At 56.3% G+C, this 279,679-nt stretch overlaps 6 protein-coding genes and 1 long non-coding RNA gene across 45 annotated transcripts in view; 4 read left to right on the forward strand and 3 right to left on the reverse strand.

Moving 5' to 3' along the window:
- The first annotated feature begins 312 nt into the window (after positions 1 to 312).
- LOC129471831 (Fanconi anemia core complex-associated protein 20) lies at positions 313 to 11,305 on the forward strand. 7 transcript variants are annotated; one of them, XM_063632082.1, is made up of 6 exons: positions 435 to 686; positions 1,253 to 1,388; positions 1,476 to 1,747; positions 7,065 to 7,133; positions 7,307 to 7,353; positions 9,165 to 9,283. In XM_063632082.1, the coding sequence occupies exons 1-5, from the start codon at positions 577 to 579 to the stop codon at positions 7,323 to 7,325; spliced, it is 606 nt and encodes a 201-aa protein (XP_063488152.1). In that variant the 5' UTR covers positions 435 to 576; the 3' UTR covers positions 7,326 to 7,353; positions 9,165 to 9,283. The 7 variants fall into 7 exon arrangements, 5 of the variants coding, with proteins under 5 accessions (XP_055116760.1, XP_055116762.1, XP_055116758.1 ...); XM_055260784.2 differs by lacking the exon at positions 9,165 to 9,283 and adding an exon at positions 9,568 to 9,703 and having other exon boundaries at positions 436 to 686; XM_055260785.2 differs by lacking the exons at positions 7,307 to 7,353; positions 9,165 to 9,283 and having other exon boundaries at positions 313 to 686; positions 7,065 to 7,272.
- A 99-nt stretch (positions 11,306 to 11,404) lies between these two features.
- Positions 11,405 to 144,925, reverse strand: PRKCZ (protein kinase C zeta). Of its 16 annotated transcripts, none has more exons than XM_055260765.2 (18): positions 144,630 to 144,925; positions 139,511 to 139,632; positions 138,507 to 138,596; positions 135,445 to 135,495; positions 61,213 to 61,298; positions 52,648 to 52,779; positions 50,879 to 50,960; positions 48,887 to 48,939; positions 46,845 to 47,033; positions 41,351 to 41,448; positions 28,085 to 28,195; positions 25,381 to 25,516; positions 25,183 to 25,270; positions 23,687 to 23,806; positions 22,880 to 22,959; positions 22,401 to 22,490; positions 12,100 to 12,215; positions 11,405 to 11,876 (listed from the first exon to the last, which is right to left on the reverse strand). In XM_055260765.2, the coding sequence occupies exons 1-18, from the start codon at positions 144,698 to 144,700 to the stop codon at positions 11,789 to 11,791; spliced, it is 1,803 nt and encodes a 600-aa protein (XP_055116740.1). In that variant the 5' UTR covers positions 144,701 to 144,925; the 3' UTR covers positions 11,405 to 11,788. The 16 variants fall into 16 exon arrangements, with proteins under 16 accessions (XP_055116740.1, XP_055116741.1, XP_055116747.1 ...); XM_055260766.1 differs by having other exon boundaries at positions 28,085 to 28,171; positions 144,630 to 144,920; XM_063632071.1 differs by lacking the exons at positions 11,405 to 11,876; positions 12,100 to 12,215 and adding an exon at positions 13,514 to 19,721 and having other exon boundaries at positions 144,630 to 144,897.
- Positions 144,926 to 165,205: 20,280 nt separating this feature from the next.
- On the reverse strand, positions 165,206 to 176,542 carry GABRD (gamma-aminobutyric acid type A receptor subunit delta). 2 transcript variants are annotated; one of them, XM_055261767.2, is made up of 9 exons: positions 176,369 to 176,542; positions 170,851 to 170,963; positions 170,504 to 170,571; positions 170,167 to 170,387; positions 168,255 to 168,337; positions 167,596 to 167,733; positions 166,690 to 166,845; positions 166,194 to 166,405; positions 165,206 to 165,974 (listed from the first exon to the last, which is right to left on the reverse strand). In XM_055261767.2, exons 1-9 carry the CDS (start codon positions 176,434 to 176,436, stop codon positions 165,675 to 165,677), a joined length of 1,359 nt encoding a protein of 452 aa, XP_055117742.1. In that variant the 5' UTR covers positions 176,437 to 176,542; the 3' UTR covers positions 165,206 to 165,674. The 2 variants fall into 2 exon arrangements, with proteins under 2 accessions (XP_055117742.1, XP_063487258.1); XM_063631188.1 differs by lacking the exon at positions 176,369 to 176,542 and adding an exon at positions 171,700 to 176,313.
- A 192-nt stretch (positions 176,543 to 176,734) lies between these two features.
- LOC129472283 (uncharacterized) lies at positions 176,735 to 182,892 on the forward strand. 5 transcript variants are annotated; one of them, XR_008653869.2, is made up of 4 exons: positions 176,735 to 176,993; positions 178,663 to 178,788; positions 179,530 to 180,836; positions 181,014 to 182,892. It is a non-coding gene; the product is annotated as an uncharacterized lncRNA (long non-coding RNA). The 5 variants fall into 5 exon arrangements; XR_008653868.2 differs by lacking the exon at positions 176,735 to 176,993 and having other exon boundaries at positions 176,994 to 178,788; XR_010118805.1 differs by lacking the exon at positions 176,735 to 176,993 and having other exon boundaries at positions 176,994 to 178,788; positions 179,530 to 180,652.
- Positions 182,893 to 193,480: 10,588 nt separating this feature from the next.
- On the forward strand, positions 193,481 to 274,412 carry CFAP74 (cilia and flagella associated protein 74). Of its 9 annotated transcripts, XM_055261678.2 has the most exons (39): positions 193,483 to 193,708; positions 207,077 to 207,144; positions 209,023 to 209,107; positions 209,308 to 209,451; positions 210,910 to 211,008; positions 212,448 to 212,552; positions 221,759 to 221,932; positions 222,919 to 223,029; positions 224,018 to 224,120; positions 224,901 to 225,058; positions 227,248 to 227,449; positions 229,918 to 230,073; positions 231,617 to 231,790; positions 232,748 to 232,866; positions 236,600 to 236,666; positions 237,422 to 237,511; positions 239,973 to 240,137; positions 240,904 to 241,063; positions 246,877 to 246,941; positions 247,796 to 247,918; positions 250,367 to 250,488; positions 252,890 to 253,018; positions 254,653 to 254,740; positions 255,289 to 255,462; positions 256,064 to 256,197; positions 263,393 to 263,669; positions 266,313 to 266,411; positions 267,225 to 267,364; positions 267,935 to 268,069; positions 268,202 to 268,311; positions 268,451 to 268,506; positions 268,616 to 268,735; positions 269,029 to 269,184; positions 270,211 to 270,340; positions 270,762 to 270,916; positions 271,192 to 271,324; positions 271,546 to 271,706; positions 271,972 to 272,106; positions 272,303 to 274,412. In XM_055261678.2, exons 2-39 carry the CDS (start codon positions 207,078 to 207,080, stop codon positions 272,402 to 272,404), a joined length of 4,923 nt encoding a protein of 1,640 aa, XP_055117653.1. In that variant the 5' UTR covers positions 193,483 to 193,708; position 207,077; the 3' UTR covers positions 272,405 to 274,412. The 9 variants fall into 9 exon arrangements, 8 of the variants coding, with proteins under 8 accessions (XP_063488113.1, XP_063488112.1, XP_055117655.1 ...); XM_055261677.2 differs by having other exon boundaries at positions 193,482 to 193,708; positions 267,935 to 268,311; XM_063632041.1 differs by having other exon boundaries at positions 193,482 to 193,708; positions 267,935 to 268,311; positions 272,307 to 274,412.
- Positions 274,413 to 274,975: 563 nt separating this feature from the next.
- TMEM52 (transmembrane protein 52) lies at positions 274,976 to 277,113 on the forward strand. Of its 4 annotated transcripts, XM_055261683.2 has the most exons (6): positions 274,976 to 275,027; positions 275,462 to 275,530; positions 275,624 to 275,667; positions 275,769 to 275,810; positions 276,272 to 276,450; positions 276,541 to 277,113. In XM_055261683.2, exons 2-6 carry the CDS (start codon positions 275,465 to 275,467, stop codon positions 276,819 to 276,821), a joined length of 612 nt encoding a protein of 203 aa, XP_055117658.1. In that variant the 5' UTR covers positions 274,976 to 275,027; positions 275,462 to 275,464; the 3' UTR covers positions 276,822 to 277,113. The 4 variants fall into 4 exon arrangements, with proteins under 4 accessions (XP_055117658.1, XP_055117657.1, XP_055117659.1 ...); XM_055261682.1 differs by lacking the exon at positions 274,976 to 275,027 and having other exon boundaries at positions 275,410 to 275,530; XM_055261684.2 differs by lacking the exon at positions 274,976 to 275,027 and having other exon boundaries at positions 275,413 to 275,523; positions 275,605 to 275,667.
- A 294-nt stretch (positions 277,114 to 277,407) lies between these two features.
- CALML6 (calmodulin like 6) overlaps positions 277,408 to 279,679 on the reverse strand; it is a 3,386-nt gene continuing 1,114 nt past the window's right edge. Inside the window, exons 2-6 of one of the 2 annotated variants that reach the window (XM_055261746.2) lie at positions 279,273 to 279,323; positions 278,090 to 278,264; positions 277,808 to 277,952; positions 277,630 to 277,730; positions 277,408 to 277,557 (exon numbers count right to left, since the gene is read on the reverse strand). In XM_055261746.2, coding sequence (XP_055117721.1) covers positions 277,511 to 277,557; positions 277,630 to 277,730; positions 277,808 to 277,952; positions 278,090 to 278,264; positions 279,273 to 279,323 — 519 coding nt within the window. In that variant the 3' untranslated portion in view covers positions 277,408 to 277,510. The remainder of the gene's footprint in view (positions 277,558 to 277,629; positions 277,731 to 277,807; positions 277,953 to 278,089; positions 278,265 to 279,272; positions 279,324 to 279,679) is intronic. The other variant, XM_055261747.2, reaches the window with a different exon arrangement.

A 279,679-nucleotide genomic window follows, 5' to 3' on the forward strand; every position in this document is an offset into this window, starting at 1 on the left:
GGGCGGCTGCTGCCACCACGTGGCCGACTTTGAGGTCGCAGAGCCCGGGGTCCAGGCAGGAAAGCCCCTCAGCTGACCCCAGGGCCCTGGCCCAGGCTCCTGAGGCCCAAGTGAGCCACCTGGACTTTGTCACTTCGCCTCTGGTTTCTTGGTTAAGGAGCTTGAGTTCCCCGCCTTTTGTAAAGAAACGGTGGTGGCGATGGCGGATTTCAAGCTTTATTTACTCCTGGAGTGGTCCTGGGAGGAGAGGCGGCTCCGCAGAGCCGGAAACGGGGGCGGGAGCTGTTGGGTGTAGCCGGGAGGAGGCAGGGCTGGGGCGGGCCGGGCAGCCATCGGGGTAACGGAGGGGGCTCCGGCCCAGGGGCTGCCTGGACGGGAAAGGGGACACGGGCGGGGCTCCCCCACCTGGGCCCCCACCCTCACGCCAGGCCCCCCTGTGCGGTGCAGGACGAAGGAACCCTGGCCTCAGCTTCCCTACAGGCTGGGATCAGGGACCCTGGTGTTCCGACTGTTTCGGAAGGGGGCGGCCTCACTGCAGAGGTCTGGAGGCGGGGCCGGGGCGGAGGCGGGCCCTGGATGGGCGAGGGCGGAGCTTGCGCTCACTTCCGCCTGGCGCGGGCTTGGATGGAGGCGGCGCGGAGGCCGCGGCTGGGGCTGAGCCGTCGGAGGCCGCCTCCGGCGGGCGGGTGAGGCCGGGGGCTAGGCAGGGGCGCGGCCGGTTTTCCCGCTCCCACGTGCTTCCCGGCGCCCCCGCGGGCCTCCCGCTCTCTTCTACCCCTGGGGAGGGCTCCCCGCCCCCAGGCCCGGCCCCCACGCCCGTCGCCCCACCCCGCGCCGCCATTCAGCGCCCGCCTTGAGCCCCCACCCCACCCCGAGCTTCCCCCGAGCTTCCCCCGCGCCGCCCCAGGCCCTCCCGCGCCTCTCCCATCATCGCGTCTCCCCTGAGCACCCCCCATCTAACCCTCTATCTTCCCCAGGCCCTCCGCAATCTCCCCAACCATCGCCTCTTCCCGCTGAGGACGCCACATTTCCACCCACCCCCACCGCCCCTCTGCCCCTAGTACCCCTCATCTCCCCACTGTCTGCCCCAGCAGCCCTTCCCCCAACCCTGCCCGCCACCTCCCCCACCATCGAATTTCCCTCTAGTACCCCCCATCTCCCCGATCTCTCTGCCCCAGGCCCTCCCGGGTCTCCCCCACCATAGCGTTTCCCCCGCTGAGTACCCCCTGTTTCCCTTCTCTGTCTGCCCCAGGCCTTCTGGCAGCCGCCCCTGGTTTCTCCTGGGGGGTGATGAGCGGGAACGGCTCTGGGCCGAGCTGCTGCGCACGGTGAGCCCAGAGCTGATCCTGGACCACGAGGTGCCTCCACTGCCCGCCTTCCCTGGACAGGTGTGCACACCGGGCCCATCGTAGCGGTGGAGGGGTTTCCAGGGCGGGAGCCACCGCTGGGCAAGGCCCAACAACTCTGTGTTGCAGGAGCCCAGGTGCGGCCCGGAGCCCACTGAAGTCTTCACTGTCGGACCCAAGACCTTTTCCTGGACACCCTTTCCGCCGGACCTGTGGGGTCCGGGCCGCTCCTACCGGCTGCTTCGCGGGACAGGAGGGCACCTGGAATCCCCCGCCAGGTCCCTGCCACAGCGCCCGGCACCTGATCCCTGCAGGGCCCCCAAGGTGGAGCAGCAGCCGTCTGTGGAGGGTGCCGCGGCCCTGCGCAGCTGCCCCATGTGCCAGAAGGAGTTCGCCCCCAGGTGAGTGGGTCACCCCTGCGCCCCGCCCGATTATCCATCCGTGTTTGGAAACCACAGCTGTTTAGAAGGTCAAGAGGTGGCGGAGCTCAGCGCTGGCTTTTAAAGCCCTGTTTCACACGTGGAAAGGTGGCCCAGTGCTGTGGCCTGGCATGTCCAGGTGGCTGTCTGTCACGGGTCTGGGGTCCACCTGCTTTCCGTGCTCTGGGGGCAGGGCAGGCTGGGGGCCCACAGGCAACACAGAAGGAAGGCTGGGATCACTGGCCCCGGGTCCACCTGGCCGTCCTGGAAGCTGGTGGCACCAGCGTCCCCAGGCCCAGAGCACGGGAACACCTTCCTGAGAGTGGGTCATGGGTTTTAAAAATGAAGATCATCCTTTTTGTTAGGAGATGCTTTTTCTTTTTCTTTTTTTTTTTTTTTGAGACGGAGTCTCGCTCTGTCGCCCAGGCTGGAGTGCAGTGGCGCGATCTCGGCTCACTGCAAGCTCCGCCTCCCCGGTTCACGCCATTCTCCTGCCTCAGCCTCTCCGAGTAGCTGGGACTACAGGCGCCCGCCACCACGCCCGGCTAATTTTTTGTATTTTTTAGTAGAGACGGGGTTTCACCGTGGTCTCGATCTCCTGACCTCGTGATCCGCCCGCCTGGGCCTCCCAAAGTGCTGAGATTACAAGCGTGAGCCACCGCGCCCAGCAGGAGATGCTTTTTCTTATTTTTGAAGCCCAATGTATATTTTTATATATTTTTTAAGTAAAGGGGAATGGAACCCAGTTTTGCTAAGAAGATAACCCAAACTGTCCAGTGCCTGGCCTCGTGTCTGGCGACCTCTGGGCCCTCGGCGTCCGGAGCAGGTACTGGGGCTGGGGTGGTGTGAATGATGCTGGTTCGTAACTTTTGGTTGAGTTAATGGGTGGCAGGTTTCAGGTCTTATATGGCCTGGAGACCAGGTCCTTCAGTCATGCTTGATGCCCCTGGTCTTCTAGAAGCAAAAACAGCTCGGGAATGCGAAGGGACTGGAGTCCAAAGTTAGCAGCCAACAATGACAACAACAACAAAAGAAAAGGCCGGGCGCGGTGGCTCACGCCTGTAATCCCAGCACTTTGGGAGGCCGAGGCGGGCGGATCACGAGGTCAAGAGTTTGAGACCAGGAGTTTGAGGTCAATATAGTGAAACCCCATCTCTACCAAAAATGTAAAAAATTAGCCAGGCGTGTTGGTGGGCGCCTGTAGTCCCAGCTACTCGGGAGGCTGAGGCAGGAGAATCGCTTGAACCCGGGAGGCGGAGGTTGCAGTGAGCTGAGATCGAGCCACTGTACTTCAGCCTGGGCAACAGAGTGAGACTCCGTCTCAAAAAAAAAAAAAGAAAAACACAAAATGACTGAATTAGTTATCACAATCTGCAGCAGAAAACCTGTACAGGCAGTTCTTCCGGCGAGCCAGCACTCATCCAGAGAGGAGAAATGCCCTGGAAACAGGCTTCTCCAAAATGGGGCGCTTTATGGAAGCAAGCCCTTCAGGGCCTGGGGTTGGGGTGAGCCCCACGGCACCCCCAGCACCCCACCTGCACGTCACACATGAACAGCACAGGGAGGGGCCTGGTGACGCATGAGTGGGGCTTGGTGGGTGAGCAGTGCAAGGGGCCAGGGCCCAGGACAAAGCGCCCCAGGCCTCCCGTCAGTGCCCAGAGCCTGCAGCAGGACCAGAGCCTTTTTCAGAAACATTTCCAGGTCCAGCCGTTGCTGCATATGCCTCTTCCTGGGACTGGCGTTTTGTGATGGTCGTAAACTACAGTGCTGTCCCATATGCTAATTCAGCTGAGGCAGGGGATTTTTTTTTAAATAGTGAAGACTTCTTGATTCCTACCCATCAAAAGAAATCCAGGGGGCTGGGCACGGTTGCTCACACCTGTAATCCCGGCACTTTGGGAGGCTGAGGCAGGTGGGTTGCTGGAGCCCAGGAGATTGAGACCAGCCTGGGCAACATAGCAAGATCCCATCTTTACACGCCTGGGCGTGGTGGCGTGTGCCTGTGGTCCTAGCTACTCTGGAGGCTGAAGTGGGAGGATTCCCTTGAGCCAGGAATTGGAGGCTGTAGTGAATTATGATTGCACCACTGCACTCCAGACTGGGTGACAGGGTAAGACCCTGAATCTAAAAAAAAATAAAAAAAGTCCACGGACAGAAGGTACTGTTGGGAGCCCTGGGGAGAAATCCATGCTCTTGGCTGAAGCTCTGAGATCCTTGTTGCTGTCAGGGCGCTGCCCCCGCCCCCCGGGGAGGGGCTTTTGTCTTTGCATCGCCTGCTTTTCCAGATAGTCTAAAAAAAGACTCCTGAAGACAAGGACGTTCACGAGGAAAAAGTTGCCGTTTTGAGCTTTTTAAACAGTTGCTGAAAGCTTGGCAGACTGCCTCGATTTTTCCTAAGTAGGTGTCAATGAAGTCAGGTCCAGGCCTTGGTGTGTCTGGAATGCTTCAAGCACATTCAAACACTTGATTGTAAGGGAGAGCTGGTACTTTGGAACCGGAACTCACCCGAGGCTGTGGCCACGGCATGGGCAGGCTAGCTGCGGGACAAGCCCCATCTCTTTGGGAACAAGGGTTTGCACAGCCACCCTGGGATGCCCTGGGACCCCTGACCGCACAGGACTCCAGCAGGGAGGCTGCCTGGATTGGAGGGTCTGGTCTAACAGCCGGACTTGGTCTTGAACTGTCGCCCTGTCCCGCAAGGCGCCTGCTGAGCCCGGAGCCCTGGCAGAGGCGGGTCTGAGGAGTGGAGCTGCCGGGAGCCCTCCCATTTCTCATGGCCTTGGTGTTCTCTGGGTCACCCAGAAGACCGTCAAATGCTGGATTTGACAAACTATGTAGAATGTTCTTTGTGTCTTTAAGATCCTCTTGGCCGGGCGCGGTGGCTCACGCTTGTAATCCCAGCACTTTGGGAGGCCGAGGCGGGCGGATCACGAGGTCAGGAGATCGAGACCACGGTGAAAGCCTGTCTCTACTAAAAAAAAAAATACAAAGAATTAGCCGGGCGTGGTGGCGGGCGCCTGTAGTCCCAGCTACTCAGAGAGGCTGAGGCGGGAGAATGGCGTGAACCCGGGAGGCGGAGCTTGCAGTGAGCCGAGATCACGCCCCTGTGCTCCAGCCTGGGTGACAGAGCGAGACTCCGTCTCAAAAAAAAAAAATCCTCTTGTGGTCCTATTTGGACATTTTGTGCATTTTCAGACACCTGTGGGCCACGTGGGTGGATGGGAAGCCGGGCACCTGGTGAGGGGTGAGGCTGTTGAGAGGCGGAGCTGCGTTTTGTCTCTGTTGATGCGGCAAGGCTCTGGGTTGGTCATTGGGATTTTTTTTTTTTTTTTTGAGACGGAGTCTCGCTCTGTCGCCCAGGCTGGAGTGCAGTGGCATGATCTCGGCTCACTGCAACATCTGCCTCCCGGGTCCAAGCGATTCTCCTGCCTCAGCCTCCTGAGTAGCTGGGATTACAGGCACCACCATGCCTGGCTAATTTTTGTATTTTTAGTAGAGACGGGGTTTTACCATGTTGGTCAGGCTGGTCTTGAACTGACCTCACGTGATCCGCCCACCTCGGCCTCCCAAAGTGCTGGGATTACAGGTGTGAGCCACCGCGCCTGGCTGGTCGTTGGGATTTTAACAGCCCTGAGGCCCCTCACGCTGCCAGGTGCCAGCCCACCCTGCAGCCCTGCTCCCCTGCCCACACGCAGAAGCCCCCAGAGCCTTCTGGACTGAGGTCCCACTGTCCTGCAGCTGGGCTGGCCCGTCCACACTGCAGGGCCTGGTTGTGTCTGCTCAGTAGCCGAAGCCTCACGGACAGGGCAGATCAGGCCGGGACAAAGCTCTTCCACTGCAGGCAGGGGACACTGCCTGGAAACCCCGGGACAAGATGACCTCGGTTCAGATCTTAGGACCTTCTGGCAGCCTCAGAGAAAGCTTGTGGAGGGAGGGGCTGGTTCCCAGGATGGGCAGAAGCTGGAAAGTCTCAGACTGAGTGACCCTCGGGGGCTTCAGAAGGCACTGGGTGGGCTCTGCCAGAATGAGAAGGCAGCTGATGGCCGCTGCAGCCGGCCCCGGGAGTGGGGGTCCAGCTATGGTCTGGAGAGGGGGACTTGAGGGTTGCAGTGGCCACACAGATGGGGCACAGGAGCCACAGGAAGGGACACAGCAGAGCCCAGGGGCAAAACGGCGCTCCGTGGACTGGTCTGAGGGCAGAGGCTGTAGGGGACCGAGGGGCGGTGTGGCTGACAGGTGGACAGAGGGACACGTGTCCTGTGGACTTGGCCGCTCAGTGGGGGTGTGCCCCCAGCAGTGGTGTGTGAGGGATGGTCACTCTGATGGGACACTGACCACTTGGCCTCCAGCAAGATCTAGGCCCAAGTCTAGGCTGAAGCTGCCCACTCAGCCCCGGGACATCGTCCCCAGCAGCTCTGCTGAGCCCGCCAGCTCCGGCACTCTCGGGGAGTCATGGCCGGAACTCGACTGTCCTGGCTTCCAGGGGCCACGCCTTGGCCAGGCCTGGTGATGGTCATTTCCAGCCGCTCCAGTTGAGCTGATGGGGCCACATGAGGCCGGGGATAGAAGGTGGCTGCGCTCAGACACCCCTCCCGGCCCCACTGGATGCCCAGGACGCTGACCTGCAGGCCTCGGATAGGTTTTCTCCTGCCACCCCTGCCTGGCCGGCCACCATCCCAGCGCCAGCGCCCTCCTGAGAGGTGCAGGGGCCGCGTGGGGCCTCCCAGAGTGGCAGGTTGAGAGCCTGCACGCCGGTGACTGTGTCCTTCTCCGTGGTGAGGCTTGGTCCCTCCTCGTCAAAAACACAAATTCTCTGACGTGAGCTGCACATCCACTGCCCAGCCATGTTTACTTTTCTGCCTCCTGTAGACGCAGCGGCGGCGGCTCTCCCTGGCAGGCCACCCGCCGTCCTGCCTTTTCTCCGGGTCAGGCCGCCTGTCCACCGGCTCCCTTGGTCTGCTGGGCTCCACGATGAGCGCGTTCTCAAGCTGAGCAGGCGCCAAAATCCCATAGAGGGGCTTGTTCAGACACAGCTTCCCCACCCCCAGCTCGGACGCAGGGGCCTGGCTGAGAACCTCTGGCCTGGCGTGGCCTCCTCATGGGCAGAGTGTGGAGACACCACTGGCGGTTAATGTGGTCTGCCGGGCGCATTAGCCCCTGGGGTGGCCCCAGCCCTTGTTTCTGACCAGCCGGATCCTCTCCAGCGGCAGGAGCAGAGAGGGCCCGGAGGTCCAGACGGTGCTCTCTGCGGCCAGCATGCCGCGGAGGTGGCCGAGTGATTGTGACTCCTCCCTTGCAGGCTGACCCAGCTGGATGTTGACAGCCACCTGGCACAGTGCTTGGCTGAAAGCACAGAAGATGTGATATGGTGAGCGCCATCCTGAGAGCCCTGCGCAGTGTGTGATGCCCGGACACGCTCTCCCCCGCCAGAAGCCCCGCCTCTCGGCTCCCCCGCATGCGCATTAAAGCAGGGCGGGCGCCTGTCTGTCTCTCCTGTTGTGTTGAAACATCTGCTTCTCTTCTTTCTGACGTTTGGTTTAGGGCAGATTCACTGCAGTGAAATCAGAACCAGACACAGCCCCAGGCGGGTAAGCTGACCCCTTTCACCTGGCGCCCCCACTGTGGACAGCGGATGGGCTGAGGGTAGCTCGTTTTCCTAATTTTGTGGACAGGCGTGGTTAGCTCATGTGCAGTCACGGTTTTTGTTTTTTTTTTGAGACAGGGTCTTGCTCTGTCGCCCAGGCTGGAGTGCAGTGGTGCAGTCACGGCTCATTGCAGCCTCAGACTCCTGGGCTTGATGCGCCTCCCACCTCAGCCTCCTGAATAGCTGGGACTACAGGTGCGCGTCACCACACCCAGCTACTTTTAGCATTTTTTGTACAGATGGAGGGGTCTTGCTGTGTTGCCCAGGCTGGTCTCAAACTCCTGGGCCCAAGCGATCCTCCTGCCTTGGCTTCCTGAAGTGCTGGGATTACAGGCGGGAGCCACCGCACCCGGTCGGTCGCGTTTTGTTTTGTTTTGTTTTGTTTTTTTGAGATGGAGTCTCTGTCGCCTAGGCTGGAGTGCAGTGGCGGAATCTCGGCTCACTGCAAACTCTTGTCTCCCGGGGTCACGCCATTCTGCCTCAGCCGCCTGAGTAGCTAGGAGTACAGGCACCCGCCACCACGCCCGGCTAATTTTTTGTATTTTTAGTAGAGACGGGGTTTCACCATGTTAGCCAGGATGGTCTCGATCTCCTGACCTCGTGATCCGTCCGCCTCGGCCTCCCAAAGTGCTGGGATTACAAGCGTGAGCCACCGTGCTCCACCATGGGTCGTGTTTTAATTCCCCAAAATGAACTTGCAGCTGCAGCTAGTTATGAAAAGGAAAGGCTCCTGCCACCGTGTGCTTCGGGCTGTGGGCCTGTAACTCCCCAATCCCTAGGTTGAAATCTTCACAAGGCGAGGCCTCTGCCGGGACAGGAGGTCAGGGCGGCGCCTCTCGCTGGGATTAGTGCCCCATAATGGTGACCCCGGGGAGTCCCTTGCTCCTTCTACCATGTGGGACACAGGCCAGAAGAGGGCCGTCCTCTGGAGCGGGAGAGTCTGGTTGAAGCCCCAGGTCTGTGGTCATCTGTTCGGGCTGCGGGAGCTGAGACTCCCCGGGGGGCTCCAGGGCCTCACCATTCGCCAGGGGTTTTGAGGTAGCTTCTCCTGAAATCGGGAGTTTCTGGGGAAGGACAGCAGCAGTGGGCATCTGGTTCACCCAGACCCGTCAGCCACCGTCTGCCTGGGCTCACGGTGTGAGTGGAGCATGGAGAGCAGCATCTTCAGGGAGCTTCCTGTCCACTGCTGTTCAGCCCCCAGGTTCTGGAGAGCCGGGCTCTGCAGGCTCAGCCCTGACCCCCGTTTGTGGTGGCCGAGGGAACAGATCTGGGGGCAGACGTGGTGTGAACACCCAAGATGAACACCCAGACGTCTGTATTTTCCTTTCAATCATGGCCTTAGATAGGCCGCAAAAAACATGGAGCCATAAATGCAGATCACTAAGGGAAAGAAAATGCTACACACTGATTCCAACCCTAGGGTGTTCCGGAAAAGGCAACACCGTGAGGACCAAAAACATCAGAGGGTGCAGGGGCAAGGAAGGCACAGGCGGAGCACAGGTGGTCTCCAGGGCGTGGGCTCCTCTGCATGGCCCCACGGTGGTGAATCCACACTGTCACGCGCCTGTCCACACCCACGGGACCGATGGTGCCCTGGGCGAGCTCGGCGGGAACTCTGGGCTTGGGGCGATGACAAGGGCAGGCCCAGCAGCTGTGAGCAGTGTGCCCTGTGGTGGGGGAGGCTGGGCAGGGGCATGGGGACTCTGCTGCACCTTCTGCTCATTTTGCTGGGAGCCTAAAATTGCTCTGATACAGGCCTACTTAAGAAAATGGCTTCAGGCCGGGCGCGGTGGCTCACGCCTGTAATCCCAGAACTTTGGGAAGCCGAGACAGGTGGATCACCTGAGGTCAGGAGTTCAAGACCAGCCTGGCAAACATGGTGAAACCCCGTCTCTACTAAAAATACAAAAATTAGCCGGGTGTGGGGTAGGTGCCTGTAATCCCAGCTACTGGGGAGGCTGAGGCAGGAGAATTGCTTAAACCCAGAAGGTGGAGGTTGCAGTGAGCCAAGATCTCGCCACTGCACTCCAGCCTAGGCGACAGAGCGAGACTCTGTATCAAAAAAAAAAAAAAAAAAAAAAAAATGGCTTCAAAAACCTTTGCTTCTTGGAAACACCTACTTTTAATGAAAATAATAATGTGAACATTTTCATTAAAGTCTTTAATGGATGTGCAAGACTTTGACCCTGGCCGTCGAGGGTGAGTGTCACCCACGGGAGAGCCGGCCAGCCACGGGCTCCATGGGCAGTTGCCCCGCCCCGCGCCCACACAGGCCCACCGTGCAGCCCCCAAGTCACCGGAGTTTTCAGGAACCACTTTCAAAAGACACACCGTCGTGACCGGAGCCATTGGCAAATATCAGGATTTTTCAAACCACACTTCAGTACATCCTTCACTTTAATTTATAAAACAAATTACTGAATATAAAAGTCTCTCCTCTGATGAGCACAACATTACTCACACATTGTGTACAAGAACAGCCAAACGGGTAACCGGCAAGCTATTGGCAACACGGCAGTATTTAGGTAAGTGCCTTAAATATTTAACAAATCAAGGAGGCTCATGAAAAGCAGTTCGCTTGTTAACCACTTCCGGGATACACTGGGGGTCTCCCACTCAAGGTGGGGGTCCCGGCAGCCCCGCTCCCCCGGCAGGTGTGACTTCAGTGGCCGCACCTGGCCACCTGGGCATCCCCACGCTGGTCTGGGACACCTGTGTGAGACCCAGGTCGGCTCCTGGACTCTGCCCTGGGGTTTCTAACTTGCCGTCTTTGGAGTTGAGTCTCAACAGCTAAGGTTGGGAGTGTGGCTGAAACCCGTCTCCACATTCCACCTAGAAGCCTAAGCTGGGGGACGGGCAGGTGTCCAGGGTCTCGGGCCGGGGGGACGGGCTGGCAGTATGCCCAGCACTGGCATTCTTGTCCTAGCACCTGGGGCTTGGGTGTGAATCCACCATGTCGTGCTGAGCGCCAGGCACGGAGCGGCACCCTGAGAAACCTGAGTGTGTAGGGTGGGCTACGCTCACCTGCTGGGTATGACCTTGAGGCAAGGCAAGGCGCGACACAGACCTCCTAACTTGCGGTTTTCCCTATCTTCCCCAAGCCACCAGCTGCACAGTGGGGTGGAGCGGCCTGAGTCATGGAGGCCTGGGGTCTCTGCGCCTGGCCAAGAGGGCTGCGTGGCAATTTCCACACCTGTGCACCAGGCCCCACTCAGAGGCATGAGGTGGTGTGACCCCCTCTCCCAGGGAGCTCAAAAGACGCTCTGCCCCACCTGACACCTGGCAGCTGGCAGACCTGCCTCTAGGAAGCCTCAGCTCTGGACAGCTGTGCCTTCACCTGAGGGGTGGGAGGACGGAGAGCGCGGGTGCGTTCCTGGGGGCAGGAGGTCCGCGCCGCTGGGAAGAGTGCCTGTGTTTCTGGGTGTCTGTGTTTCTGGGTGCCTGTGTTTCTAGATGTCTGTAGGGTCATCGTTTTGAACTTTAAGGCTGGGTCTGTCACACATACGTCTTTCATTTTCCCTAACTCAGTGCTGTGTGACAGATAAGAATATTTTCCAAAAATCAAATGTGTCGCACGAGGCATCGTGCAGGCACTGCTTAGTGTGGTCAGAAATGGATTTGTGCAGATTTAGTGTTCAGTTTTTTCTTTTTTGGTCTATTGTGCTTTGGTGAGCCACGTTTTAGAATCTCTCTGATCCAATTTCCCCCATCGGTCCAGTGAGCTGGCTGGCCCAGCTGCCATCTGCTTGAGGTGTCACTTCACCCTAGACCACAGCGGCTGGGCACACGCTCTGCAGGAAGAACAACAGGAACTTACCGGGGTTTTTAGGAAACGGTGCGAGTTTGTACAATTCTTGATTGCGGTGTGTCCCCACAGGCACTTAAACTCCCGCCCCCACCTGTGTCCTGCTGGCTCCTAAACTGCCCCCCTACGTGTGGGTTGCATCTGAGACGTGGGGCAGGCGCCACTCACGGAAAAAAGGCATCAGAGGAGCTTCCACATCATCGGAACATTTTATTCCTCAGGACGCTACACGCTCACTTTCCTGGCGGAGCAGGTCAGTGCATCGAGTTCTGTTTCCGTGGAAAATGTGCACCTTGGAAACTGCATGACAGCCCCCTCGGCAGAGTCCCCGCGGGTCCGCCGCAATGCAGGCACAGCAGCAAGTTCCTCCAGCACGAAGCTGGCCTGCCCGGGCCCAGGTGTGAGGGACTGTTCTGCTCCCAGCAGCGCCTGCCGACGCTTCCCTCCGCAGTCTTGGCGCAAGCGTGTCCCTGGCCGCCCTCGGAGCCGTGCCCAGCCTGGCATGCATATGCGGTGGTTAAGGATACAGTTAAAGGGTCAATCACGCGTGTCCACGACAGAGATGCACGCGGCCTCACACCGACTCCTCGGTGGACAGCAATAATGGGTTGATATACTCAAAGCCTTCGAACTCCGACTGGTCGATTCTCTTTATGGCATCCCTGTGGGCAAAGGTGGCAGGGGGTGGGGGGGTGACCGTGTGTTCATTCCCTTGGGGGAAGTGGAGTCACGTTCGCATAAGAATCCTCCCCTAAGGCCCACTGGAGAGATGATGCCAGGCGGGCGGGACTCAAGGGCAGGCCGGGTCACCAGCTGCCATGGTGCCAGCCTGCCATGGGGCTGCCCAAGGGGTGCTCCAGGGTCCCCGCACCCAGTGGGACTTACTCATCGTCTGGGGTCAGCTGCACGGGCTCGCTGGTGAACTGTGTGTCAAAGTTGTCCAGACCGTAGTCGTCCGTGATCTGTGGCTGGAATGGAGGGAGCGCCTGCTTCTTCTCCAGCTTGGAAAAACAATACGAGAAGGGTCAGCTCCGCACAGGCGTCATCCCTGCCAGATTGAGTGTTTTGCATGCACTTGAATCACAAAATGAAACAGTAAGAAACTCAGCATTTCAATCTGCCTAGTATTTGAATGCGAAGTGTTTTTTCTTACAACACAAAATCTAGAAAATATCCAAAGTCAGAAAAATTGTCCAGCTGAGAAATGCCAGAAGTGTCAGCCATGCTGGCCACACGTGGGACAGAGCAGGATCCCCAGTCACCTATGTGAGGCCACCCCCTTCCTGGGGGTCCTTGTTCAGAGGGGCACCAACACTAACTGGCTGAACAGGCCGCCTCATGACGTTTTGGAACCCTGACCATAAAGGTGCAGGACGTGGCCACAGCACCCTGCCTTTGCTGGCACTGCACGGACCCGTCTGTCAGGAGCCTCCTGCCGGCCCATTGCTGCCTATCCAGGCATCGACTTCAGAATCTCAGGTGCTGCTTGGCAGGAAAATGCCCAGCAGGTGGGCCTGGGCCTTGGCTCAAGGCTCACTTCTGGCCGCTGCTTACTGGGCCTTGGTGATGTGCCTGTGCCGGGGAGGGCAGAACGCTGGTGCCTGGCACAGGTGCCACAACACATACGGGTGAGGACATTGAAAGCCCCTCAGTTCCCCTGACTCATGGCCACTTGTCCCAGTGACACAGCCATGCTCTCCCACTCACCCACAATAGGGTCTGAATGTGCCCCACAGATTCACGGTGAGAAACTCATTCCCCAGAGCAACAGTGTAGGGAGGTGGGACCCGATGAGAGCTCCGCCCTCACAGATGGATTCCTGTAGCTGTCAAGACAGCTTGAGCATGGATTCCTCTCTGCCTTCTGCCATGTGGACACGTGGCCTTCCTCCCCTCTCCCCTCTCTCCTCTGGGGAATGCGATGTTGGGGCGCCATCTTGGAAGCAGAGATCCGGCCTCACCAGACACCAAGCCTGCGGGCACCATGACCCTGGACTCCCAGCCTGCACAGTTGGGAAAGACCTCTGCTCCCTGGAAATTACCCAGGCTCAGGTATTCTGTTACAGCAGCACCAAGAGACATTCGCTCGCTCACTCCCTCACTCTCTATCCCACTCCCATTCGTCCTCTCACTCCCTCTCTATCCCACTCCCATTCGCCCTCTCACTCCCTCTCTATCCCACTCCCATTCCCCCTCACTCCCTCACTCTCTATCCCACTCCCATTCGCCCTCTCACTCCCTCACTCTCTATCCCACTCCCATTCACCCTCTCACTCCCTCACTCTCTATCCCACTCCATTTACCCTCTCACTCCCTCTCTATCCCACTCCCATTCACCCTCTCACTCCCTCACTCTCTATCCCACTCCATTTACCCTCTCACTCCCTCTCTATCCCACTCCCATTCGCCCTCTCGCTCCCTCACTCTCTATCCCACTCCATTTACCCTCTCACTCCCTCTCTATCCCACTCCCATTCACCCTCACTCCCTCACTCTCTATCCCACTCCCATTCACCCTCTCACTCCCTCACTCTCTATCCCACTCCCATTCACCCTCTCACTCCCTCACTCTCTTTTTTTTGTTTTTTGAGATGGAGTCTCACTCTGTCGCCCAGGCTGGAGTGCAGTGGCGCAATCTCGGCTCACTGCAAGCTCTGCCTCCCGGGTTCACGCCATTCTCCTGCCTCAGCCTCTCTTTGAGTAGCTGGGACTACAGGTGCCCACCACCACGCCCGGCTAATTTTTTTGTATTTTTAGTAGAGACGGGGTTTCACCGTGGTCTCGATCTCCTGACCTCATGATCCGCCCACCTCGGCCTCCCAAAGTGCTGGGATTACAAGCGTGAGCCACCGCGCCCGGCCCTCACTCCCTCACTCTCTATCCCACTCCCATTCACCCTCTCACTCCCTCTCTATCCTGCTCCCATTCGCCCTCTCACTCCCTCACTCTCTGTCCCACTCCCATTCACCCTCTCACTCCCTCACTCTAACCCACTCCCATTCACCCTCTCACTCCCTCTCTATCCAACTCCCATTCACCCCCTCACTCCCTCTCTATCCAACTCCCATTCACCCTCTCACTCCCTCGCTAACCCACTCCCATTCACTCACTCACTCTCTAGCCCACTTTTTTTTTGAGACGGAGTCTCGCTCTGTTGCCCAGGCTGGAGTACAGTGGCGCGATCTCAGCTCACTGCAACCTCTGACTCCCTGGTTCAAGCTATTCTCCTGCCTCAGTCTCCTGAGTAGCTGGGACTACAGGCACGCACCACCATGCCCAGCTAATTTTGTTTGTTGTTTTTGTTTTTGTTTTGAGACAGAGACTGGCTCCGTCTCCCAGGCTGAAGTGCAGTGGCGCGATCTCAGCTCACTGCAAGCTCCACCTCCCAGGTTCACACCATTCTCCCACCTCAGCCTTCCGAGTAGCTGGGACTACAGGCATCCACCACCACGCCTGGCTCATTGTTTTTTTATTTTTAGTAGAGACGGGGTTTCACCGTGTTAGCCAGGATGGTCTCGATCTCCTGACCTCGTGATCCACCCGCCTTGGCCTCCCAAAGTGCTGGGATTACAGGCATGAGCCACCGCGCCCGGCCCTCTGTAGCCCACTCATTCACTCACTCCCTCGCTCTCTAACCCACTCCCGCTCACTCATTCACTGGCTCACTCTCTAACCCACTTTCCCTTTCTCATTCCCTTGCTCGTTCTCTAGCCCACCCTCGCACACTCGTTCACTGGCCCACCTCTTAGGTGTGTGCTCCTGTGCCAAGACTGAGATCCAGCTGTCACAACAGGCACCCACTGACCCCAGCCTCGTGGAGCCACCATTCACCAGGCTTCAGGGGAGGACGTCACACGTTGCCCTGCTCCCTTCAGTACCAGCCAGGATAGGGCCGGGTGGGTGCAGCTGGTGAAAAGAAATGCAGCCCCCCAGCCACCCTCCGAGGCCCCCAGCCCCTGCAGACCAAGCTGAACAGCGCAGCTCACAGGCGGATCACAGGGCACCCAGCAGCCGCCTTCCCTCCAGAAGAGCCAAGAAGGCTCCCAAGACCAGAAACGCCCCCAGTGTGGCCGTGCCTGTCCCCAGTGCCCCGCCGGCTGGGGGGCAGCATGCCCAAACAGATGCACCCTGCCCATGATGGCACCACAGGGACTCCCATCCTCAGGACCCTCCAGTCGTGCAAGCTGGAATTGACGGGTTTCTGCCTGTATAGGCATCAGCTTCGGAATCTCAGGTGCTGCTTGGCAGGAAAATGCATGGCAGGAGGGGCTGGGCCTCTGCTCGAGGCTCCTGGGCTCACCCCCCATTCTCCATTGCGGGGCCCAGGGTGGTCAAGAACAGCCACAACAACAACAAAAGCCAAACCGGGAACGGAATCATGGAAAAAACCCTCACAGGCTTTTGGGAACTTACAAAGAAATGCCCACATCCATTCTACTAACATGGCATCTACTAGGACGCCACAAAACAGACAAATCCTTCCACGTAAGGCTGGACACATGTCAGGGCTGTGGCCGTCTCAAAGCTGGGCCACAGGCAGCATCCACGGCCAGTCCACTGGGTGGAGGAGACAGTGCTGGGGAGGAGCCTGAGGAGGGGCCAGGGCTGTCCCCTTAGGCAGAACGGCTCACCTGTGGTATGCGCACAGCAGGGTTGTGGGGACACAAGATGCCCCCTTCATTCATCAGTTACTTGTATTCTTCCTATGAAACACTTCCCGATAAAATGTGAAAAGGGGCATTTTCTCAAGTACTTTCCCTACCTTAGTCCTGTGCTGCTTTACAAGGGTTTAATAAGCAGCAGGGGTGGGAACAGAGCAGGACCCAGCTGGAGCTGGCCCAGGGTCCCCCAGCCCCTGGCCCAGCCTGTTCTCTGCTCCGAGGGCTCGAGATTGCCTCAGTTTCCCTGACAGCATCCCCAGGGGCCAGCGTTACCTCCTCCTGTTGCTCAGAAGCCTTCAGTGCCCATCTCTGCAGCTGGCATGTGGGCTTCAGGTCGGGGCCCATGGTGCCTGACACCTTTTCCCACTGCCGCCCCCCACGCCCAGCCCATGGACGCCCTGGCCTCTCAGAGCAGTGCGTTTGAGTACACGCTGGCCCCAGGTCGGACGCTGTGGCAGTAACACATGCCGCCCCTGTGGCTGCAACCACAGCAGTGACCTGAGATACAACGGGGGCCTGTTCTGTGTCAATGGGCTGGGGGCCCAAGGGCTCTAGTTCTGAAGGGACATCTGAGAAATAGCCTGAGGGAGGTGAGGGCTGGAGCCTGGGGAGGGCACAGCCGTGCAAAGTCCCCATAGTGGGTGCGTGCCTTGTGTGCTGGGGGCCACAGAGGGGCCCCATGAGGCCCGAGTGAAGGGGCTGAGGGGGAGGAGGCTTTTGGACACAGGAGGACACTGCTGTCCGTAGGGCCAGGCAGGATGCTGGTGGCTTGGTGCAGGTGGTGGGGGTGGGGCGGGGAGAAGCAGCAGGATTGGGGGGGCTGGGCTAGGCCCCACACGGCAGAGCATGGTCAGGCACAAGATAGACGAGCCCCACATGTGCTGGGCGGGGCCTGGAGGCGTCCAAGGGGACAGCACGCTGGGGTCCACTTTGGCCATACTAGCCGGCCACATGGAAACATCCTGGAGCCAGTTCTTGGCAATGATGGGGGGAGGTCCCCAAGACCACCCTGCACTGTTGGGGTGATGACTGGTGAGCACCTGGGCTGCCACCGGATGCAGGGCTGGGCCCAGGAGGTAGTGCCCCGGGGGCAGCATGGGACTCCCAAGCTCCTGGTGCCCAAACCACAGGAAACGCCCAGAGAGCCCTGGGGTGGCAGCACAGCAGCGGTCATCTGAGCATCCGAGTCATCTGTGCGTTCGAGTCATCTGTGGATCTGAGTCATCTGTGTGTCCACGTCGTCTGGGTGTCCATGCATCCGAGTTGTCTGTGGATCTGAGTCGTCCGTGCATCCACGTCGTCCGTGCATCCACATCATCCGTGTGTCCACGTCATCTGTGCATCCACGTTGTCTGTGCGTCCACATTGTCTGAGTGTCCACGTCATCCAGGTGTCCGTGCATCCAAGTTGTCTGTGCGTCTGCAGCCAGTCCCCATGCATTTTCATAAACACACTCAGGTCAGCCTTAAAGCCCCACCGAGGATCCACCACTCAAGGCTCCAGCTGGACGCCCCACACCTGCCCTGTGCCACGCAGCTGGGGTGGACAGAGGGGCTCGCGGGTGGCCAGGCCAGGGCACTGCTGCCTTCTATACACTCCAGGCTTGAGAGTTTTACGGCCACACAGGTTGGCCCTGGGTAGTGGGGCTGGCACCAGCCCAGCTGTGGGGCCTGTCCCTCTCCATGAGGTCAGAGCTGTGATCCCCACTTCTGACGGCCTCCACTGCTCCACGTCTCCCATAACCGCCTCCCTCCTGCTCCTACCCCCTGCCCAGACCCAGGCATCTCTCTGTGGGCCTCCTGTCACCTGCCCTCCTCTGCATCTTTCCGTTTTCCCCTCCCTGCCGCCGGCTCCTTGCACAGCACACAACGTGGCTGGGTTCCTCCCACCGAGCTCCCAGGAATGTGCTTGTCACACGTGGGAAAGTCCTGAGGCTCCCACAACACGAAGCATTAGAGTCCTTGCTCCTCCCTGGAGCCTCCCACCAGCAGCCCTGGGCCCGGGGTGGGAGGAGCAAACCATTCCTGGCCCTGAGGCAGAATCTCCCCAGCAACATGGGCAGCAAATGACTCTCAAGAGAAACGGCTGTCACCACGCAAACGTTTCCATCGGGGGAGATGAGTTAGCACAGCACCGCCTGGCCGTGTGGGACACATGGGGTTGGGCAGCAGGTGGTGGCTCAGCTGTTAACCCGCCACCACCTTTCACATCAGTGGGGAGCTGGGACCACACTGGGAAATCCATCACTTCAAATCCCAGACTCTGATATTCACAAGTACACATCACATGAGCCACAAATACTCAGGCTTCGCGGTGCAGCAAGTACCAGGGGTCCTGCAGGAATGGGGACCCTCTTAGAGTGGCAGCCCCAGCCACCAGGCCAGGACGTGCTGTCTGGACCCAGTTCCTTCAGAATGAGCCTGTCCATCACTCAAAGCTCACCCGGGACGGGCCCAGCAACTTCCCCACGGCCTTTGCTCCCACAGCCAAACCGGAGGACTCAGGATATAGGAGCCTTAGGATGTGCCTGGACCGGCGGAGGGTGGGGTCTAGACACGGCCCATGGGAACCCCGACAAGATGAGCGCCACCTCCCAGTGCAGGGGCAAGAAAGACGGATCTGCCCCGCTGACGGGGCCCTCTGCACACACTGCCTCTCTTCTCCAGGGCAGTGTGCAGAGGCCGGGCTCCAGGAGGAAAGCAGGGTTGGGTACCCGGTGCTGGGCCCCAGAGCCACACCCCAGCGGTGGCGACTGCCTAAGCGGTGCTGGTTCAGCTGGGGATAGGCAAGGAGGGGCTGGGGCGGCTTTGCGGTGACTGTGACCCCGTCCCAGCTCTACCCTTGGACACTCGGGGGGTGGGCACCGTGTCCTTTCACCATCCACCCCTGCTGCTCCCACCACCTTCCTCGCAGTCCGTGAAAGAGACCCTGAGTCCACAGGTGGGGACCGAGGCCTCACGCGTGCCCCACTCCCACATGGAAGTGACACCCACCGAGGGACCATTCTCAAGCTGTGCCCACTACAGCCATGGAACTAAGTCCAGCACAGACTGAGGGGGCCCCCAAAGGGACCAGAAAGCAGCCGCTGCAGGAACAGGTGGCCCCCCTGAAAGGCTAGACCGAGACCACCGGACCTGCAACGGCGCCCTGAGCATGCACCCAAGAGAAATGAACACGTGTCCACACAGAAGCGGGGTTCACAGGTGTTCATGGCAGCACAATTCATAATGGCCAGAAAGTGGAGGCCACCCGATGTCCACTGAGGATGGATGCAGAGGTACGGTCTCCACGCAGTGGACGCAGTGGGTGGGGTTCGGTGCAGGAAGGAGGCAGCGCCACGTGCTACTGTGTGGGTGCGCCTTGTGGAGACAATGCTGAGAGGAGAGGGCAGGCATGAAAGGCCACGGTGTGCCCAGGTCCATTTCCATGACATGTCCAGAACAGGCAGAGCCACAGAGCCTGGTGGAGCAGCCACTGCAGGGTGTGGGGAGAGGCAGGAGTGGGTTCAGGTCTTCTCTGGGTACAGGGTGATGAAAATGATCGCGATGATGTCATATAACTCTGGGATTGCTCAAAACCACTGAGTTGTGGACGTTGGGTGAATGGGAGGAGGACCTTCCTTCTGCCAAGGTCACATGGAGGTGGTGGTGACCCCACACCAACCCTGCTGAGGCCAGCTAAAGCAATCTGGCCAAAACAGCCACACTTCTTCCTAAAAGCCTAAGAGCTGATGGGTGGCAAGGAAACAGCAGAGGCAGGGCCGGCGGTCGGTGGCAGAGGCAGGGCCGGCGGTCAATGGCAAGCCCTTCGCAGGCCTCTCAGGCCGGGATGGAAGTCACAACACAGCCTGCAGCAGCCAGGAAGAAGCAAGGTGATGGGAAGCCGCCCCCGTGGCAGCCACGGGGGTGATTCTGCAGTGGTGGGACCCAGGTGGGAAGCCAGGGCCGCTGACTACCTTCCGAGAGAGAGCCCGCGGCAAGTGTGTGCCGGAGGTCACCTGGCGTGCTTGCTGCAGGGACGCAGACCTCTCCCAGCTGGAGGCCAAGGGTGGCTTCATGGTCCCCTTGAGTTCCGGCTTGGGCAGGGTTGGACTCACACTCAGATTAGACAGTGCTCTGAAGAGAAGGGGCCCATCACTCCGCAGGCAGCCATCTGTCCTCATCTGTCCACTCCCGATAAAACAAGAGTGGTTGAGAGACAAGATCAGGGGCCCGGCTGACATCGAGGCTGCACCCAGGATCCGGCTCTCCTTGGATCCCATGGTGCTGGTGGGCCCCATACAGTGGTGGGCTTGGAAGAGAGAGGGTGGGAAAGGCACGGGGGAGACTGAGCTGAGACGGGCGAGGGGAGGTGGCTGGGAGTGGGGATGTTGGCTCCTCATGTAATTCTACTAAGCACCTGCCACAGGCTCAGCCGGGTGGTACCTGGACCTGAGCGTGTGTGTGGACCGGAGGGGTTCTGCGGGCCAGAGACAGGAGGATGCCACCACTAACACCAGCTAGGCCAGGTGTGGCCTGAGATAGACAGGGGAACGCCACCACTAACCCCGCTAGGCCAGGGGTGCCTGAGCCAGAGACAAGGGGACGCCACCTCTAAGCCTGGCTTGGCAGGCACCTGGGCCAGAGACAAGAAAACACCACCTCTAACCTCAGCTTGGCAGATGCCTGGGCCAGAGACAAGGGGACGCCACCTCTAACCTCAGCTTGGCAGGTGCCTGGGCCAGAGACAAGGGGACGCCACCTCTAACCCCGGCCTGGGCATGAGGATGATTGATGGTTAGAACCAAAGGCAGATCTCTTCTCCCTTATGCTACCAGAGGCATAAATTTAAATGAAGAATTTGCGAAGGTGATTCTGTAGCAGGTGCCTATGCTCAGAACATTTCTAAGTGTGTGCATCTGACAACCGCACGACAGAGAATGGCCCCATCCTAGTTTGGCGGCAGTCCAGCTGGGCTCTGGAAGGGCTGTGGGCACGTTCTGACCACCTCACTCCCCACCTTCCCCACAGTCCCACACATGCACAGGCAAAGCAAGGCCTTCAACTAGAAAGTGACTTGTTGGGCCGTGTGGACAAGGGCCCCCACTGACCACAGGGGCCGGGGAGTGACCCCCCCACGCTGGCCGAGGCTGCCTGGAAAAGTTGGGTGAGGTGGGGACAGAGCTAGAGCTGGGCTTTCTCCTGATTCAGTTCACCCTCCTCCAAAATGCACTTAATGAGCTATCCAATCTGCTTTTTTCCTCGAGAGTATATTTTAAAGGTTTTATTTCAGTAGCTCTGCAACCATTTACACAGCTGGAAACAAATTTCACAGATGCTCCTCAGCTTCAGACGAGGTCACCTCCCAATAAACCCTCCATGTGCTGGAAACATTCTGGGTGGAGACTGCGCTTCCCACACAGAACCCATAACCAAGTGGCGCTGGAAACATCCTGGGTGGAGACGGCGCTTTCCACACAGAACCCACGACTGAGTGGCGCAGCCTCACCTGCCTTAACCTGCTAGACACATGCCAGCCTACAGTCCGGCAAAACCCCCTGCACGCAGAGCCCCCGGCCCCCGGCCCCCTCCTGATCATGTGGGCCCTCCGGGGCTGCGGTCACCGCCCCTCGTCACAGGAGAGTACTGACCTCATAACGGCCAGCCGGGGAACAGTCAAAACTCAAAGTAGTCTCTACCGAATACACCCTGCTCACACACCACCGAAATCAGATTCCTAAATCGAGCCAGTGTACGTCGCGCCCTGTCCACAGACTCACTCTCCATCAATACCCGACGCTAAAGCTCAAGCCGTGAACGCTGCCACTGCTGGTCCTGTCCAGTAACTGCTGATAAAACCGGCCATGAAACCAAACCTTCTCTAGGATGGCCCCCACTATCAGATCCCTGTGGAACCAACAACCAATGTGCTCACAGGCCAGGACGCATGTGCCACTGGCTCCCGGCGGCACCAAGCCAGCACAGTCGGGGGTTGCTAGGAAGCGCCATGGGCTGAGCTCGTCCAGCCCCTCACTCTCCTGGCTCCGGAGGACAAAATGTGTCTCCTCATCCCTCCTCGGGGCCCTGGAGGGTGGCCCCCCATTCCCAGCTGACCCTTCTGGGAGACAGGAGCTTTGGCTCCACGCAGGTGGGGCCATGTCAAGGACCAGCCCGGTGGTGCGCGAGCTCACACAGCCCACCCGGCCCGCGCAGCCCCGGCTGTGTCCACCAGGGGGAAGGGGTTGGAGGGGGTGGAGGGGTTGGGGGTGTGGGGGTTGGAGTGGGGTTGGGTGGATATTGGGGTGGGGGTTGAGTTGGGGGTTGGGGTGGGAGTTGGGCTGGGGGTTGGGTTGGTGGTGGGGTGAGGGTTGGATGGATTTGGGGTTGGGATGGATATTGGGGTTGAGGGGGGGGTTGGGTGGATATTGGGGTTGGGGTTCGGGTGGGGTGGGGGTTGGGTAGATTTGGGGTTGGGGTTGGGATGGGGGTTGGGTAGATTTGGGGTTGGGATGGGGATGGGGGTGCAAATGGGCTTTGTGATGCTTTACCAAGTCCCAGTCTATGCTGCGGAAGAACGCGTGGGACTTGATGTCAGAAAATCCAGTCTGTGGCCGGCAGCCGAGCCTCTCTTTGGGGTCCTGGAGGTTAGAGTTCAAACAAGGACAAGTCAGCCCCATCCTGGAAGCCCCATGATCTCCTCTCCTTGGTGGCCACTCCCAGGGCTGACAAGCCCTCCCCCGATGCTCTGACCCAGATGGTGGAAATCAGACATTTCCTTTACTGAAAGTTCCTTCCCCCACGTTAAGCTCTGTTCCGTTTTCCTTGGGCACACGTTCTCATTTTGTTAGGTGTGAGTAAAAACGGACGATTCACAGAACACAGAGCTCAAATACTGAAGCGGAAAATCAACCCACACACCCGATACACAGCAGCTGAGATGAAAAAGTGGCCAACAGCCGTGCCCGGCCCTCTGCCCACTAGCACCGAGGCCACAAACGAGATTTTGTCAGCATGGCCAGAAACGTACCTTATTTAAAAATCCTTTTAAAACATGGGAGGCTTTGACGGACAGGAACCGGGGGATCCGGATGGGCTTCTCCAGGATCACTGCAAGGGCGGAGCCTGGTGAGGACTTGCCTGTGTCGTGTGTGATTTGCCCAGTGCCGCCCTGACTCTGACTCTGAGCAAGAGCTTCGGGAGTTCAGGCTTGGGGCCCCGGAGCCCCTCCCTTCCTATAGCCCAGCAATATCTATAATCCGGAGTCCTGCCGGGTCCTCCCTGGGCCTCCCGGTTACATGCGCTGGCATGTGTCGTAGGATCGGGAGTGAACCAGCAGCTCCCCTTCCTCAGCCCCAAGATTGCAGGTACATGGGTGCCTCTGCAGGCTGGCCACCAGAGGGCAACGCGGAGACAGCCGCGTTCCCAGATCCCACATCCCCGTGGCACTGATTTCTAGACCAGGAGCAGGTCCCAGGGCCTCCAGGTGGGAAGGAGCCCATGACGGTGGCTGTGAGTTTTGGGGGTGGGGGCTGTGCTTTCAGCTCGGTACAGCCAATAGCGGGGGCCCCAGCATGTGCTGCTGGCCAGGGCAGGAGGGAGTTGGAGCTGAATGGGGACAGGTTCTCTTTCCTGCTGAGCCACAGGTGTGGTAACCCCACCCCATGGCCCGGGGGGTGGCATGTGAGACAGGGTCCGGCCAGGAGGAATGGTTCCCAGTTCGCTCTGCGTGGCACTGCTGCTCCCGGCCCCTGCGGGACCCCTCCACCTGCACCTTTGAAAAGGAAGGAAGACAGTCGTGCAGGTGAGGGGGACGAATGCACAGCGGGGCACGCACCTTGGAAAAGGTAGTCCTCTGTGTTCATGTCTGGGTTGTCAGTGATGATGTCGAACGGGGAGCGCCCGGCCATCATCTCAAACATGAGGACTCCCAGCGCCCACCAGTCCACGCTGAACCCTGGGGGAGAGCACACAGCCATCACCCAGTGGGGCCACGTGGGCCGGCAGCAGGGTGAACCCGGCTGGCGTTGGTTTTCATGCCCAGTTGACACAAGTGTGAGCCAGGCTCGAGCGGGCGGCACACAGGCCTCTGCGACTTCCACTTCCCAAACAGAACCAGCACCTCTGCCTGGCAGCTCGGCCTCCCTGCCACCATCCCTGACACTATGGAGGTCTCCCAGGCTGCCTCTGGGCTGTCGGTCCTGCCAGGGCACCTGCGACCACACAGGCACAAGGCACTGGTGGAACCTGCGGACAACCCTCCTCTCTCGTTTCTGCTTTTACAGAACTAAACTTGAAGAAACCCTTTTGCTGCAATAACGGAAATACTCTTCTGTGTTTTCTTCTACAGTTATTTTGTTTTTTAAAAAGGTTCAAGTAGTCAACCTGTTGGGAATGTGTTCCAGCCAATGAGGGGTGGGAGACCCTGACCAGTTTCGCCCAAGGACGGCAGCTGTCCCTAGGTCCCCGGAAGTCCCCCTGCTCCCTGCTGAGGTGAGATGCTGCCACTGTCCCACATGGAATCCCATCCCAAGCTGGGTTCTAGACTATATTCCAGTCCAGATCTGCTGTCTGTCCTTTGCTGGCTACTGAGACTTCCCTTGTGGCCGCTGGGAAGCCCAGTTATCCCAGGGGCCGAGTGACCTGCCCACCCTGCCTGCCCTACCCCCATTCTGATGGCAAAAAAAATGTGTAAAAATGTCTGAAGGCACACCATGCATGCCTCATGGAAAACACCAGGATGCAGAAGTGGAGTGTGTACAAACACAGTATGTGCATGCACACAACACACATGGATGCCCAACACATAAACACTTAGCACAACACAATGGCACACACACACACAAGGCTGCACACACGTGCCCACCATGTCCCCATTTCACGCCCAGAGACGGGAGAGGAGCAGAAACACTCCAGTGTGCATGGCGCCCTCAGCTGCACGGGCTGCGGGGTCCTGTCCACAGGCTCCTGCACCCCCCGGGGCTCCCCGGACAACTGCTTCTCCCCTAGCCACGCGTGCAGCACGGGGACTCAGGCACTGCACCCTGTCCCACCCCCGCTTTCTGTGTCTTTCCCCTTCCTGTGTCTTTGGGGCTCCCTGGCAGGAGGAATCCTGTGCGGTGCCCTCCCCAAGGGGCTGCTCAAGTGGACATGGGAGGTTTTCCAGAATTCAAATAAGGGGCTGAGGCCAGATGATCACATCCGGCTGGGAAAAAGAGTGTGTGGCTTTTGGGTGTAAGATGGTCAACGACACCTCTCCCTGGCTGCTGGGCCAGGCCCGAAGCCATCTCTGGCCCTGTGTGCTCCGAGAGGGGCCAGGGCAACAGCACTCACCGTACTCCTCTCCCCGCAGGATTTCCGGGGCGATGTAATTCGGGGTTCCGCAGAAAGTGCTCGTTGTGTCGCCAGGGCCCAGGCCTTCCTGTGGGGGCAGAGTTACTGGGAGAGGGTTCTTGCAGACATTACCCCGCAGGACAGGCGCCCCAAGAAGCACACACGGGATGGTTGGAAGACGCGGCCCGAGACACGCACCTTGCACATGCCGTAGTCTGTGAGCTTGATGTGCCCGTCCGCGTCCAGGAGGACGTTGTCCAGCTTCAGGTCCCGGTAGATGATCCCCCTCTCGTGCAGGAAGTTAAGGGCGATGCAGATCTCGGCCGCGTAGAACCTGGGGGCGGGGACACTGTCACGGGGGCAGTGCCTGTGCCAGAGGCTGCGCCAACAGTTCCAGCCTGGGGGCCACACACTCCTGTTTGCCCCACCACGGGCCCGGCATCCTCTCAATGACCAGGCCCAGGATTTGAAAGTGCAGTGCACAGGGGCAGGGAGGGAAATGCCAATGAAAGCTCCAGGACACCACCCCATGCGCCTCAGGATGGCCTGCTGTCAAAGACACAGAGAACGATGTGGCAGCCTCCACAAGGGTAGGAGTGGGCAAATAACACGACGACTTCGACGCGGGAAAGACCAGAGGCATGGCACGTTGTGGTAGGAGGGCAGAACAGCACTGGTGCTGTGCAAGACAGTCCGGCAGGTCCTCGAAAATTAAACACGGTGCCAGGCTTGGTGGCTCATGCCTGTAATCCCAGCACTTTGGGAGGTTGAGGCAGGCAGATCACCTGAGGTCAGGAATTCAAGACCAGCCTGGGCAACATGGCGAAACTCCTTCTCTACTAAAAATACAAAAAAATTAGCCGGGTGTGGTGGCACACACCTGTAGTCCCAGCTACTTTGGGGGCTGGGGCAGGAGAATCACTTGAACCCGGGAGGCGGAGGCTGCAGTGAGCTGAGACCGCACCACTGCATTCCAGCCTGGGTGACAGAGCGAGACTCCATCAAAAAAAAAAAAAAATTAAATATGACTTTATTTATTTTTGTTTTTTGAGACAGAGTTTCACTCTGTCACCCAGGCTGGAGTGCAGTGGCGCGATCTCGGCTCACTGCAAGCTCCGCCCACGGGTTCACGCCATTCTCCTGCCTCAGCCTCCCAAGTAGCTGGGACTAGAGGCGCCCGCCACCACACCCGGCTAATTTTTTGTATTTTTAGTAGAGACAGGGTTTCACCGTGTTATTTCACCATGTTAGCCAGGATGGTCTCGATCTCCTGACCTCGTGATCTGCCCACCTTAGCCTCCCAAAGTGCTGGGATTACAGGCGTGAGCCACCGCGCCCAGCCTAAATATGGAATTCTTATGTGGTTAGCAATTCAGTTTCTGGGTGCATACCCCAAAGAACCGGAAGCAGGGTGTTCAAGAGATTACTTCACACCCGTTTTCACAGCAGCCCTGTTCACCATGGCCAACATGTGGATGCCACTCAAGTGCTCCCTGCGGGATGGACGGATAAGCAAAGTGTGGCCCCTCCATCCAACAGGGCATTATCCAGCCTGAAAAAGGAAGGCAATTCTGGGACAGGCCACAGCACAGATGAACCTTGAGGACGCCATGCTCAGGAAAATAAGCCACCAAAGGACCAACACTGTGATTCTACTCCGACGAGGTCCCTAGAGTCCTCGAATCAGAAGGACAGAAAGTGGGACGTGCCCGTCTGGGGTGAGGATGTGGGGCTAGAGTGGGGGACAGGGAGGGAGTGTCCGACGGGCCGAGCTTCAGCAGGGAAGAGGGGCGTGCTCTGGAGATGAGATGGGGGCCGGCAGTGGCTGCAAAGCATGGGGTGCATTCAACGCCACTGAACTCCATGCCCCAAAATGCTACCTTTTATGTTGTGTGTATCTTGCCACAGTTTTTAAAAACAGCGTTGTGGGAAGTGTACTGTTCTCGATTTATTGCCTACTGTCCTATTGCCAGAAAGAATCTAAGGTGACTCACAAAACTGCATAGAACGTTCTTAAGTAAGGAAATGAGGAAAAACAGAAACTACAGAAGACAAGAAAGGTCCAGGGAGCTGAAATAAGCCCCCAAACGGTCCTGGAGGCCCCTTGGCTGCCAGGGGAGGCCCTGAACCATGCCGGAGGCCCCGCGACTGCCGGGGGAGGCCCGAAGATATCAGAGATGAAAAGGAGGGGCAGAAAGGAGTCTCTCAGGTCACTCTAGAAACAGACCACTCAAATGCTGAGTAAACGCTGGCCATGCTGTGCCACTAACAGGGTGAAGAGCAGAACCAGGGCAGAGCCACCATGAAGACAGCACAATCCCAGGAGACTCTCACTTCTCTCGGACGAGGCCTGGTGCTGCTTCAGAGGTGGGGCCCAGGGAACTGGTCTGAGGCACTGTAACTCAGGAGACCTCCCAAATGTTGTGACTCCGGAGCAAACACGGAATGTGTCACAATGCAGGGGACGTCACACTGTGGGGACATGGTGCCCTCTGCCATCCTACCTGGACCTCCCTCCCTTGAGCTCCCTGCTGACCCCTGGAGAAGGTGTCCGGCCCCTTCCTTGCGCACCCACCCCCCCCACCCCGGTCATACCCACTCTGGGCACACCCACCCGGCCGCCCCACCACGTACCCACCTGGCCACCCCCCCCCGCGCACACCCACCTGTCCCCCGCTTCGCGCGCGCACCCACCCATCCCCCCTTCCGCGCACACCCACCCGGCCCCCCCACTGTGCGCGCACCCATCCGTCACCCCTCCACGCGCACCCACCCGGCCCCTCCCACCATGCACACCCACCCGTCCCCCACTCCGGGTGCACCCACTCATCCCCCACTCCGGGCGCACCCACCTGTCCCCCACTCCGCGTGCATCCACCCAGCCCCCTCCACGCGCACCCACCTGGCGTGCTCCTCAGGGAGCTTCCTCTGCCTCTGCATGTGGAACATCAGGTCCCCGCCGTTGACGTACTCAATGACCAGAAACAGCCTGCAGGGAGAGAGGCGCCGGAGGCTGCAGTCACCTCGGCAGATGGCGGCCTCCTTAGACAGAAGCCCCACAGAAGCAGCCTTCGTGGGCCCGAACCCTCCCGCAGGTTGTCTTGCAAAGAACAAAGAGCAGCAGGACCACCCTGGCAGCAGAGAGGGGCTGGTGGGGACGGGCTGCGGGGCCGCTCGTGAAGGGGGCAGGTGAGGGAGTCATGCAGGGGCCTCACCGGCCTTCGCTCTTGGCCACTGTGTGCAGACTTGGGAAGTGTGGGTGGGCCCCGGAATGAAAGATGTGACCTGTCACCAGGTGGGAGTGGAGGTGGCTTGGACCAGGGCTGGGGGCTGGGACAGGATCTGCCGGGGGCTGGAGCGAGGCGGTTTCTTGCATGGGGATAGCACCGCAGGTCCCCGGGTGGGGTGGCCTCAAGGCCTGATTTCATTGCTTCGAGGCTGAGGAGTCCGCCAGCCCTCCAAGGGGACAAGCTGGGGTCAGGGAGAGGCCAGCTGGGAAGTAGCATCCCGGTTTCGCAGACGTGATCGTATGATTTTAAAAGATCCGCGGATGTCATCAGGACCACGCAGGCCCTTCCCGTCTCAGGGACTGGGCCATGCGGTTTCTCTTCCTAATAAGATCTTTTTTTTTTTTTTTGAGACGGAGTCTCGCTCTGTCACCCAGGCTGGAGTGCAGTGGCGCAATCTCGGCTCACTGCAAGCTCCGCCTCCCGGGTTCACGCCATTCTCCTGCCTCAGCCTCCCGAGTAGCTGGGACTACAGGCGCCCGCCACCTCGCCTGGCCAATTTTTTTTTTTTGTATTTTTAGTAGAGACGGGGTTTCAGCGTGGTCTCGATCTCCTGACCTTGTGATCCGCCCACCTCGGCCTCCCAAAGTGCTGGGATTACAGGCGTGAGCCACCGCGCCCGGCCCCTAATAAGATCTTTCCTACATTTCATGAGACTCAATTTTCAAAATTAAATTATCATACAATCTCCCAGAAATACCCTGTGGCGGGTTTTTAGGTCAGCGGCTCCTCTGGCACCTGAATTGTTTATTTGCTTCGGACTGGTGGCTGCTCCTGGATGCCCCCCGTGGAGCGGGGAGTGAAGGAGGGAAGTGTGTGCGAATCTGCCCATTTCCCTCGATCCCACGCAAGCTCCCACACCACCACCACTGTTACGCCTCAAGGCACCTGTCCCCACTCCTGCCCTCCACGAGCTTCCAGAATTAAGCCAGAGAGGATAGAGGCCAGTTTACACAGGGCAGGTGAACTGGCTGCAAATCATCTGTGTAGTTTCTGATTAGAAACAAACTCCTAAAAATCGAAAGAGCCCTGGGCCCCAGTGAAGAGCTGAAGAGACGTCCACGTGGCCAATCGGGCATCCTGAAGAACAAGCCGCGCCTTTAGGGAGGGGCTAGGGAAGGGAGCGGCTGGGGAAGGCTCGTTCCTTGGCTTTTGTTGTCTCCCCTGCCTCCAATGGATGTGCTTGGAAATTCTCTGGTAACCTGGCCCTTGTCCCTGGGGACTTGCTGATCCACTGCTGCCTGTTTTGTAAATAAAGTTTTATTGGAATGAGGCTACGCTCACTGGTGCGTCTATTACCTACGTCTGCTTTCCAGCCACTGTGGCAGAGGGAGTTGCTAACAGAGACCTTGTGGCCGCCAAGCCAAAAATGTCTACTCTCGGGCCCTTCAAGAAAAAGTTTGCCAATACCTGGTATAAACAAAATAGCAATGACAGAAAGAGCAGCTTTGAGGGTGCCCTTGATGTGCAGGAATGTCCTCAGTGCACCCGTGGAGGAACTCGTTCAGTAATGTCAACCCCACGGGAACGAAGCTCCATGAAGGCCTCCAACCCCTGGAGGACACCCACGACCTAAGAGTTGGTCAGAAAACTTTAAAAGAGAATTTATTCAAAACCCTTAGAGTGCCCGGGCGCGGTGGCTCACGCCTGTAATCTCAGCATTCTGGGAGGCCGAGGCAAGCAGATCACCTGAGGTCAGGAGTTCGAGACCATCCTGGCCAACATGGTGAAACCCCCGTCTCTACTAAAGATACAAAAATTACCCAGGGCTGCTGGTGCGCACCTGTAATCTCAGCTACTTGGGGGGCTGAGGGCAAGAGAATCGCCTGAACCCAGGAGGCAGAGGCTGCAGTGAGCTGAGATTGCACCACTGCACTCCAGCCTGGGCGACAGAGCAAGACTCCGCCTCAAAGGATAAAATAAAAATACAAAAACCCACAAAAACCCTTAGGGTGACTTCACCATATGTTTTTTGCCACCAAGAGTTACACGCCCCGACGGGTGCTGGTCCCTTCCACCCGTCCCCCCGAGAGGAGCCATGTTCACCCCAACAGTGCTGCTGCGGTGCCCGGGAAGGGCCTCCACGGCCTCTGTGGGTACATCCTCACTTTAAGCTATCACGGCCCATAGGACAGGGACAAAGCCAACGCCATTTCCAGAGAAAATAAAGAAATACATGAATTCTAGAGAAAAGCATCAATACAATGCCTCAGGAGGCTGAGAGAATTTGGGGGACATTTAAACACTTAGAGAGGTAGAGGTGGAGGCCGCTTCCTCCTCCTCTCCAGAGAAAAGCCAATCACGGGAACTGCGCTGAAAGCCATTTCTCTCTGCCCGAGGCCTAGGACCCAGGCAGCTTGCTGAGGAAGGAATTTAATTTGCAACTGCTCAAGCTGCAATGACGGTGGGGTTTTTTTGTCTACAGAAAAACCTTAATGCTACTTTTGACATTTCTTCAGAGCAAAAACCCACCAGGACAATCTGGTGTCAATTCACTCTAAGGCTACTCTGCGTGATACAAGCTGAGCCGACTGCTGGCAAGACGCCTGAGACCACGGCTGAGCATGCTCTGAGCCCACTCCTCTCCTCACGCTGGTGGTGTGCACCTGTAATCCACATGGGCTCGGCCCACTTGGGTGCCCCGCAGGTGCCGTCCTGCGTAGAGGCTCTCAGGCAGGGGCGCAAGGCCAGGCCAGGGGGCGTGTGTGGCTTCACCCGTAGCCCCTCAGTGACACGCACAGTCCTGACCCCAAGAGACGCTGGGAAGCACAGCCGGGGGTGGGGGGGGGGGTGGGGCGGGCTGAAGCTGCCCCTCTGTGTCCTGGTAGCCACACTCGCCATGTCGTGGCCTGGAGGTACTGGGGATGCCCCTCCCTGCTCCCTGTGCTGGCATTAATGCTCCTCCCATGTTTGCAAGGGGAGAGGAGCAAGGAGAGCCCAGGAGGGAGGAGGGAGGCGGGAGGCGGGACTCATGAGACACGTGCCCTCAGGGCTGTTTTTCTGAGACAAGATCTCACTCAGGCTGGAGTGCAGTGGTGTGATCATGGCTCACTACAGCCTCGACCTCCCAGGCTCAGGTAGTCCTCCCACTTCAGCCTCCTGAGGAGCTGGGACCACAGGCTCGCACCACCACCGCCAGCTAATTTTTAAATTTTTTGTAGAGACAAGGTCTCGAGACATTTCCCAGGCTGGTCTTGAACCCCTGGCCTCAAGTGATCCTCCGGCATCAGACTCCCAAAGGGCTGAGATTACAGGTGTGAGCCACTGCACCTGCCTGTCCACGATACTTAATCAAATACACAAACGTGAAGAACGCCAACAAAAATGGATTCATCAACAACCAAAGACAAAGTGCAGCTCTCAGGAACCAGGCAAGACGCTGACTGCAGCCGGATCCAGTCCCCGACCCTGCCCTGGAACCGGCACCATCCAACAGACGTGGGAAGTGGAGGGACGGTGGCCGCAGGGGGATGCTGGAAGCTCACAAAACCTCCTAGGGGGCGGCCGGGAGCTGGGGAAAGCTCCCCAGGAGACAGGAGACGGCCGGGTGCTGGGGGAAGCTCACAAAACCTCCTAGGAGGTGGGCCCTGTCCTTGGTGCCGCCCCCTCCTCGCCACTCCCCCCACCTCCTCCAGGAATGTAAAGGGCCTGGCTCAGAGGGAGGAACCGGAGCCCTCTCCTGGAGGCACAGGAGACGCTGCCCTGAGAGTCAAGAAGTAACCAGATGGGTCCGGGCGGGCCGCCACCATGTGTGTACAGAAAGTTCTGGTGGAACACGGCCACACGCGTCCCTTCACACAGTGTCTAAGGCTGCTTCTGTTTTAGAACGCATAGTTGCCACAGAGGCCGCACGGCCCACAAAGCTGGAAATATTTACTGCCTGACCCTTTAAGACAACCTTTGCTGACCGCTGGTGCGGCCCTCAGTAAGCGTCAGTCTCCAAGTCCCTCTGTGTTAATGCACTTGACCCCATCACCAGGAAGTAAGTTCAGCCCTCGCCGTTTTACAGATGGGGAAGCCGAGGCACAGACAGGTTAGGGGATGTTCTCCAGCTCACACAGCTCCTGGCTTGTCAGACCCAACATCAGATGACTCGGGCGGGCCCAGAACCCTCACTTGGAAACCCCACTTTCAGGTCCTGTCCCCACCTCACAGCGGACATCACAGTGGTGACAGCACCATCATTACAGGGCATGCTGGAAAATCAGATTCCTGACTCGGAGTGCAGGATGGACATTAAAGCTCTGAGGAAGATGCCAGCAGATGAGGAAAGGCTGTAAAGCTCAATCAACAGAAGGATTTTACTTAGTCCAAAGAAATCTACTGGTGGGGATGCTGGCAGGCCTTGGATTTCTCCATGGAGGATAAAATGCCAGAAAGTACCCGGGAAATGCACTCGCGCACTGGAGGGCAGTGTGTCCCAGCAACAATGGGGCTCACACACAAAGGCAAACACGGGTGTCCTCAACATGAAAGGACGCATGGGAGGCAGCCCCTCACCTTCCCGGAGCCAGGAGACATGGCCTGGGATGAAGCTGAGCAGAGGAAAAGGCAAGGCAGGGTGCAGCCGTGGGACTGGGTGAGAACACCCCGCCTCGGCAGGGTAAGGGTCACAAATCACGAAAGCCGGGGCAGAGCGAGACAGCTGCCCTCCACGACACCCAAGGCCCAGCAATCGCACAAGGATCCCGCCAAGAGGTAATAACGTGATTTAGAGTGTTCCTGGGAATTGAAAAATTAGGAAAATTTAAAAATCCAATGAAGCTTGCACAAGAAAGGGAAGCTAGAGATCAGACGCCAGAGTGTGCAGGGAACGCTCACCGTTTTAGGCTGCCTCGGCATCCATTCTGGATCTAAGCTGGACTTTCTCCTACCAGAAGCAGGGCTGTTGCCGTGACAGTTTCCAGTTCCACATCCCCCCATTCCTCGAGCTGGTCCACCCAGACACCCACCCTATGCGACTGCTCCCTGGTGACCTCCCTGCAGCCCCGCTGATACCATGCCCCACATGGACTGTGCAGCCACACTGCAGAGTCCCTCCACAGTCACAGCGTGGCCCCACGGAGCTCAGGCCTGCTTAAGTCCACCAGTTAAAACTTCCCATGGGAAACCTGTGTGCAGAACACCCTGGACCCAATAAGGGGTTGGCCCAGGGGTCCCTGTCTCTCTTTACGCTCCCTGGCCTCCCAGCAGGTTGTGCACCCCCAAGGCCTGTGGGTGACAAAAGTTGTGTTTCCATCCTGTGTCTCTCTTGATCACTGGAGCAGTAGCTCTGTGTCCTAAAGATTCTAAACTAATATGAATATCAACAAAAAAAAATCCTAAATAAAATATCAGCAAATTGAATTCAGAAGCACATTAACAGAGTAGCACACTAAGACAGGGCATGGTTTTCCCCAGGAATCTAATGATGGTTCAATACCAGCAGCTACATTATGATGACACCATTCATTCCAGGAGGGCCTAAGGAGTAAAAATCAGAAAAATGATCTCCACAAATGGCAAGGAGGCCTCTGAACAACTTGCAGTGTTCTTTCCTTCTCTTTTTTTTTTCTTTTTTTTTGAGACGGAGTCTCGCTCTGTTGCCCAGGCTGGAGTGCAGTGGTGCAATCTCCGTTCACCGCAAGCTCCGCCTCCTGGGTTCACGCCATTCTCCTGCCTCAGCCTCTCAAGTAGCTGGGACTACAGGTGCCCGCCACTGTGCCCGCCACCATGCCCGGCTATTTTTTTTTTTGTATTTTTAGTAGAGACGGAGTTTCACTGTGTTAGCCAGGATGGTCTTGATCTCCTGACCTCGTGATCTACCCGCCTCGGCCTCCCAAAGTGTTGGGCGTGAGCCACCGCGCCCGGCCTCAGTGTTTTTTCTTGATAGCAAAATAGAAATGAATGGAAAGTCCCTTAATAGGACAAGTCACACCTCTGCATGCAGTTATCGGTCATCTTCTTTCAGCTGCTCAGCCTTTCTAGAACCTTCTCCCAGTGCCTGGGGGCTGAGAGGCTGTATGTATCATTGCCAGGGACTTTAACAGCAGAAGGTGTCCTCAGAGACCAGATGATGGGCCCAGGAACTGGGAGGGTCTGTTCCCGTCTCCAACAGCTCAGGCAGGGGCAGCTCCTCTGTGGGCTCCAGAACCCAGTTCAATGGCTGCAGGCAGAGCCCCTGTCTCTCCTCTCCCCTGTGGCCCTCCCAACACCCTTTGCACATGCCAGGGCAAATGCTGTCTGCCCAAGATGGGTAAATGTTTCCGTTCTGCCTTGAGGATAGCACCGTGCTTCTGGTGCAAAGTGTTCCAGCTGGGGTCAGGAATAGGACAGGGCCGTCCGGTGTCGACGTCACCCCAGTGAGGCAGGTGCTGGCCACTGTCATCAGAGAGGAAGATGAACAGAGACGGCACGACCTGGGTGCAGCGGCTGAGGTGGGTGATGCTGCTCGACCTGCAGATGTTTTTTTTTTTTTTTTTTTTTTGAGACGGAGTCTCGCTCTGTCGCCCAGGCTGGAGTGCAGTGGCGCAATCTCGGCTCACTGCAAGCTCCGCCTCCCAGGTTCACGCCATTCTCCTGCCTCAGCCTCTCCGAGTAGCTGGGACTACACGTGCCCGCCACCACGCCCAGCTAATTTTTTGTATTTTTAGTAGAGACGGGGTTTCACCGTGGTCTCGATCTCCTGACCTCGTGATCCGCCCGCCTCGGCCTCCCAAAGTGCTGGGATTACAAGCGTGAGCCACCGCACCCGGCCACCACCTGCAGATGTTAACCCTTGCATCCAAAGCCCCAGAAAACCACCTGAAAGTTACTACAAGGAAGAGAACTCAGAAGCCATGGGGCTCACAGTTACCACGCACAGACCAAGCTGCCTGCTGCTGGATGCTCTGAGAGAAGAAAAAACACATCGTTTATAACAGAAACGAGATGAGACACTCAAGACAAAATTAAACAAGGAAGTGGCCAGGCACCGTGGCTCACGCCTGAAATGCCAGCACTCTGGGAAGCTGAGGTGGGAGAATCGCTTGAGCCCAGGAGTTGAGACCCAACTGAGCAACAGAGCAAGACCCCCATCTGTAAAAATAATAATAATAATTAGACAAGGAAGTGAAAAAAACCACATGAAGACTTCAAGAGTCTCCTGAAAGAGGATGTGAGTGAATGAAAAGGTAAACCGGGTTCCTGAATGGGAAGATCCAACACTCGAAGGATGTCAATTTCGCCTCAGGTAATGTGTAAACTTAACAAATCCCAATGAAAATGCCAGTTTCAGGCTGGGCCCAGTGGCTCACACCTGTAATCCCAGCACTTTGGGAGGCCCAGGCAGGTGGATCACTTGAGGTCGGGAGTTTGAGACCAGCCTGGCCAACATGGTGAAACCCTGTCTCTACTAAAAATACGAAGATTAGCTGGGTGTGGTGGCAGGGGCCTGTAATCCCAGCTACTCGGGGGGTTGAGGCATGAGAATTGCTTGAACCCAGGGAGCGGAGGTTGCAGTGAGCCAAGATTGCGCCACTGCACTCCAGCCTGGGTGAAAGAGCAAGACCCCTTCTCAAAAAAAAAAAAAAAAAAAAAAGAAAAGAAAAGCCCAGTTTCTTTTTCTTTCTGGAAGCAGACGGGTTGATTATAAAGTCCACATGGAAAAATAAACAAGAGAAAAGGAAAAACAAGAGGCAAAACTGTCTGGATGGTGACGCTGGTTAGTCCAGGGTCTTTGGAGTGTGGACAAAAGTTCTTTCCTGCACGTTAAAATGGGATACAAGTTTAGAAAGAGGCTCTTCTTTTATGTGGTCTCTGTCGTGATCTAGTAGTTAAGCAGCAAAGGCACAATTTCAGGACTGGTCCTGAAAGTTCCTTCAACTAAGGAGACCCCAGGTGGCTTCAGGGCTGCCACCCCATCCCTGCCCATCCCGAGAACCATGCAGGGCGCAGTGGCATGGGACGTTCGGGTCTGGATGGAGAAGGGGAGACGCCATGACCTCATCTCTGCTCACTACTGGCAAAATCATCTCCAAGCCTGCAGTGGAGGCCCCCTGGTCCTAATGTGACCCTGAATGGCAATGACACCTGCCCCCTGACCTGTTCTAAGAGCGGCTGGGTGCCTCCCGATTATAACTACAGACAACGCATCCCTTTCTCCCGTGTTCTGCACAGCCCCTTGTGGCCTGCGACACCAAATCAGGAAACAGCAGGGCCCCCTGTACGCTGCAGGTGTGTCTCAGAGCCCATGTCCTGGGGGTCCCCGAGGGCCCCTCACTGCCCAGAGCTCTGGGATGATGCATGCGCAGCTGTCCACAGTGTTCCCGAAGAGTGCAGGACGCCCTCACAATGCAAAAGGCAAACCAAGCCCCTGGCTCCTGCCAGGCCCCTGATGCTGGGAAGAGCCCCTTCTCCTGTGCACAGCCCCGTGGGGACCACGGGCCCAAGCGTCCTGCTCCAGAAGTGCTAGGGTTTAGCGTGGCACTTTTACCATTTTAGGAAACCCCGATGAAAAGTGAGCAAATCAGGGGCCTGCTGAGCCGTCACCGTGTGTCGGCAGAACAAAGGCTGAGGCGGCTGCGCCCACGCTGGGCCCTACGGGTGTCAGTCAGCATCTCTCCTTCTGTTCTGAGCTCCCATGACTCCAGCACACGGATGGGTTTTGAAAGGGAGATGACTCATGTTCCCAAAGAAGAGGCACCTGCCCTTCCCAAGGCTGTCCTTGCTGTGGCACTCACTGAGCCCTTCCCTCTACTGCCTCCACCCCCATGGCGGCGCCTCCTTCTGCAGCCCTGAGGAGGCAGCACCCCAGGGTCGGACCCCGTCACACCCTCACCTCTTTCTCACACACCCACAACCACAACCACCCCCGGGGGGTGTCTCCATCCCAGGCCACAGCACCCCCGAGTCCTCCACGTCCAGGCTGGCCCTACCCTGTGCCTGTCTGGCCAGCACTGCCCTGACTTCTAGGAACCGGGGTGATTCCCCCACATGGAGACAGGCCCCTCCTCCCCACCCCCAAGGCCTCCCTCCAGGCCATGACAGGCCCAGCAGGTCCCTCTGGCTTCTGCGGCCCAGATTCTACTCCCCACACGAGTGCCTGCCCAACACCAGTAATGCACTGAGAATCCCTGGCGCCTCCGCGTCCCAGGGCCTCTTGGCCAAATCCAGCTTCGAAAGCCCCTGGCACCTTCAGGCCTGGTTCTCTTCCGTCCCTGACACACACCGTTGCCCTCGTCCTTCCCAAAGGCCTGTCCCCCATGAGCCCCTCCTACGTGACCCAACCCTTGCCTGCCCCCCTCTCTCCACGCAGTCCCACTCTGCTCCCTGCGGGCCCTCCCCAGGTGCCACGCCACGCCTCCTGACGCTGGTGACCAGTACCAGGGACGTCACTCTCTGCTGTTAGTAAAGCTGTCTCCCTCTCCAGAGCTTCAGGCAGGTTTCAAAGCATAATTGAGACACACACACACACACACACACAGTGCTGGGCGAAGTGCTTTTCACGTCTAGAAGTCACTTTGACCAAGAAGAACTTACTTAAGTGTCTCAGTCAGGGCACGGCCTGAGAAGCGCTTCCACAGATAAGCAAGGGTGGTTTTTTTTTTTTTTTTTTTTTTTTGAGACGGAGTCTTGCTCTGTTGCCCAGGCTGGAGTGCAGTAGCGGGATCTCGGCTCACTGCAAGCTCCGCCTCCCGGGTTCACGCCATTCTCCTGCCTCAGCCTCCCAAGTAGCTGGGATTACAGGCGCCTGCAACCACGCCCGGCTAATTTTTGTATTTTTAGTGGAGACGGGGTTTCATCGTGTTAGCCAGGGTGGTCTCGATCTCCTGACCTCGTGATCCGCCTGTCTTGGCCTCCCAAAGTGCTGGGATTACAGGCGTGAGCCACCGCGCCTGGCCTGTTTGTTCTTTTTAAAGAAACACATTCTGAGTGTGAATGAATGTAAAATAATCAACCGTGGCAAACGGTAAAAGGTTTTATTTTAGAACAGCGAGTGAATGGGCGTATTTGAAGGGTAGTTTGCTCACCTACCATCTGAGAGCAGCGTGCCTTAGTGAGAAAGTGTCCTCGGACTCCAGCTGAATGGGGCGGGGGACGCTGAAAGTAGTCATTTCAGCTAAATCTCCAGTTACCCGGTTTTCCTGAAATAGCTTAAACTGAAGCGAGTTCTCGTTCTGGAGACTTTATGGCTCATTTTAATTTTGGCTGCTGTTTGGAAAAGGTGGGCTGTCTGTGTAGATATGGGGTATGGTTTGTCCATAAAGCAGGTGTTTATTGTGTCTTAAAAATGCGAATGAATTGTTTCTCTCCATCTGTACACACGAGGTGAGACTAATGTTGAACTGTAACATTCAGGGATTCCCTGTAGCCGCCCAGTGGACACGAACATGGCCAGCCAGAAGAGGCAAGACCAGATTTGGGATGGAAAGAAAGCAATTCTGATTCTTCCCCACTCACAGACCCTTTATGGGAACCAAACTTGCGTGGAAACCTCTGCAGTTTCATTGGCCAGGTGTCCCCTGGATGTGGCCCGGGAGCTGTGAGGCCGCCCAGAGCGAAGGGGTGTCCTGTTCTGCGTGTCATTCACCTGGCCCTCAGCAAGGGGCCCACGCGAAACCTCAGCTGGATGTTCCAGCAGAACCAATGCACAAAGAGAAAGTCCCCATAAAACCTGCAGTCACCTCCAGTGACCAGGGAGCAGAGGCGGCGAAGCCAAGCACACCCACCTGGGCCAGGCCAGACTCTTCCGCCACCTGGACGCGTGGCCGCCTTGCTGACGTTGGCTTTGCTTCATGTGGGTGTCTGGTGCTGTGCAGTCGGTAAGGATTTGTGGGCAATTTTCACAGCCCCCCAGCTACTGGACTAAGGCAGCTGCCAGTCCTCCCCCCAACCCGGAGCTCACCCCGTTTCTACTAAAAATACAAAAAATTAGCCGGGTGTGGTGCCGGGCGCCTGTAGTCCCAGCTACTCAGGAGGCTGAGGCAGGAAAATGGCATGAACCTGGGAGGTGGAAGTTGCAGTGAGCTGAGATCGCGCCACTGCACTCCAGCCTGGGCGACAGAGAAAGACTCCGTCTCAAAAAAAAAAAAAGGCAAAAAAATCAGACATGCATAGGAATTATTCCCAACTGTGAATGCCGAATGCTCCCACAGGACAGTGATTGGTGTCGCTGCGGGGATCCCACAGACACCCCACAGATGACAATTCTTTAAGTTCGGGTTTACACATCTGGGAACCTGTGACTTGAGAGAAGAGTCCAAAGACACAAGTGCAGAAGGGGCTGAGCTTTGGGCCACTCGGGGAAGTGAGGGTGGGATATCGGACCCCTTTTACATCTACATCCCTACAAGTTCACATATGAAAACGAACCAAAGCAAAACAAAACCCTTCTTGGAACCTCACCATTCAGGAAGTGTGGGGGGACCAGGCTGCCTTGCCCTGGGCGTATTCTGAAATCGCAAGGGATGGCAGTCACGGCAGAAAGGGGCCTGGAAAAGCACGATGGGAACGCACAAAGGGAGGCACAGGGAGGCACTGACTCGCTCTGGGAAGCTGGGGAGTGGGAGGAAAGGGGACAGAACCATCAGGCGCAGGCAGCGCGGGCGGGAGCGCCATGCTGAAGCACACGATGGGGCACTGGGGCCTGGTCACCACAAGCCTCGTCCACATGCACAGGAAGCTTGGAATTTACCCCAGAAGCAACTAGGGAGGAATCAGAGGAGCTTTGAGGCAGGAGAAAGACACTTCAGATCTGTTTCTCAAATATGGCTCAGGCCCAACATGGGGAAGCCAACACTGGGGAGCCCTGGGGTCAGGTGGGGAGGGTGGGGGACCCTGAAACACACTGAGGAGGTGGAAGCAGCCAGAAAACACGAACCCTCGACCAGGGCGGCACCGCAGGTAGAGCAGGTCAGGGAATGGCCAGGTCACACCGGCTCTTCCGACAGACAGACAGGTGGCTGCCGAGCACAGGCAAGAACAGGACCCTGCAGTCAGGAGAGCCGAGTGTGCAGCGGAGGAACGCAAGTCGCCAGACGTACAGCTAAGAACCGAGCAGCAGAGGGTCGCACCCAGGGCCTGGGACCGCTGTGCTTAGGAAGCCCGGCCCGCAAAGCTGGCCCGGAGCTGGGGCTGGGAACGTGAACTGCAAACAGTTCCCTACACGGATATAACATGCTTCTGCATGACCGCCAGGCAGAGTGGTGGACACCTGTAATCCCAGCACTTTAGGAGGCTGAGGTGGGAGAGGGCTCTTGGGAGCTCGTGACTGGTTTCTTCTGGAATTTTCCCCATGTGCCTTTTTCCTTGGCCAAGTCTCCTTTATCTCCCCAGTGCAGTACGCCAGCTGTGGCCCCCAGTGCGGCTGTATGACTGATCCCAGGAGTCCTCCTAGCCAATCATCGAACCTGGGGAAGGTCTTGAGGACTCAATGCAGAACATACTCAATAACTCTTCAAATAAACAAATCAGATAGGTCAAAGTCAACCGGCCCCCAAAATTTTAAATAGAGCATACGTTTAATATCCTAGATCACCAGCTTTCAAACGTATTCAAAGCCATAGAATTCCAATATATATAAAGCTTGAAGGTGAAGCTGTACATATTTTAATAAGCACAGAAATCCACCTCTTTTGCTTACTTTTGTAGCCCCAGCACCTGACCCAATGCCTGCACTCAGTGGGATACCTCCAGTAAGTATTTCGTAAACGGAATTAAATAACTTAAGTTCAGATCATGAAATGTACTTAATATGACACCAACCAAGGAGAACAACAAAGAGAGTCTGCTGGCCTGAAAACACCCATACAGCAACTGGGAGAACCTTACAGGTGACAGTTGACACATCACACCAGACTTAGCTTCTGTGCAGTTCAAATCTGAAATCTGCAGAATATCAGAAACACCCTTCTTTTTCTTACCGACTTGTCGTCTGGAAGCAGGAGTGTAATCCGACCAGGAACGGGTTGCTGGATGCCTGCTCAAACACGTGCTTCTCTGTCTGTACCCAGTCAATATCCTGAAATAGAAACCAGGGAGTGGTAATGAGGCTCCTGAATGCTCCTCACAGGCATCCTGGGCAAGGGGGAGGCAAGAAAGGAGTCTCTTTCCTCTGCTTTCAGGAAGACAATGCAGAGAGGAAAAGAAAAAGCCCATTAGACTGCATCACCACCATTGTCACCATCCACCCCACCTCTACCACCACCACCACCACTATCATCGTCACTGTCACCATCACCGTCATCATCACTGTCACCATCCATCCCACCTCCACCCCACCATCATCATTGTTGCTGTCACCATCACCATCACCATCATCATCACTGTCACCATCCATCCCACCTCCACCCTACCATCATCATCATTGTTGCTGTCACCATCACCTTCACCACCACTGTCATCATCACCGTCACTGTCATCATCACCACCACCGTCATGACCATCTGCATCATCACTGTCATCACCATCATCACCACCACCATCACCATTGTCACAATTACCCCCACCACTATCACTGTCGCTATCACCATCACCGTCATCACCACCGTCATCATCACCATCACCACCACCGTCATCACCATCACAACTGTCATTGTCATCACCACTGCCATCATCACCGTCATCACCATCTCCATCATCACCACTTTCATCACCATCATCACCACCGTCATCACCACTACCGTTGTCATCACCACTACCATCATCATCACCACCACCGTCATCCTCAATGTCAACACCACCACCACCATCACAGTCATTACCATCACCATCATCACCACCGTCATCAACATCTTCATCACCACCACCATCACGTCATCACCACTACTATATCACCATCATCACCATCACCACCATCACCATCGTTACCATCATCACCACCATCACCGTCATCACCATCACCACCATAATCATCACCACCATCTTCACCACGATCACCAAAGCTACCAGCTCTGGTTGTATGCTGGCCTCTGGTGGTATACTGGCCTCTGGCCTCCAGGCTTTGCCCTAACAGTTCCGGGAGGCAGGTATTATTATCTCCAGTTAGGACACAAGGAAACGGAGGTGGAGGGCTAAGCAGATTCCCCAAGGTCCCAGTGCTACCGAGTGATAAACCCACACCCATCGCCAGAGCACTAGCTCTAGCCCCACACCCATCGCCAGAGCACTAGCTCTAGCCACAGGGCTGTCACCCTCCCAATTCATGCTGCAGTTCAGCAAAATGCTGCAAGGTCAAAGTCAACTTTAGAGTCACAAAGATCCAACAGCTTGGTCTCATCTTGACCCCAGAAAGTAGAGCTGGACAAAGCTCTCAAGCCTTCCTAGGTCAACCCCTTGTCTTCGGGGTTAGAAAAATGACAGTGAAAGAAATGCATCAAAATAGGCTGGAGTGCAGGGGTGTGATTACTGCTCACTGCAGCCTCGACCTCTGGAGCTCCAGCGATCCTCCCACCTCAGTCTCCAGAGGAGCTGGGACCACAGATACATGCCACACTCAGCAATTTTATTTTTTGTAGAGGCAGGGTCTTACTGTGTTGTCTGCCCTCACCCCTGGAAGTTTTGTGGAAACAAATCAACAAACCATTAGTATCTATTTAGCCTCTGAGACTGTGTCATTCCTCCTCAGCGCCCTCCTCCTCCAGGCTTGGTCCTCGGCCACCCTCCCTACTCTTCGGAGGCGGATCCGATGGAGTGGCTTCGAGTCCCATCTTTCCACGCTGAGAGCTCCCAGCCCGGCCTCTCCCTGTGCTGCAGACCTGCCCCCCGATGGCTGCTCAACATGTGCGCCCGGGTATCTCACGCCAGCCCAGGCCACAAGCCAAGCTCCTTGCCAGCCCGCATCTCCTCCCACCTGCAGTGGCTGAAAACCTAGTGGGTCAGCGGTGACTCCTCCACCCCTCACCTGCCACCACCCGTCCCCCAGTGGCCCTCACCAGCAGCACCCACCCACTGTGGCCCCACAGGGACGTCAGCGTTGGCATCATGACCCACTGCGGCCCCACAGGGACGTTGGCATTGGCATCATGACCCACCGAGGCCCCGCAGGGATGTTGGCATTGGCATCATGACCCACTGTGGCCCCGCAGGGACGTCGGCGTTGGCATCATGACCCACCACGGCACCGCAGGGACGTCGGCATTGGCATCATGACTCACTGTGGCACCGCAGGGACATCGGCGTTGGCATCATGACCCACATATCACTCAGCATGCAAACCAAGTGGAACCTCCTGGAGACAGCAGTGCTGAGTTCAAGGCCCTGCGTGGGGCCGGTGGTGCAGAATCGGTGGGAAGGGGCTTGCCAGTGACTCCCGGGGGAACGAGAGGCAAGCCTGGCCCCAGAGAGTGCAGTCTCTTTGTGGGGAGAAAGAAATTTCTAGAAAACATCCAAGCATTCAACAACTCCTGGAATCAGGCTCTTCTTGAAAGACAACCCCAGAGTCCACACCTCGGCATCCTGGCTCACAGAGGATGATTTCAAGACAGAACAAAACCGCAGCAGTGACTCTTCCAAATGTCTTTTCTTGGGGTCCCGCAAACTTGCTCTCATATGTGTCATTAACTTTCCAGCTGGCCGGGGCGTGCTGCAAAGGGGGTTGGACTCCTCTTGTGCTGCCGCTGGCCAGCAGTGGGGCCATTAGCAGGGCACCACACCTCTCAGGGCCTCTGTTCCTTGGCGCAGGGCATGGACGCTGCCACCCACTTGTGAGTTCTGCACCCAGGGATGAGGGGCCAGCTGGACAGCCTGTGCACTGCACAGATCACGCCCTGCTGGGAGGCAGTAGAGGCTCAGCCCCAGCCCCAGCTCTGCCCTCCTAGCCTCGGAGCATGGCTGGCGAGGAGGGACCCCCTCTGTGGCCCATCGGGGCTCGATGAGCAGCCAGTGGCCTTCTGTGCTAGCAGCACTTGGTGACAACAGCATTACTGCCACCCACATGTCGGCCTTTTATCTACTCCTGAGAGACGCAACCTGCATTCAGGAATGAAAGCAAAAGGCCAAAAATACCAGAAGCCAACAAGTGCATGAAAGATGCTAAACACTGTCAGTCATCAGAGAAATGGAAGTCAAAGCCATAGCTGCACACTTGCTAGGATGGTGATCATCAAAATAACACGCGTTGCTGAGGACCTGCAGAAACGGCCCCGTGTGTTGCTGGCAGAAAGGTGAAATGGCACGGCTGCGTGGGAAGCAGCCTGGCAGGTCTCCATCAGTTGAACAGAGAACTACCACGTGACCTAGCAACTCTACTGCTAGGTTTGCACTCAAAAGAATTGGCAATAGACTCAAACAGATTCTTGTACGCAAATCTTCACAGTGGCACCACTCACAACAGCCGAGGTGGGAACACTATAATGCCCCTTGGCAGGTGCACGCACAAACATGGGGCCTCCACTGGACAACGGAACATTACTCGGCCAGGCAGAGAGAGGAAGGCCTGAGCGAGCGGCCACATAAACGGATCCTGGAGAAGCCAGACACCAAAAGCTCACACACAACTCCGTTCTGTCAAGCGTGCAGAAGATGGAAGTCCACAGAGGAAGAAGGCAGATTGGAGGCCACTGGGGCCGAGGCAGAGCGGAAGCAGGGAGTGGGTATGGGGTCTCCTTTTGGGGTGAGGAAAATGTTCTGGAATCAGAGAGGTGATAGCTACCCAACTCTGCATCTACACTTGATCTCAGCCAAAAGGCCGAGAAGCGATCCAACTCTGCATCTCAATATGCTAAAAGCCGCCTAACTGTACACTTTATTTGTATATTTTATTATTTTTTTAAGACAGAGTCTCATTTGGTCGTGCAGGTTGGAGTGCAGTAGTGTGATCTCGGCTCACCGCAATCTCCGCCTCCCCGGTTCAAGCGATTCTCCTGTCTCAGCCTCCGAGTAGCTGGGATTAGAGGTGTGCGCTACCACACTTGGCTAATTTTTGTATTTTTAGTAGAGTTGGGGTTTCACCATATTGGTCAGGCTGGTCTTGAACTCCTGACCTCAGGTAATCCACCTGTCTCAGCCTCCCAAAGTGCTGGGATTATAGGTGTGAGCCACCGCGCCCGGCCCTAACTGTACACTTTAAAATGGCAAATTCCATGTCATGTGTATTTTACTATAATTAAAAGAAAAAGGTCTATGAAGTCAGAATTAAGATTTCAACAAACAGGCCAGGCGTAGTGACTCACGCCTGTAATCCCAGCACTCTAGCAGGCTGAGGGGGGCAGAGTGCATGAGCGCAGGAATTCAAGACCAGCCTGGGCAACATAGTGGAACCCCGTCTCTACAAAAAAACACAAAAAATAGCCGGGCATGGTGGTGCATGCCTGTAGTCCTGGTTCCTCTGGAGGCTAAGGTAGGAGGATCACCTCAGCCCAGCAGGAGGTGGAGGCTGCAGGAGGAGGTGGAGGCTGCAGGAGGTGAGCCGTGATCGTGCTCTGCCCTCCAGCCTGGGTAACAGAGTGAGATGCTGCCTCTACAAAAAATACAAAAATTATACAGCTGGGGGTGGTGGCTCATGCCTGTAGTCCCAACATTCCAGAGGCTGAAGTGGGAGGATCACCTGAGCTGGGGAGTTTGAGGCTACAGTGGGCTGTGATCAAGCCACTCCAGTCTAGGTGACAGAGTAAGACTGTTTCCAAAAAAAAAAAAAAATTTTTCAACAAATAAACCATTGATCCTATAATCAATAAACTTCTCCCCCAGAAACAGCTGGTGTGGGAAGATCTGCTACACAGAGCCACGGCAGCTCAGCACGTCCTGCAAACCTGGGGCCTTGCACAGGACGGAGCAGGGCAGTGCCTATGGGCAGCTTCCTGTCCCACCCCATCACCCGTCCAGTTCAGCTCAACCCCAGAGATTTCCTAACAAGGGTGATGACGTCCTCAAACTCAACCGCAGTCTGCTGGAAGTCAACGTATCAGTGGTTGGCCATACATGCGAACGTTGCGGAGACCACGACACCCATCTTTACCTTTTCTAAGCTTAGATATATAAGTGCTCTCGTGGTGGTCCCCTCACTGCCTGCAGTGTGCAGTGCACTGACAGCCATACGGGTTTGCAACCTGGGAGCAGGAGCTGCACTGTGCATCTTGGCCGTGGAGTTGGCTGCGCTGTTTGGGTTTGTGGAGTGCACACTGTGACGTTCACACAACAGTGCCATCATCTAACCAGGCACTTTCCAGAACACATCCTGGTCGTTACGCGATGCATGACTACTGATTTTGCACAAACTCCGTCAATATGAGGCTAGGTCTCTCGTGCATGGATTAATTCTGCTAAAGCCCAGAGGTGGTCCCAGGGCAGCGCGTTCCCGGGGCCCCAGGCCCCACGAGAAGTGGCACCTATATGGCCTTCTAATGCCCTCTTCCCAAGGAGGTGGCCCCAGGGCAGTGCGTTCCTGGGACCCCGGGACCCATGAGAAGTGGCACCTACCTCGTCATCGTGCACCAGCTCTTTCTTCACCACTTTCATGGCGTAAATTTGGTCATTCTTCTTCAACCGCACCAGGAGAACCTTGGCGTAGCTCCCGCGCCCAATGACTCTGATTAGGTCAAAGTCCTGCAGCCCAAGCCCCTGAGAGATTTTGATTCCATCCATCCCATCGATAACTGGCTTAAGGTCCTAGGGAGGGAGAACAAGACCCCAGAAAGTGAGGGGGGTTCCCGGGAGACTCAGAGGACCACGCATCACTCATGTGGTCCCAACAGAGATCTGCTCCTCAGAGCCCAGAGCCTCACGATTCGAGTCTCAGTTCTGTGTCCCACAGATCCCACCCCCAAACTCCCATCTGAACTGGGACACGAAAGGTGAGAACTTAAGGCTGCGTGCTTCCGAGGAAGGTGCTAGAAAGCCAGAAGCTGTTCGCTCCACAGACCATGGCTCTGGTCACAGCTGCAGGTGGGAGGGACCCCAGGCTCTCAGCCCTATCAGTGGGGCTGAAAAGGTGGCCACAGGGACATGCGGCCCAGGGCCTGGGCCCATCCTTCCTGATCAGGGCCCTCCCTCGGGGAGGGAAGGTAAAGCAAATGTAGCTAATGCCTGCCAAGAGCTCCCAAACCGGCAAGCACACATTATTAGAAATAATTATTAGAAATACACAGGAGAAAGGCACTCCGAGGAAGAACAGAAGCCTCTGCCTCCCGCAAGCTACACCTGGCAAGGATGTCGGGGAGGAGGAGGTAGTTCACTGGGAGGTGCTGTTCCATGCAGCAAAATGGATTCTGCTTTTTTTTTTTTTTGAGACGGAGTCTGGCTCTGTCGCCCAGGCTGGAGTGCAGTGGCGCGATCTCGGCTCACTACAAGCTCTACCTCCCCGGTTCACACCATTCTCCTGCCTCAGCCTCCTGAGTAGCTGGGACTACAGGCACCCACCACCACGCTCGGCTTTTTAAAATTTTTTTGTATTTTTAGTAGAGATGGGGTTTCACCGTATTAGCCAGGACGGTCTCGATCTCCTGACCTCGTGATCTGCCCGCCTCAGCCTCCCAAGTGCTGGGATTACAGGCGTGAGCCACCGCACCCAGCCGGATTCTGCTTTTTTTGAGACAGACTCTTCCTCTGTCGCCTAGGCTGGAGTGCAGTGGTGTGATCTCGGCTCACTGCAGCCTCCGCCTCCCAGGCTCAGGCAATCCTCCCACCTCAGCCTCCCAAGCAGCTGGGACCACAGGCCCATGCCACCACGCCCAGCTAATTATTTTGTATTTATTTTTGTAGGAACAGGGTTTCGCTATGCTGCCCAGGCTGTTCTCGAGCTCCTGGACTCAAGCGATGTGCCCAGCCTCCCAAAATGCTGGGACTGGAGGTGTGAGCCACCATGCCCAGCCTTGGATTCTGCTTTCTAAGTGCCCCGGCCTCCCTCCAGACACAGGATGGCCAGGAAGGAGCACGAGTTGTGAGGGTGACATTTGTTGGTGCTCTGGAAAGGTGTGGGCTTCGCCAGTGCAGCCCCTCCTTGGGTTTTACGAGCAGAGGCTAAGAACGCAGCAAGCTCTTCTGTTCCCTTCTCAGGGTTTATGGTGCAGAGCTGGCCACAGACGTGAGGCTCAGTGGAGCCTCTTGGCTCAAGTTGGGGAAGGACATGAAAGGGCTTCTGAGGGTTTGCCAGGATGGCCAAATGAGGCAACGAAAGGAAGGTATGGTGCAGACACAACTTGATAAAAATTGCAGCTCAAAAGCCAGCCCCTGGGCCACTGTACCACCTGGGTGGAGAGGATGTGGGGCACGGCTTCCCCTGCAGGGTGTGGTCCCCAGACCACCTGTGGGGACAGGTGCCTCTAGGGATTCATCAAGGACGTGCCTGAAGTAAGACCCAAGAATAAGGACTTCCTTCTAGACATCCACACCCGTGAAGATTAGTTAGCAACATCCTGGACCGTGTCTATTTCACATCTAGATTTCCATGACTGTCCCAGAGACAAGCTCACAGACTTTCAAGAGGACGTCGGTAACAGTAGCGAGCTGCTCCACACACTCACCTCGGAGTCGTCTTTAATGCTGTCATGTTTCCGGGATGAGGAAATGTAAGCAACTGGCGAGAGAAGGAGGAAGGAAGGGGCGTTATGGTGTCGTCAGGAACGCACTGGGAACACAGCGACCCTGTGGACCTTGCTCCTCTGCAGGGTGACAGTGAAGGGCGAATCTACACAGCAGCCATGTCTGATTCTAATTTAGAGTCTTTTGAAAATGCAGTTTCCTGGGCCCCACTCAGACCTGCCGACTCTGACCATGGGACCTGGGGATGTACATTTGTGACGTATGTCCCCAGGGGTCCATCTGCAAATAATTCATCACCAGATTTTGGTGTCTAGTGAATGGGTGGGTGGGGGCAGGAGTGGATGTCTGGTTGATGGATGGAGGATGACTAGATGGGGGATGAATGGAGGCCTGGATGGAAGATGGATAGATGGAGAGGTCAGTGGACAACAGATGGATAGATGGCGAGGTCAGTGGACAACAGATAGATGAATGGAGAGGTCAGTGGACAATAGATAGATGGATAGAGAGGTCAGTGGACAATAGACAGAAAGATGGAGAGGTCAGTGGACAACAGACAGATGGGTGGAGAGGTCAGTGGACAACAGATAGATGGATAGATGGAGATGTCAGTGGACAATAGATGGATGGATAGATGGAGAGGTCAGTGGACAATAGATGGATGGATAGTTGGAGACGTCAGTGGACAACAGATGGATGGATAGATGGAGAGGTCAGTGGACAAAAGATGGATGTATAGTTGGAGAGGTCAGTGGACAATGGATGGATGGATAGATGGAGACATCAGTGGACAATAGATGGATGGATAGATGGAGACGTCAGTGGACAACAGATGGATGGATGGAGAGGTTAGTGGACAATAGACGGATAGACGGAGAGGTCGGTGGAAAACAGATACATCGATAGATGGAGAGGTCAGTGGACAATAGATGAATGAATGGAAGATAGCTGGAGGATGGGTGGGTGGAAGATGGCTGGCTGGCTGGATGATGAGATGGATGGATAGAAGATGGATAGGTAGATGGGTGGAAGAGAGATAGCTGGAGGATGGGTGGATGGAGGATGGCTGGCTGGCTGGCTGGGTGACAAGATGGATGGATGGAGCGTGGATAGATGGATAGGTGGTGGATGGATGGAGAATGGGTGGGTGGAGGATGGCTGGTTGGCTGGATGAGGGCTGGTTGGTTGGCTAGGTGGGTGAATGGATGAGGTACGGATGAATATCTGTACAGAGGATAGGTGGGTGGAGGAGCAGGTGGGCAGGCAGTTGTTTGTGAGGCATCTCTTTTGCGTGAGGCACTGTGTGAACCAAGTGCTTATGTTCTGTGGTCTCATATCGTCCTTCCAGGGCTCCCAATGAGACAGAACTCACATGCATCAAGTGAAAGTGAGGCTCTCACACCCCCATGCAGAGGTGCAGGTGGGGAGGTTCAGAGCTGGGCTGTAAGTCCAACTGGTGTTTGCGATCTCTCTCTGAATGCTTCTTAGCAATAAAATAAGTCCTTCCCCACAAACAAAACCTCACAAAAATCCAAGAACCATGCCACTGCCACGCTGTGTGTGCAGCAGCCACCTCGCCAGGCTTTCCCCAGATAGGGCTCAGCTCTGTGCAGCAGCCAGATTGTGGGAGGTGTCCGACCATGGTGGCCGCTGCACTAAGTGCCTTTGAGAACTCTGGGAGCTGGTTAGAGGAAGAGGTTCTGCACCCCTGGGCTCCCACAGCAGTGCTTCATGGAGGCATCCCTGCCCAGCAGCCTCCAGGGAGGGCCAGCTCGCCCTGCTCATCTCTGCCGGGGATTGAAAGGAGGCCCTGGAGAGCCTCGTCCCCAGCCCCAAGGAAGGGTGGCCAGGCTTGAAGACAATGACCCCTACAGAGCAGATGGGACTGAGAAAGGACTTGTGGCCAGAAGGCAGAGGTGAGCAGGGTGAGGTGATGCCCAGGCTCCACCCGGCTGGAAGAAAGCAGCGCCTACTTCCATCTGTCTCCTCGGAAGGAAGGTCGGCGTCCTCGTTCTTGTCGTCTACTGGAGGCTCTTGGGAAGGCATGACAGAATCCTGCCGGAGAGACAGAGAGATGGCAGCATGACCAAGTGCTAGAGCAGGTGTTACAATGTAGCTTCTGTAAACACTTTGTGACTTTTTAGAATTAAGAACATTTTTTTTACAGACAGGGTCACAGTTTGTCACCATCCAGGCTGGAGGGCAGTGGCGCGATCATGGCTCACTGCAGCTTCAACCTCCTGAGCTCGAGCAATCCTCCCGCCTCAGCTTCCAGAGTAGCTGGCACTACAGGTGCACACCACCGTGCCCGGCTAATTTTTGTGTTTTTTTTTTGAGAGATGGGGTCTCACCATATTGCTCAGGCTGGTCTTGAACTCCTGGCCTCAAGTGATCCTCCCACCTTGGCCTCCCAAAGCGTTGGGATTACAGGTGTGAGCCTCTGCACCTGGCCATTTCAAGACTATTTATGACTTACATATTTACACATTACAATGGGTATACTGTAATATAGTATATAAAAATCCAATTGTTATGCTATTTTACTGAATTAGATAAAGAACATAAACATTACCTATGATTCTGCAGACAGAGGTGGCCACTCAGTACTGTAGGCCATGACCTTTCCACCAAGTGCTTTATACAATGGGATATTTTACACAATGCTTGGTCATCTCCCCTGTCCCAAAGCTGCATCCTGTCAGCAACCAAGCATCAGGGGGCCATTCTAAGGGCCTCTGGGTTCCACCTGCAGATGCATCATAATGGAGCCACCAGTACTGGCGGTCAGTTGAGTGGCAGGCTCTGGCCTCCCTCGCCTCCAGCTGACTACATTTCTGGGGCCAGTCTCATTTGCTTACACTAAAGTGGACCTATGGGGTCAAAGGGCATTACAGGCTTTTTGGCAGATGCAGCTGAAGGACCTCTGGAAGGACTGTGCCAATGCATGCACCAGCCTGCGTGGCCCCCCATCCCTGTGGCTGGTGATCCTGGGGTGACACCCTGATCCAGACTCTGTCTTTATCCCATAATAGAGGAGAGGGCACGTCACTGCCACAGGCGCCTTTCCTCCCACACCACAGCAAGATGCAGACGAGCCACCCTCCCCAGACACACCCACTGCACGCTGTAGCGGGGCCCAGGGAGTTGAATGTTCAGTCCAGGCCTCGCCCCTGTGGTTCAGTGAGACGCAGGGGGCCACACGGAAATGCCAGAGGCAGCCTTCAATAAGGAAAAGTCAGTAAGGCCCCAAAAGGCCTGGATGCTTCAAGTCCAAGCACTCGGGGATGGTGGAGGGAAGGTGCCACCCTCATCACAGGCTGGGCATGGCTTCCCAGGGGGGATGCCAGGGAGAGGCTCCAGATGTCTGGAGCCTCAGTGTGCCCAATGCTACTAGGTCAGACCTGGCTTTCACCTCCACAGTCCTTAAGAGTTGGTTCAAGACTGGGGTATGAATGAACCTTACCTCCGACCCACTGAGCAGAGCATGCCAGGTCCTACTTGAGCCTGCTGCCTGAACCTCATGCCCCAATGAGCAGAGCATGTCGGGGGCTTGTGGGGGCTCAGGAAGACAGGTCCTACCCGAGACTGCCGCCTGAGTCTCACGCTGCAGCTCAGAGGTAGGACAGCACCACGGCCCCTCTTGAAGAACCCAGAGTCACCAAGGTCTGCTTAGACAATGGGCTGGCTGTCACGCCCCAACCCCGCCCGTGCCCCCCAGGGCCTCCCCAGCCCTGCCACTCACCATATGCTTCCTGCAGGTCAGTGGGACGAGGCCGTGGCAGCGCTTATGGACCAGCAGTTTGCAGTTGATGCACCTGTAGCCTTGCCTCGCGAGGCCCCATATCCTCTCGCTGCACTGACCGCAGTATGCTCTCTGCAGGCGGGAACAGAGCGTCAGGCCCAGGCCACACTGAGGGGCCAGCGGAGAGGACAGGCAGGGCCTTCCACACCTGTACCTTCTCAAAAGAGGACACTGAGCCCCGGTGCCTGGCGCCCCTGGCACCTTGTCCCTTCCGGGCGCCAGGCTTGCCCAAGCTCGACAGCCTCCTCTTGGGTCTATCCCAAGGCTGGGGGAACCAACGGCCCAAAAGCCTGGAACCCTGCTCTGCATGAGGGGACACAGGGGAGGTGCCATCGGGCAGGGGTGACGAGGTGCTGCTTCAGGCAAGGCCCCCTAGCTTGCAGGGGCTGGGGGGCTGCAGCTCCTGCTGGGCTCTGTGTAGAGCAGCCTGGGGTCCCGTCTAGGGCTAAGCAGAGTGTGTGGGGGCACTCCCTGCCTGACCTTCATTCAAATAGAACCTCCTCCCGACAGCCTCAGAGAAGGGGAACTCGGACCCATGAACATCTTGAACTGCTACACGGCAGCCTGCAATTATCTTAGTATTCTTTGTTCAGTATTTTTCGAGATTTTAAATGATGCTTCTTTATTCTTCATGGTTCTGAACAATTCGAAAATGATGGTAATTATCAGCTTGTTTGGCGATGTTTTCATGAACATTTAAATGTTACGAAAGGCACGAGAATGAATGTTGTCGGGATCTGCTTGGACATTTTCTGCCTTGCCTAAGTGCCCGAAGTGTTCCTGGGAGTAAAGGGGCGCATCTGCACTGTCACTGCGTGCCCAGAGCCTCCAATTCCGATTCTTTCCAGACATAACCCTTTCATATGCTTTTCCCTTTTACCATTTTTCACGAATTTCCTTCCTATTACAGAGGCTCACCTCACACCCAAGTTAAGAAGAGGAAATACAGGCCGGGCGCGGTGGCTCACGCCTGTAATCCCAGCACTTCAGGAGGCCGAGGCAGGCGGATCACGAGGTCAGGAGATCGAGACCATCCTGGCTAACACAGTGAAACCCTGTCTCTACTAAAAATACAAAAAAATTAGCCAGGCGTGGTGGCGGGCGCCTGTAGTCCCAGCTACTCCAGAGGCTGAGGCAGAATGGTGTGAACCCAGGAGGCAGAGCTTGCAGTGAACCGAGATTGCGTCACTGCACTCTAGCCTGGGCGACAGAGCGAGACTCTGTCTCAAAAAAAAAAAAAAAAAAGAAGAGGAAATACAGTGTACTGTGAATGGCCTGCACTGAATTCACGTGAAGAAACGGGACTGAAGAGGAAATACAGCACTGAGTTCACGGAGGACACAGGGCACCCTCAGCACGTGTGGGCATCAGGTGCGGCTGAGCAAAGGGGGTCCACACACTGTACGGGACTCTCCTGCTCATCAGAAGAGCCTACTTGGGACACCAGGGCCCAGGGACCCTCCCCCTGCCCACACAGCCTGCTTGTCTGGGTGGGGCCGGATGACCAGCACCTAGGACAGTGCCCAGCACACAGTGGGCATCAGGTAAGAAAACACACATGCATCATCGCTTTCAACTTTGTAACAGGAAAAAGGAGCTGACTCCACATCCTCTGCACATGCTACCTACATCAGCCCGGCCATGACAGAGCCACACCAGGACTGTCGGCTCTATTCGAAGGAGGGATGGGTGAGAGGGGGCATCCCGCCCAAGACGTCTTCTCTGACTCAGGGCCAATCTAGCTTAACGTCGGCATTGGGAGTTTTGCCCCAGTCGGCACCTGCCGGATGTGTGGACCCTGGATTGAAAGGAGGCGCTTCAGCCGCTGAATGCCTGGACTCTGGATTGAAAGGAGGCGCTTTGGCTGCTGGATATGTGGACCCTAGATTGAAAGGAGGCGCCTTGGCTGCTGGATGTGTGGACCCCAGATTGAAAGGAGGCGCTTCAGCTGCCAGATGTGTGGACCCTGGAGTGAAAGGAGGCACTTTGGCTGTGCAGACCTGCTCCATTCTCCTTTGCGTCCACAGCGCAGAAGAACACCACCTTCCATTTCTAAAACCATTATTTAAAAGTCAAGTTTTTTTGGTATAATGTGCCTAATGTGTTTGGCTTTCTCTAGGTCACCATTTAACATCTCACTCTGCAATGCTAGGGTCCTATTTAAGACCAAATTCACAGCCACTGGGTGTCTTTACAAATTAACCAAGGTTGGCCAGGCGCAGTGGCTCACGCCTGTAATCCCAGCACTTTGGGAGGCCAAGGCGGGCGGATCACTTGAGGTCAGGAGTTCGAGACCAGCCTGCCCAACATGGAGAAACCCCATCTCTACTAAAAGTACAAAAATTAGCTGGGCGTGGTGGCGCACATCTGTAATCCCAGCTACTCGGGAGGCTGAAGCAGGAGAATCGCTTGAACCCAGGAGGCAGAGGTTGCAGTGAGCGAAGATCACGCCACTGCACTCCAGCCTCCAGCTTGGGCAATAGAGTGAGGCTGTGTCTCAAAACAAAACAAAACAAACAAACAAAAAACACCAAACAAACAAAAAACAAACTGACCAAGGTTCCTTTCCGTGGGGAGCCACCCCTACCTGGGGTCAGGCCAGGACATCTGCTGACAAGGGCAGTGTGAATCTGACAAGGGTTGGCACCCACCGCAGAGACCTCACGTGTGTGCTTTGTAGGTGAGGCTGCCCAAGCTCTGTCAAAAGCTCTTGTTTCAAATCTACATTTGAATTAGTAACATTTCAGGAAATGTGACATTAAAAAAATAAAACCTAAACCCCAAGTTTCCATTCTCAGAAACTCACAGGAATTCATAGATTAATGGGTAAAAACGTTTTAAGTATGTCTTACATGCTGCCAACTTGTTCCTTGCTCATATTCCCTACCTCCCTCCCTCCTTCTGACAGCCTCGCGCCTCGCTCTGTTCCCCAGGCTGGAGTGCAGTGGTACGATCTTGGCTCACTGCAGCCTCCGCCTCCTGGGTTCAAGCGATTCTCCTGTCTCAGCCTCCTGAGTAGCTGGGATTATAGGCACCTGCCACCATGTCCAGCTGATTTTTTATTTTTAGTAGAGACAAAGTTTCGCCATGTTGGCCAGGCTGGTCTCGAACCTCTGACCTCAGGTGAGCTGTCTGCTCTGGCCTCCCAAAGTGCTGGGATTACAGGCGTGAGCTACTGCACCTGGCCTCCCTGCTCACATTTTCTTTCTTTTTTTGAGACGGAGTCTCACTCTGTCACCCAAGCTGGAGTACAGTGGCATGATCTCAGCTCACTGAAACCTCCAGTTTCCTGGTTCAAGCCATTCCCCTGCCTCAGCCTACCGAGTAGCTAGGATTACAGGCACCCACCACCACGCCCAGCTAAATTTTGTTGTATTTTTAGTAGAGACAGGGTTTCACTATGTTGACCAGGCTGGTCTCGAACTCCTGACCTCAGGCAATCTGCCTGCCTCGGCCTCCCAAAGTGCTGGGATTACATGTGTGAGCCACCGCGCCCGGCCTCCTGCTCATATTTTCAATCACCCATTTTCATGTTTTAGACCTGCCACACCCTTAACCTATTCTGATGGTAGGAGCCCGTCTGGGCTTTTACCAGCTTGGACTCAGGATATCCTACTTCCCACTGTGTTTTGTGGTTTTCGATTGCGAGCTCAGATGCCTGATTTATCGGCAGGAATTCTTTGAGGCTGGCTTGAAGAGGAATTGCGTTGGCCTCTGCCAGCCACCTGAGGGCACTGCTTGGACCAAACCTGACAGGCACTGCTGCTCCTGGGTGGCATCTTCTGATCTCCCTTCCCCACTCTCACTCTCTATAGCCTCTTCTCCAGGGACCCAAGTGGTCACTCCTCTGTCCACTCATGATAAAGGCCAAAGTCTTGGGCCATCCACCCAGCTGTCCCTGTGGCACTTGTGCCCTATGTGCCACCAACAGAGGGCTCTCCAGCAGCCACAGCTCAGAGACGTGGCCCTGCCATGGTTTATACCCCACGTGGTGGAGTGGGTTGTTCACAGCAAAGGGAGTAGCTAACTCCAAACAAGATTCCCACTCTTGCTTGTAAAAATAATGCTGAGCTGATCTTCCCCATACACAAACCTCCGAATGACGGGTGACTTCTTTTGAAGAGAGACAGGAACATTGCTGCACATTTCCTGCATGATTTCCAGAGAGTAGGGTCCATGTCTGTCCCACATCTCCAGGGTTGGCAGACCCCATGACAGCAACCCTGGGCTTTAATTACTTTTTTGTTGTTTTGTTTTTGTTTTTTGTTGTTTTGAGACAGAGTCCTGCTCTGTTGCCCAGGCTGGAGTGCAGTGGTGCCATCTCGGCTCACTACAACCTCTGCCTCCTGGGTTCAAGCAATTCTCTGCCTCAGCCTGCCGAGCAGCTGGGATTAAAGGAACCCACCACCATGCCTGGCTAATTTTTTTGTATTTTTAGTAGAAACGGGGTTTCACCAACTTGGCCGGGCTGGTCTTGAACTGCTGACCTCGTGATCCACCCACCTTGGCCTCCCAAAGTGCTGGAATTACAGGCATGAACCACCGCGCCCGGCCAGCTTTAATTACTTTTAACATCTTCGATGTTGACAGAGAAAATGTCTTGTGTTTCCCTGATCACCTGTGGAGGTCATGCTGTTCTCATCTCTAAACAATTACAGTCTTACTTCATCAACCATTCACACCGGTTCTTAGCTTCTCGGTCCCAGCTTCTCGGTCTCAGCATTTACCAAAAGCCTTTGTATAGGAGCTCTTTAATTCTAAGTGTGAGATGTCTGGATCTCTTCTGGGTTTTATGTGCTACAAACCCCTTTCCTGTATGTTTTTTGCATTTAATTTGGAAACTGAAAAAATCTGAAAAGTCTGTGTGGCTGGGTCTAAAGACCCTCTGGTCCTCACTGCCTGGTTTTTCTCCAGAGATGTGCACAGCTTCTAGGTTTCTTTTTTTTATTTATTTGAGACGGAGTCTCACTCTGTCGCCCAGTGGCACAATCTCGGCTCACTGCAACCCCCCCCTCCTGGGTTCAGGTGATTCTCCTGCCTCAGACTCCTCAGTAGCTGGGATTACAGGCATGTGCCACCACACCTGGCTAATTTTTGTATTTTTAGTACAGATAGGGTTTCACCATGTTGGCCAGATGGATCTCGAACTCCTGGCCTCAAGTGATCCACCCATCTCAGCCTCCCAAAGTGCTGGGATTACAGGTGTGAGACACTGCGCCGGGCCCTGTGATTTTTTTTTAACCTCAATCCACCTGCAGTTTACTATGACGGGAGCCAGTAGCCTGGATTCCTACCCACATCACCCCCGGTTCCTGGACTGATAATTAACCAATTACCTCCTCAGGATTTACTGGAGGATCCCTTCCCTCCTCTACACGAAGTGCTCAGCCCTGGGGGGCCCAGGGCCAGCTCTGACCCAGCACTTCTGTTCCACTGAGTGGGCTTCCCTGCCCGCCCCCAGCACCATTCTTCACAGAGGAGGCAGCCCCTCACCTCCTTCTTCAGAACCTCGCTGGCTCTCTCCCTTTGGCTCCCCCACTGAACGATTCCTTCTCAAAGTCCAAGGGCAGTGCTTTCAAGTGCACATAAAGACCCAGGCAGGGAGCCCAGTCCCCAGCGACTGATGCTCACTCTTTCATCCTTGGTTCACCAACAAAGAGGACGGAAAAGTCTCTCTTCTCCTGGGTGCTTGATCCCCTTTAAGTCTTACTGATTCACACAAAACCAAGTGCTTTCCTCCTGAAATGGCCCTGAGTGGTCCTGCAATTAACATGAAGTGAGCACTACATGGAGTGGCTCTGAGGTCTGGGCAGAGAATGTTATGAGCAGGTGGTGAGATCAGAGCCCGGGCACAATTAGGTGGGAATCGGACAGCGTGAATCGCAGGGCAGCCGCCCTCCCTGAGCAATCAGGTTGCAGGCTTTTGGGCCACTCTCGCCTTGGCCTCTGTGTTTGTGAAACTGGCTCGTTCATGCGCCCGGGAGGGCTGCACCTCCACAGCAGAGCGGGGCTGTGGTGGGTCCACCTGCCACCCGTTCCTTCAGTGTCTGCAGGAAGGAAAGGAAAAGCTTTTGCTCACTGGTGGTGGGGAGGGGGAGGACCACTTATGGTCTGCACCTGCCATCGGCAGAATGGACTTTTCTCCTAAAAGCTGCACAGTGAGAGGCCACACCCTGTGCTGGCTGGAGCCCTGGCCCATGTCACTGGGTGGGTGGGGTTCACTCTGGGCTAATCTGTCATGCAGAATGACAGAAGAGACAGATACAGAGAAGGCCATGTGGAGACGGAGGCAGAGGTGAGTGGTTCCTCTGTGAGCCCAGGAACAAGGCTGCCCACGGCTACCAGTGGCTGCGGGGGAAGGAGGGCACAGCCCTGCGGCACTGTAATGGGTAATACTAGGCGACAACTTGACTGGATTGAAGGATGCCTAGAGAACTGGTGAAGTATTGCTTCTGGGTGTGTCTATGAGGGTGCTGCCCAGAGACTGGCATTTGAGTCAGTGGACTGGGAGGGCAAGACCCACCCTCAATGTAGGTGGGCAGCGTCCAATCGGCTGCCAGTGCGGCTGGGGTGAAGCAGGCGGAAGCAGGTGGGAGAAGCAGTTTTCCTGGGTCTTCTGGCTTTCTTCTTTCTCCCATGCTGGACGCTTCCTGCCATTCGTCCTGCCCTTGGACATCAGATTCCAGGTTCTTCGGCCTTTAGACTCTGGGACTTATTAGTGGTTTGCTAGGGGCTCTGGAGCCTCTGGCCACAGGCTGAAGGCTGCACTGTCGGCTTCCCTGCTTTTGAGGCTTTTGGACTCGGACTGAGCCACTACTGGCTTCTTTCTTCCCCAGCCTGCAGCCGACCTATCGTAAGACTTCGCCTTGTGAGCCCAAGGGCCAATTCTCCCTAATCAACTCCCTTTCATGTACATGCATCCTATTGGTTCCATCCCTCTGGAGAACCCTGACTCATAAAGACACTTTGGTTTTGGACTTCCAGCCCCAGACTGCGGGAGAGTGAGTTTCTGTTGTTTAAGCTGCCGGTTAGTGGTGCTGTGTTCTGCAGCCCCAGAAGGCTCACACTGTGTGTCCTCAGAGAAGGCGGCCAGGGTGGGCTGGGGTGCTGACAGGATCTCTGTGCTGCAACGCTCCCTGGTACCACTCCACAGATGCCCCAATGTGGCCACCTCCAGCCACATTCTCCTGAGTCCCGGCCCGGACCAAACTGCCTGTTCACCCACACCCACCTGCCCTAAGCACACAGCCGCCAAGGCTCCCCATGTCCTGGTGTCCCCAACCTTGTCCTCAGGGCCTCCCAGACACTGGCTGGACTCTCCCGTGACTGCCACATCCTTGGTGCTCCTGGCATCTCCTCTGCACTGACCTCCCAGGCAGTATGATCAGATGCCTCCTCCTCCAGGAAGTCCTCTGGGCTCTCCAGGCAATGTCCGGGTCTTCCTAGTGCTGACCTGCTCATCTCCTGCACCCCAGTTCCCTCCACACCCCTCTTCAGTCACTGAGGAGCTTGTCCTGCATCCCCACCTGTGTTAGCCCCAAGAGGAATGGGAGTCCAGACCCACTCTTGCCACATGACAGGGACCGAGCACACGCAGGGGCGGTAGGAGTGGCTCACATGAACAGAACTTCCTGACGGTCTAGAGGGCAGACCATGGGAGTAGAAGGAGGGGCAGGTGACTTGAGGCCGCTCCAGGAGACAGAGGGGCCATACACCCAGAGGAGGTTGACACGTGAGGCCACGTGGCAGGTGAGTGTGGAACGCAAAGGTAGCCCCAGGGCAACTGCTCCTGTGAGGGGCTGTCAGGGGCTCTGTGTGGAGTCCCGCATTGGGGACAGGCCCTGTATGCTTCCACGCACCCCCAAGACACTCCCTGTGTGGGACCAACTCCAGGGCCACCAAGGCACCCCCAGACACCTCCCCTTCCACTGTGAAACAGAACAATTACAAAAGCATCTGAATCACCCATTTCATAGGAACTAGAAAAGCATCATAAAGAGAAATAAGGGAAATAAGCTAACCGTCCTCTGGAAAGGGCCCCCGTGGGTGGCCGTTGGAAAGACAGAGGCCCAAGCAGGGATGGGGCTGAAGGAGCTTCTGGGGTTCACGGAGACTCTTAGCTACTAGGAAACACTGTGTGCAGCTAAAAACACACATCCTGGCGCTAATGTGGATGGAATGCGGCCGCCCCACTCTGGATGCAGGCAGGCTGGGGCCTCAGGCCAGTGAGCCCTGAGCCCTGATAAGAGTCACAGAGCTAGGCAGACACAGACAGCATTCACTGGGCAGCCACCACGCAGGGAAAGGCCCAGAGGGCACTTGCCACCTCAGACAGCCCTAGTCAAAGCCTCATCCTGCACCAGAGAAAGCATTTCTGTAACCTTGCCCTCGGGCGCCAAAAAGAGCCCAGCCTGGGCTCAGCAGGATGTGCCTCCCCTCCTCTCTCTTTGCTTTTAAAAGTAATAAAAGGCTCCTTGAGGGACTAGTCCCGAGGGGGCCACTCACCCTGTTAAAGCGCTTGGCTTGGAAGAGGTGGCCGTTGGCACGGTACAGCTTCCTCCATCTTCTGGCTCCCCGGCGGTAGATAGATTCTGGAAAGGATATGAGAAAGGCGTAAAGAAACAGCGTGGCGGCCACGAGCCCATGCAGGGTGCAGCTGCGACAGACCACTCCCGTCCAGGTGGTGGCGGCCGCAGCGTCCTCCCAGGCAGGGAAGGCAGGGCTGGAATGACGGCCTCCCGGCGGCCTCTCTGTGCCCCCTCCTCACATGATCCTCATGGTGTCACGGCCTCGGCGGCTAGAGACAGAGACCCAGGTGAGGATGGAGCCAGGTGTCCTCGCAGGGCAGACAGGATCCACCACGGGACGGCCGCTTGCTGACAGTAGAGCCATGAAGTCACCCCAGGCCAACGCGGGCCGGGTCTGTTTGCCCCCCTGCCTGTTTTCCTTTCCACCCCCCTCCTCCCCAGGCAGCCCTGTGAAAAACAGGCTTTTTTTTCCACACAGGGATAGTTCAAATAGGTCTCGATTATTTACACATGACTGTCAGAGGAGGAAGAGTGGATGCCACACTGGAGCCTGGGCCAGGCTAAGATGCAGAGCGTCACTGACTTCACTTCAACAACTCGCCAGATGCAAGCGGCGCGAGGCCCCGGGCTCTCCAGTCGAGTTTCCTTTAACCTAATAAATCTCAGGGCAGGAAAGCCAAACTGACCGTGCACCCGTTTCCATTCGCATGTTACCAAAAACATCATCTTTATAACATGCATTTGACAGTCCAGCCCATGCGGACTGTGCCTCTTATGAAAAATGCCGGCACCGAGCCTGTAACCAGACGGCTGGTCTTGTCCTTCCTCAACACTGTGTCTCACTTTGCTTCTCCAAAACTCTTTGAAACGGAGGTGTGTGTAAACAGAATCTTCAGAAACGTACAATGGGAAGCTTTGTGCTTTTATAAAATTCCATCATAAAAGCGACTTTCATGAACCAAATGAAAGTGCCACAAATATATTGAAGTGGAAATTGTAACGGAATGTTTTTAAAACAAGCAAATGACTAGCTCTGGCTGGAAACTGTTGAAATCAGGCCACGCGGATGGTAAAACCTGCTCCTCTTCTTTTAAATGGAAGATTCAGTGCGAAACCAAGAAGTCAGGGGTCCTCCAGGAGCGCAGGTCAAACAGGCCTCACGGCAGTGGGCGGCTCAGCCCAACCAGCCCTCCCAGGATGCGGCTTGGGGTTTGACAGAGGCCTGGTGACACCAAAGGCCCCTCCGGCCACAGACGCGACTCCCAGCAAGCCCGAGGCCAGGCTGGGGTCGTGCAGCCTGTGCCCTCTCTGCACTCCACCCACCTGGGCGCCAGGCCTGGGCTCCACAAGAGGCGCAGACCCCCAGGGGCAGCCACACTTTCGGCCCCTGTGCCCCTCAGCCCTGAGGAGGTCGGGTGAGCCCCCATGTGGCTCTGCCCACGACGACAGGGCGCATCCTGCCCTAACCAGCCTACGGCAGGTCCTGGCTCCAGGAGTCCGTAGGCCTGACTTGTCCCCTCGGGGGACGCTCTGCCTGCCCAACAACCCTCTCTGAAGGGAGAGAGAAAGAGAAGGGTGTGAAGCGGTGGAAACGGAGGCACTGTGGGCCACAGAAACTGGCACACACCTGAGGGGCCGAGTCGGATAGTCGCACAGCCGGGGGCGGAGCTGAGGGACGGACGCACAGCTGGGGGCGGAGTCAAAATGGACGCACAGTGGGGGACGGAGCCAAGGGACGGATGCACAGCTGCGGGGCGGAACCAAGGGGCGGGCGCACAGCTGGAGGGCGGAGCTGAAGGACTGACGCACAGCTTGGGGTAGAGCTGAGGGAAGGACGCACAGCTTGGGGACTGAGCTGAGGGACGGGCGTGCAGCTGGGGGTGGAGCTGAGGGCCAGACGCAAAGCCGAGGGGGCGGAGCCGAGGAAACGGACGAGCAACTGGGGGCGCAGCCGAGGGACGGACGTGAAGCTGTGGGCGGAGACGAAGGCAGGTCGCACAGCTGGGGTGCGGAGCCGAGGGACGGCCGCGCAGCTAGGGGACCGAGCAGAGGGACTGACGCACAGCTGGGGGTCGAAGCTGGCTGGAGCGGGGACACACGGGACCCACCCCCAGTGCGCCTGGGAAACCCTGAAAATGCGCCAACTGGACACCCTTCGAGTTCAATCAGTAAAGAGAGTGACGTCCTAGCAGACGCCAGGGCTCATCAGGGAGCCTCCAGCAGGGTGAACAAACTCTCCCACAAGACACAGCACACAGCCCGGCGTCCCCAGTCCCCGCCGGGACGAACTTAAGTGTCCCCTAAATTCATGTGGGGAGCCCCAACCCCCAATGTGGCTGTATTTGGAGATGGGGTCCCCACGCCTCCAGAACTTGAGAAAATAAGTTTCTGTCGTAAGTCACCTTGTCTGTGGGGTTCTGTCACAGCGGTCCAGGCGGGGACTGACCCCGCTTCCCACCACAAACACACTCGGCCCCTCGGAGACTAAGGATGGAAACACATTTTAGAAGGAATTACAGAAGATCTCAGTCACCCTGAGTCACCTGCACACATGAGAGACAAAGGGCCCGTGGCTAGGGATGCTGGACTGAAAAATCCATCAGGAAAACGCAGTCAAAATAGGAACAGAAGTCCAGAGCAGGTGTCTCGCCCGAGAGAGACACAAGCATCTCAGCCCCGAGAACCATCGAAGCAACCCGCAAAGCCGCCCAGGCGTCTCCTACACTGTGGGGTCGGCACGAATCAATCCCCCGCAGCCCCAAACACCTTCGAGGCCCAGGAGTGCCCCGGGGAAATGGCGTATTCTCTGGGAGAGCCTAGCAGCTCAGAAACGAGGACCATTTGCTCCCCCTAGGACCCGGCAGCCCCACTGCTGCTCGTCAAAGCTCAGAAACGCTCGTTCCTGGGCTCGGGAGCATTCAAGAATGTCCGATGACCTCAAGGTCTGTGGACAAGAGAATGCATAAACAAACAGATGTGTGGGCGTCCACTAGAAGACACAGCCAGTGAGAAGCCCACCTCAGCCATGTGCAGTGGCCCAGAGGTGTCTTGGAAACACCAAAAATCAAACCCTAGGGTGACAAAAACATGGTGCCATTGCTATAGAACCAAACAAGTCAAAAAAAAAAAAAAAAAACCCGATGGGCCAGGCGTGGTGGCTCACGCCTGTAATCACAGCACTCTGGGAGGCCGAGGCGGGCGGATCAGGAGGTCAGAAGATCGAGACCATCCTGGCTAACATGGTGAAACCCCGTCTCTACTAAAAATACAAAAAATTAGCTAGGTGTGGTGGCAGGCGCCTGTAGTCCCAGCTACTTGGGAGGCTGAGGCAGGCGAATGGCGTGAACCCAGGAGGCAGAGCTTGCAGTGAGCCGAGATCAAGCCACTGCACTCCAGCCTGGGCGACAAAGCGAGACTCTCTCAAAAACAAAAACAACACCTTGTTTTAGAATACACAGTCATGTGACAAAAATGTTCCAGTAAGCAAATAACCAATCCAATTTCAGGCCAGCAGCAGTAACCAATCCAATATCAGGCTGGCAGCCGCAGGGGGACAGCCTGCAGCTGGGTGGGGCTTAAGTCCTGCCCCTGGCTGGCTGCCGGGGGGGGGGGGGGGGGGGGGGGGGGGGGGGGAGGGCAGTGTCCATCCATTACCACGCTTTATATTGCTCCTGTGCTCCTAGCGTGTGTCAAATGGTATGCTGAATAACAATGGAACTAAATGACCTGGGGGCACAGGGACAGAGAGGATAATTTCAAGCATTTCCCTCAGACCTGCCTCCTTCAAATATCCCATCTCACTTTTTAAACTTTAAGGGTTGGTTTTGAACTTTTATTAGGGAAGGGAGTTGCCCCAGCCTGTGTTGCCCAGGCTGGTCTCCAACGCCTGACCTCAGGCGATATGCCCACCTCGGCCTCGCAAAGTGCTGACATTACAGGCATAAGCCACTGTGCCTGGCCTTCAAATCAGATTTTTAAAAAGGAACAAAGAGCTCTGAGCCTGCAAAACCTCCCAGGTGAGAAGCCACTGGCATCCCTGCCTGCTCACGGGTGCCACCTGGAGCTCGGCTTGAGGCAGGACACAGGTGGCAGCCGGCAGTCAGCTCCAGGCGCCACGGGGACAAATTTGCAAATACCAAAGGAAAATGAGTGAGAGGCGGGGATTCAAGTGACCCAAAGACCACAGAGGCGAGGCCACGCCCCACCCCACTGCAGTCCAGCTGGAAGGTCTGAGCCCATGATGGCGGCCCTCCTCTGGGAAGGCCAAGTGTGCTGGCACTGCCTGAGGGAGGGTCGAACTGTGTCAGGCGGGAGTACTGCTGTGTGGAGACCGAGTGTGTCAGGCGGGAGTACTGCTGTGTGGAGACCGAGTGTGTCAGGCGGGAGTACTGCTGTGTGGAGACCGAGTGTGTCAGGCGGGAGTACTGCTGTGTGGAGACCGAGTGTGGCTTAAGGGGATATGCGTGGATGCCAAGTGCCAAGGCAGGGCCTGTGATGGTTCACTGTATGTGTCCACGCGGCTGGGCCATGGTGCCCAGACGGCTGGTCAAATGTTATCCTGGATGTTACCGTGAGGGTGAGTATGGATGAGATAAACATTTAAATCAGCTGACTTTGAGGGAAGCGGACTGCTCACCACAATGCAGGTGGGCCTCACCCAAGCAGAAAAAGGCCTCCACAGAACAAAGGCTGAGCTCCCCGAGCAGCAGTGCCGCGGCCGTGGCTCCTCCTAGGTCTCCAGCCTACTGGGCCCCCTGCAGATTTTGGGCTTCATGAGTCTCTGTGAACAAGCCAGTTCCTTACAATAGATCTTTCTATACACACACCTTATTGGTTTGGTCTCTCTGGAAAACCCTGGCACAGGGTATCTGAGGTGGGAGTTCTGGGCAGGCATCGTGTTTCCCATTTTTCTCGCCCTCACAGCCCCCCATGCGGTGTCCCACGGGAAGGCATGCCAGTAGCCCCTGGCCCTGGGGACCCTGGTTGGGCAGGACACCCAATACTCCCAGCACCTGGGTCTTGCCTCAGTGAAATGGGGGAAGCCCCATGGGGTCCATGCCAGTCCCCAGCTGGAAAGCAGGGACCAGGTGAGTTATAAGGGATAACAGGGACAGCAGCGCAGCCTGTACTTAACAAATACACCTTTTGGCCAGGCGTGGCGGCTCATGCTTGTAATCCCAGTACCTCGGGAGGTCGAGGCAGGTGGATCACTTGAGCCCAGGAATTTGAGTCCAGCCTGGGCAACATGGTGAGACCCCGTCTCTATAAAAAAAATACAAAAAATGAGCCGAATGTGGTGGCGTGCACCTGTAGTCCCAGCTACTCGGGAGGCTGAGGTGGGAGGATCACCTGAACCTGGCAGGTGGTGGCTGCACTGAGCTGAGATCACACCACTGTATTCCAGCCTGGGCAACAGAGCCAGACCCTGTCTCAAAAACAAAACAAACAAACAAAAGACACCCTTTTTATTTGGGGGTAATTTCAGATTCACAGGGAAACTGCAAAGGCTGTGGAGAACCTGGTAACCAGAAGCCTCCCTGCGGCCAAGGCCCTGCCTGGCCCCTACTACTCGCCTATGGAGGCTGAGAGGAAGCTTGGTGCTACCCAGAACCTCAACTCCAGCTGTAGGCAGGGCTGCCCTCAACTGTCTTTTTTAATAGACTATTTTTAAGAACAGCTTTAAATTGGAGAGTTCCCAGAGACCCCACCTGCCTGGCTCCCCACAGCTCCCATCTTCCACCTGCCTACTATGCTGTTACAATTAATGAGCCAGGATCCATGGCTACCTTAAGCGATATTCAGACCTTTCCTTGGTTTTCACCCACTGTCTGCGTCCGCCCCAGGGTCCTGTCCTGGAGCCCATGTGTCACTGTCCTGCCTCGTCCAGGAGCCCACGTGTCGCCGTCTTGCCTCGCGGGCCCTGCTGCACAGTGACTTTCTCAGACTTTCTGACCGTGCTTTCTGACCGTGACAGTTCTGAGTGCAGGCTGGGTGTCTGCAGGATGCCCCTCTGTTGGGACTGGTCTGATATTTTTATCAAGGTGAGACTGCACTTAGGGCCTCCTTAGCTTCTGAATCAAAGGAGCACCTTCCTTGAAAAATCCACATTCCCACCTTTTTGGGGGATTCTGCAACTGCCAAAACAAACGAAAGCAACCATGAAAACCCCCCAAACCTTCGAACTTCAGGCAATTGACTAGAAGTTTCCCTCAGTGCAAGGGGCCTGGACACGCGGGCCGGCAGCCACTCTGCCTTTCTGGGCCCGCAGGCACGGATGTTCGGGGGACCTGGCAGTCCCCACCCCTCAAAAGTCACAGTTGAATTTTCAGTGTTTGGGTTTCTGCTTGGAAAGTGACGGGCCTATTTCTGACCTAAGCGACAGTCAAGGGAGCCCTTCTGGGGATTGTGCTCTGGAAATAGGCCCCGGCCCCCAGATACTACCGGCGAGGAGGCTGTGGGCCTGGCATCGCAAGTCCCCCGGCCACCTCTGTAGAAAAGGGTCCCATGTTAGCAGGAGGTCCTTCCGGGGGTGCATCTGGACACAGCCTGGGGTCTCCCGCAGTGGACAGCACACAGTGGATGGCGCAGCCACGTGGGTCAGGCTTTGGAGTCAGAGCTGGCTCGATGTCACGTGCCCATCAGGGACCCATCCTGCCACCTCCTTGGGTGCCAGGCTCTGCTGAAGCAAGCAGGGAACAAAACTGTGGGGATCACAGGGGCCGCTCCTCCTCTTTCAGCCTTAACTCCGACAACCTCAAGGAGCTCTGTGCGTGTCTTTTGAGATTCTATAATTAGGACGGCCACAGGAATTCTAAGGAGCTCAGTTTCCATGGCAATCTCCCGCCTTGAGCACTCTGACAAGACGTAGAAAACACGTTTTAAAACACTAAGCTCGGAGCAGCAGGCTGGGACAGGCGACAGCCCTCGGGTGTGGGGGCGGTGAGGGAGGGGCTGAGTCCCCGGCAGCAGGTCACGGGGCACTCGAGGCCTCCGCTGTTCACTGGACACGGCCCCGCTACACGGGGTGATCAGCACAGCCCAAAGCAGTTCCACAGGACGGCCCTGCGGGGCCCGGATGGGTGCAAGGCAGTGGTCAAGCCACACACAGATAGCCAGGTGCTTTCTATGGTGGCCCAGGTCAGTGACCAGGAGGACAAGGAGACAGTGAGGTGCCCTTGGGCCCAGAGGTCCCCAGAAGCCGGGGTACAGCTGTCACTGAGGGTGCAGGTAAAATGGGCACTGCCACCTCTAGACTCCGGAGCTTCTTCCCTGGGCAGTGATTTCCACTGGATTCTGAGCTCCAGGAGCCTGGGGCCACCTGGCTTCCTCTCCAGGCTTCCCCAGTACACAGTCAGCTGCCAGCATGTCCTAGGCAAACAGAGACACAAGAACAGCAAGGACCGCAAATTCGCATCCAGAGCTAAGGTGTCCCAGGGCTGCCCGTGGCCCAGACACTGGAGTTTGGGGTTTGGGGTGGGACTCTCCACCTCACCCGACTCAGCCTGGTTGGCCATTGGTCCACAAACTGACCTGCACCCTCTATAGTGGGCACTGGGCTACCTCGGCCAGGGGCTGCCAGGGACAATGGAGAACACGAATGCAGAGTCCTAAAAAGCCACCAAGAGCTGCAGGTGACGCCGTTCACCTGTTTGCCTGGTGTGGAGCCCCTGAGCCTCGGCTACACCTGCACCAGAGCTCCCACTGCATTTCAGGCCAGAACGCTCCCAGCAGAGCTGTCTGAACGGAAGTCCTTCGTTCCTTCTGCATGCAGGCACCGTTCCAGAGGCTGAGGGCAGTGGGAGGCGGGACGTGGGGCGGGACAGGCCCAGCCAGGACCAGAGGGTGAGAAGGCACAGGGAGGGGCGTCTGAGGATCTGGGGTGGCCACGGGGCAGGGGCAGCAGTTGGGGGCAGTGGAGGTGCAGCCCCTCCATCTGAGGGACCTGCCCGGATCACAAGCCTGCAACTCAAACTTCCCGTTTCTAACCACAGATCTATTTCCCAGCTGAAAATGTGATTGAAAACATGCTATGCTTTTAAAGGTGACTGAAGAATAACACTAAAGTCACAGAAGACGACTTGGAAAAGGTTTTGGGCACCACTGTGGCGGGAAGCGGATGGCTGCCCGGGGCACAGGGTCTGTTTTGGGGACTTGCAGCCACAGCCCAGGCTCCCACCGAAGCAATCACCTCCCCCTTCCCCACAGCTGCTCAGTGCAACCACACAGCACAGAAGAGCTCGAGAGTCAGAAGAGGCACAGCCGAGGCGCAAGTCGGGCGCAACGGGGAGTCAAGCTCTGCCGACTTCCGTCCTCTCACGTCCAGGCACATGGGACAGACGGACCCCTGGGAACAGGCAGAGCCCGGCCCTGTGGGCACTGGGGCCACACGGCACAGCACAATGGGTATCATGGTGTTGGTGATACAAAGGGACAGGCAGGTGGATAAGGGACCCAGGAGGGATGGGCGGGTGTGTCCCTGCTATGACGCAGTGGCATGGGGGCTGCTCAGGTGTCCGCGGATCTCGGGAAGGCGGCCCTGGGTGAGGGGCAAGTGGCGAGCCTGGGCCAGTCTCGCAGTCCAAAGCCTCAGGTCCCCTCGTGGTGGAGATGGGCAATGCCATTCCCCAACCACAGGCTGTGGCCACTGCATCCAGCTGCCCTCATGGGTGGCTCTGATGCCCCAAGACCTTGGGCTTGTTCATCTGGGGTCTAAGCCAATCAGATGAGGGCATTTCCCAGTGACATCACAGGCCCAGGGCGGTCACGTGACTGAGACACGCAATCAGGCTGGAGGGGGGTGGGCATGGCAGGGTTGGCGGGGCAGGGTCCCCAGCCCAGGGTGGCTGGGGGGAGACAGGGAATGAGTTGGATTACCCACCAGCAGCACCCACCTCTGGACATGTGATGGGGGACCTGCCCATCACCTGCAGCCAAACAACCTGTGGGCGGCACCTGCCCTGGCCACAACCCTGGCCAGGTAGCCCCTGCAGCCCAGGGCAGCAGACCAGCCCTCTGAGGCCACCAATGCTGGCAGACTTTGGTTTTTGAGCTGAAAATTTAAAAAGTCTATAAAACAGAGCCTTGTTCACTGAAGAAAAGTTTCCCATTGAGGAAGCTGATAGGCCTTGGCATCCGGGTCTCTGGTGCCTGGTGCAGGCGGGGGCAGGAGATGCGACAGGAACACACTAGGTGGGGGTGCTGGATGCTGTGCTGAGAAGCCCCCGTAGGACCTCCAGGTGACGCTGCCCCAGGGCAGCCTTGGATAGAGCGATCGGGCGACAGCCTTCAGGACACGGGCAACATCCTCGGGCCCTGGCATTCCCACCTGCGGGAATTCAGCTGCCCGACTCCCTCCCACAGTGGCCAATATGGACCCCTGGGAAAGGAACCGCACTCCATGGAAAGGAAGGGAAGTGCTGCATGTTGGCGAGAGGCAGCTGGGCGGCTCCTTCCAGGGCGCAAATCCCCGCATGGATGGGAGGAGGCTGTGGCTCGGATGCGTGGGCCCCCAAGGGGCAGCCTCAGCGGCATGGACTGCTGGAGGGACCCTGAGCAAATCTGATTGGGACACCTGGTGCTGCCCTCCGCCTACACTCCAGCTTCCTTCGAATAATCAGACTCACCTGCCATGGAATGCAGACGGAAGGCAGGAGGCACCACAGGGGCCTCAGTGTTTTCTTGGGTTCCCTGGGAGCATGTCAGGGGCCACGGGGACCCACAGTCACGCCACGTCCTGCAGCCAGCCCAGGGCCCCACGCCTCCCTCCTCAGGGGAGTAGGGGTGGGACAAGGGCCAAAGCCTCCAGCTCCCAAGAAGCCAGGCTCCCCAGGGTGTCCTCTGCCCCACCGTCCTCAAATGCTGCTGTCAGCAGCCGTTCAGGAAAGTGCCCCTGAGAGATGTTTGGGAAGGAATTACATCCCAACAGTTTGGCCTTACAATCAGTTCTACTGAAAATATCCTAATTTGTTGTAATACAAAATCAAGATTTTATGAAATGACTGAGAGGCTGACCAGTATTTTCATAGTTTCCGTGGAAAGATGTACGCCAACTTCCAAGCAGTCCATTGCAAATAAATTCATACCAAATACCGCTCCTTTCTATGTAAGAAATTTTTTTTTTCTGGATTCACTAAAACAAACAAAACACATCAACACCAACAACAAGAAGCTGCTGCGAGTTCCTCACTGCTGAGCTCCGTGTCTCCCACCCTCAATCAGACCCAAAGGCCCAGGCTGGAGGCAGAGATTGCCCAGCACCTGGCACAGAGCCAGGCTGGCAAGGCTCTTGGGAGGACGTGCGGCTGAGTCAGAATAACTCAGAACCAGGAACTGAGCTGCAAGGGGACGCGGCACTGAGGATGTGGCCAGGGACGCCACGCGAGGAGTCTAACCCTCCTCCCACGAACAATCGATGAAAGCTGAAAAATAGGCAAAAACCGCATTGGAGGCATCCGAGACCAGACAAGTGCGTCAGAAGAGAAGGTGTTGCCAGAGAGATGCGCCACCCAAGCCCTACACATGCACGGCGTCTGCTGACCCTTCGGAGGCCACACAGAAAGCTGGGCCGGGCATCTCACTGGAGACAAAAACTGGGGTACAGGGCCACCAGGACAATCAAGACCTACGGAACTGTCTCCGTCGGCTCCGCCACCACAGCAAAATACCACAGACTGGGTGGCTTAAGTGACAGGCATTGACTTTCTCATGTTTCCGAGGCTGGAGTCAGGATGATGGCACCTGCAGGGTGGGGTCTCTCCTTGCTTGCTGGCGGCCGCATGCTCACCATGTTCTCACATGGTGCAGAGAGCACGGGCGCAGCGCAACCTCTCGTGTCTCATCCTCTCATCCTATAAAGGGCAAAAATCCCACCACAAGGGTTCTACCCCGTGACTCTAACTACCACCATGACCCTAACTACCACCATGACCCTAACCAAAACAGTGACCCTAACTACCACCATGACCCTAACTAACTACCGCCATGACCCTAACTACCGCCATGACCCTAACTACCACCATGAGCCTAACTACCACCGTGACCCTAACTACCACCATGACCCTAACTACCACTGTGACCCTAACTACCACCGTGACCCTAACTAACTACCACCGTGACCCTAACTAACTACCATCGTGACCCTAACTACCACCATGACCCTAACTACTGCCATGGCCCTAACTACCACCATGACCCTAATTACAGCCGTGACCCTAACTACCACCATGACCCTAATTAACTACAGCTGTGACCCTACCACCATGACCCTAAGTAACTACCACCATGACCCTAACTACCACCATGACCCTAGGTAACTACAGCTGTGACCCTAACTACCACCATGACCCTATCACTGTGACCCTAACTACCACCATGACCCTAACTACCACCATGACCCTAACTACAGCTGTGACCCTAACTACCACCATGACCCTAAGTAACTACTACCATGACCCTAACTACCACCATGACCCTAAGTAACTACAGCTGTGACCCTAACTACCACCATGACCCTATCGCCGTGACCCTACCACCATAACCCTATCACTGTGACCCTAACTACCACCATGACCCTAACTACCGCCATGACCCTAACTACAACCATCACCCTAACTACCACCATGACCCTAACTACAGCTGTGACCCTACCATGACCCTAACTACCACCATGACCCTAATTACTGCCGTGACCCTACCACCATGACCCTAACTACTGCCGTGACCCTAACTACCACCATGACCCTAACTAATTACCACCGTGACCTTAACTACCACCATGACCCTAACTAATTACCACCGTGACCTTAACTACATGACCCTAACTACAGCCATGGCCCTAACTACTGCTATAACCCTAACTACTGCCGTGACCCTAACTACCGTGACCCTAACTACCACCATGACCTTAACTACCACCATGATCCTAACTACCACCATAATCCTAACTACCACCATGACCCTAACTAACTACCGCCATGACTCTAACTACCTGTCAAAGGCTTCGTCTCCAAACACCATCACACTGGGGGGTTAGGGCTTCAACATATGGATTCTGGGGAGACACACACTCAGTCCATAGCATTCCAGAAGTGCACGCCTTGTTCGGTTATGCTGGCCCACAGCCAGGGAAGAACCTGGCCTCAGGAGGAATGGGCCTCCAGGCTCCCCCATGCCTTGTTCAAATGAGACTGCCCTCACCACACTGGGAGGAGTTAAGGGTTCTGGGGCCCTTGGGATGTAATGACAGTATTTTGCAAGTGAGAAGGACACAGAATAGACATTCCCACCCCAGAAGAGAGAACTAGGATGCCAGGCGCAGTGGCTCACGCCTGTAATCCCAACACTTTGGAAGGCTGAGGCAAGCGGATCACCCAAGGTCAGAAGTTCGAGACCAGCCTGGCCAACGTGGCAAAACTCCGTCTCTAATAAAAACATAAAAATTAGCGAGGCGTGGTAGTGTAAGTCTGTAATCCCAGCTACTTGGGAGGCTGAGGCAGGAATATTGCTTGAACCTGGGAGGCGGAGGTTGCAGTGAACAGAGAGCATGCCATTGCCATCCTGGGCAAAAAAAAAAAAAAAAAGAATCAAATGGAAATTCTAAAAGTAAAAAATGAAGTGATTGAAATTAATAATTTAAAGGGGAGATTTAAGAGTAGACTGGGTGAAATAAGAGGTAACAGCAGAAAAAAATCCATATTGAAGCACAAAGCGGGAAAAAACCAAGGCAGAAGAAATCCAGAAAAAAGAGCACATTAGACATACAGGTGTGAAGTGTGGGGGTCCCAGGGGAGAGAGAACAGGATGATATTTGAAAAGCCAAGGGCTGGCTGGGCACGGTGGCTCACACCTGTAATCCCCGCACTTTGGGAGGCCAAGGTGGATGTATGATCAGGAGTTCCAGACCAGCCTGGTCAACATGGCGAAACCCTGTCTCTACTATAAATGCAAAAAAAATTAGCGGGTCACGGTGGCAAGTGCCTGTAATCCCAGCTACTCGGGAGGCTGAGGCAGGAGAATCACTTGAACCGGGGAGGTGGAGATTGCAGTGAGCCGAGATCGTGCCATTGCACTCCAGCCTGGGCAACAAGAGTGAGACTCCGTCTCAAAAAAAAAAAAAAAAAAAGAAAACAAGAAAAAAAAAAGTCAAGGGCTGGTATTTTCCAAAAGAGACAAAAGGTATCATGTCCCTGATTCAAAAAGCTCTGCCAACCTCAATTAAGAGAAATTCTCAATTCCTCTCTCCTTCACAAGGCTGCTGTTGTGATGAAGACATTTTTAACAGGAGTCAGAGAAAACAGAGACGTTGCCTTTCAGGGGTGGCAGTGAGACTGGAAGGTGCCCTCACCACAGAAATGACAAACACCCCAAGCCAACACAAAAACCTGTTGGGGGAAACCCCCTACCTGCCTAGAACTCCACATAGAGTGGAGAACACCCTCCAGAAAGAATGCCAAAGACATTTCCCACACAAACAAAAAACAACCGGGCGTGGTGGTGCACACCTGCAATCCCAGCTACTCAGGAGGCTGAGCCAGGAGAATCACTTGAACCCAGGAGGTGGAGGTTGCAGTGAGCCAAAATGCCATTGCACTCTAGCCTGGGCAACAAGAGTGAAAATCCATCTCAAAAAAAAATAAAATAAAATAAAAAGAATTAATTACAAGTCTGTGCTGAAAGGAATACTAAAGGGACTACTTCAGGCAGAAGGAAGACGGTCTCCATGTAAGCACTGTCCTGCAGGAAGACTAGAATACCTAGAAGGGTAACCTGGGGGTAAATCTGAAGGACCACTGTCTAAGACAACACTTGGTTTGTGGGTCTGAAATACACGTAGAATTTACAGGCATGATAATAACAGCACAAAGACTGATAAAATAATAGCACAAACTAACAATAAGTAAAGAAGAATAATTAGGCCAGGCACACTGGCTCATGCCTGTAATCCCAGCACTTTGGGAGGCCAAGGCAGACAGATCACTTGAGGCCAGGAGTTCGGTACCAACCTGGCCAATATGGTGAAACCCTGCCTCTACTAAAAATACAAAAAATAGTTGGGCATGGTGGTGGGCACCTGTAATCCCAGCTACTCAGGAAGCTGAGGCAGGAGAATCACTTGAACCCGGGAGGTGGAGGTTGCAGTGAGCCAAAATAGTGCTCTTGCACTCTAGCCTGGGCAATAAGAGTGAAACTCCATCTCAAAAAAAAAAAAAATAAATAAAAAGAAAGAAAGGAAAAGAATTAAACTGTTATAAGGTTTTGAAGAAAATGGTAAAAGTAGTTTAAGCTACGTTCCAAGGACGTGACTCATAATTTCTAAGGTAGCCATTAAAATAACATTTAGTATTACTTAACAAAGCTATAATAATAAAAGGGAGGAAAGTAGAATAAAAACACCTGATTAAACCAAAAGAAGACAAGAAAGAGGGACAAAAGAAAGAACAAACAGGACAAACAAGGACCAACAGCAAGATGACAGAGCTACGATGTAACGCATCAGCGTGACATTAAATGCAAACGGACTAAATCCTTCATTTAAAACACAGTCATTTTCAGACTAGATTAAAAATAACTAATTTCTGCTTATAAGAGTCATTTCCAAAATATACAGAAAAGAAAGTGAAAGGATGAAAAAATAGAGCATATAAACACTAAATCCCCTTCCCTCCCTCCCCTCATCTCTCTCTCTCACACACACACACACACACACACGCACACACACATACACACACAACACACACATACACACACAGAGCTGGTGTGGTCACACTAACATCATACAGATCAGATGTTAATCACAATAATACTTTTCATCTAAAGAGCAACATTTGGCTGGGTACGGTGGCTCACGCCTGTAATCTCAGCACTTTGGGAGGCCGAAGCAGGCGGATCACGAGGTCAGGAGATCGAGACCATCCTGGCTAACACGGTGAAACCCCATCTCCACTAAAAATACAAAAATTAGCTGGGCGTGGTGGCAGTCGCCTGTAGTCCCAGCTACTTGGGAGGCTGAGGCAGGAGAATGGCGTGAACCCGGGAGGCAGAGCTTGCAGTGAGCAGAGATGGCGCCACTGCACTCCAGCCTGGGGGACAGAGCGAGACTCTGTCTCAAAAAAAAAAAAAAAAAAAAAAAAATTTCATGATGATAAAAGCATCAATCAAAAGGAAGATATGGCCAGGCATGGTGGCTCACACCTGTAATCCCAGCACTTTGGGAGGCCAAGGCGGGCGGGCGACCTAAGGTCAGGGGTTCAAGACCAGCCTGGTCAACATGGTGAAACCCTGTCTCTACTAAAAATACAAAAATTAACCGGGCATGGTGGCACACACCTGTAATCCCAACTACTCAGGAGGCTCAGGCAGGAGAATCGCTTGAACCAGGGAGGAGGAGGTTGCAGTGAGCCCAGATCCTGCCACTGCACTCCACTCCAGCCTGGGTGACAGAGTGAGACTCCAAAAAAAAAAAAAGAAGGAAATAATAGGCTAATCTCTCTCATAAATACAGTTGCAAAACAACAAACAAACAAAATAATAGCAAACTGGATCAAGCAAAATATAAAAAGGCTAACGCATCACGACCAAACGAGGTGCACTACAGGAATGCCATCGGTCTACCATTAAAAGCCAATCCGTAGAATTCATCATATGAACAGAATAAAGGAGAAAAGTTCTGTCACGTCAATAGATGAAGGAAAAAAGCAGCTGAAAAAATGCAACACCATTCATATTAACAACTTTCAACTAGGAATAAAATAGAACCTCTTTAATTTGTTGGTGGGGATTTACAAAGGAAAAACAGTATTTCCACAAACAGCACCCTTAATGGTGGAATTCTTAAAGCTTTTCCCTGAAATCAGGCACGAGAGGATGTGGCTGTCACCACTTCTGTCCCACACTGTTTTGGAAGGATCAACAGTGCCAAGGTAACAAGGGAACAGCTGAAGGAAAGGTAGAAACAAACAGCTGGTCACTGACAAAATGGCGGCGCACAGAGAGATTCCGGAGCAACCACAGACAAACTACGGGGAACAGGAGAGGCCAAGACAAACGAGTTAATCACACTTCTTTACACATTGCTATAATCAAGAACATAAAAAACCAAACTGTAAAAGTAATACGGCTTAAAATAGCATAAGCATTGAATATCAGGGAATCATTTGAACAAAAAATATGGATGACCGCTACACACAAGACTACAAAATATTATTGAAAGAATTTAAAGCCGGGCGTGGTGGCTCGCACCTGTAATCCCAGCACTTTGGCAGGCTGAGGCAGAAGGATCACTTGAGCCCAGGAGTTCAAGACCAGCCTGGGCAACATAGGGAGACCCTGTCTCTACAAAAAAATGCCAAAATAGCTGGGCATGGTGGAGCACACCTGTAGTCCCAGCTACTTGGGAGGCTGAGGTGGGAAGACTGCTTGAGCGCAGGAGGTCAAGGCTGCAGTGAGCCATGATCGTGCCACTGCACTCCAGCCTGGGCAAGAGTGAGCTCCTGTCCGCAACCCCCCACTACCCCGCCAAAAAAAACCCCAAAGGCCTGAAGATATGTTCACAGATTGGAAACCTCAGTATTGTAAAGACGCTAATCTCCCATACTGATGATAAATCCAAATGCAATCCAAATGTCTTATTGAGCTTTTGAAAATAAATAAGCCAACTGTAAATGGCTTATTAATTAACAAGCCCATGTGTATGGAAATGTAAAAAGCCAACAACCAAGATAACCCTGAAAACTAAAAACCCCAAATTGGAGACTCGTAACACAAGTTACCAATGGTGATTACAAAGCAGAAGAAATCAGACAGTACAACATGGGGGCAAAAAACGAAGGAGACAGATCAGTCCAGAAAGAGGCCCCACACACAGCCAGGACGCAAAAGCCCTAATTATAAAGTAAGCTTTTACTTTCTGTTCATCAGAAGACACCATCCATGGAATGGAAGGCGAGCCGCGGAGTGACAGAAGCTGTTTACAACACAAAAAATCAAAGCACTTGTCTCTAAAACACATACAGCCCCCACGAACCAACAAAAAAGATGGACCCCCCAATGACATTACTCTTCGACAGCCCAATTTTGAAATGGGGCAAAAGACTGGAACAGGCACCTTTAAAAGGAGGGTCCCCAATAACCCAGGAGCCTCGGAGAAGCAGCTCACCTCAGCTGTCACGAGGCCACAGCCTAGTGCCTTTCAGATCTGCTCTGGTGGCGACAACCCAGGGCTCTGACAGTCCATGTGCTGGAAGGAGGTGGATCGGTAATTCCCACATGACCCAGAGCGACTGTGCCATCAACACAGATTCAGCCTTTGTCTCAGTTTCCCGGTGCGCAGCCCCTCTGACCCTAGGAATCCTGGAGTGTGGTAAGAGCGTCTTTTTGCATGCTAATGAGATGACGGGGAGCCGGGAGCCCCCAGACAGCTCCAGGATGCGGCTGGTCTTCAGCAGGACCAAGGAATGCCTAGCGGGTTGGAACTTTCGGTCCCACAGCCCACAGTCCAGAGAGGAGACAGGAGAGACTGAGTTAATCAGCAGTGGCCAGCTGTTTAATCAACTGTGCCTGTCATGAAGCCTCCACAAAAAGCCCTCAATGATGTGGTTTGGAGAGTGTCTGAGGTGGTGAATACACCAAGGTGCTGGAGGGTGGTGTGCCAGGAGAGGGCACGGAAGCTCTGCACCCCCTCCATACCTCAGCCGCCCGGGCAGCTCCTCCATGTGGCTGTCCTTTCTAATAAATGGGTACACTAAGCAAAGTGTTTTCCTGAGTTCTGGGAGCTATTCTAGCCCACCCGAGCCTCAGGAAGGGGTAATGGACACCCCCGATTCACAGCCAGTTGGTCAGAATCCAGGCTGTCACCTGGCACTTGCAGCTGGCTCTCAAGTACGGGCAGGCTTGTGGGAATGAGCCCTTCATCTGCGGGGTCTGTGCTGACATCAGGTAGTTGATGTCAGAGCTGAATGGAAACACAGGACACCCAGCTGGCGCCAGAGTGGCTGTGGGTGCAGAAAACCCCATGTAACTGGAGGCAGAAACACAGTGCAGAGTGCGACGTGGTGCAGCCACGCGAGGGAAACGTCTGTTTCCCGGAAACTCCACAAGAAGGACGCGCCACGGGCAACAGAAGGCGCTCGGATGTCTGTGGCCAAAAGCCGGGATCCCGGTGCCTCGCAGGATGAGGGTGGATACATAAGACGTGGAGAATTCAGCCAGCAGAGCAAATGGCGGTGGGGACGGACACGGCAGAACCGCACCCCACACCATGGGAAAGCCCCACATGGGCCCAACTGAGCGGCCACACCCAGGGTGGATGGCCCCGGATCCCAAGACAAAAGCTCAAAACAAGCAAAACTATCTGCAGGCACCAAGGCCGGGGACGGGCAGGTTACGCCTGGCGTCACCTTGGGGTATAGGGGTGGCCGTGCGCCCAGGGGACAAGCTACACACGGATCAGCTATGTGACGCCAGTTGAACGCTCCAGATTTCATGTTTTAGGGAGTTTTGTTTCAATTTTAAAAAGAAAGAAAAAGAAATCAGAGAATGGAGGCACCCAGACCGTAACATTCTTTCCATAAAGAAAAGCTGAAACCCCAACAGCAGGTGGCTCCACCTGCTGCATCTTAGCTTTTACTTTTTCTTTTTTTTTTGAGACGGAGTCTCACTCTGTCACCCAGGCTGGAGTGCAGTGGCGCAATCTCGGCTCACTGCAACCTCCACCTCCCAGGTTCAAGCAATTCTCCTGCCTCAGCCTCCCGAGCAGCTGGGACTACAGGTGTCCACCACCACACCTGGCTAGTTTTTGTATTTTTAGTAGAGACTGGATTTCACCGTGTTAGCCAGGATGGTCTCAAAACTCCTGACCTTGTGATCTACCCGCCTCAGCCTCCCAAAGTGCTGGGATTACAGGTGTGAGCCACCGCACCCAGTCATCTTATCTTTTTCTTTGGCTTATTTTATTTGCTATATAAGCTTAACTTTCGTGAGCTGAACTCCAAAGTCAACGTGCTGTTTGATTATTTTTGTGAATTGTTTCAAATAAAACCTCTTCTAAGAAAGAATTAATGTCCACCATACTCCAACAAAATAAGTGATCTCTTCTGTTTCAAATGTTCCTTCCCTAACTGGACACTGTGCTTGGGCTACCTGTATTAACACAGATCCCTGGAGAGCACCTCCTCAACACACAAGACGAACCTGCCCTGCACCCGGGGCCCCTCCTTCCACGTCCTCCCAGGCCATGACGGAGCGTCCTCCTCGAGAAAGGCTGGGGTGGGGCACACAGCCCTCTGCTGTTTTTATCTCCTGAGCATTCCGAACACTTCCATAAACTTAACGCACCCGGCCATACCCTCACCCATGTGCCACACGCACCACACACACAACATGGCGCCCGCTCTCCCTCCCCCAGAGCCAGCCCCGTGGAGCCCTTGACCGGTGGCACCCAGTCCCCAGGGCATGGATGCTGTGGGCTGGGCCCCCACCGTCTCTACACTGCCACACCATCATCTCCCCTCCCTCAAACGCATGGGCACTGGGGTCCCTTCTCCCTGCCCCAACACCAATGCCTTGACCTCCCTCCTCCTTGGCCACACCACCCACCTGCCATCCCTGGAGTCACCCCCACAAGGACTGGATCACAGCCTCTGCCCCATGAGTCCTCTGTGCCCCAACTCTCGCCCACCCCCCAGCATTCTCCCCTGCAGCTAGCTGCCATCGGCTCTCAGAAATACCACTACTTTGTGCATCACGAAAAAAGACAAAAAATGTTGCCAACTCAACTGGGACACAGACCGGCAGGTTGCACCCCCTTCCAGGATGTCAGGATGAGAGAAGTCCATCCCAGCTCCCTCGAGGCCCTGGTTGCCTCTGATGAAGGGGCCATCGGATGCTGCCTCCGTGCCACTTCCGAGCTCCTGGCTGACACCCTGGTCCTCACCTGCTGGCTTCCACCTGCCCTGGGTCAGGAGCAAACTCGGGCAGAGAACATGAATGCCCCAGATGAGCCCCCCTCAAAGCCCAAGATGGGGAGATATCAGGTAGAAGCAGCAGGAGCACATACTTGGTGATCCACAGGCAGCCCACTGAAGAGAACGTCACAGTCACCACAAATCACTGCTGAATGCGGGACCGGGGGGAGGAAACGGGGTGGCTGCCTTTTTAAACCTTACGTTAAAACCTTACATTAAAAAACATACTCATGAATCGAGGTACTCGCTAGTCAGAACTGAGACCCTGGAGGGATCCGCCGGGCCCTGGCTGGGGCTGCAGCCCCTCAGGCAGCGCCTGGCTCCAGAGCAGGAGGGGCAGGCATCCGGGTGACCCGGCCAGCCTTGGCCAGCAGTGGGCGGGCCCTAGCCAAGCCACTGTCTTTCCTTCGCTGATGACTCTAAGTCACAAATGTAAAGAAAACAGGGCCAGGCGCGGTGGCTCATGCCTGTAATCCTAGCACTTTGGGAGGCCGAGGCAGGCGGATCGCCTGAGGTCAGGAGTTCGAGACCAGCCTGGCCAGCATGGTGAAACCCGGTCTCTACCAAATATACAAAAAAAAAAAAAAATAGCCAGGCATGGTAGCGAGCTCCTGTAGTCCCAGCAATTTGGGAGGCTGAGGCAGGAGAATCCCTTGAACCCGGCAGATGGAGGTTGCAGTGAGCCGAGATCACGCCACTGCACTCCAGCCTGGGCGACAAGAGCGAGACTCTGTCTCAAAAAAAAGAAAACCAACTAACTAACCAACCAAACAAAAAAAAAGGAACTGCAACTCCAGCAACTTTCAAGGACCTTTTTCTTCCTTTTTTGAGTACTGTGATGATTACAGGCATCCAGTGAGGGAGGAGGAAATGTGTTTGGTCCCATTCACCTCCGATCCAAGTGGCGGCTGCACCCCATAGTCCCCTATGCCGGGACCTCAGCAGGGGGCTCTGGGTTGGACTGAGGGAGGGCCTCAGCATGCAGCTGGCTGGTGTTCACGGAGCAGGGAGTCCAGGCTGACCCTGCACCCAAGGCTCGTTCATCCTCATTGCAATGGACCACGTCAGAGGTTCACGGGCCGCCTCGCCAGCTGCTTCAAGCAGAAGGTGCGCTGTGCCGTTTGAGGCTTCTGTGTCACTGGGGCAGGGGCCTTAGCTTAACCCATGTAAGGATCATGCCTACACATAAACCCCAAACACTGTGTTTTATGAGCAATTTAGGGGATTCGAAGGAAAGTCTGTTTTTTGCCCCCTAGGCGGATTCCTGGAACCCGTACCCTGTAACCCAGGCAGCGGCGAAGGAAGGAAAAGGGAAAAGCTCTGATGGAAACCACATTCTGCAGCGATTTTCACTCAGTTTGGGAAACACTTGGACTTTGGGAGATGTTTTACAGCAGATTCATGAAAATGACTTGTCCCGAGGAAACACTGCCTCAAAGACGACTAAGGTGAAAGGAAGGCGCCAACTAGGAGGCTGGCACACGGCACTGCCCTTCTGGGTCTTCTGAAAGGAAGCTGTGGTCCCTTCCCCAACACCCGTCTCTCCCACATGGGTGAACATCCAGAAGCCTGGTGGTGGGTGCATGGACGGTCGGTCAGGAGGCCAGACCCACAGGTGCCTACCTACCTCCTGCACGTCCTGAGGCTGTAGGTCAAAGGGCAAGAAACAAGGGTGGGGCCAGGATGTGGGTGCTGTCCGCACCAGGACAGAGGGTCTAGCTGGCGGGGAGTTGAGGGTGTGGGCTGGAAGGTGAGGGTCCTGAGTCCAGGCCAGCAGCAGCCCTGCCAGTTCCTCATCCAGACCAGCCCAGACCGGAGAACTCCAACAATGGCAGGCGTGGCGCAGCAGGCAGGGGACAGTTCCCAATGCCAGGGGACCCGGCAACCAGTGTCCCCCCGGTCAGGAAAGAGGCCCAGGCTCCCTTCCTATCCCCGCCACACACTCTTCCCTAACCCCAGCCCTTCCCTGTCCGCCCCTGAGTCCTGACAACCAGCTTCTCCGGCGACACCCAGACCACCAAGGTGTACCCCTCATTGCGTGATCCCCTCTGGCCCCCTCGTCCTGCCCATCACTTCTCGGAGGCTCAGCCCCAGGCCTCCGTGTTGCACCCCCTACCTGTCCCTGTCAACCTGGGACCCCCCCGGCTGTGCCCCAGACCTTCACGGTTGCCGTGGGGTTCCCTCCCCGTCCCCTAAGTGGTCCAAAGACACCTTCTCTGCCTCTTCTTTTCCCACAGCACCCTCCTGAGGGCTCAGTAACCTCAGCTAAGCCCGAGTTAGGCCCAACACGCACAGCCAGCCGCACAGCTCCCAGCACCCACCTCGGCTCCTCCTCGCCTTCCCTGACACCAACACCCACAGGTGCAGCAGGCCTGACTTTCCTCCTGCCTTCCACTCTGAGCCCTTGCTGTGCCATGCTGTGTGAACTGGCCTGGACGGGCACGGGGTAGGGTGGGGAGCTCAGGATGGCAGGCCTTGTACCCGAGGGGAAGGCCGCGGGGGCCGTGTGTGAGCTTCCAGTCCCTTACCTTCCGGCCCGGTCCCTCAAGGACCACACCGTCCACCAGGCCCACCCTGGCCCCACAGAGAGTCCACTGTCACCAGCCACTACAGGGACTCTACTGTCCACCAGCCCTGCCCCCCACAGGGACTCCACTGTCACCAGCCCCACCCCAGCCCCGTTCACTCCACTGCTCAGCTCCCTCAGGACCCAGCCCGCCCCACCCACACTCATAGGGTTTCAGCCAGAGGCCCACAGTCACCGAGGCCGATCCAAACCCCCCATTCCCTGGGCCAGCGATGGTGTGAGGGTGGACAAGTGACCCAAGGGTGTCAAAGGCCCAATGGACTCAGGGTACTCCGGGGACTCGGGGGACCTTGGTACCAGAGGAGTCTCTGTGTCCCCCATGAAGCTGTGACCCAGGAGCCACGGGGCTGCCACGGGACCAGGAGCCCCCTGACCGAGGATGAAGCCTGAGCGGAGGAAGCCAGTGCCAGAGCTGCAGAGAGGGAAGAAAGGTCCTGCCTGCTCTCATCATGCCCGGGGCCCCAGCTGGAGCCAGATTCAGCCCTGGTCATTCTGTTTCTCGCCTCTGGCATCCTCTTTGTTGGGACCCATTGGTTTTAGGTCCTTGGCTGCCCCCAGGGAGGGCCCCGATAAAATGGCCCGTGCTGGCTGGCTCCTCCGCTTGCCCAGCCTGGGAGACCCTGGACGTCCCGGGAAACGTCTCCCTCAACACCCCAGCCAACGGCCAAGTCTGGCAATTCTGCTACTGGACATTTCTGGAGTCCACCCCACTGCCCTGGCCCTCTCTCGCCTGGCCCCAGGATGACGGCTTTCCCCGGCAGCTCCCACCACCGACACCACAAAATCTGAGTGACGTGGCACGGCCCACAGGCCCATGGCCTGGACCTCACCTGCCTCCACAGGCTGGGCCGTAAAATGTGGAGAATGAGAGCCTGACCCCGTAAATGGGGTGGACCCAGCACCGCCTTCCAGACACTGCAGTGGGCGTGAGCTGCCACAACCCCGTGTCCTCACCATGGCCAGGGCTCTCCGTGTCCTGTGGACTCTCGCTGTAGCCACTCAGACCCGTGTGACCCCCTCAGCCCACAGCCGGACCCACACCTGGCTGCATCTGCTCAACCGTCCAATGGAGCTCTGTCTAGGGTTGTAATCCGCATGTTTACTATTCACGACCACACCTATCTCAGGACAATTCAGTGAGGAGGACGGAGCAGGTATCGTGTGCACTACTTTAAGATGAGAAAACTGAGGCCACCAAGATCAAGGATCACCCCCTAGAGATAGCGGAAGGTGGCTCCCAGGCGCCCCCCGACCATCGCCCCTGTGCGTCCGGCAGTGCCTCCATCTGGGTGCCCTCTGCTGCCCTCACTCCAGGAATCCTTCCAGCAGAGGACAGAAACCTCCAATGCCAAGCATCCGGAAGCACCCATGGTCAGCTGTGCAAAACCCAGACAGCCCCACGTCCAAGTCCCAGGACCCAAGACTGTGTCACCTTCCATGGCATACGGGACTTTGCAGACGATGAAGTGAAGGACGTGGGGATGGAGAGATGTTCCTTGATGATCTGGGTGGGACCACGTCATTGTGGGGTCCTCACAAGAGGGACGGGGGGCAGCTGTGTCAGAGGTGGTGACCTGAGACGGAGGCAGAGGTTGGGGTGACTCAGAGCTGTGCCAAGGGGCAGGCGGCTTCAGACGCTGGAGAAGGCGGGAAACGGAGTCTCCCTGGAGCCTCTAGAAAGAACCCGCTCTGCTGGCGCCTTGACTAAATTTAGCCCAGTGAGATCCATCTGGACTTGCACCCTCCAGACCGCTGAGTTAACAAATGCGTGTTGCTTTAAGCCCCCCAGTGGCGGCCACTGTTACAGCGGCCGCAGAAAGTTCATCCACCTCCATCTGCCCAGGCAAGACGGGCAGGCAGGGGGTGGTGACCAGGGGGCACATCAGACAGCCTCCCTCACAGCCCTGGGGACTCGGGGCCTGCTTCTCCCGCGGCCACCAGGCCAACTACTCAAGAGTCCTGGGGACATGGCTGGAGAGAGAGGGGCTGCCGTCGGCTGTGCAAGCAGGAGGCTGGCGATGTCTCCACTGTCATGCACACGGCCGCGCGAGGCCAACCTCCTCCTCACAGCCAGCCCAGGACAGACCTGGACGGCACCCACTCATGAGAGGACACAGCGGTGGCGCCTCGGAGCCACCACGGCCCCACGCACCCAGGCTGTGCATCTCCCTCACCCAGAGGGGATCAGTACGTGGCCTGGCCTCCAGGAGCCACGGAGGTCAATGCATGGCTGCAGGGACAAGGAGCCACGCCCATCAGCCTGGAGAGGGCTAAGTAGGCTTCCTGGAGGAGGTGAAGAGGAGAGAATAGGTGAGCGAGCAGGGGCGAAGAGGCATGGGTTCTGCAGGCGAGGACGGCCTCACCACGCACTTGGACCAGCGCCCAGGAGGATCATGGCCCCACCCAGGGATCACACAGGGACTCGAGTGCAGCATTTACCTCGATGCCTTTTCTCTGAAGGTCTATTGAGAGTGTGGGCCCTGGGCTACCTGACTTCTCTATCCCCAGAACAGGCGTCCAACCACCCCGACTGGCCCAGGCCTAAGGCTGGCAGCACCCTACGGAGGCAGGCTCCCCTGACACTGCTGGGGTTGGGGGGCTCCTGACACTGCCCTGGGGGGAATCCCTGGACACTGCTGGGGTGTTGGGGGCTCCCTTGACACTGCTGAGGGGCCGGACGAGAGGCACAGCCCGGGTGGAGGGGATTTCAGCAGTCCCGAGAACTGAAGGTCAGTGTTAAAAGAAGGCCTGCACCTCGCAGGGCTCGCCCTCCCTGTGTTTCCTCCAGGGGTTCGGTGTCTGAGGGTGATCAGCCTTTCACCCAGTCCCCTACTTCTAGGAACTGACCCCAAAAAGGCCCCAGCACAAAAGTAAAGTGGGAGGTATCTGCACACGGCTTCCCACCGCAGCTCTGTCTATAGTTGAAAAAGATGGAACAGAGCCCCTACACGCACTACACGGGAGTGTGTGCGGCCATGGAAGGAGAGAGACGCATCCACAGAGGGGTCTCAGGACACCTGACGTTCGGGAAAAACGCAGGTCTGGAACAGGACCTGCCTCAGGAGAGGGAGGACGCAATCCCGTCTCAGTGTTGCTTGGCCAGGGAAAGGGGTGGCCTCCGCACAGGAGCCCACACAGCCACGGAAGGCAGCCAGCTGTTGGTGTAGGCAGCACTCACTGTTAACACAAATCACGAGACAGAGACCTGCGCACCACAGTGCTCTGTGCCCCGGTCACAGACTCAGACCCCGAGGAAACATGGGGGAGGCAGAGCAGCCCCTGCGAGGCACAGGCTTTCTTTTAACTTTGATCTCAAAAGCATGAACTTTCTTAAACAATTGAGACAGCTGAGCCAGAGACACTGCAATCCTGGCTGCGTTTGGTGAAGTCAAGTGACTCTTGTGCTAACGTTTTCTTCTGTTTTGGCCTGGAGATACACGCAGAGGTCCTCGCCCACCGGAGGGGCTTGCTGAAGAGTCACCTAGACTGGTGACACGCGCAGAGGTCCTCGCCCACCGGAGGGGCTTGCTGAAGAGTCACCTAGACTGGTGACACGCGTGGAGGTCCTCGCCCACTGGAGGAGCTTGCTGAAGAGTCACCTGGCCTGGTGACACGCGTGGAGGTCCTCGCCCACTGGAGGGGCTTGCTGAGAGTCACAGGTATCGGCTGGGGTGCAGGTTGCCAGGAGCCAGGTAGGGTGTGCACGAGGCTTCACTATGTAATTCTCTCTACTTCTGTCGGTTTGGCATTTTTCCTAATAAAAACTTTTCAAATACCAAGCAGCTCAGTTCTGCCTTTTGATGTTTGGATGCCTTGGCTGGAGCTCCACCTCCCTTCCCTGGCTCTGGGTCTGGCCCTGTCCTTCCCTGGCTCTGGGTCCGGCCCTGTCCTTCCCTGGCTCTGGGTCCGGCCCTGTCCTTCCCTGGTTCTGGGTCCGGCCCTGTCCTTCCCTGGCTCTAGGGGGCTTTGTGTCCACGAGATGTCAGGCTGCTCCATCAGCCACAAGGGGCTGGGGGGACACCTCATCGAAGTCCTGGGCGAGGCCCTCATCTCCCAACAATCCTGAGGACCTGTCTAGCATGGCCAGGAGACGTGGAAGGGCCACATGCAAATGAGGTGGCGCCTCCCACACAGAGCACAAACGCCGGAGCCCCCTTATCCTCAGGGGGTGCCTCTCGTGGGCCCAGCATGTGTGTGTGGGGTATGGGGCCTCATCCAGGCCTGGTGGGCAGCCCCTCCCACCCAAGACCTGAGAATAATTCTCATCGGACGATGACAACTATGTGTCTGAAAGTGACCTTCCTGGCATCACCTGGTCATCATCCACAGCAGTTCCCAGGGACACAGCCACTCTGCGCCTCCTGACAGCTCTGTGACTACTTCACCCCAAATTCATTTTGCTTAGACATTTATTTGAAAAAAGACCTGGCCAGGAGTGGCAGCTCACGCCTGTAATCCCAGCACTCTGGGAGGCCGAGGCGGGCAGATTACCAGGTCAGGAGATCGAGACCATCCTGGCTAACACGGTGAAACCCCATCTCTACTAAAAATACAAAAATTAGCCGCGCGTGGTGAAAGGCGCCTGTAATCCCAGCTACTTGGGAGGCTGAGGCAAGAGAATCGCTTGAACCCGGGAGGCGAAGGGTTGCAGTGAGCTGAGATCACACCGCTGCACTCCAGCCTGGGCAAAAGAGTGAGACTGTCTCAAAAAATAAATAAATAAATAAATAAGGCCTAACGTGACCCTTAGCCAAATGCCTAGTGCGCTTACTTCTACTCCGGATGGGCCCCGGGCACCCTCATGACCAAGCCCCATCCTCAGGGCCTTTCAAGAGTTGCGTCTACAAACACCCTGCAGGCCCTCACCCCTGGGGCAGGGACAAACCAGCTGCTGGGGTCACCTGCTGGGCTGCAGTGCTGGTACAGAGCGCAAGAGCTGTCTCCTGACGAGCAGGTTTGGAAGGAACAGCATGGCCATGACGCAGTGACTTATGCCTTCAAAGCCACAGGGATAGGAAATTGCTTCGTGGCACGACAAACGTGTGCTGTGATAAGGGGTTACTCTTCTCAACAACGTTCGCTATGCAAGCGTCCTTGAGAAGTCTGAACTCACAGGGGAGCTGTCACAGATCAAGGTCAATGAGCCAGGGTGGCTGCCGGGGTGAGGCCGGACGCGCCCTCCTGAATAAAAGGCCTGGGTGCTGTGTAATGACGTGTGAAGAATAAAGGCTACTCACCCCGAAAACTGCTCTTCTCTCTCTGAAGACAGCACACATTCACCAGTCCCCGCTCACGCCGCAACACCCCGCGAGGAAGCGCCCTCTAGCTCTCCCTTTTGTGCTCGGCCCCGGGGGCAGCAGTGAGCCCCAAGGCCAGCCTGCTGCGTCCTGCCTGTTCGGCGCCCAGCGATGTTCTGACCACCCCTCGCCAGGGCAGGCCCAGCCTCCCTCTCTCCTCCCAGTCCCCACCCACACTGGCTTCCCCTGGATGCTCCCTGCCTGGGCTCCACCCCAGGGCCTCATCACGGCCATCCCCTGCCACCTGGGATTATCCCCTCCCAGCCTCCCCTCTTAGGGCTCTTCCCACCATTCGTGCCACTGGATGCCTCTGGAGATCCCATCTGTCCCTCACTCTAGAACACATACCCCTCGCAGACTGATGCTGCCGTCCTGGCCCCTGAACTGGACACAGAGGCCCTGAGGTTCAGGCCGCCTTCTTCCCCTGCAGCTCTGGGGCAAGCACTGGCATCTATCCAACCACCGGCTGTAACCTCCCCTCAGCCCATGGGGCTGGGAGTCCAGGCTTCAGCCAAAGAAATCGCAACCAAGAGCTGGACCCCATTTTTGATGTTCGACTGCTGGTGGTGTTTGACACGATCCGCTCCCCTCCCGCCCACATCCCAATGAGGTGATGAGGGCCTGGGCTCTTTCCTTTGGCCCTAGGTAAAGTTCAAATCCTGCAAGCCCCAGCCCCTGCTCACCCCGCCTTGCCCCAGAGCCACCGTGGAAACCGAGGCAGTCTCCTTACTGGCGCGCTCAAGACCTTTCTGGACCAGCCCGGAAGACCCCCCTCCCCTGCTCTCCCCAGAAAGCCCCATTATGTGGTGAGAAGCTCCCTCCCGTCTGTGTGCGGTGCTGTCGTCTGCGTGGATACCTGAGCCAAATTTTGGGCAGGAGTCCATCCCATCTCTTCAGGGTGACCAGCGATTACAAGTGAACAGCTGGTGTCTAGGCCAGGAGGTGTTTAAATGGGGGCGTGCTGCCCTTCACCCCTTTCCTCCCACTGCTACCTCAGGTGCAGCCCCCAGAGACCACAGAAGCATGTGGAGAGGGGAGCGGCCGGCACTCACCCCGCCGCCCCAGAGGCCCTTCCTTCCATCTACTTTGCTATCCCTGTTTTCCCTTCTAGACAGTTCTCTCTCTCTCTCTTTCTCTCTCTGTTGCCCAGGCTGGAGTGCAGTGTTGCAATCACAGCCCTGCGGCCTCGACCTCCTGGGCTCAAGCGATCCTCCCTCATAGCTGGGCCCACAGACACGCGCCACCGTGACCAGCCTCACGCTTCTCTTCAAGGAAGCAGCGTTTGTGCTGATGAGGAAAAGTGCATGACCGTGTGACTGATGGAGCCTGGGGGGCTTCTTTGGGCTGGGGTGGGGGCAGCTTTCCCTGCAGAGCACCTGCATCCCCCTCCCAGGCCTTCCCGAGGCACATGCGCCACCGGACGTGCTGGCTGCTGATGAACCATCCGGCTGCTTAGCACCGGTCAGCACACCCCACACTCTGTGTAACTGTGTCTTGAACTAATAAATAAATCAGTCATGATAAATAAACCCTTACTACTGCAGCAGCTGTGTCAGCCGCTCTCCCCGGGAAGCCTTTCCCAGTCACTGGGGCTACGACTTGCTTTCTGGAGGCCTCTTAGAACAAGGCCGGGTGAGAACATCAGCTGCTGTTTGTCCACTAACCATCAGTAAGACCCTCTGGTGGAAACAGAGATATGAGTACAATTCTTGCCCCCTAAAAACCCCACAGTCTAGCCAGGCGTGGTAGCTCACGCTTGTAATCCCAGCACTTTGGGAGGCCGAGACGGGCAGATTATGAGGTCAGGAGATCGAGACCATCCTGGCTAACACGGTGAAATGCCATCTCTACTAAAAATACAAAAAATTAGCGGAACGTGGTGGCGGTTGCCTGTACTCCCAGCTACTCAGGAGGCTGAGGCAGGAGAATGGTGTGAACCTGGGAGACAGAGCTTGCAGTGAGCCGAGATTGCACCACTGCACTCCAGCCTGGGCGGCAGAGCAAGACTTCGTCTCAAAAACAAACAAAAAAAAAACCAAAAAAAAACGCAATAAAAAACGTGTACTAGGCCACAAAGCCCACACGAGACCCTGGAAATGAATGAATGAATAAATTAAATTACCCACCCATCCATCCTGGGCAGGACACAGGGCCGAACTGGTGTGGAGGTCAGGGCAGGGCCAGGCAGGCACCAGGGGCTGCCCACCCGCTCTGGCATGTGGCTGCTCCTGATCCTGGCCCCCAATATGGAAGTCACCTTCTCCACCTGCCACTGGGTGGGAGTGGTGACCAGGGAAAGGAGACAGGGGATGGAAACTGGACAATTTTTCCAAAGCCCCACCTGCAATCCTTCCTCGTGAAAAGGGCCCCAGGACCCCCAGAAGACAGTCCTCTGTGACATTCCTGACTTGTCATTAGCACCCCTGGTTTCTATCACATATCTGCTATGTATCTGTTGTAAATCTACGACACCTGCTGTATCCACTATATACCCACCATGTATCTCTGCCATGAATCCTTGCGTGTCTACTATGCATCTCGATTATGCATCCACTATGCCTCTATCACACATCTTTGTTGTGAAGCACTGTGTGTCCACTCACTACCTGCTACTAAGTACCTGCTAAGTATCAGATGCGGTCCAGACCCAGGATGTACTGGCTCATTTCATCCTCACAAGCCCCCCAGGGGAGGCGCTCTCCCACTCTCATTCTCCAGGAAGGGGAACTGAAGTCCGGGGAACTGAAGTCCAGGGCACTTGAGGACCTTTGCCCCGGGCCCTGCAGCCAGTGGCAGACAGGCCAAACACAGACTGGCTGATGGTCTCCACAGCTGAGTGTGAATGAATGAATGAAAGAAATGGAACAAACACGGAAACAAATGAGAGACCAAGTAAATCAGCAACAGGATGTCTCGTACCAGGGGTCGTCCCTGGAGTCTGATGACAAAGTCAAGGGAAAGAAAGGAAGGAGGGCTGGGGGCCGGGGGACATCAGTGAGACCACCAGAGAAGGGGCGAGGTGGGGAGATGCCCGCTGGCGTCCCCCTACTGAGAGGACGTGGCCAGTGCATTTTGTTAGATTTCTTAAATCACATTTGAGATGCAAGACAGCTTTAGTAACCAAATACACAAAAGGAATTGTATCTCCTTGAAATTAAACCTTTTAAAAAGTTTTAAAAAGGTATGGGAATAAAGTCTCCAGTTGTCAGAACTAAAATCAAGAGTTGGGAACTCACAGGTCGTTCAGAGGGAAAACAAGATGGGGGACAGGGCCAGTCCCAGATGAGACGCTCCCTCGGGATCCCTCTACAAAGTAGAATCATCTTAACGCCTTTTTTTTTTTTTTTTTTTTTTTTTTTACAAAATAAATTGTCTTAGTCATTTTATAAATGATAGAGAAAGTCAGACACAGGACGAAAGATGAACTGGCCAGGAGCCCCAGCCTGAAGGAGCGGGGACTGCATCATACAGGGACAGCCTCCCTCACACCTCAGGGGGTGTGTTGAAAAGATTACGCCTCAATGATAGAATTAAAATGTCACCTTTCATCTCATGCAATTTCTAGCAAGACCAAAACTCCCTCTGAATAAGTCTCCTCCAACCCACGAGGCCTCTGCAGACCCCACCTGCTCAGGGCTGGGCCGGCCTCGACAGTCCCATGGGAGCCACCACCTGGTGTGACCACTGCTGTTCACTGCACACCACCAGCCGTGCCTGTTCCTCCTGTGTCCTGTCCTGCACCTGCTCCCCGAGGCCCCGCTCGCGCACCCCAGGAGGAACAGATGGCCTCCACTTTCTGTGCAAACTTGCAAATTACCCATAAGTTCCTGTATCAGAGACATCATCGCCCAGGGGGAGATGGCCCCTGAGAGCCAGTGCCTGGAGGAGATCGTCCGGGGAGAGGACACAGCATTTAGATACAAAGGCAGGACCTTGGGAAAAAACCTGGACTCCAGAGATCAGGGAGGTGCCGGGAGGAAGGGGCCGCTGGGGCCTCCGGGCAGGGACAGACAGAGGTCTGGCTGGCAGCTTGTGCCATCCACTTAGCCGGGAGGTGAAGACGCTGCCTCCAAGGAATTTTCGGTTGCCACAGATGGTCACCCTGACGTGGGCGTTTTTCCACGAGGCAGATTTTGAAATAATTTTAGCAAAACAACCTCTACCACTGCAAAATAAAATTAAACCCAGGAAAGGCCAGCAGTATGCATTTGGGGGTGGTGGGGGGGTCAGAAGCAGGGCTGAGACTGAGCTGTCTCCCCACTGGCCCTCATAGGAATCCTAATGACAGTGTCAGCAAGACATGGGGAATGGCTGACATCTGACAGGGGCTGCAGGCTCTTACAGAAGATGAGAAATGACTTCTGGTTTCAATAAGCTGGTTCAAAGCAGGGACCTCAGGTCACCCCTAACAGACGCAGCTCATTGCTCTGAGGGTGCAGACCCTGGAATCTGGTCTTTTCCCACAGAGGCGTCGGTATCTCACTTTCATTAATTTAAAAATGTATTTCAAGGGTTTTCCATTCCTTGCGAGTGATCTGGTTTAACACGACATGGACTAATGACATGTTTAATTGGAATGGGAAATAGGTCACACCCAGGCCTAACTCCTTAAAGAGTCATGAAATGTGCAACTAACATGACCAGGGGCTCCCGAGGGGCCTCCCCCGACCCTCACCCCACGCTGCCCCGTCCAGCGAGCTCCCCTCTGTTAATGCCTGGGCACCACCCTCGCCTACAGCCACAGCCTGTGCTGTGCCCCCAGCTGCCCACAGGTTCCTTGCTGCCCCCTCCTTCCGGGTACAGTCCTGTGAGCCTCATCTGGAAGTCACTCCTCCCCACGGCCTTCCCTGCCCTGCCCGCCCACTGCTTCTGAAGGGGCTCCTTCCTGGCAGCCGCCTGTGTCCATCACACCTCATCAGTCTGCACAGTGAGCCTGCTTTGCTTTCACTGGTCCGCCCATTAGCAAGGGGCGGTTCCAGATTGTGCCTCTGGCAGCCACCCAGCCTGGCATGGGATGAATGAATGAATGAATGACAGGGCTCCAGCCGGGAAAAGGTCTCAGATGTCACACTGAGGAGGATCCTAGCGCCAGCTGCATCGCACTGAAAATTCCCATTTATTTCCTAATTTCATATCCCAGCGACTTGTGAGAGGGGGTGTCTGTGGCCCTAGATGATGGTGATGAAGGAGTGCCGGGTCCCACACAGCTGTGTGGCTCCTTCTCCAACGAATCTCCTACAGAAGTCACAACATAGACAACAATGATGAAAAGTCACAGCACAGACAACGGTGCATGCAATTAGGCCCAGAGCGGTAAAAACATCACTACTGGTCCCGGCGCGGGGGCTCACGCCTGTCATCCCAGCACTTTGGGAGGCCGAGGCGGGCGGCTCACGAGGTCAGGAGATCGAGACCATCCTGGCTAACACAGTGAAACCCCGTCTCTACTAAAAATACAAAAAATTAGCCAAGTGTGGTGGTGTGCGGCTGTAGTCCCAGCTACTCGGGAGGCTGAGGCAGGAGAATGGCGTGAACCCGAGAGGTGGAGCTCGCAGTGAGCCGAGATCGCGCCACTGCACTCCAGCCTGGGTGACAGAGCGAGACTCCGTCTAAAAAAAAACAACGAAAAAAAAACAACAAAAAACAAGCAAACAAAAAAAACCATCACTATTTGGTTCCTGAGTGAGAACCAGGGGCCACGGGAATGAGTTTTCCACAAGGCCGGGGGTGACGGCAGGGCACCCTCTCACCAGCCTCACAGCACGGTCCAGGTCCCTGAGTGAGAACCAGGGGCCACTGGAATGAGTTTTCCACAAGGCCGGGGTGACGGCAGGGCACCCTCTCACCAGCCTCACAGCACGGTTCAGGTTCCTGAGTGAGAACCAGGGGCCACTGGAATGAGTTTTCTACAAGGCCGGGGGTGATGGCAGGGCACCCTCTCACCAGCCTCACATCATGGTCCAGGTTTCACTTTCACGGTGCAGATTCCAGAATTAACTCAGCAGTCTCCAGGCCAGTTCAGGACAGGCCTTAGAGAAGCCAGCAACTCGAAGAGCTGGAGCTGGGGCCACGGCTGAAGCACAGCTGCCGAACACCTCCTGGCCACAGCCACTACTTGTCCCTGCAGAAGGCACAGGCCAGCGGTACCACTCCTGTAGAATATAATAAATTCCTCTTCAAAGGTTTTAGCCTGTAAATTGTTAAGTATAATGAGTTCTGAGCTCCTCTCCAAAGAAGCAATGTATCCGTATGTTTATATCCCCATTCTTTGTTCTTCATTCTAAAGTTTAACTTCCTTGTCCTTTACGTCTCCTTGCCCCTAGTTTCAGTAAACAACCTCCTCCTAGCCTCTATCACCTGCTCTGTCCTTAGTCACCCCTGGTCACCTGCTCTGACCTTAGTCACTCCTGGTCACCTGCTCTGACCTTAGTCATCCTTGTCACCTGCTCTGTTTTTAGTCATCCTGAGTCACCTGTTCTGTAACTATCCTTCCCGTCGAACTATTCACCCTGCCACTCCGGCTCGTACTCCTACTCTCTTTAAAACAGCCAATTGGAATTAGCTTAGACTGTGTGGTCCAACCCTAGCCAATGGGGAACCACATAGCAGTAGGGACTGGCTGCATTAGAATGAGACCTCCACCTCCCTCATTCAGGTGTGCTCTCGCCATTGCTCCATCTGCAAGACGCACCCTTCTATAGAGGTAAAATTGCCTTGCTGAGAAAATTAAATTTATATTCAAGTGCTATTTCTTTTGCGGCACCCAAAATTTATTTCTAACATCCCAAGTCCTGGGCCACTGTCCCCAGGAGCCTGGGCCCACCTGGCACGGGCCCCGCCAGGAGCAGGGTGCGAGGTATGCCTTCCGGGGTGCATGGGCTGGGGGTGCACACAACACAGGGCTCCACAGCTGGGTGTGAGGCATGCCTTCCGGGTTACACGGGCTGAGGGACGCACACACACGGGGCTCCACGGCTGCGCTGTCCCAGGCAGTATTGGACCCAGGGCTCACCTCATGATCACATTTTCCCAGATTTTTTTTTAAGTTAAAAAATATGTCTCTAAGTGAAGCATCTCCTGCATTTGGAGAAGCGGTTTGAAAGGTTTGAAAGCCTACGCCGGTCACTGGCTCACCGGGTCCAAGGGCAGGTAAGGAATGCCTTCAGGCTGATCGCCCGGCCACCCAGCCCTCTCGCCAGTGACCCCTGCTTTTGAGAGCACAGAGGGGAACTGGCCACACCTCCTGAATTCTCCACCAGCCCAGCTCATTCTGGACTTTCCCAAAGACCCTGAGAGGGGCCCAGAAAGGTACCTGGGCCCCTGAACTCTTGGTCACACTCGGAATATGACGACAACCCAGGCCTTTCCAGGTGGCCATGTGGCCTGCACCGGACGACAGCAAGAGGGCAGAACCCAGAATCTCTGAGCACCGACACTGGGGTGGTCGGCCCTGGTCCTAACGAACCGCTTTGCTGCTCCCTGGCCATGCCAAGGGCCAGCTGTGGCCCCAAGACAACCTGGTATCTCCAGGCCTCTCTTCCTATGGAGGCGATGAAGCCTCTGAAGAATGGAGTCAGAGTCTGTGGCCTGAGTGTCAGCTCCGTCCAGAACAAAGGGCTGCGTGGACCTTGCTCCACAGGGACTGGTGCCCATGGGTGAGATGCCACAGGGCCGTGTCCAGGACCACATCAGTGACAAGCCCTATTAGGACCCACCTCGAGTTTCCTAGATCTCAGGTTCAGCCTCAAGGGGCCTCGTCCTGAGTCCTCCCCAGGGTGCCTCATGGCAACCCAGGCTGGAGATTCATTGCAGAGCAAGGTCTGGATGAGCTGGCTGACCCTTCCCTTGGCTGCCCCTGACCTCGGCTAGAGGAAAACTCAGGAATCTAGGGAAGTTCGTGAGTTGAACGAGCAACCCAGATCCTGATTCGGAGCTGCTCAGCTCCACATTCACAACCTTGATGCACAGCCCAGGGCCACTCCAGACCATAGCAGTGATGACCACAAGAGCTGCCACTGTCCATGCCACGCCATGGGGAGACCCCTGGGCCACCCTGTCAGAACTAGGCCAATAACATCTGCGCCGCTCACAACCGCCTCTGAGTGCCCCAAGGACACACTTGGCGCTGAGTGTTTTTACACACTGCTGTGTTAGATCCTCACGAAGTCCGTACAACTGTGTTCCCGGCGTCTACACTACCATCTGGGGAAACTTTGCCCAGAGAAGGGAGGCACCTCACCCGTGCTCCCAGTGGGATGCCGACACCTGTGCTCCCAGCTGCCTGGCGGCTGGGCCTCTCTCGGTAGCAGCTACTCCAGATGCCGAACCAGCCTCTGATGCTGCCGTGACACTCAGGGACCGATCATACTGCCGTGCGCCTCCCAGGCACACACTGCACAAAACCACCTGCCCGGTTGGAGGGATGAAGTCACAAGGAAGCCACCACCACCCACCCAGAGGCCAGATGCAGGGAGGACCAGCCCCGGGACAGTCTTGGGGCAGCCGGGGTCCCCATCTGCTTGACTGCCTTCCTAGGCAGCTGCCTCCTCCCTGGGACTATGCCTGCTCCTGCAGGAGACCCTGCCTGGCTGCCCTGACCCCAGACAGGCCTGGCCCCCACACCCATTTACTCAGCAGAGCAAGGGGCCAGCCCTGCCCTGGCCCCCAGCACAGCAGAGACAAACAGGTGACGGGAAGGGAAAGGAGGGGAGGGGAAAGGAGGAGAAGGGAAGGGAAGGGATGGGAAAGGAGGAGAAGGGAGGGGAGGGGAGGGGAGAGGAAGGGAGGGGAGGGGAGGGGAGGGGAAGCGAGGGGAGGCGAGGTGAGGGGAGGGGAGGGGAAAGTGGAGGAGGGGAGGAGACAGGAGGGGAAGGGAGGAGAAGGGAGGAGAGGGGAGGGGAGGGGAAAGGAGGGGAGGGGAGGAGAGGGGAGGGGAGGAGAGGGGAGGGGAGGAGAGGGGAGGGGAGGGGAAAGGAGGAGAATGGAGGAGAAGGGAGGGGAAAGGAGGAGAAGGGAGGGGAGGGGAAGGGATGGGAGGGGAGGGGAGGGGAGAGTAGGGGAGGGGAGGGGAAAGGAGGGGAAGGGAGGAGAGGGGAGGGGAAAGGAGGGGAGGGGAAAGGAGGGGAGGGGAGGGGAAAGGAGGGGAGGGGAGGGGAGGGGAAAGGAGGGGAGGGGAGGGGAGGGGAAAGGAGGGGAGGGGAGGGGAGGGGAAAGGAGGGGAGGGGAGGGGAAAGGAGGGGAGGGGAGGGGAAAGGAGGGGAGGGGAAAGGAGGGGAGGGGAGGGGAAAAGAGGGGAGGGGAAGAGAGGGGAGAGGAGGGGAGCGGAAAGGAGGGGAGGGAAAAGGAGGGGAGGGGAGCTGTGGCGAGGGGAGGCTGGACAAGCACACGGACGTGAGCCCATGCCAGGCTGCAGGAGACAGGGGCAGGGCACGACTTTGGGCACAGCCGGCCGGCACCACCCATGCAGGACACAAGCATCTGACGGAAAGTGCGAATCCTCCCCCTCTTGTCTGAACAACTGACAGGGACTTGAAAAGGCATCCATGGGAGGAGAGTCTGGCTCCCACCTACCTCTTCAAGGGGTCCCTCACTCCCTGGGCCCTCAGAGGGCACCAGCGACTCAACCACTGGGCACCGGTCGTGGCCTCCTCCACCAATGCTCAGCTCTCACGTGTGCTGTGCCCACCTCAAAGGCAGAGGACAGCATGGCGATCTGCCCACCACTGCCCAGCCACCTCCAAAACCACGGTGAGCTCAGGATGCACACAAGGGCCCCTGCCAGGAGGGCAGGCCCTCCCCTACAGAGGGAACCTCAGGGAAACCAGCCAGGCCACCGCAGACCCAGAAGGGTCTGGAAAGGAGATAATCAGACTCCACCCCGGGTGCCAGAAGCACAGGTGCCCCAGGGAGACGGCACAGCCAGGGTCAGGCAGAGGTGACCTGGGACCCAGTGGTGATGTTGCTTGGATTCCCGTGGGACCAGCAAACCCGGCTGCCCAAACCACCACCCTGCCACGGGGCCTGGGGTGTGGCGGAGCAGCACATGGGGGGCTGGGGTGACAGTCGGTGTCTGCATCACCCACAGGCGTCACTCGGGCGCCAGTGTCCATGTCGCGCCAGCGGGGGCAGGGGGAGAACTGGCATGGAGCAGGGAATCCAGGGCAGGGCTTTTTATAGGCAAGAGAGAGAGAGGCCAAAACCAGGCTCTAAGAGAAGTGACTCTGCAGCTCCAGAAACAAATCCAAGGCCAAAAGAGCCAGCAGAGAAGCTGGACAGCAAGGGACACGGTGGACACCTCAGAACAGGCAGTGCCCAAGGTTCAACGAGCTGGGGCCACTGCCTCCACCACTGCCCGCGGGCACCACACGGCATCCCAGGCATCATCATGGTGGAGACGAGTTGAGGCCGGGAGGCCGAGGGTATCCTCGGGTCACCAGGCTTGGCACAGCAGGACTGGAACCACGTCCCTTCCAGCTCCCGTCCAAGACAGGTGCGGGGGCAGGGGCTGCTCCCGGGATGGGGGAGGGATGGTGACAGAGGGCTCTGAGGTTGTGCATCAGGCAGAAGGTTCCAGAGACAAGTAGGTTCCCAAGGGATGTGGCTGCGCTAGGGCAGGACAAACAGGAGGGTCACCCAAAGTGGAGTGGCAGGTGCTGTGGACGTGTCATAGGGAGCAAACACACGTGTCAGGCAGCACTTCCTCCACCCCGGGCCTAGAGCTGCTGGTCTGGCTCCAGTCTCCCTCTGCTCTGGCCCCACACTCAGCCCTTAGTGCCCGGCCGAGGGCTGCAGTGATGATGGCCGCGGACCTCCATGTCGATGCATGGATTCTCTGCTCGTCCCCTGCCCGCCAAGGCAGGCTGTGTCTGATGCAGCTGCAAGCACAGGCGGGGCAGGCCACAGGGAGGAGGCACCACATGCAGCAGGTCCTCTGTGAGGCCCTGGGGTTCCTCTGGGCTCTTCCAAGGGCCTCCCTCATCTCAGCCCACCACGTTTGGGGGCAGAGGCGGGACTGAAGTCCCAGCTTAGAGGGGGTACAGCTCCCAGCGGCCCTGCACCAACAGCCCCCCAGACATCCTCACCTTTGAGGAGGGCAACGGCCACTGCAGCGAGCAGTGACTGTCACCAGAGCCTTTTCCAGGGAGACTGGCCGAGCAGCTTCCAGCCCCACATCAAAGAGACCCCACCCTGCCTTTCACCTTCCAGAGAAGTGGACACTGGGGGCTGGGCCAGGCCAGAGCCAAGTCACAGCGTCCCAGAGTTCCCGCACGAAGCAGCGTCAGGCAGAAAAAGGCAAGCGTCCCACTCCACACCCAGGCGGTCTGACGTGCCCCGGGGCGGCCAGAGGACACTAGCCGCCCCCCAAGAGCAAGGCTGGGGCCAGGAGGGGAGGGGTGGCAAATGGGATGCAGGAAGCAGCGAGGCCAGCGGGCCCATGCTCCACACCTGACCACACCACGCATCTGGCGTCCACCAGGAGGAGGCGCTTTTCAGGGCAGCAGCTCTGCCAGTGGGGCCCTCGCCACCTGCCTCCTCACCTGCCAGGGCTCTTGGGGCGAAAGCTGCAGCTCTGTCCTCACAGGCATGAACTTTTCTCTTGAGTTCCTGTTGAAAATCACCCATCACGTGGCATCTCTGTGCTACTGGGCACCGCGGCCTCGTGTGGGTGTAACTGGGGGGTGAGGTGGCACCCGGTCCCCACACCTGGAAGCTGACATCGTGGAGGCAACTGAGGCAGGGCCCGAGGCCTGGGGCCCTCTATGCTAAAGACAGATAAGAGATGTGTCCGCTGGGACTGGAATTCAGGGTCACCCCCTAGCTGGGCCCACTGTGCGGTGATCAGACGCCCTCAGTGTCCTCCAGCCCTGCAGGGGTCCACCCAGCCCCTCCTCCCGAGCCCTGTCCCGAGGGCCCTCCCTCGGGAGCGTCTCCAGCGGCCTCAGATACACCATCCTCTAATGCTTAAAAATAATTAAATTTAAAAGCTCCCTTTGTACAAAAACAGGCCAGCTAAAATCCATGAATAAATTATGTGTGTTCTGTTCACATCCAAGTACGTCTTCAAGCTCAATGAATTTATATCTTAAACAAACCCACAAAGCTTCAAGTCCACCTGGCCCCACTGCTCCTTTTAAAATCTAAAAGCTAAGAAAACGAGGGGGATTTTCCTTCGCCTGGGGCCTATCTTTGCCAGGGCCCACAGGTTGCTCTGAAAAAGCGGAGGGCGCGGCTGAGCCCTGGACATTTCAGAGCAGGGGCAGAGCTGCGCACTTTGTCCCAGCCGGGGTGTCCCCACCCTCTCTGGGCACCCTGAGGCGGGACAGCCGGGCTCCGTCCTGCTGAGCCAGGGTGTCCCTGCCCTCTCTGGGCACCAGGGCACCCTGAGGCGGGACGGCCGGGCTCCGTCCTGCTGAGCCGGGGCTTCTCTTGGGTAGGGTTTCCCTACAAAGCAGCAGGGGCTGCCCTCGTCTTCACACGGAGGGGGCAGGGCAGGGTTCCTGGCCTCCTCCTCTCATCAAGGATTTGCCTCATGCAGGAAAACAGGGGAAGGGCAGCGGGGGTGAGAGGATGAAGCCCTGGGAAGGGGCTGGATGGATGGGGCTGGAGCCAAAGGGGTGGCTGGCATGGCCGGAGTATCTCGGCGAGAAGCATGATGCCTGCCGGTCCCTCCTGTCTCACGCTGCGGCCGCACGGGTGGCAGCAAGGACAGATTGGTCCACCGGCTCCTGGGGACACGGCCATTCTTGCAAGTACAAAGCACTGTCTGGCACGATGCTTTCTGTTCTACATGAGTCTTCTCCTTAAATAATTTTTATAAAGATTTGGAAGATACCAAAGAAAGTAAAAGAAAAAGAAACAATTGCCCACAACTCCGTGGCCCCAACACTGGCCATGTGGCCCCTACACAGGATGTGCATCTGTCCTCCCGCCTGGGGTCAGGGCCCTCGGACGCCCCCTGCTGCTCCCACCTGGTAATCGGTGGGTCCACATGAAAGAGGTGGGATCAATTCACAGGGTGTGTGCAGGTCAACCACCCCACAGGACAATGCAACCACAGAAACAAGGAACTCAATTACAAAACGGGCAAAGGACCTGTGCAGACATTTCTCCAAAGCCGACACACAAGTGGCCACAGGTGCAAGAGGCTCAACACCACCAACCACCGGGAGAGGCAAACTAGACCTACACTGGGCACCGCCTCACCCCAAGAGGACGGCCAGGAACAGAAAGTACGGAGTGTCAGCAAGGACGCAGAGACATTGTAACTCCTGTGTGCTGCAGGTGGGAGCGCAGAGGTTCTGTTGTGCAAGATGAAATTCTGGAGATTGGCTGTGCAGCATGAATATACTTTACTGAACTACACACTTAGAAATGGTTAAAATGGTGAATTTTATGTTATGAGTATTTTAACACAATTAAAAAACAGGCCGGGCGCGGTGGCTCAAGCCTGTAATCCCAGCACTTTGGGAGGCCGAGGCGGGAGGATCACGAGGTCAGGAGATCAAGACCATCCTGGTTAACATAGTGAAACCCTGTCTCTACTAAAAATAAAAAAAATTAGCTGGGTGTGGTGGTGGGTGCCTGTAGTCCCAGGTACTCGGGACGGTGAGGCAGGAGAATGGCGTGAACCCAGGAGGCGGAGCTTGCAGTGAGCCAGTCTGGGTGACAGAGCAAGACTCCATCTCAAAAAAAAAAAAAAAAAACCGGCCAGGCGCAGTGACTCACTTCTATAACCCCAGCACTTTGGGAGGCCAAGGCGGGCAGATCACCTGAGGTCAGGAGTTCGAGACCAGCCTGGCCAACCTGGTAAAACCCCAACCCGTCTCTACTAAAAATACAAAAATTAGCCGGGCATGGTGGCAAGCGCCTGTAATCCCAGCTACTCGGGAAGCTGAGGCAGGAGCACTCCTTGAACCCAGGAGGTGGAGGTCACAGTGAACCGAGATTGCACCACTGCACTCCAGCCTGGGCAACAAGAGCGAGACTCCAGCTCAAAAAAACAAACAAGAACTACAGTGGGCCACAGCTCTCTGACCTCTTTATTAAAGCACATCTATATGATGACTTGGCAGTTTTAAAACATGATATTTAAAACGTGTGTTCAATAATCTGCTTAGATCATAATGTCAAGAAAACTGAGGTCCTACAAATTCCACAGGGAGAGTTAAATTAATACGGATAAATTATTTGTTTGGAAAAAAGTCTGAAAATAAGTAAACCAAATGTTAAAATCAAAAACCCGCAACCAGGATCCATGGCCTCCCAGATCGTGGGGTCCCCCCTGGGCTGGCTCTCTCCCAGACGCCCTGGCTGCCGCTCCCAGGGTGCCCACGCCAGGTGCCATGAGCAAAACCACACATGCGGCGCAGGAGGGGCACGCAGCTGTGGGAGGACGAGGGCTTCATTCCTACCTGTGCACGGGGTGTCCTTGGAGAAGCACTGGTGTTTCTTCAAAACCAGCCCAGGGTGGGCTCTGACCCCAGCAACTGGGGCAGACTTTACGGGCCTTAAGCTCCTGGAAGGAGCAGCTGAGGGTGAGGGGGCTGGGTGGCATCCCCTCAGTGGTGAGATGGCCAGCAGCATCCTACAGGGACACAGGGCACGGGCCCTGACAGTGCTGAGCCCATGCCCCTTGGACAGCAGGGCCCTCTGAACAGGTGCCCCCTGACCACTATAAAACCATGGGTGCATGGGCCCCTTCTGCGGGAGGGCTGGGTGCAGCTGACCACAAGGACTGCAGACCAGCCAGGCCATGGGAACCCCTTGCCAAGGTGCAGCCCCCAGGGCCTCCGCGTGAGTGCAATCGAATCCCCTGGGAATCCAAGCTGCCGTCCTAACCCCCAGGAGCTCAGAACACATCCTTATTTACATATAGCACACTGCAGATGTCATCAGTTAAGTGAGTGAGGTCATTACAGCAGGCTTAGATCCAAAACAACTGCTGTCCTCATAACAGAGGGTAACGTGGACATGGCCGCACGGGGAAGAAGGGCCTGGGTGAAGAAGAGACGGCTCCACCAGCCAAGGGGACAGGCCTGGCCCGGGCTCCTCACGGCCTCCGGGAACCAGCCCTGCTGAAACCCAGCTCTCGGACGCTGGTCTCCAGACAGAGAATAAAGCTTTTTGTTTGGATTTTTTTTAATGGGATCTCGCAGTGTTGCCCAGGCTACATTCAAACTCCTGCACTCAAGTGGTCCTCCCACCGCAGCCTCCGGAGTAGCTGGGATCACCACACAAGCTGAGAGAGAATCAGTTCCGCTGCGTGAGCTGCCATCTGTGGTATGTTGCTACAGCAGCCCCAGCGCTGTGACCTGAGTGTTTACATCCCACCAAATTCACATGCTGAAATCCTCACCCACAGGCGATGGTGTCAGGAGGCCTTTGAGAGGTGGTAAGGTTGTGGCCTTCCGGAATGGGATTAATAGTGCTTTTCAAAGGGACCCCAGAGTGTTTGTTCATCCCCTTCATCATGTGAAGACTCTGAGAAGGCTCCAGCTGTGAACCAGTCCTTACCAGGCGCCAAATCTGCTGGTACCTTGCTTGGACTCCCCGCCTTCAGCATCTTGAGCAATCAGGGTCCTTGTTTACAGGCCGCCCCTCGTGGTGCCTCGTCACAGAGGCTGAAGCAAATGAACGCAGACCCCGACGGACCAGAGACGCCCCTGCCTCCTGGAAGTCTCTGTCCCCAACCCCGACCCTCAAGTCTTCCCAGCTCTGAGCATCCTCATGCCCACACCGTTACCGCCACATTTCTACCCATGCAGCCCCCAGAAACAGAGACCTCTGGGTCCTTCCTCATCAGCATCTGCCATCGCCCGGCGGAACTCTGCCCAGGGACCTCGCGAACAGGGAAATGAGTTCTAAAACCAGAGCTGACCCTGGCTAAGGAAAAAACTCTACTGCAGTAAGCTCCACCATTCTAAAAAGAAACAACGAGGCCGGGTGCGGTGGCTCATGCCTGTAATCCCAGCACTTTGGGAGGCCGAGGTGGGCAGATCATGAGGTCAGGAGATTGAGACCATCCTGGCTAACACAGTGAAACCCGGTCTCTACTAAAAATACAAAAAATTAGCCGGGCACGGTGGTGGGCACCTGTAGTCCCAGCTACTCAGGAGGCTGAGGTAGGAGAATGGCGTGAACCCGGGGGGTGGAGCTTGCAGTGAGCCGAGATCGCGCCACTGGACTCCAGCCTGGATGACAGAGCGAGACTCCGTCTCAAAAAAAAAAAAAAAAAGAAAAGAAAATAAACGATGAGCCTGGAACAGAATTGGCACCATTGTTACTGTTATTATTAGCTGATGACAGAGAGGGATTCTAACCTCGTGTCACTAGTATTTTCTAAAAAAAACTAATAGTATAGAAGACCAGAATGAAATTAAAAACGATATGCTCTCAGAAAACAAAACAAAACAAAAGTGACAGGCTCTCCAGGGAGTACAAGCGAGAGCAATTTAGCTTTTCTGACATTCTGCCCTATGGGTCAAATTTTCTGTAGTCAACATGTGTTGCTTTTACAACCAGAAACACTGATTTGTGTGTTTTTGAGATGGGGTCTTGCTATGTTGCGTTGAGCCCCAGCTGGAGTGAGTAAAGAGACACCGCCGCCTGGGAGGGGCCTCCAGGCAGCTGAGCTGTGCACACGTGACCTGGGCTTGGTCGGGCTCCGAGGCTCCCACAGCCTGACCTAGAAAGGAGAGGTGACATTCCACACAGGGCGACGGTGTCTACGGGAAGACTCTGCTGGGCTCCTCCTGGAGCCCGGGCTCTGGGACCTCCGAAAGCCACTCTGGGCATGGGATGGAGCGGCTGAGTCACGTGGCAATCACTTGCCACGGCCGTCTTCACTCAAGGACTTGAGGACGTTCAGCAAATGTCCAGGGAGCCCTGCTGGGTCCCAGGCACCATTTTCAGCCCTAAGGATGCAACCAGGGCCAAAGCTGAGGGATCTGGTTCCCAGGAAGCCCACGATAGAACGGGGCCGCCTCCGAGCTGAGACTGCAGGGGAGGAACAGGGAGGCAGAGGGAGGGGCGTGCAGACCCCACGGGGCGTGCTGTCCCGGCAGAGGGGAGGGAGGGGTGAGGAAGACAAGGGCCAGACGGGTAGAGCTGTGCCTCTTCTCAGGTGTGCTGGGTGTTATCCAGATGAGGGAGGCGGAGTCTGGGCCAGGTAGGTGAGGACACAGCTGACTGGCCTCCCTAAAGTTACACGAGTGGGAAACTGTAAAACCAAAACCCCAACTCGGACAGCGTCCGAGCCCGAGGCCCCCACCCCACACAGCAGAGAAAGCCGCTATTCAAGATGGGCTCTGCCGCCATCAAAACAAAGGCCGCCTTCACTGAGTGTCCAGGCGGCCAGCACGTGCCAGGCACCAGCAGCCTGTCCCTCACGCCCGTCCCAGCGTTCCCAGCCTCGAAGCCAGGCCTCCCTGGGTGCAGGCAGTGACCCACCTGGTTCCCGATGGCCTTGATGCTGCCCCGGTGCCCGGACAGGCCAGATGCTGGTCCTCCTCAGGGGCCTCCGGGGACTCCTTTCCAGAGTTGGGCATTTTCTGTTGGTGGGTACCCGGTTAGGGGAGCAGGAAGGTTTTAAATCCCCCACACCAAAAGGCCATTTCAGAGCAAAACCACCTGTTATTCATTTACTCTCTTCACGTCTTTCTGCTGGCATCGCACACATATTACTCGGGTATCCTGCTATACTCCGCTCGGTAATCACATCCAGGTGATGGGATACGACCCAATTAATGCAAAAATAAGGGCATCATTAAAAACCCTTGGGAGCGAAGGTTTTAGGAGAGGCACACAAGCCCCAGGGTTCGCCTGGCACCTCAGGACGCCATCCACAGGTGCTGGTACAGCTCTCTGCGTGGTGGGGCTGCACTCCCAGCTGTTGCCACAGTGAGCCGTGGCACCTCACAACCCAAAGGTAAGTAAAATAAACAAGAATGGGGAATGGGCGCAACGGCTCACACCTATAATCCCAGCACTTTCGGAGGCCAAGGTGGGTGGATCCCTCGAGGTCAGGAGTTCGAGACCAGCCTGGCCAACATGGTGACACCCAGTCTCTACTAAAAACACAAACATTAGCCGGGTGTGGTGGTGGGTGCCTGTAATCCCAACTACTCAGGAGGCTGAGGTGGGAGAATCAATTGAACCTGGGAGGCAGTGGTTACAGTGAGCTGAGATCATGCCACTGCACTCCAGCCTGGGTGACAGAGCAAGATTCTGTCTCAAATAAATAAATAAATAAATAAATAAATAAATAAAAGAATGGGGAAATACACTAAAATCAAATGCAAACAGAAACAAATAAACCCAACTGACCATCATACTGACAGCATAACCCCACGAAAGACAAGAAATGAATAAATGAATCCAAGTTAACTTCTGGAAACTGCTTTCCAAGGGCATGGGCATGGCAGGAGGCATTCTGAGGACAAAAGAGCGCTGAGAAGCCCTGGCCCGGCTGGGTCTGCTGCCCTGGTGACGATGCCGCGGCTCTGAAGCTGTGTCATCCGCATTCGAAGGCAGAGCACACGAGTGAACAGGCCCACGCTGTGCAGATGGAGACCCCACTCAGAAGTGGAGGAGAGAAGGAGCCTGCAGCACTGGGAGCTGCCGCAGGAACTGCACATTGAATCCCCATGCAGCCCCTGGCCCGCTGCCCACCGGGCACAGCCTCACGGTCCCCAGGAGCAGCAGGCAGGTTAGTTTCTGAAGTCCACCCTCCTCTGAAGGAAGCCGAGTTCCGTGGAGAAACGGCCAGGTCTAGGCTGGAGCAGAAAGGGCCGAGGGGACGCCAGAGCCTGCTGCCCGGATGCGAGCAACACACAAAACCTGATGGAAAAGCAGGTAGCGTGGGGGGAGCCGCTCACCAAGGCCTCCGCCAGCCAAACGTGGGAGGACCAGAGCCTCAAGATGAGTAATGACAGAAATGGATGATTCCAGGCCAGGTGCGGAGGCTCACACCTGTAATCCCAGCACTCAGGGAGGCTGAGGCAGGAGGATCACTTGAGGCTAGGAGTTCAAGATCAGCCTGGGCAAAATGGAGAAACCCTGTCTTTATCAAAATACAAAAGTTAGCCAGGCGTGGTGGCGGGAGCCTGTAGTCCCAGCTACTTGGGAGGCTGAGGTGGGAGAATCACTTAAACCTGGGAGGCGGAGGTTGCAGTGGGCCAAGATTGCGCCACTGCACTCCAGCCTGGGTGACGGAGCAAGACTCCGTCTCAATTTGAAAAAAAAAAAAAGGATGATAATAAACCCAGTTTTCAGAAAATCCTTGAGTTCACATTAGGATCAAGATTCCTTTCAACAGGGAGGGGAGAAGACACAGCTCTCACTACTGGGATGATACCAACCCAGACAGGAGAAGGGAACGAGAGAAAGAGAGAAGTGCCTCTTTGCACCAACACAGTAAGACTGGGGCCTCCCAAACCCACCCATGAGTGCAGACCTGCCTGTGAGAGGGGAGCCGGGCCAGGGCCCCCCATGTCCTCAGCCCCTCCAGCACAGGCACCGCACGGGCTCTGAGAACAGGGCCCCCCATGTCCTCAGTGCCCCCAACGTGGCGCCGCACGGGCTCTGAGAACAGGGCCCCCCACATCCTCAGTCCCCCCAGCGTGGAGCCGCACGGGCTCTGAGCAGGCATCTTCAGAGGACGAGAGTTGTGAAAAACACAACCAACAAATGTGAGGTTTGGCAAAAGGCACCGTGCGCAGCAACCAGTCTGGGTTCTGGCCCCAGCCCCGCCGGGAGTAAAGTCAAGCCCAGTATCTGGTGGGCCGTGGACCCAGGTGAGGAGTAACACGGTCAACAGGCCGGAGGCGCATTCTGAAGATCCGATAACACAGGGCACAAAGCTGCTGGCTCAGGGCCAGCTCCTGCTCTGGGACCTTCTGTGTGCTACCAGCTTCACGCCCACGCCAGGTAGGGCGGATGGTACAACGTGTCTCGGAAAAGTTGCTGAAGTTTCAGAGAGCCGTACAGTCTACATCCTTGTCTTCCCTTTAAATAAATACCCACTCAGCTGCATCTCTACTCCTCACCCAGCTGACAGAGGAATCGCCCCCTACCCACAGAGCCATAGGGAGGGCAGGGACACGGCACCCTGTCGGTCATGTTGGGGTGCAAGCAGCCTGCCTGGCTTCTGTGCCTGACCTGCATCATTTTTTTTTTTTTAAGAGGGTCTCACTCTGTCACCCAGGCTGGAGTGAAGTGGCACAATCTCAGCTCACTGCAGCCTTGAACTCCTAGGCTCAGGCGATCCTCCCATCTCAGCCTCCCCAAGGAGCTGGAACGACAGGTGTGCACCACCACACCAGGCTAATTTTTACATTTTTTTGTAGAGATGGGGTTTTGCCATGTTGCCCAGGCTGGTCTCAAAAACTCCTGAGCTCAGGTGATCCACCCGGCTAAGCCTCCCAAAGTGCTGGGATGACAGGCATGAGCCACTGCACCCGGCTGACCCCACATCTGACCTCCACTTGCTGACAAGGTGCTGCCACACAGACCCGATGCTGGGCAGGCTGGGTGGCTGGCGATGAGAGCTGGTGGGCGTGGAACGCCCCGCTCACCCCCATCCACAGTCCAGGTGGAGACTAGGGCAGGGTGAGCGCACAGGACCACAGGCGGGTGGGCCGGACGCAGGGACGCCCATCTGTGAGCCGGCCGGCCGCGCATGTGTTCTGCCATATGGTGAAGCGGCAGGAACTGGCTGAGGCCAGGGAGGTCTGGGGATGCCTGGGGGTCCCAGAGACCAGGCAGAGGAGCCGCGAGTGCAAGCTATGCCCATAATCTGAAGGGGACGGCACCTGCCTTCTTCACACTCGCCCTCATGAGCGTGGGGGGAGTTTTCCACTGCACTTTAGAGGACCTGTAGAACCGAGTGAAGCGACATTTCCTAACAGCCAATATGTGATTTTTGTTGTTGTTGTTGTTTGAGACTGAGTTTCAATCTCTTGCCCAGGCTGGAGTGCAGTGGTGCAATCTTGGCTCACCGCAACTTCCGCCTCCCAGGTCCAAGTGATTCTCCTGCCTCAGCCTCCCGAGTAGCTGGGATTACAGGCACCCGCCATCACGCCCAGCTAATTTTTGTATTTTTAGTAGAGACAGGGTTTCATCATGTTGGCCAGGCTAGTCTCAAACTCCTGATCTCAAGTGATCTGCCCGCCTCGGTCTCCCAAAGTGCTGGGATTACCGGCGTGAGCCACGGCGCCCGGCCAACATACGATTTTTAAAACGCACGCATGCGTAACAAACCTATTTGAGTGCAAAAGAGACCAGTGGATTTTTAATGGAACTGCGGGAAAGTGACACCAATACAGTTTCAGATTCCACGTTTCAACTGACATGTAAGAAATGACCACGTGCCGAGTTTTAGAAAAATATCAAAGAAGAATACCCATGTTTACCAGAGGAAAAGCTTTTAAAACGCCCCAAGCCACCTCACACACTGGAACTCACCCCAAGCCTCCTGACACACTGGAATTCACCCCAAGCCTCCTGACACACTGGAATTCACCCCAAGCCTCCTGACACACTGGAATTCACCCCAAGCCTCCTCACACACTGGAATTCACCCCAAGCCTCCTCACACACTGGATTTCTTCGCATTCTTAACCCAACACCACAGCAGCCTGAACGCAGAGGCAGGTGTGATGGCTCAACTGTCTTCTGCTCAACCAGATGCAAAAATGTTGCCACTCTCTTGCTGAATATTTTGTTTGGGAAAATAGTTACTTTTCATTAAAATGCCATGATATATGTTAACAGCCAATGAGTTATTTTAGAATTAATCTAATTAATCATACATTAATTAGAGTTAATGAGGAATAAATATTCCTCGTTCTAAATTTTCAGTACAGTTCACACTGGCAGCTACAGCCCAGGTACCCAAAAGCTCTCTGAGGACCACAATAATTTTCATGAACCTGGGGGGGTCCTGAGACCATTGGCTGAGCCCGGAGCTGGAATCAGAGACTGGCGAGGAGGGAACAGAGGCTGCAGGGAGGGACAGGCAGTGAGTAATTCCGTCCGGACACAGACGCAGCCACCTCCCCTCGAACCAACCCCCCCTCCCATAAAATCCCTGTACCTTCAGGGCCTCAGAGCATGCTCCACCCAGTGAACCAAACACTCTGGGGCCAGCAACAGGGGAAATGCTAAAGATACATGTTTGAAAATTTGGACCAAGGTATTTAAAACTCACTGTACGGCCGCCCTAAATGTAACTTCCTGTTCAGACCTATTAGGACATGAGGAGAGGGAGGACGGGGGCACCCGAGGTGTGGACACCTGTCCTTCACCTGCTGCCCAAGGTGGCTTGCTCCCTCAGGCCGCCCCTCCACCCTCTCCCTCGCACCCTCACTGCCACCCTCTCCACCCCCTCCACCCTCTTGCACCCTCACTGCCACTCTCTCCACCCTCTCCCTCACACCCTCACACTGCCCCTCCACTCTCTCCCTTGCACCCTCACACCACCCCTCCACCCTCTCCCTCATGCCCTTGGCCACCCCTCCACCCTCTCCCTGCTACCACATCCTGAATGCCCCTGTGAAGGAGGACAGGTGTCCTCAAAGCCACCCCCGGACGCTCAGGCAAAAAAACAAATGGAACCAGGTCTCCCTGACATCTCATCTCCAGGGTAGAGTTGGGCGGGGGGACCAACTCTCGGAAGCCGACCGTGTACGCCCTTGCCCAACTCCACCTTCAGTGAACCCCCCCACTTTGGCAGCCTGAAATCAGCCATGGTGGGAGCATTTACACCAGGGAAATTGACTGAGTGACAAATCCCACCGTCGTTCCTTCCTCACAGAGCATTTACAGCACAGCACTGCCCATGTCACAAAACCCGTCGCTAGGAATGCGGACGTGATCTTACACTCACAGAATGAAATTACAGTCTCCATGCAAACTCAATTCTCTCTGCTGGCCAAGATAAATAAATAAATAAAAACTACCAGACTTCACTCCATCTACGGCAGCCGGGCAGCTGGCAACTTGAAAGAGGTGATTTACCAAGTCCATCTTGAACAGCCGCTCCAGCAGCCTCCAGCTCCTGCACATATGATCGTGCCACGGAGCCTCCCTCTTGCCAAATACACAGCCCTGGAGCATGGAAAAGGCGCACACAACAGGCGGGACAAAGCGGGCGATGCTGCCAAGGGCTGCAAAGAACCCGTCTGACGCGTCCAGCACCCCCGACCACGTCCGCCCTCGGATGGTCGTGTGGAAAGACACTTAGGCGCCTTCTTGGCACGACTATGTGGTGTCCTGTTTGGAGTCGATCGGAACCACGGCAGCCCGGATCAAGCCTGCTTTAATATGAACAAATTATGCAATGCAAGAGAACTGAACACATTTCCAAAAAAAGAGGACTGCCCACCCAGCAGGGGACAAATGGGCAAGAGGGGCCAGCGATGGTGCCGCTCTCTGCCCATTTCTGCCCTTGTCACCTCTCATCAAACCAAGTGAAGAAGTGAGTACAGCACGGAGGGCAGCGGGGAGGGGATGTTGGGGGGCGGGGCGGCAGTGGTGGGGTGTGAGGGGCGTACCTGAGCTTGGTGCCAGGCGATGCAGGGACCTGCCGAGTCCCACACGAGCCCCATGCAGAGCCTGGGCTGCCGACCCCGCAGCACTGCCGACTCAGCTGGGAGAAGAGTATGGGGGGGCAGCCCCCCCACAGCCCCGACATCACCACGCCACCAAGTCCGGGCACAGTGTGGTGCCTTCTCCCCTCCCTGCCTTGACCCAGCACCACCTTGGCACGACCCTGGAGATCTGACTGCAGCACCAATCATCTCCCAGGGCCCACACTCCACACCGGGGTCTGCAGCCGCGGGACGTCCTGGCCACACAGGCCCCTTCTGGGGGTCCATGCCCACAGCCCAGACTCACCCGAGACCCACCGCTGGGCCTGGGATCTGCTCCTCCCGGCCTCTCCTGAGGATCCACACCCACAGCCCAGACTCACCCGAGACCCACCTCAGGACCTGGGACCTGCTTCCCCCTGCTCCCTGCAGCCTGCCCTCTCCTGCCAGAGACACGTCAGCACCTACCCCCCACCCGCCCAGAGTCTGGCCTCATCGCTGCCCCAACAGCCAGCCTGCAGGGGCCCCAGTGCCCAAAGTTGGAACAATCTGAGCAATAAAATAAGCAACACGGTATCCAATTCTAACCCAAGTATGAAATTGACCCCTGCGAGTCCACATGGACAGAAAGGAATAATTGAATAACCAATGGGAGAACAGACGTACAAGTCCTGTGCAAAACTTGACAGCATGTATGTAGCTCCTCACCTCTTGGCGAGGGGCACGTATGCCTTACTCCGCAGAGACAGGACGGCACGGGGGAAGAGGCACGGGCAGGCCTGAGCCGACAAACACACCGTGGCCAGGTGACACGTGAGGCCAACACAGACAGGCTGCGTGGAGGGTGCAGACCCAGACCTAGTGATATAAGGAGGCTTCACCTCCTTCCAAAACCCAAGGCCCCAGTCCTCATGAGAAAAACATGAGGCAAACCCCAACGAAGGGCTGTCCCACAAAACACCTCCTTAAAACTACCAAGGTCGTTGAAAACAAGGCAAGTCTGAGAGACCCGCCACAGTGAGAGGGACCTAAGGAGACGTGACGGCCAAGTGCCACGTGGGGCCCTGGACGGGATCCCGGGACCGAAAGGGGGCAGGAGGGGCGACTGAGGCAAGCGGAATGAAGCCTTAGCTGGAAAGGTGCCGAGACTGGCTGGTGAAGTATAACTCATGCATCACGCTGACCAGGAGGGAGCAGGGAATGCCTGTGCTCTACTCCTGTCCTGATTTTTCTATAAATCCAAAACTGTTCCAAAAACGGGTCTTCCCACCACCCCACTGAATGAGGGGCTGACAGAACCAAACTACCTGGGTCAAGCATTTGAAAATTGCCCCCAGGTCGCACGGGGGGCAGCATCAAGGAAAAACAAACAGAAGGGTCTTTGCCCTCCTTAAAACCCTGCACCGCACCCCTCCGGCCCCTCAGGATGCAGAGCGGTGGGACATGCTGGTCCACACCTGCTACGTCCACGTGCACAGCCACATCCACACGTACTGCCCCTACCTAAAGACCTTCTCCAGCTCTGGTTTTCCTGCATACTTTAGCCTTCAGAAAACATCATCGCGATGGTTTCCAGGTGGACACAGCAGCGCGAACCCATCACTGACTGACCCTCCCTCTCAAGACCAAAGGAAGAAAAACTCCAACAAACCCGTAACAGCAAAGAGAAGGACGGGCCGGGTAGTGATGCCCTGGGACCTGGAAGGCAGAGGGCCCCGTGGCCACCAGGAGACGGCACTGGGCCGAACCCCAAAGAAGGGCCCCGAGTCAGAGGCTCCAGGTAGCAGGAAAGTGGGGCACCCACGGTGAAGGGTCCCAGTGACTGAGGAGTTGACCCCCAGACCCCCTTCCTCACCAAAGGCAGCCAGAGAATGAGAGGGCTTGCGGGGGCAGCAGACTCCTTACTAGGGGTGAGACTCCTGGCCCTCCCAGGCAGGACACTCCCCAGGGACTTCCGCCACCACCGGCTCTGTGGTACCCCACGAGTCAACGTGGGCAGACAAATGAGGGTCACCAGCAGCCCAGGACAAACACAAAAAGGGACGCTCGGTGAAAACAGCTGAGTACGAGGCCAAAGAAAACACCGAAAGGAGACGTTATCACCAGCCACTGCCAGCACACATCCTCCCACTGTGTGCCGCCATCAGCAGCAGCCGTGGGGCCAGAGTTGTGGCTTAGTTACTGACTAATCCCATGACAGCCTTGGGAGCCAAGCCTTTTACCATCATGCCCACTTACGAGGGTCTGGGCCACGGTGGACAGTCTTGTGGCCAAGGTCATGTGGCTGGTGGGTAGCAGAACTGGGGCCTGATCACACAGCTTCAGGCCCCGGGTCACACGGCAAATAGCATGGGCTTAAGCCCCGCCCTTGGGGTTTGAGTCCCAGCTCAAACTGTGTGATTTTGGGAAATTTCTTGACCTGTCTGTGCCTCAGTGCTGTTCTTTCCCCAGAACAAAGAAAACAATGGTGCCCACAGGGAACTGAGAAGATTAAATGAGTTCACACATGGGAAGCCTTGCAGCCACGAATGTGCTGGATGCTGCTCAAACACCATATGATACCACGGTGCCTCTCAGCCAGGATGAATAACCCCAGAGAAAGAGTACGATATGTCTTTGACACAAGGGCAGGGCACTCTGCCTTAAAAAGGCACCCTCAGGCCAGGAGCAGTGGCTCACACCTGTAATCCCAGCACTTTGGGAGCCCGGGGCAGGCGGATCACAAGGTCAGGAGATTGAGACCATCCTGGCTAACACGGTGAAACCCCGTCTCTACTAAAACTACAAAAAATTAGCCGGGCGTGGTGGCGGGTGCCTGTAGTCCCACCTACTCAGGAGGCTGAGGCAGGAGAATGGCCTGAACCCGGGAGGCGGAGCTTGCAGTGAGCCGAGATCGCGCCACTACACTCCAGCCTGGGCGACAGAGCAAGACTCCGTCTCAAAAAAAAAAAAAAGGCACCTTCAGAGAAAAAAGAATGAAAGACAAGAATGGGAACAAGGCAACAAACTTAACAGATGGTTTGGACAGAAAAACCTGAAGATGTCTCCTAGCATATAAAATAAACAAGGAAATGGAAAATAGAGAAGAAAATTAAAGGACCAGCCTGGGAGGACCAACAAATAATCAGTGTTAACTCTAAAAAATAGTCAGAGACGGGGAGGCGGCCATGTGATAAATAACTGGGTGTAAAGCTCCTCACATCCAAATGTCTCAAGGTTCTACAGCACGCGTTCCCAGCACAAAAGACAAGTTCCCACAACAAGGAACATTATCATGAAACCTGAGAACCCTGAAGACAAAAGATTCTACAAGACTTTCAGGAGAAAAACACACAAAATCAAAATGGCACCTGACTTCTCGGTCACACAAGAAGTCAGAAGACAGCGGAGCAATCCCTTAGAAATGCAAAGGGAAAATTCTTTCCAATACAGAATTTCATACCTAGCTAAACTATCCTTAGGTGTGTGGCTGGAGGAAAAGCATTTTTCCAACTAGATCCCCCAAACTGGCCTGCCATGCCGTCTTTCTCAGACAGCCGCTGGAGGGGTCTTAACCAGACATTAAGCCAAGAAAGAGGAAGACAGGGAGCCAGAGATCAAGACTGTGGGCAGAGGAGAGAGGAGGGGGCTGTTCCCAGCTCGGGGCACAGGGAAGCCCCACAGCATGTTGTGTGGGGGGCGGGTGCACCAGGAGGGAGGTGACGCAGGCATTGGTGGGAGCTGCCCCTCCTCTGGGGAAGAGGAAACTAGAGTAAATTTGAGACAAGACATCTAGGAAACTGATTTAAACAATCATGATGTATTAACTCCAAGGAAACCCAAAAGTTGTGCCAACATGTGCAATCATGGTAGCTCAGGTATATTCACGTCACCTGCAATTAGGTAAACACTCAATGATTAAAAACAATAAACAGTGACATAACTCCATCAGGAGGATGGAACAAGGAAGGAAGAGATGAGCTGATGTGTCCCAGAGAAAGTAGGGAAGTAACATCCTAAATGGAAAAATCTAGAAATAGCAGCAGAAATGTGTCATTTGGAAATCTGGAAATAAATGTCAAGAAGAAACTGCTGTGATCCCCTCCAGGGAGTGGAGCTGGGGCAGCAGGGAGGACCAGGGACACCTGTTCTCTCTTTGTGAGTCCCACAGAACTATCAACACCTTACAATAGAAAACATGGAAAACTTGGCCGGGCGCGGTGGCTCATGCCTGTAATCCCAGCACTTTGGGAGGCCGAGGCAGGAGGATCACGAGGTCAGGCGATCAAGACCATTCTGGCTAACACGGTGAAACCCCGTCTCTACTAAAAATACAAAAAATTAGCCAGGCGTGGTGGCGGGTGCCTGTAGTTCCAGCTACTTGGGAGGCTGAGGCAGGAGAATGGCGTGAACCCAGGAGGTGGAGGTTGCAGTGAGCCGAGATTGCACCACTGCACTCCAGCCTGGGTGACAGAGCGAGACTCCGTCTCAAAAAAAAAAAAAAAAATAGAAAATATGAAAAACTCAAAATAAAATTTTAAATATAATGTACAATGCAAACTTTACACACAACCATTTAGCAAGGGCAACAACACAATTTCCTGACCAGGACAAGACACCAGGCCTGGCCTGTCTACACCTGATACAGCCTCACAGGATTCTTTCAACAATCGAGGTTCACTGAGGAACAAACAGAGGAAGCCATCTGGGCCTACGATGGGGTTGAGCCACCAGTGCACCCTCAGTCCCCACGGCCCCTCCAGATGCAGGGCGGCTCCGTCTTGCAGTCAGTCGAATCTTTTCAAACTTCCCACAGAAGAGACATTAAAAAAGAAAACTTCAGAAAGACCAGACACACTCAAACCCCCATTTAAAGACAACATCAAGTCAGGGCCCCTTCCACCCACCAGAGCGCGTGTAAACTCTCCTGTGCGCCCCATACGTGGGCGTGGACGAAACGAAGCCCCCAGGCCCTCGCACCCATCAGACGTCCTCACGGCACCGCCGGAACAAGCGGCAGCAGGGATCTGTTCGTGTCAACTTGGTGTCTCGCCTCTCCTGACTCTGATCCTCTCTCAGGGGGAACAACAGGCCTGCGGGCCCACCAAGGCTGCCCCGCGACGGCGGAATCGCTGGTTCTGCCTGGAGGCTTCACAGAGAAGCAGCCAGTCCCGAGTGTGGTGAGTGCCCTCCTTCACGTGTTCAGGAGAATCCTAGAAATGAGCCACCAGGCCCCGATGCATAGAGGGCACTCTGCCACAGCGTCTCCTGTATGAGTGACAACTGCCATCACTTTATGACCAAAAACAAGCTGAACACTGGACGACTGACTGGTTCAGGTGGCTTCTTTTGAATAAAGCTTTTCTTTTTTTTTTTTTTTTTTGAGATGGAGTCTCGCTCTGTTGCCCAGGCTGGAGTACAGTGGCACAATCTCGACTCACTGCGATCTCTGCCTCCTGGATTCAAGCGATTCTCCTGCCTCAGCCTCCCGAATGGCTGGGATTACAGGCGCATGCCACCACACCCAGCTAATTTTTGTATTTTTAGTAGAGACGGGGTTTCTCCACGTTGGCCAGGCTGGTCTTGAACTCCTGACCTCAGGTGATCCCCCATCTCGGCTTCCCAAAGTGCTCAGATTACAGGCATGAGCCACTGCGCCTGGCCTGAACAAAGCTTTTTCTGCCCTTTGCATAAAATGACAAACATTTCTGAAGGCCCAGCATCGTGCCAACCCCAGGGGCTGGGAGATGGGGACGCCTCAGGGTGCCTGTCCAGCCTGTGTTGTGAAGGTTGGTGGGAGCAGTGGCCGCATGTTCCACTCCCCCTGCCATGTGAGGGAGGCGGGGAGATGGCCAGGGAGTGAGTGGGCGCCAGGAGACCAGACCTGCCAAGCCCACACTCGAGCACCACGACCAGCACAGCAGGTTTTTCAGATGTCATCACGCTTTCCCACAGGCTTCCCCTTGATGGCACTGGGCACCCCCTCAGCCCCGGCCCCAAACAGCCCATTCAGGGGCCTGGCCCTGCAACAGCTCCCTGCCCGCCTCCTGGGAAAAGCTCCACGCCAGCACAGGAAAGGATGGCTACCCCACATTTTGGGATCCTCAGCAGAGGTTGGTGCCTGACCCCATGGATGGTCCCCCCACCCCCCAACGGTTCAACCTCCACATGCCCGGCTGAGTCCTCGGTGATCAGAAACGTCTGGCTGATGAGACGCAGCCCCCGATGCTACACACACAAGAGCAGGTCACAAGCACGGGAACTTCTGAGGATGCTCAGTGGGCCTCTCCACTGGGGCCATTGACAGCCCTGGCAGGTCCCCACCAGACCCCGCGGAAGGTCTGGGGTACCCAGTGTAGATGGGCTGGACTCTCAGGCACCCTGTGGACACTCTGAGCTGACGGATCTGATTAACTGGGAGCCTCGGAAACATCGCAGCAGAGCCTGGAGACCAGAGGTGAGTCTGGCAGGTGGGACCAAGCTCGGAGTTGGGCAGAGGAACACACAACTCCTTACATAACCACCAGTGGCTCTGAAGTCTAGGAAGACGGTCGGAGAAGGGCCCCCACTGATGGCTGATGCAGCTGGGACAGGAACGTGGAAGATGTGTGCCGATCTGGCCGAGACATAGACACAGGTACCACAGCCAGCCCCGGCAGCATCAATACGAAAACAGCTTACGGGGGGCAGCCCGTGGCCCCTCCAATCTGTCCCCATCCCAGCTCTGACTCACCCACCGAGGGCCATCAGACCAAAAGCCAGTAACCGCTCGAATCCTGACCCTGGCCACAGCGCTCCCACCCCAGCAGCGTATTCACACCGTGAGGGATCGTGCCAGCTGTGCATGGCCAGCGTGGGCTCACACGAAAGCAGAGGCCAAGCCGTCCCAGGCACCGAGGAAACTATGACACAGCACGTTTCTCCTCGCAGACAGGCGCACGTGTGAAAACCACCCCAGCTCCGTCTCTCTCCCACTCACCCCATCAACACAGAATCTTCATCACTCAAGGACCCCTGCGGCCCAAGCTGGCTGTGCGGAGCGGCCCCGCGTCTGCTGAGGTCCCTTCGCGCCTGGGGGAGGGGCACGCTGCCAGCCTCCCCAGCAGCCAGCACCCCCCGAGGGGGAAAGCCGCCTCCCCCAGCAGCCCAGTCCCCCTCTTCAGCAGCCCAGTCTCCCCAGGCCCACGGCTCCCCACAAGCCTGACTGGGGAGGCTGGTTGTTGTTTTGTTTTTTTTTTTTTTAAAAATACCTTGCAAAATGGTCGTCAGAAAAGCACCCACATTCCCACATCCCTACCAAACAGCATGCAGCCCCCAGACCCCTCCGAGTCTACCTCCAACCATTTCAGAATAGAAAACAGGACGCCGCAGCCCCACTCCTCGCCACCATCCGAGGACCCCGATGGAGTGAGCTGTGCACATTAACCCTGGCCGTGCCACCCAGACTCCAACCCAACACTGTCAATGCAAAACGGGGGCTCAGGCGGGAGGGCAGGCTCGAGATGGAAAGACCGCAGGCATAAAACAGGTGCCGGCTGTTACTGCCACCAGCCCTGGCACCTGGGGTCTCCAGACTTCACCCCTGTGGTCTCATCAATCTGCCCACCTGCAGCAATGCAGAATGGAGAGGAAGCGGCCATCCGTCCTGGCCCCGACAGACTCACAGACCCACAACCAAAAAGCATCGGCCACAGTGAAACTCCCAACAGCCAGCGACTCCCTGGGACCAGGCGGGCAGATGAGCCCAAGATGATTTCCCCGAGCCCCCCGGCCCCCAGCCCTCCGCAGCCGCCGCCACACATCCACCAGGCCTGGGCCACACACCATCCGTCCTCGGGGTGAGCATGTCCCTCCAGCAGCCCCTGCCTCGCTCGGAAGGTCCCTCCACAGCCTTATTTTTCTAAAAATCTGTCACCCGCAAAACAACAGCCTCTCACTGCGTTTCCCCTGACATCGCCAGGAGCTGCTGCAGCCGCACGCCTTCCCCGGGCCGTGGCACCAGCCGTGTTGCTGCCCGGAGCATCTGTGCAGTGCACAGGCGGCGGCAACGCTGGGACTCAGACCCAAAATGCTGACTCGGGCACCGTCCTCCGCACGCACAGGGCCTGCAGCACGGCTGGCCCGGCCCCGGGGGCGCGGAAAATCCACGGGGGAGATGCCCCCGACTCACCGGCTTTCTTCTCCTGCCTCCTCGGCGCAGATTCTTTATGCTCTGTGCACGGCGGGCGTGCAGGGAGGCATCTTCCTCCCCGTTGACGAGCTGATGCTGCGTCGGCTCGCCTCCGGCCCCGACAATAGGCAGGGAGGCTCGAGCGCGAGGAGCAGATATTTAATGGAAGGCCGGCTGTCCTGTCCCCCGCCCCTCACATCCCTGCCTCCTCATGTCTCCAGGCCCGGGTGGTACCCAGCTCCCCCGGGAAGCTGTAGCCAGCAGCTGAGGCACAAACTAAAACACGGCATGGATGTGGAGGAGCTGACGCTGACGTCACAGGAAAACAAGCATCTCTGCATCAGCACAGTCCAGAGAGCGGGCGGGCAGCAGCCAGACCCAGGCAGGGCTCGGACTCAGTGGACCTTGAAAATGCAACATCAGAACAGAACCCAGCTGAGCCCAGGGTCCTGCAGGTTGGCCTGCCAGGCTGGGAGTGGGGGACAGCACAGCTGTGGCCGTGGCAAGTGACCTCTGACCTGCGTCCAGAGGCTGTGAATGGGCTCGACACCAATGGCCATGGGCCCCGAGCACTGTCCCGCGGCCCAGGAACGGAGGGGGAGGAGAGGAGGCATGGGGGCCTAGCAATGTGGTTGTGTCCACCCCACAAACCCCACCAGCGTGTGTGGGGACAGTGGGCACTGGGGGGCAGGAACAGGAAAGGCCAAGCTTCCCCAGGCTTAAAACTGTCCTGCTGGCCTGGAAACGCACACCCCCAGCCTAAGGCAGGAGACACCCCCATTCCCGAGGCCAGACCTCATGTGCTGTGCTGTGCCTGGCTGTGGCCAGCCCGGGCTCCTAGGCAGACCCAGAGCCGCCACCGTTGCTGGGTGGCCTGACTCTCCAACCCCCACCCTGGTACCCTGACAAACCCTGGTACCTGGTCATCACTGGCAAGTGAGACCTGGCATTTTCCTCCAGTCACAAAAAAACATGGGGGGCGGTGGGGTGCTCAGCTGGGAATTCTGCTTCCCCAAACCCACTCGGCACTCGTGCTGAGCCTACATGGGCCGCTTCACACTGGGGGTGCAGAGGGACAGAGGGGAGTGTCCTGCAGACTTCTGGCTCTGACCAGTCACACCACACACTCCCTGCATTCATACGTGCTGTGCCCTCGATGCTCCAGCACCTGCGGCCCTGCTGACCCTGGAGGGACGGCCCCGAGAGGCCAACCGATTCCTAGAGACAGCAAAGGACTTGTCCCACAGTGAACCTTTCAAATGCAAACCCACCAACCCAGAACTCTCACCTGGGTCCACCTCCTACATGGGCCCCCAATCGCCCCAGGGGCCTCCCCAGGTCACAGGAACAGCCCCTGCACCCCAGAGCCTGCTGAAGTTACTCCACCTGGCTGACCCAATGCCTGCTCCCTGCACCTTTCCCATGGAAACCACAGTAAAGGCCCCCACCCACACATCCCCCTGCCTCCAACCCACCCGGCGCTTGCCTGCACGGCCCCGCAAGGCATGAGGAGGTCTCTCGGGAGCTGAGTAATAAACGACCTTCTCGACGGCATCATCTCCTGATCGCTGGCCTCCCATACCTGCCTGAACGGTAATAAAACCTCCATTTAAATCATCAAGCTCATAAACCTGTGTTTATCTGCATTCACGGAGTGGACTCCGGGCCAAAGCCCCAGGTTCAAATTCCAGCTCTGTCAGCAGCTCACCACGAGGCACGGCCACTTCTCCAAAGAGCCAAGCTTCGCTTGTCAGGCGGCTGACCAGCTGCGTGAGGGGCATTCCGTAAAATGGGAAACACATAAACCTAACACGTGCGTTTCACTCGAGTCCCCAAATCTACGGGGAACGAGGGCTGGCAACCTACACCGCCTAGTGCTCCAAATCAGCAAGCTAGGATTTCCATGCTTTTAATTGGCTGAATAAAATGAAGAGGATAATATTTGGAAACACCGGAAGAGTCCGTAAAATTCAGATTTCAGCATGCATAAAGTTTCACTGGGACACGGCCACGCACCTCCCTGGGTGCCGCTCACGCCTGCTCAGAACCCCAGGCTTCAACTACCTGGCCCCGGACAGAAGCAGCTCGCAGACCCCTGGCTAGGCCTATAAAATCATAAGACCACCGAATACCACAGCCACACTGAGCTCCCACAGGAAATACGCATTTATCCTGGTCCAATGTAAACTTCACACAGACGGCCGGCTCAGCATCACGACCACTGTCCTTCAGCCAACTCCTCTCTTCTAATCCATCCCAAAATATCGAGCTTTGCAGAACTCTAGAACATTCAGGCTCAGCAGTCAAACTGCCAATTTTATTAGAAGCCTATTTTAGGGGAAAACTAGCTTTTCTAGTTTGTTGCAAATAATTTGAGACAAAGCTGAATGAAACTCGATTTTTTAATAAAACAATAGACATACCTATAAATACCAGGGAATCACAAACATCTGTTGATACGCTTCCGTGGTAACCCGCCCACCTAGGCCTGGAGAACACCAGCAGCATCTCCAATGTTCCACATGTGGCCGCGCAGCCCCACTAGGCTTGGCTGCCTCCTCTCAGATGCCGCCGGGGCCTGAAACACACTCGGTGGGGCCGCTCTCCTCCCACTTGATCCTCCCTGGGTGGGAGAGGCAGCAAGGCGGCCTCCCTGAGCACTTACTATGTTCCAGGAGCCCCTCTAAAGTCTGTCGAGCCTCACAAAGCCCCGTTTTACAGAGGAGGAAACTGAGGCACAGGGAGCCCCACCCACCTGCCCGAAGTCACAATGCGGGCTCCCTGCCACTGGGGTTTGAACCCAGCAGTGCAAGCGCCCACCTGAGCATTCGGCCCCCACACCGCCCAGGTCACACGCCCAGGTCACACCTCCCAGGTCACACGCCCGGGTGCACTGGCTGCTCCCAGCGGGCAACTCCATGCAGCCCCGGGCCCAGCACCCTCCACGTCCCTGTGGGGATTGTGTCCCGGCCAAGGATCCCTCTCTGCCCCAGGCTGCAGGGCTATGAGAGTGGGAGACAGACAGGCCAGGGGATGGATCTGGGGATCCCACCATTGCCCCGAGTGAGACACCACAGACAGAAGGCCCCGGCGCCTCAAGAGCTCCTTCCTCTTCCTGGCCCACCCTGGCCCCTGCAGCTGAGGACTGTCCCCCACCAGCCTCACCCAGGCCCCCACTGTGGGGTCAGGAAGGGCCCCTCTACGGCCCCCCATGGCTCCACCCACGTGGCTCCAGCCCCTTCCCCTGCTACCTGCCCCAGGACCACCGGCCAGGGAGAGCCCAGGCTCCTCCACTTCCCCTACACAGGCCAAGGCGACTTTGCCACCCTTGCGTCCAGGGACCTACTATTAACATCCCTGGCCATGAAAACCTCCTGCTTGCCAAGTAGAAATGACCTTGGAGCTGGCTTCAGGGGCTGAGCATGGAATATACCCAGAGGCAAAGGCAGCAGTCATGGTGTCCTCCCAGCCAAACCCCAGGGGCCCCAGCAGACCCAAGGAATGAGGCTCGGGAGGGTCTCAGCTGCCTGGGGCCTGACCCAAGCGGTCCAGGCTCCAGAACCCACTACCGGGACCACTCTAAGTGACAAGATGGGCTACAGTGGGGTGGGGCTGCCTGCTACGGGCAGAATGTGGAATGTAGGACACCTCTCCCCAGGCTGCAGGCTGGAGCAGGGTCCCACTGCCCAGGGATGCTATCTGTGCTGTGGACAGGCAGGAACCAACAACATGAAATGCACAGGGCAGCCAGCACTGGCTCTGATGACCGCGAGGACACCACCCGCTGCTAAGTGGGATCTGCGGCTGCCCAGCCCGGTGGACTCTGTATTTCCTCCATGCACTCTAAGGACCTCGCAGGCCTGGTCCAGATGACCATCCAGCGCTGCCCTCAGCAGGGGCTGGGTGCAAAGCCAGGCTTCCCCCGGCACCTCTTCCACAGGGCGGGCACCCTGAGTCTCCACCACACACCACAGGGAGGCCAATGGGGACTGGCTGGGGACCACCCTGTCCCATGGACGCTGCCCAGGCCTGAGGCTACCCACTGAGGAGCTCCAGAGCCTCTGGACTGTCGCAGCAGCAGAAATAACCCCACCCAAAGGAAGACTGGGGCTGCTGCCTACAGTGTCCACCCCTCCCTCCACACGATGGGCCCGGCCATCTAGAAACAGCACCTTCTCCTCCAGGAAGCCCCTGGAGCCAACACAGAGAGGCCAGGGTGTTGGGAGGTCCCTCGCGTACTGCCGGGGTTCAGGGGACTGCCCACCACCCACCAGGGGAAGTGGCAGAAAGGGCCCTGGCTGTCATCTTGACGTCTCCCTCCCTGCCACATCCACCTACTGTCCTTTGAGACAGGTATCAACACTCGCTCTAAGAGGGGTCTGATCCTAAGCACTTTTACACACATGATTTTATTTACAATCACCCCGTTTTATGGGTAAAGAAAAGGCACAACTAAACAGGTCACTTGTTCAAGGTAAACCAACGTTCTGGTTGGTGGAGACCCAGTAACTTTCTGAACACCCACCCCCTTTCCACCCCACGCCCCCTTGCCCAGGACCCTCCCTGCCAGGTGCAGCAGCCTCCACCCACGGGGGTTCTCCAGCTGCCCATCATCTCCTGGACCACGCCTCCCAAAGGGACCACCATGGCTGGGGCCTGCAGCTGGGGCTGGGTCCAGAGAGGCCAAAGGCTGGAGGATCTCAGTTTCAAGGAGCACAGCACGGACGAAGGGGAAGGCTCTCCGGGGCAGGGCTGACGGAGGTTCCGGGGGTCGCATTGGTTGGGGTGTTGCTGGAACACTAAGGACAAGCAACTACACAACGGACGCTGTTCAAGATGCGGCTGGCGGGGTGGTGACCAGCGGGAACCAGGCCACATGTCCCAGTGGCGGCCAGCAGGGTGGTGACTGGCGGGAACTGGGCCACATGTCCTGGTGGTGGCAGGCAGAGTGGTGGACTGGGGGAACCAGGCCACGTTTCCCCAACTCTGAGGGGAGGCTGCCCACCCAGGCCTCCCTGCTTAGAGGGGTCTGAAAGGGGCGTCAGTCTCAGTTCCGCTGAGCGCCAGCTGGTCCTGTCCCAGCCAGAAGAACCTGCAGAAGAGCCACCTGCCGTCTGTCCTGCCAGGCGCCGGCCCAGCACATAGTCCCAATGACCAGCTCCACTGGCAGCACGAACCTCTCACGGGGCGGGGGCCTGGGCAGAGAGCGTTTCCTGGGGACAGAGCCTACCCACAAAGTGCTAGTGGAGACAGACCACCCAGCACTCCCACCAGATCAGAGGCAGACCCTGATGTAGTCAACTGTGGTGCGTTGAAGATGGGCCCCCAGAAAGACAAGTCCATGTCCTACTCCAGAACCTGTGAGTGTGACCCTCCTTTGGAAAAGGGTTCCTGCACATGTGATTAAGTCGAGATCTCAAGGTGAATGTCCTGGACTGCCCTGGTGGGCCCCAAAGCCGACCACCAGTGTTCCAGTGAGAAAAGACACAGACATGGGGGAGGCTCAGGGTGACAGGCCAGAGGCTGGAGTGACATCTACAAGCCAAGAGCTGACAGCAGCCCCAGAGCTGGGTGGCCAGGAAGCAGGATGCTCTGAGCCTCCCAAGAGAGCCAGCCCTGGCCGGGCGTGGTGGCTCACGCTTGTAAACCCAGCACTTTGGGAGGCCGAGGCGGGCGGATCACGAGGTCAGGAGATCGAGACCACGGTGAAACCCCGTCTCTACTAAAAATACAAAAAATTAGCCGGGCGTGGTGGCGGGTGCCTGTAGTCCCAGCTACTCAGAGAGGCTGAGGCAGGAGAATGGTGTGAACCTGGGAGGCGGAGCTCGCAGTGAGCCGAGATTGCGCCACTGCACTCCAGCCTGGGTGACAGAGCAAGACTCCATCTCAAAAAAAAAAAAAAAAAAAAGAGAGCCAGCCCTGGCCACACCTTGGCCCCAGGTCTGCAGCCTCCTGGCTCCAGCTTCCCCTCTGGGGTGGGGGTGGTGAGGAAGGAGGGGGGTCTCTGAGAGTGGCCCTCCCACATGGCCGCACAAGCCGGGCCACCCCACCCCTCCCTAGCGATGCTCCCATTACCAGGGCCGGGCTGTGGCTTGCAGCTGGAATCTGCCCCAGAGGAGCTGCTCGGAGGTCTCTGGATCCAGCCTTGCTCTCGCCACTGCCCCGAGGAACGTACTGCTGCCTCTCACGGCAGATGTGGCTCAGGCCAACAGGGCCGCCACACGTCCAGAGTCCCATGGCCTGAGGGATGTGCGCTGAGGATCTGCCTGAGGGATCTGCTGCATTTCGGGCTGTGAGTCTCATCTGCTCAAGTCCAAGAGAAGAGCCCCATGCCAGTTCGGCCCAGGTGCCAGCCGATGCCACCCCAGACACAGACACGCAAAGTGGCTCAAAGACCAAAATGCAAGAAAATATATTTGTATCATTAGGGGAAGCCAGAAGGGAAAATATTAACAGATTTGAGTATTGAAACAAAAATCACACATACCATTTCTGTGTGACCAGACACAGCAAGGAGGGGCAAAGAAGAGGCATCCGGGAATCTACTGGCCACACACTGGCCTCGCCCGGCGCTGCAGCAAACAGACGGTGAAGATGGAGACACAAGCAGCGGAGGGGCCCGAGGCACCTGTGGCCCCTCATGTGGACCCCCGTGCCGCCACCCTCCTGGGCCCTGGGCAGCCCGGCACACGGGCAGCAGGTGGAGCCCACAGACCCCAGCTCCACCACCCGATTACTCCGCCTCAACACCACCGAGGCCGCCACGGATGCACACAGGGGCTCCCCACTCAACCAGGGCGTGATCAGCCCTCACCTCCCCCAAAAAACCAGGCGCTCCTGATCTCATCACACGCTCAGCCCCAAACGCCCCAGCCCCCACCAGTGTCCATCAGCAGAGGAACTGACAGACAGACAGGGTGAATCGCATCACAGAATTCATCCAGCCATAAAAAGGAATGAAAAGGGCCGGGCGCGGTGGCTCATGCTTGTAATCCCAGCACTTTGGGAGGCCAAGGCGGGTGGATCACGAGGTCAGGAGATCGAGACCACGGTGAAACCCCGTCTCTACTAAAAAAAAAAAAAATACAAAAAATTAGCCAGGCGTGGTGGCGGGCGCCTGTAGTCCCAGCTACTCTGGAGGCTGAGGCAGGAGAATGGCGTGAACCCGGGAGGCGGAGCTTGCAGTGAGCCGAGATTGCGCCACAGCACTCCAGCCTGGGCGACAGAGCGAGACTCTGTCTCAAAAAAAAAAAAAAAAAAAAAAAAAAAAAAGGAATGAAAAAGCAATTAGGGAGAAGACACATAAAGAAACAGAGAACTTGAACAACACAGTAAACCACATAGCTCTGACAGACACAGCAGAGCGCTGCACCCACAATGGCTGCACATCCTCAACGCACACGGGACGTTTTCCAGAACAGAACACAAGTGAGCCACTCAGCCGTGGTAGATTTGAAAAAATAGACATTATCCAAAGTATCTTCTCTAACCACATCAAGATGAACTTAGAAATCAGTTAACAGAAAGAAAACAGAAAAATTCACATATATGGAAATAACACTACACACTCAACCAATGGATAGAAGATGAAACCACAAAGAAAATCAGAAAAATGCTGAGAGATTAATGAAAACAGAAACGCAATGTATCAAAATTTCAGGGATGCAGAGAAAGCAATGCTAAGGAGAAAATTTATAGTGATGAACTTTTTGTGTGTGTGAAACACAGTTTTGACATGTGGCCCAAGGCTGGTCTCCAACTCCTGGCCTCAAGTGATCCTCCCTCTTCAGCCTCCCAAAGCACTGAGATTACAGGCGTGAGCCATGGCACCTGGCTATGGTGATAATTATTTGAAATTAAAAAATAAGAAAGATCTCAAATAACAACCTAATTTTACATTTTAAGGAACCAGAAAAAGAACAAACCAAATGCCGGCAGAAGGATGGGAATAATAAAGATGAAGGCAGGGCCGGGCGCAGCAGCTCATGCCTGAAATCCCTACACTTTGGGAAGCCGAGGTGGGCGGATCATCTGAGGTCAGGAGTTCGGGACCAGCCTGGCCAACATGTGAAACCACATCTCTACTAAAAGTACAAAAATCAGCTGGGTGTGATGGCATGTGCCTGTAATGCCAGCTACTCAGGAGGCTGAGACAGGAGAATCACTTGAACCCAGGAGGCAGAGGGTGACATGAGCTGAGATCGAGCCACTGCACTCTCTCCGTCAGAGAGACAGACAGAGAGAGAGAGACAGAGAGAGAAAGAAAGAGAACCTCCCAACAACGCAAAGCCCAGGGACTGACGGCTTCACAGGCAAATTCTACCAAACACTTGAAGAACTAACACCAGTTTTTCTCAAACTTTTCCAAAAAAATTGAAGAGGAAGGAACACTTCTCACTCATTCTGTGAGGCCGGCACTACGCCGACACCAAAGCCCAACAAAGTCACCACAAGAAAGCCTCCTACCATTGAGTCTTATGAACATGGACATAATTATCCTTTATGAACACGGATATAATTGTCCCTTATAAACACGGATGTAAAAATCTTCAACAAAATACTAGTAAAATGAATTCAGCAGCATATCAAGAAAATTACACACCATGAGCAAGCAGGATTTTTTCATGGGATGCAAGGATGGTTCAATGAATGAAAATTAAAGTAATATACCACATTAACAAAATGAAGGGAAAAAAACACATGATCGTCTCAACCGATGCAGAAGAAGCATGTGACAAAATTCAAAGCCCTTTCATCATAAAAACAATTGACAAACTTGCAATAGAAGGAAACTATCTCAACACAATAAAAACCACGCATGAAAAATCCACAGCAGACATCACACTCAGTGATGAAAACCTGAAAGCTTTTCTTTGAAGATCAGGACAAAGGCAAGGATGATTGATCACACCACTTTTATTCAGCAGAGTAGTGGAATTCTAGCCAGAACAATTAGGCAAGAAAAAGATATACAAGGCATCCAAATTAGGAAGGAAAAAGTAAAATTATCTCAGTACACAGATGATATGATCTTACATGTAAGAAAGCCCTAAAGATTCCACACAAAGTTGTTAGAACTGATAAATTCAGCAAAACAGCAGGCAAAAAAGTCAACACACAAAAATCAACTGCACTTCTATACACTTACAATAAACAACCCAAAAGGGAAATCAAGGAAACAATTCCACTTGCAACAGCATCGAAAAGAATAAAACGTTTAGGAATTAACCAAGGGGGTGAAAGACTTGTACAAGGGAAACTATAAAACACTGCTGAAAGAAATCAAAGAAAACATAAACAAATGGAAACACACTTCAGTTCATGGATTGGAAGACTTCATACTGTTAAGACGTCAGGACTACCCAAAGTGATCTACAGAGCCAATGCAATCCCTGCAAAAATCACAATAATGTTTTTTGCAGAAATAGAAAAGCCTGTCCTAAAATTCATCTGGAATCTCAGGGGACCCCAAAACAATCTTGAAAAGGAAGAACAAAGCTGGAGGGCTCACACTTCCTGATTTCAAAACTTCCTACAAAGCTACAGTGATCAAAACAGTGTGGCACTGGCTCAAAGAGAGACACAGAGACCAATGGACTAGAAGAGACTCCACAAATGAACCCTCCCATATATGGTGAAACGATTTTCAAAAAGGGTGCCAATGCAGTCCAATGGGGAGTCTTTTCACCAATGGTGCTAAGAAAACTGGACCTCCACATGCAAAGGAATGAAGTTAGATGCTTACCTTACACCACATACAAAAATTAACTCAGGATAGATCCACGACCTAAACATAAAACCTAAAATTATAAAATCCTCAGATGAAAAACAAGGGGAAAAGCTTCACAACATTGGATTTGGCAGTGATTTCTTGGATGTGACACCAAATACACAGGCAACAAAAGAAAAAACATTAAGCAGGATTTCAGGAAAATTTTAAAACTTTGTCCATCGAAAGGCACTATCAACAAAGTAAAAAAACAACCCATAAAACAGGAGAAGATATTTGCTAATCATATATCCGATACGGGATTAACATCCAGGACAGAGAACTACTAACACTCACCAACAAAAAAACCAAACCGCCCATTCAAAAATGGACACAGGACGTGAACAGATATTTCACCAAAGAAGACACAGAAATGGCCAACAAAGTCGGGCGCGGCGGCTCACACCTATAATCCCAGCACTTTGGGAGGCCGAGGTGGGTGGATCACTTGAGGTCAGGAGTTCGGGACTAACCTGGCCAACACGGTGAAACCCTCAACTCTACTAAAAATACAAAAATTAGCTGGACATGGTGGCGGGTGCCTGTAATCCCAGCTACTCAGGAGGCTGAGACAGGAGAATTGTTTGAATCCAGGAGGCAGAGGTTGCAGTCAGCCATGATCAGCACTCCAACCTGGGCAACAGAGCAAGACTCCAACTCAAAAAAAAAAAAAAAGAAATGGCCAACAGGCACATGAAAAAATGCTCAACATCACTTATCACCAGGGAAATGACAACCAAAACCACCATGACATGCCACCTCATGCCCATTAGGACAGCTACTGTGAAAAAAACAGAAAACGACAAGAGCTGGAGAGGACACAGAGACAGTGGCGCTCGTGCACTATTGCGGGGGGTGGAAAACGCTGCAGCCACCGTGGGAAATGGCACGGCGGCTCTTTAAACAGAATTATCGGCCAGGCGCAGTGGCTCACGCCTGTAATCCCAACACTTTGGGAGACTGAGGTGGGCAGACTGCTTGAGCCCAGGAGTTCAAGACCAGTCTGGGCAACATGATGAAATCCTGTCTCTACAAAAAGTACAAAAATTAGCCGGGCATGGTGGCACATGCCTTTAGTCCCAGCTACTTGGGAGGCCGAGACAGGACAATCGCTTGAGCCCAGGAGGTGGAGGCTGCAGTGAGCCGAGATTGTGCCACTGCACTCCAGCCTGGGCGACAGAGCGAGACACTGTCTCGAAAATAAATGAATAAAAATAGAATGAGCAATGATCCAGCAATCCCACTTCCGGGTCTACACCCAGAACCGAAGGCAGGGTCTCCAGAGGTCACTGTGCACCCGTGCTCACAGCAGCATCATTCACGACAGCTAAACTGTGGAAGTCACCCACGTGTCCACTGACAGAAATGGGTAAACAAAATACATCCATACAATAGCCTGCAGTTCAGTCTTGAGAAGGAAGGAGACTGTGACACAGGCTACGCATGGCTGCACTTTGAGGACACGGTGCTAAGTGAAATAAGCTGTCACAAAAGGACAGATCCTGTGCGATTCCGCTCACAGGAGGTCCCTGGAGTCACCAAACTCACAGAAACAGAAAGTGGTGGGTGGGTGTCGGGGGCCGGGGGAGGCAGAATGGGGAGTGAGTGTTTCATGGGGACAGAGGCTGAGTCTGGGAAGATGAAGAGAGTTCTGGAGATGGGCGGTGATGATGACTGGACAGCAATGTGAATATCGAATACCAGTGAACTGAACCTTTAAAAAACGGCTAAGATGGGGCAGGGCTCGGTGGCTCACATCTGTAATCCTGGCACTTTGGGTGGCCAAGATGGGTAGGTCACTTGAGCCCAGGAGTTCGAGACTAGCCTGGGCAACATGGTAAAACCCCAACTCTACAAAAAAAAAACTCAGGCAAGTGTGGTGACGTGCACCTGTAATCCCAGCTACTCGGGAGGCGGAGGCATGAGGACTGCTTGAGCCTGAGAGGCAGAGGACGTAGTAAGCCAAGATTGTACCATGCACTCCAGCCTGGGTGACACAGCAAAACTCCGTCCCCCCCCACCAAAAAAAAAAAAAAAAAAAGTTCAGATGGCAAAAATAGATGTTATGTGCATTTTACCAGAATAGAAAAAAGATCTGCAGCGCTAAGAATGCTCCATCATGGATGAACCTTGGGAAGGTCAGGTGGTGAAAGCCACCAGAGGCAAAAGGACAAACATGCAGGATTCCACGGACACCAAACATCCAGAATCCACAGGGCCACAGGGACAGAGGCTGAGTGGAGGTGGGGCCCCAGCCCCACAGGGAGTGACCGCTGACGGGCACAGGGTTCCCTTTTTGAATATATTTTGGGTTTGGAACTACATAGAGATGATAGTTGTAAGTATAGCTTAGAATCTTTAAAAAAATCTATAAAACCAATTAACTTCATATAGACACACATAGAATGTGCCAGAAGGTCCTCTGCTGACGGTGAGACAGGCACGTCCAGCCGTCTGAACCAGGCCCACGGCACAGCCGCGGTCCTGCCCTCGTCCGCCTCTGGCGTGCTCCATCCACTGTCCACACCTCCCAGTCTGACCCTTCTCACTGACCCTCAGCCTGGGCAGTGCTGCCTGAGGTCACAAATACCTGTGAACACCCCCACAGGTGCTAAAACCCCAGAGCCCCAGGCGGCAGCCACTGGTGAACAGAGCAGGGTGTCCTGTCTGAGATAAGCACCGAAGTCAGAGTGAAAGAAAGCGTAAGACATCGGGAAGAGCGCCAGCCCCCTAAGCCCTGGTGGCCTGGGACCCCGAGTGGGCACACACTCCTGACACTAGCGCCATGAAACCCACCCCACGTCCGGGTGGACATCAGCACACAGGGCAGGGCAGGGCTCCCCCCCGCCGGCACCCGCCTCTGACCTCCTCAGCAAAGGCTGCCCCAGAGGCTCTGGTGGAATGTCCCCAACCAGGCTGAGTGGTCCCCAAAGCCGTGGAGCCATTCCTGGTAAACATCTCAAGGACCTACTCATGCGTCCCAGGAGGTCCTTCCTCGGGGCTTGGCCACATTCTCCGCATTCCCCACAGTGACTCGGCTGCCACCCCCACGACACACTCCCCTTCAGAGCTCAGGCCTCTGGGCATCCTGTGACCCCCCAACTTCCCCTTCCTCCACTGCAGTGGCCAAGCAAATGCGGGCCTCCCTTCCCTACGCGAGGCCGGCAGGTTGTCCACACGGGCAGAGAGGCGCTGCCGAGGTCGTAGACAGAAAGAGCAGACCCCAGACCCCAAGCAGGGTTGAGACAAGAGGCAGACATGTTGCAGAAAAAGGCGGGCTTCCCCTGCGCCCAGGGGCTATGCTGGCCGCATGTGGACACCTTTGGGAGTGCACAGTCTCAGCACACATGGGACAGATGAGCACAGTCCTGTCACAAAGTCAAAAAATCATCCAGGTGGCAAATACACACGGCCTGTGGGTCCCATCCTATAAAGCATCGGCATGAGGCTGCAGGGCGCTGTGGAGGGGACAACCATCGTCTCACCCACGGGGATTATCTGTCTTATTTATGTGTTTATGTATCCATGAAAACGCAGTGAACCGTGCCCGCCCAGGGTGCGTGTTCCAGGGTCCGTGAGGCGTGGGCACCCAGATGGAGGGTCCCAGGAAAGGTCACCACCAGGGCAGCTGCGTAGGTGATCAGGGCCCTGACACCCACCATCTGGCCACCTGCCTCCAAAGCCTCCCCGCCCCCTTCCTCCTCACACTCGCCCCGCGCTGCCAAAACCGCCCGGTGGTGTCCGCCTGCCACAGACATACCCCATCTCCTCCTGCCGGCCCCTGGGCAGGTCCAGCCCCAGACCACCCGCTCCATTCCTGCCAGGGCCCACCTCCAGATGTCTCCTCGGCCTCGCCGGCCATGGTTAAGGGACCCCGGTTGGCTGAGGGCCTGGAACCGGGATGCCACGCCGCCCTCTCCCCGGGGAGATCATGGAAATCCCGTGGCTCCTGGGGCCTCCCCCACGCTAAGTGCTGCCAAACCTCTATTCAGCCCCGCTTCTCGCTGGAAGCTGAGACTCTTGCCCCAACTGACCACTCACCCTCTTGGCCTGAATCTGCTCCCACCCCCGGTTCCCGCCCAACACAGGGCACCGCCAACACCCAGCATCCAGCCTGAGGCCAGTGAGGTGTGTGCCCTGGCAGCAGGGGTTGGGGATGCCCTGCCCGAAGGGCACTGAGCCACGTGCCCTGCGCTGGACAGGCAGCGGCCTCGGTCCAGGAGCTCCTGCCCACACAACGAACAAGGCATGGCACGGATGCTGGAGGCAGTGTGGGGTCTGGAGAGTGGGGGTGGAACCCCACCAAACACAGCCACGGGACGCGCGGCCCGAGAGCAGTGTAGCCACCTGCTCAGGGCCCAACAGTCTCCGGGATGCGGTAGGAAGTGAGGTCAGAAGCTTCCCTCTGAAGCCACAACCCCCGGGACTCACTCTCCTTCCTCTCCCCGCAATGCAGCCAGTGTGGAATGAACGGAGCCCCTACCCCAGCTCAGGGGCCAGCAGGGACCAGGAGGAGCAGACGGCTGGCCTGGGGGTGGTCGTGAGCTAAGGCAGCCACATGGGAACAGTGTTCAGCCTCCCACCTGGCCTTTCCCTCCTAGGGAGACAGCAGGGCACCCCTGGACTTCTCATGCCACCAACCAGCCAAGCGAGTCCCCCGCCACGCGGTGCTGTCAGCCAGAACATGCACAGGCAGCAGCTGCAGCGAAAACCCCCCCCACGGTCACCATGGCTGCTCGTGCCCTGACGCTCCACGAGGGTGAACCTCCGAAAACGGCACCACTGCCACCTCCGTAGCACAACGGATCAACAGTTCAACCCCATAGCATGTGAGACCAGCGTAGGAAACCCCAGTACTCACTGTCTTCTCCCGGACACGGCAGGCCAGGCTGCTCAGGAGTGCTTGGGAAAACTGGACGAGAGAGAGAAAGAGAGTGTCAAGACCCCGCGGCTGCCACTCAACAGTCTCACAGAGGAAGTCCCGCCTCAGTCAGGCTGAGCACGAGGACTTCACACAAGGCGCACGTGGCTTTGCCAATGACAGCCCGCTCCTGGGAGACGCAAAACCACGTGCGTCCACGTAGGCCAGGCTCCATTAGGTAGGACTTTAAAACCCACGGAAAAATTTAGGGTAAAAGGCAATCAGAGGGACCTGGACAGCAAAGCCATCAGAGGAAGCTACTGATTTGTATTTTTAAACTATATAAAAATGGGGAAGAACTGCAATTACTTTGAAAACTGACTTTTAAAAGCACTTTAGATTCCAATTCTTCATACTCAAGACACAGTTCAAAATTATTTTAACATATATCCTGGGCTTCCACAATAAATTATTAAAATAGGTGCTTAGGAAGTATTAAAACTTGGCTGGACACGATGGCTTACTCCTGTAATCCCAGCAGTTTGGGAGGCCGAGATGAGAGGATGGCTTCAGGCCAGGAGTTCAAGACCAGCCTGGCCAACATGACAAAATGACGAAACCCCATCTCTAATCTTGTGTGTGTGTGTGTGTGTGTGTGTGTGTGTGTGTACATATATATACACACATGAAAGTATTAAAACTTTAATAAAACAAACATTTTTTGTTTTTTGTTCTTACAGATGGAGTCTCACTCTGTGCCCAGGCTGGAGTTCAGTGGCACGATCTCGGCTCACTGCAATCTCCACCTCCCAGGTTCCAGCAATTCTCCTGCCTCAGCCTCCCAAGTAGCTGGGATTACAAGTGCGCACCACCATGCCCAGCAAATTTTTGTATTTATAGTAGAGATGCGGTTTCACCATGTTGGTCAGGCTGGTGTTCAACTCCTGACCTCAAGTGATCCACCCGCCTCGGCCTCCCAAAGTGCTGGGATTACAAGTGTGTGCCACTGAACCTGGCCCTAACTACTTTTCTTTTATCCAGAAAATAATGTGAATTTTTAAAGCACCATATCTTTCCATGTAAAAAGGCAAAATGTGCTTACTATCACAACCACAATAAAATGGACTAGATTAGGCACATCTATGAATCTATTTATCTGACACAGGGTTTCACTCCGTCACCCAGGCAAGAGTGCAACGGCACAATCACAGTTCACTGTAGCCTCTACCTCCTGCACTCAAGGAATCCTCCCACCTCAGCCTCCTGAGAAGCTGGGACTACAGGTGCACCACCACATCTGAATATCAAAAAAAAAAAAAAAAATTGGGACCGGGCACAGTGGCTCACGCCTGTAATCCCAACACTTCGGGAAGCTGAGGCGGGCAGATCACCTGAGGTCAGGAGTTCAAGACCAGCCTGGCCAACATGGTGAGACCTCATCTCTACTAAAAATACAAAAATTAGGCTGGGGACAGTGGCTCACGCCTGTAATACCAGCATTTTGGGAGGCCAAAGCGGGTGGATCACGAGGTCAGGAGATCAAGACCATCCTGGCTAACACGGTGAAACCCCGTCTCTACTAAAAATACAAAACATTAGCCGGGCGTGATGGCACATGCCTGTAGTCCCAGCTACTTGGGAGGGTGAGGCAGAAGAATTGCTTGAACCCAGGAGGCGGAGGTAGCAGTGAGCTGAGATCGCACCACTGCACTCCAGCCTGGGTGACAGAGCGAGACTCCATCTAAAAAAAAAAAAAAATTAGCCAGGCGTGGTGGCACACGCCTGTAGTCCCAGCTACTTGGGAGGCTGAGGCAGGACAATTGCTTATATCTGGGAGGTGGAGGTTGCAGCGAGCAGAGATAGTGCCACTGCACTCCAGCCTGGGGATAGAGCCAGACTCTGTCTCAAAAAAACAAAACCAAACAAATTTTGGAGAGATGGGGGTCTCACTATGTTGCCCAGGTTGGTCTTGAACTCCTAGGCTGAAGCGATCCTCCCACCTCGACCTCCCAAAGTGCTGAGATTACAGTTGTGGGCCACTGCACCCGGCCTAGTCTTTAAATTTAAAGCCACATTGATATAAAGGGCTACGAAAATTAAGTGTTGTAACCAAGTAGCCCCATGTCCAGGAGAATGATGGATCTGTCGGAAACCATGGGTGGTTTCGAGCTTTGGTCCCATCTTAGACTCAATCGTCCATGGCCAGATGCCTGGCAAGGAGCCCAAGCTACGCCAGAAGTGGACACAGAGACAAAGACGTGGCTGGCTGGCCACAGCGCTGGAACCACATTCACAGGCCCCAGACGCCCTGCAGACCCCTAGCAGTACCGGGGAGGAGCCTATGCCCACCTAAAGACAAAGTGGAAACGATCACAAGTCACATCTCCCACGCATCAGCTCATCACAGGGCTTTTAACTTAAAGCCGAGGACAGCTGTGAGCCTGGAGCCGGGCCCAGGGGGCACCGGGCAGGTGAGGTGGCTGTTGGGGCTGTCCCCTCTGTCCACATGCGCTGCGGGCCCTATGCTGGCCACTGGAACCTCTGAGCGGTTTACAGGTTCTTTATAAGAGCAGTTTTCATTTGGGTTAATAAAATGTCAAAGAAAACGCCAGGCGTGGTGGCTCACATCTGTAATCCCAGCACTTTGGGAGGCCAAGGCGGGCAGATCACGAGGTCAGGAGACTGAGACCATCCTGGCTAACACGGTGAAACCCCGTCTCTACAAAAAATACAAAAAATTAGCTGGGTGTGGTGGTGGGAGCCTGTAGTCCCAGCTACTTGGGAGGCTAAGGCAGGAGAATGGCGTGAACTCAGGAGGCGGAGCTTGCAGTGAGCTGAGATTGCACCACTGCACTCCAGCCTGGGCAACACAGCAAGACTCCATCTCAAAAAAAAAAAAAAAAGTCAAAGAAAAGAAAACCTAAAGGGCATTACATTAGACATCCCTAAATTCTCTGGCATCATAGGATTTTAAACCATTTTAAATCCCCTAGCTGGTCTGGCAGACACCCACGGCCAGGAACAGCCTCCCAGAGCTGCCCACCACAGACCCCGCCACTAACCATGAATGATGAGACCTTCGTCCCTGCACTGACGGGCCAGGCGGAAAGCCTCTTCCAGCTCCATCTGGGAGGACACCGTGCAAGGGTCACCTGGGTGGGGCAGGAGACGGTGCTGACGTTGCTGAAGGCCCGAGGCAAAGGGGGCTGTGACGGGCCCGCTCAGCACACCAGACAACGGTCTGGTGGGGGGCAAAGTCCCGCTGCTCAGATCGGCCACCTCCTGGCAGGGTCGGGAGGTCCAAGGATGGCCGTCCACACTAGGGAGTCATCTGGCCCCCAGTGCCGCGTCAGAGCCACCCGGGAAGGGAAGTCAGTGCACCTGCAGCCCTGGGCACCACTTGGAGGGCTAAGCAGTGAGCAGGGTTGAGGACACTCTCCTGAGGTCAGTACTGGGTGGAGGGAAAGCTCCTTGCCCTCTATGGCTGGAAAGGGACATGGAGGTGTACAGAACCCAGGCCCTGCAGGGCTGTACTCAACCCAACGGGGGCAGCATCAGGCTCCACCCACACGGCCGTGTCCTTGGCCAACAGCTGCCCGCCAGTCCCTGGGAGAAAGGGGTCTCTCTGGACGTCTCCCAATCCCCTTGTTTTTCAGGATGTGTGTCTAACAGAGAGGAGGTGGATATGGCGGGCCCTGGCTGCATGCGCCCTCCCCATGGTCCCTAGAATATGAAGAGCCCATCCTTCCAGAAGCACCTACGGAAAACGGTAAGAACATGAGAAAGGAGGTCAGAGGAAGAGGTGAGGACCTGCCCAGGGTGGGGCAGGGAGACCCCCTGCAGGCAGTTCAAGACCAGAGCCCTTCCTAAGGGCATCTGGGCCCAGGTCCTCGTTAAGCATCTGCGGACAACCTCTTTCCCACTGGGGAAAAGTTGGCTCCAACAAGTTTAATTCCACGGTTTTAAGTCTCCCCACGGAAGAGGCTGAGCACACTCCGCACACAGAGGCTGCCCTGGCGAAGTCCCCTGAGGCTGAGGATTCTGGCCGACATGGGACAAGGGCTACCTTCGCTGTCCACCCACTTGAGGGTGAGCGGGTGCTGCTGGTGCAGACGACACATGTCTCTCACTTCCTCGCAGAGCTCCTCGAAGGTCGTGGCGGCATCCACGCTGGTGATGAAGATGTCCCTGGGGCAGAGGAGACATGGGCATCTGTTACCGTGGGGCATACTTGAATCAAATTAAAAAATGATTACCGATTAACCAAATCATTGATTAGATAAATGAAACTTTCCCCAAAGACAATGACAGCCCCACCTCCCTGACACACACACAAAACAGAACCATTAACCATAACCATAGTTTAAACAATGACCACCATTGCCGGGCACAGTGGCTCACGCCTGTAATCCCAGCACTTTGGGAGGCCGAGGCGGGCGGATCACAAGGTCAGGAGATCGAGACCATCCTGGCTGTTCCTGGCTGTGGGTGTCTGCCAGACCAGCTAGGGGATTTAAAATGGTTTAAAATCCTATGATGCCAGAGAATTTAAGGATGTCTAATATAATGCCCTTTGGGTTTTCTTTTCTTTGACTTTTTTTTTTTTTTTTGAGATGGAGTCTTGCTGTGTTGCCCAGGCTGGAGTGCAGTGGTGCAATCTCAGCTCACTGCAAGCTCCGCCTCCTGGTGGAGGTGGAACCCCATCTCTACTAAAAATACAAAAAATTAGCCAGGCATGGTGGCGGGCGCCTGTATTCCCAGCTACTCGGGAGGCTGAGGTGGGAGAATGGCTGGAACCCAGGAGGTGGAGCTTGCAGTGAGCCGAGATCGCACCACTGCACTCTAGTCTGTGCAACAGAGGGAGACTCGGTCTCAAAAAAAAAAAAAAAAAAAAAAATGACCACCATCAACTTCCTTGCACAGAGGAAAAAGCATGACCTACCTGGCTGGAATGAGGTCAAAATGGGAGAAAAGAAAGTGCCCTCTTGTGGGAGGCCCAGCAATGGTACCTGGTTGGGCATCTGTTCAAGTTCACCCAAATGTGGGTGACCCCAGGGTGGACATGAGCCGGGTCGGTGCAGGCCACCGGCTTCAGTAAGGTAAAAGAAACCAGTCAGACCTGCCCCCAGACCTGGACAGTGCCAGCGGTGAAGTGGTGGGGGATTAAATAATTCCATAATGAAAGGCCGCTTTTTAGACCCCGGAGTGGGGACTGGGTCTGTTGCTGCAGCTACGACAGAAGCCCAGGCAGATTTTTTTTTAAAAACCGAGCCACACAGAGTCAGTATGTTTTATCTTTTCATCCCCAGACAGGACCTGAACTCTGGGGGCTGGGGAAGCTCAAGGACTCCCAAGCACCCTTTGAAGGCTGGCGCTTCCCTGCTGATAGGGACCCGAGGTCCCCCCTCACCTCCTGCACTGAGCAAGAGCTGGCCTCACCCTGCGTGGACGGGAGGTACCACAGGGCCCAGCTGGTGTTTCCTGAAACTCAGAGCGGGAATCACACCCTTGTGAACACGCTGAAATTTCAGAAAAATCTACAGCTTTCTGACACTCACAAGAGCGTGGGGCAAGAGCACAGGGCCTATAAAAAGAAGCCTGAAGGGGTGTGAGACGTCCCAAACCACAGAGATACAGGCTCTGCTCTTCGCTGACACTGCTGGCTCCCCATCAAGGTTATCTGAATTCATCAGACAAGTTTCAAGAAACAAAGTTCTCGTCCCAGACAAGAACTCCAGTGCAAACAGAACACAGGATCCATCCACAGCCGCGGCCCTGGCACAGCGGCCCAGGGCCCACCTGCCCCACAGGCCTCACCCAGTCCCCCTGGGCCACCTGGGGCTGGGGGACAGATGCCCCAGCTACCCACCCCGTCCTGCTGGAACTGGCCACCCAGCACCTGCCCCCAGTGCCCAAGCACCCCACAGGAACCAACCTGGCTGGTCTTCGCCACAGCCCACAGCATCATGGCAGATTAGGAAAGTAAGGAATGGAGGGGTCACACACCCATCACCCTGGGGTCACCCCAAGCTGACATCCACACCTGCTGCCTGACCTGGCATCCAACAGTCCGACCACCAGCAACTCCAGAGTAGGAGTCGGCCATCACTTCACCTTTGACCTCTTCCTGCCCCATGCCCCTCCCCCTACAGTCCTGCCTCCAGTGGAAGCCAGTTTCCTGCCAATCTAGAGGCCAGGTGTGTGGCTCCAGTAAAACCCCAGGGCTTGGGAAGTGTCGGGCCACCACCTCCAACCCTATCCCAATCCTGAATCAAACAGCTGCTCTGTGCCCCTCGGCAGGGGCATCCAGGACCCAGCACCCAGCAGTCAGCTGGGCTGCCCGGGAGAGACTCCTGCGTCTCAGCAGGCCCAGCACCAAGCCCTGAGCTACCGCCCGCTCTGGCCTCTTGCGTCTCTGTGGGCCTCAGCACCAAGCCCTGGGCTTTGCACACAGAAGCTCCCTGAACACAAAAGTTGTCTGAGCTGGGCCAGGCACGGTGGCTCACGCCTTTAATACCAGCGCTTCGGGAGGCCAAGGCGGGCGGATCACGAGGTCAGGAGTTTGAGACCAGCCTGGCCAACAAAGTGAAACCTCATCTCTACTAAAACTACAAAAAATTAACCGGGCGTGGTAGCAGGCGTCTGTAGTCCTAGATACTAGGGAGGCTGAGGCAGGAGAATCGCTTGAACCCGGGAGGTGGAGGATGCAGTGAGCCGAGACCACACCACTGCAGCCTGGGCAACAGAGCAAGACTCCGTCTCAAAAAAAATAAAAAAGTCTGAGCTGGAAGAGGGAAGAGCCAGCACCAGTGTTTGTGGCCCTAGAAGAGCGGGCATGAGACTCAGCCTGGGAGCCTGGGCCAGGCCACCTGGGCCTCCCTGAAAACACAGGTGCCTGGGGACCCCTCAGGCCCCCAGGGGGCGGGGTGGGGCGGGGGGCGAGGATTGGGTCTCAAGTGTGCTCAGAGGGCCCTGGGAGGACAGGCAAGGATGACAGGGTGGCCATGCCCCATGGGGGTGACTGAAGTGCTCATCCCTTTTGTAAGGACTAGTCTTCCACGTGTCCATGCTCAGCTACCCCCACGGACAGCAGCGTCTCACCCGAGGGACAGAGTTTCTAGGGCTTTCAACAACCCAGTACTCATCCTGGCAGCCGCTTTCTGGAACTGCGTCATTGCCCTAAGGCCTGAGTGTCCCACCCCACAGCCAGTCCCCTCAGAGAGGCACCAGGTGCCCAGAGGGACGAGGAGCCAGAACGGGGAGAAGGGTACTTCACACTCTGCAGCAGAGAGGAGGAGGACCTGGGAGGGGAGAGAGGAGAGAAGGAATGGTAGGAGCAGGGAAGAGCCAGAGGGGAGATGTGCCCTAGAAGGGGGAGGACGGTGAAGGAAGAGGTGTGGCAGGGAAGGGAGAGAGGGGAGAGAGGGAAGAGGAGGGAAAACAACAGGGAAGGAGGGAGGAAGAGGAAGGGGTGGGGAGAGAGGGGAGAGAGTCCGGGAAGGGAGGGAAGAGGAAGGGGTGGGAGCCTGGTCTCTCCAGCCTGTGAAACCAGAGTCACCGGGTGGAATTACACCCGCCCCACTACCAAAGTGCTCCCAGGGGCCGAAGCAGGGCAGAGGGAGGACGCGGTGGCCCAGAACTCCAGCGGCATTGCCTCCGAGCCTTGGTCCCAGGAATTGGACGCTGGAATGCAAGAGGGTCTGGGCCCCTGCAGCCCTTCGGGTGTGGACCTCCTTCTCGCAGGACTCCCCTGACCTGCGCACCATCACCTGTTGCCCAGTGTGGTGGCTCCAGGCTGGGAAGGAGACAGCAAGCCCAGGTCCCCGGACAAGTCCAATAGCCAGTACCTCAACCAGACCAAGTTTTAACCTGCTGACCTCCAGGCCAAAAGACATGGCTGCCCTACCTCTTCGGGTAGGGCTGGACGATCAGTCCCCCAGAAATCCCTTTCTTCTGGTTCTGGCACCAAACCTGCCCCCACTGCACCCAGAAGGTTCCAGGTGCTTGCCAGAGGGGAGCTGCAGAGGCCCAACCTTCCCAAAGAAGAGACAACTGAGCCTCCTCAACAAACCCGGGGCCAAGCAGCCCCAGATGGCTGACCCGAGACCCCAAGACAAGGTTCGCAAGGAGCTGAACCCGCTCAGACTCGCAGGGCACCATAGACACCCCCGGGGCACTGTCCTGAGAGGAGTGGCTCGGGGAAGATGTCACCCGCCTAACCCTGCCAGCCGTCCCTGCCTCTGGGGCTCAGGTTGCCACCGCGGGAGCTAAGGACGCACCGGGACAGGAGCAGCTTTTCGAGATCCCAAGGACCACCCAGTGCAAGTCCGGAGCTCGCATTCCGCTCCCCTCGCTCTCCGCAGCAGCAGCCACCCTCGCGGAAGCGGAGGTCCCAGTTCGGGGCTCCTGGAGACGCGCGCAGGTGGAAGAACAAACCCACGGATCCTCCCTTCTCCACCGCCCACACTTCGGGGGGCAGCGACCCCTCCGCTGTGCCTGTGAGCCCGGCCACCTGGTGCAGCCCCCGCCACCCCCACCAGCGCTGCCCCGAGGCGGCGGCCAAGCATCCAGGACCCCTCGGCTCCAGCCCCTGACCGCGCCCCCTCCCACAGCCAGGCTAGGGCCTCCGGGGCGGCGGGTGCGACGCAAGCCCCAGGGTCAGTCTCGGCCCCGCCGTCGCCTCCAGAAACCCCTGTCCCCGCCCGACCGCCCCGAGCCCTGCCGGGGACTGCACTGGAGCCACCGCGCCCGCGCCCCGGGTCTCCGGATTTTGGCTAAAGCGAGACCCCCGGCCGGGTAAACGTGGAGAACGTTTAGGAAACGCTGATTTTAAGAAACCCGCCAAGAGTTTTCACAACTCGATGAAAACTTTCAGTCCTTACAGGTTTGAGGCCGGAATGTCCCCGCCCAACTTTCCAGCGAAAACGTCAGCCACAGTAACCGGGCCGAGGAGCTCGCGGCGCCGGGCCGACCCCAGGGAAACCTGGTCCCGGGGAAGGAGCCCGCGCTGCCCATGAGGTGTCCGCGGGTGACGCTCACGGGCGGAGACCGAGGACCTCCCGCGACAGCCCCGGGCCCGCAGCGACCTCGCCGCCCCTTCCCTCCCTCCCTCCCTCTCGCGCAGGAGCCCCGACGGCTGCGCCCTCTGCGCCCTCCGCGCCCTCCCCGCCCTCTCCGCCGCTCACCCCCCGTAATGCGCCTTGAGGCGGACGCGGCCGCCGCTCCCTTCCATCTTGGGGCCGGTCCTGCTGGGCATGGCGCGCTCCCCCGGCCGCCGTCAGCTCTGCGCCCCGGGAGCTCCGGCCATGGCGCGGAGCGGGGGCGCCAGGTGGGGCCGCGGCGGAACGCGGAAGGCAGCGCTCAGGACCGACGGCGCCGACCCGGTCAACTCCGCGGAACCTCGGCGGCGCGCCGGGCGGGAGCCGGGGGCGCGCGGGGCGGGACCGTCCGGCGGGGGCGGGGGGCGGTGACCGAACATGGCGGACCGAGGTGGAGCCGGCGGCCAATCCGCGGGGCGGGCGGTCCCGGGGCGGGCGGTGGCACCTGCGGCCAATGAGGGCAAGGCGGGGCCGCCACCTGGGCCAATCCTCGGGGGACCCCCGGCCGCGGCCCAATGGCGAGGCGCGGGCGGGGCTACCTGTCGGGCGGGGCGCGGCGCACCTGCGCCAATGGGACCGCGCGCGGCGCGGCTCTGCCCGGCAACCGGAGGGGCCCAGGCGTGGGGGACTGAGCGGCGCCCCCGGGAACTCGCCGGAAACGCGAGTTCTCGGCCCTCGCCCAGACCCTCTGAATCGAAACTCTTGCGGCGCGCGCTGCCATCCCGAGGGCCTCGCCGTCCAGGGGTCCCCTGACATCTCATACATGCGGACTGAAGCTGCGAGGAGCTGAGAACCCGGCCAGGGTCACAGACGGGAGGGTCCGGACTCGGGTTCTCTGGGCCCCAGCCCCCCTCTGCCCCCAGCGAATCCAAGGTCCCCTGTAGGGAAGGGCCGTCCACACTCGCGAGTGCAACGGCTCACTCCGCCCAGGTCAAGGACGCGGCATTGGCCCGAGTCGCCCATGACCTTCATTTCTGAAGCCACAACCTCTCGGGCCTTACTCGAGGGGCTTGATCTGGACAATCGCCCTCCAGGCCCCTCCACCGCCGCCCAGCTCCCTGCCTTCTGAGCTCCTCCCCTGAAAATGCGGTTTTCCCTGATCAGCCCATCCCTTACTGGCTGCGTCCACTGAAGCCCAGACCTGCTGCCTGCAGGACCTCACCCAGGCACCAGGTGGACACCCAGACCTGGTTCCTGGCCTCGGCCCCTCTCCCCTGAGAGTGGACCTGCTCAGGCCACGCCCTCACACCCCTCACCCAGACACAGCCACCAGGACTTCAGCCACGTGCTTTCATCCCGCAGGTCGTGCCTGGCGCCTCCTTGATGCCAGGCCCTGGGGAGACCTGTGGCCACAGAACCCATGTTCTCCCTAGAGGTGGACAGCACGCCTCTCTCCTACGCAGAAGCTGTCGTTCTTTCTTCTTAAACACCGTTTGCCCCTCCCTCCGCCCACCGACCCATCTCTGCCCCTCTCTACAGCAAAGCTTCTGCCAAGCCGGCCCTGCTCCCTGTCTACCTCTCCTGCCACCACCCACTCCCACGTTTTTAAAACAAGGCTCGGTTCTCAGACGTTTTCTTTTTTATTCTTTCTTTTTCTTTTTTTTGAGATGGAGTTTCGCTCTTGTTGCCCAGGCTGAGTGCAATGGCATGATGTCAGCTCACTGCAACCTCTGCCTCCCGGGTTCAAGCGATTCTCCTGCCTCAGTCTCCTAAGTAGCTGGGATTACAGGTGTCTGCCACCATGCCCAGCTAATTTTTGTATTTTTAGTACAGACGGAGTTTTTCCATATTGGCCAGGCTGGTCTCGAACTCCTGACCTCAGGTGATCCACCTGCCTTGGCTTCCCAAAGTGCTGGCATTACAGGCATGAGCCACTGTGCCCGGCCTCAGACGTTTTCTTAACTTGGCCTTTGGCATCAGACCCCTCCTGGGAAGGCTCACACATCCCCGGTCCCGGGTTCCAGCTCCCTAAATCTCCCATCCCTCGCCCTCCTGGTCTGCAGCTTTTAAAACTGTGGAGCCCCAGCCTCAGCCTTTGGCCCACTGTGCATCCCCAGCTCAGATGGTCCCCCTGAGCTCCCAAGCAACACTCACCCAGCCCCAGGCATCCTAATGGGCCTCTCAGCTGACTTCTTCCCCAACTCGGTGGTGCCCATTCCATCTTTCTGGGTCATCAAAGTCCCCCTGGTGGTTCCCATCACTCCTGGAGGGAAGGCCAGCTCCTCTGCCCCGGCCTCCAGGCCTCCTTGCTGCCCCGGCCTCCGTCGTTGCACGGCCACTCCCTCTTCCAGGAGCACCTGCCTGCAGAGATCTGCTGGACTGGCACCCACACTTCCTTGGAGTCTCTAGCATACCTAATGCCCATTTCAGCAATCTACTCCTCACCCCCATCTCCATGGGGCAACCCCCTCTATCCCTGGCACAGGCACAAAGCCCCATGCCTATCAGCTGGGCATGAAGGGGGGCAGAGAGTAGAGGGTGAGGGGGCACCTTGGCAGGGTACAGTGATGAGTGGGAACCTGTACCAGCAGCAGGCCCGGATTCAGGCACCCGTCAGCCCAGCTCCCCCACGCCAGGCCCCAGGGCCAGGGCTGTGGCCTTGTCTGGAGTCTGGCCTGGCAACATGGTCTGAGCACTTCCTGATGGGCAGGAAAGAGCAGGGTTTCGCCTTAGTGGGGCGGTGCCTGGAAGGGGCCACTGGGCACCCACAGGACTTCCTGGCTGGCGTTCTGATCCAAGGAGGCAGCAAGGACCGGTCCGTGGCCTCCCTGGGGAGATCTGTGCTGCCAGGCGGGAGCCTCCGTCCTGGAAGCCAGTCCCAGGGCCGTGGCAGTGCCGCAGTCCCAGCGAGGGAAGGTGGGGGGCGGGGCTCTATTCTCTCTGGGGTTGGGAGAGGGCAACGTTGGTGGACGGTCAACCCCAGTGTCGGACTTTGTTCAGCCCTGATGCCGGTGGAGGGGGGGTCGGGACAGACACAGGTTCCGAAAGGCTCTGGCAGAGGGCCACGGGCACAGGGGCTGCCCAAAACGTCCCAGAAACCTCCCCCAGTACCTGCTCTGGCCTCCCCTCCAGGAGGCAGAGGTCTCCAAGAATGAGATCTGCAAAACAAAGGCCTGGGAGGCCCGGGGACCCGCCTCTGGGCAGACAGGGCAGGTCACAGGGAGGTTCCCAGGTCCTCTGCCCTGAGCCTGCGCCCCTGAGAGGCCCCTGAGGGCAGAGGGCACTTCCTGAGACACGGATAGGCTCGCTGGCTGGCGGTGGTGTCACTGTGTCGCCGGGTGACAGATACAGGGTGTTTGCTCTGGAATCTGCCAACAACTCCCATCCAGATCCCGGCTGAGGGCTGGGACCTGTTAGGCTGGGTCCCCACAGCCTCTCCAGGCACCTGGCACACAGGGAATGAGTGAGTGACTCGGGTAAGGACCCCTCAAGAGTGCTGGAGCAAGGCAGCCTCCTGAGACCCCTAGTGAGTGGGGACAGAGTCACCTCCCGTCGAGCCCAGCACACCGAGAGGGCACAGCCCTGGAAGCTTCCAAGGACTCGCCCTGGGTCCTCCGGGGCGGGTGGGGTGTGGAGGTGACCCTTGGAGTGGGCAGGGCAGGCTCCGAGAAAGGCCTTTGGATGGCTAAAGGCCAGGCTTTTCCACCTCGGCAGTTTCTGTAGCTCCCAAATTTTTCATAAAGTTCTCATATAGTTTCATAATCATAAACATGTATTATTTTTTAAATGAAAAATACAAGTTATGAAAGTCACACTGACTTTTTATAAAACTCAAGCAACACAGAAAAGTATAGGGCGAGGTAAAGCCTTTTCCCAAAACCCCAGCTGAGCAGCAAGAACCCCAGCCGTGAAGCAGACAGCCTTCCCTCTCCCAGTGCAGGCAGCCTTCCCTCTCCTGGTGCCTGGGAGAACCCCAGCCGTGAAGCAGGCAGCCTTCCCTCTCCCAGTGCCTGGGACCGCAGGTGGAGGTGCTGGGTGACTGCTGGGGCTTGGGGTAGGGGGCTGACCGGCAGAGGGCAGTGCGCGTGCAGGGTCTGGTTGAGGGTGGCCTCCCAGCAGGGCTGGGGCACCTGGGAGCCGTCTCCTGACCCCCAGGCCAAGGTGGCTGTGTGTGGCTGCCAGGCCTACCCTGTGATTTTCCTTAGGAAGAGTCCTTTGATGATACTGTCGAGTGATGTTGAGACCTTTTAGAAGAGAGGCAGTTTACACTCAGTGTGATTCATCAGACATCTGGGAGGGGTTGGCTGTGGCCCGTGGGGTCCCCATCACCGCACCCCCAAGAGGAGACCTCCCTCATCAGCCTCTTAAACTGCATTTGTGCCGGCTCAGTGCTTGGGACTGCCTGGAAAGGTGCCCAGCAGGAGCAGGCCTCTCACAGAGCCCAAGGGGCCCAGGTGGGTCTTCCTGCCAGGTGTGAGGCTGTGGGGTCCTGCGAGGACCACCGTCACAGGAAGGGCCAGGCGTTTGCTCACAGGTTCTGGGCACAGCAGCCGTGGGAGGGACTGGCCAGATGTTTCCTTTCTGTGTCAGGGATCATGGGATTTGGAAAAACTGGCTCAAGTGACAATGTCAGCTGCATAGGTTCATTCGATGGACGTTGGTTGACGGCCTACTGGATGGAGGGCCAGGAGTTGAGCCAGGAATACAGCAGTGAGCCGGCCAGGCGGGGTCTCCTCGTGGGATGCTGCTGGAGACGGGCCACTGTCAGAGAACCACAGGAGTGCAGAATGGCTGAGCAGGGCTGACCATGACGCTGGGGGAGAGGCTGGCCCCGGGACTGATGATGTGTGCAATGGGGCAGCTCTGTGGCCCCAGGGAGCAAGGGCTTTCAGAGTGAAGGGTGCAGCATCGCTTCTCGGCCTTTTGGCTAAGATCAAGTGTGCAGAGTGAAGGGTGCAGGGAGTGTGAAGAGGCCAGGCTGCCCCAGCGAGGAGGGTCAGGGCAGAGAGGGTCAGGGGAGCCTCAGACAGGGTGTGGGGTGTGAGTGCCTGTGTGCTTGTCTGAGTCTGTATGTGTTTGTGTCTGTGTGCATTGTGTGTATGCATACATGTGTCTGTGTATGTGTGTCCACGTGTGTGTGTATAGATATGTCTATGCTTGTGTGTCTGTGTTGACGTATGTGTGTCTATGCATGCATAGATGTGTCTGTGCATGTGTCTTTTTTTTTTTTTTTTAGGCAGGGTGTCACTGTGTCACCCAGGCTGGAGTGCAGTGGTGCCATATCTCGGCTCGCTGCAGCCTGGACCTCCTGGGCTCAGGTGATCCTCCCACCTCAGCCTCTTGAGTAGCTGGGACCACGGGCACGTACCACCGTGCCCAGCTAATTTTTGTATTTTTTGTAGACATGGACTACGTTTCCCAGGCTGACCTTAAAACTCCTGAGCTCAAGCCATCCTGGTGCCTCAGCCTCCCAAAGTGCAGAGATTACAGGCATGAGCCACCGGCCCAGCCTGTGTGCCTTTCTGTGCCCACGTGTCTGTGTGTGCCTGCGTCTGTGTGCATGTGCCGGCGCACGTGTGTCTGTCGGTAACTGCGTCCACGCGCCCGTGTGCCCCTCACTCCACAGCCGCCCTCCAGCGCCCCAGCTTCTGGGTGCCATTCCTCCGGCGGCCTTTCAGGCCTGGCACTTCCCTACTGGCTGTCCTGGCCTCAGGGAGCTGAGCGGGTCCCGGGCTGCTGGCGGCCGCGCGCAATGCGAAGCTTGCCCAGGAGGGGGCGCAGGAGGGACGCGCGGGGAGACGGGGCTCGGGCTGGCGGCGCGTGGGGGCCGGGGGAGCTCGTCCCGCACGTGGGTCCCTCGGCGACCGCGCAGCGCCGGCCCTGCCCGCTCTGGCTCCGGGGCCTCTGGGCCTCCCGCCCCACCCCGAGGCGCTTCCTGCTTGGCGCGGCTGCCCCCTATTCAGCCCCGCCTCGGAGTCCATCCTTCCCTGCCGCCCTCAGCCCCGGGGATCGCGTGTCCTTCGCCTTGCAGCCACCCTCGTCGCAGCTCAGCCATCCTGTTTTTAAGTCGTCCCTGCTTAAAATCTGCGGATTGGGCCGGGCGCAGTGGCTCACGCCTGCATTCCCAGCACTTGGGAAGACTGAGGCGGGCGGATCGCTTGAGGCCTGGAGTTCGAGACAAGCTTGGGCAACATGATGAAACCATCTCTACAAAAAGTTTAAAAATTAGCTAGGTGCGGTGGTGTGTGCTTGTGGTCCCAGCTGCTCAGGAGGCTGAGGTGAGAGGATCACCTGAGCCCAGGAGGTGGAGGCTGCGGTGAGCTGAGATATGGCACCACTGCACTCCAGCCTGGGAAACAGAGTGAAGCCCAGCCTCTAAAAAAAAAAAATAATAATAACTTAAAAAATTAAATAATTCAGATGGGGCCTGCATATATGTGTGTAGTTCTCCACAGGTACCCGTGTGTGGGGGGCTGTGTGTATGTGTGTGTGTGTGTGTAGCTCTCTGTATGTACCTGTGTGTGTGTCTGTAGTTGTGTGTACCTGTGTGTGTTTGTAGTTCTGTGTGTACCTGTGTGTGTGTGTAGCTCTCTGTATGTACCTGTGTGTGTGTGTCTGTAGTTCTGTGTGTACCTGTGTGTGTTTGTAGTTCTGTGTGTACCTGCGTGTGTGTGTAGCTCTGTGTACCTGTGTGTGTGTGAAGCTCTCTGTGTGCACCTGTGTGTAGCTATGTGTACCTGTGTGTGTGTGTAGCTCTGTGTGTACCTGTGTGTGTGTGTGTGTAGCTCTGTGTGTACCTGTGTGTGTGTGGAGCTCTCTGAGTGTGTGTGTGTGTGCACATACTGCCAGAGGGGCTGGGCACTGCCACTCCCAGCAGAGCCAACACAGTGAGGAGGAAATGGGGTTGCTGTGCCCAGGGTCTGGAGAGGCCAGGGGAGGCAAGAGGAGGCTGGCCTGGAAGATAGAGCAGCTGGGAGGGCACCCAGGGGAGGCAGGGAAGGGCTGGACACTGCCAGGCTGAGCTCTGCACACAGCTTCCCTGGCTGAGTCTCACCAGGAGGCACAGCCTCCCTTCAGGCCCCCACCCCGCTCAATGGTGCCCTCCCCTGGAGGACCGTCTGTGTCCGACATCACCTCTGGGACCCTCAGCCCATCCCTAGGACGTGAGAATCATGACCCTATTCTGTGGATAAGACACCAGGGCCGGGGTCGCTCCACGCCTGGTCCGGGGTCGCTCCATGCCTGGTCCAGGGACACACGCCGGCAGGGGGCAGGGCCTGGGCAGGGCAGGGATGGGGCGGGACCTCAGGGTCCAGACCACTGGGGAACACGCTGTGCATCCCCTTCTCTGGGCTAGACACGCCCTCAGAGTGGAGCACCTCTCCTGAGACCTGTGCGGGGACAGAGCACCAGGGACCAAGACCGGTCAGCACCACAGACGCGCCCTGCTACTCCTGCACTGCGGACGGGCCCTGCCACTCCTGCGCTGCTGGGTCCAACAGTTGCTGCTGGGTGGTGGGCCCCCACCTCCACCGCCCTCGGCTGCCTGGGGTTATTTCAGACGCGGCGCGAGGCTGGTGCGTCTGAGGAGGCAGCACCAGAACCACGGTCACCATGGCAATGCTGGGAACTGTTCGTGGGACTGCTCCACACGCTATTTTAGCCTCGTGAAAATAGACAAAATCTCGGTTCGCTCAAACCTTCAAGGGGAGATGCCGAAGCAGGGGCCAGGAAAGGCCTCTGAACCCTCCCCTCAGCTCCTCCCTGTCCTGCCACTCCCGTCCACACCAGGCTGGAGGACCTGTCCACCAAGGTCCCTGTGAGCCCCACCCTCCCCAGTTGTCTTTGCCTTTTACTCAAAGACTGAGTGCCAGGGCCCCTGGAGCCCTGAGGCCTGGCGTTTAGGAACCGCTCAAAGGCCAGGCTGCCCTGCGAAGACACAGCCGAGGGCTCGTCCTTTGGATCTTCCCAGCCTGGCAAGGATGTGAGAGAAGGGGAGTCGTATGCCACCCACCGTGGGAGTTGCATCTGGGACCATCTTTTTTTTTTTTTTTTTTTTTTTGAGATGGAGTCTTGCTCTGTCGCCCAGGCTGGAGCACAGCAGGGCGATCTCAGCTCACTGCAACCTCTGTCTCCCAGGTTCACGCCATTCTCCTGCCTCAGCCTCCTGAGTAGCTGGGACTACAGGCGCCCGCCACCATGCCCGGCTAATTTTTCGTATTTTTAGTAGAGACGGGGTTTCACCGTGTTAGCCAGGATGGTCTCTATCTCCTGACCTTGTGATCTGCCCGCCTCGGCCTCCCAAAGTGCTGGGATTACAGGCGTGAGCCACCGTGCCCGGCTCTGGGACCGTCTTCTAGAAAGCAGGCCGACAGAAGGCACTCAGAGCCTCAAAGATGTCCATGTCATCTGGTCTCACATCTCCACTTCTGGGATCTATCTCAAGGAAAGACCTGGAAATGCAAGAGCCGCTGTGAACCAGAAGCCTTCCTCCATATCAGCTGCCAGGGCCAAGGTCGGCGGCTGTGGCCAGCAGCAGAGTGGGGTCCACTGTGGACTCTGCTTGGCTGGTGGCTCTGTGGCCTTTGAGAGTTTCACATTCTCACACACACACACACACATGCAGATGGCACACATGCACACACCCGCACACATGCAGACACAGCATACACGCACACACACACAGGCACACTTATGCACACATCCACACACGTGCACACACAGCACACATGCACACACATGCACACACACAGCACACATGCACAGACAGCATGCGTGCACACGTGCAGGCGCACACTCTGGTGCTCCCCAGGCAAAAGCAGCTCTGCTAGGACAGAAGGAGCCATGCCCCCTGCCAGGTGGCACTGGCCCCAACAAGCCAGCAGATGGATGGACAGGGCCCTGCCCAGCAGGGAGACTCCAGACCCAAGTCCTTGCAGCTGCACTGTGTACCAGCGTCTCTCTCTTTGGAAAGTGTCCCCGCCCCTCGTGCAGGGAGCAGACCCCCGGGACCTTGTCACCAGGTCAGGAGTGCCCTGCAGGGGCAGTGGGGTGGGGCTGTCCTGGTGCAGAGATTTCTGCTGACCAGGGCGTGGACTGGCCTGGGGGGCACTCGGGGAAGCTCCCTAATGCAGGGCTGAGGATGTAGGTGGGTATCTGAGCCAGCTGGACGAGAATCCTTCCCACTCGGTGGTCAGGAGCTGGTCCCCTCACTTTGTTGGGCTTCAGGCTCCTCCTGTGTGAGGTGGGAACTGTACCACAAGTGGGTGGGGGCGATTCATGGGCTTGAGCTGTCAGCCCCAGTGCCCGGCTTGTTGCAACACTGTCTCAGTGTGACAGAGCTGTGTTTGCTCGTGGCAGAGCTGTGTCCTTGTGGCTCTTCTGACCTGAGCATGGCTTGGATACCCAGGGTGTATCTGCTACCACTGGGTCCCAGGCCCACTTGGGGCTGTGAGCCGGCTCCAGCCGGCCCCATCTCTGCTTCACGTCTGGGAAAGTGGGGAACCCCAAGGCCAGAACAAGTCCTACAGGACCCAGTTCAGGCCCCCAGCAGGGCAGTCCTCAGCCCTTCCCAGGGACGCTTGGGGTGGGGAACACGGTTAGAGGCCATGAAACTGGGAGGGGAAGAGAGTGTTGCCGTTTACCTCTCCTCCATCTCTTATCGCTTCTTGAGCCCCCATGTACCAGGCAGCAGAAAAAGCAATAGCTCAAGTCATCTGAACCCATCATTCGAATGACTGCTTAAGTTCTCCTCAGTCTTCGGCGGTCGCTGATCTGTCTTATGTCCCCCATGAGATGACATCTGGGTGTGGAGGGAAAGGGGCTCCTGTGAAGTCAAAGAAGAGGCTTGCGGGGCTCCTCAGATCCCAAAGTGCCCCAGACCCTCACCGTGCCTGGCTATAGAGTAGCTGCCTCAGGGCTTGCTAGGTGAGGTTGGGCAGCTGGGATCTGGGCATTCTGTTTGCACCCACAGCTGACATTGTGGTGGAGGAACTAACTGTCTAGAGCAGTGAAGGACCTGAGATTGGACAAATTAGCTGGCCCCAGTCTCACAGATGCTGTCAGAAGACACAAGACTCCTGGGTCAGAGACGAAAGATTTTTTTTGTTTTGTTTTGTTTTGTTCTGTGACAGTCTTGGTCTGTCACCCAGGCTGGAGTGCAGTGACGCGATCTCGGCTCACTGCAAGCTCTGCCTCCCGGGTACACACCATTCTCCCGCCTAAACCTCCCAAGTAGCTGGGACTACAGGCGCCCCCCACCACACCCGGCTAACTTTTTATTTTCAGTAGGGACAGGGTTCCACTGTGTTAGCCAGGATGGTCTCGATCTCCTAACCTCATGATCCGCCCACCTTAGCCTCCCAAAGTGCTAGGATTACAGGCGTGAGCCACCATGCCTGGCCTCCACTTCAGAGTTTTAAGCAATTCTCCAGCCTCAGTCTCCTGAGTAGCTGGGATTACAGGCACATGCCACTACGCCTGGCTAATTTTTGTATTTTTAGTAGAGACAGGGTTTCGCCATGTTGGCCAGGCTGGTCTCAAACTCCTGACCTCAGGTGATCCACCTGCCTCGGCCTCCCAAAGTGCTGGGATTACAGGCATGAGCCAGTGTGCCCGGCCAGAAACAAAAGATTTGATCTGGTGACAGCAAGTGCCCCACCAGGCCCCTTGCCCCCAACTTGCCATTCAGCTCCTTGGCCTCGGTGGAGCCCCCTGCTTATCTCCTAGGGTGTCTCCCTCAGCCTCAGTGGATACAAGCCAGCCACTCTAGAAGCTCAAGACGGCAGACCAGACAACCCACCCTGCGTGGCCACAGTGGCCAGTGAAGTTACTGAGTGCCGGGAGCCGGCAGAAGTCCTCTTCCTCCACCCTGCGCCTGCCTCCTCCTTCCAACTATCCCGCGCCTGGAGAGGTGGGTTTTCCCCATTTCTTAGGTCAAATCCTTCTCCGCAGGGCAGAAGGCCTGATTCACAGCATGCTGAGGAGCAGGCCAATGACCAAATCTCCTCTGATCGCCCTTAGGGGTGTGGTAACTGGGAGCTGAGAAGAGGTTAGGAAATGGAGTTTCACTGCAACCTCCACCTTCTGGGTTCAAGTGATTCTCGTGCCTCAGCCTCTGGAGTAGCTGGGATTACAGGTGCCTGCCACCATACCTAGCTAATTTTTGTATTTGCAGTAGATACAGTGTTTCATTCTGTTGGCCAGGCTGGTCTCGAACTCCTGACCTCAGGTGATCCCCCCGCCTCAGCCTCCCGAAGTGCCGGGATTACAGACGTGAGCCACCGCGCCCAGCCAGTTAGGGAATTTTTAACACAATAGTCCAGATTGCAAGGCTATTGTCTTGCTGCAAATCCTATTTCCAGTGTCTAAACCTAAATAGTAACGAGTGTTCTTTTTACATTTCTTCTCTGACAAGGCTAATCTCCGCCCAAGCCAGGCAGACGGCTGCCTTGGACCAACTAATAAAAGCAAATGACTGAGCTGTAGCACTGCCAGGCACTGGCCTAGCTGCGTCTGGCTAATGATACCTGTTGAGGCTCAAAATAACCCGGTAAGGGGAGGATCATCCCCGTCCCCATTTGAGGGATGAAGATGTTGAGGCTCAGGGGGGTAAATGCCTTGCCCAGGGTCACATATCCGGTCTGTATAGCTGCTCAGCTGGTCAGGGCTGAGATTCATGCCAGGCTCACTCCAGAGCCCGCACTCCTAGTCACTGACACCGCAGAAGCCCTGTACGCAGCAAGGCAAGAGAGAAGAGCGCATTCATTTCCCCCAAAATGGTTAGGTTTATTTTGTGGGAAATCCCTGGCTCTTGGCCGTAGATGCTGTTGGTGCCCTGGGCCATATGCCTTCTGCTTGCCTGTAGTTTCAGAGCAGCAGGGGTGGGCCGTTGCCAGGCAAGTCTCATCTGAAAGGTCCCCCTGTCTCTGCAGCTGTTCTGCCTTGGGACTTTCTCTGACTCCACAGCAAACTGCTCAGCCCAAGTGCAGGGTGGCCTGAAAGGTGGGGAGTTCTCCCCAGGGACACCCCTCAGGCAACAGGGCTGTGAATTGGCTCCTCCATGCCCCAGCATCCTGTGCTTAGAAGGACAACTCTGAGGTGCATTCCTGTGGCTCCTCAGAAGGTCCCAGGGACTTGGGGACAGTAGAGCTGACCCCCAAGGCAGCTTCTGCAATAACACAGGCGTTTCCTCCTCCCTGTCTCACCCCACCTCTCACTCCTACCTCCTGGGATCACCTCCCAAAATAACTACATGCACTGAAGTCTCATATCAGGCTTTCCTTTGGGGATCACCCAAGCTAAGATGGTTGGTCCTGGAGGTGGCCAATTCCAGGGTGGAGTTGTGGCACTGGGTCTCTCACCAGGACAGTGACAACAAGGGCCTCCTGCAGGTGGAAGGTGGGGAGCTGAAAGCTGGCCTGCAGAGCCCTCACCAGGGCCGAGTCTGGAAGCAACTATGGCTTCAGGGAATGCTGCAGAAGCCAGAAAGTTCTCCATGGTGGCACTGAAAGAGACCCTCTTCTCCTACAGCCAGAAAGCAGATGGTGCTGAAAATCAGGCCCAGTAGCTGAGCAGAAGAGCGACAGATCCCAGAGAAGACCACTGTGCAGCCATGGAGGTTGGCTATGCCAAGCGCAGGGCCCTGGCAGAGAAGGCATCAGAACTGAGGCCTGGTTTGCGGTCATTGTGGGTGAATTCACCTGTGAATATTGTGCTCCCAAATTCCACCTCACTTGTTAGAGGAGAGCAGAGGAGGCTTCTGTCTGGAGTCCCTGAAAATATGTCATCTCGGGCACTTACCATGCAAGATGATGGTTGTATCAGTTTCCTGGGGCTGCCATGACAAATGGCCACAAACTGGGTGACTTCAGGCAACAGAAATGTATCATCACATAGCTCTGGAGGCCCGAAGTCCAAAACTAAGGTGTGGGCAGTGCTGGTGTTTCTGCGGCTGTGTGGGAGGGTCTGTCCCAGGCCTCTCCCCTGGTGCTGGCAATCCTTGGCTTGTAGGCATGTCACCTCGATCTCTGTCTGTCCCCACCCAGCCCTCTTCCCCCTGCCTCTGTGTCCTCCTCTTCTAGAAGGACACAGTGTTTGGATTTAGGACTCACCCTAATCTAATAGGACTCCATCTAACTTACGTTCTCAAAGGTCCTATTTCCAAGTAAGGTCCCACTCACAGGTGCCAGGGGCTAGGACTTCAGTGTCTCCTGGGGGACATTACTCATGACACTTGTCTCCTTCAGAGTCTGCCCTGCCTTCTCTCCCTGCAGCCAGGATGAAAGCTGGAGCCTCTGCACGGTCCAAGCAGGGAGGCGACGGCTCACGTCACCATAGGTCCTCGCTGACGGGCTCTGTTGATAATGGGCGGTCACGGCTGGAATGGTGTGGAGGATGCTAGATCGGGGGGACATGGAAGCACCCATTTATGATGACGGATTTCACATCCCAGCAAGGCAGAGCTAGTCTTGATTCACTTGGAGGAGTGTGAGGAAGGGGTCTGCTGTGGGCTGAATGTCTCTGTTGCCCCAAAATTCCTAGGTTGAAATCCTGCCCCTAGAGGTGATGGTATTAGGAGGTGGGGCCTCTGGGAGGTGATGAGGTGAGGGGATGGAGCCTCCTGGTAGGATTAGTGCCCCCAGAGGGGGCACTGAGGCCTGAGAAACCTTTGTCTGCTTTCTGCCACCTAAGGACACACCGAGAAGTCGGCGTCTACACCCGGAAGAGGGCCCTCACCAGGCCCCAACACGCCGGCACCCTCATCTCAGACCTGCGGCCTCCAAAACAGTGAGAAATCAACCCTGCTGTTGATCAGCCACCCGTCTATGGCAGCCAGACAGACTCAGGCAGGGTCTGGGGCCTGGGGGTAGGCTTAATGTTTATTTATTGATTTATTTATTTTTAATTTTTATTTTTGGAGACAGGTCTCATTCTGTTGCCCAGGCTGAGTGCAGTGGTGCAGTCACAGCTCACTGCAGCCTTGAATTCCTGGGCTCAAGCAATCCTCCCACCTCAGCCTCCCAAGTAGCTGGGACCACAGGTGCGCACCACCACACCTGGCTATTTTTCTTTTGCAGAGATGGGGTCTCCTTGGGTCTCCTTAGGTCTCCTGGGCTGGCGTTGAAGTCCTGAGCTCAAGAAATCCTCCCACCTCAACCTCCTAAAGTGCTGGGCAGTGCCCAGCCGAGGGGGCGGGTCCACTGGATGAGACCACAGGGACTGCCACCTGCCTGGGTCCCAGGAGGGCCCGGAGGACACAGCCACAGTGGAGCGGCCAGCATGGTGCTAGCACAAGGCCGAGCTGCTGAGAAGCTCTGGGACAGCTGAGCTGCATGGACGGTGTTAGCAGGAAGAAGTGCTGCCCCGGGTCCTGCCATGGGAGCCGTGTGGCTGCACCAACCACTGGAGGCAAGGTGGGTGTCAGCGCAGCGATGGGGGCAGCCAGGGTGCCTGACCCTTGCAATCTGTGGCTCATAGGCCACCACGTCCCTGGGGTGGGCGATGAACAACTAACTGAGGTAGGCACTGGACTTGAATAACCAGAAATAAACAATCACTGGGAGGAGAAGGCTGGGACCTGCAGGCACAGTGGGAAACTGTGACTCCTGCTGTCATTTCCAGAACTCAGCCATGACCATTGGTTGGAGGAGAGCCTTGGTCTCCTCGGAGAAGGGCCCTGCAACACCACACACAGGTGTGATGAACCACACACAGGCATGATCACACAGATGTGACGAACTGCACACAGGTGTGATGAACCACACACAGGTGTGATGAACCGCACACAGGCGTGATTACACAGGTGTGATGAACCACACACAGGTGTGATGAACTGCACACAGGTGTGATGATGAACTGCACACAGGTGTGATGAACCGCACACAGGCGTGATGAACCGCACACGGGCATGATGAACCGCACACAGGTTTGATGATGAACTGCACACAGGTGTGATGATGAACTGCACACAGGCCCAATGAACCGCACACAGGCACAATGAACCACACACAGGTGTGATAAACTGCACACAGGTTTGATGATGAACTGCACACAGGTGTGATGAACCGCACACAGGCGTGATGAACCGCACACGGGCATGATGAACCGCACACAGGTTTGATGATGAACTGCACACAGGTGTGATGAACCGGACACAGGCGTGATGAACCCCACACAGGTGTGATCACACAGGTATGTTGAACTGCACACAGGCATGATGAACTGTACACAGGTGTGAAGAACCACACAGGTATGATGAACCACACACAGGTGTGATGAACCACACACAGATGTGATCACACAGGCGTGATGAACCACACACAAGTTTGATGAACCTCACACAGGTGTGATGGACCACATGCAGGTGTGATGGACTGCACAGGTGTGATGGACCGCATGCAGGTGTGATCACACAGGTGTGATGAACTGTGCACAGGTGTGATGGACCGCACACAGGTGTTTTGGACTGCACAGGTGTGATGGACCGCATGCAGGTGTGATTGACAGCACGCAGGTGTGATGGACCACGTGCAGGTGTGATGAAGACTCCCCCGAAGCCATTGTGGCTGCGTCTTCAGAGTAGCTCTGTCCTGGAGAAAGGACACCTGCAACGGGAAGGGCTTTGGGATCTCGGGTCTGATGCCACCCAGGGACCCAACATGTCACAGTAGCCCCCAGTCAGCATGGGGGCCTGGGGATGCCAAGTGACCGATGGGGTCCTGGCCTGTGGCCATCCAGTGGGTTTACGGACCTAACCTATGGTGGCACCCTGGTCTGCAGGTCCATGGCAGGTTGCAGGCCCTAAGCAGCTGCCAGGATCCTCTCACTGTTTCCCTGACCTGTGGAGTGAGGGCCACCATGGTGGAGAAGGCAAAGCCAGAGCCTCTGAAACCACCCTCAACCCTGGCAAGGACAGCGGCTTGGAAGTCAGGCTCCCTCTGGAGCCCCCCGGCTGGTGGGCTGTGGGCACAGGCAGGGGTCACCCCACTGGGTTAGCACAAGAGAGCACTTGTAGGGCCAGGGAGGAGAATGCCTGGAACTCGGAGGATTCACCTCTGTGGCTTCCACGCCGGGGGCACAGAATGGGCGATGACACTGACACCCACCTGACAAGCCGGTGACTGAGGCTCACTCCTCGGATGGGGTCTGGGTCGCTGCATCAGATGCAACCCCTGCCAGCAGGAGTGCAGGCCAGGGTGGAGGAGGAGGAGGGTCTCCTGCCATGGAGATGCCTGCAGACTGGCTCGTCACCAGCCCCCAACGACTTCCATGGCTGTCTCTCTTGCTTTGGCTGCTACCACCCTGAAGAATCAGCCGCAGACAAGCTTAACATGGCATCCGCCGGAACAGATGCAAGCAGTGCTGGGGCTCCCAGCTGCTCTGGGGCCTGGGCTGCGCCCTTCGGGCTGCATCTGGTTTAAGCAGCAGCTGCGGGGGCGGATAAAACTCACTCATGGCCAGGCGCAGTGGCTCATGCCTGTAATCCCAGCACTTTGGGAGACCGAGGCGGGCAGATCACGAGGTCAGGAGATTGAGACCTTCTTGGCCACCATGGTGAAACCCCGTCTCTACTAAAATACAAAAATTAGCCAGGCGTGGTGGCACGTCCCTGTAATCCCAGCTACTTGGGAGGCTGAGGCAGGGGAATCACTTGAACCTGGGAGGCGGAGGTTGCAGTGAGCTGAGATCACGCCCCTGCACTCCAGCCTGGCGACAGAGCAAGGCTCCATCTCAAAAAACAAACAAACAAACAAAAAGTCACTCATGGCGGAGCGTGGTGGCTCATGCCTATAATCCCAGCATTTTTGGAGACCAAGACAGGCAGATCATGAGGTCAAGAGATCGAGACCATCCTGGCCAATGTGGTGAAACCCCATCTCTACTAAAAATACAAAAATTAGCTGGGTGTGGTGGCACACACCTGTAGTCCCAGCTACTTGGGAGGCTGAGGCAGGAGAATCGCTTGAACCCAGGAGGCGGAGGTTGCAGTGAGCTGAGATCGTGCCACTGCACTCCAGCCTGGACAACAGATCAAGACTCCATCTCAAAAAAAACAAAAAACAAGCAAATAAACAAAAAAAACTCACCCGCGGTCAGTGCCGCCTCTAGTGCCCTCCATAGCGCTGCAGGGCGCTTGTCCAGCTTGCATGCAGGGCTGACCTGGGGGATGTGAGCTGGGTGGGGGTTGGTGGATAAATGCCCAGCCCCTCATTCTTCAAAAGGACAATTCAGACTGGGCGGGGTGGCTCACGTCTGTAACCCCAGTGTTTTCGGAGGCTGAGGCAGGAGGATCGTTTGAGCCCCAGGAGTTCGAGACTAGCCTGGGCAACATATTGAGACCCTGTCTATACTAAAAATTTTGTTTTAAATTAAAAAAGAAATTTAAAAGGACAATATGGAGGCACATTCCCCTTGGCTCTGGGCAGAGGGTTGCCAGTGGGGTTGGGGCCTGGCCATCCCAGGTTATAAAGCGCATTCCTGTTTTTCCTCCTTCCTCATCCTTCCCCACTCCCTACTCTCGCTCCTGCCTCTGTGGATCACCCTCTCTGTGGAGCCGAATGGCTCCCAAAGTCACTCAGGACCTCAGAATGTTGACCTTGTTTCAAATTAGGGTCTTTGCAGATGCAGTTAAGACAAGGCCATACTGAAGTAGGGTGGACCCTTAATCCGACGGCAGGTCCCTGAGAAAAAGAGGAGAGACAGAGACAGCAGAATGACTCAGAGACGGAGGCAGAGGCTGGAGCAGTGCACCTGCCAGGCCAGGAGGGCCAGAGGTTCTCAGCAACTCCAGAAGCAAGAGGGAGGCCGGCGGAGGGTCCTCCCTAGAGCCTCCAGAGGGAACCGGCCCTGCAGCATCTTGATTTTGGACATTCGGCTCCAGGAGAGAACAGATTTCTGTCATTCTAAGGCACCTGGTTTGTGGTACTTTGTTTAGGCAGCGGATACCCCCAGCCCCAAATAAACTCCCAGCACCCAAGTCCTTGTCTCAGGCTCTGTTTGTAGGGGAACCCACATGAGGATGCCCCTAGGTGTGAGCTCCGCTTGGCCTATTTACCCACCTGCCTCGCTGGAGGGGAGGGGCAGGGTAACGACCGATGCCTGCCCCACCTCTGCCACAGGACAGAGAAGCTGGACGCTGTCCCCGACGTCCTGGCCCCTCTCGCTCCACCTGCGGCCTCCAGCCTCAGGGAAGAGTGGGCCCAGCTCTCAGAGGGCACTCAGGGGTCACTGCTTATGGTACACAGTCCAGCCTTCCATGGAGACCAGGAAGCCTCCAGCCCCCAAAGACTTGTCCCTGCTGGGATGGGGGTGTATGGAGCCCTGGCAGCCTCTCTGCCCACCAACCTCTGCCGCAGGTGCCCCTCTGTCACGGGCAACACTGGAATCCCCTCCCCAAACAGGTTCCTCTCAGCTGCAAACTCTGACCCGCCCCCGCCTTCATCTGCTCCTGCCCTCACTACCAGAATAGAAGTCGCGTTTGAAAGCATGCGCCCTCCCGTCCTTCCTGGCCCTGTAAATATGTGGGCAGAAACAGCAGCCTGCTGGGGGGGGGGGCGGTGATTGCTGGTTGCAGAATCAGGCACGGCTGCTGCCCGGGCGGGCCTGGCTGCGTGGGTGCCCGAGGCAGTTGCAAAGGCTGGCTTTAAATAGCTCCTGGTGGGTACAAGCCTGGGAAAGAGGGCACCCTGCGGCCGCAAGGAGGACAAGGCAGAGATGGGGGCCAGGGTCCTCGCAGTGGAGAGGGGTGTGGGGGGTGGCTCAACAGCCTCCAGGTCCAGGGGATGCCCCTAAATAGTTCCCAGAATCTTGAACCAACCCCCTTCCCCCAAAGGCCCAGGAGTTGGAGCCAACCCTCCCTGGCTGCCCTGGGTGGAAGGCCCGCCTTTGGGGCAGGAGCCTGGGGGCCTGGGGTGGGCAGTGGTGGTGGGCAGCCTGGGACCCAGCCCATAGCTATAGTGTGTGCCATCTGTGGCCTGGGACCCTATCCCCAGAGCAAGGTGAGCTCCAGGGAGGAGGGAGCGGTAACCCTGCAGGGAGGCCCAGGGAGCAGAGGGTAGGAGGCGGGACAGTGAGAGCCGACCCTGCAGGGGTGTCTCTGTCCTTGGACAGGGAGCTGGCAGGCTCAGCCACCTCGCCTTGGTGTTGGGAGGTGGCCTGGAACCCCAGCTGACCCAGATCCGGCTCTGCTGCTCCCCGGCCACCTGCTCTCTGCTTGCCCCAAGGCTCACTTCTGTTCTGTGTGCCGCTTGTGGCCACACCAGAGCCTGGTCCGTCCCACCCCCTCCATCCCCAGCCTGTCCCACCCCCAGGACGACCCTGCCAAGCCTCACAGCCTTGTCCTGCAGAGCAGGGGCGCAAAAGGGCAGCCTGGGAATGAGGAGTGGTCGTTAGGAAGTGGCGTGGGAGACTTTCCAGCAGGGGACAGAGGTGGTGCATGGGGCCATGGTCTGGGCCGTGGTGGGCAATGCCCTCATCTGCTCTCGGGCACAGCCTGGCCCTTGGGGAAGCAGCTCAGCCTGCGTCCATCCCTGGGTGCAATGCCTGGGCCCCAGTGCTGACTTGATTTCTCGGCTTGCTCAGCCTGCCAGGGCCATGCCGAGGACAGGTGATTCACACAGTCATCCCCAGGTCCCCAGTGGTATGGAGATGGGGGCCACCCAGGGCTAGCTGCCACCCTGATTCCACAGGACACTGGCCTGGCCGACTTTGCCACCTTGCAAGCTGCCGTGTGATGGCCCTGGATGCCTGGGTCCCGCAGCGGATGGCAGAGCCCCAGACGCCTGGGTCCTGCAGCGGATGGCAGCGCCCCGGATGCCTGGGTCCTGCAGAGGATGGCAGAGCCCCGGATGCCTGGGTCCCGCAGCAGATGGCAGAGCCCCAGCAGCTGTTCCAACTGCTCTCTTCAGATTCTTCTGAGTAATGACCCGGTGCCCTGTGAAACCTGGACCCCTCATAAAGAACTGCCTGTCAGCTGCTCTTACGGCTGGGGGGTCCTTGGGCTGCAGGGTGGTCACCCCATGTCCGTGGCAGTGGCAGCAGGTGGGAAAGGGCTGTGGTGTTTGTGACGCCTCAGTGGCTTCCAAGTGTCTATCCTCACATCCAAGAGGGGACCATGGTGGCACCTAGCCCTGGACACCCACTGGACCAAAGGCCTCAGGGACCAAGGGAGTAGCAGCTCCTCTAGCCCCCTCCAGGCCTCTGCACCTCAGCCCTCCCTCAGTACCCCAGACATGGCTCATCTGGGATCCAGCCCCTGAGGCCCTGTGTCCCCGAGTCTCTGCCCCCAAGTCTAGTGTTGAGCCCCAGGATCTCAGGAAGACACCTCAAAAGCTCCCGGCTTTGGGACCAGCGACCCTGAGCTCACTCCCTCACACTGTCAGCGCAGGCTCCTGCCTCATGCCCCTGGAGAAAATGGCCTCTTCACAGCGCGGGGACGTAGATGAGGAGACCCAGTGCCTGAAGCCAGCATCACAAAAACTGGTTCCTCACTTCTGAAGCTCTTCCCTCGAAGCCTGCTCTGCTGACAAGGACAGCCTCCTTCCCAGGACCTCGACCCACTGTTTCCCCTGGGCAAGGTGTGTGTTCAACCCTGAGTGTTCCCTGGGCTTCCACAATCAGCTCCCACCCAAACACTGCCCAGGGAGCCTGCAGCTGGAGAAGGGTGTTCCAGGCAGCTGGGGTGGGCTCCAGGCACCCCAGGAGTGAAGTGCAGCACAGTGAGAGAGAATGAAGCGGCCCCCAGGCCAAGGCTTTATTTCATGCTGGGACCAGAGACCTCACACACGCCTTCACTGTTCACCGGACGGACGTCCACTCCCGCCTCCTCCCACGCTCTGATCCCGATCCCGCAGAGCAAAGACCTAGAAACCAGGATCACTTTCTGAACCTAAAAATCCGCAGCTCCCTGAAGGGCCCAGACCCTGGCCTGGCTCAGCCTCTCAGTCAGACCCTCTGCTCCTTCATCTGTGACGGTCTTGCACTGCCTGCCGGAGAGCCCCAGGCTGGCCTTTCGGGTGAGGCTGGGGTCAGAGCTCAGGGAGGCTGAGGCTTCCTCTTGTTTTCTGTGGCCGACTGTCATCCCACTTTGAAACACGCAGAGGGAAAGGCGGCCCGAGGGCTCTTTCTCCCAGGAAGTTTCTGGGCAGTCGCCGCCGGGCGCCAGGACAAGCGAGGGTGGCCTGAGTCCCGTGCTCACATGGCGTATGCTGCCCAGTAGATGACATTGACGGCCGCGAACGCCGCAGGGAACACAGCGCGGGCGTAAATGTCAATGGTGTCTGCGTCAATGGGCCTGAGCCGGGCACGGATGCCCCCCTGGCCTCCCGAGCGGGCTGCCCCCTCTTTCTTCGTCTCCCCCGTCTCCACCCCCACCGACCTGTAGGAGCCCATCAGGTTCCCTGGGACGTGGCGCTGCCGGCGGGAGATGGCCAGCTCCTGCGTGACGCCGGCAGCAGAGAGGGAGAAGAGGACAATGGCGTTCCTCACGTCCATCTGCACGGGGGCCAGTGGGGGAGACAGGGCTGAGCACTGGGGTGCAGCTCCCAGGGCCCTGGACCACAGGTGCTCCCATGAGGGGGCCCCGCCTGGGCCAGCAGCTCCAGCCCCCCACGCTCGGGGAGCACAGCTGGGACCCACAGTGGGCTGGGGCAGCTGAGGGGTCCTGGTTGGGCCCCCAGCAGTGCTGTCCCTGGCTCGGCCCCAGGCCCTCACCTCTGCCCTCGGCCTGGAGACCTTGACCTTGGCCTTCTGCTTCTTCCTGTAGTCGGCGTTGAAGTGCGCAAAGGCGTACTCCACCAGGGCGGCAAACACGAAGACATAGCAGATCCAGAAGTAGACGTCCAGTGCCTTGATGGCCGATGCCCGCGGCAGGGAGGAGCGGGCACTGACCATGAGCGTGGTCATCGTCAGCACCGTGGTGATGCCTGCCAGGCACAGGTGGTGCCATCATCGTAGCCCTGCCCTCAAGCCGCCCCATCCCAGCCTTGGTGCCTGTGACCCACGGATGAGGGTCCGCTACCCCCCACCCCCATGCCCACCCCAGAGAGCAGGTCCTGCTTCCCTGACCTGGCCTGGCCCGGCTGGCCATTGCCTCAGGACAGCTGGCATGGTCCAGAGGCCAGTGCTGAGCCCCCAGCCGAGGGATGGGGAGTCCTGCTCCCCAAGGCCGCCCTTCCAGCTCCCTCGGAGCAGTGGTGAGGCCCCGTACCTAGAGACACCCTGGCAGGCACCGCCGCCTGGCTGATCCAGAAGGAGACCCAGGACATGGCGACCAGCAGGACGGAGGGCATGTAGGACTGGATGATGTACACGCCGCGGTTCCTCCGCAGGTGGAAATGCAGGCTGAGCCGTGGGAACTGGCCGGCTGCCGGGACAGCCACCATCAGTGCCCCCGTCCCTGCCCAGCCCAGCCCAACCATGGGACTCAAGGGCTGCAGGGCTTGGCAGCTTCGGGGTCCACCAAGGCTCAGAAGAGAGAGACCCCTGCCCTCCCCACCAACCACATGGCCTGAAACGTCAGGGGGCCTCCGGCCCTAGGTCTGGCCACAGGACACGCTGGTCCTGAGCAGTGTCACCCAGAGGAGAGGGAGAGAGGCTGAGGTTACTGCTGGCCTCACATTTGCTGGACTGGCCCTGAGGGACCCTCGCAACCAATGGGGAGGCCTCACCCCTTTCTCCCCTAACACTCCTGCGGGCACAGCCAGGCTCTGGAAGGAGCCAGCACTGGGCTCACTGGCTCTGGATGACTGGGAATGGGGGTGCACAGGGGTGGGAAAGTGGGGCTGGGAGACAAGGTAGCCAAGGAAAGCTTGGCCCCTGAGCCCTGCAGACCTGGGGCTAAGAGAGCTCCCCACACCCTCTGGTTTCCCGTAAACCTGGAGTGCTGGGAAGAGAGAAAGGACCGAGGAGTGAGATGGGAAGGTTTGACCCACACCCACACAATGGCAGGCCTGGAAGCCCTGGTTTGGGTGCAGCTGGTGCCAATGAGCAAGTTCCTAAGGCAGCAGCGTCCCAGCTGCATCCCCAGGGGCCCTGGGGGCCTGAGGGTGGCTTGGCTAAAAAGCGTGAAAACCACAGGCAGGCGCACGCAGAAGGGGCGGCGGGCACATGTTACCGGACTTGAAGTTCATCAGCTCCGTGGTGAAGCGGTAGCTGGTGATGGTGAACTGCGCCAGCTGCAGCTTGTCCAGCCCGTGGATGTGCTCCTGGCTCTCCGACCAGTAGTAGACGATGTCCTCCGATGAGTAACCGTCTGGAGGAAAAGCACACAGGTGGGCGGCAGAGCCTGGCCCCGCCCTGGGAGCCCTGGCAGGAGCTCTCCGTCCACACAGGAAGCCTACAGGGGGCCGACGCCATCGTGATGGGGACCGAGCAGGACCCCAGCCAGGAGCAAGGAGGCCTTCGGCTCTGGGACCATGTCGGGCTCCTCTGGGCAGGTGGATGGGACACAGATGGGGTCACCGTTGTCAGGTGACACACAGGGGCTGCTGCACTGGCTCAACAATATCAATCCGTGCCATGTCTGGGCTCTACAGCCCGGCTCCCCAGGCAGGGCACAGACCCACAAGCCAGGCTGCTCCAAGCCTTCTGGCCCCTTCTCCTCCTGCCCAGGCTTCTTGCTCATGCAAAAGCTGGTTTGGTGCTTTCCTGCACCCTGAGCCGGGCCAGCCTTGTCCAGGCCCCGGGCTGACAGTCTGAACCCCCATCCACTGCTGGAGAAGCCAGCGTGGCCTCTCCGAGAGAAGCCCCTGCCCGCCTTGCACACCCACTCACAGCTCTCCAGGTCCAGCATGCACTCCTGCTCGTCCATGGGGTATTTGGCCAGGTCCATGTCGCAGGCCACAGTGGAGGTGATTCTGCCAAGACAAGCATGGCAGTGAGGCCTTGGGGGTGAGGCCAGCCCTCCCGGAAGCCTGGCAGTTCCCCTGCAGAGATGCCCCCTGAGCACCTGCCTGGAGCCCCAGCTACTTCTCAGGCTGTGTTTGCTAGTTGCCCAGAATCCAGGTAAACCTGAAAACTGCTCAACTTCATAGACGTCAAGTCTTCCTTTAGGACTGTCAAGAACTGGATTTCATTCATTCTCTTCAAAATGCTTGATTATTGAACTAGGCTGGGGGCCTACAGGGCAGGGGGACAGCCTGCGCACCCAGGCCCTGGCCTGAGCGATGGCTGAGGAACACACGGGAATAGGCCCAGAGTTGCCACGCGCTTGATTTTCTAGGAGAGGTCAAATATTTAAATTCCTATGTAAAATATCCTGATTTTTTTGTTTGTTTATGAGACAGGGTCTCACTCTGTCACCCAAGCTGGAGTGCAGTGGTGCAATCTTGACTCACTACAGCCTCAACTCCCCGGGCTTGAGGTGGGTGATCCTCCCACCTCAGCCTCTCAAGTAGCTGAGACCACAGGTGCGCACCACCAAGCCCAGCTAATATTTATTATTTTTGTAGAGGCAGGATCTCCCTATGTTGCCCAGGCTGGTCTCAAACTCCCAGGCTCAAGTATACTCTCACTTCAGCCTCCAAAAAGTGTTAGGGTTACAAGTGTGAGCCACTGCACCCGGCTGCCTCCTGATTTTTTTTTTTTTTTTTTGAGACGGAGTCTCGCTCAGTCACCAGGCTGGAGTGCAGTGGCGCAATCTCGGCTCACTGCAAGCTCTGCCTCCCGGGTTCACGTCATTCTCCTGCCTCAGCCTCCTGAGTAGCTGGGACTACAGGCGCCTGCCACCACGCCCGGCAAATTTTTTGTATGTTTAGTAGAGACGGGGTTTCACCATGTTGGCCAAGATGGTCTCGATCTCTTGACCTCGTGATCCACCCACCTCGGCCTCCCAAAGTGCTGGGATTACAGGCGTGAGCCACCGTGCCCAGCCACATGCCTCCTGATTGATTAAGTGTCGTGAACTACTTCCATCTTTAAGAGGCATGTGTCTGAAAACAGGCTTTCAAAGGAATGCGCACACACACGTTCATAGCAGTGTTTTCACATTCGCCAATGCTAGAAGCCACCCAGGCGCCCCTTGGCAGAGGGATGGGAGGCAGATGTGGCGTGCCCCTGCCGTGGGCCATCGCCTGGCCATGAAGAAGAAGGCGCCCCTGTCTCCGGCTTCCGCTAGGATGAACCGTGAGGACGTGATGCTGAGTAACGAAGCCAGAGTCATAAAGGGTCCCACACACAGCATGTGATTTCCTTTCGATGAAATGTTTCTGTCTCTGGGCAGATCCACAGAGACAGAAAGCAAACGGGTGGCTGCTGGGACTCCAGGGAGGGCGGAGTGGAGAGCACCTGCTCCGTGGCTGGGCCTCCTTTTGGGGTCTTGAAATGTTTTGGACCAGACAGAGGTGGAGTTGCACAACGTGGCGAGTCTGCCAAATGCCACTGAGTTGTTCACTTTAAAAAGGTTAATTTTATATTATGTGAATTCCACCCCATTTTAAAAACCAAAAGGCACTGTGTTGGCCAAAAAGCCACATCTGCCGGCTTCCTGTCGGCGACCTTGGAGCGGACGTTTCCCCAGCAGCTGCGGGGGATATAAATAACTGCGCAGCTTCTGCCCCCCCACCCTCGGCCCGCCAGCTCCCGGCAGCAGAAGCCGCTCTAGCTTTTCCAAGCCTTGGAGCGTCCAGCCGCCGACGCTTGGCCCGGGCAGGCTCTCCCCTGGGGCCTGGGTGGGCAGCCCGCTCACCGGATGCTGTACAGGATCACGCCGTCGGGCTGCAGCCGGATGAGCTTGTTCTCCACCGTCACGTCGTGGAACCAGGCCGACTTGGCATTCACGATGAAGGTGTCGGGCAGCCAGAGCTTGTCCACGAAGCGGCTGTCCAGGCCCAGGGTCTCGTTGGTGTGGTTGTAGGAGAGCCTGCTGTCCCGCCAGCTCTGGTGCAGGAACACCGTCATGGTGTACTCCTGTGGAGGCGGCACAGGGGCCGGGGGTCAGCCTCGCTCCACCCCCAGGGGCATGCAGCCCAGGGCAGAGGCTGTGGGCACCCACCGTGCCTGAGGCAGAGGCTGGTGGCACCTACCATGTTGGCCTCTGAGATGTGGTCAATGCTGGCCACCTCCAGGGCGAGGGCCACATTCACGGGGGGACCTGAGAGGAAAGAGCAGAACTAAGAAGGGCTGAGGCCGGCCCAGCATGGGAGCCAGGATGGGACCCTGCCGGGGTCCCAGTCACAGGCAGTTGCCCATCATGGCCTGAGAAGCTGCACCTCCCTGGCTGTCTCTGTGGGGGCCTGGCTCTGATGGAGCCCCTCAGGGGAGAGCCAGGCTTCCTTGCCCAGAGGCCAGCCCACAGCCCAGTGGGCCACACAGCCACAGCCGAGCCTGGGCTCCAGTGGCTCCTGCCTGCCGGGCCTGGACCGCCCCTCACCTCCGATGCCAGGCCGGAAGTTGCGGGCATAGCCGGCTATCAGCCCGTCCAGGTTGGGGAGCCAGGAGATCTCCAGGTTGGAGCCCACGTAGTCGCCGATGTCATTCATCGCTCTGGGGATGCAAAGCCACTGGTCAGACAGGCCAGGACTTAATTTAATTCCACTGAGCCTGGGTCCCTTCCTGGGGATGCAGCACTGTTCTAGGCACCTGGGCCAGGGCGTGGGGGGCCACTGTGGGAGCCCTTGCAGGTGGGGGCCTGGCCAGTCCCCAAGCCTCTGCCTGGACACAGGGAACCCCGGGAGGTCCTCAGCCTCTTCCACAGGCCCTGACCTGGCTTCTTCCTCCAACCTCAGTGCCCACTTTGCCCTCCTGGCTTTGAGGGAGGTGGCCCTGGGTTGGACAGAGCCCCCCAGCGTGGGCCAAGCTCCCAGGCTAACAGCCTCCCTCCTCAACCAGCCCATGGAGGCCGGCCTTGGGGTCTCCACCCCCCGGGTCCCTCACCAAAGAGGTCTCCCTGTCGGCTTCTGAGGGTGAAACTTCCCCCATTATATGGTTTGGAGAAGAGGAATGTGAGGAGGAGGCAAGGGGCAGCGACGAGAAGAGGACAGGGACCCAAAACCCAGGCCCACAGCCTCCTACTCTCTGTCTCCTCCCAGGAAGGCCCAGGGTGGGCCCCAGGTCCCCAAATGGCCATGTGCTTCTGGGGTTTAGCTCAACCTCGGAGCAGCTCGGGGCAGCCAACAGGGCCATGGGGGTGCCCAGGCTTGAGGGAGGTGTCTCCTCCCCATACACACCATGCTGCCAGAGCCCAGAGCACCCCAGCACCCCCCGGCCCCCATCTGCTCACCTGCACTGGGGTTAAACAGCATGCCCGAAAATGCACATCCACCCAGAGCCTCAGAATGTGAGCTTATTTGGGAATAAGGTCTTTGCAGAGGTAATTAGTTAAGATGAGGCCGTATTGGATTGAGTGGGCCCTAAACCCAAGGACTGGTGTCCTTAGAAGAGAAGAGGGAAGAAGCCTGTGACAGTGGAGGCAGAGATTGGGGTGAGGTGTCCACAGGCCAAGGGAGGCCAGGGTTTCCAGCCACCGCCGGAGCTGGAGACAGGCCGGGGACAGAGGTTCCCTCAGAGCCTCCAGGGGAACCAGCCCCACCCACACCTTGATTTCAGGCTCCTGGCCTCCCGAGCTGCAAGAGAATAAGCGTCTGTTGTTTCAAGCCGTCCAGTTTGTGGTGATTGTCACACCTGTCCTCCTGCACACAGGACAGGGATTGGTCCCGGGGTGGGGCCTTGAGATTAACCACCCTGTATTCTCGGAATCATTTCTATCCAAGGGGGTGGCTTCAGACATGGCCTCCAGGTCACCAGGCCCTCCAGGAGAGATGAGGGGTCAGGACCTGAGTCAGCGGCCTCCCCCACAGCAAGCCTACAGACAGATTTGACCGCAGTTCAGACACAGCCTCGCGTGGGTGCCCCATGCTGGGCCACTCCACAGGCCACCAAGAGAAGAGCACAGTCCCAGGCCTCCTCCACGCCCGGCTCCCCAGGACCCAACTGCCTGCCCCTCCCCTCTCACGGTGGGGGCCACAGCCCTTGGCCTCCTGCTCCCTCAGAGGCTGCGACCTGGGCTCGAGGCACCCCTCCACGCTGCCTGTCTGGCACAGTCAAGCTGAGGCCCGGCCACCAGCCCCACCCCGTGCAGCCCCTCCCAGCGCCCCACAAAGATCACCTGCAGCCTACTCTGCTTGTCTGTCTCTCCAGCTCCAGCCCTCTTGAGTCCTTGGATTCCCAAGGGAGAGGCAAGGGGCGGGGCACAGGGGTCTGGTGCCTCAGGCTAAGTCCGGCCAGGGAGCTGCAGGAGCAGATCCAAATCTTAAACCCGAGGTTCCAGAGAAACACTGGGAAGGATGAAGGGAGGCGGACACTCTCCCTGCCTCTCCCTGCATCCAGCCTCGACTCTGCTCCATACACTTTATCCTCAGGTGCGTCCTAGGCCCCCTGAGGACCACCGGGGTTTGGGAGGCAGCAGCAGGGGGGCTCAGGCCCTCTCCCTCTCCATCAGAACCACTTTTCTTCTTGTTTCACACACCAGCCTTTCAAAGATTTGGACTTTGAACCAAACATTCCTTAGCTAATGAGATTTTGCCAACCCCAATCTGTCCTGGACAACTGTGGTGGCCCAACTCTGGCAAGAGGAGCCAGCCGAAGGCAGCATCCAGGGCTGCTATCCATCCAGACCCATGACCCCGCGCCCACTGGACTCCCAGGAGTGGCCCGGCACAGGGCTAAGGAGGAGCAGGCACTTTGGTAACAAAGTATAAGATGGAATCAAATTAAGTCCTGGCCAATTAAAAATGCAAATGGGAGTCACCCTGAAGGTCAGACGCAAAGGGATCTATCGAGGCTTTATTTTTGGACCAGCCCAGCTGCCATCTAGCCTGCCTGGAATGAGGCCACAGGAGACACCGTCCTTCCTGGGCCACGTCTCTTGCCCATCTCAGGGTGGTGGGACGTGTGGGGGGGCACGAAGGCAAGGCCAGGAGCAGCCCCCACCATGAAGCTCACCTGGAGGCACTTTTGCCATCTCCTGGGGGCGAGAAGGAAGCAGGCTCCCACCCCCATGCCATTTCTCACCTAGAAGAGCGGCCGGTCGTTTTCCCACTGTGAACAGATGGGAAGGGCCAGAGTGCGGGGGCGTGTGCTTCATGCCACACTCTGGGGTCTGGAGGGCCCCCCACTTCCTCAGGTCGGGATATACAAGGGAGGCAGAGCTAGCGGGGGCTGGGGGAACACAGCCTGCACCAGTGGAGCTGGGCACAGGGTGGGGATGTCCTGACTCTGGTATGTCACCGAGATCTCGGGAGAGGGCTGCTGCCTCACCTGGTGGCCCTGGGGCCCAGTGGTGGCCTGAGCTTGGGGTTTCCTTTGGGTGAATGGACAGAGAGGCTCAAGGCTACACACCAGGCTCCAAGTCTACACTCGGATTTAGGACTCCAAACTCAGGGGGCAGAGTGGGCATCATGAAGACATGGCAGCTTCCCCCTCGGGTTGCTCTCCATGGGTCACCTGGCCTCCTGCCCTCCTGGCCCCACTGAAAAACAAACCCATCCCTGTCACTTGTCTGTGCCCTGGGGACAGACAGGGAAGGTAGGTGTAGCTGGGATCCTCCCCCTGCAGGCTCCTCCACGGCGCACACCCAGCCCACATATCCCACAGCCCTGCTTTTAGAGCAGCTCAAGCCTCCCAGCATTGCAGTTACCAAGGCGAAGAGGAGCACCGCCACCAGCGCACCGCGAGCTGGCACGGTAGGAGACGCAGCACAGCTTCTCCAGGGAGACGGAGGTGCCGGCAGCCCGGGAGGGCCACCCACGCGGGCATGCAGTCGGCAAGCTCGGTGCCTGCCGCGTGCACGGGTCTTCACACTCAGGGCCGACCCACAGCCGCCACGCAGCACACTCCCTTCCTATCCCACCCAGCCTTTCCCATGAGGAGCTGCTGCAATGGGGACCTGGGGTAATGGCCAGAATGGGTCCCACTGACGTCCAATACAGCTCCAGGACAAGGACCCCGAGACTGAGGGAAGGGAGGGCGGCTGTCCTGGTTTCTGGAGTGGAGGGGCACAGGCACAGATGGGAGGAGAGGCCCTTCATGGACAGCACCCCGCTAAGTCTGAAGGTGGCCCCTAGGGCTGGGCTGGCAGGTGCTTCTACCCTGGGGAGACCCTCCAGGCCTGCCCCTAGACGCCAAGAGCAGGAGGTTGAGTCCAGCACATGTGTGTGGACAGGATGACCTCAAAGGAGAGGCTGTAGCATGCAGCCAGGTGGTAACTGTTTTTAACTAGAGAGCGAAAGGGGAGCTGAGCGAAGCAGTGCACCTCTCACCAGGCAAGGTGTGCTCCCCGACGGCACCCCTCTTCCAGAGATGGGAGTGACTGCAGGCCCAGAGGCCCCCACTCCTGGCTGGGCCGTGGCCTTCCAGCTTTCCTGCCCAAGGAAACAGGCACAGGAGCCAGATGCAGGCCAGAATTAAGGATCTTCAGATTTTAGAAAAGGGAAATGGTGGACACAGAGGCTGTGGCTGGGGGCGGCCTGAAGAATTTCCCAGCAGGAAGTGTACATAAATAGTCCCAGAAGTAGGATTAATAAAGATGAGAAGAGTCTCGAATCCGTGCAGGACGGGACTTGCTGCCAACTGAGTTCTGGTGTCGAACTTGGGCTAAAACTTTGGGGTTTCAGAGCCGTCTGGATTTCAGCCTCTTGGCTAAGTGGCCGTGGGCCTGGGCTGGCAGCTGTCCCCATGGCTCCAACACAGCATCTACAACTGTGCCCCGAGGCTTCGTCCTTCCTCTCACCTTGAAGGAGGGGAAGGACAAGGGGAGAAAGGCCCACTGGGATTGATGGAAGAACAGAGCTCTTCCCAGGACACGGGCTGCTTAGAGCCAGGGGCAGTGCCGACCCCGCATTCTCCTGATGGGCACACGGCTGCAGCTGGACCCAGGCCTTCTGGGCTCTGTCCCCCGCACCTCCAATGGGAAAACTCTGACACACCGCCCCGTGTTGGGTGCTGCCATCTCTACGACGGTCAGCCACCTCTATAACTACATCTTCACCGTCTCTGAGATCCCGAATGCTGGGGGATGGCTCTTCGTTGTTTCTTCTGCAGTCTTTGCACTGAGGTGATTTTCAAAGACGCCCCTAAATGTCCTCTCGTGACTCCTAGGGAAGGCGGTCAGGCCCAGTGGTGGGGCCAAGTTGCCTGTGTGGCTGAGGAGCCCATTCCAGATCCCCAGAGAGGAGGTGGGGGGGGCTGTAAGCCAGAGGGGGCTCCAGCCCTGGGGTGCCTCCTTCTCAGCCTCTTCCTTCTCTGGGGAGCCCCTCCCAAAATAGTTAAGAAATCCATCATCTCTTTTCTGTGGCCAGGGGCACCTGGCCGCCGTCCACCTACACACACTCAGGAGTTCTGTCCACGCCATTTGAAACGGGCTCTGAAAGGAGACCCCGGAGGCCGGGCCCACCCTCCACAGCCAGACAGCCTCCTCCGTCCGTCCCAGACCCTCCGGTTGGGGAAGCTCATTGGGGGAACGGGGAACGGCTCCCCCGCAAAGGGAGCAGCCTCCCCGCACCGAGTTCTCAGGTCTTTCCTCTCCTCAAGGAACCGACCGGGCAGGGACCCGCGAGTGCCGCGGACCCGGGGACCCTCCACGCGCGTCGCGGAGCAGGGGGAACCGGGAGGCTCCGACGCCCTAGCCCAGCCCAGGTTCAGCACCAGGACGGCGGACAGCACCGGGCGGGGGCGGCCAGCGAGGGGGTCGCCGCGTCCCGAACCCAAGGGCAGCCGGGCGAGTCCAGCGAGGGGCCCGCAGGGCAAGACCCCGGGGAGGGAGGACGCGGGGCTCGCAGACTTCGGGTCCGGGGCCCGGGGCTCGCGCCAGCCGCTCTCCCAGCCTCTATCTCTGGCCGACGCGCGCCCCGCACCGCCCCCGACCCCCCGCCGCGCGGACCCCGCCCGCTCACCTGGTGCCGCGGAGCTGCTGCGCGCAGAGGAGCAGGAGCGGGGCCAGCAGCCGGGCGGGCGCGTCCATGGCCGCGGCGGGCTCGGGACGGGGTCCGCGCAAACTTGGCTCGCGGCGGCCGCACAGGCGGCACAGGCGGGCGGGAGCTGAGCGAGCGCGGCGCGGGCGCGTGGGGGCGGACGGAGCGCGGAGCCCGCCCCGAGCCCGCCCCAGCCCGCGGCTCCCTGCAGCCTGGCCCCGCCCGCCGCTCCCCTCCACTCCCCTCCCCTCCCCCCGCGCCCCTCCCGCTACCCGTCTTCTCCCCTCCCCCCTCCCCTCCCCCTCCCCTCCTCACCCCGCGTCCGCCGCTCCCCTCCCCGTTCCCCTCCCCCCTCCTCCCCCTTCCCGGTCCCCTCCCCTCTCCCCTCCTCTCCTCCCCCCGCCCCCCGCCCCATCCCGCCCCCCTCCGCCAGCCGCGCCCCCTCCCTCGCGGGCAGCTCTCCCTGGCCGGGGTCTGGCTCTCCGGGACCGCTGCCCTCACGCGCCGCAGACGGGACCCTCCGCGTGTCTTCATGGGAGGCGACCCCGGCACAAGCCCCGCGTGGACACCGTGGCCCACGGGCGCGGCAGAACCTCGTCCCGAGGCGGTTTGTGGGGGGTCGCACGTCTGCGTGGCTGGTTCTGGCTGCGCTGGCGGTGGGTGGGGAGGGGGCCAGTCCCTGCAGCTGTCAGGAGAGAGACCTCCACCAGCGGCTGCTTCCAAAACCCTCCCTCCTGCCTTCGCGGGAGCTGGGGCCAGGCGACTTTGGGAGCAAGTCCTGATCCCTGGGGACCCTCGACGGGGGCGGGGAGAGGAAAAGCAGGTGGGGGCTGCGCCGCAGGCCGCAGTTCTGACTCTCCACACCTCTTATGGCCCCAGGCCCGCCCTCCACACCCCTAGGATCTGGGAAAGGGAAGGCCTCACACTCTCCTGCCTTGGATCTTTTGAACATAAAGTTGCGCTGCCATTTCCTGAAGCTGCGCACAAACTTTAATCATTGTTGTGTCAGTTATTCACTTCTGGGCTCGCGATGTCGCTGACAGCACAGTGTCAACCCCTCGTGAAAACACTTAAAAATGGCGAAGCTGTCCCCGAGGCTGCATGCTTCTAGATGAAGGGCCCTGGCCGCACAGGGGCAGGTGGAGGAAAGTGCAGAGAGGGATTTGCTGCGGAATTTCCAGCCCAATCCCTGCTGTGGGAAATGGAAGAATGAGGCTGGTTCCAGTTTGCTAGCTTTATTTTATTTTATTTTGTTTTATTTTATCTTATTTTATTATTTTATTTTTCAAGATGGAATCTGGCTCTGTTACCCAGGCTGGAGCACAATCTGGGCTCACTGCAACCCGGGTTCAAGCAAGTCTCCTGCCTCAGCTTCCCAAGTAGCTGGGATTACAGGCACATGCCACCACGCCCAGTTATTTTTTTGTATTTTTAGTAGAAACGGGATTTCACCATGTTGGCCAGGCTGGTCTCGAACTCTTGACCCGTGATCCGCCCACCTTGGCCTCCCAAAGTGCTGGGATTACAGGCGTGAGCCACTGCACCCAGCCCCAGCCTGCTTTCTTAAATCCAGGAACGGGACTCTAACAAGCCCAACAGGTCTCAGCTCCAAGGCCCCCTTCCCGGCTGCTCACTGGCCCCTGCCGAGAGGGGTCTTTTGGGTACAGAAGCACTGACTTCTCTGTGTTCCTGGGGTTCCTGTCCGAGCCTGTGCTCTGCACACGTGCCCCTTCCCACGTGTCCCTTCCATGGATTAATTTAGGAGTTAATTCATGAAGAGGTGCCCAGAGCTTGGCCCGGCCCCTGGTGAGAGGCATTATTTTTATTCTTCCCCCTCCAGAGCAGGGGTCTTGTCTGTCTTCTCCTTGGTGGTGTACTGGATGAAGTAGGTGCTCAGCAAATGTAGGAGGAGGTGCACGCTCCACATCTGCAAAGTCCATGCACCCACTGTGGCCAGCACTCCATCACTGCCTTGGGACAGTGCCCGGCCCTCCCTGTCTTTCCTTCCTGAGCTTTGGAACTAAGCAGTGAGAGTGGTTCATGGTCGCAATCCCTTCGATATCTGTGAAGATCTTATCTGAGGATATCTTGGTGCTGATCACCTCTGAGAAGCATAAAGTTGCTTCTCAGCATCTTTATTTTTTCATCAAACGTTGATCTTGACTCACTGGATCCGATTGATTCAGGATAAGCCACACCCTATTGCCATTTTCGGCACTCTCCTCTATTATCTGGGGCATAAAATTAACATTTAATTTTCTTCTTTTTCTTTTAAGAGACAAGGTCTTGCTCTGTGACCCAGGCTGGAGTGCAGTGGCACGATCTCAGCTCACTGTAGCCTCCAACTGCCGGGTTCAAGGGATCCTTCCACCTCAGCTTCTGGAGGAGCTGGGACCACAGAGGTACGTCACTGCACCCAGATAATTTTCTATTTTTTGTAGAGATGGGGTCTCACTATGTTTCCCAGGCTGGTCTCAAACTCCTGGCCGCAAGGGATCCTCCCTCTTGGCCTCCCAAAGTGCTGAGATTGCAGGCGTGAGCCTCCGCGCCCAGCCAATGTTGAACTTTTGCTGGAAAGTCGTGCTGTTGTGTGTATGTCAGTTGAAGCTAGGCGGGCATCTTAGCCAAATATCTGGTAGTTTGGTGGCATCAAATTGTCTCCTCTTCCTTCAGTCCTAGAGGCAAATGCGTGTCCCATCCATCATTCACAGGTTTCTGCAAGGTTTGAAGTCTGCACATTTCATTTCCATTCTTTATTGTTCTAACTGGTCTTTCTTTCTTTCTTTCTTTCTTTTTGTTGAGATGGAGTCTCGCTCTTGTTGCCTAGGCTCTAGGGCAGTGGCGCTATCTCTGCTCACTGCAGCCTCCACCTCCCGGGTTCAAGCGATTCTCCTGCCTCAGCCTCCCGAGTGGCTGGGATTACAGGCGCCTGCCACCATGCACAGCTAATTTTTGTATTTTTAGTAGAAACAGGGTTTCACCATGTTGGCCAAACTGGTCTCGAACTCCTGACCTCAAGTGATCGGCCCATATCGGCCTCCCAAAGTGCTGGGATTACAGGCGTGAGCCACCGCACCCGGCCTCCTAACTGATGTTTCAGTTTGGATCTGAAGAACAGGAATTTTCATAATTTCTTTTTCAAGGTTTTCGAAAATTAGTTTGTTGCCATTTCCGAACTTCCATCCCATTGTGATGTGCATAACCAGTCGGCTTCCTTAGCCTCATCCTCCACCCAGAGAAGCTCCGACCATGCCAGAACCAGGAAGGCCAGCCGGGGAGCAGCCTGGCCCAGGGGTCAGGAGCCGGGGCCTGTGTGGCTGGGGCCTGTGTGGCCAGCACCTGGTGGATGTGAGCCCCAGGACAGGGAGTTTCTGTGCCCAGGAGATGGAAGCAGCTCACTTCTCCGCCCCTTTCAAGAATCTGGGAAGAGCTCCAGGAGTGAGAGGTCTGGGTGCCAGTCCCAGCTCTGCTCCAAACTGGCCATGTGACCTCAGCGAAGTTATTTCCCAGCTTTGTTTTCTTCGTTTACAAAATGACAGGGTGAGAGTCGTGATTGGTTTCCTCGGTGTCAGAAGTGCAGGACGCTGAACTCTGTTAGAAAGAGTCTCAGGTTGTTTTGTTTGACAGTGACTACCCACTTTGCAGAGACGTGGGCTGCCTGCTCTCTGGGGAATACTGGAGGTTATGCCCCATCTCCTGTCCTGTGGGAGAACCCACCCTCCGAACGAGGCTCTGGTGAGGTTTTCACAATCAGTAACAAGGATGATCTCCATCGATGGAAGTCTCCCTGTTTGAGATGGGGTGCGTGCTCCCCACCCAGGCTCCTGAACAAAACCCACCTCCTTGTCTTGGCACCACTGAGAGTGCACACCGAGGGGGCCCTGGCACCAGATTGTGGGAACGGTCATGAGAAAGCAGCTCAGACTTCACACCCAGAGCCCTTGATCCCTACATACTCAGTATTCCTTCACAGCGCTCTTCCTGCTTCCTGGACATGTGGAACTGCTTCTCCATTGGGGAGGATCCATCCAGAGCCCTTTGGGTGGGTGCTCAGGGCAATAGCTGCTGCCTCTTCCTTCTGCTCAGCGCTGGGAGGCTTTACACTCTCCCCATATGGCACAGAGCAGAACGTGCACCTTTGGCTCTGGAAGGAATGAACATCCTGCCCGTTAGTTAGCCCTGGGAGTCACTGACTCAGTTCTTCCCTGGACACCAATGTCCTACAGAGCACACAGAAAGCCACAGAAGTGTGGTCTGCGGCTTGAGGTGGGTATTCAGATGCCAGCCTGCAGCCCACTTACATTGTTTCTTTTGGACTGACACCTTGCGGGATGCTCAGATGCCCACAGCGCAGGGTAAGGGACGGCCTAGAGTCCGAGATGTGGGCGGGGAGCTGGCCCCTGTCCATTGCCGCAGCTCTGCAGCAGCAGGACAGCCCTGGGAGGTGGAGGTGAGTCACCGGGACCTGGGAGAGGAAATGGCGCTCGCTAAATTTAAACCCCCTTCCTGATGTATTTGTGAGGTTGTTCTGTTACTTTCCTGGGAAAATGCACCAAACAGAGAAAATGGCAGGGACACAACAATGTTATCGAGTTTAGATGGTAATTATTAATCCTGTGATTTTCAGATGGACTCCGTTCATTTGGATAAGCAGAGGAAACTTGGCAGAAACGACCAAATGCAAAATACGTGTCGCAGCCTGAGATCAGCCGTCTACTGAAACAAAGGATGCAGTTCAGTCGGAAACCATGCTTAGCTGTGTTGCTGTCCTTAGCCATCAAGGCCCTGAGAACCAATGAACAATTCAGCTTGGCCGCTTAGAACATTTTTTCTATACTTGAGTTAAATAGATATCCAAGAACCATTACTCATTTTTAATGTGGAGAAGTCAGTATTCTATTCTCGTATTCTATGTTTTTTAAAGTGGCAATTTGAATTATTTCGTGCGATAGAAAACCTTAAACACAAAGTAACGTTTCTAACAAAAGGGCTGTCGATCAAGTGACAAACACGTCCTACTTTAGATACGAGCACGACTGAGGCAACAGCATGAAAACGCCTAAAATGGGCTGCTGGGGAGACAAGATCTGGCCGCGAATGGAACTCACAGCAGCTCATTAACGGGACCGTCCGGCAGGAAGGTGGGTTGGCAGCCTTCTCCCAGGGCTCCCCACGATCCCTACCCCTGGTGTGGTGTGGCCTTCCTCCTCACATGTCGTCTGGACCAAGCAGTGCGTTGTTCTCATCCATAAAGGGTGATGGGCCGGGCACGATGGCTACACCTGTGATGCCAGCACCGTGGGAGGCTGAGGCAGGAGGATCTCCTGAGCCCAGGAGTTTGAGACCAGCCTGGGTAGCATAGGGAGACCCTGTCTCTACAGAAAAAAAGTTAGCCAGGTGTGGTGGCCCACGCCTGTGGTCCCAGGTATTCAGGAGGCTGAGGTGGGAGGATCGCTTGAACCCAGGAGGTGGAGACTGCAGTGAGTCGTGATCGCACCACTGCACTCCAACCTGGGCAACAGACTGAGACCCAGTTTCTAAAAAAAATAATAAAAAGGCGGGGTGCAGTGGCTCATACCTGTAATCCCAGCACGTTGGGAGGCCAAGGTGGGCGGATCACTTGAGGTCAGGAGTTCAAGACCAGCCTGGCCCACATGGTAAAACCCCGTCTCTACTAAAATACAAAAATCAATCAGGCACGGTGGCACACGCCTGTAATCCCAGTTCTTCAGGAGGCCGAGGCAGGACAACTGGGAGGCAGAGATTGCAGTGAGCTGAGATTGTGCCACTGCACTCCAGCCTGGGTGACAGAGCTAGACACCATCTCGAAAAAAAATAAAAATAAAATAAAAAGAGTGATGAGACATCCTGAGATTGATTTATAAAATGCCGTGATTCAGGTCTCAGGGCACTCTCGCCCCCACTCACTTTGATGAAGCCAGTGCTGGGTCGCCTGCCGAGGTGGGGAGGCTCATGGGCCAGGAACTGAAGACAGCTGTGAGAGCCAGACCGCTCCACCACCCCCAAGACAGCAGGGAACTCACTCCAACAGCCACCCTGCGATGCTGCCACAGCTGAGCCTGGAGGTGACCGTGACCCTGGCTGACATCGGACTGCAGCTTTGTAAGAGAGACTGAGCCGGGACCCAGACCTACAAAAGCTGAGATGATAAACACTGTTTTAAGCTGCTGTGTGTCGCAGTGACTCGTGTGGCAGTGGATTTCTAGCAGAGCCGTCATTTGTGTCTGGCTTCTCTCAGCTCAACACTCTGTAGAGCCACCCACGCTGTTGTGCATGTCAGCAGTGGATTTTTTATTGCTGAGTAATATTTCATTCCATTGCATGCTCACACCTCAGTTTGTTTAACTGTCTACCTGTTGATGAGCTCGGGGACATATGCAGTTCTGGGCTATTATGAGTAAAGCCGCTTTTAACATTTAAATACAAGTCTGTGTATGGACACATGTTTTCATTTCTTTTGAATAAATATGTGTGGGATTACTGGGTTTCAAGGGGACTGTATGTTTAAGTTGGTAAGAAGCTGCCAATCTGCTTTCTTTTCTTTCTTTCTTTCTTTTTTTTTTTTTTTTTTTTTTTGAGATGGAATCTCACTCTGTCACCCAGGCTAGAGTGCAGTGGCATGATCTCGGCTCACTGCAACCTCTGCTTCCCAGGTTCAAGAGATTCTCCTGCCTCAGCCTCCCGAGTAGCTGGGATTACAGGCGCACACCACCACACCCACCTAATTTCTGTATTTTTAGTAGAGATGGGGTTTCACCATGTTGGACCAGGCTGCTCTCGAACTCCTGACCTCAGGTGATCTGCCCGCCTCGGCCTCCCAAAGTGCTGGGATTTCAGGCATGAGCCACAGCACCTGGCCTCCAATCCGCTTTCCAAAGTGGCTATACTTTGTACTCCCCGCAGTAGTATGTGAGGGTTTAAGTTGCTCCAGTGCTGATGAACTCTTGACATTGGAAGTCTTTAAGTTTGGCCATTTTATGACTGTGTGGAGGTATGTCACCGTGGGTTTAACATGCATTTTCTTTTTTTTAATTTTTTTTTTTTGAGACAGAGTCTCACTGTGTCATCCAGGATAGAGTGCAGTGGCGAGACCTCGGCTCGCTGCAGCCTCCGCCTCCCAGGCTCAAATGATTCTCCTGCCTCAGCCTCCTGAGTAGCTGGGATTACAGGCTTGCACCACCACGCCCGGCTAATTTTGTATTTTTAGTAGAGACGGGGTTTTGCCATGTTGGCCAGGCTGGTCTTGAACTCCTGACCTCAAGTGATCCACCCACCTCAGCCTCCCAAAGTGCCGGGATTACAGGAGTGAGCCACCATGCCCAGCTTTTTTAAAATTTTTATTTTATTTTATTTTATTAAATAGAGATATCATCTCACTACATTGCCCAGGCTGGCCTCAAACTCCTGGGTTCAAGCAACCCTCCTGCCTCAGCCTCCCAAAGCCCAAAGCGCTGGCATTAGCGGAGTGAGCCACCTCGTCTGGCCAGCGCGCATTTTCTGAATGACTAATAGGCATCTTTTTTTGTGCTTATTTATTTGAGTAGCTTTTGGTGACATACGTGTCTGTTCAAATCTTTTAAAATCCTAATGTTTTTAAAAATGAAGTTGTCAATCTCTCTTATTATTAAGAGTTTTTTCTATATTATAGGTGCACGTCTGTTGTTGGATATATGTTTCGCAAATACCTACTCCCAGTCTAGGGCCTACTGATGCATTTTCACAACAGTATCTTTTGAAGAAACGAAGTTTCCAATCCTGGCGATATGGCCCACCCTGGCTCTGCTTCCACCCTGGCTCCCCTTTCCTGTGTGGTGGCCGGGACGCCTTCCTAGGCAAGTAGCTGGTGTCCCCGGAGGGCTCATCTCACCCATTTCCCCGCTCTCAGTCTCTTGCCCGTGGCTCCCTGATATCCCATCACTTGGGGGGACATCATATTTGTTTTGTCTCAAATATTTTGCTGAGCCTTTCAGTTGTTTCAGGCGTGAGGCAAACCTGTCCCTGTTACTCCATCTCGGCCTGAAGTAGAAACTTACCTTCATTTAAAAAATAAAATAAAATTAAGCCAGGCAAAGTGGCTCACGCCTGTAATCCCAGCACTTTGGGAGGCAGAGGTGGGCAGATCACTTGAGGCCAGGCATTTGAGATCAGCCTGGCCAACATGGTGAAACCCCGTCTCTACTAAAAATACAAGAAGAAATTAGCCGGGCATGGTGGCGCACGCCTGTAGTCCCAGCTTCTCAGGAGGCTGAGGCAGGAGAATCGCTTGAACCTCGGAGGCGGAGGTTGCAGTGAGCTGAGATCGCATCACTGCACTCCAGCCTGGATGACAAGAGCGAGACTCGGTCTCAAAAAAAAAAAAACAAAACACAGAAAAACAAACCAGCTGTACTGAGATAGGATTCACACAGCATAAACTTGCCTTCACTTTGGAAAGTCATTTTCTCACTGGGCGCAGTCGTTGGGGTCCTGGCGCTGGGGCTGGTCTGGCCTTTTCTTCTCTCAGCACTTCCAAGTCGCTTCTTGTCTTCTGGCTTCATGGTTTCTCGCAGGAAGTTTGCTGCTGTTTCTTTGCTGCACTTTATGAAATATGTGTCTTTACACTCGCAGTTGTAAAGAGTTTTTCCTTCTCGTTTTCATCAGTTTGGCTGCTGGACATCTTGGTGTGATTTTCTTTTTCTTTTTCTTTTTTTTGAATAAACTGTATTCAACCTAGGTTATGTTGCAGCTCACCCCTCATTACCAGCCTGGCAGCCAAGGAGGGTGGGGACAGGCCCTGAAGGGAGCCCTGTTGTCTTTCTGGGAAGACTCTGCAGTCTTCCTATACTTAGGGGGTGGGGGCACAGGGTGCCAGCTCTTCCTCAGGAGGCATGAGTCTCCTTTGCAGGCTCTGAGGTTTCAGAAGAATCTGGGCAGCCAAAGTATTCAGGAGCATCCACCCAGATATCCCCGCCCCACGTGTCAAGGCACCAGCTCATCTCAACCCAGACCTGGGCCTTGACGCAGCAACTTGGCTTTGACTGAGAGTTGGTCGTCTTTGAAATTCAACTGCTGGAACTCTCCAGGCCTCGTCATGGTTTCCAGCATTTCCTTTTCTGCCATGGAGGGGACAAGGACCTCTCTGGCTTTCGTGCTTAGTTTTGATGGCTGTTTGACTGTCTGAAACTTTTCATTGATGCCTCTCTAGAGTGGGTTTTTGTTTGTTTGTTTGTTTGTTGTTTTGAGACGGAGTCTCGCTCTGTCACCCAGGCTGGAGTGCAGTGGCACAATCTCAGCTCACTGCAAGCTCCACCTCCCGCGTTCACGCCATTCTCCTGCCTCAGCCTCCAAGTAGCTGGGATTACAGGCGTCCACCACCACGCCCAGCTAATTTCTTTTTGTATTTTTAGTAGAGACGGGGTTTCACTGTGTTAGCCAGGATGGTCTCCATCTCCTGACCTCGTGATCCACCCACCTCGGCCTCCCAAAATGCTGGGATTACAGGCGTGAGACACCGCGCCCGGCCTAGAGTGTTAATGCAACTTAATATCAGCCAGACCCCTGTACTGTTCTTAATATTGGCCAGAACACCATACTGTTCTTGTACGCACCCCGGGCACCCTCCCAAGCACACATCTTTCTCAAATGCCTGAACCACTGCACCAGCCGCCATCCTCCCAGGGCACTACAGGGAGAGCTTTACCTCGTGCAGGGCATCCATGTGCCACCCAGGATGGGATCCCATTGCCAGCTGGGCAGTGAGTGATCCAGCTCCAAACCCCATGGTGCCATCTGCCTTCTCAGACCATTCCTGGCACCACCTGTGCCTCTTTGTGCCCTCCAGTAAGCAGACCATGCAATGAAATCAGGAATGCAAAAGACTTGTTGAGAGCTCACACCTATGAAAAATCAAGGCAGAGTTGGGGAACTGGGCTGAGAAAGCCTGCAGGCCACAATACCCATCCAATGTCTGTGAAAGAAAATTGGGAGGAAACAGAATCGGGCTGGGAGAGCCTGACTGAGATGCAAACCTCTCAACATTTTGGCCAACACAGTGGAGGGGCATGGCAGGGCTCTGCAGCAGAGAATGCCCAGTGTCCACCAGGAGTCCCGTGTCGGAGGCCAGGGCTGCCCAGTGCCCCTGCATGCCCAGTCATGGGCCAGGGGCCGCCCAGAGAGTGTGCTCTGCTCAAACGCTATTGCAGGTCCCTGCGGCATGGCTGAAGGCTAGAGGCTACCTGCACGCCTCACAGCTAAACGCAAATCCATGCCCCAGTGAAGATGGAAGTGGCGCCCCTACATGGCTGCCACAACATTTCAGAATGGTAACTTAGTATCCTAGCACCCTCCAAAGGTGGCCAATGAGGGTTTTATTTTATTTTTAGAGGCAGGGTCTCGCTCTCTTGCTCAGGCTGCAATGCGGTGGCATGATCACAGCTCACTGCAGCCTCGACCTCCTGTGCTCAAGTGACCCTCCTGCCTCAGCCTCTGGAGTAGCTGGGACTACAGGCACATGCCACCACACCCAGTTAATTTTTTTTTTTTTCTTTTGAGACGGAGTCTCACTCTGTCACCAGGCTGGAGTGCATTGGTGCAATCTCAGCTCACTGCAACCTCCTCCTCCCGGGTTCAAGCGATTCTCCTGCCTCAACTTCCTATGTAGCTGGGAATATAGGTGTGCACCACCACACCCAGATAATTTTTGTGTTTTTAGTAGAGACAGGGTTTCACCATGTTGTCCAGGATGGTCTTGATCTCTTGACCTCATGATCTGCCTGCCTCGGCCTCCCAAAGTGCTGGGATTATAGGCGTGAGCCACCATGCCTAGCAATTTTTTTTTTTTTTTTTGAGACAGAGTCTCACTGTCACCCAGGCTGGAGTGTAATGGCACAATCTCACCTCACTGCAACCTCCGCCTCCCAGGTTCAAGTGATTCTCCTGCCTCAGCCTCCTGGGTTCCTGGGACTACAGGCACCTGCCACCATGCCCGGCTAATTTTTGTATTTTTAGTAGAGATGGGGTTTCACCATGTCAGCCAGGCTGGTCTGGAACTCCTGACCTTGTCATCTGCCTGCCTCAACCTCCCAAAGTGCTGGGATTACAGGCATGAGCCACTTCGCCCGGCTCCAGATCATTTTTTTAAATTATTTTTTATAGAGCCAGGGTCTCACTATGTTGCCCAGGCTGATTTATTTTAAATGAACTCGTGGACACTAACATATTTGAAGTGCTTCAATCGACTGCAATTTACTTTTCCATTTGATACTCAGTTTATGCTTACTTTCGCCAGTGACAGCCCCTTCAAATTGGCGAATGGATCCTCCGAGACAAACTAGAATCTGTGTTAATTTTCCTGCTTGCTGCTATGATGAGATGTTCTGGGGTCATCTGGTACGTTTTCTGCCTCATGTCTGAAATCCGTCATTTTTCCAAGAAGCCATGGTTTCTTTTCAAGGGAAATGGCAGGAAGAAACAATGGTCTGGGTGCTCCTCGCACCGGGACTGGCGACCGTGTCTAGTCCAGCACAATCCCAGGAATGAGGGGCCTTGTTTCATGTCTGTGCTGTCCACTGGGGTAGCCACCGGCCATGGAGGACTACTCAGCACCTGCAGTGTGGCTACTGCCACTGAGAAATGCAATTTTACATTTTATTTGATTTATTTTATTTCATTTTTTTGAGACAGAGTTTTTGCACCGTTGCCCAGGCTAGAGTACAATGGTGCAATCTCGGCTCACTGCAACCTCTGCCTCCCGGGTTCAAGTGATTCTTCTGCCTCAGCCTCCCCAGTAGCTGGGATTACAGGTGCCCACCACCATACCCAGCTAATTTTTGTATTTTTAGTAGAGATGGGGTTTTACCATGTTGGTCAGGCTGGTCTCGATCTCCTTACCTCAAGTGATCCACCCACCTTGGCCCTGCAAAGTGCTGGGATTACAGGTGTGAGCCACTGCGCACAGCCTGATTAAAACTTTTTAATGTGGTAAAATATACACAAAACCACCTTCCCTGTATTACTTATTTGTTTTTTCTTTTCTTTTTTTTTTTTTTGAGACGGAGTCTTGCACTGTCGCCCAGGCTGGAGTGCAGTTGCACAATCTCAGCTCACTGCAACCTCTGCCTCCAGGATTCAAGTGATTCTCCTGCCTCAGCCTCCCGAGTAGCTGGGATTACAGGCCAATGCCACCATGCCTGGCTAATTTTTGTATTTTTAGTAGAGACAGGGTTTCACCATGTTGGCCATGCTGGTCTCGAACTCCTGACCTCATGTGATCCACCCACCTCAGCCTCCCAAAGTGCTAGAATTACAGGCGCAAGCCACCGTGCCCAGCCAACTTGTTTTATCTCCTTACAGAATTATTTTAGAACAGCAATATCAATAATATTACTATAATCAGGATTACTTCAAACAAACTAAGATTTCTTCACAATTCTTTTGTCATCAGGATACAGTGTACTAAGTATACACAGTCAAACGGCTGGGTTTGTTTTTTTTTTTTTTTTCTTTGAGGCAGAGTCTTGCTCTGTCACCCAGGCTGGAGTGCTGTGGTGCAATCTCGGCTCACTGCAAGATCTGCCTCCCGGGTTCACGCCATTCTCCTGCCTCAGCCTCCCCAGCAGCTGGGACTACAGGCACACACCGCCACGCCCAGCTAATTTTTTTGTATTTTTAGTAAAGACGGGGTTTCACTGTGTTAGCCAGGATGGTCTCGATCTCCTGACCTCGTGACCTGCCCGCCTAGGCCTCCCAAAGTGCTGAGATTACAGGCGTGAGCCACCGCACCCGGCCAAACGGTTGGGTTTTAAAGTCACTTGAAGGCTGGGTGCTGTGGCTCACACCTGTGTGGAGTCCCAGCACTTTGGGAGGCCGAGGCAGGAGGATTGCTTGAGGCCAGGAGTTCTACACCAGCCTGGAAAAGATAGTGAGACCTCATCTTTGCAAAAATAAAAATAAAAATGACCAGCTACTTGGGAGGCTGAGGCAGGAGAATGGCGTGAACCCGGGAGGCGGAGCTTGCAGTGAACCAAGATTGCGCCACTGCCCTCCAGCCTGGGCGACAGAGCGAGACTCCGTCTCAAAAAATAATAAAATAAAATAAAAATGAATTAGCTGGGCATGGTGGTGCACACACACAGTCCCAGTTGCTTGAGAGGCTGAGGTGGGAGGCTCACTTGAGCCCAGGAGGTCGAGGCTGCGGTGAGCCATGATGGAGCCGCTGCACTCCAGCCTGGGGAACAGGGCAAGACATTGTCTCTTTGAAAAAGTCACTTTCTGAGGCCAAGGCGGGCAGATCACTTGAGCTCAGGAGTTCGAGACTAGCCTGGCCAACATGGTGAAATCCCGTCTCTACTAAAAATACAAAAAACTAGGCAGGCATTGAGGCGCATGCCTGTAATCTCAGCTACTTGGGAGGCTGAGGCAGGAGAATTGCTTGGATCCAGGAGGGGAAGTTGCAGTGAGCCAAGATCACTCCATTGCACTCCAGCCTGGGTGACACAGCGAGACTCTGTCTAAAAATAAAAATAAAAAGTCACTCAAGGCCGGGCGCGGTGGCTCACGCTTGTAATCCCAGCACTTTGGGAGGCCGAGGCGGGCGGATCACGAGGTCAGGAGATCGAGACCACAGTGAAACCCCGTCTCTACTAAAAAAGACAAAAAATTAGCCGGGCGTGGTGGCGGGCGCCTGTAGTCCCAGCTACTCGGAGAGGCTGAGGCAGGAGAATGGCGTGAACCTGGGAGGCGGAGCTTGCAGTGAGCCGAGATTGCGCCACTGCACTCCAGCCTGGGCGACAGAGCGAGACTCCGTCTCAAAAAAAAAAAAAAAAAAAAAAAAAAGTCACTCAAAATTATCCTTTTTTGTATGGCTAACCCCCCAACATGCCATACAATTAGGTTCATTTGTTTCATTCTGTCTCCAAGTTTTAGATGCTTTTCTATTTTGATTTATTTTTGGTTTTCTAATTACACAGTTCTATAAGTGAATGTAAGCACATTTAAAGAGATCTGCTTTCTATTCCTGTGCCCTTCTGCCCCAGATAGTAACCTTTTTAATGTAAAAAATATATATATATTCTTATTGCCATTGCTCCTTCTTACATAAATACTATACACACTTTTCTGCATCTTGATTTTTTTAATTTTTTTTTTGAGACAGGATCTCACTTGTCACCCAAGCTGGAGTGCAGTGGCACGATCACAGCTCAGGGCAGCATCAATCTCCCGGGCTCAAGAGGTCCTCCCACCTCAGCCTCCCGAATAGCTGGGACTACAGGTGTGCGCCACCATGGCCAGCTAAATTTTTGTATTTTTTTAGAGTCAGGGTTTCACCATGTTGCCCAGGCTGGTCTCAAACTCCTGGACTCAAGCGATCCTCCCACCTTGCCCCCCAAAGTGCTGGGATTAGAAGCGTCAGCCACTGTGCCTGGCCTGATTTTTTTTTTTTTTTTTTGAAATTTTGAAATGGGGTTCCACTATGTTGCCAGGGCTAGAGTGCAGTGGTACAATCATAGCTCACTGCAGCCTCAAACTCCTGGGCTCGAGCAATCCATCCTGCCTCAGCTTCCCAAGTAGCTGGGACTACAGGCTCAAGCCACCATGCCTGGCTCAATTTTTTTTACTTAATATGTTCTGGAGTCACTCCACAGCAGAACATAGAAATAAATGGTCCTTACACCTTCCTTACAGCCGACCTCCATCGTATAGGTGTTCCACAGCTTCCTTAACCAACCAGTTCCATGGACACGGGGCTGTTCTCAGGCTGTCACTGTCCTTTCCTTCTTTCCTTCTTTCCTAGACTATATATATACAGAGAGAGAGAGAGAGTTGGAGTCTCGCTCTGTTGCCCAGGCTGGAGTGCAGTAGTGTGATCTTGGCTCACTGCAACCTCTGCTTCCTAGGTTGAAGCGATTCTCCTGTGTCAGCCTCCCGAGTAGCTGGGATTACAGGCATGCGCCACCACGCCAGCTAATTTTTGTATTTTAGTAGACAGGGGTTTCACCATGTTGGCCAGGCTGGTCTCGAACTCCTGACCTCAGGTGATCCACCTGCCTTGGCCTCCCAAAGTGCTGGGATTATAGGCGTGAGCCACCGCGCCCGGCCCTTTCCTAGAAAGTATATTAACAGTTCATTGGGAAAGGTCCAAGGAGGCAAAGCTGATAAGGAAGAAGCCCTATCATTTCCGTAGAGTCGGGAAGAAGTATAATCTCTCTTAAAAAAGCGAACCTTGGCTGGTTCTATTCCTCAGATTCTGAGGAGGAAAGCGATTTGGTACTGCAGAAGGCGGGTGAGTGCCGAGGTGCTGTGGTGTCACCCAGCTACTTTCCACAGCCATTCTCATGGGTGCTGGGCATTCTGCAAGGTGTCTTGCCTCTGATGGATCAGGTTATGGGCCAGGATAAAACTAAAGGACCTCCCAGGCCTCACTGTGGCATCAGGAGCTGGCCACCCTGCAAGCCCTACACATGGCGGGCCGAAAGACTGCCGGGGTAGTAGGGACACGTCCAATTCACTCGTGAGCCCAGTTCTTGGCATAGAGTGGCCCAGTGAGAGACCACTCCCTTTCCTCACACTCCCACGTCTCCATTGCAAACGGCCCCCATGGGCCAGCAATGCGAGAAGAGGCTCCGGTGTAACAGGATGCACAGCGAGATGGGCTGGGCAGCAGGGGGTGGGGACTGTGGGGAAGGCAATGGGGAACGTCGGAACCGGCTTGGTGTGTTGGGCCCGTCTTCCGTTTTGGTTTTTTTTTTGTTTGTCTTGAGACGGAGTCTCACTCTGTCGCTCAGGCTGGAGTGCAGTGGCGTAGTCTTGGCTCACTGCAACCTCCACCTCCCGGGTTCAAACGATTCTCCTGCCTCAGCCTCTGGGGTAGCTGGGACTGCAGGTGTGCGCCACCACACCCAGCTAATTTTTGTATTTTTAGTAGAGACAGGGTTTCACCATGATGGCCAGGATGGTCTTGAACTCCTGACTTCAAGTGATCTGCCCAACTCAGCCTCCCAAAGTGCTGGGATTACAAGCATGAGCCACTGTGCCCAGCCAGGTTTTTGCTGTTTTTAATTTTGAAACAGGGTCTTGATTTCGCTCAGGCCGGAGTGTGATGGCACCATCATAGCTCACTGACTTTGCTATTTACTTTTACGATTTTTCACTTGGAGCCTTTGCTGGAACATAACATTCAGAAGTCTTTTTTTTTTTTTGAGCTGGAGTCTCACTCTATCATCCAGGCTGGAGTGGCAGTGGTGCAATCTTGGCTCACTGCAACCTCCTCCTTCTGGATTTAAGCGATTCTCCTGCCTCAGCCTCCTGAGTAGCTGGAATTATAGGCAGCTGCCACCACGCCCCGCTAATTTTTGTATATTTATTTATTTTTATTTTTATTTTTTTTTGAGACGGAGTCTTGCTCTGTCGCCCAGGCTGGAGTGTAGTGGCGCGATCTGGGCTCACTGCAAGCTCCACCTCCCGGGTTCACGCCATTCTCCTGCCTCAGCCTCCCAAGTAGCTAGGACTACAGGCGCCCACCACCACGCCCGGCTAATTTTTTGTATTTTTAGTAGAGACGGGGTTTCACTGTGTTAGCCAGGATGGTCTCGATCTCCTGACCTCGTGATCCGCCCGCCTCGGCCTCCCAAAGTGCTGGGATTACAGGCGTGAGCTACCGCGCCCGGCCATTTTTGTATATTTAGAAGAGAGGGGGTTTCACCATGTTGGCCAGGCTGGTCTCAAACTCCTGACCTCAAGTGATCCGTCCATCTCGTTCTCCTAAACCGCTGGGATTACAGGCGTGAGCCACTGCGCCCAGCCCGATCTTCCATTTTCAAGAGAAGAGGAAAATCCCCATTTTCACGGGAAACTTCCTAGTTTTTTAGGTTGACAATGACTCCAAACCATCACGCACCTGCCCCGGTCCTCTGGGCCACCGCGCTGGTGCTGAGCTCCTCCAGGCCCCCCAAGTCTGTCTGTCACCTCCAAGGCTTGGCCCTGGGCCAGGCCTGGCCGTCTGGGACCCCGGAGACGTCCCCGCCCCGCGGCCTGTGGCCTGGCCCTTCAGCCGCGCCTCGGGGCCGCGACCTCCTTGCTCCGGCCCCGCCCCGCCCCGCGCGGTGGGTGGTGGGTCGGACCAAACCACCCGCTCCAGCCAGGGAGCAGCACGGGCGAGGCTCCCCCTCCGGCCACGATGGAGTCTTCCGTTGCCATGGTGCTGCCCGCTCCAAACCACGCCACCAGGGCCGCCGAGGGCAATCGCCAAGGACAGCCGCCTGCCTGAGCAGCCCGGGGTTTCTGAGCCTCCGGAGCCCGAGAACCTGGGACCCAGGCCAGCCAGAGGTGGGTGTGGGGACGGATGCGTTTGACCCTGGGGCTGAGCTGGAAGGGTTTGACCCCCGCCCCCCAGGCAGAACTCCGTCCCATATTAAACGCCTTTCCCAGAAAGCTGTGCCAGGGAAATGACTTTGTTAATAGTTCCGGTCCCTGGTTCGTTTCAGGGAACCCCGGCGCTGGCACAGCCTCTATTGAGGGGCCCGCCCCTGACTTTGCAGCAGATGTTATAATAAAGCATTATTATAACACATTTACAAAAACATTAAACAAAAATCAAGCGCCAGCTTGTCTGGTGAAAAGTTAAGACTATGAGTGTCTGCCTAGCTAAAAAGGAGAACGTGGTCCATAGCCCCAAAGTCATTTGGTTTTAGTATAACCTGGTTTTGGACGCTGATTTGCCTCTAGTATTTTGTTTTTCCTAAAGGAATACTCCTTTTATCTGCATAAGCCAGGAACTGAGGTAGTAAGCAGGCCTCCTCTAGGGCCCACAGTTCAAAAGAAATGGACTGATATTCTCTGCATAAAGATGGTGCATACATGCTCATGTGCAACTTAGAGATTGGTTATAAAGCGAATATCGGTAGCCACTACCCAAGTTAAGAAATAGAACCTCATCAGCACCCCAAAGTCTCTCCCCCATGCCACTCACAGACCCGCTCTTCTTGACCATGGCTGACTTTTTCTTTAGTTTTACTTACCTATGCATGCGTCCCTAAACAATATAGTTAACTTTCACTTATTTTAAACTTTATATAAACTTTATATTTATATAAAATTTTAAAGATGATATATAAATTTCTTTAGTTTTACTACCTGTGTCTGTGTCCCTAAACAATATAGTTAACTTTCACTTATTTTAAACTTTATATAAACTTTATATAAAATTTTAAAGAATATATGTGGTGTTATATAAACAATATATAATATAAATATATAGACTATATATAATACCACATATAGTTTTATGTAAGTTTAATTATATATTAAACTTTATATAGTACTACATATATTCTTTAAATTTTTTTTTTTGAGACAGAGTCTCACTGTGTTGCCCAGGTTGGAGTGCAGCAGGGCGATCTTGGCTCACTGCAACCTCCACCTCCTGGGTTCAAACGATTCTCCTGCCTCAGCCTCCCAAGTAGCTGGGATTATAGGCATCCACCACCATGCCTGGCTAATTTTTGTATTTTTAGTATAAACGGGGTTTCCACGTGTTGGCCAGGATGGTCTTGAACTCCTGATCTCAAATGATCCACCCACCTCCGCCTCCCAAAGTGTTGAGATTACAGGCGGCGAGCCACCACACCCAGCCAACTTTCATTTATTTTAAACTTTATATAAATTTATTTATATAAAATTTTAAAGAATATATGTGGTATTATATAAGTTTTATACTAAAAATACACAAATTAGCCAGGCATGGTGGTGGGTGCCTATAATCCCAGCTACTTGGGAGGCTGAGGCAGGAGAATCGCTTGAACCCAGGAGGCGGAGGTTGCAGTGAGCCAAGATCGCCCTGCTGCACTCTAACCTGGGCAACACAGTGAGACTCTGTCTCAAAAAAAAAAATTTAAAGAATATATGTAGTATTATATAAGTTTTATATAATACCACATATACTTTTATATAAGTTTAATAATATATATAAACTTTATGTAATACCACATATATTCTTTAACATTTTTTGAAACAATCCCAAACTTGTATAAAAGTTGCAAACTCAGCACAAAAAAACTTCTCAAGAAGAATTTGAAAGTAAGTTGCCTTCATGACGCTCTGTCACCCCCCACCCTTGTAGAGTGTATTTTCCACAAACGAGGACATTCTCCAACACAGCCACACATGGCCCGAGTCAGGAGAGGACACAGGCCTGTGGCTGTGTTTACCCCTCAGCCTGTCAAACATGCTTTGCCAGTTGATTGCATCAGGGCCCCAACGTGGAAGGATCCAGCCTAGAGTCACTTCGCACTGAATTCTCACATACCTCTTTATTCCCCTTCAGTCCAGAATATTCCTTGGCCTTGCTTTGGCTGTCATGACCCTGACACCTTTGAAGGTCATGGGCCAATTACTTTGGAGAAAGTCCCTCCATTTGGTTTCGTCTGCTGTGTCCTTGTGATTAAATTCCCACTGTGCGTCTCGGACAGGAAAGTCACAGAGGTGACACCGTGGCCTGTTCATTCCACCCAGTCAGTGGCTCACAGTGGTCACGTTGTCACGTTACTAATGATGTTCATTTTTAGCTCTTGATTAAGGTGGTATCTGCCAGCATCTCCGCTGGGAAGTTCTTTTTTCCTTCGTAATTAACAAGCATTTTGGCCAGGTGCGGTGGCTCACGCCTGTAATCCCAGCACTTTGGGAGGCTGAGGAGGGCGGATCACGAGGTCAGGAGATCGAGACCATCCTGGCTAACATGGTGAAACCCCATCTCCACTAAAAATACAAAAATTAGCTGGGCGTGGTGGCAGTCGCCTATAGTCCCAGCTACTCGGGAGGCTGAGGCAGGAGAATGGCATGAACCTGGGAGGCGGAGCTTGCAGTGAGCCGACACTGCGCCACTGCACTCCAGCCTGGGTGACAGAGCGAGACTACGTCTCAAGAAAAAAAAAAAACAAACACAAGCATTTTGTAGGAGGTATTTGGAAGCTATGCAAATATGTCATCACTCCCAGGCTTGGCCTGGGAGGCTCTCATGGTGGATACCTTCTCCTGCCTGGGCTCTGACACCCTCTGGGATACACCTGGGGCTGCCCTCTTTCTTCTCAGGCTCTGACATCCAGCTCGGAGCCTCAGCCACACACACCGGCACCCTCCTCACCCAGACAGTCGCCCGCATACAGCTCTGAGCCTCAGCCACATACCCTCACCCTCCTCACCCAGCCAGGCTCCGACAGCCCAGCCTGGGCCACTGTGGATCCTGCTCCACCTGCCCTACCCAGGGAACCTACTGTGACAGTGAAGGGAAGCGGGAGAGGAAGAGCATCAGGTGCGCCTCTGCCTTTTTCTCCTCGGGGTTGTGTGAGAGATTCATCCACACGGCGGCACCGCGGCCATCGGGGCTGTCTGTAAGCCTCAGGACCTGAGAATATGACCTTATTTGGACTTACGGTGATGCCTGTAAGTAGCTAAGAGGAGGACATACTAGAATAGGGTGAGTGCCTCATCTGGTATGACTGGTGTCCTTATAAAAAGGAGAAATTTGGACATAGACACGCAGACAGAGAGAATGTCCTACGAAGACTGGAATTTTGCTGCCACAAGCCACAGAACTAGCAGAAGCTAGAAGAGAGGCCTGAAACAGGCCCTTCCCTCGTGCCTTCAGAGGGATCATGGCCCTGCCAGCAACTAGGTTTTAGACGATGGCTTCCAGAACCGTGAGACAACTCTGTTGCTGAAGCCACCTAGGTCGTGGTACTTTGTTATGGCGACCCCAGGAAGCTACGACAACAGGTGGGATTTTCTGTAGGGTGTGCTCCTGGGAGAGGAATCGCGGAGCCAGAGGGTGCCAGAGGCAGCATGAGCTCCCCCTTCCCCAAAAAACCCATGTCCTGATCCTCCGAACCCGTGCGCATGTTAGGGGACATGGCACGCCCTTGGCTGTTAAGTGCCTGTTGAAGTCTTTTGCCTATTTTGGTGTGGGGCTGTCTGTCTTCTTTATCCACTCATGGATATTCCTTACATGGTCTTGACAGTAAAACTCTGGGTTATGTGCTGTGATTGTCTTCTACTTTGTAGGTTTTCTTTTTCTTTTTTTTTTTTTTTTGAGATGGAATCTCGCTCTGTTGCCCAGGCTGGAGTGCAATGGCACAATCTCGGCTCACTGCAACCTCTACCTCCCCGGTTCAAGCAACTCTCCTGCCTCAGCCTCCCGAGTAGCTGGGACTACAGGCGCCCGCACCACGCCTGGCTAATTTTTTGTATTTTTAGTAGAGATGGGGTTTCACCATGTTAGCCAGGATGGTCTCGATCTCCTGACCTTGTGATCCGCCCTCCTCGGCCTCCCAAAGTGCTGGGATTACAGGCATGAGCCACTGCCCCCGGCCTGTAGGTTTTCTTTAACTTTCCCTAGGATGTCATCTGAACAAAAGATTTGGTTTTGTTTATTTGTTTGAGACAGAGTCTTGCTCTGTCACCTAAGCTGTAGTGCAGTGGCACGATCTTGGCTCACTGCAACCTCCTCCTCCCAGGTTCAAGGGAGTCTCTTGCCTCAGCCTCCAGAGTAGCTGGGGTTACAGCTGCACACCAGCACGCCCGGCTAATTTTTGTATTTTTTGTAGAGACAGGGTTTCGCCATGTTGGCTAGGCTGGTCTCAGACTCCTGACCTCAAGTGACCCACCTGCCTCGGCCTCCCAAAGTGCTGGGATTACAGGTGTGAGCCACTGCACCTGGCCTGAATGAAAATTTTTAACTGAAATGTGGGCGGCTCTACCAAATTTTCCCTTTGTGCCTAATGTTTTTAGTGTCTTATTTAAGAAATTCTGGCCGGGCGCGGTGGCTCACGCTTGTAATCCCAGCACTTTGGGAGGCCAAGGCGGGTGGATCACGAGGTCAGGAGATCGAGACCACAGTGAAACCCCGTCTCTACTAAAAAGCACAAAAAATTAGCCGGGCGTGGTGGCGGGCGCCTGTAGTCCCAGCTACTCGGAGAGGCTGAGGCAGGAGAATGGCGTGAACCCGGGAAGCGGAGCTTGCAGTGAGCCAAGATTGCGCCACTGCACTCCAGCCAGGGTGACAGAGCGAGACTCCGTCTCAAAAAAAAAAGAAGAAATTCTGAAGTAACAAGTCTCCATTCCCTCCCCCCCATTGACTCCCCGTTAACACACACACTGTAGCAGAATTTTGATTTTTCCCATACGAGTCTTTAATCCACGTGAGACTGATCTTTGGGTGGGTGCCGACAAAGATGTCCATTCCGTAGCTACTGCTCAGCAACCCTGCTTCTATCCTGCCTAGCGCTAGTACGTGGAGGCCTGTTTCTGGCCTCTCTCATCTGTTCCATTGGTCTGTTTGTCTTGGCCAAAGCACTCTACTGTCTTAATTTTACAGCTTTAGAACCAATCTTGATATCTGGTGGGGCACCGCTTCCCCCTTCAAAACTATTGTTCCATTGTTCTTCCATATACATTTTAAAATTCACCAGACGAGTTTCTCATTCTCTTGCTCTTGCATGTAGACACACACACACACACACACATTTCTGTTGGGATTTGGATAAGGGTTTAGGGAATCTATAGAGCAATTTGGAAAGAACTGACTTCCTGACAACATTGAGTTTCTAGTGCTTGAACATGAGCTATTTATTTATTTTTTAATTTTAATTTAATTTTATTATTACTCCTTTTGAGACAGAGTCTCGCTCTGTTGCCTAGGCTAGAGTGCAGTGGCAAGATCTCAGCTCACTGCAAGCTCCGCCTTCTGGCTTCATGCCCTTCTCCTACCTCAGCCTCCTGAATAGCTGGGACTACAGGTGCCCGCCACCACACCTGGCTAATTTTATTTTTGTATTTTTAGTAGAGACGAGGTTTCAACGCGTTAGCCAGGATGGTCTTGATCTCCTGACCTCGTGATCTGCCCGCCTCGGCCTCCCAAAGTGCTGGGATGACAGGCGTGAGCCACCGCGCCCAGCCTATTTATTTAGACTTTCTTTTAGAAAAAACTTGTATTATGGAAAATTACAAAGTCAAAAAAGTAGAGAGAATGATAATACGAAGCCCCAGGTGCCCGTCCCTGCCTCAGCAGCTATCAGCCTTACAGCATTCCTCTCCCATTACCCCTCCCTACTTGTAGTTCTGGACTAGCATGTTTCAAAGAAAATCCCAGGCAAGATATCATTTCACCTGTAAAAACCTTTGTAGATGCCTCTGACAGATAGAAACTTATTTTTAGCATAACGACAAAATCATCATCAACCCCAATACAATTAATGATTTCTTGTTTTTTTTGAGATGAAGTCTCGCTCTGTCACCCAGGCTGGAGTGCAATGGCACGATCTCGGCTCACTGCAACCTCTATCTCCCAGATTCAAGTGATTCTTCTGCCTCAGCCTCCCAAGTAGCTGGGATTACAGGCGCCCGCCACCACACTCGGCTAATTTTTGTATTTTTAGTAGAGATGAGGTTTTACCATGTTGGCCAGGCAGGTCTCTAACTCCTGACCTCAGGTGATCCGCCCCCCTCAGCCTCCCAAAGTGCTGGGATTATAGGCATGAGCCACCATGCCCGGCCCACATTAATAATTTCTTAATGGAAACTAATGCCAGTTTGTGCTCACTTTCAGGAATTGTCTCAAAAATGTCTTTTACAGGCTGGGCGCGGTGGCTCATGCCTGTAATCCCAGCACTTTGGGAGGCCGAGGCGGGTGGATCACGAGGTCAGGAGATCGAGACCAGCCTGGCTAACATGGTGAAACCCCGTCTCTACTAAAAATACAAAAAAAATTAGCCAGGCGTGGTGGCAGGCGCCTGTAGTCCCAGCTACTCGGGAGGCTGAGGCAGGAGAATGGCGTGAACCCGGGAGGAGGAGCTTATAGTGAGCCGAGATCACGCCACTGCATTCCAGCTCAGGCAACAGAGCAACACTCCATCTCAAAAAAAAAAAAAAAAAAAAAAATGTCTTTTACAGCTGGTTTGCTTGAATCGAGATTTGAACAAGATCCCCAGGTTGCATGTGGCCAACTTGTCTCTCGAGGCTCTTTTCACTTAAAGACCCCCCCTTCCTTATTTTCCCCCAGGCCGTTTATTTGTTGAAGAAACGGGTCGTTTGTTCCATTTATTTTTATGTCCATCTCCTTTAATGTTGCCCGAGAGGGTTCCTCATATTCTCTGTAGAGGTCTGTGTGTATTTTGTTGTATTTATTCTTGAGTACTTCAATGGGTTTTGATATAATTGTAAATGGTAGCTTTTCTAAATCTTATTTTCTCATTATTTCTTCTGATAAATAGAAATATACTTGATTTTTATTATTGAAGTTGTACCCAGCGACATTACTAAGTTATTTTAATTAAATAACTTATCTGTATATTTGTTTGGATTTTCTATGTATACAGTCATTTTATCTGAAATAATGACCATTTTTCCCTTCCATTCCTTATGCCTTTTATTTCTTTTTTTTTTTTTTTTTTTTTTTGAGACGGAGTTTCGCACTTGTTGCCCAGGCTGGAGTGCAATGGCGTAATCTCAGCTCACTGCAACCTCCGCCTCCCAGGTTCAAACATTTCTCCTGCCTCAGCCTCCCAAGTAGCTGGGATTACAGGCATGCACCACCATGCCCAGCTAATTTTGTATTTTTGGTAGAGGCGGAGTTTCCCCACGTTGGTCAGGCTGGTCTCAAACTCCTGACCTCAGGTGATCCGCCACTTAGCCTCCCAAAGTGCTGGGATTACAGGCATGCGCCACCACGCCTGGCCGCCTTTTATTTCTTTTACATCTGATTGTTCTGGCTGGGGACATGATGAATACTGAGAAGTGGTTTTAGAGAGCATCCCTGTTTTGTTCTCAGTCTTAAGGGAATGTTTTTAATGTTTAAGTGTGACATTTGCTGTGGTGATTTTTGGTATATATACTCTATCACATTACAGAAGTTCATTTCTTCTTCTTCTTCTTTTTTTTTTTTTTTTTTTGAGACTGTCTTGCTCTGTCACCCAGGCTGGAGTGCAGTGGCATGATCTTGGCTCACTACAACCTCCACCTCCTAAGTTTAAGCGATTCTCCTGCCTCAGCCTCCTGAGTAGCTGGGATTACAGGTGCCTGCCACCACACCCGGCTAATTTTTGTATTTTTAGTAGAAACGGGGTTTCACCATGTTGGTCAGGCTGGTCTCGAACTCCAGACCTCAAGTGATCCACCCACCTCGGCCTCCAAAAGTGCTGAGATCACAAACAGGAGCTACCGCACCCGGCCAATATTTCAGGAGACCTTCTTTCTGTTATTGCCAGTCCACTTAGAAGCCCACATGAGATCACACACTTAATCTGATTTTTTTCTCTATTTTTTCATATGTTTAAAGTAGCACCCATAATGAATAATTTGATCAATGAATAATCTGATCAATCAACATTAAGTGCAGATTTGAAGATGCTGAGTCTTCCTGGTGAATTAAACATGTGGTTAAAATGTGTCCCTACTGCTGTTCCTGCTTTTTGCCTAAGTTCTTTGTCTGTTTCTAGACAACTCCACTAACTTCCTATTTATGGTTCCTGCATTTCTTTCTGACTTTTAAAATGCAATGCTTCTTAAGCTTGTGTTTTAGATGTCTCTTTTAAATTGTAGAGAGTTTGGCCAGGCACAGTGGTTCACGCCTGTAATCCCAGCACTTCGGAAGGATTACCTGAGGTCTTGAGTTTGAAACCAGCCTGGCCAACATGATGAAACTCCATCTCTACTAAAAATACAAAAATTAGCCAGGCGTGGTGGCCTGTGCCTGTAATCCCAGCTACCCAGGAGGCTGAGGCACAAGAATTGCTTGAACCCAGGAGGCAGAGGTTGCAGTGAGCCAAGATCGCACCTCTGCACTCCAGCCTGGGTGACAGAGTGAGACTGTGTCTGAAAAGAATAATAAAGTTAGTTTGATTTTTTTTGTTGTTCTTGGTTTTGTTCGTTTGTTTGTTTGTTTGTTTGAGACGGAGTCTTGCTCTGTCGCCCAGGCTGGAGTGCAGTGGCACATCTCAGCTCACTGCAAGCTCCGCCTCCCGGGTTCACACCATTCTCCTGCCTCAGCCTCCAGAGTAGCTGGGACTACAGGCGCCCGCCACCACGCCCAGCTCATTTTTTGTATTTTTAGTAGAGACGGGGTTTCACTGTGTTAGCCAGGATGGTCTCGATCTCCTGACCTTGTGATGCTCCTGCCTCAGCCTCCCAAACTGCTAGGATTACAGGCGTGAGCCCCTGCGCCCAGTCTGTTCTTGGTTTTTAATACAATTCGATAATATACTTCCCTTTAGCTTGGTTATTTAATCTATACTTTTACCTTAGGTTTTAACCTGAAAGTTTCTTATTTTGTTCGTTCTTCAACTTTTTTTTTTTTTTTTTTTTGAGTCCGAGTCTCATTCTGTCGCCCAGGCTGAAGTGCAGTGGCATGATCTCAGCTCACTGCAACCTCCATCTCCCCGATTCAAACAATTCTCCTGCCTCAGCCTCCTAAGTAGCTGGGATTACAGGGACGCACCATCACGCCCTTCTACTTTTTGTATTTTTAGTAGAGATGGGGTTTCACTATGTTGGCCAGGCTGGTCTCAAACCTTAAGTGATCTGCCCGCCTCGGCCTCCCAAAGTGCTGGGATTACAGGTGTGAACCACCTCACCTGGCCCATTCTTCAACATTTTTATGAGACTTAAAGTACAGTCCTATCCAGCATTTCTGATGATTTTCAGTGTGATGCTGGCACACTGGCTAGCCATGTCACCACAGTGGAACCTCCACTGCTTCTTCAGCACGCTTTCCTGGGTCTCTCGGTTTCCGATCCCACTGCTCCCACCGGAGGAGCACCCGAAGCTGCCCGTTCCTGAACCTTTCACAGCTGTGTGGCGACGTTGGGTTTGTTCTCAGCTACCCCTGCAGAGGATCAGCCAGCGCCTCTGTCTGCAGGGACAGCTACCCTCATCCCTCCACCTCCCGCTTCTCTTTGCTCCTGTTTCTCCCACTGGCCCTTGCCCTGGTAGATTCATGTATTGAAAACAATACCCCCTGTTGTTAGTGAGGACTCAGGAGAGATCAGAGGTGACTGCCTGTTGGAAGTGCCGTCTTTAACCGGATGCTCAGTGTATATGGTTTAGTGTGATCATCTTAAAAGGAACTGTGTGTGTGTAATGACACCTTTTATAAGACTGTCATTCACTGGGTGTCCAGCAAAATGAGGCCACGGAGGCCACATGGAATTCACAAGCACAGAGCTGAATAGGTTTGGCCATTTTCTAAATATTTTCTGAAAATCCCGCCACTCAAAGACTAGCAGTTTAATCAGTTCTTTCAAGTGGAAAAAATATTGTTGGAATTTTACGAGACGCCTTAAAATTCTGCCTCTCAGGACTTTAAAATGCAATTGTTTCTTTGTAAGTTTAAAAAATTACTGGCATTGATACATTAATAATTTATCCAAGAAACATTGCTAGGCACTGAAAATATTTTTAGTGAATTATTCTGAAGCAATTGCTAAGCAATGAAAAACAGTCCTCTACAATTTTATAATTTTAGCATCTCATACATAATGTCAACATTTATGTGCATTTCACCTGGAATTACTCATTATTTCAATGTGAAATGATAGTGCTAATTCCCAATGTAAAATGTCTGTCTCTATAATAGGTACATTAACTTAAAGCTTTTTTTTTTTTTTTTTAACACTTTTAGAGTCAGGGTCTTGCTCTGTCGCCCAGGCTGGGCTGCAGTGGCACAATCACAGCTCATGGCAGCCTCGACCTCCTGGGCTCAAGTGATCCTCCCACCGCAGCCTACTGAATAGGTGGGACTACAGATATGCACCACCATGCCTGGCTACATTTTTTTTACCTTTTTTTTTTTTTTTTTGAGACGGAGTCTCACTCTGTCCAGGCTGGCGTGCAGTGATGTGATCTCGGCTCACTGCAAGCTCCACCTCCCGGGTTCACGCCATTCTCCCGCCTCAGCCTCCTGAGTAGCTGGGACTACAGGCGCCGGCCACCACGCCTGGCTAATTTTTTGTATTTTTAGTAGAGACGGGGTTTCATCGTGTTAGCCAGGATGGTCTTGATCTCCTGACCTCGTGATCCGCCTTCCTCGGCCTCCCAAAGTGCTGAGATTACAGGCGTGAGCCACTGTGCCTGGCCACTTTTTTTTTTTTTCTAGAAATGGGGGTCTCCCTATGTTGCCCAGGCTGGTCTCAAACTCCTGGCCTCAAGACAGCCTCCCACCTCAAGCTCCCATGTTGCTGGGATTACAGGCATGAGCCACTGTGCCCTGCTGATTTATAAGCATTTGGCATCAGCTGTTTTGTATATTAATCATGGTACAAGCACAATGTGATTAATAGGCGTTAAAACCAATCACATATTTAAGGTATAATAGAAAATAGCCACCTGCCAGGCGCGGTGACTCACGCCTCTAGTTCCAACACTTCGGAAAGCCAAGGCAGGTGGATCACTTGATTCCAAAAGTTTGAGACCAGCCTGGGCAACATGGCGAAACCCTGTCTCTACAGAAAATACAAAAATCAGCTGGGTGTGGTGGTGCATGCCTGTAGTCCCAGCTCCTTGGGAGGCTGAAGCAGGAGAATCAATTGAGCCCAGGAGTTCGAGGCTGCAGTGAGCTGTGATCACACCACTGCACTCTAGCCTGGGTGACAGAGTCAAACCCTGTCTCAAAAAAATAAAGTTAGACATTAAATTTAATTCTCATCAGAAAAAATAAGTAAAGAGTTTGTGATTTCAACATTGTTTCTTTTTTTCTTTTTTTTGGGGGGGGACAGTCTTCCTCTGTCGCCCAGGCTAGAATGCAGTGGCATGATCTCGGCTCACTGCAACCTCTGCCTCCTGGGCTCAAGCAATTCTCCTGCCTCAGCCTCCCAAGTAGCTGGGACTACAGGTTCCTGCCACCACACCCGGCTACTTTTTGTATTTTTAGTAGAGATGGGGTTTCACCATGCTGGCTAGGCTGGTCTCAAATTCCTGACCTCAAGTGAACCGCCCACCTCGGCCTCCCAAAATGCTGGGATTATAGGTGCAAGCCACTGCGCCCGGCCTGTTTCTTAAGTGAAATTATTTAGTTCCAACATCTGGACACAGAAGATTCGGTACCAAGAGTTCCATACGAGCAAGCTCCTAACATTCCCAAAATGATAACCAAAGTGTAATAATAATTTTGAAATTATTTAAGAATTCTTTTTGGTGCCAGATGTAATGGCTCAAGCTTGTAATCCCAGCACTTTGGGAGGTTGAGGTGGGCGAATCCTGGCTGAGACCAGGAGTTCAAGACTAGCCTGGGCAACAAAGAGAGACCCCCCCCATCTCAACCCATAATTTGAAAATTACCTGGGCATGGTGGCATGTGCGTGTAGTCTTGGCTACTTGTCAAGCTGAGGCGGGAAGATTGCTTGAGCCCAGAAGTTGGAGGCTGCAGTGAACTGTGACTGCGTCACTGCACTCCAGCCTGGGCAACAGAGTGAGACCCTGTCACAAAAGAAAAAAGAAATTTCCCAACAGTGTTCCGGAGTGTCCCTTTTACACTCCCACCAGCAATGTGTGACAATGCCAGCCCTTCCATAGCCTTGCCAGTGCTCACTGTTGGCAGCGTTTTGATCTCAGCCATTTTTTTTTTTTTTTTTTTTGAGATGCTCTGTCGCCCAGGCTGGAGTGCAGTGGTGCGATCTCGGCTCACTGCAAGCTCCGCCCCCCGGGTTCACGCCATTCTACTGCCTCAGCCTCCCGAGTAGCTGGGACCACAGGAGCCCGCCACCACACCCAGCTAATTTTTTCTATTTTTTAGTAGAGACGGGGTTTCACCGTGCTAGCCAGGATGGTCTCGATCTCCTGACCTTGTGATCCGCCTGCCTCGGCCTCCCAAAGTGCTGGGATTACAGGCGTGAGCCACCGTGCCCGGCCGATCTCAGGCATTCTAATCAGTACATAGTAGTATCTCATTATAGCTTGATTCATATTTCCCTAAAGATACCGATGTTACACAGAGTTTTACATGCATATTGGCCATTTGTATATCTCTTTTCTTATGGAATTCCAAATCTTTTGACTTTTTTTTTTCTTGAGACGGAGTCTCGCTCTTGTCCCCAGGCTGGAGTGCAGTGGCACGATCTCGGCTCACTGCAACCTCTGCCTCCCGGGTTCAAGCAGTTCTCCTGCCTCAGCCTCCTGAGTAGCTGGGATTATAGGCACTTGCCACCACACTCGGCTAATTTTGTATTTAATTATTTTAATTTTGTATTTGCTGGTGGGAGTGTAAAGTGATACTCGGGGATACTGTTGGGCAGTTTCTTTTTTCTTTTGTGACAGTGTCTCACTCTGTTGCCCAGGCTGGAGTGCAGTGGTGCAATCACAGTTCACTGTAGCCTCACCATGTTGGCCAGGCTGGTCTGGAACGCCTGACCTCAGGTGATCCACCTGCCTCGGCCTCCCGAACTGCTGGGATTACAGGTGTGAGCCACTGCGCCCGGCCTCTTTTGACCTTTTAAACTGGAGTTTGGACTTTATGTGGTTGATAGGAGCTCTTCGTGTGTTCCAGATGTAAGACCTGTGTCAGATATGTGTGTGCTGCAAATATTTTTACCTCATCTGTGGTTTGTTTTCTTAATATCTTCTTTAAGAGAAATTGTTAATTCACCGTTTTTAAATCTATGATTTTATTGATCTATATTTTGTGGTCATCTTTTGTAACTAATTTCTATCTCCCAGCATGGAAGACGACGGCAGCCTGCTCCCCGAGGACGAGCTTTTGGCTGATGCCCCTCTTTTGGAAGATGGTAATAAAGCTTCTTTCACAGTAACACAAGTTTCAGCAACAAGAAAGACAAATGACGTGCTTCACAGTCACCCTTTGATTCCCTTTATTTCTGGGAGAGGGCATCTTTTACACTCATATTTTTCTCTCAAAGAGGGAACTTATATTATTGTCTTTATCTGAAAGAAAGATAAATTGTGGCTGAGATGTTGAAGGCGGCAGACCATAGTTTTCTAGTTTCCAACATCAGTATTGAGAAATCTGATGCCATTTTTATCCCAATCCTTTGAATGTGACCTATTTTTGTTTTCTTTTCCTGGAAGCTGTTTTTAAAAAATCTCTGATGATCTGAAATGTTTCTGAGACGTGCCTTGATTTGGTTCTAGCTCTGGGCACAGGCAGAGGCCATCGCAATCTGGGAACGCGTTTCCTTCCCACCCCCACCCCACTCCCCATCCCGTTTTGGGTTCTGTTGTGTGCTGAGTCAGCTCCTGGCGCTGTGTGGCCTTCTCCCCCCCGCCCCCCGCCACTGTCTCCCTCTGCTGCCCCCCTTGTGACTGTGGCTTTCTGCCTTTTCCATCATTTTTACTGAGATTTAATGAAGGGAAGAAAAACTGTGTTCCCTTTGCTGTGTTTTGCTGGAAGTCCACTGTAATCTTCTGAGATAGTGACCTTCAGCCTCTTTTGTCTGAGAATCCCTTCGCATTCTTAAAATTATTGAAGACCCAGAGAACATTTGTTTATGTTGCCTGTATCTTTCAATACTTACTGTATCAAAAATTAAAGCTGGAAACATTTTAATACTTAGCCACTTAAAATAGCAATAACGAACCTATTAGCGGTAACGTTAAGAGTCGGGTTTAACGGAAGACAGCTGGAGTCTCAGAGCTGTCTGTTGTGACGTCACCTGTCATGCGGCCTCTGGAAAATGCCACTGTCCTCTCATGGGAAGACAGTGAGGAGACAAATGGCTTGCGAGTGTGATCATGGACAGTTTTCACCTCGCAGGCCCTGAAAGACACTAAGGGACTCTCAGGGTTCCTTGGATTTTGCTTTGAGAACCATCAAGTTAGAGCTTGTCAAGATTTATCCTAAAACTGGCCAGGTGTGGTGGCCCACGCCTATCATCCCAGCACTTGGGGAGGCCGAGACAGGTGGATCACTTGAGGTCAGGAGTTCAAGACCAGCCTGGTCATCATGGGGAAACCCTCTCTCTACTAAAAATATAAAAATTAGCCGGGCATGGTAGGACACACTTGTAGCCTCAGCTACTCGGGAGGCTGAGGTGGGAGGATCCCTTGAACCTGGGAGGCGAAGGTGGCAGAGAGCCGAGATCGCGCCACTGCACTCCAGCCTGGGCAACAGAGACTCCATGTCAGGTTCATGACTACACCGAACGTCATGTTGAGGTCCAAAGGGAGTGGGTGGATGAGCAGAAGGAACACTCGGGGGGCCGTAGACAGGTGAAAAAGGATTTTATTCAGCAGCAGCTCTCCCCATTGGCTTTGTCTCACACTGTCCGCCCTGTCCTGGCTGGTTAGTCCGGTGGCTCCCACACACACAGCTGCGTGGCCGGCTGTCCCTTGACTTCAGGGTCAGCAGCTTAACTCTGTCTCTGGACACGAGCCAAGTGGTGCTGTGCCCTGGCTCCCCGCTGTCCGTCTGCAAAGACGGACGTCCCTGACTCTCTCTCTCTCTCTCTCTCTCGGGGCGCCAGCGCCCCAATCCCACTGAGTCACCCAGGCTGTTTACCTCTGCCTGTGCCTGTGTGGCTGCAGTGCAGCCAGGTTCCTTACGCTGTGTCCCAAAAAAAGAAAAAGATTTATCCTAAAACTTCAGATGCAAATGTTTGATCTGCTTTAAAAAAAAAAAAAAAAAAAACTCTTGCCTTGATTTCTAGAAAGAGATGAATTAGAGGATCCGGAGTTTGACATCAAATGTCTTCTGCAGGAAGCTGAGGATGACGTGGACCCAGGACACAGCAGGTAACTCGGAGGATCGGGGGATGGGGGCTGGGGGGGTGAAGGGAGTGGGGCGGCTGCTTCCTCCTTTCCACAGGCTGTAGCTCCCGCAGCTCCCACCCTGAAGCAGAACTGTCAGTCACCTACCCCGGCAGGCCACACCGAGGAATGAGTTTTGAGCCTGCAGCTGGGGTGGTGGCAGCTGACGTCCTTTTCATCCTAAGCTCAGTGAAAGAACTAGATACTGATGCTGATAAATTGAAGAAGAAAACAGCTGAGGACAGAATGCTGGCATTTCACCTGCGACAGAACCTGAGCACCCTGGATAAGATGCATGAGGAGCAAGAGCTTTTCATTGAGAAGATGAGGTGAGCTGGGGCTGAGGCCGCTGCACCTCCACCTCTTGCTGCCCCCCAGGCCATGACACGGGTGCAGCAGGGGTGGTCCTGTGCCTGTCATCACCCTGAGGGCCTGCAAGGGAGGGTTCCACAGGGTCTCCATGGAGGAGTTCTGCAAGCCCCACCCAGGAGCTGGTGCCCAGCGCTCCCAGCCCCCTTCCCACAGAAACGGCAGAAACAAGTGGCCCCGCTGCCCCCAGCACCACCCAGAGTTGCCAACTGTCAAGCTTTCTTTCTCTGTGTTTGTGTGTGTTTGTATTTTATATCTATGGGGTTTTGTGCTAAATTATTTTAAAGCAAATTACAGACATGATACTTCACTCCTAAATATTTCAGCGTCTCTTAAAAAATAAAAACATTCAGCTGAGAGTGGTGGCGCACGCCTGTGGTCCCAGCGACTTGGGAGGCTGAGGCCAGAGGATCACTTGAGCCCAGGCAGTCAAGGCTGCAGCAAGCCTGGGTGACAGAGCAAGACCCTGTCTCTAAAAATAAAAAACTGAAAGACAGATGTTCTTCTGCATAACCTCTTGCCCATAACTTGGGCACCTAACTTGGGTACTTCACCCAGGGAAACTATGATTTCCCTCCTCGGCTCCTGCAACGCCCGTGTGTCTTCCAAGTGACCTTCTTGGCCATGCGCGGTGGCTCACACCTGGAATCCCAATACTTTGGGAGGCCGAGGAGGGCGGATCACCTGAGGTCAGGAGTTTGAGACCAGCCCAGCCAATGTGGTGAAACCCCATCTGTACTAAAAATACAAAAATTAGCTGTGCATGGTGGTATGAGCCTGTAGTCCCAGCTACTTGGGAGGCTGAGACAGCAGAATCGCTTGAACCTGGGAGGCGGAGGTTGCAGTGAGCCGAGATCGCGCCACTGCACTCCAGCCTGGGTGACAAGCAAGGCTCTGTCTCAGGAAAAAAAAAAAAGTGACCTCCAGAGTTCGTGCTCTGGGCTTTGCTCCGTTGTTTGTACCTGAGGCTGGAGTCGTCCCCAGGAGCTACCGTGTGAACTGGATTCTGTCCCGGCCCATGCCCCGCTGGTGCCTGGCCCGCGCTCTGGAAGATGGTGGAGGAGCTCCAGCTCCCCGCTCCCGTGGGCCCCAGACCTCCCACCACGTGCCCTTCACATGCAGGAGTGCGCTCGTTTACGCAGACCCAGGTTCCCTCCCGCTCCTGCACTGTCCTCGGCCCTGGGGAGCATGTCACCTTCAGGTGGGGGCCACACAGCTGCCCCTGGGCAGAGATTTCCGAAAATGGACGACAAGACCCTGCTTGTGTGGCTTGAAGGTGTTAGAGAGACCCCTGGCCTGGGCGAGGGGGACTCTGGGGGTCTGGCTCTGCCTCACCTGGCCCCACTGCCATGCCCACTGTCACTTCAGAGGCTGGAGTTTCAGGCAACCATCATCTGGCCCTTGCTTCCCTGTTCCAGAGGAGAGCTGCGCGCCTGTCGGCAGAGGCAGGACCTGATCGACAAGCAGCAGGAAGCAGTGGCAGCCGAGATCGCCACGGAGGAAGAGGCGGGCAACATGTAGGTGGCCCTCGCCAGGGGGCAGGGAACCGGGCATGAGGTCAGGGCCGGAGGTTCATTCGTTCACCCAAAGTGAGGCGTGAAGCACCTGCTGTGTTCAGGCCGATGAGGAGCCCCAGTGTGAGGCCACGACACAAACACACAGAAGCACGTAAGGTCGGCAAAGCTGGGGCCTGGAGGGCGCCGGGGCTGGATCTCTGGGAGGCAGGGCCGAGTGGGTCAGCAGTCAGGGGAAGGCCCCTTGGGTCACTCTTGCCTGGAGCAGCAGGGTGAGGCAGCTGAGGGCGGGGTGAGAGGTGAGAGGCCTACATGTGTCTCACACTCCCAGGCGGGAGGGCCTGGGGGACGCTGGAAACGCCAACACTCACTGACAGGCATTGCTTCCGGAGCCTGGCTCCACGGCTGCAGCTCCGGCCTCCCTCAACCTCCGGGGGCACCCGGTGCCTGCAGGGCCTGCCGAGGTCAGCCCAGCCCTGGAACGCCCCAGCAGGGTGCCTGTCCTGGAGGTGCTAGTGCAGCCGTGGGGAGCAGAGGGCCAGCAGCCAGCGGCAAGGGAACCAGCAGGTCCTCCCGGCCCTGGAGCATGAGAGACTTCGGGCCACTGCAACCTCCGCCCCTCCAGGTTTAAGCAATTCTCTGTCTCAGCCTCTGGAGTAGCTGGGATTACAGGCATGTGCCACCACACCTGGCTAATTTTTTTGTATTTTTAGTAGAGACAGGGTTTCACCATCTTGGCCAGGCTGGTCTTGAACTCCTGACCTCGTGATCCACCCACCTCGGCCTCCCAAAGTGCTGGGATTACAAGCGTGAGCCACTGCACTCAGCCCTCTGCAGGGTTTTGACCTGCCTCATTCCTGGACCATGGCACCCAGGATCTAGGGGTGACCGCCATACCCGGCCAGCTGCTCGAAGCCCACCCCCCATGTCCACATGGCCGGGACCTCTGGCCAGCATCACGCTGTGCCGCTCTCGTGGGCAACCACCCACCACCCGGGAAGTGGTCTCTAGGAACGTGGCTGGGCTAGCGCTGGATGTGCACTGGGGTGGATGATGCCCAGGAGGGGAGCAGGAGGGAGGGAGGGGACCCAGGGCGCCCTGACGCGAGGGCCTGGGGCTTGTCACATGTTCTGGGTCCTTCCTGGGTCAGAGGCCTGGATGGCTGCTGCCCCCAGGGGCTTCATGCAGGGGTGACTGGGGGCCCAGGGCAGGCTCCCCAAGCCCTCACTCCCCCTGGGGCTGGGCCATGTGGGCACTGCCTGCGCAGCGGAAAGTGGGCATGTGGAGAGCCTCCCGCCAGCCCCACACTCCACCAGCTAGGTGGCCCAGTGCCAAGATTTCCCTCCTGAGGGAGAGGAGGCCAGGGAGTGCCCGGTGAACCTGGATGGCCCCTGGGTGACTGAGGCCTGACACACACCCAGCCTGTCCCTTTGCCTCTGCAGAGCCGCTGTGGGCCGTCTCCGGGCCGTGTCCAGACGCCTGTTTGCGGAGCTGGAGAACGAGAGAGACCTGCAGTCGAGGACTGAGGCCGTGCTGAAGGAGAGAGAGTGAGTCGGTGTGCAGCCAGGACTGGCAGCAGGCGGGTGTGGAGCCGGGACTGGCAGCAGACGGGCCCCAGAACGGTGCGGGTCCTTCCCATCTGGGGGCAGAGAGCAAGATCTGGGGAGCTTTGCACCTGACCGGCAAACTGTGGGAAGTGGAGAGGGGACTCGGCGAATGCAGTGGTTGAAAGGATTAGTCTTCACGTCGCCTTTTTCAGTTTCTCTGGGTTTGTTTATGTTCCTAGGAACTCCAAAATCAGGTTCTTTTTCCTCTTTCCTTGTTTCTCATGCTTTGTGCTTCCACAGAACAGCGAGCTGGGTTTCAAAACCCAGGAGAGAGACAGCTGCCTCGTCCTAAATGCTTTCCTGTGGAGCTGGGTTGGATGCGTCGAGTTGCCTTTGGCGAGTTTAGCAAGAAGGGGTTTGGGAAGGTGCACGAATTGCTCAGAGCGACTGAGGGGACCCTGAGTTGACCTCAAGTAGGACTCCCGAACCACACAGCCCCCAGCCCCTGGAGCTGCAGCCAGGTCCATGACGTCCACAGCACTGACCCTGCACGTGCCCAGGATGACCTAAGCTTTCCAGCCTGGGCAGGGCAGGGGACAGAGAGAGGGCTGAGTGTGGGCCTCAGGCCACCCCGCCCCCAAGAGTGCCCATGCCACCAGCCCTCGTGCAACCTAACATCTCAGCCTCACCCCACTGAAGACACCACTGGGCTTTGACCCAGTCTCTGACCTGCACTCATTGTGATGTAGTCAAGACCCGGTCTCTCACCCACGCTCGCTGTGATGCAGTTTCTGGCCCAGTCTCTGACCCCCGCTTGCTGTGATATAGTCACGACCCAAGCTGGTGTCCAGTGTCCTGCACCGTGGCCCCACCTGTGTGGGCAGCGGGAGGGGTGCAGGGGAGGACGCTGAACCCAGCTGCAGCTGAGCGTGCAGGAGAGCACTGTCCCCTGCGGCCCTCCTTTGACAACTGGCTCTGTCGTGCCCCTCTCTCTGCTCAGCAGCACCTGCACCAGGGCGGGGGGGCTTCACAGGGCTAATGAACCCCAGAAGGCCTCACTACTAGGTTGCTGTGATTGTCCACTTCTTTAAAAAAAAAAAAAAAAGTTTTTGGGCTGGGCCCAGTGGCTCATGCCTATAATCCCAACACTTTAGGAGGCCAAGGCGGGTGGATCACCTGAGGTCAGGAGTTCAAGACCAGCCTGGGCAACATGGCGAAACCCTGTCTCTACTAAAAATACAAAAATTAGCTGGGCTTGGTGGTGCGTGCCTGTAATCCCAGCTACTTGGGAGGCTGAGGCAGGAGAATCGCTGGAGCCCAGAGGCAGAGGTTGCAGTGAGCCAAGATTGCGCCGCCACACTCCAGCCTGGGTGACAGAGTGAGCAAGACTCTGTCTTTAAAAAAAAAAAAGGCTGGGCGCGGTGGCTCACACCTGTCATCCCAGCACTTTGGGAGGCTGAGGTGGGCGGATCACGAGGTCAGGAGATTGAGACCATCCTGGCTAACACGGTGAAACCCCGTCTCTACTAAAAATACAAAAAATTAGCTGGGCATGGTGGCGGGCGCCTGTAGTCCCAGCTACTTGGGAGGCTGAGGCAGGAGAATGGTGTGAACCTGGGAGGCGGAGCTGGTAGTGAGTCGAGATCACGCCATTGCACTCCAGCTTGGGTGACAGAAGGAGACTCCATCTCAAAAAATAAAGTTTTTTTTTTTTAAACAATTTCAAACTTATAGAAGAGCTGCAAAATGGCACCAAGACCCCCTGTGCCCCTCGGCCCCGCGTCCCAGAGCCATCCCTAGAGCCCATGTGGGCATTGTGTCGAGGGTGGCCCCTCACCTCCCCCAGTCAGAAGGAGCCTCGGTTCTTCTGTGACAGGCGGACCTTGCGGTTCTGAGGATTGCAGGCCAGGGGCTGTCCCGCACAGCGCCCATGCTCGGTGCCTCTGGAGGTGATGACCAGTCCCCTGGATGTCCTCTCGTGAGACACGTGATGGCTGCCAGCCCCGCTGTGGGGCCGCTGGCTTCTTCAGTGCAGCGACGCTGTTCCCTTGGAAACTGATGCATAGCTTGTGGGCAGAAGCTTTGAGGCTGGGAAATCCTGCTCCATGTCCCCTTTCACACGAGCGCTGGCATCCCTCCGTGTTTCTTGCCAGAATTAATTCCTGCTGTGATGGCTTCTAAGGGGTGACTTTCCAGTTCCACCATCCCTTCCTATTAGTTATTAGTTGGCTTTCCACTGTTAGGGGCGCGTTCTTGCCTCCGTGTTTGCTCACCGTGTAGGCTGGGGGTGCTGTGTCCCTGCGGGTATGATCCGGCCCATCAGGATTTGTCTGGATGCTCCAGCCGCCTCGCGTTTGGTGGTGGCATCCTTCTGCATCCTGCGTTCATGTCTGTCGCTCTGTGGGCATTTTCAGGCACAGTGAAAGGCTCGGGTTCCCCTTCTTCTTCCCTGCCCTTGCCTGGACCTAGCCCCTTAACTGTCAGTAGACAGAGGTGGGAAACATGCACAGCTCTGCCTGCCTGTATTGAAAACCACCCGTTCACATCTATAATTCCAGTTGCAACCAAAGCCGCAGGTCTTTTTCACCCCCCTTCTCTGATGATGCGAACCCTGCCTCCCACCATCCTCATTTCGGGCAGGTAGTTGCCCCATCGCTACCCGCAGGCGGCCCTGAGCCCCCGGAGCCCACCTGCCGCCCTCCTCCTGTGGGCCTGGCTGCTGCTGGACCGCCCGTGGACTTCCCTTTAAGTCAGCTTTATCTGGGTCTAATTTGCATGCAGTACAAAGCATCCGGAACATTCCCTGCATATCTTCAGTGGGCAGTCCCACTCCACCAGGCAGCCTCTGGTCTGCTGTCCACCCAGTGTTGAATTTTCTAGGACTTCACTGCAGCGGATGTTTGCAGGGCACTCCCTGGTGCCCGGCTCCCAGGTGCAGCCTGATGCATAGGGCTTATGCATATGTGTGCCCCCGTGTCTGTCCACAGCTAGGTGTCCTGTGTGTCCCTGTGTGTGACCACGGCTGGGTGTCCTGTGTGCCCGCGTGTCTGTCCGTGGCTGGGTGTCCTGCGTGTCCCTGCGTGTGACCACAGCTGGGTGTCCTGTGTGTCCCTGTGTGTGACCACAGCTGGGTGTCCTGTGTGTCCCTGCGTGTGACCGCGGCTGGGTGTCTTGCTTGCCCCCGTGTCTGTCCGTGGCTAGGTGTCCTGTGTGTCCCTGTGTGTGACCACGGCTGGGTGTCCTGCGTGCCCCCATGTCTGTCCACGGCTGAGCATCCTGCTTGGGGGGTACCCACTGTTCGTTCACTTCCCTGCTGGGAATGGCTGTGCCAGCCCCCGAGGGTCCCCGGGTTCCAGGCATTTTCCCGCTGGGTCCCATTGGAGGCAGCGCCCCCTCCCACTCGCAGTCAACGTCTCCGTGGCCAATGTGGTGACTCCTTTTGTCGTCTCTGGGCCCGGGAGCTCAAGGGGCACCAGATGGCTGGGTGCAGCTTCAACTTCCAGTCGATGGAATTGTTATAGGGTCTCTCTTCAAGACCTCCTCCCTCTGGAACGGGGGCTTCCAGCAGTAGAGCCCAACAGAGAGGGCACAAAAACGAAATAGCACGGGTGTGCGTGAGGGGCAGCTTGGAGAGCATGGTCCCAGCTTCCAGCGTCGGCCCCGGGAGTCCTCCGTTGTGGCTCTGGGACAGGTGGCAGGCACACGGCTGGCCGCTGCTTCGGGACCCAAACCGCGTTCTGGGAACAGCACCTGAACCTTCCCCAGCATGTGTCCCTGCCGCCACAACATGTGCGTCATCCGCAGCCACAGAACAAGCCACCCCAGCCCTTAGCCACCTAAGGCAGCAGGCGTGATGGTCTCGGTTTCTGAGGGTCTCGGTTTCTGAGGGTCGTGGTTTGGGCAGGGGGTTGGGCTCAGGGTGTTCAGGCCAGCCCGAAACCCCATGGAGGGGCTTCAGGCATGAACAGCCGGGGGTCCTTGGAATCATCTTGGAGACGGGATGCCGCATGTATCTCACACGCAGCTCTACCAGGACCAGCATCTCTGCACGCAAGGGGCCATGGGCTGGCAGAAGCATCTGTGGACTCACGGGCATTTCCTGGCCAGCAGGTCCCAGGAACCCCCCAAAAAGGCCCTAGAGATGACCCTGCCTGCTCACACCACCTCCCGGTCCTTAGCGCCTGTGCTGGGCCTGCGCAGGTCGCATCCCTGTGCCTGGGGGCTGCTGCGAGGCACCTGAATCTGTGCTGGTGGCTTAGATACAGTCTCTCACTCACCCGTCCTCCCCACATGGTAAGAGGGCGCCCACTGCGTGCCAGACGCTGTCCGAAGCCTTTGGGTCTCTCCCGTGAATGAAGCAGCAGAGCCTGGTGGAGGCTGCTTCGGTGGTGGAAGCTGCTTCAGGCCGTGAGCGATCACACGCGTGTTCTGCACAGCCTCGTCACGCGACGCCTTCCCACGCCCAGCTCAGTACCACACGTGTGTTCTGCGCAGCCTCATCACGTGACGCCTTCCCACGTCCAGCTCAGCACGAAGAGGAAGCTTTGTGCGCACCCTGCTTGGCCACGTGGGACCCACGGCAGGGTGCTGGTGCTGTGGCCCGGCCTGCTCTGAGGCTTCCCTGACTGCACCCGTGTCCCATCGCTGCAGTGACAAATCCATAAACTTAACAGCTCAGCAGGACGCAGATTTATGAGCTTGCAGTTCTAGAGGTCATTGGCCCAACACAGGTCCCCCTGGGCTAAAGTCAAGGTGTGGGCAGGGCTGGTTCCCCCACGGAAGCCTCCAAGGAGAATCTGTGTCCTCACCTTTTCCAGCTCCAAAGCTGCCTGCGTTCCTCCTCCATCTTCAAAACCAGCCGGCGGTGGGTCCCATCTCTCCAGCCTCCAACCTTCATCATCACCTCTGCGACTGACCACACTGGCTCTTCAGATAAACTGGACTTGAGTGGGGTCCCCATCTACTTCAGCCCTAGGGACCCCAAAATCAATTAACCACTGCCCCAAACCCCTTCCACCCATCCACGCAGAGACACACTGCCCTGCTGCCCACCAAGGAACCAGCCCAGCTCCCTCCCAGGCCTAGCAGCATCCCAGGGCTCCACCACCCCTCCCAGGTCCAGCATTGCCCCAAGGCAACGGGGAGCCCCTCAAAGGCAGCATCCCTGCCCCGGCCCCTGCACATTCCAGAGTGCACCTCGGTGCTTTCGAAGGGCACAGGACTCTCCTTGCTGGAGCCGCAATGAAGAACATGTCTTCTACATGTGGTCACACTCGCCATCACACTCGCCAACGGCTGGATGCAGCGGCTCACGCCTGTGATCCCGACACTTTGGGAGGCCAAGGTGGGCAGATGGCTTGAGCCCAGGGGTTTGAGATCAGCCTGGGAACATGGTGAAACCCCATCTCTACAAAAAATACCAAACTTAGCTGAGCGTGGTGGCGTGCACCTCTAATCCCAACTACTCAAGAGGCTGAGGTGGGAGGATTGACTAAGCCCAGGAGGTCAAGGCTGCGGTGAGCTGAGACTGCGCCACTGCACTCCAGCCTGGGTGACAGAGCGAGACGCCATCTCAACAACAGCAACAACAAACTTGCCAACGGGTTGTCTCTCCAAACATTTGGATTCCTTCTTCTGCATGACTTTCTGGCATCTACCTTTCTGCAGCGCAGGTCTCTCTTGGGTCCAGGTTTCCTCGATCAGCTAAGCTTGTGACGGGAGCCGTCTGTGGTGGGTGGGTGAGCTGGCGGCATGTCCCATCAGACACCCAGGCCAGCCTCGGACAGGCTCTTCCCTCCGAGGTCTGGCGGGGTTGGAATTCATTCCCACACACCTTCCCCCAGGTCCTGCTGTGTAGATTGGCTACATTCTTCCCCTCTGGAATCCTTCTCCTCTCAGTTCAGACTTTGTTCCTGCCCCTGGGAGCATCTGGGCCAGAGAGGATGGCAAGGGGGTCATGAGGAGCTCTGGCAGCCCCTCAGGGAGGTGTTACGGGGCCCCCAGGCAGCAGAGCCTGCCTTCGAGGGAAGGGAAGGCTGCTTCCCTGTGGATGGATATGCAGAGGGGCTTGGCGGTTTGGGGCACTCATTCAGATGTGTGCAGATACCCTCAAATGCCCTGGCTCCCATTCTCAAAATCCCAATCTTTCCCAATCAGCCTCTGCTCTGCTCTGAAGGCCAGCGCCCCTGAAATTGGTGTGCTGGAACTCAACGCTATTGTTCGTCAGTCTTTGTGTCACTGTAAAGAAATGCCTGACACTGGGTCATACAAAGAAAAGAAGTGGCCAGGCGCAGTGACTCACGCCTGTAATCCCAGCACTTTGGGAGGCCAAGGGGGGTGGATCACAAGGTCAGGAGATTGAGACCATCCTGGCTAACACGGTGAAACCCCGTCTCTACTAAAAAAATACAAAAAATTAGCTGGTCATGGTGGCGGGCGCCTCTAGTCCCAGCTACTTGGGAGGCTGAGGCAGGAGAATGGCGTGAACTCGGGAGGCGGAGCTTGCAGTGAGCTGAGACCGCACCATTGCACTCCAGCCTGGGCGACAGAGCGAGACTCTGTCTCAAAAAAAAAGAAAAGAGGTTTGGGTGGGATGCGGTGACTCACACCTGTAATCCCAGCACTTTGGGAGGCCAAGGTGGGCGGATCACCTGAGGTCAGGAGTTTGAGACTAGCCTGGCCAACATGGTGAAACCCCGTCTCTACCAAAAATACAAAAACTAGCTGAGCATGGTGGCGCTTGCCTGTAATCCCAGCTACTCAGGAGGCTGAGGCAGGAGAATAGCTTGAACCCAGGAGGTGGAGGTTGCAGTGAGCTGAGATCATGCCACTGCACTCCAGCCTGGCGGACAGAGTGAGATTCATTTTAAAAGAAATAAAAATAAGAAGAAAAGAGGTTTGATTGGTCAGGGTTCTGCAGGCTGTACAGAGAACGGGTTGGCATCTGCTTCTGGGGAAGCCTCAGGAAGCCTCCAATCACGGTGGAAGGGGAAGGAGCCGTGTCTCCCATGGTGGGAGGGGAAGCAAGAGAGTGGAGGTGCCACACATTTTCAAAGAACCAGATCTTCCGTGAGCTCACTCGTCACCAAGGAGACGGCCCACCCCTTCATGAGGGAGCCGCCCCACGACCCCAACATCTCCCACCTCCAACACTGGGGGCTCCGGTTCAACACGAGACCTGCGGGGACACACGTCCAAACCAAATCCGCCCTGGAGGTGACGGCAGGAAGGGGTGAGGTCTCTGGGAGATTCGGCCGTGGGGGCTCTGCCCTCGTGGAGGTGATTAGTGCCTCGTAAAAGGGCTTGAGGGAGCCCTTCTGTCCCTCTGCCACGTGAGGACACAGACAGGCACCACTTTTGAGGAACAGGCTTTCATAGGACATTGAAGCTTCTGGCACCTTGACCTTGGACTTCCCGGCCTCCAGAACTGTGAGGAATGAAATTCTGTTGTTTGCAAAGACCCGGTTGTGGGTGTTTTCCTACAGCAGCAGGAACGGGCGACGACAGCATCTGGGACAGCGTCTTGCCTCTTTCCTAAGAGACCCTGCAAGCTGTTAGCTCCCACGGCCACTGGAGCACTGATCACCGGGCAGGGGAAGCAACAGCCAGCAGAACAATGACTGAGCGTTTTCCAGAACTGATGGGAGCATGAATCCTCAGATTAAAGAATTTCATGAGTCACATGAGGGAGGAATAGAAATAACCTGCACGTGGAAGCTCTGCGGCGTCCCCCAGACTCAGGGAGCAGTGAACGCGCTGCGTGGCAGGACGCCAGCCAGAGATCCGAAGTGACCCATGCTCCCTGGAAAGGAGCCAACTGTTTAAAATTGCCCCAACAAAGAACATGGTATGCCCAGTTTCTAAAATGCAGTGACACATTCTCGATGCCAAAACCAAGTGGGCGTACGAGAGAGGGAAAGTGGAACCCGATCTCAGGAGGCAAATCAGAAAACCCCAAATCAAACATTCAACATTGAAATCCAGCCACGTGTGAGACACGCAGACACACCTCCCTTGCCAAGTTGGAGTTTATATCCTAGGAGCCCCGAAAAAGGCTCAACATTAGAAAGCCTTGACGTTAACACGTTAAAAGAGAAAACCATTGAGTATCTCAATTCAACATATGTTCATGATTTTTTCAAAAAGATGTAAAGCAGACTTTATTCATGGAGGGCCAAGGCGGTGGGACCCCTTCCCCGGGTGTTGCAGTGGGGAAAGAGACTGGACTCCGCTCCACAGGAAAAGCTTTTAACGAAAGAGGAAGTGGAAATTAACATGATCTAGGACAGAGCTGTGGCACACGTCGCGTGGAATGTCAGCAATGCAGGGAGGATGCCGGCTAAACTCCTGCATCTGACCTTGTCGAGGGTTCTGATCCTCACGTGGCCAGCCCTGGCCTGAGCCGCATCTCCGGGTGGAACCGTTCGCAGTCTCCAGGAGCAGCTCCTTGCATCCCTCCACCAGGTGTCTCTGTCCAGGCCGCCTCTCCAGCGGCTCTCACCTGGCCGCTGTTAGAAGGACACTGTCCACATCCTCAGAAGGAACTTTCCCAGCCTGAGCCCCCATGGCACACGCACTCCTCCAACTAAAGAGTCACCGGAAATTTCCCTGAGTTGTGCCAAGAACCAAGGGGCACTGTGTCATCCAGGGCCACCACAGACGCCACACTCACAGTCGAGGACAAGTTCGCCCAAGACCAGGGGTCAGGCAGGTCCCCTGTCATCCAGGACATGTGGCCCCGGGCAGGGCTGGCTGACTCCACGCTCCACAGCCCCCACCCCAGGCACATTTGAAGACCGAGGGGTGGGGTCTTGAGTGCCGGTCAATTCGCACCAGGGATCCTCCAGCCCAGCCAAAGAGTCACGGCTGTCCCTTCCCGAAGGCCTTCCTCAGGCTGAGCAGGGCCCGCCCAAGGCCCACCGCAGCCAATGGACACGGCCGCAAGCTGGCGGGTCGCACACGGGAGTGCAGGCCAGGCTCTAGCCGGGCTGCATTGAACCCGTAGTGGTTTTCCTGAGGTTGGAGGCAGGCAGGGCAGGCCTTAGTGTCTGGGCAACTTAGAGTGGAGATGGCCCCTAGAGGAGGGAGCTGACCCATCTGGAGTGTTCGACATCCGCCTGGAGGATTTGTCAGAACTCGGTGCCGGAACCCCCCACCCCAGGATGACCGTGGGGCCCGTCTCCAGCTGCTTTGCCTCTTGTTTGAAGGAACGCCTTGTGGCACATCGAGATCCAGGAGGGGCGACTCGAGGCCTTCCGGACAGTTGACCGTGAGGAGGTGGAGGCCACGGGGCGGCGGCTTCAGGTGCGCGCAGCCGAGCAGCTCTGCAGAGAGCAGGAGGCCCTGGGGAAGGTGGAGCGGAACCGGCTGCTGAGGATCAGGTAAGCGGCACCCAGGCCCACCTGCATCCCTTCCCAGCAGCTTCTGCCAGGCCCTCCGCCCTCTCCCCCAGGGGTCTCCAGATTCAGCCTCACCCTCCGCATCTGTCCGGCTCCACCTCCACCCCTCCCTGTTCTTCCCAGCTTGCTCCTCCACTGGGCCCTTGAGTCTTTCCCAAGTATCAGGCGCCCCTCTGCACCTGCCCAGAGCCCCAGCCCTCCTGAGATGCCGCAGCCACATCTCAGGCCTGAGATACAGCCACTAAAGCTGGCTACTAAAGCCACGCTCCAGCGAGACTGCCCCTCCCCTTTCCCTCCGGCAGCCCCATCCTCTTCCCAGCCAGGCCATTCTCTGGGCTCTGTCCCTACCTCTGGCTGCTCCTTTGCACCCCTCCCACGGCCCCCACCTGCGCGGCCGCGGAGCACTCAGACCCATTCCCCACACGTCCTCTGTCATGAGTCTCCTGCTCAGCTAGGGCAGCCGCCTACTAGGCCAGTCCCCAAGTGCTCCACAGGCCATCAGGCCAGCTGTCCCAACCTGCGTGAGCCTATCTCCTCGGGACCCCCTTCTGGCCTCCATCCCCTCCCCCATCTCATTCCCTCCCTTCAGCTGCCCAGGCCACAAACCCCTGTGGAATCCAGGCCCTGGCTGCAGACACGAGATCCCCAGCTCCTGCCTGCTCCCTCCCCACAGCACTGCTGTGCCTGCACCGTCGTCTTCCCAGACCCCTGCCCAGCAGGGATCAAACCTTGCCTTTGGTGGCTCCCTGGCACTGGAGCCCCAGTGGCGTGAAGAGTTTGACATCTGTGTGGCCCATGGCATCAGCTCTCCAGGGACCCTCGCTCCTCCCCAAGGGAGGCTGTGCAAGACAGAGCTGAGTGAAAGGGCCCACGACATCTCTGGGACACGAGCTCCAGCCGTGCAGGGCTTGGGGGCAGATGGGATGTGTGATGCCGAGTTTCCCTCTGACGGCCCCACGTCCCCACAGGAAGTCCCTGCACACCCAGAATGAGCTCGGGCTCAGGCACCAGAAGCTGCTGGAGGATGCCCGGAAGAACCACAGGGTCGCCGTGCGGTTCCTGAAGGCCTCCCTGGGAAGGTAGGGCCTCCCTCCGATGTCCTTAGGGAGAAACCCAAGAATACGGGTCACTTGCTTTTGTCTTGAAATTCCCTGATTCTATTATTTATTTATTTAAGATGGAGCCTTGCTCTGTCGCCCAGGCTGGAGTGCAGTGGCGCGATCTCGGCTCACTGCTCCGCCTCCCGGATTCAAGTGATTCTCCTGCCTCAGCCTCCTGAGTAGCTGGGACTACAGGCGTGCGCCACCACACCTGGCTAATTTTTGTATTTTTAGTAGAGACAGGGTTTCACCATGTTGACCAGGCTGGTCTCGAACTATTAACCTCAGGTGATCTGCCCGCCTCAGCCTCCCAAAGTGCTGGGACTACAGGCATGAGCCACCACACCTGGCTAATTTTTGTATTTTTAGTAGAGACAGCATTTCACCATGTTGACCAGGCTAGTCTCAAACTCCTGACCTCAGGTGATCTGCCCGCCTCAGCCTCCCAAAGTGCTGGGATTACAGGCGTGAGCCACCACACCCAGCCTCCTGATTTTATTATTGAATCACCACCTTATCATCAAAACCCAATAAATGTGTGTTTTTAGTGCTGAGGTGCTGTTTCTTTTCAGAAGAGGCCCGTGAGACACGCTGGGCATGTTCCTGCCGTGTCCTCGTGGCCTGGCCCTCTGGGGCATGTTGCTGCTGTGTCATCATGGTCTGGCCTCTGTGCCAGCACCTTTTGCCCATCCTACCTCTTGTGTTGTCACCATTAATCACATTCCTGGTGGAAATGACAGCACCGAGGCTCCTGTAACTACACCCCACATGGCATCGCTGTGTCACTTCCTCGGTTAAAAATGTGGCCGTTTGTGGTGGCACATGCCTGTGATCCCAGCGCTTTGGGAGGCTGAGGCAGGAGGATCGCTTGAGCCTGGGAGGTCGAGGCTGCAGAGAGCTGTGATCGCACCACTGCACACCAGCCTGGGCAACAGAGCCTCGAAACTGTTTAAATGTCCTTCCTCAGAATCCGAGAGCAAGAGAAGAAGGAGGAGATGGAGTGCCACGAGCACATGAGGCGGCGCATGGACGCGGTGGTGGCGCTGAAGGGCAGCATCTCTGCGAACCGGGTAGGCCCCCGCAGCCCCACCCAGCCTCTCCCTCGGCGCCCTGCTGGGGTCCGTCCCTGGGCCCTTGCTCCTTGGGAGCCAGGCCCGTGTCCTCTGGCGTCCAGGGCTGACCTGCGCACTTGGTGACCCCTGGAGGCTTCCCGAGCCTGTGCCACAGATTTGCCACGGGTTCTGTGTGGGTCAGGGCCAGGCACTGGAGTCAGGAAGGAGCAGGCAGCCCAGCCCTGCTCCCATGGGGCCTGGTCTTGTTGGGGAAGCAGTGGTGACCCCATAAGACACATGGAGGGCCCGGTTGCCTCGAGACCATGCCCTGGGGCCAAGGCTGGGGGTTCAGGCTGGGAAAATGGAGGGAAGAGTGGGAACAGCATCTGCAAAGGCTCAGAGGTGAGGGGCAGAGGCAGGCAGGTGACGTGCAGGGACACCCAGCCCCACGCTTGGGATGTGCGGACAATTTGCCAGTGGTCTCCCACAGGATCTGCAGGCATCAACATTGGTTTAAGGACACCTGTTCAAAGGCCCAGTGTGTGAGCATGTGTGTGTGCAGGTTTGCATATGTGTGTGCACGTGTGTGCATGTGTGGCCATGTGTGTTTGCACGTGTGTGCAGGTGTGCATGTGTGTGCATGTGTGTGCACGTGTCAGCGTGTGTGCAGGTGTGCATATGTGTGTGCAGGTTTGCATGTATGAACCTGTGTGTGCATGTGTGCAAGTGTGCAGGTGTGAGCATGTGTGTGTGCCCGCGGGTACTGCTGCTGTCACCTCAGTACTCTCTGTTTCCAAGGACACCCTGCGGAAGTTCCAAGCATGGGACCATGCCAAGGCAGCGCTGGCGGAGCAGGGGGTCCAGGCTGAGAAGAAGGCGATTCTGGTCCAGGGCGGGGATGCGTTCAGGCACCTCGTCCACCAGCGCCGGCACCAGGAACTGGAGGCCCAGAAGAGGTGAGGGTGGTGGCAGAGGTGCCACCGGGAGGCACCTGCCCAGTCAGTGGGTGCAGGGAGAGCCAAGGGGGTTCAGCTTCACATGGAGCAAAGCTGCTCTCTCTCCCAGGGCCCCCACTCAGGCGGCTGTGGGCACGGGAACAGGGCTCCAGGCTGCTACCCTTCCCTGCCTGGGCCTGACTCAGCCTGCCCATCCCTGCCCCTACTCCAGTCCACGCCCAACCCTCGGCCCCTTCTCCCCTCCCAGACTCTGAAACCCTGGCCCCTGTCGAGAGCCCCCAGCTCCTGTCCTGACTTCTCACGAGGAGGGACTGGCGGGCTCTTTCCTGGCCCACCCAGAAGTCTCCAGGGAGCACCAGGCCCCTCCAGCCTGGAGACATTTTCAGGCCCCTCCAGGGAACCTCGTGCTGCTGGGCCTGCCCTTGCTCACTCCCTGTCCAGGGCCGTCCACCTGGCTTCCTGCTGCCATGGCCTTGGGGCCCTCCTGGCCCCTCGGACCACCCTCCCACCAGTTTGGGCCCATGGTGAACACATTGCTTCTGGCTTCACTCTCTGTTCTCCCCCAAACGGGGGCCCATGCTGCACTCTCGGACCCCCCACCCACGGGCCCCACTGGGCTTCCTGAGATCCAGACCCTTGGGGCCAGGTTCCTAAAAGGCCCCTCCCTCCCACTCAGTCTCGCCTTTCCCAGCCCTGCCCATAACGCTCCCTGGTGACCTCCACGCAAACCACCCTGTCCTGGGTTTTGCCGGAAGCTGCCCTCATCCCGAGAGCCTGGCCCTTGCTCCCCATCCCAGTCCCGCTGTCCACGGCCCTGGCCAATCACTGCTTAGAATCTGCCTGGGCGGGGGCTCCTGGCCCTCTCACTGGGCAAGGCATCCTCCTCTGGGTGCCACAGAGCGCTGAGTGTGTCCTCCCCACCCCCCTGAGTCACGATCAGAGTTCTCCAGCACCCATCAGCCTGCCCACCTGACGGGGGGGTCCTGGCAGTGGCTTCACCACCTACACATCCCTTAGCCTGGCGCAGGCCTGGCATGTAGGAGGCACCGGGGAAGTGTGGCTGCAGTGAGTGGATGAACGTCTTCAGCCCTGGTGCTACCCTCAGTGGCAGCCCCACGCCAGCCTAGAAACAAGGGCTGGGAAGAAGCCCTTGGGGCAGCCAAGGCTGCTGGGGGACTGGGCTGCTAAGTGGGCAGGGCTGGGCCGGGCCGGGCTGGGCAGGACTGGGCTGCTAAGTGGGCAAGGCTGGGTCGGGCAGGGCTAGGCAGGACTGGGCAGAACTGGGCTACTAAGTGGGCAGGGCTGGGCTGGGCAGGGCTGGGCAGGACTGGGCTGCTAAGTGGGCAGGGCTGGGCTGGGCAGGGCTGGGCAGGACTGGGCTGCTAAGTGGGCAGGGCTGGGCAGGGCTAGGCTGGGCAGGGCTGGACTGGACAGGGCTAGACAGGACTGGGCTTGGAAGGGATGGGCTGGGCTGGGCTGGGCAGGGCAGAGCTAAGCTGGGCAAGGCTGGACTGGGCAGGGCTGGGCAGGACTGAGCTTGGCAGGGCTGGGCTGGGCTGGGCAGGGCAGGGCTGGGCAAGGCAGGGCTGGGCAGGGCTGGGCAGAGCAGGGCTGGGCTGGGAAGGTCTGGGCTGGGCAGGGCAGGGCTGGACAGGGCAGGGCAGGGCTGGGTTGGGCAGGGCAGGTCTGGGCAGGGCTGGACAGGGCAGGGCAGGGCTGGGCTGGACAGGGCTGGGCTGGGCAGGGCTGGGCTGGGCTGGGCAGGGCTGGGCTGGACAGGGCTGGGCTGGGCAGGGCTGGGCAGGGCAGGGCTGGACAGGGCTGGTCAGGGCTGGGGTTTAAGCCTGGAACCTCTGGGTTGGCAGCTGCCCATCTGCTCCCCACTGGATATTGTATTTAGCCCCAGGACCAGGAAGTTCCCACCCCAAGAGCCCTGCTGGGCAGGATGGAGCCCCCAGGAGGGCGCTAGGGATGGGCCGCTGGGCGCTGTCTCACCTGGAGCTGCTGGGCAGGAGGGAGCCCCCAGGAGGGCGCTAGGGAGGGGCCGTCAGGCACTGTCTCACCTGGGGCTGCTGGGCAGGAGGGAGCCCCCAGGAGGGCGCTAGGGAGGGGCCGCCAGCGCCATCTCACCTGGGGCAAGGTGGAGGCAGGGGGCCTCTCACACTCATCTGAGAAGCGACTCCGTGCAGGGCCTTTGAGGAGGAGCAGAAGCTCAGAAAGCAAGAGATCGTCAGTCGGATTCTGAAAGAGGAGGCTGAGGAGGAAAAGAGGAAGAAACAGCGTCCCCCCACCAGAGCCAGGCACCGGCCGACCCTGAGGGACAGGACCTGGAACTACATTTCTGACTTTTGCGAGGAGAAGACCACAGTCCCAACCAACATGTACACACTGGTGAGCAAAACGCCTTCCTGTAGACAGAAGCCGCACACCTGTGGAGGGCAGGGGGGGCTTCAGGGCGCAGATGTGATGAAACATCCTCTGAGGACCTCAGCACCATGGCCACCTGCAGGGGGTTGCTGAGCCCGCTGAGTGGCCGCCACTCAGCTCAAGGACGAGGGGACAAGACCCACCACGGACCCACCACATGAGAGAGGCCCATGGCCGCAGCATCCCCAGCAAGGCTCCAGTGTCCTGGTCTCAGTGTCCCCTCCAGACCCTGCGTCACCCCCAGCAGTGTTGCTGCCCACCAGGCTGGGACCACCTTGCCTGGCCCTGTAGAGAGCTGGGTCAGCCGCCTGCCAGGGAGATGTGCACAGCCGTTCAGACCACATGCCTGGGATCACCCTGCTACAAAGCACTCCTGATAGCACCCAGAGGACAGCTTTCCTGTCACTCATTCATTCACTCTCTCATCCTTTATTCATTCACTCACTCATTCTTTATTCATTCATTCACTCACTCATTCACTCATCCACTCATTCACTCAGTCACTCACTCATCATTCACTCATTCATTCACTCACCATTCATTCATTCACTCATTCACTCATTCATTCATTCACTCATTCACTCATTCATTCATTCATTCACTCATTCACTCATCATCATTCATTCACTCATTCACTCACTCATCATTCACTCATTCACTCATCATTCACTCATTCACTCATCATTCACTCACTCATTCATTCAGTCATTCACTCATCATTCATTTGCTCATTCACTCATTCACTCATCATTCACTCATTCACTCACTCATCATTCATTCATTCATTCACTCATCGTTCATTTGCTCATTCACTCATTCATTCACTCATTCACTCACTCATCATTCATTCATTCACTCATTCACTCATCATTCATTCACTCACTCGTTCACTCATTCACTCACTCGTTCACTCATTCATTCACTCACTCATCATTCACTCATTCACTCACTCATCATTCACTCATTCACTCACTCATCATTCACTCATTGACTCATTCATTCACTCCCTCACTGACGCACTCACTCATTCGTTCACTCATTCACTCACTCACTCACTCACTCATGCACTCACATCCAGGGCTTGCTTGGTGTCTACTGCTGCTGCAGGCAACTGGCTTCAGTTGGGAGAATGTATTTCTAGTTTACCTTTCCCTAAAGGTGTGGGGTAGGGACGATGGTCCTCTCCTGAGTCTGGCACAGTGTTGCAGTCTCTGCCCTTGTGTACCCCAAACTTGAAGGTCAAGGCCACTGCTCCAACAGATGCCCTGCTGGGAAAGAGCAAGCCTTGGGTTGCCTCACCTTTGGCCTCTGCAGGGTCTCTGCGGTGCCCCTCAGGGCACCAGAGAAGGTCCTTTCCTGCTCCCCAGGCTCCCAATGCCCGGGCCGAGCCTCTGCCCCATCCACCCCTCACTGCCCGTCTCACACTGGGGCCTTTGCATCTGCCAATCCCTCTGCCGGGAGCACCCTGCTGTGCCTCCTCGCTCCAGAGAAGCCTCCCCTGCCTGCACCCCCACCCGTGAGCTGCTCCCGGTGATTTTCTGCGGCACCACCTGTATCACTGTGCAGGTCACGGTAGACAGCAATGTGCTGGCCCCGTCCAGACTTCCTGTCTGTCGCTCCATAAGATGGTCCCCAGGAAGAAGAACCCTGTCCACCCGGCTCAGTTCCCCTTTCTCCGGCAGGCCTGGGACAGAGCCAGAGCAGATGGGCAAGGCTCAGTCCCCAAACTCATTCTGAGGAAACCACCACAGCCATCCTCCCAGGGTCAACCTGGGGCTTTTCCCGGGCATGGCTTATATCCACAGAAATGAGAACTGGGCCAGGCGCAGTGGCTCACACCTGTAATCCCAGCACTTTGGGAGGCTAGGGGGAGTGGATCATGAGATCAAGAGTTCGAGACCAGCCTGGCCAACATAGTGAAACCCTGTCTCTACTAAAAATACAAAAAAAAAGCTGGGTGTGGTGGCAGGCGCCTGCAATCCCAGCTACTCGGGAAACTGAAGCAGGAGAATCACGTGAACCCGGGAGATAGAAGTTGCAGTGAGCTGAGATCGCGCCGCTACACTCCAGCCCAGGTGACAGTGCAAGACTGCATCTCAAAAAAAAACAAAAAAACAAAAATGAGAACAGATGAGTGCCTGAGGATTGGCACCAAGGATTCCAGTCCATGAATCAGAACATTTTCCTATCAAAGGAAATATTTTGCAGACTCTTCTGAGCATTGTAGAAAAATATTTAATAATGTATTAAAATACTTATATTTCAAGTAGAAAAAGTTACAAAACCGTGTGCACCGCTATCTCCATGCAGAGTATGTGAGGCAGAAGAACAGGGGCAGGCAGCAGGCCATACCGGCGGGGGCTGGGCGGAGTTTCTCTTCCCTGTTCTCCGTCATGAGCGTGTCTTCGCGATGTTCCTCTCCCCGACTGCAGGACTACGAGGCTGCTGCAGGGCCCGGGCCCTCTCGGTTGGTGGAAGTCGTCTCCAGTGAGCTCATCCAGGGGGACCCCGGCGCCAGCTCAGAGGAGGAAACATTAGCTGAGCCCGAGATCTCTGGGCTTTGGAATGAAGACTACAAGCCATACCAGGTACCAGCTCCTGCTCCTTTAGACCCTTGCAGATGGACCCCGGCCCTGTGTCGCCAGCTGGCCACCTCCCACGCCTGCCCCGGCCACACCAGCTGCTCTGAGGCTTCTCCTGGCTGTGCCTGCCATCTCCCGCCACCCCCTCCTGCGTGTTGACGCCCCCCGCCTCCCTCTCCACACTCATGCCTTTCCCTCTTCTCGGAGCCTGGAGGGCACCACGCGTGCTCGATGACCCCAAGCTCCCCCTGACAGACAGCTCGGTCACCGTGGTGTAACGGGGAGGGACGGTGGGGCTCTAAGGCTGAAAGGCTGAGGGAATGACTCTGAGCTACTCCGTGTACTGTTGGAGAAGCATCTTTCTAGAAGAAGCGTGCAAACTTTCTTTGATGGCCTTTTGTAAGAAACATGCCCCATCTGGCGCTGGGGTCCTTCCGCCTCTGAAAGAGCAGGTACAGCAAGACACAGTCTCTGCAGCAGCGTGGCTCAGGCTGTGGCCCTGTCCCACGTGGGAGGGCAACGCCCACTGCCCGGTTTCTGTAAGCATTGGCCACCTCTACTGTCAGGGCAAAAGCCACCTGGTTCTGCTGGTTCTGGGGATGCCGGGCTGACCAGGGTGGTGAACAAGACAGGCCAGGCAGAGCCACCACCCACACACTGGGGACTCCCAAGGGAGAAGGCTGCCTCTGGACAAGAGGAGGGTCCCAAGTGGCCCCCACCCCAGGAAGCCAGGGAGGAGGCTGCCTGGCTGCTGGGCATGGGCACCAGCAGGGGCAGCCCACAGCCCAGGCAGAGTCCATGCAGCTTCTGAAGGGACAGTTCAGGACTCCGGTTCTGATCTTCCTCGTTGCTGGCGTTGGCCAGGGAAGCGGCTTTTCATCTGAGAAAGCCCCGCGTGTGCTGACACTGCCCGCTTGAGAAAACTGCTTCCTGCAGAACCTTTTAGAACCTTCCTCTTGTCCTGATTTAACAATCTGGAAAGCTCCCCCTCCACATCATTTCCCAGAAATCCACCTGAATCTGGAGCTGTCTGCTTTTGTTTCCTGGTTTCCTGTTTTCAGAAGTGAGGGCTCCCTGCCTCGTCAATGGAGCAGAAAGTCCGTGGGTCCATCGGGGCCTTTCTTTTTTTTTTTTTTTTTTGAGACGGAGTCTCGCTCTGTCGCCCAGGCTGGAGTGTAGTGGCGCAATCTCGGCTCACTGCAAGCTCCGCCTCCCGGGTTCACGCCATTCTCCTGCCTCAGCCTCCTGAGTAGCTGGGACTACAGGCGCCCGCCACTGCGCCGGGCTAATTTTTTGTATTTTTTAGTAGAGACGGGGTTTCACCGTGGTCTTGATCTCCTGACCTCGTGATCCGCCCATCGGGGCCTTTCTGAGCTACTCAGAGGAACTCCCCGGGGCCGCGGGGCTCTTCCCAGCGCCGGCGCTGGTGGCAGCTGGTGGGGCTGGGCTGTCCGTACTCTGCTAACCGCTACCCTCGCCTCTGAGCTGCTACTAGCGCCGCCCAGGTGGAGCCGCTAACAGCCCCAGACTCTGTCTCTGTGACCCCCAGGTGCCCAAGGAGGACGTGGACCGAAAGCCTGTGGGCGGGACAAAGATGGACAAGGACATCCTGGCGCGCACGGTGGAGCGACTGCGGGGCAGGGTGGTCCACAAGCAGGTGGTGCTGGGGCGTGAGTTCCAGGGCCGCCCCTTCCACAGCAGGCCGGAGCTCCTCCACTTCAAGGTGAGCCCACAGCTGGGCCAGGAACAGCAGGGGACAGCAGGGGAGCCCCGCCGCAGCCTGAGCCCTGGCGCCTTTTGCTTTTTTTTTTTTTTTTTGAGATGGAGTCTCACTCTGTCGCCCAGGCTGGAGTGCAATGGCACAATCTCGAGTCACTGCAACCTCCGCCTCCTGGGTTCAAGCGATTCTCCTGCCTCAGCCTCCTGAGTAGCAGGGATTACAGGCGCCTGCCACCATGCCCGGCTAATTTTTGTGTTTTTAGTAGAGATGGGGTTTCACCGTGTTGGCCAGGCTGGTCTCAACCTCCTGACCTCAGGCGATCCACCCGCCTCGGCCTCCCAAAGTGCTGGGATTACAGGCATGAGCCACTGCACCCGGTCTGCCTTTTGCTTTTTAACGCTGGAAAACCCAGGGGCTTCCCCAGGAGGCACAGGCCCAGGTGTGGACCTTCTCTCCCAGGAGGTAGAGGGAGAGGGCCCCATCTCCATGGAGGGCTAGACGCCAGTCTGACGGGCAAATCCTGAGCAATGGGGGTGCCGTGGCCCTGAAAGCCCTGTGCCACTTGGGGCAGAGGGGGGCCCCTGAGCCTCGGGACAGGGATGTAGCAGGGACAGGGTGGGAACATGTGAGGCTGAGGTTGGTGCCTGGACGCCTCTGCCAAACTCTGCAAGACAGAGTGGCCTGTGGGCTCCTGTATTTTACCCCAGCTCAAGTCCATCCATGGAGTCAGGGACCTGCCTTGGAACCCACAATGTCTGAGCCTTCTCTCTCGCTCCCACCTGCAGGCCCCAACAAGTCCTGTCCTGCCTCAAGTGTTGAAGGCTCTTATGAGACAGGTTCCACCCCCAGACCTGTCCTTCATGCACCGCAGGGGCCTTCTCCATTCTGGGAGGCTGCCTCTGTGCTCACAGCACAGCCCCCTCTGACCCGCTCTGAAGCTGCTACCTTGGCCTTTCCCAGGACTTTGATATTGGCAAAGTGTACAAGAAAAAGATCACGTTGGTAAACACCACCTACACGATCAACTACTGCAAGCTGGTGGGCGTGGAGGAGCACCTCCGGGACTTCATCCACGTTGAGTAAGAGGACGGCTCAGACAGGGAGGGACGCGGTGCAGGGACAGCAGGAGGTTCATAGGTCCCTTCATGTTCAGAACGGCTGCAACAGGCTGTGTCTGGGCATAAGCCCTCAGGTCCGATTTTCACGAAGATTTTGTAGAGGGGGCTCCTCTGTCTTCTTGTGTCAAAGTCATCCGAGACCAAGCCCATTTCCCTTCACGAATGGCTGGAGCTTTTGCCTGGCTGCCCGTTTCCTTTTGTTTTTCTTTGTTTTGTTTTGTTGCTTTTGTTTGTTTGTTTGTTTTTTTGAGATGGAGTCTTGCTCTGTCACCCAAGCTGGAGTGCAATGGCGCAGTCTCGGCTCACTACAACCTCTACCCCCTGGATTCAAGAGATTCTCCTACCTCAGCCTCCCCAGTAGCTGGGATTACAAGCACCTGCCACTACGCCTGGCTAATTTTTATCTTTGTAGTAGAGACCGAGTTTTACCATGTTGCCCAGGCTGGTCTCGAACTCCTGACCTCAGGCGATCCACCTGCCTTGGCCTCCCAAAGTACTGGGATTACAGGCATGAGCCACCACGCCTGGCCAGAGTTTCCTTTTGTATTGTTATGTTTTGATGTTGACCATTCTGATAAGTTTTCCCTGGCAATTAGCCAGCGTTTTTAGTGTCAAGGTGAAAGCTGTCTTCATTTCAGCACTGCTTCCTTGAATTACCGTTGTGCTTTCACTCTGTAACAATGTTTCCATTTGCTTCCTTGCAGACTCCGCTTACCTGTATTTTGGATCCTCCTTGCTGGTCTTTGGTGTCTACTGTTTTCCTTCTGGTTGCCTTTAATGCTTTCTGCTTTCCGTTTGGTTTGGTTTGGTTTGGTTTGGTCTGGTCTGGTCTGGTCTGGTCTGGTCTGGTTTGGTTTCGGACAGGGTCTTGCTCTGTCACCCAGACTGGAGTGCAGTGGCATGATCTCAGTTCACTGCAGCCTCAATTTCCCAGGCTCCAGCAATCCTCCTGCCTCAATCAGCCTCTTGAGTAACTGGGACCACAATTGTGAGCCACCAAGCCTGGCTAATTTTTCTATTTTTTGTAGAGACAGGGTTTCACTGTGTTTCCCAGGCTGGTCTCAAACTCCTGCACTCAAGTGATCCACCTGCCTCGGCCTCCCCAAGTGTTGGGATTACAGGTGTGAGCCCTCGTGCCTGGCCCACTTTCTTCTTTTCTATTTTATTTTTCTTCATTTTTCCCCCTGACGGCCTTTTCCATGTTTTCTGCAATGTTTCTCTTTTCTTCTGTTCCTTAGTAACTTACTTTTTTTTTTTTTTGAGATGGAGTTTCACTCTTGTTGCCCAGGCTGGAGTGCAATAGCACAATCTCTGCTCACTGCAACCTCCTCCTCCTGGGTTCAAGCGATTCCTCTGCCTCAGCCTCCTGAGTAGCTCGGATAACAGGCGCCCGCCACCACGTCTGGCTAATTTTTTGTATTTTAGTAGAGACGGGGTTTCACCATGTTGGCCAGGCTGGTCATGAACTCCTGACCTCAGATGATCCACCTGCCTCAGCCTCCCAAAGTGCTGGGATTACAGGCGTGAGCCACAGCACCCAGCCTAACTTACTTTATTTTTAGGAAAGTTCTTTCTCTTCTGCTTCCTGCTTCCTGCCAGTTTTCTCTTTGTGGACAGGTTTGTAGGTCCAGGATGGCTTTCAGATTCCCAGTTCAGGAGTTTCCACTCCTGCGAGCATTGTGAAGTGCAGCTTCTCAAATGAGGGTCGGCAAGGGCAGGATCCTAATTCCCCGCTTGCTGCCCAGGCTTCAGAGGGGACTCCTCTTCTCCCACCAGGCATCTTCCTGAGGCTGCCCCCAGGGGCGCGTGGGCTCTGATGGCCCCTCCCTGAGATCAGCACTGACTCACTGGGACTTGGTATTCTTGTGGAGGCTGTGATGTTCTCTTTGGGGAGCTGATTTTAGGTCAGCCTTAGGGTCTTTGTTCCCATCTCCTTCCTCTCTTCCCTGCAGTTTTTCAGACCCGCGTAGCTCTCTGTGAAGGCGGGCATGGAGAATGCATGCTGGAGGTTGGTGTTTACTTTTCATCTTATGGTTAATTTTAAGTCTGGGGGGTTCTTATCCTCTAGTCATGCTGAAGGCATGGGATTTCTGCAGCCTGCCTGTTTCTCTCATTGATCTATGTGGCTTCTGGAGGGCGCGTGCAGAGGTGGGTTTAGGTGGTCGCTGTGCTCTCACCGAGGCACCCCTCTCCACGCTGGGATGAGAACTTCTTATGGACGGTTATTTTCACTCAACAGATTGAGGCCACGACTCTCCTGCCCTCTGCCTCTTGTTGCTGGAGTGGGAGGTGGCCTCGGTCCAGGTGCTGGTTTTTTTGGAGGATACCTGGCTTTCCACCTGCTTGCTCTGAGATTCTCTCATCCTTAACGTCCCGCAGCTCTGCTGTGCGTCTGGTGTGGGCTGATTTTTCTTAGACCTCCTTCTGCTGTTGAATCTGAAGATTCAGATCTTTGAACAGTTTTGGGAACTTCTCAGCCCCAGCTCCCCAGGCATCGCCCCTCCCCCATTCATTCTCCGGCTCTGCCCTCCTGCTCCTCCGTTTGAAACCTCCCTGTCAGGTTGGAAGTTTCTTGTCTCTTTTTCACATTGGGTGGTGCTCTAGGTGCCGCTCGGTTCACCACTTGTCCCCTTAGTGCTGCTAATCAACGCTTGAAATTGCTCAGTAAGTTTCTTACTCAGCTGCCCTGTCTCTCATTTCTAAAAATGCCAAGTTCTGTTTTGGATGAGCCTGCATTTCTTGACAGTGTCTTGTTCTTTTCTCACGTCTGGAATTCTCTATTTCTGTCTCTAACCATTTTATCTATACGTCCTCTAACATCTCCACTCCACACGTCTGTCGTCTGAAGGGTTTGGAGCTGGGCCCTGCACTCTGCTGCTGGTTTATGCGAGGCACGCGCATCCACCCTCTTGGATTCTGCTCCTCTCCCTGGCGGCTCCGTCCCGGGCTCTGTGCAGTCGGCACCAAAGCATTTCCCTCCCAATCGGAGGAGCTTTGGGTTTGCTTCTGCTGGTGCCGTGGGAACATTGCCAGCCAGGGACACATTTTACATTAAAATTTTAGCTTGTGCATTTCTAAACCAAGCACATTAGGTAAAATCCAACCTTGTGAAATCAGCCTGGTGTCAGGAATTCCTTGGGGAGATGCTCCCTCACCCTGATCTGGGCCAAGGCAGACCAGCTCCCTCAAGTGGCGTGTCAGTAGGGGCTATTTTTCTGGTTCTTTCCCTGAAAGGCGCTGAGAGGGTCCCGAGGGTCCCAGCTGTCTCGGGGCTCCCAGTTCCAGCTCTCTTCCTGGCTCCTGCCCACAGCCCCCTGGCCCCATATTGGTATCAAAGCCCTAGAGCCCTGGTCCAGGCCTGGCACCTGTGCCCAGGGGAACTGTGGCCCTCTCCGACCCACGGGGTCCCATTTCCTGGCAGTTGGCCTGGGGACTTGCCTCACGCCTTCATGGATTAACTCCATCACTCCACAAACGTTCACACACACTGGAGCGTCCCCTGCCTGCCAGGTACTGGGGGCAGCAGGGAATGCAGCAGATCCAGCACTCCCCCGGGTGAAGGCGGCTGGGCAGGGGGCCAGAGCCGGGATGGGGAAGAGGCCAGGAGGCCCAGCCTGACTGTGCTCTGGGTGGTGAGGCGAGCATTTGCCCTCCGCAACACTAACCCCCGTGTGCTATGGGTCATGTCCTGCAGCTTTGAACCCCCTGGCCGCCTGTCAGCCGGAATGTCCTGCGAAGTGCTTGTCACCTTCAAGCCCATGGTGAGTCAAAGGGGCCCGTTCTCTCTCGAAGGAGAGGTGGTGGTGGGTGGAGCCTGTGATGGGGCATGGTGGCGCAGAACATGATGGGGAAAGTATGCACTTGGCCTCTCAGTGAGGATCATGCAGGCCCGTTTTGCTGTTTTATTTCCAAAAATACACTCAACATATTCCTGAATGTTGGGCAGAACCGCAGCGAAGCTCCTTTGGGTTAGTGGCCGAGGGCGCGCACTCTGGGGTCTAAGTTGGGAGGGCTGGGATGTTCCAGGAAGCTGGTGTCCAGCCCTCCTGAGACGCCCTCTGCTGACTCTTTCCCCTGGGGTCACCCGAGCTGGGCAGGTGGCAGGCGGCCCTGGCCCAGGCAGCCACGGCATGTGTAACAGGCTAAAGTTAAAGAAGGGCCAGGTGTGGTGGCTTATGCCTGTAATCCCAGCACTTTGGGAGGCCAAGGCGGGAGGGTCGCTTGAGCCCAGAAGTTCAAGACCAGCCTGGGCAACATGGCGAGACCCTGTCTCTACACAAAATACAATTAGCCAGGTGTGGTGGCGCATGTCTGTAATCCCAGCTAGTCGAGAGGCTGAGGTGGGAGGATCGCTTGAACCCCAGGTGGGGGCGGGTGGAGGGTGGTTGCAGTGAGTCGAGAAGGTGCCACTGCACCCCAGCCTGGCCAACAGAGCCAGACTCTGTCCAAAAATACACAAAGAAAACACACAAAAATTACAGAAGTTTATTGTGGTAGGGGTTGTTTTATTTTTTAGATAAACAAGGATCTAGAAGGAAATATCTCATTTTTGGCTCAGACGGGCGAGTTTTCAGTTCCATTGAAATGTTCAACAAAGAAATGTTCGGTAAGTTCAAAGGTGTCCGAGCCAGCATTTCTCGGGGCATCCTGGCTGAGAACCCCAGTGGGGGACGGCATCTCCTGGGAGGGGGTGCAGGTAGGGCGGGGACCAGGTGGAAGCTCCAATCTCCACCAGGGGCTGAGTCCCTTCTTCCAACAGCAGCTCAGGTGGGCCTGAGCCAGACCTTGGGTGGGGGTCTCAAACGTGGGGCACTCGGACCAGCACTGGAAAAATGAGACAAACCCTGCTCTGTGTGGAGCCCAGACTGCAGGGCCTGTGGCTCAGAGGAAACCTTAATATTCATCTGAGAAGGTTCCAGTCCTTCCTGCAGCTCTTGGGGGGTCCCCCTTGATTCTTTTTAACGGAGAAAAATTTCAAGCATAGTGGAAAACAGACAGAACAGCAGAACGAGGCTCCACATGCCTGCAACCCAGACCGCGCATTGTCCCGGACCCTGCATCGTCCCAGACTCCACATTGTCAGCCTCGGACACCTTTGCTTGGTCCATCAACTGCTATATCTGTTGTTGCTGATCCATTTCAAAGTACATTAGTAAAATGTCAACACTTCCACCCTTAGAAACTTCAGCATGCATCTCCAATAAACCAGGAACCCACACATCGTTGTTCCCCCAGCCCCCACCGAGTCGTCAGCTCGCACTGCAACTGCCACACAGCAAACAGCTCCTGGCTCAGCCGCGAGTGTAAGGCCCCCCGCGGCCGGCCCCGTCCAGGCTGGACTCCAGAGTGGCAGCTACGGCAGCACGAGCATCTCCCAGAGGATGGTGGGGACGTTATTATCTCCTAAGAATTCACAGGCCAAGGCAAGTCCCACAGCCCGAACTTGCGTCAGCGGGGCAGGAAGAGGCCCATTCTTACACTACAGGAGGAACAAGCCAGGGCAGGTGAAGGGCAGAGGCACGCTATGTCCCCAACCCCAGGAAGATCAGCAGACACCCTCATGGTCACCCGTGATCCAGGCCACGCTGGCCCCAAGTCACCTTTGATGAGCACCTGTGTAACTTTCTCTGTCACGCGCTTCCTCCTTCACCGCGTGTCGCCATGGGGAGGGGTTGGGATGAGAGTCACTGATGGTGTCACAAGCTTCCTCCTTCACTGCATGTCGCCTTGGGGAGGGATTGGGATAAGAATCACTGATGGTGGCAGACAGAGAAGTGTTTTCCTCTCAGTTTCTTCATATGTTCACCAATGTTTGCGTATTTGGTGTGTTCCAGTCACTTTAGTCTCCCTTCCTCTCGGCGCTCAAGTGGCCTCGCCGTGGCCCGGGCAGCCGTGGCCCCGCCTGGGTTCATGCAGGGACCACCACCGTCCTAGGGCGCCTGAGCAGCCCCTTGCCCTGTGGCCACCTTCTCCTCAGAGTGATCGCGGTTCGGGTGGCACTCCGCTGTGCGGGCTCATGGTGAGCCAAGACTCAGGCCCAGGACACCGAGCACCAGGGCCAGGGGCAGTAGGAAGTCCCGCCCCAGCAGACAGCCAGGCTCCGGCTCCCTCCTGCTCAGCCTGGGAGCCCGGCAAGAGTCTGGTACTGGCCTGCTCCACTCCGGATCAGCATCATGGAGCATGTGCCCAGCGTGGCCCCAGGTGTCCTGGCCAGAGCTGCCCCAGCCTCTCCCACGTTTGGTCTTTGCAGTGTCAAGTGCTCCTCCGTGACAGAAGCACCGAGACCCTCAGCTCCCTGAGCAGGGGCTTGCTTCTCCCAGGGGAGCGTCCAGGCTGGGGACTGTAAAAACAGTAAAACCCCATCTGAACAAGCGGAGAACAGGACCCAGGCAGTGCAGGCGGGAAAGAGGCGGCCTCCCTTGGCTGGACCCCGGCCGCCCTCTGCGAACCACATCCATTTGTGTCGGTGGCCCCTGGTCCTGCCGCTGGAGCAGGAGCACAGAGTGGGGAGCCCCTGGGCCTCCAAACTCAGAGCCCAGAAAAGCCTCCCGAGGAGGGGCCATTGGGCAGAGCCGAGGTATGGCCCGAGCCTGCATCCTTAGCCAGCGCCAGAGCTTCTGTGGCCTGTGGCCCACGGTAGGCATGCTGAGGCACCCCCATGGAGGGCGTGCTCCCATTCTGGAAGGATGCGCCCTGGGTCCCTGTATCCAGAGTCCAGCTGACCTCGCCCAGGAATGACACCATCCACCCTCAGGACCTCCAAAGCCCTGTGTCCAGGCTCCTTGTCTAGGCCCTGCGTCCGGGCCCTGCGTCCTCTCACTGAACCCTTGTTACTCCGTGGCGAGGGGCTTCCTGCCTTGATGTTCTTAAAACCAGACTCAACGTGCCACACCTTGTCATGAGCAATACACGCCTGATTTCCGGGTTGAATCGTGTACCTGCTTGTGCAGTGCACCACGCCCACAAATGCTCAGGGCAGCCCTGCCTGGAGCCACGTGCAGGCCTCGTGCTGGGCACCCTGTGGGCCTGGCATGGTGGCCCTGAGTTCACTCCGTGTCCTCTGGCAGCTGTCCCTCGACAAGGAGCTCATTGACTTCGGCAGCTACGTGGTAGGAGAGACCACATCTCGGACCATCACGCTGACCAACGTTGGGGGCTTGGGTACGACTTTCAAGTTCCTGCCAGCTACAGAGCCCTGTGAGATGGACGACTCCCAGTCTGCCCTGAAATTAGTGAGTGTGCCACTCAGCCATGGGGGAGTGTGGGGCCCTGCCCCGCAAATCCAGTCCCATGTGGGTGAACAGGGGTGACGAAATGAGGGTGTCAACAGTGGGCCTGGGAGAAGGAGGGCAGTGTGGGGGCTTCCTCAAGTCAGCCTAAGGAGAAGAGACCAGCTTCTGTAGGACACCTGCAGTCACCTGGCCTCACAGGCAGCAGCAGCAGGACGCTCCCTTTCTCAGGCACGTAGCAGCAGTGGCGCCGGCCAGCAGCTCCAGGCCTGAGGGCCCCAGGAGACCCAGCCTCCCCTGACGCATCTCTGAAGCCCCAGGTGTGGGGGTGGGAGGCCTGGACAGGTGCACTCCATGGCCGCAGCTGCACCTGTTCCAAATGTGAGCGTGTCTTGTCCTGTCGTGGGTATGGGTGTCCCAGTGCTCAGGTGGAGAGAAGGCTCAGCCTCTAGCCAGCCAAGGAGGAAGGAGAGTCGGATCAAGAGGAAGATGCAGCTCACACTCCCAGGCTGGGGCAGCACAGCCATGCCCACCCGGCCTGGAGTGAGGGAGGCTGAGGGGTGACCCTGAGCCTCTAGGTGAGCTGCTTCTGTGATCCCACAACCAGGATGGGTGAAATGAGAGCAGGCAGCCGAGGAGGCAGCTGAGGGGCCACGCTGGAGCCAGGGCCCAGCCCCCAACACAGCCTGTCCTCATGGGAGTCCCGGCAGCTGACTGGGAAAAGGAGGTGGGAAAGCTCCCAAGCCAGGACGTTGATTCTCCTCTCTAGAGCAGTCTCCTGACCTATGAAGATAAAAGCTTGTATGACAAAGCCGCCACCAGCTTCTCTGAGCAGCAGCTGGAGGGCACGGAGTCCTCCCAGGCGGACATGCAGAGCCGGAAGGAGCTGGAGAAGCTGGACAAGGAGCAGGAGGAGGAGCAGCCCACAGGTGAGCCGGGCTGCCAGGCCAAGGCAGGGTGGGTGGGCAGTGAGGGCCTCAAGGCAGCATTCCAGGGGGCTGAGGGGCCCAGGGGAGGGCTGGAAAGCAGAGAATTTTCCCAGGCCTTCGATGTTAAGTGACGGTTAAGCAAGAAAGTATTCGTATGTGCCACTAAGTGTTGTTTTTGGAGTGGACTGAAATGTACATTCACGTTGACGCTAACCAGAGACTTTAAGGAACCTCCAGCATTGGCCCAGCAGGCCCAGCACGGGCAGGGCCGCACGGGGCGGGGAAGAGGCTCTGCGGTGCCCCCGGGAGAGGTGGGGCTGCGGGGGCTTCTGTCTAGCTCTGCAGCTGTGGCTGTTGTTAGATGTGCACCAGCGGGAAGAGGTGCTGAGAAACGGGCAGGCCCTGCCCTCCCCACGCCTCCCGCCCTGCAGCCCGCCGCTGTCGGGAATCGCTTGCGTCTCCTCCTTGCTTCTCTTGATTGTTTTCCCACATACGCATTGAGATCCAGAAACCTCCGTCCTCCTCCTGTCTGTCTTCGCGTGGTGTGTGTTCCGCGTGCCCTGCAGCTCAGCACCGAGCTGGGCCAGTTCTCCACAGCCTGTGTGAGCTGCACTTCCGGTGTGAGCCGCACTTCCCGTGTGAGCCGCACTTCGTGTCCTCACCACTGCGTGGTGTTTCCTTTCCTGAGAGAGCCTCGAGTTCTAGATCCGTCCTCCTGCCAGTGCACACTTGGGAGCGTTTGTGGTACACACTGTTGCGAAGGCGGCCATTCTGCACTCCCCCTTGGCCTGTGTGTGAGTTCCCACAGGGCACATGGCTGGGGCTCATGCCTGCATCACAGGGCATAGCCAGCCTCACTGGCATCAGCTAATATCAAAGTGAGTTCTTTTTCTATTGAGACAGGGTCTCACTCTGTCGCCCAGGCTGGAGTGCAGTGGTGCAGTCACAGCTCACCGCAGCCGCGACCTCCCGGGCTCAAGCAATCCTCCTTCCCTGAGTAGCTGGAACTACAGGCACGCACCACCGCACCTGGCTAGTTTTTGTAGACACAGGGTTTCACCATGTTTCCCAGGCTGGTCTTGAACTCCTGAACTCATGCTATCTGCCCACCTCAGCCTCCCAAAGTGCTGGATTACAGGCATGAGCCACCTCGCCCAGCCCACCGAGTTCTTTTTCAAAGTGGTTGTGCAAGTTTACACTCCCACCAACAGTGTACAAGACTGTGCTGTCCAGCGTGGCTGTCACTGCCACATCTGGCTATTTAAACTTAAATTGATCCAAATTAAATAACAGTGAAAATTCAGGTCCTCCTCCACAAGGGCCACATTTGATGTGCTCCATAGCGACCTGTGGGCAGCGGCGGCCCTACTGGACAGCCCGGAAGCCCAGCTCTGCCTGGTCACAGAGGGTTCTACAGGGCCACACTGGGCTTGAGGGCCTTGCTTCATGTCCGCAGGAGCGCGAGGTCACGCGGCCCGGGGCTGCCTGGCTGGGGGGCCTGCACCACGGTCTGCTGTTGAGATGTTGCTTTGTGATTTCCCAGATCACCAGTGAGATTGCATGTCTTTCCCTGGGCCCATTTACAAGTTGTATTTTCTTTGGTGTGACATCTCTGTTTGAGGCTATCCCTTGTTCTTCTGTGGGGTTGTTTGTCTCCTTTTCATTCATTCACAGGAGCTCTTAATGCACCCAGATCCCAGCCCTCGTCCCTGAGTAATGTTGCAGGTGCTGCCTCCGAGTCTGTGGCTGGGCCTTCCTCTCCCTTTATGACGTCTTTTCTCAAATCAAAGTTCTTCAGTCCAGTCTTTGCATATTTACCAGTCATTTCTATTGGAATTTGTTTTTTATGCTTTTTAGGCAATTTTTTTCTCCTCCAGGGTCATAAAGACATAGAACATCGCTTTTGTGTTGAGGTGTACGATCCACCTCAAATTCACTCCTGCTTGTGGTGGAAGTCAGGGCTGAGGCTCATTTCCCCTAGTGCGTGTTCATGTATTCCACAGCACAAGTGGACTCTGCTATCCCATTCAATCCATTCATTGTCCGCGTCAAAAATCAATTGACCAGCCAGGCACAGTGGCTCACGCCTGTAATCCCAGCACTTTGGGAGGCCGAGGTGAGCAGATCACCTGAGGTCAGGAGTTTGAGACCAGCCTGGCTAACATGGTGAAACCCCATCTCTACTAAAAATACAAAAGTTAGCTGGGCATGGCAGCAGGCACCTGTAATCCCAGCTACTGGGGAGGCTGAAGCAGGAGAATCGCTTGAACCCGGGAGGCGGAGTTTGCAGTGAGCCGAGATTGCACCATTGCACTCTAGCGTGGGCAATGAGAATGAATGAAACTCCATCTCAAAAAAAAAAAAAAAAAAAAAATGGGTGAAAGACCTGAACAGATGCTTCACCAGAGAAGATATGTGGATGAGAAATTAGCACATGAAAAGATGCTCAACATCATTAAACATGAGATGAAGAAAATGTACATTAAAACCACAATGCGACACCACTACACACCTATAAGAACAGCTAAATTATAAACAAAGAACAAAAAGTTTAACAATAGCAAGTGCCGGTGAGGAGCAGCTGGAACTCTAATGCTGCCCCTGCGGATGCAGAATGGCATGGCCACCAGCGAAACGCTCAGCAGCAAAGCCAGACACCCACCAATGCCACTCCTAGGTATCCACCAACAGAAGCGAAAACTTAAATTCCCGCAAAAACCTGTACGTGAATGTTTGTAGAGAGCTTATTTGCAATTGGCAAAAACCAACAATTCTAATGTCCCACGTGTGGGGAGTAGATAGAGAAACCGTGGGGTCCCTGCCATACAGCGCCGCTGAGCAGCAAACAGACATGAACCTTTGATAGAGGCGGTGCCGTGGACCAGTCTCAAATGCATCATGCTAAAGGAAAGAACTCAGACGCAAAAGACTGTAAGCTCTGTGACTCCATTTTTGTGACATTCTAGAAAAAGAATATTTTGGCTAAAAAAAGGCAAAACTATAGAGACAAAATAGATCACTGGTTGCTGGGGCAAGGGAAGGGGTTGACTAGAAAGGGGCATGGGTGACGTGGGCATGATGGGGCTGTTCAGTGTCTTGATTGCTGTGATGAGTGTACAACCACATGCATCTGTCAAAACTTATAGAAAGTTCCACTCACAAGAGTCCATTTTACTATATGCAACTTATTCCTTAAAAAAAAAAAGAAAAAAGAAAAAAATCACTCACACAGAAACAACAGAAAGTACTGCGGTTGGCCAGGCACAGTGGCTTACACCTGTAATCCCAGCACTTTGGGAGGCCAAGTGGATCACTTGAGGTCAGGAGTTCAAGACCAGCCTGGGCAACATGGCAAAACCCCATCTCTACTAAAAATAAAAAAATTTGCCAGATGTGGTGGCACGCACCTGTAATCCCAGCTACTTGAGAGGCTGAGGCACTTGAATCACTTGAATCCGGGAGGCAGAGGTTGTGGTGAGCCCAGATCAGGCCATTGCACTCTAGCCTGGGTGAAGAAGCAAGACTCTGTCAAAAGAAAGAAAGAAAGAAAGGAGGGAGGGAGGGGAAGGAAGGAAGGAAGGAAGGAGGGAAGGAAGGAAGGAAGGAAGGAGGGAAGGAAGGAAGGAAGGAAGGAAGGAAGGAAGGAAGGAAGGAGGGAAGGGCAAGGGGAAGGAAGGGAATGAAGGAAAGAAGGAAGGAAGGAAAGGAGGGAGGGAAGGAGGAAGGAAGAAAAGGAAGGAAGGAAGGAAAAAGGGAGGGAAGGAAGGAGGGAGGGAAGGAAGGAGGGAGAGAAGGAAGGAAGGGGAAGGGAAGGAAGGAAGGGAGTAAGGGAGGGAAAGGAAGAAAGGAAGGAAAGAAGGGAGGGAGGGAAAGAAGGAAAGGAAGGAAGGGAGGGAAAGAGGAAGGAAGGAAAGGGAAGGAAGGAAGGGAGGGAGGGAAGGAAGGAAGGAATTGCAGCAGTCTTGCATGGTTCAGACATGGGTATTATCAGACATCAAAGATCAAATAAGGATGCTTAATACATTGAAAAGTACTACATGGTGAGACCCCATCTCTACAAAGAAGAAAAATTAGCCAGGCGTGGTGGCATGCATCTGTAGTCCCAGCTACTCAGGATGCTGAGCCAGGAGGATCGCTCGAGCCTGGGAAGTTGAGGCTGCAGTGAGCTGTGATCACACCACTGCATTGCAGCCTGGGTGACAGAGTGAGACCCTGCCAAAAAAAAAAAAAAAAAAAACGAAGAAGAAGAAGGAAAAGAAAAGACTAGAACAAGGAGGCCAGGCCATGGTAGCTCATGCCTATAATCCCAATACTTTGGGAGGCCAACGCAGGAGGATCGCTTAAGCCCAGATGTTTGAGATCAGCCTGGGCAACATAACAAGACCCTGTCTCTACCAAAAAAAAAAAAAAAAAAAAATATATATATATATATATATTAGCCAAGCATGGCAACATGCACCTGTGGTCACTTGAAACCAGGAGGCCGAGGCTGCAGGGAGCAGTGATTGCACCACTGCACTCCAGCCTGAGCAACAGAGTGAGATCTCGTCTCTAAAAACCAAAAAGCTGCTGGCCCCAGAATCTGACCACCTGGGCTCAGGTCCAGGTTCTTGTTGCTGTGGTGACTCCTGAGGCAGCCAGAGTGGAGAGCAGCTGACCCAGCCGCACCCCTTCCACATTCAGAACTGGGGACCCTTGGCTGGGCACGGTGGCTCATGCCTGTAATCCCAGCACTTTGGGAGGCCAAGGCGGGCGGATCACAAGGTCAGGAGTTCGAGACCAGTCTGGCCAATATGGTGAAACCCCGTCTCTACTAAAAATACAAAAATTAGCCAGGCATGATGGCAGGTGCGTGTAATCCCAGCTACTTGGAAGGCTGAGGCAGGAGAATTACTTGAACCTGGAGGCAGAAGTTGCAGTGAGTCAAGATCACACCATTGTACTCCAGCCTGGATGACAGACCGAGACTCCGTCTAAAAGAAAAAAAAAAAGAACAGGGTCCCTGCGGCCTTTACAACTCCAGACCCCAGAAATTATATGCATGGTGCTTCGAAGTCGTCACCTGGCTCCTGAAGAGCTCTGCTGTCCAGACGCTGAGCCCGGGGTAGGCTCTGGCAAGCCCACTGGGGCTCCCCACGGTGACCTGACCTGGCTGGCCGCCCAGCTGCTCTGACCTGACCCAGCAGCGCGACAGAGGCCAAAGGAGAACGCCAACCTGCGCATGGCCTCTCAAATTGCGTCTGTTCAGGTGCAAAGTCAACAAAAAGTCCTGCTCAGACTTGCAAGGAAACAGCTCTGCTACCCAGGGCCTTGCTGCTGACCAACTGCCGGCTGGTGCCCCCAGAACCCAGTGGCAGATGGAAACCAGGAGCCTGCCACAGGGAAGTGATGACTCAAACACGCCAGTAGCAGGTACCCGTAGGAAACACGTACACTACAGCTATGGGAAGTTAGGTTACCAGATATGATGGTAAGAGAAGAAACATCCCCAAAAGATGATACTGTTTTAGAATTTTCTGGACTTAGCTGTCCTTCCCATTCCAGCCTCTAATACCCTCGCCTGGGGCCGGCAGGTCGTGAGAAAATGGAGGTCTTTGGGAAACAGCTTCCAAAGCCCTTCGGGCACGATGGGGACTGGCTGCACCCTCTCTGGGCCTGGGTCCCCCAAGGGGCCACACAGATGGCTCCACTATGTTCAGAAAGGACAGAGCCCAGGATATGGGTTTGGAGGTGGTGACCACGTCCCAAGGGGGCCTGGGCCACACTGCCTCCACCCTGCCAACCCTCACCTCTGGATCCCCCTTCTCTTCCAGAACCAGAGACATTAACCACAGTGATACCTCCCAGCGAAGAGCAAACGGAGATCACGCTGGGAGAGGTCAGCCAGCTCAGGCCCTAAAATAGCTGCCACCATCTGAGACACCGCCCACCTTCCACCAGCCCCAGCTGCACCCCAACCCACTGGCTCTCGCCACCAGGTGGCCCTTGCATTTGACCAGAGACAGGCCGGACTGTGTCCACCGGGACTTGCAGCCTCCAGGCCTCTTGTAATCTCAGCTGACATGGGGCCACCGCCTCCGGCTGTGCGGGACCCGAGCCACAGATTGTTTTCTGGCCGTGGGGCACTGGGTGAAACTTGGGGTGGATGCTGGCCGTGGCCTCCCTGGCCGGGACACGGCCGTGAGCTCATGAGCGGGGGGAGGGTGTGGAGGAGTTCAGGCTGCCTCCAACTCCGCTGGCTGGGATCCCACGACAGTAAGTCCTCCAAGGGCTGGGCCGGGCCCAGGACATCTGTGGCCAAGTGGCCACCCAGGGACACAGATCTCGCCACCTTCCATCCTTTTTTTTTTTTTTTTTTTTTGAGACGGAGTCTTGCTCTGTCCCCCAGGCTGGAGTGCAGTGGTGCAATCTCGGCTCACTGCAAGCTCCGCCTCCCGGGTTCACGCCATTCTCCTGCCTCAGCCTCTCTGAGTAGCTGGGACTACAGGCACCCACCACCACGCCTGGCTAATTTTTTGTATTTTTAGTAGAGACGGGGTTTCCCCGTGGTCTCGATCTCCTGACCTCATGATCCGCCCGCCTAGGCCTCCCAAAGTGCTGGGATTACAAGCGTGAGCCACCGCGCCCAGCCGCCACCTTCCATCCTTGCAGCAACATGCCATTGTGAGGGTTGGGAAGGGATCCTAAAAGCCATGAAGCCTGGCAGACCCCATGGCATCTCTTCCTGTGCAGATAACAGAGGGGGAAATTGGCCCCTTCAGCTCCATCAAGGTGCCTATCATCTTCACCCCGGTCGTCCCAGGAGATGTCCAAGCCAGGTTCAAGGTCACGTTTAAGAACACCCAGTGCCCCACGGTGAGTCTTCCTGCTGCCACACCACACGCACACCATGGCCCCTGCCTCCACAGCCTCATGCGGCAGCTGCCCTTGGCCACAAGGTCGCCATTTGCCCATGCAGGGATGGCCAGTTGGTGGCACGGATGGTTGGCACCACAGTTTACAACACACACGCACACGAGTGTGCACACATGCACACTGGCATACACAGGTAGGCATGCTGTGAGCACACATATGCATGCCCATGCAAAAACATGCACGTAGGCCGGGCGCGGTGGCTCACGCTTGTAATCCCAGCACTTTGGGAGGCCGAGGCGGGCGGATCACGAGGTCAGGAGATCGAGACCACGGTGAAACCCCGTCTCTACTAAAAAATACAAAAAATTAGCCGGGCGTGGTGGCGGGCGCCTGTAGTCCCAGCTACTCGGAGAGGCTGAGGCAGGAGAATGGCGTGAACCCGGGAGGCGGAGCTTGCAGTGAGCCGAGACTGCACCACTGCACTCCAGCCTGGGCGACAAAGCGAGACTCTGTCTCAAAAAAAAAAAAAAAAAAAAAAAACATGCACGTATACACATGCACGCATGCACACACGCAGAGCCTCCACACACGTACACACGCAGAGCCCCACACACACATGCACACACGCACAGCCCCCACAGACACATGCACATGCACACATGCACAGAGCCCCCACACACACATGCACACACGCACAGCCCCCACAGACACATGCACACATGCACAGAGCCCCCCCACACACATGCACACACGCACAGCCCCCACAGACACATGCACATGCACACATGCACAGAGCCCCCACACACACATGCACACGCAGAACCCCCACAGACACGTCCACACGCACATATGCACAGAGCCCTGGCACACACGTGCACACACGTAGAGCCCTCACGCACACGCACACACGCAGAGCCCCCCACACATATGCACACATGCAGAGCCCCCACACACACATGCACACACGTGCACACACAGAGCCCCTGCAGATACATGTACACACGCGCACATGCAGGGCCCCCATGCACACGTGCACACACACAGGCTTTGTTCTTTTTACTTTTTTTTTTTTTTTTTGAGTCAGGGTCTCATTCTGTCACCCAGGCTGGAATGCAGTGGCAGGACCACAGCTCACTTCAGCTTCTAACGCCTGGGCTCAAGTGATCCTCCTGCCTCAACCTCTCGAGTAGCTGGGATTACAGGTGCGTGCCACCACACCCGGCTAACTTTTGCATTTTTTGTACAGATGGGGTTTCGCCTTGTTGGCCAGGCTGGTCTCGAACTCCTGACCTCAAGTGATCCGCCCGCCTCGGCTTCCCAAAGTGCTGGGATTACAGGAGTGAGCCACCGTGCCCAGCCCCAAGCGACAACTTTCTATGTTTAAACATTTCTCTGCACCCCCTATGCGCCCCCATGGGCTGGGGCAGTCACCTGTCCCAGGTTGAGGCTCCTGGCATCCTCGACAGTGTTCAGAGTCCTCGGCTCACCTCACAGCACCAGGACAGTACCACTGCCTAGGTGGCTTCTTGCTGGGCTGCTGCACTTCCCCAGCCCGGGGCTTGCTGGCCCTCCCAAAACCTCACTCATCAACTCAGGTTAGAACCTCCTGAGGCCCCAGGAGTCAGTGCTTGGGGAGAAGCAGATCTCACTATCTTGGCTCACTGCAACGTCTGCCTCCCAGGTTCAAGCAATTCTCCCACCTCAGCCTCCCACGTAGCTGGGACCACAGGCACACACCAGCATGCCTGGCTAAGTTTTGTATTTTTTGTAGAGATGGGGGTCTCACCATGCTGCCCAGGCTGGTTTCAAACTCCTGGGCTCAAGCAGTCCTCCAACCTGGGCCTCCAAAGTGCTGGAATTACAAGTGTGAGCCACTGTGCTTAGCCATAGAAAGGTTTTTTTAAACACCTAAATGTTAATGAGTATGAAGCTGAGTGGTAGGTACTTGGTGATCCAGTATTCTGTTCTAGTAATAGCTGAACATTTTGAAAATAAAAAGAATATTTGGCCGGGTGCAGTGGCTCATGCCTGTAATCCCTGCACTTTGGGAGGCCAAGGTGGGTGGATCCCTGAGGTCAGGAGTTCAAGACCATCCTGGCCAACGTGGCGAAACCCCATCTCTACTAAAAATACAAAAATTAGCCTGGCATGGTGGCGGGCGCCTGTAATCCCAGCTACTCGGGAGGCTGAGGCAGGAGAATTGCTTGACCGCGGGAGGCAGAGCTGAGATCGCACCATTGCACTCCAGCCTGGGCGACAGAGCGAGACTCCCTCTCAAAAAGAAAGAACATTTTAAACGATATGATATGAAAAGTGCCACAGCCATCCCAAAGAGTTAGAAAACTCAAGCCCATGAAACATGCCTCCTGGGAGCTGTGTCAGTGCTCACCAACACTGCCTGCTTTGCCCAAGGAACTTCTGCTGCTGAGCTCACGTGTCCATATTCAGCTGCATTTCAGGGTCATGGGCGTGGCCATCCATGTGCCGGTCTGGGTGCCGAAGCCCAGCGTGGACCTGAAGATCTGCATGTACGACCGGCTCTACCAGGACTCCGTGCTCGTGCACACGCGGTGAGCCCCCTCCTGTCCATGCACACGGGGTGACTCATGCACACGGGGTGAGCCGCTGCCTGCCTGTGCACAGGCAGTGAGCCCCCCAGTGGCTAGTGGGGACACGGCACCTGGGACTGCCACGGCTGCTGTCCAGGCCCTGAACATCATCCTGTGTGGCAAGGTGGGGGCTTAGCAGACGTGGTTGGGGAGAGGGACCTTGGTGGGAGGTGATCCAGGATCATCTGGGAGGCACCAGTGTCATCACGGGAGGCGTCACGGGGAGACAGGAGGGTCAGAGTCAGGCCGATTTGAAGACACCACACTGTTGGCTTCCAAGATGGAGGAAGGGGCCTGAGCCCGGGGACACTGCAGCTTCTAGAGGCTGTGAAAGGAGAGAAGAAGCTTGTCCCCTAGAGCCACACAGGGCACAGCTCTGCCCGCACCTCGGCCTTAGCTCCATCTTGGCTTCTGACCTCCAGGACATGGAGAGAATGAATGTGCCTCTGTGGTGTGGAGCCCCTAAGCTTGGGGCAAATCCTTTCAGCAGCCACAGGAAACGCACTGCCCGCGTGGGCCCGGCCAGAGTCTCAGCCCCTCATGGACACAGGCAGGGTGAGCCTGGAGGAGGAAGCCTCCACTTGCAGGATTTCGCAGGGGCTCCAGACATCAAAGCAAGCAGCCTGCCCTGAACAGCCACGCCGGTGGGAAAGCGCAGAGGGACAGCGAGGCTGGGCCTGCAGGGTTTCCATGACGGAGCCCCTGTGCCACCAGCACCAAGGAGCAGGGTGTGCGGACACAGAGGCCCCCGGGCACCGGCCCCAGGCATAGCCACCTCTCCCCGGCGACTTGGATAGGAACAGCTCCCACGGCGCCTGCCCTCCTGCTGTCCGACTCCTGTGGGCCCGGCACAGGCTGGGAATGTGCAGCCTGCGGTGACCTGGGAGCCAGCTGCATGTGTTAGCATGGCTGCGGTGGAGTCTGCTCACCTCCGGCATCCGTCCTACCACAGCCTCTCAATGGCCTTGGAAACTTGACAGAAAGGGCCCGGGCGTGTCTGTCGGGCATTGCAGGCTGGGTGGGGCTCAGCTCTGTGGATGGTCGCCGGCTGTGGTTGTGTGTACCTCGGTGTAGCCATGTGCTCGTTTGTATAGACTCTGGCCCCACAAGGGAACCGGAAGGCAGAGCAGCATCTGCCGGACGGGGAGGGCGTGGTCTCTGAGCACCCCAGCACCTGCCTGCCATGGGGCCCAGCAGTAAGGGTGCAGAAGCTGGCATGCCCAGATGCACTGTGGGTGGCCTCTGGGTAGTGGTCAGAGGTCAGAGGCAGGTCTGTGATGGACGGAGATGGGCCTGCCACAGCATGGGTGACTGTCGCGTGGAAGCACAGGAGAGAGGAGAGATTTCTTTTTTTTTTTTTGAGACAGAGTCTCGCTCTGTCGCCCAGGCTGGAGTGCAGTGGCACAATCTCGGCTCACTGTAAGCTCCGCCTCCTGGGTTCACGCCATTCTCCTGCCTCAGCCTCTCTGAGTAGCTGGGACTACAGGCGCCCGCCACCACGCCCAGCTAATTTTTTGTATTTTTAGTAGAGACGGAGTTTCACCGTGGTCTCGATCTCCTGACCTCGTGATTCGCCCGCCTTGGCCTCCCAAAGTGCTGAGATTACAAGCGTGAGCCACCGCGCCTGGCTGAGAGGAGAGATTTCTCACTGCCACACCCTCTGGGTCCCCCCTCGTGGATTGCCCAGGGCAGCTGTGGCGGGGCAGCCATACCACAGTGTTTAGCAGAGGCTCAAAGACAGGGAAGGGAGGGAGGCTTCACTGTGGGAACAGGGAGGCTCCAGGTAGTCTTGAGGAGGCTGTTGGCTTAAGGGAGCTGCAGGTAGGGACCAGACAGACACAGGGCCTCCCAGGTGACTGGTGGGTACTTTGGCTCTCTCAGGCTCATCTTGGGTTGGAGGCTGCTGTCATCACCGAGGCCTGTGGCCGTCCCAGGCCCCCCACGTGCCCTGTGCTTGAGCTGCAGGACGTAGGGACGCCCTGGGCAGGAGGTGGGCAGAGCCCTGGAGGGAGGGGTGCCACCCCTCATGTCCCCTCCAGGGCCCCGCACCCAGGGGCTGCCTGGTAGGTGCTCTTCCCGGAAAGCGTCTGGTTCCTGAGAGCCCATTAGGACCATGCTTCCGTTTCGATGTGGTTATTTTTAAGAATCCTTCATCAGATTTCATTTCAGAAAAAACAGCCCTTACGAAGCAGGGCTTTGAGGACTCCGATTGTCGAGGTGCACGTGCATGGCTTGGAGTGGGTGGGCTCTGAGCACCTGTCGGGGGCTTGGGTGTTAGAAATGTTTTAATAACTCCAGGCATTGAGCACGCACAGAATCACAACTGTGGCACCTGACCCAGTGCCCTGCGACACGCCCACAGGTCGAAAGCTGCCCTGCGCCTGAAGTTCGAGGTGTGCAAGGAGCTGAGGGCCCACCTGGAGCTCCTGCCTGAGATGGGCTACATCCAGGCACAGTCATCCTACTCTGTGCAGCTCAAGTTCCTGCCACGGTAGGTGCCAGGACGCCAGGGCCGGGACGGGAGGACGTGGGAGGATGTGGGCTCCGAGGCGCCCCTCGCCACTGGCCACTCCTCTGTTCCCATTGCTGCCGGGATCATCAGCCTCCAGGGATGTGTTCTGGGGCAGAGGCCATGACACTGGGGGGCAATCACAGCTGGGTCTGTGGTCCGTTTTGGTTGCTTTTAAGATGTGAGCCGAGTTGAAGTTCATTTTTTTGTACAGAGGTTTCCAATTATTCCAGCCTCGTTGTTGAAAAGATTGGGAGGCTGCGTGTCTCCCATGCATGGCCCGCGGCTCTCACGGCCACTGAAGGTCTGCTACCTGCCGGGATAAGGTGGCCCAGGATAAGGCTCTGGCTTGCTACGGGTACCCTGCGGTCCGTGCACTCCTGTTCTGTCTTCCCTGTCTTCATCCCTTTCCCAGTAACTCCCTGGGGTTCTGTTTCGAGCTCAGTGCACACTTGACGTTTGCTCCTTTACCTGTGTCTTGAGGGTGTCCCTGTCACCCAGCCGTCCCTCGTCCAATCCAAGGCTCTTCCCAGGCCTTCTGGCTGCATCCCCTGGTCTCTGCTTTTGCCAGGTGGACTTTGATTTCTGTGCTTGAACATTTGTTGTGCTTTGGAGGCTGGACGTCCTGTGTCTGATCCCAGCTCCCCAGAGCTGCCCTCAGCATCCGGGCCAAGACCGAGGTCCAGACAAAGGATGCTCAGTGGAGCTTAGTGGGGGAGGTGGGCGCAGCAGGCATGGACCTGGTGGGACTAGGAGGGGAACAGGGCGGAGCTGAGCTTAAAATCGGCTGCTTCCTGGACTTGTCCCTGCCGGCCGCCTGTCACAGGGAGGCTGATGTTTTTCTTTCTTATTTTACTTTTCCTGACATTTCTTTCTTTTTTTTTTTTTTTTTTTTTTTTTTTTTTTTTGAGACGGGGTCTTGCTGTGTCACCCAGGCTGGAGTGCAGTGGCACGATCTTGGCTCACTGCAAGCTCCGCCTCTCAGGTTCACACCATTCTCCTGCCTCAGCCTCCCGAGTAGCTGGGACTACAGGCGCCCGCCACCACGCCCGGCTAATTTTTTGTATTTTTAGTAGAGATGGGGTTTCACCGTGTTAGGCAGGATGGTCTCCATCTCCTGACCTCATGATCCGCCCGCCTCAGCCTCCCAAAGTGCTGGGATTACAGGCGTGAGCCACCGTGCCCGGCCCTTTTCCTGATATTTCTATAACAACATTAACTTATGTAATCAGAGATCAAACTCTGATTAAAGTGAAAATGCATTTTTAAAGGGCTTTTTAGGATTCCTTTACGATGCAAACTCCATATTAACTTGAAACATGACTATTGAATTTATTCCTGTTTATTTAAACACAGCTTTTGAGCCACAGTCGCTTGTGTTGCCCCCGGGAGTGACTGGCTACTTAGACACACCAGAGCGCTCACGGGGCCACAGGGGCCACATGCTCGCGGGTTCTGTGCGAGAGCAGGAGGGCGGCGCGATGCGTCTCCCAGCGCTGATGTTTCAGAGATGCTGTAGCTCTCACAGGATGCAGAAGCACCAGTGACAGTGGGTCTTATTGTCATTTCACAAAATGGAAAGAGGAAAGCACATTCGCCTCGTCCACCTCTTTCAGACACTCCCTCCCAGAGGACGCGGGGAGGTATTTTGACAAGGAGACCCGAGTCCTGGAGGCCCCGATGACCATCTGGGTGGCTGATCAGGTCTGTGTTGGGGCACCTCCCAGGGATGCTGGGCCCTCCTGGGGAGCAGGGGCTTACCTGGGAGGCCAGGCCCAGCACCCGGGCGAGGGCCCCCAAAAGGGCTCATCCTCACTTGCCTTCCAGGAGGCGTCTAGCGGCCAGAGGGGCTTGCCTGCTGGTAGGGTGCTCATGGGCCAGAGGGAGGCATCCGAGGCCTGTCCAGGCCAGCAGGGCTGTGTCCCAGGCACCCGCACCTGCATGTGCACACATGAGGGGTGCCCCACACACTCAGCTGCACACGTCTATGCGCCCACGTGTGCCGCACACAGAGACACATGCACCCCACTCCACCCGCAGCTGGCTCTCAGCTGCCACCCACCCACAGCTCCTCCCCCCCATGTCAGGGAGCGGTCACAGGGAAGTGGGTTTTATTAAAAACAGCCTCGTCGTATCCTGGAAACGGTGGGCCGTGGCCACAAGGCAGCAGCAGTGGTTGCGCCTCAGAGTTTGGGGAGCACTTTGTAAGTCTCTGAGTGGCTGCAAGGGCACCTGTGCCCTTTGTGCCTCAGAACAAGCCAGTGGAATTCACCGTGCATGCCATCGTCACCACCTCGGACCTGGAGCTCAGTCCCTCGGAGGTGGATTTTGGCTACTGCACCATCTATGAGGCCATCAGGACGGAAATCAGCCTCCACAACCACTCGCTCCTGCCCCAGGAGTTCGGGTTCGTCAGGCTTCCCAAGGTACCTCCTGCAGCCAGGCCTGGGGCAAGAGGGGCAAGGCTGGGAAGTCCTGGGGACAGGATGCAGCAGCCACTGCTCCCGGGTCCCCCACGCGTGGGCATGTGGCCCAACTTCCACCTCTCAGCTGCACCCCCCACGCCTGGGCCTCCCCACCCTGCACACCAGCCCTGGGCGTGCAGCCCAACTTCTGCCTGTGAGCCCAACTTCTGCCTCGGTCCTGTGCACCTCCTGCGCTCCAGATCCCTCTCCCCTCTCTCCCTTCTGAAACTTTCCCCTGCCGGGGCCACACAAGGTAGCTGGAACGAGGCCCAAGCCTGGGCACCCCTCACCTTTCCCTAGGCTGCCCCACCGCCAACACCACCATCCTCTCTCTCTCCCCCGCTCGCACACACACGCACACATACGCGTGCACACACACGCACACATACGCGTGCGCTCACACACACACTTGCTGATACACACTCGTTCACAGCCACACTCTCACCCTCACATTCGCTCACACACGATCACACATTTCTTACTCTCACACTCACAGCCCTGCCGCACATGTGTCCACGTGGTCTCCCCGTGACACGCCCTCAGAGCACTCTTCCATTTCCAGTTTGTGGACGTCCAGCCCAACGATGGGTTTGGGACGATCCTGCCCCTGGAAACGCTGCAGTTCTGTGTGATCTTCCAGCCCACCAAGGCTGAGGAACACAGCTTCGAGTTGACCTGCAAGTCTGAGATCAACCGGTGAGCCTGTCAGGGAGAGGGGGGGACGCAGTGGGCCTGGAGCGCCCGCTCAGGAGGGGCCACCCTTCCCAGTACCACCACATCCCCGCCTCTGACCCCACCTGCCTGGCTGACCACAGGGCTGGGCTGGGCAGCACTGCCGGCCGGCAGGAACCTCAAACCTGGGTGCAGACAGGCCTGAGACCCAGGCAGCCTTGAGTTCTGGGCCCGCTCAGCCGTGTGTGTGGGGTGTGTGTGTGTGTGTGTGTGTCGTGGGTGTGTATGTATATGAGCATGTGTGTGAGGACAGGCGAGTGTGCCTGTGTATGAACGTGTGTGCGCATACAGACGTATCACTGTAGGAGTAGGTGTGAGTGCATATGGGGGTGTGTGTGTGAGTGCATGTTTGTCAGTGTGAGACTGTGTGAGCCTGTGGGAGTGTGCGTGTGTGTGAGCACAGTGATTGTGTGAATGTGTGAGTGCAGGTATGTGAGTGTATGGGGGGTGAGTGCCTGTGTGTGAGTACACGTATGTGGGTGTGTGAGCTTGCATGAGTGCGAGCACATGTGAGCATGTGTGAGTGTGAGTGCCTTGTGTGTGAGTGCATGTATGTGGGCGTGTAAGGTTGCATGTGAGTGCATGTATGTGTGAGCATAAATGAGTGAATGTGAGTGCTTGTATGAGTGCCTGAGTGTGCGACCACGCGTGAGTGCATGTGTGCATGTGTATGAGTGCGTTTATGTGAGACTGTGTGTGTGCGTGTGTGTATACACGCGTGCTGTGCAGGGCACCCCTCTGGACACAGGTGGGTGGAACTGTGTCCAGAGGTGGACCTGGTGCAAATCCCTGCGTTCTCTGAGGTCTTGTGCGACCAGCCAGTCTCTGCACCTCTCTGAGCCTGAGGGCGGGATAAGGAAGTGGCGGAGAGGGAGAGGTGAAACTGGACCCCAAGCGGTGGCCAGTGGTCCTGCGTGGGTTCTTGTTGCTGCTGGGACCGTCAGTCTCCAGGGATGTGTTCTGGGGCAGAGGCCAAGACACTGGGCGGCAGTCACAGCTGGGTCTGTGGTCCGTTTTGATCGCTTTTGTTTCAGATGTGAGCCAAGTTGAGGTTCATTTTTTTGCACAGAGGCTTCCAAATATTCCAGCCTCGTTGTTGAAAAGATTCCATTCTGCCCTGAATTCCTCTGTGCCTTCATCAAACAATCACCCACATTTGGGTCCTGCTGACCTGGGCCACTGGGGCCTCCCTCCATCTCTATGGGTCCTTGAAATGTATTTATTGAAGACGCCAGGTGCGTTTGTTCTGTGGAGTTGCCACAGGTGGGATGCTGTCCCGTGGTGTCAGTTCACATGTTCCTCTGTTCTGTGTTGCCGGTTCATCGGCAGCAGCACCTCTGGGCTAGTCAGGCAGCCAGACCACTTCAAAAGCCACACTGGCTCCTTCCCCAGGGCGCGTTAACGCCCAGTTGCCTCTCCCTCAGCCGCCTTTGGTGCTCAGTGCTTTGCACCTTCCATCTGTAATCACGGCCCTGTGACTCCAACCCATCCATGTTGCAGTTTCCAATCCTGTGTCACTTTCTGAACTCTTTGAGGCACACGTGGAGTCCTTAGGCTGCAGTGTTTGATTGCTTCATAACACACTTCCCAGTTTGCTTCACCGTTTACATAAATTCCACTCCTCATTCTCTCTCGTCTCATAACAATGTCACCTGTGATTCGACCATTTTCTACTGCTCATTTTCAAGTGCAATTATTTTTTTCTGAACTTTTACATTTTAATTTTTTTTTTTTGAGACAGGGTCTTGCTCTGTCACCCAGGCTTGAGTGCAGTGGTGCAATCACGGCTTACTGCAGCCTCCACCTCCCGAGTTCAAGCAGTCCTCCCACCTCAGCCTCCTGAGTGTGGCTAGGACTACAGGAACACGCCACCATGCCTGGCTAATTTTTATATTTTTCGTAGAGACAGGGTCTCACTATGTTGCCCAAGCTGGTCTTGAATTCGTAGCCTCAAGCGATCCTCCCGCTTCGGCCTCCCAACGTGCTGGGATGACAGGCATGAGCCACTGTGCCCGGCTCTCCTCCTCACTCTCAGAAAGGAGCCTAGTTCGGAGAGCTTTTATTTTTTCTTTTCTTTTTTTTTTTTCTTATTTTTCTTGAGACGGAGTCTTGCTCTGTCGCCAGGCTGGAGTGCAGTGGCATGATCTCGGCTCACTGCAACCTTCGCTTCCCAGGTTCAAGCAATTCTCCTGCCTCAGCTTCCCAAGTAGCTGGGACTATAGGTGTGCACCACCACGCCCAGCTAATTTTTGTATTTTTAGTAGAGACAGGGTTTCACCGTGTTAGACATGATGGTCTCGATCTCTTGACCTCGTGATCCACCAGCCTCAGCCTCCCAAAGTGCTGGGATTACAGGTGTGAGCCACCGTACCCGGCCTCAGATCAGAGAGCTTTTCTTTTCTTTTTTTTTGAGATGGAGTGTCACTCTTGTTGCCCAGGCTGGAAGGCAATGGCACGATCTCGGCTCACCACAACCTCTGCCTCCCAGGTTCAAGCGATTCTCCTGCCTCAGCCTCCTGAGTAGCTGGGATTACAGGCATACACCACCATGCCCAGATAATTTTGTATTTTTAGTAGTGACGGGGTTTCTCCATGTTGGTCAGGCTGGTTTCGAACTCCCGACCTCAGGTGATCTGCCTGCCTCGGCCTCCTAAAGTGCTGGGATTACAGGTATGAGCCACCGCACCTGGCCTCTCAGAGAGCTTTTCTAACTCCATGGTTCCAGAGCCCCCTGCAGTTCACGCGTGTGTGTGTGTGTGTGTGTGTGTGTAAGTGCTAAAAAAAAAAAAAAAGTCCCAACTTTCTTAGCTCTGCGTCCTCTGCTCTCTTCCTCCCTTCCATTTTCAGATAATCCACAAACTCAGAAAGCCAGCGTCATGCACCCTCCACCCAAAATACAGATCTTAGACTTTTATCCTATTTGCCTCTGATTTCTCTTTGTTGTTACAGAAACAAACATTCTCCCTCAAGTCGGAGCTGGCTTTGTTCTCCCTCCCTCCCCAGAGCCCGTCACTGTCAGGAATGCCAGGGGTCACACTTTCATTACATACCTGTGTACCTGTAACCTAACACACACACGTACACACGTGTGTACCTACAACCTAACACACACGTACACACGTGTGTACCTACAACCTAACACACACACGTACACACGTGTGTACCTACAACCTAACACACACGTACACACCTGTGTACCTACAACCTAACACACACGTACACACCTGTGTACCTACAATCTAACACACACATGTACACATGTGTGTACCTACAACCTAGCACACACGTACACACGTGTGTACCTACAGCCTAACACGTACACACGTGTGTACCTACAGCCTAATGTACACACGTGTGTACCTACAGCCTAACACACACGTACACACGTGTGTACCTACAGCCTAACACACACGTACACACGTGTACCTACAGCCTAACACACGTACACGTGTGTACCTACAGCCTAACACGTACACACGTGTGTACCTATAGCCTAACACACACGTACACACCTGTGTACCTACAACCTAACACACGTACACACGTGTGTCCCTATAACCTAACACACACATGTATACACGCTTCTACACTTGCACAGATGTAGGGTGACCACCATGCTGCTGTGCCCAGCACTGAGGGGCTTCTCAGGCCGCAGGACTTTGAGTGCTGAAACTAGGAGAGCCCCACACAGACCGGGACCTCATGTCAGTGGCCTCAGACCCCCGCTGCAGGTCTGGATATTGCTTGTCTCCCCTCAGCCTGGGTGTTTTTGTGACTGGTCCTCATGGGTACCACCAAAGGCTCCACGTTGGACCCATCAGGTTTGAGGCCTGCGGGCTGTCAGAGCAGCACTTCGTGAGAAGCTTCTAGTTCTAAACGCAGATGTTAGAAAAGAGGGTTTGAAAATCAACCATCTAAGCTTCCTTTTCAAGAATTAGGAAAAGAACACAGGAAATTAAACCCAGAGAGTAGAAGAAAAGACATAATGAAGGTAAAAGTGGAAGTCAACGAAATAGAAATGCAATATTCAACAGAGAAGAACAACAAACTAAAAGTCTTTGTTGTACAATTTAATAAAATTCATTACCCCTAGCAAGACCAATCAGGATAAAAAGAGAAAACACAAACCACCAATATCAGGAGTGAAAGGGAACATCACTACAGACCCTAACAAATATCAAAACGATAAGAAGAGAACATGATGAACAGCTTTACACCAGGGAACCTGACAATTTCGTGGAAATGGACAAATTCCTCAAAATACACAACTGACACAAGAGAAATATAGAAATACCTGAATAGTTGGGCCGGGCGCGGTGGCTCACACCTGTAATCCCAGCACTTTGGGAGGCCAAGGTGGGCAGATCACCTGAAGTCAGGAGTTTGAGACCAGCCTGGCTAACATGGTGAAACCCTGTCTCTACTAAAAATGCAAAAATTAGCCAGGTAAGGTGGTGCACATCTGTAATCCCAGCTACTCTCCTGAAGCAGGAGAGTCGCTTGAACCTGGGAGGCAGAGCTTGCAGTGAGCCAAGATTGCACCACTGCACTAAGCCTGGGCGACAGAGCGAGACTCCATCTCAAAAAAAAAAAAAGGTCGGGCACGGTGGCTCCCGCCTGTAATCCCAACACTTTGGGAGGCCGAGGCGGGCGGATCACGAGGTCAGGAGATTGAGACTATCCTGGCTAACACAGTGAAACACCATCGCTACTAAAAATACAAAAAATTAGCCAGGCATGGTGGTGGGTGCCTGTAATCCCAGCTACTTGGGAGGCTGAGGCAGGAGAATCATTGAACCCAGGAGGAGGAGGTTGCAGTGAGCTGAAATCATGCCACTGCCCTCCAGCCTGGGCAACAGAGCAAGATTCTGTCTCAAAAAAAAAAAAAATTGACTACTAATAATAATCAACGATATCTCCACTCAAAAATAATTTTAGTGAGTGCTGGGCGTCACGGCCGTAATCCCAGCACTTTGGGAGGCTGAAACAGGAGGATTGCTTGAGTCTAGGAATTTGAGACGAGACCAGCCTGGGCAACATCCCATCACTACATTTTTCTTTTCTTTTTTTTTTTTTTTTTTTTGAGATGGAGTCTCGCTCTGTCACCCAGGCTGGAGTGCAGTGGCACTATCTCGGCTCACCGCAAGCTCTGCCTCCCAGGTTCATGCCATTCTCCTGCCTCAGCCTCCCGAGTAGCTGGGACTACAGGTGCCTGTCACCACGCCTGGCTAATTTTTTTGTATATTTAATAGAGACGGGGTTTCACCATGTTAGCCAGGATGGTCTCGATCTCCTGACCTCATGATCCGCCCGCCTCAGCCTCCCAAAGTGCTGGGATTACAGGCGTGAGCCACCGTGCCCGGCCTACATTTTTCTGAAATTTTTTAAGTTTTTTTTTTTTTTTTTTTTTGAGATGGGAGTGTCACTCTGTCACCCAGACTGGAGTGCAGTGGGGCGATCTCGGCTCACCGCAACCTCCACCTCCCAGGTTCAAGCAATTCTCCTGCCTCGGCCTCCCGAGTAGCTGGGATTACAGGCACCGGCCACCACGCCCAGCTAATTTTTGCATTTTTTTCAGTAGAGATGGGGTTTCACCATGTTGGCCAGGCTGGTCTTTGAACTCCTGACCACAGGTGATCCACCCACCTCGGCCTCCCAAAGTGCTGGGATTACAAGCGTGAGTCACCGCTCCCAGCCAATTTTTTTAAGATTTTTTTTTTTTTTTTTTTTTGAGACAGAGACAGAGTCTTTGCTCTGTCACCCAAGCTGGAGTGCAGTGGCACAATCTTGGCTCACTGCAAGCTCCGCCTCCTGGGTTCACGCCATTCTCCTGCCTCAGCCTCCAAAGTAGCTGGGACTACAGGCGCCTGCCACCACGCCCGGCTAATTTTTTGTATTTTTTAGTAGAGACAGAGTTTCACCGTATTAGCCAGGATAGTCTCGATCTCCTTACCTCATGATCCGCCCGCCTCGGCCTCCCAAAGTGCTGGGATTACAGGTGCGAGCCACCACGCTGGCCTTTTTTAAGAATTTTTTAAAGCATTTAGAGCCCGTGGTCACAAGACATAAAAATATGCATTTGAATATTACAACATATGAATGAACACTTTCTGTTACCGACAAATGTGATAGTAGCATTGTCTTTTACAGCATAAAATATATACGATTAGGACAAAAATTAATGGGGAAAGTACAGTGGAAATAGGCATTCAAGGAAAATATGAAATGTGAAATTTCCAGGCCAGGCGCGGTGGCTCACGCCTGTAATCCCAGCACTTTGGGAGGCCGAGGCGGGCGGATCACGAGGTCAGGAGATCGAGAACCATCCTAGCTAACATGGTGAAACCCCGTCTCTACTAAAAATACAAAAAATTAGCCGGGCGTGGTGGTGGGCGCCTGTAGTCCCAGCTACTCAGGAGGCTGAGGCAGGAGAATGGCGTGAACCTGGGAGACAGAGCTTGCAGTGAGCCAAGATCGTGCCACTGTACTCCAGCCTGGGCGACAGAGCAAGACTCTATCTCAAAAAAAAAAAAAAAAAAGAAATGTGAAATTTCCAATGGTTAAAATAAGCAGGTCCCAGCCTCTTTTTAATGGATGGTGGTGGGAATCAACTTGCTTATAATAGGCCTTATAGACACCTGGGCTTACATTTAGAGAAAGAGATCCGTTTTTAAAATGTTTTTAAAATGTCAATAAATATTTAACAAAATAAGCTAGACATTTCCTTTGCAACTTCCTTTGCAACTATCTAAACTTGTGATTAAATTTTTAGCTACCCAGGACACAGTGGCACGCATCTGTAGTCCCAGCTATTCGGGAGGCTGAGGCAGGAGGACCCCTTGAACCAGGAGTTCGAGGCTACAGTGAGCTGTCGTGGTGCCACTGCACTCCAGCCTAGGGCAACAGAGCGAGACTCCATCTCTATTTATAAATGAATAAATATGTTTTAAAATATTCAGCTACCCACCTAAAATGTGCACAAGGATACGCTGTATTTTCGAAATTTGTTAACGGCGCAGTGACCCCCTGGACAGCAGGAACATGCATGTCCCCGTGAGCCTCACCCAGGGCTTGTCCTCCACCCAGCGGCCCCCGTGCCTGCCGCAGAGGGACACGGACGCCCTGCACGGCTGAGGGCCTCCCATGCTGCTGCTTGTAGGTGCTTCAAGCTGTCTTGCCGGGCTGTAGGTGTCCACCCACCCCTGGAGCTGTCCCACTACCAGATCAAGTTTGCGGCCACGGCCCTATACGACACCTCCGTGGCCACAGTGTACGTCATCAACTCTCACCTGAGCATGAGCTCGCGGACCCACTCCAAGCCCCGCGTTGGCTCAGAGGACGCCTCTCCCATGGGGCCCACGTCTTTCGAGTTCCTGCTGCCCCCAGACTCGCCTATCACCATCTCGCCCTCGGTGGGGACCGTGTGGCCAGGAAAGGTGGGTGTGGGCCCCACACGCAGGCTGGGAAGCAGGGGCTCCACGCCACCTGCATTTACCCCCGGGGTGTCTGGCTCCGCCCACCCTTAACCACAAGGTTTCAACCCAGAGAACAGGGACAGGAGTGAACCCAACCCTCATCAGACCCGAGCAGGGCCGAGGAAGGCTCCATGGCCAATGTGCATGGGGGCCCAGGGCCACCCCCGTCGGGGGGAGGGGGTCACAGTGCCCTTGGTCCAGCCTGATCCAGAGAGGCAGGAGCTCCCCAGGCTGCTGGCCTGGCCGGAACCCATCCGGGGCTCCCAGGTTGAGACCGGGGAAGGCTGTGTAGTCCCTTGTACCTGCGGACCTCGCAGGCTGACTGTGAGCAGAGGGCGTCGGCCACTCCCACCCAGGCACTCTACCTTTCCTGCAGAGCAGAAAGCTCTGGGCCTCGCAGGGCCTTAGGGTGACCCTGAGGGCTGCCGAAGGCCTAAGTGAGGAAGGGCGTGTGAGAGACAGTTGGCTCACATGGGATTTCAATGAATGCAGTAATTCAAAACGCATTTCATTCAACTTAGCAAAACCCACTCGGTGATGGTTCTCACCCCCACACACATTACTGCAGATGCAGCTCTCCCCTCCCTCCCCTACCCTCTCCCCTCGCTCCCTCCCTCCCCTACCCTCTTCCCTCCCTCCCCCACCCTCTCCCCTCCACTCCCTCCCTCCCCTCTCCCCCTCCCTACCTCCTGTAACATTTCCACTCCTTCCCTCCCCTACCCACTCCCCTAACTGGCCTCTCCCCTCCCTCCCCTCTCCTCTCCCCTCCTCTCCCTCCCTACCCTCTCCCCTCCTCCCCTACCTCCCCTGCCCTCTCCCCTCCCTCCCTACCTCCCATACCATTTCCCCTCCTTCCCTCCCTTACCCGCTCCCCTCCCTCCCCTCTCCCCTCCCTCCTCTCCCTCCCTACCCTCTCCCCCCTCTCCCTCCCTCCCCTCCCCTTTCCCCTTCCTCCCTCCCCTCACCCTCTCCCCTCCCTGCCTCCCTCCCTCCCCTCACCCTCTCCCCTCCCTGCCTCCCTCCCCTATCCTCTCCCCTCCTTCTCTCCCTCCCTACTACCGTACCCTCTCCCCTCCCTCCCCTACCCGCTACCCTCCTCTCCCTCCCTGTCTCCCCTACCCTCTCCCTCCCCTATCCTCTCCCCTCCCTCCCTCTCCTACCCGCTCCCCTCCTCTCCCTTCCTCTCTCCCCTACCCTCTCCCCTCCTCTCCCTCCCCTATCCTCTCCCCTCCATCCCTCCCCTCACCCTCTCCCCTCCTCTCCCTCCCCATCCTCTCCCCTCTCTCCCTCCCCTACCCTCTCCCCCCTCCCTCCCCTACCCTCTCCCCTCCCTCCCTCCCCTACCCTCACCATCTCCCCTGCCTCCCTTACCCTCACCATCTCCCCTCCCTCCCTTTCCCCACCCTCTCCCCTTCCACCATCCCTCCCCTGCTCTCTTCCCTCCCTTCCTCCCTTCCCCCACCCTCTCCCCTCCCTCCCCTCACCCTATCCTCTCCCTCCCTCCCCTACCCTCTTTCCTCCCTCCCCTCACCCTCTCCCCTCCCTCCCTCCCATACCCTCTTCCCTCCATCTCCTACCCTCTCCCCTCCCTCCATCCCTCCCCTTCCCTCTTCCTTCCTTCCCTTCCCCCAGCCTCTCCCCTCCATCCCTCCCCTACCTGCTTTCCTCCCTCCCTCCTCCACCCTCTCCCCTCCCTTCCCTCCCCCTCTCCCCTCCCCCTCTCCCCTCCCCTCCCCTCACCCTCTCCCCTCCCCTCCCCTCACCCTCTCCCCTCCCCTCCCCTCACCCTCTCCCCTCCCTTCATCCCTCCTCTACCCTCTTCCCTCCCTCCCCCACCCTCTCTCCTCCCTCCCTTCCTTCACCTTCTCCCCTCCCTTCATCCCTCCCCTTCCCTCTCTCTTCCCTCCCCCCTCCCTCTCCCCACCCTCCCCCCACCCTCTCCCCCCCTCCTTCCCCTCCCTCCCTCCCCTACCCTCTCCCCTCTCTCCCTCCCCTATCCTCTTCCCTCCCTCCCCTCGCCGTCTCCCCTCCCTCCTTGCCCCCACCCTCTCTCCCCTCCCTCCCTTCCCCCACCCTCTCTCTTCCCTCCCCAGCCCTGTCCCCTCCCCCCCTCCCCCTCCCGCACCATGTCACCCCCAACCCCATACTGCACACTGCCTGTGGGCTCTGTCATGGAGGGACCCTTCTGTGGGAAGCCATTTCCAAAACGGAGGTTCCTTGGAAAGGCTGGTGTGTGCAGGGGACAGGTTAGGGTGTGGGACTCGCCCATAAAACTCAAGGAAAGGGCAGGCTCAGCTGTCACTGCTGCCCCATGGACAGGAGACCCGGTCCCGGCCTGTCCAGGACTCTACTCTCAGCACCTCCAATCACGGGACCCCCACCCTGCATGGCCAGAGGGCTTTGTGCTCACGCCTGCAGCCCGCCCCCACTTCCTGGGGGACAGAGGTCAGGGAGGGCCTTCTTGAAGGGGCACGAAGGCTGAAATCTCAAGGGGGAGGTGACCTTGAGTGGAGTCCATGGGCAGAGGACAGTAGAGTGCCAGCAGGGGCTCCTGGGGGGCGGAGGGAGGTGGCAGCCCCTGTGCCCACGCCGGTCTCTTCTCAGAGGTGCCTGGTCCAGGTGGCCTTCCGGCCCGTGCTGCCCGAGAAGCTCATCCGCCAGGAAGCCCTCCCACTCCTGAACAAAGAAATGGAGACCAAATCTGTGCGTGGGGCCTGGGAAGGAGGGGCGTGGGTCGGGGAGGGGTCTGTTGCAGGAACAAACTCCACCGCCCTCGAGTCCTTGGGGGCCCCGGGCCGGCCGTGTGCCAGGAGCACAGGGTAGACCTTTCCCAAGCAATGCGCATGTCGAGCAGTATCAGAAGTTAAAAAGCTTGTTCACCAAGACCCTCCCTCCTCTCTGGAAGGCACTGCCAGGCGGGAGCAGGGACGGGTGGGCTCTGGAGGTGGGGGCAGTAGGGGCTGTGACCCAGGGGTGCGGCGGATGCAATAAAGGGCCCCTCCAACAACCTGGAGGCCCCAGGAGGCGCACCTGAAACACGGAGTGTCCTGCAGCATCTGCCCCACAAGTGCCGGCCCTGGAGGTGGCCTCGAGGGCTCCTGCCACACTCCAGATGCGCCCTTCCCGGCCTGGGTTCCTCCCAAGCCTTTGCCTTTCCCGGCCTGGGTTCCTCCTGGGCGTGCACATGAGGGGAAGCACTTGCCTTCGGCCTTCTGCGGTGAAGATGGGGGAAGGCACCAGGGTGGGGACCTCGGTTCTGACCACCTCCTCACTCCTTCGTGCCTCGGTTTATCCTCTGGTGAAGCAGACGCTACAGTCTGTGAGCAGCTTTGTGAGGGTCTATGTGCCCCTACGCACTGGCTACTGTCTTCCTCGGGAGCCAGTCGGCTTTTGCGTCCCCATTCAATCCAAACTGGGGCCCCCAAGGTTCCTGCACTGGCCGTAGAGGAGCCACAGGGCGCAGCTGGCTGTCTTCAGGGCCCTGCAGAGCCCCACAGCCAGTCGCTTCCCCCACAGTTCCGAAAGGATATGGCCCCCCAGAGGAAGGACCTGCATAGACTGTCATTCTCCATTCTTCGAGCGCAGAACCGCGACAAGCTGTTCAAAGTCTCTGTCCCCCACGTCCTGGAGATGCGGAAGCGGGAGCTGAAGCCCAGGTGGGTCCAGGAGGGGCTGCCCCACCTGCTTCCCTCCAGGCCCCTCTGGTGGGACCCACTGTGGCCCCTGTGGAGAGTCCTCTCCTACAGACTGCCCGGAATGACCCATGTGGCTGGAAGGACAGATGGCTCCAGACACAGCTGGATCCAGGTGCTGCCTTCGTGGGACCTGCCCACCCCATTCCCCCAGGCCTGACACCCCTGCACATGGCCTCAATCCATGGGTGGGGAGCAAAGCCACCACCCCCCACCCAGCCCCCCTGGGTGCAGAATGAGCCCTGGGAAAGCTCTGATGGGTGCCTGTGGCCCCAGGAAGGAACATGGCTCTCTAGCCAGGGGCCAAAGGCACCTGCCCCAACCCCTAGCCTCCAAACCAGCTGATGAGGACCTGAAGTGAGTGACAAGGCCCCCACAGGAGCCAGAGAAGGGTGGAAAAGCCAGCTTGTCAGACACAGCTGGGACAGCCACAGCCTGGGACCCTGGGACCCTGAGGCAGAGCCCCAGTGTTCCGGCCCGGGCCGATGGTGGGTGGGGGCAAGGCGGGAGTGCACGCCTCTGACTTCCTTCTAGTTCTGACGAGTACCAGGCCGCCCGAGCCACCCTGGTCAGAGCGTTCCAGGCGAAGTTTGACACATTTGTAGTTCCCTGTGTTGTTGCCAGTGGTGACATCAAAGACAGGAAGGGGTCAGAACCCCTGAGCTTCAGGTGCGGGGTGCTCTGGCCAGAATGGGGTGTGGTCAGCTGCAAACGCGCTGTCCTTCTGCTGCTGCCCAACTCTGGGGCCTGGGTGGGCAGGGGGCTGCCCACCCTGTCCTCAGCATGCCCTTCCTATCCCAGCCCCCACAACACCCTGTACCTGGAGCTGTGGTGCCCGACGGTGGCACCATCTGTTGTGGTGACGTCCCATAAAGGCAAGACCATCTTTAACTTCGGCGACGTCGCTGTGGGTGAGACGCTCAGCCCCACACACACCTCCACCCCGGTGCCCAGGCACACCCACGCCTCTCCCAGCCCCACGGCCCACCCCTGGCAGAGGTGCTCCCTGGGGCCTGGGGCTGTGGCCTGACGCTCCCTGCCCCATTTCAGGGCACCGCAGTATCAAGAAGGTCTCCATCCAGAACGTCTCTCCTGAGGATCTGGCCGTGTCCTTGTCCACCCAGCTCAGGCGGCCTGCGGGGTGGGAGTGGGGACTGGGGAGGGCGTGGTAGAGCCTGCAGACACCCGTGTCCCCTCCTTGACGTGGACCCTCAGCTGGACTTCTCCCTGCTGAACCCCAATGGCCCCTTTGTCCTGCTGAACCACTCCAGCCTGCTGCGTGCGGGTGACACCCAGGTCCTGGTGCTGTCCTTCTCTCCCCACGAGAGCATCCTGGTGAGTCCCAGGCCCACCCCGGCCACACTGCGGCCCAAGGCTCCCCACACTGCAGGACAAAGGCGCTAGCCGGGGCGGGCATCCCCTGTGCTCAGGCTCGGAACAGACCAAGCCTGGGTCTGTGAGCAGCCTGGCCCCCAGGCCCTCACACCAGCCACCAAGTGAGCGGAGCTGACGGAGCCCCCCCAGCGCTGTCTCAGCTCCGGCGTTGAGAACCCACTGCCCCCGAGGCAGAGCTCCCCTTGTGGCTCAAGCAGACATCTGTTCCTGGCTGAGGGATGTGGTCTCTTTAGGCTCAAGAAACACTGGACATCATCACCAAAAGAGGCACACTCACCCTCACCCTCGTGGGCACTGGCGTGGCGTCCATGATCACGTGCTCCATTGAAGGCAGCATCCTCAACATGGGCCATGTGATTGCCGGAGAGTCTGTGTCCTCAGGCTTCAAGGTGAAGCACACGTGGGCCCTGGTGCTGGCTCCAGCCTCCCAGGAGGGGTTTCCACCAGGCAGGACTCAGGCCAGCTGTCAAAGTGACCCGTGGGTCGGAGAGCCCGTGGGGACACAGGTGGCCCCCTCTACCCCTCCTCTACACAGCTGCCGCCTCTGCCACCCTCTCCTGCAGGGAACGAGGGGCCTGTTTCTGGGGAGGCTGCAGATGTCCCCTAGTCCTCCTCACCTCCCTGTCCTCCTTGGTGCTCCTTGTCCCTCCTCCTCAGCCCCTGCACAGAGCTCCCCCCACCCACCACCCCCTGCCCTGTTGCTTGAACTCACTCCTTTGGAGTTCAGCCCAGCCACCCAGGGGTAAGGGTTTGCAGCCCTCTGCGGCGAGCCGCACTGCCCTGCATGCCCTCATGCCTTTGCACTGCCCCGTGTGCCCTCATGCCTTCGCACTGCCCTGTGTGCCCTCATGCCTTCGCACCAGCGTGTGCCCTCATGCCTCTGCACTGCCTTGTGTGCCCTCATGCCTTTGCACTGCCCCGTGTGTCCTCATGCCTTCGCACTGCCCCGTCTGCCCTCATGCTTTCACACGAGCATGGGTCCAGGAGGGACACCTGTTTCTCCGCCTGACTCAGGGCGGGTCCTGGAGGCAGAGCCCGAGACGGGCGTTGCATGGAGAAAGGGTGCTCTAAGGAGAGGAGGTAAGGGCAGGGAGGACACAGGCGGGGACATGAGTTCAGGTAAGCTGGGCCTGAGTGAGACTCAGGTGCCCTGGAGGACAGGTGGCACCCCAGAGCTGTCCACGCGCCCTAGGCAGGGAAGCCGAGCCCCAGCCTAGCAAAGGCTGATGAGAGGCTGGAAGAAGGGATGTTGGCACACAGCTCAATAAACCCCCATGTGTGCTGGCGTCGTCAGGCCACCTGGGTCCCCACGTGGGTGTGGCCTCATAGCAGCAGCTAAGTCCTAGGTACTGACAACAGGAAGGGGGCAGCCGGGCAGGGGCTGGCGGGCGGTGACCGCGGCCTGCTCTCTGCAGCTGCAGAACAACTCTCTGCTCCCCATCAAGTTCTCCATGCACCTGGACAGCCTCTCCAGCACCCGGGGCCGGGGCCAGCAGCAGATGCCGCAGTTTCTCAGCTCGCCCTCCCAGAGGACGGAGGTGGTTGGTGAGCGGGGGGTGGGCTGTGAGCTGGGGGGGTGGGCAGTAAGCTGGAGGGGTGGGCAGTGAGATGGGGGGTGGGCAGTGAGCTGGATGGGGGGCAGTTGGTGAGATGGGGTGCTGGGTGGTGAGATGGGGGGCTGGGCGGTGAGCTGGAGGGGGCGGGTGGTGAGCTGGGGGGTGGGCAGTGAGCTGGAGGGGGCAGTGAGCTGGGGGGCGGTTGGTGAGCTGGGGGGATGGGCGATGAGCTGGGGGTTGGGCGCTTGGATCCGTGGGAGGAGTGGGGGACGCAAGGCCATTGGGGGGACCAGGCAGGACATGGGCCTGCGGGGGCGCTGGCAGGGTGCAGAGCTCTATAGAGCAGGGCTTGGAGGGCAGACAGTGATTGCAGGTGGAGAAGGCCAAACTGCACCCCACCCTACCCGCAGGGACACAGAATCTCAACGGTCAGAGCGTGTTCAGTGTGGCCCCTGTCAAGGGCGTCATGGAACCCGGGAAGACGCAGGACTTCACTGTCACCTTCAGCCCCGACCACGAGAGCCTCTACTTCTCCGACCGGCTCCAGGTGGTGCTCTTTGAAAAGGTGCGGCTCTGGCTCTGCAAGCTCAGCCTGGCCCGGCCCCAGCCCCACCCAGGGCCTTGCCTTTCTCTGCGCTGCCCCACTTTGGAGGCCCTGAGGGTACCGTGGCTGGGGGACTCAGCACCACATTGAGAGCCGTCGGTGGAGAGATCAGAGTTCAGGGCTCCACGGAGCCCCCAGGCCATCCCTGCCTCCTTCCCTGAGCCAGCCCAGCTCTCACCAGCAGGGCCCCTGCCGCAGACCTTTGGGAACAAGGCCACTCCACTTCTTGTCCCCAGAAAATCTCCCACCAGATCCTGCTAAAGGGTGCTGCCTGTGAGCACATGATGTTCGTGGAGGGCGGGGACCCCCTGGACGTGCCCGTGGAGTCTTTGACAGCGATCCCTGTATTTGAACCCAGGCACAGAGAGGGTGAGCCCCTCCCCAGGGAGGGAACAGACACGGGGCCTCCCGGTGCCCCTATCCCGTGGATGGGGGCCCCGAGACCCAGCGGAGCAGGGCAGGGATTCCCAGTCTTCTACCCCAGAGCCAGGCAGGACAGCCACTGCTAACCAGAGTTCAGGAGTCCAGCTGCAGCCTCACTCCACGCCTCAGCCTGACCCTGAACAGCTTCCCTGGCCACACCCCTCCAGCCAGCTCCCGGCCAGGCCCTCCCTCTCTAGAAGCTGAGGAGCTGAGGCCCATCCTGGTGACCCTGGACTACATCCAGTTTGACACAGACACGCCAGCCCCACCTGCCACCCGAGAGCTGCAGGTGGGCTGTATCAGGACCACCCAGCCATCTCCAAAGAAGGTGCCCACAGCACTGCCCCTGAGGACACCAGGCGGCCCCCTCGGCCTCCCCTGCCCTGGGCAGCCCTGACCCTCCTGGCCTTGCCCCTCACCGGGCTTGTCCCCACAGCCGGGCTTTTCTCGGACTTCCTGTGGCAGGTGTGGGGGTGGGCAGCCTGCTAGTCAGAGCTGGGAGGGTGAGTGGAGCTGGGCACCCTCACCCCTAGTCCCACTGCTGCTGGGAGCAGCGCCTGGTTGCCAGCCTACAGGAGCCCCATACCCCACAGACCGTTGAGTTCAGCATGGACAGCGTCGCATCCCTGCAGCACAAGGGTTTCTCCATTGAGCCCTCCAGGGGCTCTGTGGAGCGCGGCCAGACGAAGACCATCAGCATCTCCTGGGTGCCGCCTGCGGACTTTGATGTAGGTGCCTTTGGGCTCCAGGCCAGGGAGCCCTGGGAACGCCAAAGGCTGGGTGGGCTGACACCCCTGCCCGGTCCCAGGGGAGGAGGTGGCCGTGGAGGACCCAGGGGAGTCGGGCAGGGCAGCGGGAAGACAGCAGATCTCCTCTGGGTGCCCACTGGCTGAAGGCCTCTTCTCCCCTCCCCTCCTGTTCCAGCCAGACCACCCACTCATGGTGTCGGCCCTGCTGCAGCTAAGGGGGGATGTGAAGGAGACCTACAAGGTCATCTTTGTAGCCCAGGTGGTGACCGGCCCCTAAGCCTCTGCACAGAGCACCCTCAGGCCCTCCTGCCCACCCTCAAAGCCCTCCCCAGGCTGAGGGCCAGGTCATACTACCCTAGAGCCTGGGACCTGGCCATCCTCTGCCAGGCAGATTCCAATAGGCCGCCCTCCACATGGCACCACGGCCACTTCCTGCTGCCCTGGACCCCGCAAGCCCAAGGACATCCAAGAGCACCCCTCCTGAGACCCCAGACTCGGAAGCAGCGAGAAGGCCAGGCCAGCCCACAGCCATCCTAGCCAGAGCCCCTCAGAGCCCCCAGCCCCCAGGAGAGCCCTCCACAGCCTGTCAATAAATTTTCTGTAGCCAACACGTGCAGCCTGCAGTGTTGCACCTGTGTTGCAACACTGCTGTTACATATATATAACAGCAGGTTATTCCCTGGGGTGAGCACAGAACGGGAGGTGGGGACAGAGCCCTGGGGAAGCAGCCCCTCCCCTCACAGCCATGAAACCCGCTTTGCCTGGCCTCCTGGAGCGGGGCCATCCTGCAGGACACCTGTGGGGAGGGCACCCTAACCCAAATTCAAGGAGAGCCCCCAAGCCTGGAGCCCTGAGCAGCAGCAGGCAGCCCAGAGGGCCGGGGTGCAGCCAGAGCTGAGGCTGACCCAGAACCAAGGGGCCCTGAGTGGTGGGGAGGGCAGGGCTCCAAAGCCCAGGGCAGGCCCCGGGAACCTGCAGACTTTTCCCAAGTTCCAAGACCCTGGATGACCCCAAGCAAAGATGAGCAGACAGCAGGGACCCAGCCTACTCATGCCCTCCCCTCTGCCCAGCAGGGGCCAGGTGAGGCCCAGCTCCTGCACTTAAGTCTCTACTTGTCTGAGATAAGTCTGGGCTCGGCTTTCTGGGCTCTGACCCACCCTTCAACAGAGAAGACCTCTCACAGCCCATGAGATGCTCCTGGAGCTCAGAGCGGTGCCTGCACCCCAACCCTGCCCTCTGGAGTCTGGCTTGTTGGACACTGTCCCTACAGAGCCCACCCAGCCTGGCCCTCCTGTCACAGTACAGCACACCCACTGTGCCACCCCAACCAGCAGCCACTGGGAGAACATACGCAGCCTTCCCTGGCTGGGTCAGGGGAGCAGATGGTGCTTCTGGGAGCTTTCTTGGGCACAGGCCTCAGGGACGCCGGTCTTGAGCTGCCTGCCCTCACCCCCAGCCCCCCAGGGCCCATGGTGCCTAGGAACTTGCCATTGCCCCAAACTTCAAGCCAGTGACATTGACCCTGCAGTGGCATTTTGCAGCATTTCTGTCCAATGGATCCCTTGCTGCCTTTCCTGGAGCTGACCCGCCATGGCTCAAGCTTGCGCCACACCAGATGGGAGGGGAAGGCAGCTTCCGCCAGGTCCAGGCCAGGCCCCGGCCACAGGAGGAGGTGCTATTGGATGGCACTGTTTCCTGAATAAATCCCTCTCTTCTAAACCCTGACCCGCCTCTCCTGCTGGCAGGCCTCTGGTACTGAGTGGAGAGGCCCGCCCACGTCCTGCGTGGGGGCTGCGCCCTCACCTTCCGGAACTCGGGGCTGTGGCCTCAGGCTGTGCTGTGAACATGCACTCCCATTCCCACTCCCGTGCTGGGCCTCCACGACCAGTGCAGTCAACATGGCAGGAAGAAGGGCCAGGGGCTGGGGGAGCTGGGCAGTCAGGAAGGGCCCTTGAGGACTGTGGCACAGGCCCTGGGAGGTGAAAGGCAACTTCAAGCAGAGCACAGTAGCGGAAGGAGTGATGCAGTGAAGGGGCAGGTATGGGCAGAAGAGCCACGCAGAGGAGGCCCTGCCCTCCAAGATCACTGCCCTTGTAGGGGCGGGGGACACTGAGCAGTGCCCACATGTACAACAGTTCTGAGCAAGGGGTGTGTGCTCCTCCTGCAGTAAGACGGACCCTGCCCTTGCTGTGCTGACCACCTCCCTTAGCCTGACCACCAGACGGACGGTGTGCTGCTGGTCCCACGGGGAGCAGAGGGCAGCAAGAGCCTAACAGGGCCCCTGGCCTGGTGGCAGAGAGATAAGGGTCAGGGGTCCCCCTGGAAGAAATGGCCCCCGGCCTGCCCCTGCACAGGGAGCAGCAGACATTGCAGGCTGAGGGAAGGGCGCTGGGCTCCCTGTGGCCCTTGGGAATGGAGGCCACATTCCCCAGGTGGAGCATGGCCCCCAAAGCCAAGTGCTTTGGGAAAGTGGTCTGCACCCAGCGCCTCAACGGCCCAGAGCCAGGGCCAGGCTCCAGCCCCCTGGGCCAGCCCAAAGGCAGCGCCTGCAGCCCAGGTCCACAATCAAGTGTCCAAACACCAAGTTCGGGATGCCCAGCATCTTGGTGGCGTTACCCTACAGTTCACCTGGAGCCCGCCTGCAAGACGGCCCGAGGGACCACACCCAAGGCAGCCACGACTTTCCAGGCCAGCTCCCGAGGGTCCCCGGGCCACGCCCAGACCAGCGGCAGAGCAGGCCACGCTCGGCCGAGGTGAAGGCGCCGTACCCAGGCTGAGAGCGAGATCCACCGTCGCCTCACGAGTCTGGGCCAGGTGGAGCTGCGGAGCAGGGCTTGCGACGGACAAGCCCCCTGAACACGTTGGGCGTGGCCCAGTGGGAGGGGATTGCGTTGAGCAGGGTATGGTGGGCGAGGCTTACGTTGGGCATGGGGCCAGTGGGCGGGGTTTGTATTGAGTGGAGGCCCAGCGAATGGGGGCGTCTCGTGGGCGAGGCCTCCTGTGGGCGGGGCTTGCGGCGAACCAGGCTTGCACTGGGCGGAGCCCAGTGGGCGGGGTTTACGCTGCGTGAGGCGTCCTGTGAGCCTGTGCTCCTGTGGGCGAGGCCTGCGACGAACGGGGCTTGCTCTGGGCGGTGCCCGGAGGGCGGGGTTTACCCTGCGTGGGGCGTCCAGTAGGCGTGTGCTCCTGTGGACGGGGCCTGCGGCCAGTGGGGTCCGGTGGGCGGGGTTTACTCTGAGCAGTCCTTGTGTGGGCGTGTCATGTGGTGGGTGTGTCCTGTGGTGGGCGGGGCCCCATAAAGCCGCGCCGCCGGGCTTTGCTCCAACCTCCGCAGAGCATGGCCCGGGGGTTGCTGGCCGCCCGCGGACTCCGGCTGCTGCTGCCGCTCCTGCCGCTGCCGCAGGTGGGTCGGGCCGCGTTCTCTCTCGGTTCGGCCACCGCAGGGCGGGTCTGTGTTCGGACCACGCCCCTCCCGAGCTCACCCTTATCCCCACAGGTGGCGCTGGGCTTCGCGGACGACAGCTGCGACCCCTCGGACCAGTAAGTCGGGGGGGAGGGAGCCGGGGCCTGGCCCCGCCCTGTAGGGAGGCGAGGTCGGCCGTCGCATGCCCCGCCTGCTCCAGGTGCCGCCGTCCCCACAGGTGCCCGCCCCAGGCCCGCTGGAGCAGCCTGTGGCACGTGGGGTAAGTGGAGGCCGCGGCGGAGCCGTGCGTCCGACGGTTCTGGGGCGGGGGTCACCGGGGCCAGGCCCGCCAGGCCCTTACCTCACCAGGCCGCCTCCGCTGTCGCCCAGTCCCGGCCGCTGGCGGGAACTGACCTCGAGCAAGCAGGACCTTCCCTCCCACCCCTCCCGCCTTGCCTCCGCTGGAAGCCCCTATGATCCCGCTCAGCAGTGGGGCAGTCACTGAGGACAGCGAGTCCTGGGAGTGAGCCCAAGGCCACCCCTGGCCAGCCCGGGAGAGATAGCCAGGGCAGGCCCAGCAGCCCAAGGCCAGGCTCTGGCCACGGCGGTCTCCGACGTGGAGAGACATTATCTGCTTTTTATCCTGTTAACCTGTCTTCGGTGGTTGTGCCACGACATTCCCCAGGGTGCAGGTGCCCGGTGGCCGAGGGTCAGTCCAGTGGTAGAGCCTTGCTCTCCTAGGCTCATCCTGCTGGCGGTCCTCCTGCTTCTGCTGTGCGGGGTCACAGCCGGCTGTGTCCGGTTCTGCTGCCTCCGGAAGCAGGCACAGGCCCAGCCACATCTGCCACCAGCACGGCAGCCCTGCGACCTGGCGGTCATCCCTGTGGACAGCGACAGCCCTGTACACAGCACTGTGACCTGTGAGTGCCTAGGGGCCTGCCAGTTGGGGGTGGAGATGACGGGGGTAAATGCCAAGCCCGCCTCCACGAACCCACTCTGGTTCCCTGCAGCCTACAGCTCCGTGCAGTACCCACTGGGCATGCGGTTGCCCCTGCCCTTTGGGGAACTGGACCCGGACTCCATGGCTCCTCCTGCCTACAGCCTGTACGCCCCGGAGCCTCCACCCTCCTACGATGAAGCTGTCAAGATGGCCAAGCCAAGAGAGGAAGGGCCATCACTCTCCCAGAAACCCAGTCCTCTCCTTGGGGCCTCAGGCCTAGAGACCACTCCAGTGCCCCAGGAGTCGGGCCCCAATACTCAACTACCACCTTGTAGCCCTGGTGCCCCTTGAAGGAGGTAGGAGAACAGACCAGAGCTTGGAGAACTAGCGCCTGGAGCCAAGGGCCCCCAGCCCACCCCACCATCCCACACATTGCTGTGGCCCCAGCCTGGGTGCCATGTTACACCGGCCCCATGGCGTCACCCCCAGGCAGGCTGCTGCTGTCAGCCTCAGCCCCTGGCCCAGCCCCAGCAGGCCCTCGGCCTGGAAGAGGCCCCCTGGGCCTGAGCCTGGGGTGGGAGCTCAGGGCCAGTTGTGACGTCTGCATCTTCTTGGAGAAAGAATAAAGTTTGTATTTAAGTGGTCTCTGCCTATGTGGGAAGGACTCTGGGACTCCAGGGCTCTGGGAGAAACCCTTGGGCAGCCAACCCCCAGTGCAAGCAGGCAAGGCGAGCGTGTGGTCCCCAGCCTGTACCCTGTCCAGGTTTCAAGCTGGCATTCCTAGCCCTGAGCTGGGCAATGGGTGGTGTCAGGTGTCGTGGCAGAAATGACTGGGGCTGTGTTTCTGTGGCTGGGCCAGGAAAACTCTTCCTTCTCCAGCCCCATGCCTTTGCCTGTTGCCCCCCAACCCAGGCTGGGACAATGAGGCACACACAGGTTAGGCTGGAACATTTATTTTACACAGAGCCGGGGGAGTGGGGGGCCAGGGGCAGGGGCAGCGGCCTTCCCAGGCAGGCCTCCCCCGGCTGCGGCAGCTGCACCTACTGGATCAGCTTGAAGGACTCCCCGGTCATCATGGCCACAAACTCTGGGAACAGAGGGGCAGGTCAGCAGCTTGCCCTGGCCCAGCCAACGGCTCCCTGGGCTCCAGGCCACTCACCCTCATAGTCGATGGTCCCGTCCCCGTCCTTGTCGGCCTCCTTCATCATCTGCTCTGCCTCCACCTCGTTGAGGGGCTCCCCTGCGTTCATGAGCACGTACCTGTGGGGCCTGGCGCTGAGCCACTCCATCGGCCCTGCCCGTGCCCGCCCACCACCCGCCCCCCACCCGGGCCCTACTTGAGTGTGTTCCAGTCAATGTAGCCCTTGCCCTCTTTGTCGAAGACGCGGAATGCCGCCCTCAGCTCGCTCTCCTGGTTCTGGGCCTTCTCATGGTAAACTCCCATTAGTGCCAGGAAACCATCGCAGTTGAAGAACCCTTTGTCTGCAAGGGGCACAGCTGGGGCTCAAGGGACGGAGCACAGCACTCCCTACGGGCTTTGCCTCTTACCCCCATAGGCACTGAGACCTGACCCAGGGCCCTCCCCGAGGCTGCCCACCCTGCTCCAGCCATGAGCTCACTATCTCTGTCCACGTCCTTGGCCATCGAGGCCAGCTCACTCTTGGTGGGATTGATGCCCAGCAGGCTCATGAGCCGCTCCAGTTCCCCCGTCTTCACCTCCCCGTTGCCCTCTTCGTCGAACATCTCAAAGACTCCCTTGTACTCCTTGATCTGTTCGGCCGACAGGCGCTCTGTCTGCAGGGGACATCCGCACCAGCCTGACCAGGAGCCCCTTCTGGCCCTGTGTCCAGGGAGGGGTCAGAGGTACCCCCTGCACCCATTCCTCCACTGGCAGCCTTTCTTTTTTTTTTTTTTTTTTTTTGAGGCGGAGTCTCGCTCTGCCGCCCAGGCTGGAGTGCAGTGGTGCAATCTCGGCTCACTGCAAGCTCCGCCTCCCGGGTTCACGCCATTCTCCTGCCTCAGCCTCTCCGAGTAGCTGGGACTACAGGCGCCCGCCACCACGCCCGGCTGATTTTTTTTTTATATTTTTAGTAGAGACAGGGTTTCACCGTGGTCTCGATCTCCTGACCTCGTGATCCGCCCGCCTCGGCCTCCCAAAGTGCTGGGATTACAAGCGTGAGCCACCGCGCCCAGCCATCCTTTCAAGGTGAGTGGTAAGAGAGGAGGCCCCCAGCGGAGAGCAGGCTTCCCGGACAAGGGGTCACACGCCAGGGGTTTGCAGGGCCAGCAGGGCTCTGCCAGGCAGCTAACAGGGGCAAGGGCCAGACAGGCAGGGGCCAGCATGCGAGGGAACAGCGGGAGCTGCAGGGCCAGGCAGGCCAGACCGCGGCCCTGGAGCCTGGCAATGGACACCAGGTGAGACAGGTGAAGGAAGCCGAGAGCAGGGTGGGGAGGAGCCCAGCCCTGGCCCAGGAAAGGCTTCCAGCCCAGGACTGGGATACAGCCCAGGAAGCAGAACCCTGGGCTCCAGCCTGTGTGGCATTCCGGAGGGAGAGTCCAGCACCGGGCCACACCTGCCTGCCACCACTGCTGCTGCCCATCTGGGAGCCAGCTTCCAGAAAGGGCTGCTCCACCCTGGCCCCGGAACAAGGACCGTGTTGGTGGCAGCAGGGCTTGGCCCCCTCTTCCACCTCAGCCTCTTCCTGCCCAGGCTCCCTGGCAGGTCCTCGCACCTCCAGGTTCCAGCTCAACCTACCCAGCCAGCCCACCAGAGACTCCATCGGGCACAGAGAACAGCCTTACCATGTCGGTGGTTGTCGGACAGGATTCTGCAGGGTGGTGGCACCAGGGCTGCTGTGGGCAGAGTGCCGGGGCAGTGGTGGCAGCTGAGTTTTAGCTGGGCCTGGCTGCCTGGGGTCCCCGGGGTCCAGATTCCAAGAGCCTTTTATGGGTGGGAAATCGTGCTGGCCCTATTTTGGGACAGGCTCTTGGCCTTATCCACAGGGCCCCTTCCCAGCCCGCTTTGGCCTGGGCTTCCCCCGACCCTGAAGATGGGCACCGAAGGCTAAGCACAGGGGCCAGGAAAGGGCTGAGACATGGTGGGACCCTCACACATGCTGTTCCCCTTGCTGTTCCCTCTTCACCGGACCAAGCTCTGAGTCTACCTTCCCAGAGGTGCGGCCCTCCAGCAGGTCTTCATGGGACCCTGG

This window comes from Symphalangus syndactylus, chromosome 22 (genome assembly GCF_028878055.3).
Source record: "Symphalangus syndactylus isolate Jambi chromosome 22, NHGRI_mSymSyn1-v2.1_pri, whole genome shotgun sequence".
Taxonomy (NCBI): Eukaryota; Metazoa; Chordata; class Mammalia; order Primates; family Hylobatidae; genus Symphalangus; species Symphalangus syndactylus.

Coding starts and splice junctions, on each gene's coding strand:
- LOC129471831 (XM_055260783.2), top strand. CDS start 577: ATGGGCGAGGGCGGAGCTTGCGCTCACTTCCGCCTGGCGCGGGCTTGG. Junction 1,389..1,475: donor TGCCCGCCTTCCCTGGACAG/GTGTGCACACCG, acceptor TCTGTGTTGCAG/GAGCCCAGGTGCGGCCCGGA. Junction 1,748..2,723: donor CAGAAGGAGTTCGCCCCCAG/GTGAGTGGGTCA, acceptor CTGGTCTTCTAG/AAGCAAAAACAGCTCGGGAA.
- PRKCZ (XM_055260765.2), bottom strand. CDS start 144,700: ATGCCCAGCAGGACCGGCCCCAAGATGGAAGGGAGCGGCGGCCGCGTC. Junction 48,940..50,878: donor TTCCGAGGAGACAGATGGAA/GTAGGCGCTGCT, acceptor TTCTCTCGCCAG/TTGCTTACATTTCCTCATCC. Junction 41,449..46,844: donor AGCTGGTGCACGATGACGAG/GTAGGTGCCACT, acceptor TTTCTATTTCAG/GATATTGACTGGGTACAGAC.
- GABRD (XM_055261767.2), bottom strand. CDS start 176,436: ATGGACGCGCCCGCCCGGCTGCTGGCCCCGCTCCTGCTCCTCTGCGCG. Junction 170,572..170,850: donor CTTCCGGCCTGGCATCGGAG/GTGAGGGGCGGT, acceptor CTTTCCTCTCAG/GTCCCCCCGTGAATGTGGCC. Junction 168,338..170,166: donor GTGATCCTGTACAGCATCCG/GTGAGCGGGCTG, acceptor TTGTCTTGGCAG/AATCACCTCCACTGTGGCCT.
- CFAP74 (XM_055261677.2), top strand. CDS start 207,078: ATGGAAGACGACGGCAGCCTGCTCCCCGAGGACGAGCTTTTGGCTGAT. Junction 207,145..209,022: donor TGCCCCTCTTTTGGAAGATG/GTAATAAAGCTT, acceptor CTTGATTTCTAG/AAAGAGATGAATTAGAGGAT. Junction 230,074..231,616: donor AAGACTACAAGCCATACCAG/GTACCAGCTCCT, acceptor TGTGACCCCCAG/GTGCCCAAGGAGGACGTGGA.
- TMEM52 (XM_055261684.2), top strand. CDS start 275,465: ATGGCCCGGGGGTTGCTGGCCGCCCGCGGACTCCGGCTGCTGCTGCCG. Junction 275,811..276,271: donor AGCAGCCTGTGGCACGTGGG/GTAAGTGGAGGC, acceptor TTGCTCTCCTAG/GCTCATCCTGCTGGCGGTCC. Junction 276,451..276,540: donor TGTACACAGCACTGTGACCT/GTGAGTGCCTAG, acceptor GGTTCCCTGCAG/CCTACAGCTCCGTGCAGTAC.